Genomic DNA, 288,358 nt, shown 5'->3' on the forward strand with positions numbered 1-288,358 from the left:
GACTGGTTGAGAATTTCATTAACTGTAGACATGCTGGTTGCTGGTGCATTTATTGTAGACAAGTAACCAATGCTGTTCTGAGAGAGATACTCTGGTTTGTGATAATGGAGCCTGTCCAGGAACTGCCTTTTCTGATTTTGACTGTAATGCATAGAGCCCATATCAGGTTCTTTTTCAATGCATCCTCTTCTGTCTCTTAGTCAAGCTGAACCATTTCTTGCTCGTAGTGGTGGTTCTTTTTTTGGACACCATTATCCATTGGTATGTGTTGCTCACCAACAACAATACTTCTTTGTTTTGATTTCTGCACAACTGAGTGTGATATGCTGGGACCAAATCGGTTCATTATCTTAATCACTTCAATGTTGCCTGTGAGTGATTTCACTGCTGTGGTAAAAGTATGTGCTTTGCTTGTTTTACCTTTCCTCTACTAGTGCTAAAGATCAAACCTTGGCCTATGGATAGATTCAACCACTGAACTGTATGTGTTACAGTACAGCTCTCCAGTCAGCAGGGATTGTAGGGACTGTGACATTGGCTGTAATGTGATCAGGAGGTCAAGGGGTATATGTTTCTATTGAGCCACACTCTCTCCCTCAGAATGAATGTCATCGTGACCTTTCCCTTTTTCACTTTTGCAAGTGGTTTTGGAGTGCAATTTTTACCAGAGAGCATATTAAATTGCTTTGCAAAACCCACAACCCTTACTAATACAAATTAAATAGACAAACTATTTACTGAAGATGTTGCCTAGATGCCAGAAAGAGAAGAATATCCCTTGAATGGTGAACTGCTTCACACAGATTATATAGTAAAGAATCAGTGAAAGACCGCACCTGTTAGACATGTTGCACAAAATCGAGACCATACAGTTATTTATGAAATTTGTTTAGATCCTAGTTCCTGAGTGTTTTGATTACCACTGGTAACACAACACTTTTTAGGTACAAGATCATTAAATGACACTTATGAGGTGCTTTCTAAAGAAAAAAATAATTTGAGTGTATTTTAAAACTTAAAAAAAAAAAAAAAAAATTAGCATTCAAACTATGTAATTCTCAGGGATATGCTTAACCATATTGGTAAAAGAAAAAGGTTTGATAATAGTCATCCGACCCTCAGAAAGGTATAATAAGTCATACTTTTGCACCAATACAAACCCTGAAGTGAAGTCATGGCAGCTGGCCCTCTAAAACATTTTTTTGTGACTAAAAGGGGCTAAAACTTTAATCCTTTAATAATGCCCTTTAACTGCCATTCTGACAAGTCTATGAAGTATGATTTGATTACCCATCCCTAAAGAAACAAAACCATACCCCAGATGCTTTGCCCCACCAGCTGGTAATGACAAAGTGACTTGGTCCATGGACTCTGTGTGTCTCTGCAGACTGGAGGCTCCAGCCCTTTTATTTTTTTATTTTTACATTTTGTCTCCAAAGTGTGTGCCGTTAACCGCCTGCTTTTTTACACACTACAGTCTCACCTGCAGCCACCCAGGGCTACAGCATTGGAAGACAGTGCAGCCCTGGGCAGCTTACAGGTAAGTCCGCAGACGCCAGGCCAGACCACAGGGGTTGCTGGTGCGCAGTGAGCTGAGGACACCCTGGCTTTCCCCGTGTGGACTCCACCATCGCAGCCTTAGTTCAGGCTCCGCCGGTAGGTGGCTTACCCAAAGACCCTAACCCACAATGAAGGGTCACCGAGGTCCACTTGAAGAGAGCTTACATTGCAGGTGTGCAAGCCACCTGCCTGGCAAACACAGCAAGCTTGCTAACAGCATACCTCGATGGTATAATCCAGGCATCGCCTCTCCCAGAGCCACCGGCATCCGAGTTACGCACAGTGACCAGCTCTCTACTCCAGGAATCTGGGTTCCAAGGGCAAGCCCTGGGTCAGAGCATGGCCAGTATAACTTTGGCTCGCTGTCTGTGACAAGGAGAGTAGAGTGGTGATGTCAGAACAAAGAAGTAATACAGAGACGACGGATGAAATGGCATGAAGGAGCTTGCTTGCACCGGTTTATTTAGCCAAAGTAAATAGACGGACAAACAAAGTGGACCAACAGAAAAACAAAGTACTGTGCTGGAGCTTCCAGCACAAAATAGCAATTGTTATTTAAATATATAACTTTCCTTGACAATGCAAAGTACAAACTGATACCGGTGCAGTGCGTAACATTCTTGGGTCTTCGCCCAAGGCGACTTACTATTTAAAATATCATTAAAATATTATGTAACATTAAAGATGACTTGAGAAGCATTTAAACATTATTTTCTTTACTTTATCACAGAGTGCACAGTACAGCTAAAATGGTGTTTCATATAATATAAATGATAGTGAAGAAAGAGACTGAAATGAAAAAATAAAATCATGAAAAAATAATCTAAAACGATAAAACAAGTTGTGACGACAGACGCATCCAACATGGGTTTGGGTGCAGTCTAGGAGGACAAAGGAGTCCGCGGGTCCTGGTTGGGCCCCTGGACATGCCTGCACATAAATATGCTGGAACTACACACAGTTCACCTCGCTCTCCAGCACTTTCACCTGATGCTTCTCGGGAGACATGTGCTAGTCTGGAAGGATAACATGTCAGTAGTGACATATGTCAAACACCAGGGTAGACTGAGGACCCCAGGTTTGCATTGCATAGCCGACCGGCTTTTGATTTGGGCCCAGTAGAATCTGCTATCCTTCTGGGCAGTCCATCTCCCTGGAGTAGTGAATTGGATAGTGGACCTCCTCTCCAGGGAAGATCTATGTTTGTAACAGTGGTGACTCCATCCTCAGGTGATGGAGCACATTTGGGAATGGTTGGACTTTCCATCCACCTACCTTTGCTACAGAGGAGGGTTTGAATTCTCTCTGCCCAGTGAGGGCATTGAGATGTTATGTTGAGCAGACCAGAGCTTTGCGTCATTCTGACTAGCTCTTTGTCCGTCATGGTACACTGACCCTGGGACAGGCTTTCTTCAAGCAGCGGCTGTCGCACTGGTTTGCGGACAGTCTCGACTGCGTATAATAATGCGTGCTTGCTCCCGCCTGGGGGGGTTTAGCTGCGTACTGTACCAGAGGGGTGGCCACATCTTGGGCCCTCTTTAGAGGAGCCTCACTGTCCGAGATTTGTACTGCGGCTAGCTGGACTACGCCACATACCTTTACCAGGTTCTACCGTGTTAATGTGGTAGATCCCTCAGTGCCTTCATTGGGCACAAGGGTCCTTGAGGTGGAAAGCTCCCACCGCTGACCTCATCGATTATGCATGGTTGAAATATCCCTCATTAGCTGTCCGCTGACACTCCCTCATGATGGTATATTTTCCCAAAAGTATCATTTAGAGGCTGTCTTCAACATGAAAGGGAACTTTAGGTTAAGGATGTTACCCTGGTTCCCTAGAAGAGAAGATGACCACCAACCAGCGAGGTCGCTTTGGTTACTTGCGCGGCCTTGAGGCAAAAAGAGGACAAGCAACCCCATGCAGCTGTACAGAACTCCAATTGGTTGAGGAACGTGATAATCTAATAGCATTACATTTTTGTTAGTTAAAAGGTCAGTGGGCGATGACTGGTCGAAGCCTCACATGCTTGTAACTTTGTGTTTTCTGTGTCTCGGTTTGAGGGGGGATAAAGAGGGTGCATCAGGTGTGTGAGTGTGTGTGGATTCAGAGAGTGGAGAATCATGTGCTGTGAGCTGTGTTACTTGCTGTGAACCTGCTGTTGCAAATAATGAGCCTGCTGGCTATTGAACCATGGTCTGTTGTCAAGACTGCCTTCTTTTTCAATAGCAATTTCAGCCAGTGCTACAATACTGATAAGCTAAGCTATAGTAGTAGTATGCCTAGCAGTAGTTGTTGTACAATTCATATTTTTAAAAACAGCAAATGATTCAACAAATTACAATCCATTAATATGCTTCAATAAATAGTACTGATTTAACTATGAATTTAATATCACTAACCTATTTTACTGTATACGCCTGTCTGTATGCAAAATTGCTACTGTATATAATAATTGCACAATTACAAATAATACATTGCGGGTGTTGTTATCATAAATACCATTTTAAACAAAATCACAAAACAATACTGAAATTGAAATACGCTCTGTATTTTACTGCCTCTTTCTGTCCATTAGACGGAGCTGTGACTGTGCTACTGTGAGAGAAATAGGTTGTTGATTGTGAGAATGGACGGGATATGATGTCATGGTTTCGTTTCATGTTAGATTGCCTTTGGTAGAATGCACGTATGTAAACAGCTCCAAACACATGGGAAGTAGCTGCTGTAATTCAGTGCTATAGAAAATAAGTGCTAAAAGAACGAAAGGATTACCTGCCTTCGATAAATAAGCAATGTATTCGAATTTGGAGAAAACCCCGAGGCATTTATTAGTGTGTGAGAAATCAAATTTCACGAACGAGAAATCACGACATGGTATCCACGTGGAGAACCACTATTTTAACTACAGAGTGAGTTTTATTTGTTTGTTCTTAAATGTTTAGCTTTTTTTTTTTTTTTTTTTTTTTTTTTTTTAAAACACATTGGTACGACACACAAGTATTTTTGAAAGCATACAAAAAAGAAAAGCCGGAGTAAACTTTGAAAAACCGGCAAGTCCCTTTTCCAGTTACTGCAGTACTTTTTCAGTACTGCAGTTTGTAAATGATTCGAGCATTTTAATTTGTGCAATTTCTAGGAAAGCTCACCATAACGTGTTCGCTATCCTTTAATGCAAGCAAAAAGACACAGTCCGGTGCTATGTAACTGAACCTGAAAAACGTCGACTAAAACCCTTTGATTTTAAAGAGTGCTTTAAAGCCCATAATGAAAAGATCAGATATTGAAGTCTTAAACACAGTGTGTAACAGACTTGTTCACATTTGTTTTACCTCTCTGAGCTACAGCAGAGCTGTGACAGCCCCCAGTCTTTTTACGGAGTGTGTAAAAGCTGGACCAAGGCAAAGCAGCCAAGTCAGAGCACTAAAACAATGCGAAACATTTTGCGAACACTGCGAAACTATTCATATATTTTTAATACATTAAAATGCAGTAGCTGAAACTACATTTGAAATATAAACAAACTGAATTACTGAACGATTGAAAAATATAGCGAATGAATTCACCATCAACATTAAAAAAAAAAAAAAAAAAATCAGTATCGCAGGGATGGAAATAAGACTCACTAAATTATTATAAACTAGCATTACAGAAAAATAAAACAATTATTTTTCATTTTCAATAGGTGTCTGTTTTAATTCCAGAGTGTGGGGCCCTTCCTGCTTGTCTAAGTACTGTTGGCAGTAGCTTTGGAAAGTATTACCTGGTGAAGAACTTACCAATTTATGAAATTGTGGAACAGCAGTTTCTTGATCTGTGTGTGAAAAAGGGTAAAGTTAATTGCACAGTTGCTTCATTCATTTCTTGAGATTCATTCACTCCTACTGATACATGCTTTCATTTATTGCAGGTTCTTTCTATGCTTTATCATATAACACACGAATAGACCAAGACAATTCAGCTGCCCTGATACCAGCAGGTAATGTTAATCTTAATGGAAGACACTACTGAGGAGCAACAGCCATCAGGAGTAACCTATTAATTAAGTTCTACTGACATTGTCGGACTAAGAGTATCACCTCACCACAGATTTGTGACCATGGCTTAAAATTTCAAATACATCTGTTGTATACTTGTGCCACGGAGAACGTTTTGCATTGGATATTTTCACATTGCTTTGTGGAGCTGCACAACATTTAGTTCTGAAGTCATTGAGCATTCTTCATTCTCACAAATTAGTCATGAGGGCAGACAAGAAAAATGATTAAAATAGATGATATTACTATTATTTTTTGGCAATGTGCTAAACCTATATATTTTTGTGTATTGTTTTGTTCAATGTATTTACAGGTAAACTCATATTATCAGTTGATAAGGACACATATGAAGAACTTGGTCTGGAAGGACAGCAATCTCAGTACTCTCACAAAGCAGTTATGAGACACAGTAAGTGAAACAGTGTTATAATTGTCCTTGGGGGTGAGGGTGAGGGGGTGGTGACGGTGAGGAAGGGGAGAGGGAGGGAACACAAACACAACACAGAGAGGTTGCAAAATGCACTTGATCCTTTTACTGAAGGAACAGACATAATTACAGCCTTCTTTACTGAGGCATTGTGACAGGTGAATAGCTAAGAATGTCCTCTGGAAGGGACACTTGAGCATAGAGAGCGTTGACCAGCTAACCAACATGGAGAGGGCTGCAGTTGGACCTTTTTTTTTTGGTTGATTTTTCTGGAGAAATACAGTACCAACACAAATTGTGTGAGTGCAGATGATTTAAAACTGTTTAGGATTACCAAGATATTTAGTGAGAAGGTAGCCTGAGCAAAGACCTTGGGCAACAAACCCCACTAGAAACAAATAGCCAATATAATCCCCACCCCCAGTCTTTCTCTAAATCATCTGCTTACATAATTTGTCCCTGTAATGTGTGTGTGTGTGTTGTGTGTATATATATATATATATATATATATATATATATGTGTATATATATATATATATACACACACACACACACACACACACAAGTGCCTGTAGACACCCCTTTTCAAAATGTTCACCTTTTTTCATTTTTCTACACATCCTACCCCACAACTTCCAGTGAAAAAAATATTCTAGACATTTGTAGACAGTTAATTAAAAATAAAAACAGAAATAGCTTGGTTGGATAAGTGTCCACCCCCCTTGTAATAGCAATCCTAAATTAACTCAGGTGTAACCAATCGCCTTTAAAATCACACCCCAAGTTAAGTGACCTCCACCTGTGTTAAATTGTAGTGATTCACATGATTTCAGGATAAATTCACAGGTTCTGTAGGTTCCCTCTGCTGGGTGGTGCATTTCAAAGCAAAGACTCAACCATGAGCAAGATGATTATTGAAAAGTGGGAGGTGTATGGCACCACCAAGACCCTGCCTAGATCAGGCCATCCCTCCAAACTGGATGACCGATCAAGAAGGAGACTGATCAGAGTGGCTACCATGAGGCCAATGACAACTTTGCAAGAGCTACAGGTTTTTATGGCCAAGACTGGTCAAAGTGTGCATGTGACAACAGTATTCCAAATCTGGCCTGTATAGTAGGGTGGCAAGAAGGAAGCCATTATTCAAGAAAGCCCACCTTGAATTCTGTTATGAAGTATGCAAAAAAACACTGATTCCGTAGCCATGTGGCAGAAAGTTTTGTGCTCTGACGAAACTAAAATGGAACTTTTTGGCCTAAATGCAAAGCGTTATGTTTGGTGCAAACCCAACACAGTGCATCACCCAAAGAACACCATCCCTATTGTGAAGCATGGTGGTGGCAGCATCATGTTATGGGGATGGATAAAGGGAAAATGAATGGAGCAAAGTACAAAGAAGTTCTTGAGGAAAACCCTCTGCCCTCTGCAAGAAAGCTGAAACTGGGACGGAAGTTCACCTTTCAGCTTGACAACGACCCAAAGCACACAGCCAGAGCTACACTGAAGGGGCTAAAGAACAAAAAAGTAAATGTCCTTGAGTGGCCCAGTCAGAGCCCCAACCTAAATCCAATCAAATTTGTGGCATGACTTGAAAATTGCTGTCCATCAGCGCTCCCCAAGGAACTTTACAGAGCTTGAACAGTTTTGTAAAGAAGAATGGTCAAATATTGACAAATCTAGGTGAGCAAAGTTGGTCGTATCCCAACAGACTCACAGCTGTAATTGCTGCCAGAGGTGCTTCCTCCAAGTATTAACTCAGGGGGGTGGAGACTTATCCAATTATGATCAGTTTGTTATTTAATATATAATTTTTTTTCTCAATAAAACCTTTTTTCCTTGTAACAGTGTGGAGTATGGTCTGTAGATAAGTGGAAAATCAATCCTCATTTAAATGCATGAAACACTGAGGCACTGAGACAACAAAATGTGAAAAAGTTCAAGGGGGTGTAGACTTTCTATAGAGATAGATATATAGCTCATAGTTTAAAAAAAAAAAAAAAACTAAACATTCCCAGATGGAACTCACATAATTTCAGTGCCGTCTGCGTTCCTTTGTGTAGGGGAGTTAAGCAATGAAAACAGTACAAAATACTTTAACCAATTATTTCTAATAGCTATAAAAAATATAATTAAATTCAAATACACACTGAACATAGTTGATTCTTTCATATTGGTAGTATGACATGATGGTAATGCATTATATGTAAGTTTTTTGATGGAATTACTTTGTCAGCTCTCTGTAGTAAAAAGTGTGGTACAGGGTGCTGTGACGTTAGGGTTAGGGTTAGGGTTAGTTACCTTTAAAGTGCTACTTGCTTTTTAGTTTCCATTGTAGTCTGAATTATTTTCAGTCTGGCTTCTTGTAATGTAAATAATGTTATCCTAATAAGCTTTTCTTTGTATTTTTCAGTTATTACCATTGATCTCACTGATGCATCCTTTGCTCCTGGCACAAACAAATATAAGAGAGTGGTCTGGGCTCTAAAGGAGAAGAAGCCACTTACGTGTGACTTCTTGATGGCATGGCACCCCTCAGGTAGTAAATACAGACACCTGCACGTGTTGAATCCCCAAACTCTGTAACAGATTAGCTTCAAGGACCATAATGTTAAGCAGTATTTTATTTTAACCTCCCTCCAAAAAACAGTTTTCTGAGAAAATGCATAGTTTGCTGTCTGGATGTGACTTTGCCACAAGCACTAGCCAGTATGCAATTGAGGTGACACACAGGGGATTTTCCGGACAGTTTTGATTGGTGTGCAGTGAAATTACTATGGGAGCATTAGACTCCGGACATATTGATATAAACATGAGGACTTTTGCTGCAATAATCAGCCTACACAGTAAGCATGTTATGAAACTCACAATGCATTGCTGTTATGTATCATTCTGTCAGTAGAGGTACAGTTAGACAATGTACACAGATCTGGTTCAACTGAATTTGATTCATTACTTCAAATGAGGGATATAACAATCTGTTTAACCACGACTGTGGGGGAAAAGAAATGTGAATCATTCATCCCATAATTGCACCTGTGTGCTTGATTCAGGGTGCACAAGCTAGGGCTCCTCCTCTTTTAAGTCCTGTAAGTACTCTCAGCCAATCTCCCTATTTAAACCCTGTGTCATGCCCTTGTTCTATGTCTTTCATTTTTTTGTTTTCCACATTGCTCCCCTCCTCCACCACTGTACTGTTCCACCTCTGCAACAGTCTCTCTGGGGGTGGGAGGGGGAGGAGTGAAGCTCACTTCCCAACCTTAGAGGCCCAGCTGCGCTGGCCTCATCCTCCGCCAGGAAGGTTCTCTTTTGTCTTCCCATTCCCTCGCCACTAGTTTCCCTTCGGGGGAAGTATCAGTCTCTTTCCAGCCTTGGCGGCCGATCGGTTTGGTCTTACCTCTGTACTCACAAAGCGCTTGTATTCTCAATTCCCGAGGTTCTTCCTCCATGTAGCCCACGCTCCAGTTCTGTGAATAATAAATAACTTGCTTGCTAAGACAAAAAAAATATCACCCATTTAGTATTGGACACCAGGAGATTTCATTAAGGAAACAAATGTAGCTTGTGTTTTTAAGAAAGGCTTGACTCTTTCAGCAGTGGAATTATTAGGAAATGTTCAAAGTATCTTGCATCTGCATGTATTGTACAGAGTATTACATTTCTTTCATAAAGGTGAGGGAGATTTCAGCTTGTCCTCTTACTTTGCAAAGTACCAGTGTAAGGAACACACTCCTTCAATATCAACAAAGATACTGAGAGACATTCCAAGTCCAGTCATAAAGAGCAGTGAATTGAAAGGCAAACCAGAGGAATCCTGCGATTCTCAAGAATTCTTGGACTGGCTAGGTGCAGCATCAGCTGATATTGACTGGTGAGTGTGTTAACACCTATAATGATGCATTGCTTTTTTGTTCTTTTTTTTTTGTATAGTTTAATGGTAAGATGACAAAGTGTAAATATATTAAATAAACAATTAACAGGAATAGTTATGTTTTGTTCTTTGTAAATTAGACCTGTGTGGCTTCTGTGATCAGTACACAGTCCATACTGTACTACCTGCAACATTGCCAAGCCTGCAAATGCATTCACAAAACTCCATTCAGAATCAGTAGTATTATTGTAACCTGGACAATACTCTGGTTTAATTTCACCAGACAAATAGTAACTAACTACTGTAGCTGAAAACTTGTTACTGACAGCCATTGCTTCTCTGTTTGATGTTTGCAGCAATAATGAAGCATCAAGCTTCCTATCTACCTACTGCTGTCCAGAGCCGAGCGTTGTGATGGGTCAAGCTTGCCTTTGGACTGTTACTGGTTTCCTTTTACCTGAGAAGATTTACCTGTTACTGGAACAGCTACGGTAAAATACATGTGTAGATTTAACTAATTAAATATGAATTACGTGTCTTGGACATGTTCTGCTTATAATGATTTCAGGTATAAAAAGTACAGTGTTTGCATTATAAAAATTGAGAAGATGTTCATCTACCTTTTAATTGTTTTCATTTTACAGTAAAGGTACACTGATTCAACTTAACATTGCAGCAAATAGTTGCAGACAAAAGACACCCTGTGCTTATAACTAGGGGTCTACCTAAATCGTGATTTCGCGGAAATCGTGAAATTGAGGGGTCACCGTGAAATTCACCTCTTTTAGGGGCCAATGCATACTGGACAAGTACAGAGAAAAAAAAAAAAAAAAAAACTTTGTTTAAATTAAGTAATGCACAACACAAGCGACGCAAACTACGTATCTTCCTTCTGTAGAAGCCCTTTTTTATTCCTTCACCGTCCTGTGTGCATTGCACTAAAGCAAAAAACAAACAAGCAAAAAACTTCCACAAATAACATTTACAAAAAAAATTTCTCCAAAGCGGTTAACGTTGTTGTTTACTATTCAAATGAGAACAGAGTTTTCATCAGCCTATCAGTGCGTCTCTACTGTTTTTCTGTGACCTGTGCAGTAGGGGGTGGGACAAAGTTGATGCTGCATTGTTTTCATTTAGGTTGCTAAAATCTATTTTTCAGCACTGGAGATAAAATATTAGAAATGGATGACAAAAATAAATTATTGGATGGAACAAATAACATGACAACGATTGTGCTGCATATATTGCTTTTATTAAAGTATGCCAGATGCCCTTCAGTAACCGAGTTTTGGTGCTGTTTTTAATAGAGTTCCACATCTGTATAACACTTACACTTCCAACCATTTCAGTGGATGCAAAAAGTACAGTATCAATGTATGGGCAAGTGAACTGCAGGGTGATGCTGCATGCTTGCCTTTAACAAATGACAGCGCTCTGTTTTAGTAAGGAAGCAAGTACCACTATTTTTAGGCTTTATAGTGTTCTGAAATACTGTCTGCTTGGGTTTATTTAATGTTTAAACAGGTCTGTGAAATCCTAATTATATTCTGTAACCTACCCATGAAAAATATGCAAATTTACTGTGATTTAAGTAGACCCCTACTTGTAACATAATTCAAGGTAACATTAACCCTTTGCGGTCCATTTATTCAGTGCTTGTCAGGCACATCAGGTCAAATTTATTTTCACACCCGCTGTTTATTTTACACTTGCTGTTTAAATTTTTTTCTTTTTCCAGAGTAAAACAGGTTTAAAAGGCATTGAATTGCAAAAGGACACTCAGTAATGTATCTCCAGCCAAGCCCCATCCCTTGTTCGCTGTATTTTTCACATACCTGTAAAGACGTACATACTGATAAGTCCTCTTCTTCTGATCACTCATTATATCACCAAACTCCTCAAATAATGCGATCCAAGTCTTTATTTTCTTACTATAACATCTCAAAAAGCTCTGCAAATGTCTGTCGTATTCTTTAAGCACTGGATGCAGAAGCAGCTATCTCCTTTGTTTATGTCCGTGTTATCTCTCTGGTACATGGGGCTACCAGATACGCCCTTTCTTTTCCAGCTTCATTCGTCTCCTATCGGTCTCACTTGGCCATGGAAAGGTTTTCTTGGCTTTTTCCTGAGAAAAAACGACTAGAGACCTGTGCTTTACGTCTTTTTGATGATGTCAGACAGGGTCCAACATTGGACTGGAAAGGGAAAATTGTAATTGGACCAGAAAGGGTTAAGGACAAGCATTTAGTGTCGTGTGTCCTCCTTTTGCTTTGACTACAGCTTTCAGACGTTTCTAATAATTAACACGTATATTACATCTTGTTGAAATCTGGGCCCATTCTGTCTTACATATTTCCTCCGGCTCGGACAGGTTTGATACACAATGCTTGGCTACATCTTTTTTAAGATCAGTCCAAAGCATTTCTATTGAATTGAGATTTGGTGATTTGTGAAGGTCATTCCAGAACTTTCCTTAATTTGCTTCAAGAATTCCAGTTGGCTTAGCCGTATGCTTTGGGTCATTGTTCTATCAATCTTTATTTTATTTAGCAACTTTCATAGTGAACCACCATCACAAAGCGCTTTACAAGTGCAGTAACACCAAAATCCATTATACTTTAAATACAGAGAAGTGCATAATACATGATATACAGTAGAAACAATGTCTAAAGCAATACAGTGATAAATGCATAATACATGAGATAGTAGCTACAACACAGCAGGTATCAGGCTTAAAGAGGCTGTGTGGTTGTTGTTAAAGAAACGGGCTTGTAACGAGGAGGTCCCCGGTTCAAACCCCAGCTCAGCCACTGACTCATTGTGTGACCCTGAGCAAGTCACTTAACCTCCTTGTGCTCTGTCTTTCAGATGAGACGTTGTTGTAAGTGACCCTGCAGCAGATGTGTAGTTCACGCACCCTAGTCTCGTATCTTGTAAAGCTTCTTGTGATGGTGGTCCTCTATTAAAGGTGGTATATAAAAATAAAGATTTATTATTTATTATTCTTATTCATAAAGAATATGGAAAGCAAGAGAGAACAGGTGGGTCTTAAGAGTTGATTTAAAGTGAGTGACGGTGGGAGCATCACACACCAAAGCTGGGAGAGAGTTCCAGAGTCAGAGCCATGAAGCTAAATGAGCGTTCTCCAAGTGTGGTGCACTTTTGCTTGGGGATAACAAGCAGGCCTCGGCTTGCAGGCAGGGGTAGAGTGGGTCAGCAGCTTGAGGAGGTACTCGGGACTTGGCATTGTAGGTGAGCAGAAGAGTTTTAAAAGTAACCTTGACCTTTTCAGGTAGCCAGTGCAGCTGGCAAGACTGGGGTTGATGTGGTCACATTTTTTACATCCTGGCAGCGACATTCTGAACTAGCTGCAGTCGGTTTATGGTGCGTGCCGGGAGACCACCATAAAGGGAGTTGCAGGTGTCAAGAAGAGACAAATGCATAACAGAGTATCTCTGCATCCGTGAGGGAAAGTTAGTGACGGACTTTGGAGATTTTTCGAAGATGGTAGAAGGAAGATTTGACCACGGCGGAGATGTGGGCATCAAAGGAGAGGTTGCTGTCAAGAAGTACACCAAGGCTTTGTACTGTGGGGGAAGACCGCAGCAGACAGTTTCTGAGGTTCAGGGCAGCTATATTGAGATCTTAAGTTGAGTTTTAGATCCTACTAGAAGGAGTTCATATTTGCTAGTGTTCAGGTGAAGAAAATTGGCAAACATCCAGGCCTCTGTCTTGAATGCAAGCTGAGAGCCGGAGCATGTCAGAAGGGCTTCCAGGGTCAAGTTTTAAGTAGAGCTGTGTGTCATCAGCATAGGAGTGAATCATGAGGCTGTGTTGGCGGATAAGGTGACCCACGGGAAGCATGTAGCTATTGAAGAGAAGGGTCCAAGAACAGATCCTTGGGGGACACCACTGCATCCAGCATAAACAACAGACGGAATGTGTCTGGATAGGTAAGAGGACATCCAGGAGAGAGGGGTTCCAGAGATCCCAGCATATTTCTGAAGGTGGTCAAGAAGAATGCTATGATCTATGGTGTTAATAGCAGCTGTAAGGTCAAGGAGGACAAGCACAGAGGGAGTGTGCATAATAGGAGGAGCAAGATCAGAAGTACAGAGAAGGTCAAGGTTAGTCGGTCAAGGGTCCAGGGGACACGTGGCAATAGTTGATTTCAACAGTAAGCTGGCAGCATCAGCAATGGCAAGAGGAGAGGGCAGGAGGGGCAACCAGAGGAGAATCAAGGTGGTCAAGTAGTAGACTGGGTTTGTGGTGGGAGAGCGTAGAATAGGTGTTGTCAATTTTGTTCCAAAAGACAGGAGAAATCATGACAGGTAAGGATGAACAGGAGATGGATATGTCCGTGGCTGGAGTTAGGATTTGGTCAATGGTCTTAGAGAACATTGGGTTTACCATGTCCCACAGTTATGATTTCAGAGAAGTACTTCACCCTGGCAGCGGCGAGCACAAGCCTGTAGCTACTGAGATGGTCGGTCCAGATCTCGCTGTGAACCGTTAGTTCAGATGACCTCCACTTGCGCGCAAGCTTGCGGCAGGCAGACTTAAGCAATCAAAGTTAGAGGGTGTACCATGGGCAGTTTAGATCTTTCTTGATGGTTCTGGTTGGAAACTGTGCAACAGTGTCGATGATACGAGTAAAGGTGGTATTGTAGAGGGTCCCCACATCGTCAACGGAAGACGGGAGAGTACCAGTTACGGCGGGATGAAGAGACACATTCGGAGAGTTTCAGAGGATTCAGCAGATTCTCGGGATGGAAGGAGATAACAGTAGCAGAGGAAGGAGCAGGGAGATTAATATTAGCAGTGATTAAGAAATGGTCAGAGATATGAGACAGAGAGATTTGAGGGGTCAAGACCCTTGGTGATGAGCAGATCCAGGGTATGTCCTCAGATGTGAGTGGGGACGTTGACAAATTGAGAGAGCCCAAGACAGTCCAGAAATGCGTTGAAGTCGGTCGCTAGGGGGAAGGCAAATCAACTTGAATGTTGAAGTCACTTAAGAGTAGGATTTTGTCAGTAGAAGTGCAGATGAGGAAGAGGTATTCTGAAAACTCTGCAATAAAAGCAGAGTTATTCTTCGGTGGACGGTAGATAACAGCAAGGACGAGGGACATGAGAAAGGGGAGCTTGATGTCAAGATGCTCAAATGAAGGATAGTCTGGCAAAGAAAGAACTGAGGAAGCGAGCACAGAATAACAGCAGTGCTCCCGCCTCGGTCAGAGAGGCGAGGTTTGTTAAAGAGGGAATAGCCCTTTTGGGGTGGCTAGATGCAGTGAGTGCATATTGTTTTCAGCTAGGCAGTGAAGGTCAAGACTGGCATCAGTTATAAGTTCGCTAAGAAGCAGAGATTTGTTAGTCAGAGAACGACAATTGAAAAAGGAGATTTTCAAATTTGTAGCAGGCAAAGGGGAGGAGGAGTTAGTAATGGTATGTGCAGCAGGTACTTACCAGTGATCATTCTGGAAGTGGAGAAAGAGTGAGCCCGCTTTGTCCAGGGGATCCAGACATTGGGTGTCTAAGTAGGAATGAGGCCTCTAGTAACCATTGGGAGAGATTTGGAAAAGGTCCTTGCTCTGCCTGTCCTCCGTCTGACTGCCACAGCTCAGACTGCCCTTGGATGTGTGGCCCTTAGACGGCTGGCGTTCTAAGACACTGTTTGCCCATTTATACTATCCTGTAGGCCTAGAGCCATATACTTCACGCAACATTATAATCAACCTCATGATTCAACACAGCCCAGCAGTTTACAAAACTTTAATTACAATTGTTAAAGGCAGGGATAGTTACCCCAGCAACGATTTTAACTAGCAAACTAAATACAGACCACATACTTGGCAGCAGCACAGAATTCAGAAAATTAGCATAGACACATAGCACGTGTGGCCTCAGCTGCAAGGTAAACCAAATGTTTGCACAGTTAAGGTGCCAGTGTAAGTGCAGGCAAGCTCAGACTCCCACACACGCCCACTATTTTAAAAGACAAAAGGCACTCTAATTGCTGTTCACTTGACACAATATTCTAATCAACCTCATGGTTCAACACAGCCCAGCAGTTTACAAAACTTAAATTACAATTGTTAAAGGCAGGGATAGTTACCCCAGCAACAACGATTTTAACTAGCAAATTAAATGCCAATCGGCCTACTAGCAGATGGTATCATTGTACTTTGTAGAATGTTTTGCTACATGGCTACATTCATTCAGTCTTCAATCACATCAATGTGTCCAGTCCCTGAACTGCTAAAACACCCCCATATCATGATTGTACCACCTCCACGTTCAACTGTAGGTACAACATTTTCTTCACTGAATGCTTTCCCTTTTGTTTTCCTCCAAACATACTGTGGTCCATTTTTGGAGAAAAGTCTCTAAAATATAACTTGAAGAATGCTACAGATTCCTGTTCATATTTCTTGGTAAACTTTAGATTTGTTTCATGAATTTTCTTTCAATGTGGTTTGCAGCGAGGTCTACGTGCAAACAACTCTTCTGTGTTTAGGTGCCTTTGTACAGCACTTCTAAATCTTTCTTGAAGTTCTTGGCTGTAATCGTGGATTTTTTTTCTAGCTGCTTCTTCTACCTGCTGTACCTGTCATTTTCTTTGGACATCCACTTCTTTTAAGCATTTCAGTTGAATTTGTTCTGTGGTACTTGATTATTGCTCCGATTGTGGATTTTGGTATTCCATATTTCTTTGATGCTGTTCTATAGCCATTTCCTTTGTTGCAGTTTGCTACAAGTGCTTTTCTTAAATGTGAATCCAACTCCTTGTGTCTTAAACATCATCTGTTTTGCCAAAACATTCTTCTTCAACAGAAGTTGGAAACGATTACCTCTTTCTAACTGTTGTCTTTATAATGCAGCTTAAATTACTGTGTAATAGTTTGCAATCAATTAATATATTTATAAATTAGTTATATTCAACTTTTAATGTAAAGGTGACAATACTTTTGTCATCAACAAATATTTAAAATAGCATATATACTTAAAAAAAAAAAAAAAAAAATTATAAAGATTGTTTGTTAAACTACTAGTTTGCCATATTATATGAGTAATGTTCACTAAATGCTTGTATTTAACGTGTTTTCTTAAATGATCTTATATCAAGTGTCAGGTGCCAATACTTTTGTCTGTGATTGTAAACTGTAGTACCGTACATACATTATTATAGCAATTATGTAGCATATCTTCTCAGCTCTCAGTCAAACATTTCAACTGTAGCTAGGAAATGCGGTAACCTTGGTACTGTATGTAAACCACATTGCTCTTTAACATACCTAACCAATATACTTTTATAATTCATGCACATTGAGTTTTCCACAATGTTGGAAAACCGGTGATTATATAATATATATATATATATATATATATATATATATATATATATATATATGCATGTAGTGCTATAGGGGTACTATGCTAGTAGGGGATATTATAGTATTTGGTGAGCCCCTGAAAAAAATAAAGGTTGAAAAAGCACTAGCCTAATTATATTATGTTGTATTGTAGTGCTGCTTGTCAACTTTTGATCTCTGTTTGTTTTAGGCACTATTTCGATGAGCCTAAGCTTGCCTACTGGACCACTCTGACTGTACATGGCTTTGCAGACAGCCCGGTGTCCTGGGGTGTCACCGAGCATGGATTTCATAAAGGAGGAGAGAACTTCTACAATTTTGTTATTTTTAGAAACCATGACTATTGGCTTCAAATGGCAGTGGGGACACAGGATGGGTGCCCGCCTTGAAACCCACCAAACAGGCAAATAGTTTAAATACAGTAGCACTAGTAACTGACACAGAGATGAAAAGAGAAATGGAGAACTAAACATTTAAAGCTGTTGCTGTTTTTCAGATTAAAGAAGTTGGAGCTTCCTGGGTCAGCAGTGTTGTGCTTGTCTCATGTGTTTATATACTGCTTATGCTACATACAAAGTGAAAAATAAACCAGATTTGGGCCAATTGTTGCTTTTTTATTTTTTTTAAACCCCCCAATATCTTGATAGTCTTGCTATGCTGGATAGATAACCGTACTGAAATGTCAAGATTCAGTGTGATAAGTTATTTCAGCTGCAGTGATAATTAATGTTGTTTTCTTGTACCATGTTAAAAAATCCACTATGTAAATGTTTCTTGACCAAATGATCAGTCTAAAAAAATTAACTTTACATACTGTAGTGTGCAATTAAAAATGGGTGCAAATTTACATTGTATAGAGCCAACAGCATTACATTCTGTTCTTTTTTTTTTTTTTTTATTTCTTAGCAACCATAAATGAGGATAGTTTCATGAGTCACCCACACTCATACACATACTTCATCTACTGAATTACCATATTTGAAACAAACTTGTTTAAACAATTTAAAAATCTGGTTTGGTGGAAAGGCACAAAATGTTCTTTTAGTATACAGAGCTAGCAAGTAAAACTGAGTACAGGTAGATAATAGTGAAAAAAAAAAAAAAAAACAGCCTTACCACAACTCAGTTGATATAATAAAAAGTTAAGGGTTCTTTGAACAACTTTTCTTAACATTAGAGTGGTAGAGAAACCTGATACTACATTTCATTTCCTTATGGATAGCACCTCAATTTGAAGAACTTGTATAAAATTCGCTGTGCACGAATTTACAGCATTTCCCTATCCCATTCTGAAAATTAGTTTTAAAAATATATCTTAAACTTGGATATTTTGTTGCCGCTGACCCTATCTGTGTCTGTTCTTTGCCCCGCCTGCTGCCACCGGTCCCACCCCCCTACGCAGCTATGTGATCTGAGGCAGTATTTATAAATGCATCTCAACAATTCCTGCCGTACCTTTCTCTCCACATAAATTTGTCCAGGTAAAATGGTATCATCTCGTTTGCTGTGGCTTGTATTGTTTTAAATTGTTTCTTAACACAGGCCCAGTAGTTATCCACATTGTCTAGCCGTAAACTGCAAAGTTAGTTTAACAGCAGATTCATTTGTGCTATGCCATGATGAAAACGGACAGTAATATTTTACTTTAAAATGTAATTAACAAACCAAGAATTACAAGTATAATAAATCAAAAAGAAAAACTGCACTTTCGATGGCAATGTCAACATCTATAAACCGCTTTTTTCTTCTAATTAACACTTTTTTAAATTATATAATAATATAATAATAATAATAAATAATAATATAATATAGAACTATTTTTTTCTCAGCTTAGTTTTAGGCAGAAGGATATTTAATAAAAATGACTTTTTTGTTAATTACATTTTTGTTTTCTTCAATTTAGTTAGTAACCCATTTTATAAGCACTATAAGTCACTAGGGTATGTGACATACCCTTAGGATCACCACCCCCCAGGCAGTTGAAGCCTCATGTTTTGCAATGCACCCAGGGCATGGTGATATTAGAGCATATTACACACCTTGTCGTTCCTTATTGCTTACATAATTACGTACCTGTATAGCGTGACATAGGCCCTTGTTTGTTTTAAGATTTCAAATCGTTTCAAGCAGTCAGACTTGGACGTATTGTCTGAAGTAAGTTTTATTTAGGCCTGTTTGTTTAACCTTGGAGCGCCACCTGGAAACCCATATTATTTCTGTCAAAGGCAGGCAGTTTTTAGTTTCGTATGATAAATTCACACATCACTTTTTAACATCCTTGGATTTAATTTTGGGAGTGTCATTTGAAGTCTTAAAAATAATGCATGTGGATCCAGCACTACAAACCAAGTTTGCAGGTTGCCTCCAATATGATTGGAATATAGGGTTTTCCATATAGCTTTTAGAAACAATAGTTTGACTAAAATAATACTCATGAACCTTGAATTTTGTTTAAGGATAGTTAATCACAAAATTGTTACAAAAACAAATACACTGTTGTAAATACTTTGTATATAATAGTCATATTCTCTGCTTTTGTATCCAATCTTATTTAAATAAAATTGCCTCCATGACACTCATAAGGAAACAGTATTATCTTCCTGTTGACAGAACTTTGTTTTCCCTGGCTCCACTGATCTATGCCAATGGTTTTTGGTGGCAGGGATCAGACATGCCTTCATCTACGAGGTAGTGATTGACATTGCTATCTTGTTTTTGAAGGTAGAGTATGGTCAACTACCAAATATTTGCTCTTTTTAAAAATATTCAATCAATTAGTATGCTAGACTACCAGCACAGAATGACCAAGAGTATTTCATAATGAGCTGATTTTAAAACCTGCTGCTGGAGTACAGATAATCCAAACTATTGCTGCTGTATTCAGTTAAAATACATATGTTATCATCTAGTACAGTTTGTAAGGTATGTCATACAAAAAATATATATTTTTTATTCAGATGTGTGCAAAAACAGGCATGTAGATTTCCTGGATCTCTGAAAATCCTGTTTTTTATTTCTTTTTGAGAAAAAAAGGCTTATTCCCTTACTGGCTTTGTTCCCCCTCTGGAGGTGGTGAAGAGGAGGCTTTGCCAAGTGCTTGAGGATCTCTGATCATCTGCAAAGCAGGCTGGACCTCTGTTTTGCATTTCATGTCAAGAATGGCTTTTCTAACTGTATGCCGCCCCCATACAAACACCATGCGGGTGCTTCAGTTGATCGCAACATGCCTATTTCAGCCCCAGGGGAGATTCCAACCTCTGACTTACTATTGAGCCACCCATAATTCCATAAATGTGGTTTCATGGACAGCATTTTACTTCCACATAAATAGACATACAGCTCAAGTACATTGCTTCATACAAATTCCACAGTTTTTGGATATAATTAATTCAATATATATATATATATATATATATATATATATATATATATATATGATCTATATATATATATTATAATATAGATATATAGATATTTGTTATTATGAACAGATGTCGTCTTTCACAGCTAAATTTTTATTTGGTCAGAATCACAGCTGAATACTTATTAATCTATAAAAACTTTACAGATTGTACAGTTTATATAAAGTTCAAACTACTCAACAAAAAATAGGTCCCACAGATGCAAAAATACTGTACCAAGAATTCAGAGTAAAGGCGGATTGACAGACTGTACAGCTCTCCACCGGAGAGGGGAGGTGCTCAGTTCATTACAAACTTCTAAACTGTACAAAAATAAGGTTTGATTTTATTTTTTACTCTTACATTCAGCAAGATAAACAAATTAAGATACTTGGGCAGCGTTTAATACCTGCGGTTAGTACCCACTCCTGACAGGAATGCAAAAATAAGTCTATTTACATAAGGGTGAGGGTGGGGTCTGAACACGATACAAAGAGTGCTATAAAATAAAATAAAAATTTTAAAAAAACAGTTTAGACAAAAAAACATCAAGAATAAGGTAGTTTTTTTTTTCTTTTTTGGAAGGAATAGTGTGGCAACTTTTTGTAACTTATTAAATTAAAATATTTATAATTCTAAATGAAACTAAACATCTTACAGTTTTTAACAAACAGGGTATTTGGTGTAATATATCATCCAACCTGTTTATAAAAAAACATTTTTTATGGAAATTCCTCTCATCCAGCAGTTACAAATGTGATAGATACAATTAGAAAGAAAACAAGAAAAAAAACAACAAATTTTAAATGCTAAAACTATATTGAACTTAAATAATGTATCTAACATTGCAGTACAGAAGAGGCTTTACATTAACAGCCAGTGGTTTCTTCATGCTTAATGGATAAGAACTGGTATCAAAGATTCCAAAAGAAGATCAAGCATCTAGTGTGACAACTCCTGTGTGTACACATCTACACAGAGCTAAACTGTTCAAAGGGCAAATTTAGCAAACAGTTATCAGACATGGTGATCTGCTGGTTAATTTCACCATGGTTTGTTAGATAATACAGTTCTACACCTCTTCCAAGACAAAGGCTAGGTGCTAACCCCCTAGCCAATCTTTGGGCAGTGTGGAGGAGGACTGGCCGTTATCCATTTTCTTTCATTTCTTTTTTGTTTTGTGTGTGTTTGTGTAAGGCTTGTTCATCCCAATATCAAAAATATATATATTACTCCATCTTATAGAAAACACACATCCTTTTATGCATCCCCTTTTCCCTCGAAAGTAGCCGAGATGGTGTGTTTCAGTTCTGTTCTTGCAGTACTCAATTCTGAAGCTTGCAAAACAGCCGGGTTCAGTTTTCATATGACTAAAAATAATTAGGGAATCTGGTAACTAAGGTACCTCCAGTTCCACTGTGTCACTTAAAACTCGTCTATCTTTTTCTGCAGGTATTTCAATATGGAGTCCATTCCCTGGGCAGAGCCCCAGACTCTTTTTAAAACTTCACACTCCTTTTCATTAGCCTGCTCCAAGGCTCCCTTCATAGCATTTCGTACAAGAGATTTGGATTCTCGGAGTACCTAAAATCGAAGAAAACAAAATCTCATTAAGTTCTTCGAAACTTAGAATACATAAGAAAAAAATGATTGCTAAGAGACTGCCAAACTTTAGTATACATTAAAACACTTCTGTGATGTCACCCTTTGAACTTTTTAATTTTACGAATATTCTAGCTAAGAGGCTGAGCGGCTTTGAAGAAAAGTAGAGTGTGGGCAGATATATTGTTGATTAACGAATCCAGTTTGAACAACAAATCCACAGAAAACTGTTGATTCATCAACGAAACCAGTCAATACAACAGAAAAGTAAATACTATTTTATTACATAATGTTCGTTTCAACAATTATAGTATTACATATTTTAAAAAGTTGCCATGACACACATGTAAATGCTCTCAATAACTTGCAGAAGAATGTACAATTGTATGAAAAAAGGCACTATTAGATTAGTAAAACAATACAACTTTAGGATTCATAAAGAATATGACTAGAACATTATTTATTTATTTTTTAAAATCATAACATGCAAGAGAGTTTCCAAAAAATGTGATACTACATGGCCCTTAGTCAGGGTGTACAACCTGCCTAAATGATGGAAACTTTGATCTGAAGGCAAAAGTAATGTTGAAGACCTTCAGTCACATGCTTCTAAAAACATGCAGTATAAAAACGTAGAATTGTATTTTGTACGATTCTCATAGAACTATCTGGAATGTAAAAAAATAAATAAAAATAAAATAATAATATAAAAGAAATTAAAGGATGACTTACAACTGAATTACATGCGACTAGCTCCCTAATGCGCACCATCACCTCCTGAGTAAACGTTCCAGGCCAAAACACTTGGGAAACCAGTCCTTTAGCACATGCCTCCTGTGCCGTTAGCTTCCTTCCACTTAAGAGCATTTCATTAGCCTGCAAAACACAGCAGGTTGAAACAAGGTCAAATAAGAGTGCTTATTTTACATTATTAGAGACAGAAGTAGGTTGGGAACATATTTTTTTCTTCAATCTATTAAGAGTGTAATATTATTTCTGCAAATATGTTATTCAAAGCCATTCTCAAATATTAATACATTGGTAAAATGTTCTAGTGATTATTTATTATCTTTAAGCATATTATTGATACACATGATGATTGTGCCTCTTCCTTCAATTCTGGAGGAAAGCTTAAAGTTTCTGCACAATAGCCACATCTCATCTTCCTTTCAAATCTGTTAAACATATCTGCAGAAAGAAGTTGTGAAGAATCCGATTTTGAACAAAAGATGTTACTCTAGGGGAACAAGATGACACACTAAATCCTTTGATGTGGGTCAGACTGCCACAGCAGTATTCTTAAGGAAGGGCATTTTCTCAAAGGATTAATAGAACATGAAACATTGCAGACTGTCATTCTTACAGAAGATTTGAATGGTTGTAAGTGTTCCAAGACCTGTTATGGTGTGGGCTGTGTTTGAATGTAAAAACATCAGCGTGACATAAGCATCCATTCACACAGAATATCCAAGCACTGCTGGGTTATAAAATACAGGTTTTCAAAGGTCAGCACAACCTCTGAAGATAAGAAGAACCTGTTGCACTTTGGCGTCTAAGCAATACACACAGCGAATAAGGCGATTCAGTACAGACACAAATAAAATACATTTAGATAAAAAAATACAATCAAGTAATATAGCAAATATATTTGATCAGATATTCATATATTTTCCAGTAAAAACAAAGAACACTTTTTTTTTTTTTTTATAATACCTGTCATTGTTGTGTCTTTGCAATAAACAAAGTGGCCATATACCTGTTTTCATAAAGTAATAACATTGGTTTATAACCTGAATAAACACTTCAAAATAATAAAAAAAAATCATGGAAAAGGGAGCATTGCACAATGAAAAAAAAAACCTACATTCACTCATTGTTTTATTTCTCTTTTGTTACATTCAACAATAAAAACTAGGATCGCACCAGGAAAGAAAATGTAAATGATTACTGTACAAGTCATTTCTTTTGCAGGTTGGAGTGACGTACCTGGGCAGTATCATATAGCAGACATAAACGGACCCCGATTGACCACTGGCAGCAACTTTGCCTGCACGCATTTGGCAGCTGGTGTGGCGTGCGCAGATTAATCTGAACTCTGTTTAAAATGCTTCAGTTTTTGACAGCCAGAAGTAAATAGGGGACCAATAATGGCTGTGTTGATTTTCACTTTAAGAATCCAAGCGTACAACTTTTTTCTTCCAAAAAAGATAGCTTTTATTAAAAAAACAGAGTGAACAACAACACTCAACAGCACGCGGGGCTGATCTAAGCTGACAGTCAGGGCACTCAGGAGAACGCCCCACACTGCTATGACAAGCCGTTTTAACATTTAATCCTCAGCAATTTTAATACTGTTATCAGTAAAGTATTGCTGATATCAGCAATTCTATTTTTGATATCAACAATTCTCAATGTTATTTTTTGATTAAAAATGAAATCGGAAATACAATTATTGATATCAAAAATAGAATTGTTGATATCAAAAATAGTACCTTTTACTTTGAAATCAACAATTGTACTTCTGATATCAATAATTCAACTTTTTTGATATCACAAATGGCAGTTCTGATATCATGAATGGCAGTTTTGATATCAAGAATTGTATTTTTGATATCAAGAATGTGATTACAATACTGACATCAGAAATGCCACTCGTGATATCAGAAATGCCATTCTTGATATCAGCAATTGAGGATTAAATGTTAAAACGGCTTGCCATACAGTGCTCCATGCCTGCGCTGGCAGGCCTCAGCAGCAGTGACTGGCAAGCAGCTGAGAAGCAAGGGCCTCCGCTGAAATATAGAGTAAATATGGACTGGAGAGGAGGGCCATAGTGGAAAATTACTGCCCTGAGGGAAGACTATTGTTACCGACAGGGGGCATTACACTATGGAGGTAATAATACTCTTCCAGAGGAGCATTTAATTTTGCACTATGAGCTCTACAGTACATATTTAATAGGGGTGCGCAATAATAACGATCAGTGTTCCCTCTAAGCTTTTTAGATACTGAGAAACTTACTGTTTTGACTGAGAAAGGGTGAATTATCAGTGAGAAACCTTTGGCCACTCATTAACCTTTTTAATATATTTTTGTTGTATTATGCAATTTTGAAACATTATTCCAACACAAGTATCTCCACAATTTTACAATTTACTTAAAAATTAAACAAGACATTTATTTTGGCTCTGCCTCTGATTTTGAATCATCCTCTGATCCTATGCAGCCCTGTTAGTTGTTATCATGGATAGAGACTGCATGCTTAACTGGTGGCCTGCATAAAATTGCTTTATACTACTGTATAAAACACTGGCGTCTGCACTGCCTTCAACTGTAACCATCTTTAGGGCTACTCATTTTTCCCCATTCTTGAGAATACCAAATTCAATTTTTCAAAAATGGCCAATTCCATTTGTTCCCACTTTTTATCAACACATTAATAATTAAATATGGCATTTGAACATAAATATAATGTTGGTAGTTAAAATAAGTACATTTAATAAATATTACCACAATTATTATTATTTTTTTTTTCAAATCCGACTCTTGTTGCTGTAATAGTAAGTAAAGCACCTGAAGAAACTTCAAACCTGTCAATGTTTATAGACATCACTTGGCTCACTGCTGGTATTAAAATAAGCAGGCAAACCTAAGAATTATATTACAACAGTTCAGAAAACCAAATGTCTAGCACAGTTGTGAGAATCACATTTGCAGTCTTTCACTAACACAGTAGTTCAGTCTACAAATAAAGGTGTTTTGAAAATACCTGTTTAGCTTATTGCTGGCATTTACACTAACAATACAACATATGAAACAGTTTAGTTAAAGTCCAGCAATGTCATGTGAGAGTAATCCTATGTACAGTACTTACTCAACAAATTAAGTTTAGTGGTTTACTGGCATTATAATAACCAGGATAAAATATGAAACACTGATAAAGGCGTGTTGACTGACTCGTTGCTCTAAAACAGGTTCACTGCTATGTATTACTCGATTGTTATTTAAATAGAGCCCCTTTTAATGTAAACGCATAATTCATCCTCTCAATTGTTTTTCCTAATTCTGCTGTGTTATTTGCATGATTTAAAAAGAGGCGTGTCTCCAGACAGAATATCTTTATGAAATCAATGGTGTGTAGTGTTGTGACTACATCCTTCACAATTTCCTTTAAGGATTGTATAGCTAGAAAAATAGTTTTGAGCTCATTTCTTCATCGTCAGAAAATATAATTCAATTAAGAAATGGCCATGGTTTAAAATTGCTAATCACTATGTAACACAATTTTTGTTCCTGGGTAGTAAGTGTTATTTCCTAATTGCTTATGCCTCAAAAGTATGGAAAATGGCTATTATTCCCCACAAACTTTGCTTTTGTGACCAGGACAGTGATATTTCAAAATATCACTATTTCCAATGGGAAAACGGGCAAATGTGTGTCTTTTTGTTTACATAAAGTCAGAAACGATTTACGATTATACTGTATTTACGAGATTTACGATTATACTGTATTTACAGTATAACAGTATAATCGTAAATCTCGAAAAACTACTCACTTCTAAATATTTTGTAGTCATTTTTGTATTACTTTAGTATAAATACATGTTAATTTGGATTCATATGTTGTTTTTTTCTGACTTTATGTGAACGAAAAGACACACATTTGCCCGTTTTCCCATTGGAAATAGTGATATTTTGAAATATCACTGTCCTGGTCACAAAAGCAAAGTTTGTGGGGAATAATAGCCATTTTCTATACTTTTGAGGCATAAGCAATTAGGAAATAACACTTACTACCCAGGAACAAAAAAAAAATTATAATTTGCTACACGGTGTTATAGCTTCATTAAAGACAGGTAGCAGGAGAAAGAAATAAACAAAACAGTAATGAAACACGCAATTAATTTAGCTCACTTTGAGAAAGCTCCGCCTTGAGCGAGGTACCTTAGGTCTTTGCCATTGTTGCTGTCTTATTTTGCTTTCTTATTCTCTATGTGTTTATGACTGGCATTATGATATTTAGTGCTACTGACTATACACAATCACGTGTTATATACACGCTATACACGATCACGCGAACTACAGCAAAACTTTAAGAATACTAAATCGCACCATCCTCATATAGATAATCCGATTTCTTTTAGTTCTGTCTTACTGAAACATTGCTTTTTTTTCTTTGTTGGTGCAGCCACCAAGTTGAGTTTCAGCAGAGACAAGGAGTAAAGTCACATGATGAATAAACTCGCAAAAAAAAAAAAAAGAAAATAGACATGGTATGTCTTGCTTCAATTACTATACACTTAAATGTGTATTTTCGACTAATGTGCTGATTACATTTTTACCAGTTTCAAAACGTTCCAGATGAGTTCTGAAATGGTTGTTTTCTAAAAGGGAAATAAAACAAAAACGTCAAAGTGTCAGTATTGTGATTTTTATTGATGTTTACCAGAGTACTTATACTTCTAAATAATGCAGGGTAATTGTGCTTCACTGATTTTAGTATTCAATTATACGACATGTTAAAAACTGTATAGTTTATGAGCAGCACTCTCTATAGAGGCAGACTCGCCAGACGCCTGCTTCGCCTACCCTGTACCAGTAGATTCGCTGGTGCCCGAGTTAGCTCTGCAGTAATGTCACGTGCATTTTTACAGAGGGAAATCGGAGAATCAGCTGCAAGACAGATGCAAATATGCTTATGTTAATGCTTTGTAAGAATTGTCTCAAAATAACAGGTTAACCTCGAGAGGCTGGAGTCTAGATTGAGGTTGATATTTATGATAATAACTTGTGAAAGTTAGTAAACTGAGTGCGAATGTTGTTGCCAGTTACTGCAAAAAATGTGCACATTTTAGCCTTAGAGGGAATGCTGATACCGATATACCGGTTTATTGCGATATTCATCAGGCAATACAATAACCGGTATATGAACAACAATACTGCCATTTATGGTTATACTGATTAAGGGAAATGTCTACTGAAAAATATCGACTATTATCTCGCGAGATAATCACTTCCCACAAGAGCCGATTAATTCTGCAAAGCAAAGTTACATGTGTGGAATCATTTCCTAATAAAAAAACAAACAAACAAACAAAAAAAAAAAACAATATAAAAACGATGGCTGTACAGCATCAAACACTGCGGTATGTTGTTTATGCAAGGTTGAAGTGAAATATACTGGTGGTACCTCCAACCTTACTTACAGCGATATAGTCCTACATCTTAAAGTATCGGCACGCCAATTATAATATTTATTTTTCTAAAACAAATTATACGAATTCACGTTTTATTTGTACATTGAACTGGAGGTAACGTATGCGTCTTGCATGCAAATGTTAGGATACTCCCCCTTGATCAATGCTTGCAGATTGGCGGTTTTCCAGCAAAATTTGGCTTGTTTTGAAAGCATCTAGCAGGTAAATGTTGTCTTTGGTGGTTTGGTTATTTTTGACTATTTTTATCGTGCATGTTTTTCTTCTATTCCTTTCAATACAGAACTGCCCTGTATAGTATATCGCATCATCCCACCCCCATCTTTTTTCTGGAGCTCTGCATCTAATAAAATTTAAGAACTTTAATCAGTGCAATTCAAATGTTTTATATTTATTTTTAAAAGACTATCTGGTCGACAGTTCTAGACAATGTATTTTTTAGGAGCTTAGGCTGAATTTCGGGGAGGGATTATTGAATGATTGTTCTCCCATTAGTACAATTGTCTCATTAGATCACTCCACATATGATATATAAATCATAGCAAAACTTACCTGGGTGTTGCTGCAGTATTCTAGTTGCAATCCTACAACAGATTATTTTCCAAAAAAGAAAAAGGAAGAACACTAAGCTTTAAGCAGACCTACTCGGCAAGAACACAATTCTCTCGTTGTTCTACAGCCGACCACAAGTGAAAAGACTATAACTTTTAAAGTAAAAATCATCAGTCGATCAGTGAAAGCAGTCCAGCAATCATCCTCCAACAGCAGTTTCTTTCTCCATCAGTTTCAACTGAAGGAAGCTCCATTCAATCAGCAAATACTTCAAGCCATTCCTGACACCCAGCTCACAACACCTGCAGATCCTGCAGTGGATCATAGTTCACTCTAGAAATCCCTACTGCCAACAAAGAAGCTATCCTTGCTCATATGAACTTTTTTTCCCCCAGCATTTCAACAATCAATTTCAACTTTAACAAACAGAATTTCTGCCGTTGAATCTTCCAGTCAAATCAATATTTCCGTTCCTCAATCCTTGATCTCTGTGCATCAGCATTTGACTTCCATGTCTCTGCCTATGAACGTTGCCTCCACAACCACTGATGACTTCAGCACTTCTACCCACGACCTCATTACAGCTGCCAACAGCTTCTGTTTAGATGTCCTTCATGCCACCGTCCGGCACTGCCCCTACTGCAACCTGGCTTCCAACACTAACAAATACGTATCCAGTGCCCGGGGCCTGGCTTTCCCAAACTACTCCCAGTGTTCCTTCCTACACTCTCAGTAGTGCTACACCGCTGCCTCCAACACCAAATGCTCTCGCTTTCAAGCCTGATCTGCCTGCTCCAGCAATATGAAGCAAAATCCGCCAAGGTAAAGATGTGAATATGGCTTCCAGTCTTATTTCTTCTGTAGAGCGCTGTACAATAGAGTGAGGAGAAGTTTCAATAACACAAAGCACCTGACCCTCGTCTTTTCAATAAAATCTTAATAATATCAGAATTCTTATATGCTTTTGTCATCTATCGAGACACCATCTGTGAAGTGTATCAAGATAGAAGAGGTGAATTCAATGATTATATGTCCATTATCCTAGACTTTACGTTATGGCAGTTCTGCTTTCTACCACTACCATCACTCTTTCTCCTCCAAAGTGGCTGCATTCTTGGCACAGCGCAACCAATACATTTATTGGTGATCCATAGATCACAATTTATTATCGCTGACCATATTTAAATACTAGCCCCCATATTTCACTTAAGGCCAGAGTGTTCCAATTCACTAAAAAGTCCATTCCAGCTAATGCTATGATTGGCTGCTTCAAGGTTTTATAAAAATAAAATAAAATTGAGAGTGATAGGTGGAATCACTCTAGTTCATAATCATAACATCAACATCAACTTAAGCATTTTGCTTAAAATAATACTTTTTTCCCTCAGTTATATCCTTCTATAAATACTGTTGTGCCGTCAAGCTAACGTGTTCAACAAGTAAAGAAGTGTTTGGTTTTTTTGCTTTTTGAATGTAATAACTGAGTGAAAGTCATTTCCCAAAATGACTGAAATATTTAGGCATTTTGCGAAATGTGCACACACACACAGTCACCCAGATAAGATGCGTACCTTCTGTTTTTACGCATTTAAAAATCCTAAGTACGCACTACATTTAAATTTAATGTGTAGAAATACAATTTTGCTGCACAGCTTGTCTGCCTCCCCTAAAACTTCTATTAACAACTATCTCCCAGAATACAATGTCTTTAGTTACTAGGAAACTGTACAGAAGAAAAAACAACCCAACAAACACTATCCAATCTCTGGCTAGCCCTGTTGTCTTTGCAGCCAATCACAGTAAGAATAAGAAAAATTCGAAGCTACACAGGTTGAAGCGTAAACACCTGAGTCCAGCTACAATTCCAGCTGAACCATCATCAGAGGCAAGCGCTAAGAAAAGTGCCTATAATATTAAACTGTTTTATAACTTAATGCATTTCCTTATTTTATTTATCTGTATAACTTCCTATTGAAGTTTTAACATGTTCACTGAGTTTAAGAATTTTATGTAATTTGCAATCAGTGTGATACCTCAAAAAAAAAACCTAAACACATATATGGTTGTACAGTAGTTCAAAGTAACATTGCAGTTAAAATGGAAGGCTCTTTTTTAATGCCTACCCCATTACCATTAAAGATTGTACAGCATTTATCGAGATTACTCATGACTTCAAGGTAATGTTGCCTTTGCCCCGAAAATACATTTTACTCTCTCAGTGTTAAAATTAGACAGTAAGTTACTAGCAGATCCAAACCTTATCTGGGGTGCTGTATAATATTATTTATATATAAATTAAAGAAAGTAATTGCTGATGGCCACAGATTTTTGATTTTTTTTTGCCTTTGAATATATGTAAAAAAACGTTCCCATCACTAATAGAGATAAATGGACATAATAGTACAAATGGAATTGGAATTTTTATTTACACAACAGTTTTTTGTAACATTAATATCATTACACAGTGTGACTGTTCTATATGGAAACTGGTTATGTGGGAATAAAGGTTTAGTCAACAATAAAGTGAAGGAATGTGAATTTGTGTTTATATACTTACAGAAGCCACCCCCATTATCCTAGGGAATGTGAGAGATGAACAGCCATCTGGAGTCTGCCCAAACGTAGTATATGGTGTTTGAAACCAGGCCTTCTCATTTGCCCAAACCACATCACATAAAGGCAATATCGATGCTCCAAGTCCAACTGCAGGACCGTTCACAGCCACTATAATAGGTTTCTTAAACTGAACAAAAGTATTCACAAAGTTGCTGAAAAACAAAGTACAAAAATCAAAATATTTTACAATTTTGTTGTTATGATGTGGTCAGCCATTAGTCTGCATTACAGAGGTTTTGGACAGCACACTAATCACTTTTAATTTACAAATAAATGAAAATTAATCTTACTTGACAGCTTCAGCCATTTTAATGCTTTCCCTCTTTCGGTCATCTGTTAATCTCCGAATAAAATAAATAAAATCAAGACCACAGCAAAAGACACTCCCTACAGCACTCAGCAAAACTAGTTTACTGTCGTCAGCAGCTGCAGTGTTCAGTGCACTCTGGACTTCCTTCATTACCTGCAACAACAAACACTCCTGGTTTACAAAAAACAATTCACAGAGAGACTCATTCAACACAGTCATTAAGGGCACATTCACATGTGGAAAATTAAAAAAAAAAAAAAAAAAAAAAAAAAAAAAAAAAAAAAAACCCTGAGTTGTAAGAGTTTGAACTCTTGAACTTTGTGAATGACCTGTGACAGAAGAACATGGAAAATTCATTAAATTAACAGCAGAGCCAGTGAGGCCTTCTTATAAATGCTTTTGGAAGATAAAACTCTAATCAGCCACAAAAGTGGATTTTTTTTCTCTCTTTTTTTCTAGACAGGAACCCAGGATTATTTTTTTTTTTTTTTTTTACACAGCCAAATTTTAATTGAATGGTATGTATTTTGTGAAGTGACATATAATGTGCATAACACGATAATATTCTTATTATTAATGTTGCTTATGTTCCTAATGCACAGTATCACTGCAGGATCTACCAGACCATATTTGCTGTTTAACATAAAAATAAATAAAAGTGTAATAGTGATGAATGGGAAGCAATTGGACTACTATATGTATGCCTGTTATTCTTTTATTCAAACACATTTACATGTAGCCTACACTAATTCTGCCTGTGGGGTTCCTCTCCAGTTATAAACTCAAGCCAGAACATTCAGTATTAATGAAAATGTGGTTGATTTAGTTGCTGTCTGATTATACTTCTTAAAACTTTGTACCCTTGTACTGTACTCTTAGTGGGTGTATTAATTTAGGCTACCAGTATTATTTTACCTATAAAACCTTCTGCCTAACATGCATTCAATAAACTGAGGTGGGACTACAATCCCCTAAATGAATCCCTTTTCTAAATAGCAAGGATCCGGTAGCCATGTATTTGGTTCACTCATCCTGTCTCTACACAACCCCTTTTTAAAAGGCATGTGGTAAGGGTTAAATGATAATCAATTAGTCAATCAACACCTGGCCACCTGCTGCACATGCAGTTCAATTAGGCAGGGAGAGAATTCTAACCTCCCAGCAATGCCGTAATAATGTATTTCCAAATTACCCATATTTTATTTACAACAAAACAAAAACATGATTTACAGGTGCAGGGCCTTTTGTAAATTGTATTTCACACAGCAACGTGTACTCCTTTTAAGAAATACAAGATCCATATTCAATATTTTGAAACAAGGGTGGAAATCTATCAAGGTAGAACGGTCTTGCTTGTTTATTTATTTACATTACTGACAAAAATGGCATGCAGCAAGAAGAGGTTGTATTAAAAGCAATAAAAGGTTAGCTATGTTTGCTAATCACACCTTTGAATTAAAGCTACAGCACACTTAATGGTACACAAAATACTGTTGCCCTTCCAGTTTGTGTTTCCAGGAAGTTACAGTAGCTCTCAAAAGTATTCACCCCCTTTGGACTTTTCCACATTTTATTGTGTTACAACATGGAATCAAAATGGATTTAATTAGAAGTTTTTGCCACTGATCAACACAAAAAAAGTCCATAATGTCAAAGTGACAAATGAAATCTACAAATTGTTCTAAATTAATTACAAATATAAATTTGTAATTAATTTAGAACAATTTGTCTCTTGTATTATCTGCAGAGAGTTGTATGTTGTTCGTCTTAACTGATGATGTCTGTGGTTGCTTGTGTTGCCTTGCCCCTTGCACTGCTTGTAAGGGGGTGGGAGGGAATGCAGAGTTAGGGGTAAAACCCCTAACATCGCAGTTCCCTACTTTTGTCGTTTTAATATCAACCGTAACTGATGCATTAACAAAGTTTTTTTTTGCAAAGAATTTCCTTCCTTTTTGAGAATATATTTATAGCTAGAAAGCCCGTATATTCTATTATAGAGCACAAAACGTGGCTATATTTGTAAACTTGATGCCAACGAGGTGCAAAAGCAGGAGGAGAGGATGAGGTGTGTAAACGCTGTTTCCCAGGCCAAGCAGGGAGAATGGATGAGATGGGAGAGTGTGCAACAACACAAAATCAGCTGGCAAGACCTATGGACAATGAAACAGAGTAGGATCAGTTTCCTCATCAGGTCAACATGTTCTCCCATCACTACAGAACCTAAACCTCTAGGTAGGAGAGGATCCCTCATGTCCTTTATGTTCATCGCCTGCAACAGGATGCAAGGTGGGTCAGCCAGGACGGTTTACTTGGCGCCATGACCAGGTGCTGCGATGTTTGGTCTTAGTAATGGAAGACAAGCGTAACCTGACCAATAAGTTGCGACCAGTTCCATCAAAACATTACACACAAAAGACAACATTCCTCCGCCCAGGAGAGCATCCGCCAAGAAAAGGTTTTAAAACCAAGCAACGCCCAGAACTGGAAGCTGCTGGAGATTGGAAAATGCTGGCTGATGTTGGTCAACAGATTACTTTTCCACCTGAGATTGTCACCACTATTCACATTTGACCAGATATTGTCTTCAGTCTGGATCAGCACGCCTTGTTCACCTGGTAGAGTTAACAGTGTATTGGGAGGATGCTGTAGATGATGCGTATGAGAGGAAGAAAGTTTGGTACACTCAACTAGCCACTGAAGCGGAACAGCAAGGATGGAGAGTCCAGGTTTACCCAGTGGAGATGGGTTGTCGAGGATTTGTGGCACACTCTACAGCCCGGTTTCACAGAAACGTTGGATTCAGTGGCCAAGAATTGCGTCGCACAGTGAATAACTTATCTGAAGCAGCAGAAAGGAGCAGCAATCGGTTGTGGTTGAGACGGAAAGATTCTGGTTGGGGATTTCAAGCACAATAGAAAGAAAGAAATGCTAATGTACGGGTAAGTAAGCTGGGGTGAGTTGAGTGGGGGATGGAGGGGGGTGATTCTGGGATGCCAGAATCATCGTCGAGCCCTCTTGAGTTGTTGTAGGCTAGTCGACAAAACACCGAGGAGGGAAGGTACACACTTGGAAGACCCCAGAGATGTACCCTACTTAGCCTAATCCAGATGGTTGTCATGCTAACGCACTGGAGAGACAGTTGTGTGCTGATGCACTGGGGAGGCAAAATAAGCTGATCCCTGGAGCCAGCATTACACTTTAGCCATCAACACCAGGCAGAAGGATATCTACATCATCAGATGGAAGGAAACACAGAAGGATCACATTAGTTTACTGTAAAGCTATGTCTTATCTTGATGAGAGCAGAATTCAAATCAGCATGAAGTTTTAACATCTCCTCTCATGTAATGGAAATTATTTGTCTTTCTTTTGTAGTATGTTTTGTAATTCATTTTCTGTTAAGTAACAAAATTGCTATTGAGCAGTTTTCACATAATTAGCCTACCTGTAATTATCAAAACTAGACTCACCTGTGCGTTACCATCCACGACGTTAGTATATAAAAGATTACCATGGTATTTTTTCACGGTAATTTGGTAGTTTTCCCATGATTTTCAAATAGTTATACTACGCATTTGCCATGGGCTTTACAGTGCTTTCCTTTGCTGGCTCAGAAGGATCACAGACAAAGAGTTCAGATATACAGTCATACATTTCTTCCAACAAAGTAGGAGTTCAACAAATTAATGAAAAACACACACACAAGCACTGCAAGTAAAGATAACAGTCGTGTCATTCCAGCTCCAGCGCACAGCGAGTGATTTCACTGTCTATTTAAAAACAAACTTTGATAAAACACTGAACATTTAAACTCCAGAAAGCAAACTTACCTAGTAAATACTGCACAATTTTGTTTGTTTTTTAGCTTACATACTGCAGAACCACCACCCTGCTATTTAAATATGCAAATTAGCCATGAGTGCCCTCAACACTCAGCTGTCAGCTGTGTGTTTATAGAGTTAACCTCCTCCAACAGAAAGGAAACAAACACTAGCACGCATGTGGTTTTATTTGAAAGGAGATTCAATATTGTTAATTTGATTGCTAAGTCGCAAAGTACTACAATGTGGTAAAAAAAAAAAAAAAACAGTTGTCCACTATTACAGGATTTTTCTTGCATACCCAGAGGACAGCTTGCATACCCCAGTTAGAAAACCGCTGTGATCGCATCATCTCAAACTCATCCTCTCCAAATCAGACCTCCTTTTCTTCCCCCTCTTCCTCCCCCACGCTGATCTCTGTATCTCTATTCCACCGCCCTCATTATACAATTGATGTTGAGGAAATAAGAGTTTAGAATATGTTTAAATATATGTATGTGTCAATTCTATAAGGATATATACAAATCAAATATATTTTATTCTGTCTGCAATTTTACTCAGTGCTTTCAGACATTATGTCTAGGAGTACCCCCACAATGGTTTATACTTCCATTCAAATATCAAGCTTCAAACAAACATTTGTTATTCTTTCATATAAACAGGATCTGATTTTAATTAAAACAGATGGTTCTGCAGACAACATTATGAATGGGCCATCAATATTCTAATGGTGACAGTTAAACTGCTTACCTGGCAAGACATCAGCAGACCACACATCAAAAGGATAAGTTACCATTCTATTGAAAGACATTGAGAGTACCACCACCCTCAGATGGAAGACTGAGGTTGTGTTGAACTGGTGCCAAAAAATATCTAGGGGTAGATGTAGGTAAAGGGCGCAGTGCAAACAATTGCAGATGCAAAATTAAAATTGCATTGTGGCCATGCAATTATTTTGCACTGTGCCCTATGTAAGCTTACGAGCAGTTATGATAATGAGTGTCTCAGTAAGCGCATCTGTCTATTTAGCGGCCGCTAGTACAAAGAGCAGTAGGCGTTTTATGACATTTGTGGAGCATGAAAATACAAACACAAAGTCCTTTTGGCGCACAGAACATAAAATAAAAAACATTTTCTGCGAAGGAGCTGAAAGTCCTTACGACTGAGGTCACTCAGTCACTATGAAACGTTGTCTGGAAAAGCCTCAGCCAACATCAGTTATGCTAGTATCCTTAGGAAATTATACGTATTGGCATGCCCTTTTCAGCATGACATCCAGATTTTAGTGCAGGTCCCGTAAAAGGTGGGTTGGGCTAGCCCTCCAGGCATTCCAACTGTGGTCTGAAAGGAACCAGAGGGTAAGTAGTGCAATGAACACAGCACTTTCACATGTGTAGGGACAGTGGTCCCTAGATTGACATTGGGGTCTAGCTCATCCCTCAATTCAGCTATTAGGTCTAGGATGACCTGCGGAGTGAGATGATAACGCTTTAGCACCACATCCTCCGGTATCCCAAAGTGACCCTGGGATTGAATAGGCAGGTTTTCTTCATTTTGCCCTTCTCTTCCGAATATGTTCTTGCCTCTCCTCAACAAGAGCCGTGTTGCCGCATCAGGAAGTGTACCACAGCAGTCATCCTGAACACAATGATAGATTTCTGCAGGTGTGTACTCTTATACAACTCTTAATTACTCACTTCTACAATGGTTTGCACCTTGTAAGAAGAGGTTAAGTTTTTCGAGGGTCAGCAATTGCCTAAGTACAAGGTTAAATCCTTACATCACATTATAATGTTTGCTCCCGCTTTGTATCAAGATCCCGCCTAATTCCATGCTCTTTTCATTTGAATGCATTTCAAAATAATTTTAATGGATTAATGATGGCAAAGTACAAATCCTATAGCGGTTGCAGAACGCCAGGTGAACACCATTCTTTATATACACCGCATTTTTAGCAGCCGCTAAAATCACATCTTGCTCGTATCCTTTCATCTACTCCTTAATGTTAAAACAAGAATGCAGAGGATTAAAACACACTCAAATCAAGAATATTGAGTGAACCCTTATATATAAAAAAACATTGTAAATTTGGAATTTGAAAACTACTATTACAGTCATCAACAAAACAAATTTACCTTTAATAAAACTGCCAAGTTTTAAAGATAATTGTTTAAACTTCAAGATTATTAGTATATAGATATTTAGTATGTGAAGATAGGGAATGCCTTCATAGAAACTTAACTAACATTCACAACAAATAATACAATATGTGTTATGTTTCTTTGAAAGTTAATTCGTTTTAATTTCTAAATAAATCTCTGAAAGACTGGGCGTGCCTAAAAGACGACTTGAGTTACCAGGATCGCCTTTGCTTGTGGTTGGCCAATCATTTGAGAATATGGTAATAAGAAGCCATTTTTATTTTGGAAAAATCTGCCAAATACAAGCATGGACTTATAGTAAATGAAATTGAGACAAAAACTGTGCATTGGATGTTAGTAATCCCTTATGTGATTGGATGTGTTGGATTTCCTGCCTACTTTCTAAGAGGTTAAAAACCTGTGTTTAGGAATAACACTCTTTCATAAAACATTGCTGTCTTATTTAAAAAAAAAACAACAAAAAAAACCCCACAAAAACATACCTTAAAAAATTACCAAGTACATTACATTTGCATTGCAAGGAGACTTAAACTGGAACATTTCAAAGAAAAATAACTTTTATACAACTAAAACCAAGGACTAAGTTTATTGAAACTTGTGCTGAAACCGGTGTTAAATAGCAAGTATTAGTTAATTGCTTTGGTAGTTGTAAGACTTTACTATAGCCATTAGTAAAAACTGCAACTTAAACCATAAAAAAGTTGCCAAAAAAAAGAATCCTGTAACTACTGGAAGACAACGTACTTCAAACAAATTTCTTCACTAACTAACTTCTTCAAAACTGCTAATCCATGCCTACAAAATCGCTTTGTTTCTGAAGGACAAAGAACATCCAACTTTAATTTGGAAAAATCCAGAAAGGATCACACTGCGAATCAATGTTCATCCAGGAATTTGTTTTTACCTCCAAGATTTCGATTCGAACTTTGCTTTTATAGAACGTACGGTAATTATACAGTTTCTTGAATTTAACAGTGTATAAAGATAGGAATTCATTTTTGTGTAAATGTTTCTGATGAAATGTATCATTAATACATGTTTGAATATATTTTGAATGCCAGTTCGGACAATGCTCATTTAGTATGTTTATGGAACTTTTATGGAAAGGTATATTAAACATGTATTAAGTTAACCCGTAATTGTTGTATTTTAATTACATTTACTTACATTAAATTGGAAACCTTCAATCCTAATTTTATTAAGAGAAGATAATTAATTAAAACATGTATAACTGTATTTAAATTTAACATACCCCTAGATATTTAAAATTAAGTCTTCAGATATACCGCACAATGTATTCTGGAAGTTAGATTTTGTAGCCTACTATATATGGAAAAAAGCTATTGTAAAATGGCCTTTTCTAAATTCTAAATGTATCACAGACATTTTGGGGTAATTGAGTTTCATATAAAAAAATAAATAAAATCTAAGCAGGTTTACATTTGGGCTACAATAGTAACAACAACAACAATAATAATAATAATAATAATAATAATAATAATAATAATAATAATAATAATAATAATAATAGTAATATCTTTATTTTTATATAGCACCTTTCACAGTGGACCACCGTCATAAACTGCTTTATAGAGGTAGGCTGTGAATTGTGCATAATATGCAGTGTCACTTACAACAGGAGACTGATTTAACATCTCATCCGCAGGATGGAGCACAAGGAGGTTAAGTGACTTGCTGAGGGTCACACAGTGAGTCAGTCACTGGCAGTCGGTGACTTTCTGGTTACAAGCCCTGGACTTTAACCACTGGACCACACTGCCTCCTGCATTAGTGTTAGTATTTAAAATGTGTTAGCAGAAAATACTTTTTAAAAAAGGTATTTATTAAATGCAGTACAAAACTGGGGACACACCTAATTTAACATTATATGAGATATTAAATGGGTATGATGCAGAGTTGTTTTGTGTGATTATGCTCGTTATTTGTCTATTGCAGAAACGCCTTTTACCACACAACTTTACAAACCGTGGTCTGCATGTTATTTATAGACTTGTACTTGTGGTAGCAAAGAAGGCAATTCCATGTAGCGCCCCTTTCGTTCAAAACACACAATGCCCGGTTTAAACACATTGCAGCAACTTCAGGTGCTGCAAATTCTGATGGAAAATTTCACGTCACTCGAGTCAGAACATGCGGTTCCCACTGTTACCAGATACAGTAGCAGATAGTTTGGAATATTCAAATATACATCCTTGGAAAAAATCAAACTGACGAACAGATATCAGTAGGTGGTCTTTCACATGAATTGTAACAATTAAAAAGACAAGATGTCTATCGGGAATTCACCAAGAACGTGACAAAATAAGCATTAAAACACAAAATAAGTATTGATACAATAAAAGCAATTTTTGCTGCAATTATAATGGATAGTAGAAAACACTGAGTTCAGTCGTAGAAAGAATAATTGGCCCTACTTATTCTACTTTGTAAAACCTGTAGTTGTGAAACTTGTAGTTATATTCTGTAATAGTTAAACAGTATGGGTTGTTACAAACCACGCTGTGTGCTGCAGAAGCAGTACAGGGGTTGAGTTATTCAGGAAGGTAATTGGGAATGAATATATACATATTTATATGGACATGGGAGGTCATTGGTAATTACATTTTTCACACAATGTCTGCAGTTTTGTTGACAATGTGCAAAGTCATAAAAGTGATGAGAAAGGATGCAAGGTTTTTTTTTTTTTTAACAGGCAATGGAACTTGATGAAATCATTGGAAACAGATATATATATATATATATATATATATATATATATATATATATATATATATATATATATATATATATATATATATATAAATGAGGAAACAGCTTTATTGGGTCAAAAACCTCTGAACCTGCAATATTTATATAAGCATGCATATATGTCAAAACCTACAACGATCTCTGAGATATCAGCGGTGGATTTACAGGAAGTTTCCACTCTTATAAAGGCAGCACCAACTAGCAAATCACTCAGCTGTTTTTCAATTTCAAATTTCAGTAATGACAATTAAAAAGAATATCTTTACTCACTTCTGGATTTAATGAATTGTTTTCTGAAGACTTTGTGGACAGTAAAATATGTGTGAACCCATCCTGTTTCTTGACAACAATGTCTCTGTACCGGTAAGCACTTTCAGTTTGCCGGACACTAAACCGCAACCTCTTGTCAAAAGCCTGCCTTTCCTCAAATCTTCGTTTTCCAGCCGTTACTCCAGTTACTGAAGTCTGGATGCTAGCTGTTCCGTTGGCCGCCAAGGCTTCCATAAAGGTAGAGGCACCTAGAGATTAGAAGACAAAACACATCCAATTATCAACTTCCATACAATGGAGGGATCACCAATACAAAGCAAACACACAAAATTAATTTATAGAATCTGAAGACTTAGTTAAAAAAATAAATAAATAAAAAGTTTCACACTTTGTCTTTAGAAGGTTTAAAACGAAGACAGTGTTCTTCGATGTGTTTTTGGAAGACATAAGAAAATCAATAGCCTCTTCTGTGTAAAAAGCACTAAAGAAACAATTAAAAATTCACAAAACCAAAGCTATACACAAATTGTCCCTCAATACATACATTCTCGACCATTACAGTTTTTCCCTAAACCCAAACCCTGCCCACTGCATCCTTTACTAATTTAAAGAAAATAAGTTAAAAATGTACTAGACAGCAAAGCTATACATCTGAAGCGTCAACAAAATATCCCAACAAAATAATTGGCGAAGTTTTTCTGTTCAATTAATAACAAAGTAAATTCCAGTTCTTCATGGTAAAACGAATAATGTAGCAATAAAACTATGTATTCCAAATATAATTAAACACTGTAAAAGGTCACGCAGAGATGCTGCTCTGATTGGTCAATTGCACGTTCCACCCATTGAAAATGTTTACAACATCACCACAAATTCTCTCTTTAACTGAAACTGAAAATGTCTTTGATACTGTAGCACCAATCAAAACTCTGAGAGTGTCTTTTAAAAAAAGCTTACCGTAGTTCAATGATACAACTTGTAAGATGAAATAAGAGGGTCGTAAAATAGAACGGAGATGGCGGGAATCTAAACTGCTCGTTCATTACAGCATGGAAGAGCCACCTGGTTAAATATAGGAAGGCTCTGGAGTTGGCTACATCACAATATTATTCCAATTTAATTGAAACAAACAAAGATAATCCTAGAATTTTTTGCTACCCTAGATAAACTAATTAATCTTTCCCCTAATAGTCCTACCCTTGACATTGGCTCCTCTCACAGCTGCAGTGACTTATTATATTTCTTTAAAAATAAAATACTAGACATCAGAAGTGAGATTCCACAGGTACTTTCTATTAAAAAGGACTCTAGCACAATTTTACCAACTACACCTATTAAGGCTACTATGGGGGCTTTTTCTTTGATTACCTTACAGGAACTGGCATAGCTAGTTCAACACATGAGAGCAACTACATGCTGTCTTGACCCTAATTCTATAAAACTATTAAAAGATGTTCTTGGTGTTATTAATACCCACATATTAAAAATTATAAATGGTTCACTTTCCTCCAGTATAGTTCCCTCAGCTCTTAAGGTCGCTGTGGTAAAGCCAGTGCTTAAGAAACACAATTTGGACATAAAGTCCTCAATAACTATAGGCCAATCTCTAACCTACCATTCTTAGATAAGGGTCTAGAGAGAGTTGTTGCAACTCTTAATGGTATATTTGAGAAGTTTCAGACTGGTTTTTGTGCTGCATATAGCACAGAGACGGCCCTTGTCAGAGTTGTGAACGATCTGCTGATAAGCTCCGATTCGGGCTTTCCATTAGTATTAATTCTTCTTGATCTAAGTGCTGCCTTTGACACTGTAGACAATTCCAGCCTACTGAAACGTCTTGAAAGCACAGTAGGACTTTCTGGCCTTGTCCTATCGTGGTTCAAATCTTATCTTACTGATAGGTTTCAGTTCGTCTCTATTGGGGAGGCAAAATCGGCATTATTGGAAGTTGGCTGTGGTGTTCCACAGGGCTCCATTCTAGGTCCCTTGCTGTTTTCATTATATATGTTACTGTTAGGTAACACTACCCACAGACACAGAGTGAACTTCCATTGTCTAAGCTGATGACACCCAGCTATATTTGTCCCTAAAGCCAGTGATTTCTTCTGCCTGAGTGTTATTAGCTACTTCTTACAGACATCAAGCAATGGATGTTGCAGAATTTTCTAATGTTGAGTTTAGATAAAAAAAAAGGGGTTATACATATATTTTAACGAATCAGAGCTTTTAAGCTTAAGAGTAAACATGACACATTTCTAAAATACAAAGACCTGATACATTACAGGCATGGTTGCACCTCTATAGTTAAGTTGCATCGAAGCTCCTATTATAAACACGTAATTTGAGATTTGAACAACTTGGGCTTAAAAGCAGATAGAAGTATGAAATTAGGTAAAACATGGAGTCATCCACATTATATCTGAAAACTGGAAAAAGGGCTTAACTTTCCATTGTGCATTTTGAGTTAAAAGGGGTGCCTAAAAATGTGTTAAATTCCTGTTCAAAGGGAGGAGCTAATGTCATCTCCAGTGCTAAAGGGGGAGGAGCCACTGTCCTCTCCAGAGCTGGAAGGTGAGGAGCTTCCACTGGCTTCAGTCAGCAGGGCAACTGCTGGGCCAACCTCAGCAGCCGCTACACCCACTGTTGAGGGGAGCACAGCAAAATCCAGCCACACTTCTACATCCAGAGGGCCATTGACGACAGCTCCACTGTCGGAGTGCCCAGCCTTGCGTCTGTCAGCATCGTCACTGCCGGAGTGCCCCACGCTGCTGCTAGCTTCGCCACTGCTGGGCCCATCCTCTGTAGAGGAGCCCCGAAAAGGGAAAAAAGTCACAGGCTTAGGGGGTTAAACGGGCACCCCCTCACAGAAGCTCAGAGGTCACCAAGGGGGTTAAACGGGTGCCCCTTTACAAAAGCTCAGGAGTCTCAACAAGGGTTATATGGGCACCCCTGACAGAAGGCCCAGGGATATCATGGCCAAAGGAGGAGACAAGGAGACCACCACCACCCCAACCACGACCAACCCATCCACCCACAAGAATTGAGAGGGAGAAAAACGGACAAGAGGGGAGGGGGTTGGTGTTTTGTAAAGCAGTTCTGTCTGGCACAAGACACAATTGCACATTTTCTGAACCTGTAGCCATTGTATGCTTTTGTAAAACTATCTCTCGCTCTGGTCTGCAGTTTCTCTAGCAACCAAGACAAACAGCACTGGAAACCCCTAAGCCTGCCCTTTCAGAAGATATCTAATCCGATTGGCTGGGTTTTGTAGTTTGAGTTACAGCACTGAAATACACCCACTGATCTGAAGCTTCTCACAGGACTGTACTATTGCATTCTGGAGGCTGTAGTTTCCTCTCTGAACTACATATACAGGAACACAGATTCTAAGCTTCCCAATGTCAGAGTAATCAACTCATAACGAAACCTATGCAGATGACCCATCACATGATGAGTGGCTTACCTTCAGGTGATCGTAGCCCCACCAATAGCACGGCGCTGTTTGTACTTTTAAACAAGCCCTGAACCACGTAGGTGGCTTTTACGTTGATACATGTTCCACCTAACAAAAAATGTGCGCACGACACAAAAATCTACAATGATATAGTTAAGGTACAGCATAAGCTGCAGTACCTATTGTTTGCAACAGTTATTTATATCATCCAATGTTTTCAACAGCTTATTGATTAATTAAAAAAAATATATATATAGCCGATTATAATATATTTTAATAACATTTTACCTGAAGTTGTAGTACAGTCATACAGTGTTACTCCAAGGTTGGAAAAAAACACAGTTAAACCTATTGCTGGATGGCCTACAATAGACTGCAACATGGGTTTAAATTAAGGGCTTTTAATAAGTTTTTTTTTTTTTTTTTTTTTTTTAATGGTCTATCAGTGTTTTCCCTGCATTGTCAGATAAGCAGTGTGCTCAACTTGCTGTTTTCTATACCTGATGTGTCTGGAGGAAACTGATGGAGAGCTCTTTTACTATTGTGAGTGAATAGCAATGCTTAGAATGGTGTTCTGAGAGTCGCAGAAAGACTACTTATATTCCAAAGTGAATTATCACAGCTATACCTGAATGAAGTAGATCTATTTTGTTAATGTTTTTTTCTAATTTCACATTCTTGTATGTCTTTAAAAGATGTTCACAGTACTATTCTAACACCATACAGTATGTTTAAATCGGATATACTTTGCTATTTGGTTATGTTTATTTTATTAACTTATTTAATAGTGGAGACAGACCAGCTATTACACATGGGGGTACTTGGTAAGACTCCACACTTTCCCTGTGTGCTGCAATATCTACATTAGGTAGAACATGTCTCAGTTAAGTTTGTTTAGTGTAAAATGTAACCCCAATTTTCTTAGTTTTGTGTGTCGCAAAGTTAATGTTATCTTAACATAGTTTTTTGCTATGAATAGCGCAGTATATGTGCCAGCTACATCTCCACAATATAAAACAGATATATCATACAGTGCGGTATTGTCGGCGGTCATGGCATACCTACTTATTAGAGCTAGGCAGCTGCTACGAGGGACCTGTGTAAAATGGACTGTGTTATGGACTTGGGAAGGGGATGGGAATTAGCTGCCTATAATCATGTAATCTGTATTTGTTGTGTTCTTTTCTGGCGAGTGAATGTATGTTCCGCTGGCTTTGGTCAGCTTGTGTCTTTCTCATCTCCCTGTTCCTTGGCTTGCCTGCGAGATGTGTGTGTGTGTGTGTGTGTGTGTTTGGAGACTGTGGAGCATCATGTATGCCAGGAAAATGCGCCCAACAGTACGGAACCACCAGAACCCTTCACTGTTGGAACCAAGCACTCAATGCTGTAGAGTTCTTTCACACGTACACTCGTCCATTTGTTGAGAACCAGTTGAAGGATGATTCATCTGACCATATCACATTTCTCCACTGCTCGGTAGTCCATTGCCTGGCCTCTTTCCTTCACTGGACTCGCAAACGTGCACTGCAACCCGACTATGATATCTTGCTCTGTGGAGTTCTCGGTGAAACTGGCTGCTCGCGCCCCAGGTTCGAAATTTGCATTCAACTGCTCTGCAGTTGCTCACCTGTTTTGCCTTGCACTTCGACTGAATGATATCACGATCCTGGAGTATGTGCTTCCATCGATTGTTGCCCTTTGCTGATGAAATCTTTCCCTCAGAGTTCCATGCCAACATTACCTTTGCTTGTGAAACATCAGCAAGTTGAGCTGTCTTGGTTACTGAAGCTCCTGCCAAACACGCACCAACAATCACCCCTTTCAAAGTCACTGAGGTCTCCTCCGCCATGCTAGCCATAATTATAGGCAACCAGGCCTGTCCAGCATTCTTTACATGACCCTAAGCATGCTGGGATGTTACTTCCTTAATTAACGCATGAGCCACACCTGTGTGGAAGGCCTTGCTTTCAATATACTTGGTAATATATATATATATATATATATATATATATATATATATATATATATATATATATATATATATATATATACACACACACACACACACACACACACACACACACACACACACACACACACACACACACACACACACACACACACACACACACACACACAGAGCTCTGGAAAAAATTAAGAGACCACTGCAAAATTATCAGTTTCTCTGGTTTTACTATTTATAGGTATGTGTTTGGGTAAAATGAACATTTTTGTTTTATTCTATAAACTACTGACAACATTTCTCCCAAATTCCAAATAAAAATATTGTCATTTAGAGCATTTATTTGCAGAAAATGACAACTGGTCAAAATAACAAAAAAGATGCAGTGTTATCAGACCTCGAATAATGCAAAGAAAATAAGTTCATATTCATTTTTAAACAACACAATACTAATGTTTTAACTTAGGAAGAGTTCAGAAATCAATATTTGGTGGAATAACCCTGATTTTCAAGCACAGCTTTCATGTGTCTTGGCATGCTCTTCACCAGTCTTTCACATTGATGTTGGGTGACTTTATGCCACTCCTGGCGCAAAAATTCAAGCAGCTCGGCTTTGTTTGATGGCTTGTGACCATCCATCTTCCTCTTGATCACATTCCAGAGGTTTTCAATGGGGTTCAGGTCTGGAGATTGGGCTGACCATGACAGGGTCTTGATCTGGTGGTCCTCCATCCACACCTTGATTGACCTGGCTGTGTGGCATGGAGCATTGTCCTGCTGGAAAAACCAATCCTCAGAGTTGGGGAACATTGTCAGAGCAGAAGGAAGCAAGTTTTCTTCCAGGACAACCTTGTACTTGGCTTGATTCATGCCAAAGCTGCCCGATTCCAGCCTTGCTGAAGCACCCCCAGATCATCACCGATCCTCCACCACATTTCACAGTGGGTGCGAGACACTGTGGCTTGTAGGCCTCTCCAGGTCTCCGTCTAACCATTAGACGACCAGGTGTTGGGCAAAGCTGAAAACTGGACTCATCTGGGGGTGCTTTAGCAAGGCTGGAATCAGGCAGATTTGTCTTTGTGAAGGACGCATGAATCAAGCCAAGTACAAGGTTGTCCTGGAAGAAAACTTGTTTCCTTCTGCTCTGACAATGAAAACCTCTGGAATGTGATCAAGAGGAAGATGGATGGTCACTAGCCATCAAATAAAGCCGAGCTGCTTTAATTTTTGCGCCAGGAGTGGGATAAAGTCACCCAACCAATGTGAAAGACTGGTGAAGAGCATGCCACGACGCATGAAAGCTGTGCTTGAAAATCAGGGTTATTCCACCAAATATTGATTTCTGAACTCTTCCTAAGTTAAAACATTAGTATTGTGTTGTTTAAAAATGGATATGAACTTATTTTCTTTGCATTATTCGAGGTCTGACAACACTGCATCTTTTTTGTTATTTTGACCAGTTGTCATTTTCTGCAAATAAATGCTCTAAATGACAATATTTTTATTTGGAATTTGGGAGTTCGGAACTCTTTACAAGACCAGTATAGAATAACAATATCCTATGTTTTTTTTTACCAGTAAACCACACTACCTATAACATACCCAATCAATCCATATTGGTGGGGAGAGAAACTGATAATTTTTCTGAAGCAATGGTCTCAATTTTTTTCCAGAGCATATATATATTATATATATATAAAATAAAATAAAATTTGAAAATGTCAATGATCTGACACACATTCCAGCGTTTCCTTCGTCTGACAAAATCAATCAGAAGCCTAACCTTACTGCTGAATTTTGTTATAAAACACTGTGTGATGATGGTTCCAACTGCACAGATAACAGATGTTTCAGCTATTGGTTGCAACTGATGGTTCTTTTTTTTCTCCCAACAGTGTAAATGAGTCATAGAACAAGACTAGCAAAACAGAACAATTTGCAAATCACTACGTGGGTTGAAGAATAGATAATACACTTTTTTTTTATTATTATTATTTTTTTGCATAGACATACATACTGAATCCTTAGAAAATACTGAACAGTCTGGTAGACTGATGTAGTATGCATAAGATGAGGTCCTAGTACACAACTAGCTGGATGCTGAAGTCTTTGCACAGATCCTAGAGCTTAATAGACTAAATATTACAATTTAATTACTGGTACTTGCTTCCCAACTGCAAAACATCAGGATCCTCTCAGTGGCAGAACAGATTTTATGATGTACTGTAAAATTTTAAAATACAGCTCTTACTGGGTACATCTATTGTAAGAAACTAAATTCATTATGCTATAAATATGTTAGTCCACTAAGGCAAATGTACATATCACTAGCATGCCAACTATATCATAACATTTGAAAAGCATGTAATGACACTGTGCAGAATTTGTTAATTCACTTGTGGGCCAGTTTCTTTTATTTATAGGAGAAGGTTAATGCAATAAAATACAGGGCTTTTTCTTTATCAGATTAAAAAAAACAGCATTCCTGTTTCCACTGCTGGAATTTTGCAATTTCCTGATATTTCTGCAGAGGTCTCAAGGCTTTGAAGGCCTGTTCTATGCCAATTCTCTCACTGCGTACAGCTTTTTCATTTATTAAAAACTTAGCATTAACAACTCAATTAATTTGATGTGTTGTAGTTTAATCTGCTACATGAAAGCCAGTAATGCCAGATTTGAGTGACAAATCACTACTCATATTTGCAGCTTACAAATAACAGATCAGAACATGCTTTGTTGCTTGAAGATACTTTATAAGATGATCAAATATCAATTATCACCATGCATGACTTTAGGGAAAAGTCTACAACATATACCAGGGTTATAAACTACCATAAAAAAATTGTGGTACTAGTTGCTTTTGAAACTTCTTGTCCTGATGTAAACGTACTAGTTAACGCATTAGTGTGCTTGCTGACGACAAGCTTGTTATTATATATAAATAATCACATTATCTACTTTTTTAGTGGTAAATCCACTTAGCCAATCATGTTCTTTACAAATTCTTAACACGTAAAATATTGTTATGGTGACTTTTGACCCCTACACAAATACTATAACACATATTGCAAAACTGGAATAGTTATAATTTCTTAACAGACAAATAAAAATGCTTTTAAACATGCTATAATATGTTATGTTTTGATCAATTAAACAAAACCTGGGTATATAGAAATTACCCCTCTCCATTCTACTGCACTGTCACGTGTGTCTGTGCCACGCCTTCCGGACAATCCTGACGGAGGGAAGAGATGTGTACTTAGGGGCAGGCTGTTGCATTAAAAGAACTAGACTTTCAATTGTGGAGTAAACTTTTTCTTTGAAAAGTTTAAATATTTTATTCTATTTATTTATTTTTTAATTCGGAAAGCTAAAGTCAGTAGAGTGCGACACTTAAATCCAAGATGGCCGCTCGGGGGGAAAAAACTGTAGCAGGATTTGGTGCGCAAAAAGCATTTTTACACTTTTAAATCATTTCTTTTTTTCTATTTTAATTTTAGATATGTTTAAGTTAAGTAAAAACTGATAATAACCGATTTTTTAGTTTGTTGTTGAAATCTAAAATTTAATTTGACCACCCTAGATGTACATGTTTTGTGTTGTAAGATTTAAAGATATGTTAAGTACAACAAAACTGTAAATGCAGAACAGCAATTATTATTATTAGACACAAAAAACAATTTTTACTGTTATTAATATTTTGTACATGATTGCATTTAAATCTGTTATTTACCTTTTTTTTAATAGCCACTGCAATGAGCATACACACACTGAAACACGTATTGAAATAGATATATGCACTTTAGTCAATAAAGTATTTATTCCACTTCACAAACTTGTATAATTTAATAGAGAAAGAAAGTGATCTCATGGAACAGCAAGTGATACAGTAACAGGAGCAGCCTACATGCAGCACAGGGAAACCAACAAAGAGAGAAACGAGAAACATCACTATGGCCATGATACTCGAGAAACAGCATCAATCTGATTCTTGAGGAGAGAAAGCTTAAATTAAAGATTGAAAATCTAGTTAGAAAAAAAGAAACTTATTAGAAATCTGAAGAATGTCTGAACTATTAAGTCAAATGCAACAAACATCAATCATTTGTTTTTAGTTTTTGTCAGAAAGTGTACTAAATTATTAAAATACGTTTCATTGTAATATGCCAAATTGTTTTCTTAAATAAATAGACTAATCTGAAACAATTGCAGGTATAATACAACAGAAATAACTTTTTTTTGTGGTTTAAAATCTAATTAAAATATAGATTAAGTAATTATTTTAAAATATTTAGTGTTTTAAAATACATGCATTTTTCATAAACCATACACATTGCTGTAATGTGTGCTGCACATGAAGATTATACAGTATATGTTTTAGTGTTTAAAAGTTCATTTTTGTAATGTATTCAATGTATTTGTCAACTGCAGGGGGATGCTGCTTGCTTGCCTTTAACAAATAACAGCACTCTGTTTTAGTAAGGAAGCAAGCACCACTATTTTTAGGCTTTATAGTGTTCTGAAATACTGTCTACTTAGGATTTATTTAATGTTTAAACAGGCGCTTTACCGCGAACTTTACGATTAAAATAAGGTGTTGGATGGACAACCTTTGTGAAAAATACGTAAAATGGCGCTCAAAATTCGTCAGAGGGTTTAAATACTGAATTTAAATTGTTCCTGAGTTGGAATTAACAACAGCTGGGGGTCTCTAAAAATATTAGGCTTAAATTTCATTTTTTCCCAAAATTAACACTGTTATAAATTTAGATTATTATTATTATTATTATTATTATTATTATATTATTATTATTATTATTATTATTATTATTATTATTATTATTATTATTATTATTTTATTTTATTTTAAACAAAGGCACCTTAGTAAATGCTCCTACAGATCGATCAATCAATCACCTGTTTGCATCTTGTTACTGAGAGACTACTGTACTGTGTGCTGAGAAACTGCCACACTGACAGCACCAGATGTGATGACAGAGGAATGTTTATTTTTTTGTTCATTACAAGTGTTGCTATTTACAAAAATACTGGTTTGTGGAGTTGGGGGTTACAGCCTGTGAGTGATTAAATAACTATGAATTACTATCTACAATAATTAATGTACTCACTCACTTACACACATGGTCTTCACTTAAGTCCCAAGACAGTATGTTCCACTGCAGCCCTCAGGGATAAAATTGTTAGCTAGATGGCTACATTTTTTTAAATCAGCAGTGGGAGAAAAATGCTTAAGCAAGTACAGTAGAATTTGCCAGAACTGACGGCGCTGAATCTACTAGGTTGGATACTAGTGAGAGCATTACTATAAAAGAAAATGCAGATCTGATTAAATGGATCGCCTTCCGGTATATTTCTGGAAACGCTGAGGTTTCCCCATAATTTAAATACCGGTATGTAGGATAAATACAGTTTTGCTATTAAAATTATACTATAGTACTGTACTGGTATAAGAAAAGGGTGTTTCAAAAAAGTAATTTTATGCAACATATGGTAATTTTCACTGTGGCAATTGTTTATTAATTAGTTTATTTATTAGTAAAACTTGGCCAGTTTTTTTTATAACTGGCCTCCTTTGCTAATCACATCTTCAGTTTTTTTTTTTTCATGGGGGCGGGGGTTGTCGCAACATGGTGTAAATGTTCCACATTTCTGTAAAATGACTTTACACTTACTTCTATTATGCAACATGTCACAGTCAAATCAAAAATGCCCAATCAAGTGTCATTAAATGGTGTTGGCATTGCAGTGGAGATGAAGGGAGGTTTCGATTTCAATGGCTGTTTTGTAAGCTTTATGAATTCTATTTCACCACTGCTACACCCTGTTAGAAAACATACTGTACATTTTTTTTTTAAGTAGTCGCCGAGACACAAACATCAACTAGTCCTTAATTTGCCTCGGGCGAGTGTGAGTTTCTAACTGTATAATCGAGCCACTACACCCGTCTTCTTAATCACAGGAAAAATAGCAAAACATTGATGGTGTAAATATTTTAGACTCCTACACAGGGAGCTTGCCGTTGATGATAATAAAATTCTAATCATTACACATGAAATTGAACAGACTGCAGGAAATTCAAGCTACAGTCAAGCCTCCTTGTATTAAAATAAACATACTGCTCTAATAGGCTTCAGTTATATACCGATGGAGTGTTTTAATTATCTTTTGTTTGTTTTTTTGTCTTGCCCCCAGAGAAGTACTGTCTATTGAAAGGAGGGAATATTAGAAATATTATGTTCCCACTTCACGTAATTAACCTATTACCCCCACAAAACTACTGCATCTCCCTCAAATACCATAGTATCACAGATATTGTGTTTCCACAGCATTGCCAGATGATCAGCTTCTGACCTCATTTTAGCTTCTATTCTGAAAGCAAAGAAACCCACGACAGCTGAGTCAATGCTCTCAAAGCTCCTGTTGGAGATAGACAGATTGTGGGATTTGTAAAGGAAAATCAGTTTGTAGCATTCTATACTATTAAACCAGAATTTTACAGCCAAATCCGCATTACATGCTGATCTGACCTTAAGGAAGTTAAACTGGGATGAGAAGGACTCACAGCCAGCCACAGTAAATGACAACACAAATAACAGTTAGTGAAACAGGAAAAGGCCTTTGGATCTGTTTAAATGATGCAATATGAAGTCACAACTGACCTTTTTTTCCAGCAACGACTGCAAAAGACTTTTGCAATTAAATATTTTGTCATGGGGAAACATTAGGCTAGGACACAGCGATTGTTTCCATTTAAATTATAAAACAGACAAAGATGAGATTTTGATTACTGTTTCACAATGATGCATTACAATCCCCATAGAAAACTTCCCCTCTATAACTGCACTGCAGACTTCATGGAATGTATGCATACTGTATGTAGTTATGAAACGGCAGAGAGAGATGCAGCTCTCTGATTGGTCATCACACATTCCACCCATTGAAAAATTCCACAATATCATTTCCCCTCTGCTGGAGTCTCACCTCAAACAAATAGATAAACTAAATCCCATTACAATAAAGCATGCAATACACCTCATGAGTTTTCAATAAAAACAGACGAGTCAGGAAAAAGATATGCAACACTGATAATCAACAGAAAAAAATAAAATAAATAATCATAACCCCCCCACACTAAAAAATTGCTGAATGACGTATGAGGGCACACTGTCAAAATACATATACGAAATGTCTGAAAACTCACCTGCTTTAATTATATCCTATGAGCCTCCAACAACATCACTTACTCACTGGAGCAAATAGGTATAAATTACCTTGGTACAATGATGTGGAAGCCGGGCAAAGTGGCACATTCTACTGGAAAGCAAGCCATGAAGAAAGAAATACTTGGTCCCATATAATTATTGGCAGTGAACCAACAAAATTCAAATGGTCCTTCGTCCACACTGGAAATGACTATAAGCAAAAAAGGCCAACTCCTCCCTCTACACAAACATCTGCCCCATTCTCTGTCAATAACATTTCAGCAATCACATTTTTAGGAACACTTCATAATCAACCCAATATTCTCCAGTAAAATGAAATTCTATTAAAGATACACATCAACAGTTATTGCAATATGTAAAAGAATAAATGTAGTACCTCACAAAACACAACACCACTCACCTGAATTTTTTTATGTAAAACAGTGGAAGACACACAAATGAAAATCATTGTCAATTAGTAATTAGTATGTTAAGAAGTAACAATGATAAATACCATTTATAATCAAATTATGGCACTCTAGGGCAGGGGCGTAGCTAGGAATGGAAATTTGGGTGGGCCCCAACTTCGGGTGGACGGGCAAGTACCTAAAGTCTGACGTCACAGGAAATAGTTGACATTACAAACATGATTTAAATCAATTAAAACATTAAAATATCCCACCGGGGTTTGAGCAGAGCAAAGTAGCCAAGACTGAAAATGTATGGTGCCGAATGAGGCAAGGCAAACATATTTTGCAGTTTGTAACATTAGTTGCACGTATACACTACAAATACAAAGCACATATGCATACAACAACCTACAAAAACAAACACACTGTGCACAATAACTACAAAAAACATTTAATTTGACAAAGTGCAAACAGAAACTAATAAAATCACCTAAAAAAAGGCTGTATTGCTTTTATTCTTAGCTGTATTGTAATCTTTTAGCTAAATTGTAATAACTTCTTAACTCTTTAAGTCGCCCTGTATAAGGGCATCTGTCAAGCAAAAAATATGAAATCATGCTAAGCTCCTGCTGCCTTCAAACCAAAACTAAAATCTTAGCTGTGCGTTGACCACCGCACTACTAACTTACTTTAAAGATGCACATTAAAATAAACGTCTGGGACATTTCAACAGACTTTCAACAGATCCGTGCAAACTGCCTCGCAAGCTGTCAATCAAACATGGTTTGCACATGATTCGCTGTGCGAGAGGAAGATCCGACCCAAATACTGCATCACAATTACTATTTTCATTTGACTGGCTAAAGCCTGCTGCATTTAAAAAAAAAAATAGCCTATTTGACCTAACCTTAAACACCCGCCTTCAGGGCGCACAGTTGATGTTTATTATTATTTTTTCTAATAAATGTACTTAAACTTGGCATTCACATAGGTTCAGATTTGGGTGGGCCTTTGTGCAAACTGGGTGGGCCTGTGGCTATGCCACTGCTCTAGGTTGCACTAGGCAACTCTACGGCATCGTGCTTCACAACATATATATATAAAACAAACCAGATTATGCACGTACACATCTCTATGGAAAGCCATCTAGGTCAAAAAAGCATTGTGCTGCTTTAGAGCGAGTTAGAATCTCACAGAAGAAAAAAGGCAAGCATGTCATTCTGAAATGCCTTGCTTAAACAGTGCACAACCATCTGGAAATGTTGTGTAGTGATTTTTATATACAGTAGATTGTATATATAATATATTATTTTTTGTTGCAATTTGTTTTGTGGAATGTAATAAATGAGAACCAAAATGGTGAATCCCCCCCTTCTTTTTACAGCACTATTTCTGTTTGCTTTATTTGAAGTGTTTAAAAAGTTTAATTTCAGTATAGTTTGCTTGTTCAGCTACAAAAAGCCACAAGTAAAACAAAAATACATAAAATGTGGTGTCAACATTATATACTATTTATTTTGGGAATAAACAAAACGTTTAAATTGAACTGCTATTTGGCATCCTTTGTTTTGTAGTTAATTCACTGGGGTAAAGTAAGGCCTAAACAACATATTCTTTACTCGAGATATTTTTTTTACTTTAACATGTTACATATGGTAATGTCTTGCTGTAAAATAAGGTACACACACAGGGGCCATGCCCCTGCTATGCTGTCTCTGCCTGCATTCTGAGCAATATAATGGCTTTTATTACTTTTTGAAAACAAATGAATATCCGAACGAATATATAAATTATGAGCGACTATCTGAACATGAAAATCCTGTGTTTGTCCCAGCACTATTTAGTAGTGTCCTCTTACATTTTAATGATCTAGAATTATTGACTTATTTTTCAGATGGGATTTTATTAATCACACAGTGCCATCGGGTATCCAAATGTTATGTTAGAAAAAGACACTTCAAATTGCATTTCACTTTTGTAAATCATTCCTAGAAGGTCCTTTTTTTCTCCATGTGATGAGTCAAAGGGTTTTCGGTCTGTGATTCAGCCTCCCGACAGTAGATGGCATCAAACCAACTCGGGACTTCCCTTACCAAGATCTCGTGACCATGGCAAAAGTCATCTTTTGAGGGGCGGCACCTTGGTGAGGGGCGGAAGTACGAGTATGTAAATTCCAGCCACTGGAGTCAAGTGAAGGATAAGGACACGTGTCGGTTGGGGATTGGTGTTCCACTGACTACAGAGGCGGGACATTACATACTAAAGGGAACGTACTACTGTGTTCGGGGTTGGTCCGAAAGTAAAATAGGAGGAGTAACGGGTGGAGGGAGAGACTGGTTTTGTGCAGCGGGATTTTTAAAACACTAACATTTCTTTTGTCTTTTTTTTGTTTATGTATGGGTCGCCACGAAGACAAATTAAAGACGAGTCATCACAGTTTGTTTTGGATCTCACCCCTGCACTCCTTCCCTCACACCATTTTGTTTTCGTTTGTTATTTAATCCTTTTGTTGTGTATAGAGAATAAAAATAAATTATTTTATTTCTGTACACATAAATTACTGTCTGGACATTCCATTTAATACACTCTCGCCTCACACTCCAATATAGATTTTCATTGCTATTTTTGTATAGTTTAAGTAATTTTGGTACTTGCCAGCTTGGACCGAAGTTGCCTATTCTGGTAATTGCCACCCAAGACATACCAGTAGGGCCCTGGATTTATTCAGCTACCCTATAATTGCATAAACAGGCACATAAGCTTAAGCATGGGGTGCACTTATTCCTGAGATAAATACATGTGGGACTATTTTATAAACAGAGTGAAAAAAGCTAAACAATCTTAGAAATCTACTTACAAAACTTACAAAGAACGTGTGTGCAAATAACTTTCCCTTAAGTGACCAAAATATATATCACTATATATATATATATATATTTCCATCTTACTGGTAGAAGTACCTTCTCATGAAACATTACTGCTTACTAGTAGCCTGAATGTGAAGTACTGTTTAAACCAGTATTTATTTTCCCCATGTTTGCAAAAAAAAAAAACAAAAAAAAACAAAAGGCAGCCTTAATAGGGCCAATGATTTTCCACAAAAATGGAATTTTACACTAAGGTAACTTTTGACACGATGAAATGGAATTATATGTTTGAACTTTTTTCATTTTTTAAATTTATTATAGTATTTGCTTATTTGATCATTTTGGATAAACACAAACAATAATAAACTGGATTCTCCTTTATTCCGGTATTGCCTGTGCTTTATACTGCATTTTGTTACCCACTAGAGGCAGCTTTAAAAAAAAAAAAAAAAAAATCAATCCGCCTTCTCTATTGAATTATTTAGGTTTGGCACAGGGCCCAAGCATAGCAAAACCATTCAAAATGATTTTTAACATTAAAACTGTTATTGGATTAATGTCTACAGTCCACAGTCTACTTTATCTACAGTCCACAAAGTAAGCTTCCAATGTTGTTGCAAATGACTATTACACATCTATTTGTTTGTTGAAACAAAACCACTTTGTGAAATAAAGTAGGCTATCCCACAGGAGTCACTTGTCTATGCCAAGTATTGCTAATAATACACCGTAACTTGTATTGTGTGTCACTTGCAATTTCCTCCAAGACTTTTCTAATATACAGTAATCATCCACATTAGATTAAACTATAATAAATGTTGATGTTTAAATATGATTTACTCATTTACAGACTAAATAGTAACTATAAATAAAAAATATTCTTAACAGTGACCCACCTTTTTATACAAGTTATGTATCCTGTGTATCTTCCAGTGTTTTTCTAGGTTCTCTTGATGTGTCTGGTGTGTTGTATTATGTTTTAGCTGCAACAATCCACCTCTGTACCAAATTACTTTAGTTTTTATCGGTTATGAGGAAGCCATCAGGAACATTCTCAGGATGTAAAATGAACGACAGACCGGGGTACAATGCTACCCAGGGGTACTATGTACTGCCTCATACTAAAATATTTATTCTCAAATGTAACATGGCAGATATGTCTCTGACTAAAGCAAAGTGTATGCCCCCATGTGTAGTGAAGCACTGTATGATAAATTATTATTTTATATATATATATATATATATATATATATATATATATATATATATAGATATATAGTATATATATATATTTTTTTTTTTGAACTGTTGAACACACCATATGCTAAGGGTCAGGACACATTTATGTAAAGATATGTTACTAACAGTAAAATGTATGCTATGTGTTTTAGACACTAGATAAATCATTGCCGCTTGTTCACGCTATTAGGTGAAGTTAAACTTCAGTTTTTAGCATTTAAAATGCTGTTCAGTAGGATTATTAGCCGATGTTCAGTATGAGTTTTTTTAAACTTACGTGCATTTAGTATTTTTCATAAATAATGCATTGGCCTGTAGGAAGACAACAGGTTAACAGAATTCAGCACATAGGTCTGCAGGCAGCTGGTCTAGTCTCTATGACAACCAGAAAGAGAAGGACTAACCTTTTATTCTTTTGTGTTTAAAACATATTTTTAATTGTACTGAATCTGCAAAAATGTTATAAAAAAGAGGTAAAAGGGAGTGAGCCTAACTTGGTAACCATAGCTACACCGATAAGTGAGGCCCACAGGCTCGACCGAGTTTGACTCCCTAGAATTGCCAGGCACTGAGGCTAATTCAATATAGTTATTATGAGCAATGAGAGATATTGTAAGTTTGGGGATCATCATTAAATAAGTTGACAACTATTGATTTAAAGACTCAATTAATTGACTGAATTGACCTACCGGGAACGGTCAATTTTACTGGAAGAATTTATGTTTTTAAACAAAGGCAGAAAGGGGACACCGCTCTACAAGACGCCACACATGGTCAACATGGCAAATTAAAAAAAAAATTCTCAAATTAAACAAAAGAATAGAAAGGGTTACAGAAACTATACTTGGGGAATTAAATAAATGTATATTTGCAGAAATAGTGGTAGTGGTGTGTGTTATATTTGTTTTCTTACAAAAAAAAATGTTAGTTTTAAATCTTCCATGAAAGTGAATTCAACTCTTCCATGAAAGTGAATTGCAGCTAACTAGAATAACTGCAAGCTGATCTATGAACTTGAATAAAAGGGTGTTGAATCTTGTTTTCCTTAAAGAACAGATGGATGATTACAAATGTTTATGCTGTGATTGTAATATATATATATATATATATATATATATATATATATATATATATATATATATATATATAAACTGATTGTATATAACTGATAAAGAATCAATTATGATTTCTTAATATCCTATTGATTAGAATTCACTGAATATATCTTAATTTATTTACTTATTCAAACGATGATCCTGCTTGCATATTCATATTATTATATTTACTGACTTAATATATTAGTCTTACAGAATTCTAGACAATGAATGTATTGCTTTCACTTGTTATTGACATTTGCAGTGAGATTTTGCCTAAACATTATTGCTTAGAGATTATTATAGTGATTTATAATAATTTGATATTAACCTTCTTTTCTGCTTTTGTACTGCATTTATTTCACAAATTTTTGATAAAAGTTATAAAAGATGCAAGTGTTATGTGTTTTAATGTACAATTGTTTCCTCTTAATCTTGAGCTCGTTTGGGAGAAATTTGTAAATGTGAATAGTGCTAACTGAATTAATCATTACACACATCTTCATTGGGTATCTCCCCTACAGACCTTTACTTAAACAATGTAGTCTGAAAGCTAAATGTACATATGCCAAGTAAAAAAACAGAACTTACTGATTTGTGAAATGGAAAATCATTGGCTCCACCTTAGCGCTCTGTAACAATTTAAGTAGCTAAATCTAAAATGCTTATATTATCCTACTAGCTGTGAGTTGTGGTATTCTTTAACAAAAATGGTGATTAAGACAAGTGCATGTTATAGAACCAGAAACAGCTGCTAACTTGTATCAGTTTGTGTGGGTGTGTGGTAGATTCAGCAACCCCTGCCACCTCCTTTGGTACTATATACCAGTTCATATGAAACATCCCTTGTGTCATTGGTAAGTTATGCCTCACCACTGCAACCCACTTACAGAGCAGGAGGACTGAAGATCAACATGCGACCAATCCCACTGTGAAGCAAATTACCTCTTTTTACCTGCCAAACCTAAGCAATGTTATCAAACTTCGGAACCCTGGAAGCAAGGCTCAGTCTGGATTTGTGTGAGGTCGTTCAGTCCCTGAAGCAATAGGAACTATTCCCAACCGATAAGCAATTCATTTAAGCAATAAAGTTTGCGTCAGTGGAATACATTGAACTGTTTTTGAGATAATGTTACCACAAACAAAGGGTGTCACTGTTTTAAGGAAGAGGGATCAGTGGAGCTACACATTTTCAAAATAATAGATGCGATGACTTTGTTTAGTGGTTGTGTGCTTGTATAAACCAGTCTTAAAATTAACTTCCAATATAAAGTTTGGAAAAAAGTGCAAGGACGGATGATTAATTAGAAAAGTAATGACCTTAAAATGTGGTTATGATGTATAATAAAGAAAATGTATGTATAGTAAATCCATACCTTTCCCATTAACAGTTAGTGCGGATGCAGTAGCTGCGGTCACTGGCAACTGCACTTGTGGCACTAAAGGTTGTGTCCTTGGTCTGGTCCCCATTCGTGCTCTTTCTGCACCTGGTCCCAGCAGAGCACCCACCGGCTTTTCATTAGACACTTCCGGCGGTACAGAGTCCTGATCCTGCTCCATCTGGTCAAGGTCATCTGTCCTGTCACCCTGAAACCCCTCTAGCATGGTCCTGCTTTTCATAGGGTTTTTTGGAACCAGAATTTTGATTCCAGATTTGGCAAGGTCCATGCTTTTCCTGCCGGCAACAGCCTGTGCAGTGGTTCGGCGGTACTTGTGGTTGCTGGCTAGTAGCTGGGTATTGTTTTTTGGTTCACCCTCTTTACTCGTCCCTGACGATTTTGGAGATGTCTTTGACATTGAGCTGTTGGAAGGCCGACAGATCTGTTTCCTGGCGTTATTGGGAGAGTTACGGGTGGATCGTATTAAAGTTGTGACTTTTTGCTTTTCAGTCAGCAGTCTGTTAAACTCGTGAATGTACTCGACACAATTCACGAGGTGCTGTTCGGGTTCCCATGTGTCATCATCACCGTTGTAGCCTTTCCAATGCACTAAGTACTCTGTTTTTCCTTTTTTATTTTTCCGCTTGTCCACAATACTCTCTACCTGTAAAAACAAAAACAACAAAAAATGTACATTTTTTATTTAAAATCATGGGAACTCAACACAACAGGCCTCTAAAGGAAAAACGATAGCTCAACTGAAAATGTCGTCAGCTCAGCTGGTCAGAAATGACTCAAACTGAAAGTGACAAAGCCAGTTGTATAAATAACAAGTTTCATGGTGTTCTACTGAAGAACCCCAATCAACTACATACTGCAAAAGGTGAGTGATTTATTATGTTATTTTGTGAGCCCCTGAAAAATAAAAAAGCAAGCCAAAAGGCTGTATGTGCAGTCAGTTGTGTACAGAAGCCCTTATAAGATTGTCTTCTCATGAGCACTGGGTGGAAAAGTGTCAAATGTACATAAAACCATTTGTTAGAAAAAAAAAGTATGAATGTTCTGAAATCTGGATTTTTAAAGAGTTGCTTCATGATTTATAATATTTTTAAGCACTTCTTAGTATTTCCATACAAGCCACAGAAATGTTCATTTACAGTAGATTTGTCTTTTTCAAAGTAAACTTGTGTTGAAAGAATTAATATCTTCTAATATACCACTCCAGGAGAACAAAAACAAATTTGAACTTTGAGAAAAAGTCACTCATTAAAAGGATGAGATTGGAGTTACAAAAAACAAAACACAACTTTGGGTGAAGTGTCTGACCCTTTAATCCATACAGTTGCACATATACCGGTATTTCAATCTGTACAACCAGTTACCTTCACCATTATACCTTTCATTCAATTTTTTTCTTATTTACTGTGAAATAGAAATGTTATCCATTTGCTGAATATACATCTATGAAGCCTGATTTACCTAGGTCTCCACCTGGGGGGGTTTGTGTGTTTAGATATTTTTTGTTTACATTTTGGATCTGTTGCTGCATTTACCCATGTTTGATAAAGTGTATTTATTTAAAAAAAAAAAAAAAAAAAAGCTATTGATCAGGTATTCTCATTTACAATATCAACAGAATTGTTTCAAACCCAGTAGACTAAGAATGTAAATGTAATCAACACCCTACAATACCCTTACTGGCATCACATTTTACAAAACTGACCAACAAGTTAATTGGCAGGCATTTTAGATTTTTAAGGAATTCTGATGGCTCTTCAGTAGTAGCTGTCCTCAAGAAAAGTAACCTACTGTAACTAAATCTCTATTCAGGTCATCTGCTACCAAGAACTACCAGCCATCTCTCTGAAAATAATACCTGGAAAGCATCTACTTGTTTAGCAGTGATAAAATTCAAGAGACAAAATGCTTGTAACATACAGACACCTCCCTTCTGAATACACATGGTAATGACGGAAAACTCCTCAGGCCAAATTTACTGTTTTCTGAAAAGTGGTACTGGCATTGTATACTATCACTTCTTAACATAGCTCACACAGTTTATCTACGTAACTACAGTAAATAAAATTAAAAAAAAGAAATCACAGTATTATTCTTGAACAACTACTGTATAGGCTATTGATTTGTATTTAAACACATAAGCACCCCGATAATTTTGAAATTGGATCATTTATCCAACAGGAAATGGGGCAGGATAAAATCAACATAGAGTACTACTAGTATTAAGATTTGAAATTAGTAAGACTAATATTAAAATAAATAAAAAACAACTAGGGATATTATCATGTGTGGTGACAAATAAAGTTTACTTTGGAAGACAAAATTTACTTTGCAAATACAAAACTTCCAAAACTATTTACTCATACTAGGTAGCGCAGATTTGCCCAAATGGATTTTGCAGGTCTTTAAAGGGATTGTTAAAGAGTAAGTAGCGGGGTTCTGAAAAATGCAGCGTTATATATCCCCACGTGTTGCTACAACTACTTAAATAATGTAGCTGTAATTTTTCTTTTTTGCTGTTAACATCCTGACAACTTTTTACAATTATAAATTTGAAAAAAAAAAAAAAAAAAAAAAAAACACGTTGCTTGATGTTTAACACCATACTTATTAAAAAAAAAAAAAAAAAAAAAAAAAAAAAAACCCATTCCTTGAATAAAACACGTATTCACTATTTCACAGCTCAAACTCCACTGAAGTGATTAACCTTATGATAGCTCCCATATGGCAGTCAAGGTCATAACAGTCACATGACTATTGTTAGATTTCCCTCTGTTCTTATACATCTTCAAAAGGAAAAGGAAATCTAATCTAATTTATTATTGGGCACACTTAAATAAAACACCCTGTATAATACAAACACAGTTATTTTTACCTCACAATCTAATATGTTGGATTGTTATGGTGAAATTGTATTATTTATTTTATTTAATATTAGCCCAATAGATAGAGCTAATATATATATATATATTATTGTAGTTTGATATTATATGATACTATTTTTCAAGACAATACTTTAGGATGCACTTTACCAAAAGCCGATCTGAAGAAATAAATAAATACATACATAAAATGAATAGGCTGGTTTGACAGGTTTTTTTTCATTTGTTTTGTTTTTTTTAAATCAAACAGTTTGACACAATTAGGGCTACCCTGGAGAATAATTCCAACTGGTTTTGTTTTTACATGAAGGGATGAAAACTAAACAAACATGGTCGATGGGTAGAATTGTACATAAGGTATTTTTTTTTTTTTTTTAATAATAAGTCCACTTTCATACAGTATCCTATTAATTAGGGGTGAAATGGTGACCCCGCGCAACCCAAGTGAGCGTTTTAACCACAATGCAAAAGGGCTACGCTCGTCTGCATTCATGGTTTTTGAGCGACAGGAGATAAGACAGAATCCGTAACGGCAATGTATCACACAACACTGCTCGTTAAATTACCATATTACAATCATTAAGCAATGTTAATAAGACTGCCATCGCTTTTTCACTGACCAAAATGTTGGTTTCAAATTTTATCAACAAGTTGATTTCAGTTCCATTTTGGTTTAGTTAAATCATAACCAATATTATTATTATTATTATTATTATTATTATTATTATTATTATTATTATTATTATTACTACTACTTAGCAGATGCCCTTATCAAAGGCAACTTTTTTGTAACAATTGTTACAAAATATTATAGTACAAAGTATCACATTATAGAATATCACATTACAGATGAGAGTAGTTGTAAAGTACAATAAAATCAGTAGCAAAAGATAAAATTAAAATAAGAGAATAGAAAAGAATACAGAATACAGTAAATAATCACATGTAAGAGCAGGTTCACTAAGAGCACTTAAATCATGTAAAAAATATTTGCTTATACGAGTAAAGTCAGTATGAGCTCATAGTAAGTACACAGTAACCATTGCATCCCTATAGCTTAGTTACTTGGATACAATCCTACCAGTTATAATACTGTATGTCAACAAGCAAAACGCAGACAACTTTCCAAGTCCAGAACATGTCGTCAAATTAACATTGGTATTTTCTCCAGCGTCAACAATATGCCAATTTGTTGGTCTGAGTCCACAGAGGTCTTACTAGACAGCAATATAAGGTGTTGCATAGACAACTATATACAGTGTATTTTGGGAATTTAGCCCCCCATGTTTTAATTTAGACACACAGAAAAATAAAGTTTGAACCGTTTTAGAAATATATGCAGAGAGGTGAGCCAAGGATACAGATTATAATTGGGCATACCAAATTGGGGAGAAAAACTGGGGTAAAAAATTGACGACGACTACATTTAAATAAATACATAAATAAATAAAAAATATTACACACTACAGATTATGTTCCTCTTGCAAGCAGTCAACCAAAAAGATTGTGATCAAATGTTGAACAGGTACACCACATAGACAACCCTATATTGATATACATCAGCACTACCTGAATGCCTATGTGTTGTTGTTAAATAAATAAGACACGCTTCCATTTAGCAGATCCATTCTAGTTGATACAAATGTTTCTTTCACTCAGTTCTACCTATATGTAAAATAAATTCTCACACAAGTTCTATAAATAAATGAAACTATTCTCTACCAATTTTTAAATAAGCCTAATTCAGACTGGAATCCATTAGTCAAAAAATAATTACCAGAGTATACCACAAGCCCATCTCAAAAAACTGTGACATTTCTACAACCTTGTGTAAAATAAAAAAGTGTTTTAGCACTAGAGTGCTAAAACCATTTTCCACTGTGTTCTGCTACATGGAAATTACATTGATGAGTGAGCACAATGGCAACTCTAAATGCATCATAGAATCAGTAGTACCTTTTCCGCTGCGGGAGTGGACCACCATGCTGTCAGCTGTGCCACTACGGGCAGGGGAGCAGACAGCATTTTCAGCCATGGGCCCAGTGAAGCCTCCCTTCCCAGCCCAAGACTTCGACAGGGACTTTTGGGATTTTAAGGAGGAAGATGGCCATTGAGGCCATGTGTGCTATGCACAATTGAGGGGGGGTGGGATATGTGTGTATTTCTGTGTTATATGTTGCGTGTTGTGTGTTAATATTGGTATATAGTCATTGGTACACGGGATATTATATGGGTTACAGGCACAAGTGTTTAAAATGTATATTTGTATTTCGGCACGAGGATTGCACCGCACTTCATGTGCAGGTAAAATGTAATATGTCAGCACGGGGAATAATCGTAATCGTAAATAAAGTATAATCGTAAATCTCGAAAAACTACTCACTTCTAAATCTTTTGTAGTCATTTTTGTATTACTTTATTATAAATATATGTTAATTTGGATTCATATGTTGTTTTTTTCTGACTTTATGTGAACGAAAAGACACACATTTGCCTGTTTTCCCATTGGAAATAGTGATATTTTGAAATATCACTGTCCTGGTCACAAAAGCAAAGTCTGTGGGGAATAATAGCCATTTTCTATACTTTTGAGGCATAAGCAATTAGGAAATAACACTTACTACCCAGGAACAAAAAAAAAAAAATTGTTACATGGTGTAATCTCATGTAAGCATTTAATTTCTATCACTATAAACATATTTGTCCATCTTAATTTTTAATACAGTAGTTTCACAAATCGATGGATTATGTATGTCCAATAAATAACTAATATCACTTCTGTTCAACTCTAGTAAAATATTACATATTCTTTAATATAGCATTTACATCTAAAAGAAGTATCTATGGTAAATAACAAACTAGGCTGACAATACTAAAATCAAAAGAAAAAGCATTACATTTTTCCCTCTGCTGGGTAGTGCATTTCAAAGCAAAGACTCAACCATGAGCACCAAGATGCTTTCAAAACAACTCCGAGACAAAGTTGCTGAAAAGGCACAGATCAGGGGATGGGTACAAAAAAAATATCAAAGGCCTTGAATATCCCTTGGAGCATGGTCAAGATGATTATTAAGAAGTGGAAGGTGTATGGCACCACCAAGACCCTGCCTAGATCAGGCCATCTCACCAAACTAGATGACCGAGCAAGGAGAAGACAGATCAGAGAGGCTACCAAGAGGCCAATGGCAACTTTGCAAGAGCTACAGGTTTTTATGGCCAAGACTGGTCAAAGTGTGCATGTGACAACAATATCCCAAACACTCCACAAATCTGGTCTGTATGGTAGGGCGGCAAGAAGGAAGCCATTACTCAAGAAAACCCACCTTGAATCCTATTTGAAGTATGCAAAAAAGCACTCAGGAGATTCTGTAATCATGTGGCAAAAAGTTTTGTTGTCTAAAATTGAACTTTTTCACCTAAATGCGAAGCATTATGTTTGGCGAAAACCCAACACAGCACATTACCCAAAGAACACCATCCCTACTAGGGGTGTCGTGGTATACCGGCTTTGTGGTATAAACTGCCACGGTTTTAAAACCGCAACCTTTTTTCTATACCGTGATTACCAAGTTCACACGGTTTAAGGTGATATGGGCGCGTTTTTTTTTTTTCATATTTAACATAAGCCCCCTACTAAACAACGACCACTAGCAAACGTGATTGTCAGTAAATGAAACACAAACACATGAAAATATCAGCAAGAACAAGTCACTGTAACTCTATATCACTGCCTTCCTATTAACTTACCAAACCAAAGAAGTAATAGTAGCTATTATCTATCGTATCTGTCAAGAAAAATGCAGTAAGCACACACCAATGCAGATAATCAAAAAGTCTGTATTTATTACTATAATATAACTAAGTCTAAGATGCTACAGGCATTTTTTTTTTTAAACGGTAAAGATGTTGCTGTTTCCTCGAGTTGACAGGGATTTTGGGTTTATGTATTCAAAAATTAATACAACTTTATTCCCATTTAGAACAAAAAAAAAAAAAGTCCCCTAGATGAGACGCTTAACTTTGCAACGGTGTCATACCCACCTTAACTTTTCATGTTTCCTTTGTGTTCGTTGCTGTTAACATGCAGTCAAAAAAAAATAAAAAATTTGCAGGCGCCATCTTCTCATCATTATGTTTTGCCCTCTGCTGAGAGGCGGGCAATGAATGTCTTAAAACGCACTTTATTGGCTATTGCTCGGTAACAATTTGCTTCTCTTAACTCAGGAGTTTTCAAACTTTTTTTGAAACTGTACTCTTCTGTTGGGAGGTTTCAGCTAAAGTACCCTTTACAATTTTTGCTCAATGAATGGTACCACAGTTGCAATAAAAGGCAGAACAATCTGGTTTACACGTTTCTTTTTTCTCCTGTTTATTTAAAATATAATTTTAAATAAGTCTGGGACCGACAGATTGCTGAGAAAGAAAACCAAACAGTAGGCTTCAGTCTTAACTTGGATGCAAAGAATTAAAAGGTTGTATTTAGGAATCTTTCGCTTTCTATTGGGAAAAGTCATTATAAATAATACAAAATACTCTGCACTGTACACATTTATCACGTTACTATTTACTTCCCACCTCAGTATATGCTGTTTAAAATGTACAGTATCAAAAACATTAATCTCAAGATAAAACTAAGATTAATCACTAACTAAAAATGATCCAAAATGGACACTGTATAACTGTGCCGCTTTGCACTTTCTAACCTGTGTTTTCCTACGGTTTTTTTTGGAGGTAAGAAATATATCAAACACCGAACACACATTCAACCAGCTGCTATTGCTGTTAATAAAATGCAGCCGTGGTAATAAACAAAAACCGTCAAAGTATGATGACTATTTATGTTTACCAGAGCATTTATACTTCTAAAAAATGCAGAAACACTGCGCTTCACTAATACGACAACTTGAAAACAGCAAAGATCATGAGCAGCACAGACCGCTCTTTAGGCACAATCGCTAGACACCTGCTTCTCCTATCAGTGGAAATCCATGCAATCGAAACCGCGCAGGGGCACAGCTGGAACCCCCACCCCCATTAGCCGTTCACTTTGAGCTGCTAAACAAAGATTAAATAAGGCATTTGTCAGGATAGAAGGGAAAATGAATGGAGCAAGGGACAGAGAAGTCTTTGAGGAAAACCTGCTGCCCTCTGCAAGAAAGCTGAAACTGGGACGGAAGTTCACCTTTCAGCATGACAACGACCCAAAGCACACAGGCAAAGCTACACTAGAGTGGCCAAGGAACAAAAAGGTAAAAGGTTGCTGTCCATCAGTGCTCCCCAAGGAACTTAACAGAGCTTGAACAGTTTTGTAAAGAATGATCAAATATTGCCAAATCTAGGTGTGCAAAGTTGTAGACCTATCCCAACAGACTCACTGCTGTAATTGCTGCCAAAGGTGCTTCCACCAAGTATTAACTCAGGGGGGTGGAGACTTATCCAATTATGATCTTTCAGTTTTGTATAGTGCCTTGCAAAAGTATTCAGACCCCCGATATTTTATTTTAAAACACTGAAACTCAAAATCAATTATTGTAAGGTGACATTGGTTTTATGTTGGGAAATATTTTTAAGAAAAATAAAAAACTGAAATATCTTGCTTGCATAAGTATTCAACCCCCACACATTAATATTTGGTAGAGCCACCTTTCACTGCAATAACAGCTTTATGTCTTTTGGGGTAAGTATGTACCAGCTTTGCACACAGTGTTGGAGTGATTTTGGCCCATTCTTCTTGGCAGATTTGCTCCAGGTTGTTCAGGTTGGTTGGACGACGCTTGTGGACCGCAATTTTCAAACAGTGCCACAGATTCTCAATGCGATTGAGATCAGGACTTTGACTGGGCCACTGCAGAACATTCACCTTTTTGTTCTTGAGCCATTCCAATGTTGCTTTGGCCTTGTGCTAAAACATGGATCGAGAATTGGTTAGCAGTTTGCTACACATGTGGACTGGCAGAGCTATACTGGTGTTCTTTTCTGAAAAGGAGACTAATATTGCAGATAGCAGACTGTTTGGTTCAAATTGCATGTACTGCTAACAATTGATAGAGACATTGCATCTACAAGCTTCTTGCCCAACATTGACTGCAAGCTAACAAGATAACAAAAGGCAGATTTATGGACATTTTGTCTCCAGGAGTGTGAAGAATGCACTGAGCTCAGAGGTTGTCACACTAGACTACACACACAGACACACACACACACACACACACACAATAAATTAAATGACCTTTGCAATTGGTTAAAGTCAGAGAAAGAGGAGGTGGACCGTCTATACAGAAGGGTATTTAATGTCATGCAAACATTGTAATGAAGAGTATTCTGTTTGTCCTGTACCTGGGACCAGACTCCCTGCATATTTCAATAAACCTAACAACTGATTGAAGAAAAGGACTCTGTGCATTTTCTTGAATCTACTTAATCACCATCATCTATTTTGTTAAGTTACTTCATTGGCGAGCCACCTGTGGACTGTTTCCTGATACTTTTTTTTTCCAAATACCGGGGGGTTGATACTTGACTACGGAGAAACCTTTTTGCCATGCAGAGGACCAGGACAAAGCAGGCAGAAGGAGACTGTTTCTACTTTCAGCTCAGACGGTGTGGAGAATCTTTGAATCAGGACTTCAGATCGAACATATAACCACGTACATTGGTGAGTAGTTACTGGTTTTTTGTTTTATATGCAGTTTTTAGAATGTAGTGAGAATCAAGGGTAAAGTATGAAAGAGGACTTTTGACTACTTGATAATTCATGTACATTGAGGACACAATTAGTTAAGACTGCTTAACTAAAAGTGTATTGACTATTAGGACTTTATGTATGAAAGAGGACCTCTGGAATCCTAAAAAAAGTCAATCGAGTAAATCGTGTAGTGCTTTGACGTGCCAGGGAAGCTATGTACAGAACAGTAATGTACATGTTCATGTAACAGATCAGGAGTGTGTGTCTCGTAAGAAGAAAAAGACAATGGCTCAGACCACTCAACCTGTAGTATTGCTTTCTTTCTTTGGCAATTCAAGACTGGTAGCCCACAAAAAACAAAGAAACAAAATAGGCTTTGTTTTAAAACATGGCTGTAATGCTAAAGATTCTATATCAACTTTGAGGAATGCATGTTGTAAAAATTAAAATTAAAAGGTCACATTAAAATGTAATTAAGAAGTTGTTTATTAATGATTGTTTGAGTAATTCTGATTTTGCTCAAGCGTGGAGATAAAGTAACTTCTTAGTAAAACTACGTACTAAGAACCAGCACGAATACTTATTGTCTTGCCCCGATCATAAGAGGGTTTGATAAGGGAAAGAGACCCAGGTTAATGGATGAATTGTTTGACTGCAAAAGAATGGCCAACCTTTGGACTGAAACAGTAACACAAATATACAAAGGAACAATGAAAAAGTTTGTGTTGGATTATATTGATATACACAGAGCTTTTTGTTTTTCTAAGGATTAACTAGAAAAGAAAGTGCAGAAAGAGAGAGAGAGAGAGAGATAATGTAGAGATTGCTGCTACATTGACTGCTTGAAAAAACACTTAGGAAGAAAACAAATGTTTCTGGAGATCAATAAATCTGAAACTAATTAAGTAAATCAACCTTGAAATATTTTATTACAAATATTTTCATGAAGCAAAGTTAAGTGTTTGTCTGTTTGTTTGTGAATTTTATGAATCACCTATGAATACATATTTGAAACCACAGATCACATGAGAATGAAATAGGAATGTTGGCGCAAGGGATTTTACAGTGCAGTATAGGACTGTAGGCTTGGTGGATAGTGGTACTGGATAATCAGCAGTACTGATTATGGAAAGATTTTTTAGAAACTTATTTTTCAAGAATTAACAGATTTATTTGAAACTTATTTTTCAAGAATTAACAGATTTATTTGTAAATTCTTGAAAATGCATGGCGTGATATTAATCAAACTGACACGTTTTTGAAAAGGGTTTTATAACTTGATTTAAAAAACAATAAAAACAGAGAAAGCAATCTGTTTGCTACAGGCACATAAACTAACACAGAGAGACTAAATAACTTACCTAATAGGCTACTGTTTTATCAGCTGCAAGAGGGTGGGTTATTGAATTGAAAATTGAATAAGCCAATACCAATAACTTTTATTTTTTTTATTACATATACAAGATATCACTGAGGGATAATGTATACTAAATGGACCAGCAACTAAGTGTAAAATCTTTGGTTGACATTAGGCTGTCTGTGTTAGTATACTATCACCCTACAGGGGTTTCTTTGTCAATTATAAGCACAAATCGAAGTAGTGCACAATTAGCATAGGACTAAGCCCCTACCTAAAGGGTTACAATTTCAAATTGGGGAACAAATGTTGGTTATGAAAAACAAAAAAAAAAAAAATGGGGGATGGCTAGGGTGCCAATTGGGAAAGTTCCATATGAAACTATGGACAAACTTGTGCAAATCAATAAAGATTGTATAAAAGATATTAACTTGAAGTTTTTTTTCGATTCTGGGTGATGTGCTCAGAAATAGCTGTTTTGTGATAAGACAAAAATAAAAAGACTTTGCACTTAAACACCAGTAGAGATCTTGTAAATAAATAAGCTTACAAAGGCTTAAACAGATCACTGGATTTAAGAAGCGAGTATTATATTTCTCTGTTACAAACTGCTTTAATAGCCTATACATTCCCAGATGAAATAAAGACAATTCAAGGAGAGAATAACCCCACTGAAGGTTTAAATGAAATCAGATGTTATCAAAAGAATTAATATTGCACTTGATTTTTCTTCTAGGTTTGGAAAATAAATAATTCTGATGGAGATTCAAGTATTGGGACACAGGTGGAGACAACGGTGAAACAACTGATCGTACAGCAGGGGCTGTGAATGGGACGAGACCATTGAAAACTGCTGTGCTACTGAAGAATATTGTCAGCTATACTGGACATTCATTTTGAAAAGAACGTGACATTTGAATGATTCAGTGTTGTATATGTCTAAAATGAATGAAGGGAAATTCATGTTAACATTATTTGTAACAGGTTAGCAGTAGAAGTGTTGTGCAAAATTATTATATTTGTGGGGGTATTGTATAGAGAATATCACAAGATATAATTAAGGCTTTTTATAACTGTATAACAAAAGAAACACTTACCTACTAATGTATTACATATAGATAGTTAAGCATTCACACGCTATTTTAGTACTTGTTCAATGTATAGTGATCATTTTTAAGTCATAGTTTTAGTTTGTAATCAATCTTACGTGCATTTTAAGATTGAGATGGTCGAGCTAGAATATTGGATTATAGAATGATGGAATTTGACATATGCAAGTTAAAAATAACAATGATTCACCTAAATTTGTAAGGTCAGAGCAACATACCAATATCCATAATTGGCTTCAAAGGGAAATAGGTAGTACAATAAAAGATTACAAAGAGCGAATAGCCAAACAAATGTATGAAGGTAATGAGAAACGTAGGAAGAGGGAGCTTTTTGATGAAATAGCAGGCTGGTTTGGTGCAGGAAATTCTGTTGCAAACAGCTGGGATATTTATCAAATGTCAAGAGGGCAAACTTGGATAGCAAGTACTGTTGGAGAAGGAATGGAAAGATTGGGGAATGGACAAATGTATGTAAATCAAGGGATTAGACTCCAGGGTACAGCTATATATGAGCTAATGGATGGAACAGAGAGAGCCTTGCGCAATTTGACCAAAGCGATAGATTGTAGAATATTTGCGGGTGACCTTTTAAAAACAATGAAGGAAGAAATAATGGACATTAGGCTAGAAGTGGTACCTAGACATGCACAGGAGGAACTCAGGTTGAGGTTGGCAATGTTCCATCCTGATCAGACTGACCTCTTGGGAGCTAGTTTAGTGTGGCCAAAGGAGAATGGCAAGGAACCACCTGGTCATATAGGGTTCTATCTCTCAATACCATACATGGATCCTAATAACCAGTATAAAGAAAGTTTGAAGATTAGACCAATAGGAGTACTACACAATGAGACAGTGATAGTTTGGGAAAAGGCTACATGGAAAGTTCAACGAGGGAACTGGAGTGGTGTGGTGCATAAAGCATGCTGTTATGAAACAAATAGTCATGTAGTTTGCCGGTGTCCTGCAATCACCGGAATCAATAGAAATATAAGCACTGAATTAGAGGTACATCCACTAGAGGGGTGAAAAAAAGCAGTGCAGGTTGGGAAATATCAATGGTGTGTGTTGAGTAACCATACCAATTTTAAGTATGGAGATTTAACTTGTCATACTTCTCCAGGATTCAGGATTCTCCAGGATCCAGAGGTGTTCCAAATTACAGCTTGGTGGGATGACACATATCTAGATTCATATTCGCTCATTTTTTCTCAAATCCACAAATTGGTTAAAATAGCCCTACAAAGAGCGGAAGAGAAGCTGCTCAAAGCTAAGGTCAAAGTTGATTTGGCACAATCAAAAGCCACTGTATTGAAACGATATGGATGGTTAGGGCAGGCCTTAGGGAACACTTTTTGGGATTATATTGTTTTAATAATACTGTTATTAGTAATAGTATTGATCCTGTGGAATAGCTTCAGTGTTTTTGGTGGAAAAAACAACAGTGGCAGTTAGAAAGGACCATTGACAGATGGGAAACTAAACTTACTGGGAGCCACCATGAATAAGAAATAACACCTGTGTACAGTGATATTAACTGTATTTACTGTACTTTTCTATGTTTATTTTTCATTTTTTATATTATTTGTAGGTATCTTTGTTTTGTTTTTGCTTATAGCACACTTGCATATAGAAACAGAGAAAGCAAGGTAGATACCTACACATAATGGAGAGACTTAGAATGAAGGAACATGCTTCACTATAATATATTATACAAACACATTACTTGATGTGACTACTCAGAACCAGCGAAGAGGACATCTGAGAGCTCGGGATCACGTGAGCAACTTGGTTGTAGCGGGTCACCCCCCTCCATCTTATATTCCAAAAGTAGGGCATGTTGGAAAACATGGATAGAGAATTGATTAGCAGTTTGCTACGCATGTGGACTGGCAGAGCTATACTGGTGTTCTTTTCTGAAAAGAGACTAATATTGCAGATAGCAGACTGTTTGGTTCAAATTGCATGTACTGCTAACCATTGATAGAGACGTTGCGTCTACAAGCTCTTGCCCAACATTGACTGCAAGCTAACGAGATAACAATGCTGTGGACTACAATTAGCACAGGCTCTAAAGACTTCAGAGAGATCGAAAGAGATAATGCCACTAGGATCAAAGGGGTCGCAAGAACATAACAAAAGGCAGATGTATGGACCTTTTGTCTCCAGGAGTGTGAAGAATGCACCGAGTTCAGAGGTTGTCACACTAGACTACACACACACACAAACACACACACTCACACAATAAATTAAATTACCTTGACCATTGGTTAAGTGTCAGAGAAAGGGGAGGTGGACCATCTATACAGAAGGGTATTTAATGTCATGCAAACATTGTAATGATGAGTATTCTGTTTGTCCTGTACCTGGGACCAGACTCCCTGCATATTTCAATAAACCTGGCAACTGATTGAAGAAAAGGACTGTGCATTTTCTTGAATCTACTTAATCACCATCTATTTTTTTTTAAGTTACTTCAGGTGCAAACTGGGAGCTTCCACAGCACAGGGGTTGAATACTTATGCAAGCAAGATATTTCAGTTCTTTATTTTTCTTAAAAATATTTCTCAACATAAAACCAATGCCACCTTACAATAATTGATTCTGAGTTTCAGTGTTTAAAAATAAAATATCAAAACAGAACGAAATTTCAGTGTATCATTTGTAATTCGGTAATATGAGAGAATTGGTCAGGGGTCTGAATACTTTTGCAAGGCACTGTATATATATATATATATATATATATATATATATATATATATATATATATATATATAAATCCCTTTCAATTCGAATGACAACCATTACCGAATGGGAAGAGCCTCTCTGACTGTCAATCACTGAGCATATATACAAAAGCTGCCTTATCAGGGCCCTGCTGTGAGGGGGAAGTCCCTCCCATGCTCTTTTCAACGTCGATCCTGGTACCGATTTATTTGACACCAGGGAATAGCTTCAAGGTCGTCTACAGCCCAGCACTGACCTTGGTGACGAATGACTCCGATCGCAGCACCGACAGATGCCTAGGGCCAGAACATGGAGCCAAAGCACTGGCAGGTGAGCTGGACAGCTCTCCCTGTAGGAAGTTCTTGAGGAGAATTAAGTGACGGAGAGCAGCTCTATCCCCAGCAGAGTCTCTCTCCTCCAGCCAGGGGAGAATGAGATCAGTGGTCTAAGAGCCTCCGCAGAGGTCATCCAGCATCCCCCCGTTACAGTGACCAGGGAGCTCTCACGCTCCTCTGGGTAACACTCCCCTCCCCCACCACCAGTACAGAGGCGCAGACACCTCCAAGAGAGGTGAGATGGTACCACTCGAGGGGACGCTCACCAGGTGACAGGTGGTTGCCGCTCAGGCATCGCTCCCCTTCCCCAAGGGACAGGTGGTCGCAGCTCAGGCACTGCTACCCTTCTCCATGCAGGCGCAGACGATCTCCATCACAGTTGCCTCGAAGGCGCCCAAGCTCAGCCGAGTGGCTCTTCGTGGAACTGGCAGAGACTGTAAGGGCTCAGCAGACCATGCTGGAGACCCTATTGAAATCTCAGGGCAGGCTGTCCCCTAACATTGGGCAGCACCAAGCCCCACAGTCTCAGTCAGCATCCCCTGTGCCTAGACCCCCTAGCCCAGGCAAGCTGTCCTTGTCCGCGTCCAGATCAGACGTCTCCGACAGCCACCTCCATCGGGCAGGCCACAGTGGGAGGCTCCTTACCGCCCTTGCCACAAGTGTCGCAGGGGGAAGAGTACCGGGCCCTAATGCAGCGTGCAGCTGCAGCCACGGACGTTCCCTGGCCGGCAGAACAAGAGGAAAAGGGGAACCGCTTCCTCCAACAAAGGGCAACCACAGCATGCCCTCCCTTTATGCCAGGACTTCCTGGAATTGGTGCACTCCTCCTGGAGCAACCCAGCATCTGCACCCTCAGCCTTCAGAACAGCAGAGTCTCTACTTTATACTGCAGTAGCTCAAGAAGCGGGCCTAGACATATTCCCCACTATCGGGGACATGGTCACGGTTTTGGTGCAAGGTTCTACCTTCACCAAAGAGGATAAGGACCCAACCTGTCTGTCCAAGCCTTGCAGAACAACAGATGCAATGCTCAAAAAAGCTTACGCATCGGCAGCGCTGTCGGTCCGAGCTGCAAAAGCCATGGCCATACTGGTGCTCTACCAGAACCAGCTGACAGAGAGGCTGCAGCAAAGAGCTACACAAGCGGACATGGGGGAGCTCCAGGCGGTAGCTAAAGCGATGACCGACCTAATAGGGAAGTTAGGTCAGGCATAAGGGAGGTCGATGGTGGCCATCCCCCAGCATTTCTGGCTGACACAAGCCAAGGTCATGGAGACCGAGAAGGTGGCGCTGCTGGACAACCCCATTACACCAGGGCATACTTTTGGGGCACCATCAATGTGAGCCTTGAGAGGTCCCACAAGGCCATGGAGGTCGTCTCCAAGTTTTAGCCTCCCGGCTTACGGTCAGTGCCCAAGGTGGCATGCGCAGCCTGCTGGGGTGAAAGGGTCTGAACATCGCCCTCCACCCCAGAGTAGACAAGCAGGCAGAAGCAAAGGCAGGGACAGCGGCAGGGGACCACCGCAGGCCAGGGGTAACCGGTTCTCTGGCTGGAGACCGAGGCCCGGGCCTAAGAAAGACCCACCCCCTCCCAACCCCAAGGGAGACACCAAACCCCCCCACAACCAGACTGACCAACGGCAACGACCCATGGCAAGGCTGCACCCAGGACTCCTGGGTGCTATCAACAATGACACACAGATACGCTCTACAATTCCGCATAGGTCAGCCACCTTTCAAGGGTGTGCTCCTCACCACTGTCGAACAAGCAAGGGCGACACTCCTTCAAACAGGAGATCACCAATCTTCAAAGGAAGAATGCTGTAAGCCCAAGCGAGCCCTCAGCGGCTTCTACTCCAGGTACTTCCTGGTGCCCAAGAGGGACGGCGGTTTCAGACTAATTATGGACCTCAGGGTCCTCAACTTGTTCAAACAGAGGAAGTTCAACATGTTGACAGCACAGAGTATCCTCCAGTCCGTCCAATCGGGCGAAGCTAGGGCTCTCAATACATCAACACTGTGAGCATGGTTGCCTCACTGTCGGAAGACAGGATTCGGTCGTTGGAGACCACACTCCCTATTCAGAGAGAATGCTCTCCTACAGGTCAAAGTATATCAAAGGTTGTTGGGGCTGATGGCAGCCACATCGATAATCGTTCCACTAGGGCTGCTGAGAATGTGCCAAGCCTGGGTGAATACGCTCAAGGTGCACCTGGTCCGAGATCGGTACCGGCTAGTGCGAGTGACCAGACAGTGCCGGAAGACAATGGAGTGGTAGGTCCATCCCAGCAATCTGCTCCTCGGATCCCCTCACAGAAGGCAAGTGATCACTACATACGCCTCCAGCCTGGGCTGGGGAGCGGTCTGGAACAGGAGAGAAAGAAGTCAGTGGAAGGGACATTGGCAGCAAGCGCACATAAATGTGCAAGAGTTGCAAGCAGTGAGTCTGGCGTTATCCCATTTTCGCCAGCAGTTAGTGCACAACTGTGCAGGTCCCGACGGACAATACTACAGTAGTAGCCTACATAAATCACCGCCTGCGCTCACCAGGCCTTCACCACGCAGCGCACAGACTCCTGCCCTGGACGCACAGAAACTTGCGTTCCATCAGGGCAGTTCAACTCCTCGGTGTGGACAACAAGGCAGCAGATCTCCTGTCCAGAAGAGCTACAGACAGCTCAGACTGGAGGCTGCATCCTCAAGTGATGAAACAGATTTGAGAGAGGTTTCGACCTACATGAGACAACCTCTTTGCCACAGCCGAGTCCACTCACTGCCCCTTATGGTTCTCCATGGAGAGAGAAGGGGGCCCTCTGGGAGTAGATGCACTAGCTCACCCCTGGCCACAGGGGCTATTGTATGCATTCCCTCCTCTACCATTACTACCCCAGACATTAGAAAGGGTCAGGGTGGAGAGAGCACAGGTTTTGAGGGTTGCACCCAGATAGCTGAAACGCCCCTGGTTTCCTCTTCTCACCAACATGTTGTCGGATCAGCCGTGGCAGCTCCCACTGCGCAAGGACCTCCTGAGCCGAGCGGAGGGCTATTATGGCACCCAAATCTAGCCCAGCTCCAATTCTGGTCGTTGAACGGAGCCGTCGACGATATTAACCTTCTTACAACACTTATTTGACGCAGGAAAATCAGCGTCCACTTTGAAGGTATACCTGGCAGCAATACACTGTGCCATGACAAAACTGACTCTGTGTCCCCTGGGGCACATTACCTGGCAGTGCAATTTCTTAAAGGGGCTCGGAGGCTTCGTCCTTCCATGAAAAGTATGGTCCCCAAGTGGGATCTAGAACTGGTACTACTCCATTTGAGCCCATTCACCCTCACAGCAGGGCCCTGATAGGGCAGCTTTTGTAGATATGCTCAGTGATTGACAGTCAGAGAGGCTCTTCCCATTCGGTAATGGTTGTCATTCTCTTTTCAGGAAACCAGTTTTTTTATATATATATATATATATATATATATATATATATATATATATATATATATATATAGCTCTGGAAAAAATTAAGAGACCACTGCAAATTTTTCTTAAATCAGCATCTCTACATGTATGGCAGCCATTCCATTCCAGTGTCTGTTGAATTCCAACACAGGCACACCTCATTCTACTGAATGAGGTACTGATTAGGGGATCACCTGAACCAAATCTTATTTAACGAGGAAAAGTATAAAAACCACTCCTGTGGTCATCACTATCCTCTTGCAATAGGACCAGCTGGATGGCAAAACAGTGCTAGTAGTACCTCAAAAGTAATTGGAATCAAAAAATAACTATTGACCATGCCCAAAGAGTTGAAAAGGAAAGTTTTGAGTGAGGAAAAGAAGGGTTCAATTCTGGCTTTACTGGCAGAGGGATACAGTGAGCGTCGGGTTGCTTCCATCCTTAAAATTTCAAAGACTGCGGTTCATAAGAACAAGGTCAAGCAGCACACATTGGGGACAACAAAGCTACAGACCGGCAGAGGGCGAAAACGACTCTCCACTGACCGGGATGACCGCCAACTCATTCGAATGTCACTCAGCAACCGTAGGATGACATCAAGTGACCTACAAAAAGAATGGCAAACGGCAGCTGGGGTGAAGTGCACGACGAGGACGGTTCGAAACAGGCTCCTAGGGGCAGGGCTGAAGTCGTGCAAAGCTAGAAAAAGCCCTTCATCAATGAGAAGCAAAGAAGAGCCAGGCTGAGGTTTGCAAAAGACCATAAGGATTGGACCGTAGAGGACTGGAGTAAGGTCATCTTCTCTGATGAGTCCAATTTTCAGCTTTGCCCAACACCTGGTCGTCTAATGGTTAGACGGAGACCTGGAGAGGCCTACAAGCCACAGTGTCTCGTACCCACTGTGAAATGTGGTGGAGGATCGGTGATGATCTGGGGGTGCTTCAGCAAGGCTGGAATCGGGCAGCTTTGTCTTTGTGAAGGACGCATGAATCAAGCCAAGTACAAGGTTGTCCTGGAAGAAAACTTGCTTCCTTCTGCTCTGACAATGTTCCCCAACTCTGAGGATTGTTTTTTCCAGCAGGACAATGCTCCATGCCACACAGCCAGGTCAATCAAGGTGTGGATGGAGGACCACCAGATCAAGATCCTGTCATGGCCAGCCCAATCTCCAGACCTGAACCCCATTGAAAACCTCTGGAATGTGATCAAGAGGAAGACTGATGGTCACAAGCCATCAAACAAAGCCGAGCTGCTTGAATTTTTGCGCCAGGAGTGGCACAAAGTCACCCAACATCAATGTGAAAGAATGGTGGAGAGCATGCCAAGACACATGAAATCTGTGCTTGAAAATCAGGGTTATTCCACCAAATATTGATTTCTGAACTCTTCCTAAGTTAAAACATTAGTATTGTGTTGTTTAAAAATGAATATGAACTTATTTTCTTTGTATTATTTTGACCAGTTGTCATTTTCTGCAAATAAATGCTCTAAATGACAATATTTTTATTTGGAATTTGGGAAAAATGTTGTCAGTAGTTTATAGAATAAAACAAAAATGTTAATTTTACCCAAACACATACCTATAAATAGTAAAACCAGAGAAACTGATAATATTGCAGTGGTCTCTTAATTTTTTCCAGAGCTGTACATATGAAGACACAGTCTCTGTTTAGTCATCAACAATGCTGAGTAAAAGACCAATCATAGTCCACTTGTTTGTTGTTCACAGAGACTGGGTGGGTAGCACACTCAGGACAGCTCAATTACATCCTTAAAATCATTTTAGACTTGATGTTGAAAGTAAAAAGCAAGCAGAAAAAAAAATAATCTAAAAAACTATTCTTCATTGTTTAAAAGCATGAAACACACACCGCGTTTCGACAATACATGTCTAAATACAGTACACCTTCGCTATAACAACCCTGTTTGGGTCCAAAGCCTTTTGTTCATTATAGTACAAGGACAATCCAAAATGAACAATATAAGCTGCTGGAGTAAGTTAATGAAGTCACCTTGGATAAAGGCATTAGCTAAATTATTGATAATATTAGTACTTTATACTTTAATATTAGTATTTTCTTACAGCATTTGTCACTACTAGCACTAATAATAATAATAATAATAATAATAATAATAATAATAATAATAATAATAATAATATATATCAATGAGACTGCAATCTTTGTTCCTTATTTTTTTTAAAAAAAGGACTGTAGATATACTATTTACATCCTCTCTATATGGCCTTAATTATACAATTAAATACTGATAAAAAAAAAACTTTGCTGTGCCGGTTGCATAGACCTGTATGAGTCAACATTAGCAGCAGTTTTTTTTTTTTTTTTTTTTAAAACAATATTTAATTGTATAATTAAAGCCATATAGCAAGGATGTAAATAGTATATCTACCCTCTGCTGACAGTTTGTTGCTGCACTCGGTACAATAAGTTACAAGCAAGCACCATAAATTTAAAATAAAATTACAGGTACATTTCATTAACCACATTAAAGAAATGAAAACAGCGATGTCAACATGCTACGTGCTAAATCTGAATGATAATAACTATCGTATTCAATTTGTTTTTTCCTGAGTTGAGAAATAACGTTAACGATTTAATAAAGGTAACAAAACAAAATGTGAATCTTGGTGAGCAGAGTACAGTAGCTTGTAATTCCAGTCTGTAACTTTGTTTAAAAAATCATAGCCTTCAATATAAAAGTATATACTTTGGCTGTCGTAGTGTCCGTTTTACCCTTCGTTTCATTCAAGACAGAGTCACGTGACATATACCAGCGCGCTGACTAGCTAAGACTGCTTGAATTGTCAGGGGTGTTACACGGGGCAGTCCTCACAGGATTTGGTCACAAGCAATGTGTACGTCACCCCGGAAATCACTCAAGCATTACCAATGAAAAACATTGACGCCTCTAAACGTGTTTTACAGGGATGATCTGTGAGAAGAATCTCGATTGCGAAACCGCTCTTTCATTAAAGCACAGAAGTTACCTTGTTATAGAGTAAAAAAAAACCTGATTGACTGTCGGGCAAGCAGCCAAAAAAAAGACGATGTCCGACAGATTTTTTTTGGTTGTCCCGGCACGTTCGGCTAGCGATTTTGCGAGCCCTGGATAGCCTAGCTAATACCCAAATAGCAATGTACAGTGGTAACGCTAGCCTCCATATTGACTCTGATTATCAAATTCAGACTAACGAACGTCAAGAAATACAGAGTAAAATTATTTAATCTAATTAGTAATAAAGTACCTTGCTGGTCCAGGTTTCTTTGCGCTCCTAGTTGTTTGAATGTGTGAGTTTTTTAACGTTGCGCTTTCTCTGCCTGTAGTTTGCACTCTGAACGCACACGTTATTTCCCGCCAGCGAAAAAAAAAATAATATAAAAATAAATAAAAAGGTCCTGCTCAAGAATCTCTGGACAGCCAGCTTGTTATCTTTTTGATCAGCTTGGTGTGCTTTCCTATAGCTTTCAAAAACATTTTATCATCACCTGAATAGATGACTTCTCTGTACTAAAGCGTACCACCAACAGAGAATTAAGGTAAAGCTAAGGAAAGGGTAAGAAAATAACTAAGATTTTTTTTTGTTTGTTTTCTCACAATTTATTATTTAATGGGTAAAGTAAATTACTAAAAATTAATTAAGATTGGGTCATTTTATATGCATTCTGAGATCAAAAAAAAAAAAAATCAAAAGGTCAAATTTCAGGATAATGCATTTTAACAAGACCAATATCTATTTACATACCTGTTCTAAATCAATTATTTTTTTTGGTCTGAAAAAGATGATAACAAACATCAACAGGTAGCCCCTTTGAAAAATGTATCAGACCATGTCACGTCTGTAGTTACGCATGCGTGACTTAGATTGAGTGGACAGGATTTCCATTAGGGTGGGTGAAGCAGGCGTCTGGCGATTGTGCCTATGGAAAGCGTTCTGTACTGCTTATGAACTTTGCTGTTTTCAGCTTGTTGTATAATTGAATACTAATTATTACTAATATTATTTTGTCATTTAGCAGACACTTATCAAAAGTGACTAACATAGACTTGGGGGTGAACCTCCTGGTAACAAGCCCCTTTCTTTAACCCCTGGACCACCAAGCCTCTTAAATCAGGGAAACACAATTTTCATGCATTTTTTTTTTTTTTTTTAAGAAGTGCAGTATAAATGCTTGTAACAGGGTGGATGTTTTTTGTGGTGTTTAGAGTGGATGCGAGTCTGCTGTGTGGATATGAGTTAATGAGTTGGTGTGAGGAATGTGTGAAAGGTGCTGCAGCTGATGAGGTGCGAATTGCCCAATTAGCTGCAGCACCTGTATAAAAGGGAGTGGTTGGGAGTGTTAGTTGGTGAGTGTTTGTGAAAGTGAGAAGACCTGTGTGACAGTGAGTGGTTTACTGGTGTTAGTTTGTGTTTAGAACTTGTTAATAGTGTTGTGTTTGTTCTTTTATTTGGCCATCGTGCCTTTTGTTTTGTGTATTTTGTTTAATTAAAGACCTTTATTTTCCCTGCACTTCCTGACTCTGAGTCTCCTTAGCCTGACCAGCCTGTCAATGCTCCAGTAAATATAATTAGTAAACATAATACTCATACTTTGATGGTTTTTGTTTTATTTATTAGGCACGGCTGCATTTTAGTAACAGCAATAGCGGCTGGTTGAATTTGTTTTTGGTGTTTGATGAAATGGATACATTCCTTACTTGCAAAACAAAGGACGAAAACACAAGAATCTACAGAAAATGCAAAGAAACAAAGTAATACCGAATCCCTTTGGATCATTTTTAGGTTGGCTTTAATAGAAACGTTTACCATTGTTAGTAGTTATTATACTTTTATCTTGAGGTAAACATTTTAAATGGCAAACATAATTAGTATAAATATTGTGTTATTTATACTAACTTTGCCGAGAAAGCAAATACGACTGTTTCCAAAGAGATTACTAAATACTTGACTTAATTCTGTGCATCCAAATACTTGTAATTAAAAGTTTTAAGAATTAAGCCTACTGTTTGTTATTCTGTCCTAAACCAACAGCTTGTCACCCAAACTATTGACAAACTCCTTATTAAATAAACGAGGAGGAAGAGAAATGTGTTAATCAGATTACTGTCCATTTTATTGCAACTGTTGTGCCATTCAGTAGAGCAAAAACTGTAATGGGGTACTGAAACCTCCATACAGATGTACAGTTTCAAAAAAATGTTGAAAACCCCTGTGCTAAATTAACCAGTTGAGTCAGAAATTGTGAATGCTCTGCAAGAGTCAAGGTTCTATACTTTGATTTTTAGGCGAAAGCACAGACATAGCCGGGACGCTGAAACTAGGGGTGTGGTAGCACTCCCTGGATTGAAGTGCTGTGCACCTGCTTCCATCATATACGGGGGTTGCAGTTTTGTTCAATGGCTTTCAGCGCCCCCACTCTAAAAATTGCCGTGGACACAGCAACAGAGAAACAGCTGCTGCTTTTCGTAAAATACCTGTCACAAGTTACATTCACCTTCTACTCCCTGTCCTATATTATTTATTAATTGTAACAACATATACTCTAATAAGAATTAACAATATGGCAGCAGCAACTCGCTAGTAAATACAGAAAGCTTACGCACAGAAGGATCATAATGTAGCTTCTGACAAATCGGGTTTCCTTATTACAAGATGGATATTTCAGTTTGGCCATAATTTTAATTTGATCGTGTGAAAACTGAAAAGCTAGTATTAGCTGATAAATAATAATGGTTAGCCTGTGTGGGGCTATTATGTGGTTAAGTCGAGCCTTTTTTCTTATTTAAGTGTGGTGTAATAATAAATCCAACTGAACTATGTAATAATACAGATTTTAGTTTGAAATGTTACACTTTTGAGTATACTATTGTGTGATTTTATTGCCTTTGTATGCTTTTTCGTCATAACTTAAGGTTACATTTCTCAAGAGGGTTATAATTGAAGGCAGTGCAGACTCCTGTGTTTTATACAATAGTAGAAAGCAGTGGTTCCCAACCTATGGTCCGCGAGTAAACTCCAGGTGGTCCGCAAAGAACTCAAAAAATTTGGTTACGCTGTTCTTGCAAAAACCCATTTCTTTTGCGCTATTACTAAGCAACACAACAAACAGCTTTAACCACTTCTTCATATATAGTATAATTATAAGATTTGCATGTAATCTGCATTTTTTCCCTTTATCTGTTTTCTTTCATTACGGGTGTGTTTATAAATTAATATACTGTATACTACAGCTCCCTTTGATGTAATACCATTAAAAAATAAATACAAATACTAACTAAATAACTTTATGAAGGCACACTTGTTTTTAGCAAGCATTATTTTAAAAAATATATATACATCTAGCATTCACGTAAACGCATATCTTTCAAATCTGTGCATTGAATATTCCTAATTTTGTTGGAATGACTAAATACAAAGATAAAATAAATATAAAACACAGTTTTGGTACTTTTCATTTTCAACAATATAAAATATAATCTACAGTTGCCAGGGAGATAGGCTTACCTATTTCCATATGTTTCTGGAGAGCTTAGCTTCATATAGTAACAGAAGTTAATGTGAAACAAAAAAAGAGGCTATACTTGTAGCTTGACTTGAACTGTACCATAGTGTGAATGATTGATTCCAGCTCCATGCTGTCACATGGGTTTATTCAGCCAGGTGTAATATCTCACAAAACTATGCGCCAAAAGGAAATTCTATTAACACGACTTATGGAAACAATGTGTACAGTCTGTTCTTGACTCCTTCATATTTAACCAAAATGCTATAAATCCTATCGACTGTACACTCTCCAATAGTTTTTAAATTTTTCAGATTGCTTCCCACCCACCTCGTCTTCATATTTCGGTGTGTTTTTTATATGTACATCGAGCAAAGTTTGCAACTCTGAGTGCAATAAGTTAGAAATTGATAGATTAATTTGCTACAAGATGTAACGGTTGCAGCGACCAGCACTGGTATTTACATTTACTGGATCCGAGGACTACCCAAGGCACAGTGCATTATTTGTCAGGAGGTTTTGTGAAACAAAACTCTTAAAAACCTGCAGAATTGAAATGCCAGTTATCTACAAAGCATTCAGAATGTAAAAAAAAAAGAAACAAAATAATGAAACAGGAACTTTGCATCAGCAACTTTCAATTTGAAAATGGCAACATTCCTTTCTGACCCAGTTAGGTACGATACATAAATACTTCCTACATATACTTATACATATAAACATAAATTGTCTCGTGGTCTGGATCAGCGTGCCTCATTCACCTGGTAGAGTTAACAGTGCCATGGGAAGATGCTGTGGATGAGGCGTATGAAAAAGAAACTTTGGTACGCTCAACTGGCTGCTGAAGCAGAACAGCAAGGAAGGAGAGTCCAGGTTTACCCAGTGGAGGTGAGTTGTCGAGGATTTGTGGCACACTCCACATCCCGGTTTCTCAAAGACATCGGATTCAGTGGTCAAGAGTTGCGACGCATAGCGAAGAACTTATCTGAAGCAGTAGAAAGGTGCAGATTCTGCTTGGGGACCTGAAGCATCGTAGAAAGAAAGCAACGTCGATGTAGGAAGGTAAGTAAGCTGGGCTTAGCTCAGTAGGGGATGGAGGGGGGTGAACCTGGGACGCCAGAACTACTGCCAAGCCCTTTTAAGGTGTTGTGAGATAGTCGATGAAACACCAAGGATTGAAGGTGCCCACTTGAAGACCCCAGAGAAGTACCCTACTCATCTCAGTCCAGATGGTTGTCAAGCAGATGCGCTAAGGAGGCCGCACTGTGGTTGATCCCTGGAACCAGCACTACACTTCAGTCATTAACACCATGCAGAAGGATATCTGCATCTTCAGATGAAAGGAAACACAGATGGATCACATTATTTCACAGTAAAAGAGCTATGTCTTAGTTGGTTCTTATCTTGGCGAGAGTGGAATCCAATATCAGCATGAAGTTTTAACCCTTTATGGTCCTATGTCAGACAAGGTCCGACATTACAATTTTCCCTTTCTAGTCCGATGCCAGACATTTGCAGAGCTTTTTGAGATATTATAGTAATAATATAATGACTTGGATCGCATTATTGAAGAGTTTGGTGACAAAACGAGTGATCGGAAAAGGATTTATCAGTATGCATATCTATAAAGAGGTATGTGAAATACAGCAAACAAGGAGTGGGGCTTGGCTGTAGATACAGTACTGAATGTCCTTTTACGATTCAATTACTTTTAAACCTGTTTTACTCTGAAAAAAAATATTTTAAACAGCGCGCGTAAAATAAACAGCGGGCGTGAAGGCGCCTGACAAGCACTGAATAAATGGACTGCAAAGGGTTAACACCTATTCTCATGTAATGGTAATCACTCATTTTTATAAACAATGTGTATACATATTGCAAGTTTTATATGTTGTGCATTGACAATTTATTAATTGAACTCAACAGCCAATCATCATGCAGCATCCAAACATTACATTTTTAGATTCGTAGGATGTATTGTAACTTCACAGATTATTAATTCACATCAATCAATTTCTGCTCTAATTGTCAATTAAAAAATTTAAAAAAAGTGTTTGTTTGGTTTTTTCCCCTCTCGGTAAATTCACGTTAATGAAAAGTAAACTAGAACCGTTCTTTAAACCTCTAGTTTTAAAATAACTTTGCTCACAGAAACAGGTCCACCCATCAGAGGTGCTGGAACAAGTTAGTGGGGGGGTGTGGCGGGGTGCCCCCAGCCTTTTGTGTATTTTGTGTTTTATATTGTATGTAGTGCGTTATTGTTGGTGTATATATATTGGTACACAGGATATAATGGGGCTGTAGAGCACGAGTGATTTAAAATATATAGTTATATTTAGGCAAAAGGATGGCACAATAACTTCACGTGCAGACAATATGTGCATTAATATGTGAGCATGGGGAGTGCACAGATTAGTTCACGTGCTGGGATTCAAGTGAATAATTAATTAGTAATTGAATCCCGGCACAATTGTATATATAGATTGTGTGCTCGAGAGTGTGTATGGGTGTGGAGAGGAGGTAAAATAATAAGAAAAGTAAAATAATTGCTAAGCGTGCTGGCTTTTAAACCAGCATGATACTTGTTATTGTTTGCTGTCTGTGTGTTTTGGCCATCACGCCGTTTTGTTTCACTCCGTTTATTTTGCAGTAAAACGCGCATTCACCATATCACGTTGCAGTACTGTGTGTTTTTCCAGGTCTGACGTCACCACTACAGCCAGCCTGTCCACAGGGTGCTGAAAGCCATTGAACAAAACAGTAACCCCTGTATATGATGGAAGCCAAGCAAAGCCAGGGGTGCGGCACCCATCGCATTGAAACAAATAAAGGTAAGTCTACGATTATTCTTAGTATTATAGTGGTTTTTTAATGTGTTTATTTTTCAGTCACCAATACTGTTTATTGTGTGGTCTGCAGAGATCAAAAAACAATTCAGGTGGTCTGCGAACAAAAAAGTTTGAGAGCTACTGTTGTAGATAATACAAGTCGAACTACAAATCCTTCAGTAATACCCTCTTGTGAAATTGAAAATTACACTTCTCAGACTGTACCCCGACCTGAAATTGAAAAAATTCTGAATGACCAAATTTGTGGTGCTAGTAATGTGAGCAACATTGTGGTCCAACCGCATTCCAGTTCAAGTTCAACTGCAATTTGTTGGACACAGCAACACACACACACACTGAATCAAAGCAGTGTAGGAAAACCTAAGAGAAAATTTAGATCGGAAAGGCAATGCCAGTATGAATGGCTTTCCTTTGATTCAAAGAGCACGTTGATTTTCTGCACAGTATGCAAAACACACCCACATGTGGCTGATCATTCATCTGTCTTTTTTAAAGGCAGATGTTTTTAAACTGGAATTTATCAAAAGTAATGATACAAGTGAGGCTCATGTAATGTGTCTTCAGGCAGACAAAGCCAAACCTGTTCCAGATAAAAACACCTATGCCACATGTTTCTTGCGTTTGAATGAAGAATTCCGCACATCTTTGAAGCATCTTTTTTACATAGCCTATCACAGTGCTTCACGAGATAAACCTTTGAGAGATTTCCCTGATCTAGTGGAGCAATTTAAAAAAAATGCAATGTAAATGTAGTGCAGTAGTACATAAACCGCACAGCTTGTGCAGAGTTCATTCAGCTCCACTTTGTTGACCTAGAAGGGGTTGTTCACACTCAATACATTGGCACCGAAACATGAAACAGCTAATGTAGATGGTTACATAAAAAATTTTCAAACGAGGCATCATGGAGTGGAAAAAGGAACCATGGATTTCAGGTTTAGGCAATGGATGGAGTTGCAGTCATGCAAGGAAAGCATGGGGAAGTTTCAACTAAATTGAAAGTCCTAGTCATGGCTGACCAGTGTACATTGTGAGGCACACCTCTTGCAGCTTGCAGTTCTCGATTCCTAAAGAGAAATGCCTGTTGTAAGAGAGACTGAACGAACTGTAAGATCTGTGTTTGGCTTCTATCATTCTTCACCTAAAGGAATGACAGAACTGGTGTTAACAAGCAAATTCCTACACACTGAACTATGTAAATTTGTAGATGTTTATTATAAGAGATGGGTAAGTAGACAACTTAATGCAATTGTTGCTTTTATAAAAAATTCTATCCAGTTGTATGCCATTTATTGCAGCATCTGCAGAATCTGGTGAAGCAAACAAAGTAAAAGGCATGCTGACGTTTCTGAAAGATGGAAGGAAAACCTGGTTCATGTCAATTTAAATGGATTATTTGTCATCACTGTCTAGGCTGTCGAAAGTGTTTCAGTCCTACAGCCTGATGATGACCCAAATAAAACCAAAAGTGGAAAAGCACTATCGTACATTGTACAGGAGGGAGGAGTTAAGATGCTTCAGGACATGAGCAAGGTGATGACATTGACTGAGTCATATAAGCAGGAAATTAAAAGTACAGTGTGTTGAATTTAAACAATACTTTGTGGATCATTTTGAGCCAATTTGGAACGATGCACAATTGCAGCTGTTCCGGGTGCCTGACTCATTCTCTTGGCCATCAGACCCCAAAGAGTTGACAAACTGGGTTAACAGAAATCACTGAAATGGGTTTCATTTACATGCCTTTTCTTTAAAAAGTCAACTAGATGTTCCACTGATGAAGCAGAAATAATATCTCTCCTTCTGTAAGAGTGGCAGGACTTCAAATCAGCAACTAAAGATCTGGTCATCCTGACTGGTGCTTCAAAGATTTTCCACAAAAGTAAACGTTTGGCAGTATTAAGATGAATTATTAGTCTACCTTACAATGCCAACAAACACTGCTGCTTGTGAATGAGGATTCCGTGCCTAAAACAGGATTAAATCAAAAGCACTATCCAATCTTGCTGATATCACAACTGATTGATAATTATGATCAGCATGAATGAACCATCACTGGAAAACTGATGCTGAACCTGCTGTTCTGCATTGGTATCACAAAACCCCTAGCTACCGTCACTTTGCTAGTCATCAACATTCCCACCCCTGACAAACACACTGGGGTTATACACAGAGACGGGAACTAAAGTTTATTTAGATTCTTGAAAGTGATTAGAATATTTTAATGAATGGACTATTATTATTAGTTTATTTAGCAGACACCTTAATTGAAGCGACTTACAGAGACCAGGGTGTGTGAAGTATGCATGAGAAACAAAGTCACTTACAATGTCTCACCCGAAAGACTGAGCACAAAGAGGTTAAGTGACTTGCTAAAAGTTCACACAGCGAGTAAACTGGGATTTGAACCAGGGACCTCCTGGTTGCAAGCCCTTTAACCACCAGACCACACAGCCTCTTGGGTAGTACTATTAGGCAGATGTTTGTAATTAATTTTTTGAAGTACTGTTCATATATTTAAGTTTCTTTTCTTCTTTTTTTTTGGCCACAAAAACAATAAATGAATTGGTGACCAGATTAACGTTGGTGGTGTCCACTTGGCCACCAAGCTGTTAAGGAATTTCTGCCACCCTGAGAGGTGTATATGAGCTATCATTTACCAGCATGCAAATACACTCACAAAAGGCTATTCTCTACTCTGAACTTCCTGTGACAGTTTCTGTATTTCACATCCATTCCAGCTCCAGCTATACGCACAAGGGGAGATTCTGCTGGCAAGCATCTCTGTCCAGGGTACCTAAAGAGGTATGCTGACCATTACACTTTCTTTTTTAAGAGTAGCTTTCTACTGTGGAGGAGAACTTGACAATCCATACTTGCTCCACTTCTTAACATGAGACAAAACATTTGCCCCGACCATCAGCTATAGTATGCAGATAATCTAAATGCAGTACCAGACAAATGCAGTGACTTATATTCACAAATATATCCTTACTGCAGATCAAATGAGAGGGCGAAGAGGCATCTTTTTTTACAATAAGTCATACTGAATCATAATTAAATAAATATGGGCAATGGTACAGCTGTACTGCTTAATATCTGAGTATCCAGCCTTTCCATTCCACATTAATGCATGTTTAAAAAAAAAATAATCATGTTTTGTTTTTCACCCCAAGCATACTTGTATGAAAAATGAATCTGTTCTGAGGCTGATCCCAGATCCTTCACTTGGCAAATAAAAAAGAAACACTGTACATTAGGTATTTTATTACAAGGACATCTTGCCATTTTTAGATAGAGATTCTACATGCAGTAGGTAAAATGTTTATTCCTAATGACATCCCATAATAGCTATGACTCTGACATTCTTAATGCATAATGGCAACAGATGTTATTCTAAGTCCCAACTGAATACATTCTAAAAGTGGGGGAAGATGATAAATCACTACAGTACTATTGCTCCACTCACCCTATGCCAATGATGCTGATGAGTATTTTCACCATGCCTGGGTCGCAGCTGACAAAAAAAAATAAAAATAAATACAATTTGTAAAACACAATCCACAACAATATTGACCACGGAAACATTTCAAAACAGCTGTTGCTTAAGTTGCCAGCAGTGCAAGCTTGACCTGGTTTCAAAAGAATGCAGGACTCTGGATGTTTCTATCTGCACTGTAAAGCCAAAACTACACCTCATCATAACATCACATTTGGGAAGCCACTGGTTCAATCTGCAAGGTAACGTTTGACACCTGCCTCTTCATGCTTCATACACCAAATAAGCAGTAAATGACAGCTGCATTTCAAGCTTTTAACCGTGTTTGTGTCTGCACTTTGGTTACTGTGCATCTTACTTTAAAAGTAAAGCATCCTTATATAAAAGTCTGGCATTGTTAACAAGCACCTCCTGTTTCATTACATCTTTTTATATATGCATTTATTAAGAATCTCTCATGTATTAACTTTTTTCACTTGCAATAAAGGGGCAGATCTGATAAAGGCATATGATCTTTTTTTCTTAAATCCTGCCCCCTACTACTACTGTTTTGGGTACTCAGGGTTCGCACCAGGAATTTTTCACAGCATGAAAAGGGGGGAGGAGCGGGGCAAGAAACGGAGATCCTCTCAACCCCCTGCAGACGAGGCATGACAAGTCATTCACGTGCTTACGCTTTGTGTAAGTAGTTATCAACATAATATTCTATATTTATTATTGTCAGTAGGTAGATGCAGAGCCTGTGTCATAGGATGACGTACTCCCTAACAATGCATAGATGCCATTCCACAAAGGGGAAACTAGACTCCTCAGCTCGTCGGCGATCGGCAAACATCGTGCAGTGTAAGCCCGGCTTTAGTGTTATCTTTTCTGTCCAACTGAGAAACCTATTTTTACCCTTCAAAACATTAAAATGACCTATGATTATGTGGATATAATTAGTGCTGTTTTTATTCTACTTTCAAAATTTGCATAAATATTAGGTTTTCTAAACATTTCTTTTTAATAGACAACACATATCAATACAGACTGTTTAGCTTGATTTAGTTTTGCCCAATTGAAAGCCCTTTAGCTTGATCACGTAACATATGCATGTCACAAACGTTGTGTTTGGTGGGAGGACAGAGGCGCTAATACAAACAATCAGCGGATGGAAAAAAAACGGGAAAAAAAATGTATAAAACAAATTGTACCGATCAAGTACCAGAATCATGTTCCAAAAGATGCAGCCCAAGGAATACCAGTCACCCATGTACACATACTAAAATATGACTGAGATACTGGTCACAGGGAGGTGAAACAGTCATGGTTTCAAACCCTCTGGTCCCAGAAGAACGTTTTCACAGAAGGCAAGCCAGAAACATGCAGCTTCAAGATCACAGCAGGTTTTTATTTATTTATTTTTTCCCATTGTTGCTATCTCTAAAATGTTTTGAAATACATTTTGGAAATAGTAACAAAATGGATTCAAAGGAGGAATAATTTAATAAAATAATAAACACATTATTTTAAAAAGAAGAATTCGTCTCACTATGATGTATTGAATTTTAATGTCAGAATCAGTGCAATATTTTACTGTCAGTAGTCACAGGTGAAAGAACACGGTAAAAAAACAATAGCTTGTTTATAGTATTGTTAAGTGGCTAAAGTTTTTCCAATGTGGCTAAAAAATGTTAAGTTACTTTAGCCACAGTGGCTAACTAACTGAATTTTTTTATGTTACAGAGTCTTGGTTGTTACAGAGCTGTGTATCAGGGGCGCGCCCAGGATCTAGTCTCATCTGTCAACAGGGGGAATGTGCTAATAAAATTCAGTGAAGGTCAATCCCATCTCCGTGTCGCATACATTACAAGCACCAAACTAAACAACATGCTGTCACAACCAACCCATTGAAGAGTATTGGGAGCTGAAACAAGTATTTTAAGCAAACCAATTTCTCACATAAAGGAAGAAATCAATGATATTTCACAGGATTATTATTATTGTTTGGCCGTTACTCAAAATGAAAACACAGCGTAGCGGCCTCATTACAGGATAATTTTTCCAGTTAACAACGTAACGGCCTGTTACGCTCAACAACGCTGACAAAAACCCTGGTACTGATCTCAATAAAAAAAAAATCAGTTACAGTTTAAATAGAAATTGCAAACCAACTGGCTTTTCTTATATTCAATACATACACATACAAAATTTTCAATCACATCACATACAGGGTCATTAGAAAGTAAGTTTACCACACAATGCACTATGTCATTGATGTGGTAAACTTTCTATCTTTCAGTTTCGGGTACGGGTATGTATCGTTCTTATATGCATTATTATCTGTGAATTGTACTTCATTAGCAGAATAAATCAGTTCCTTACAACCCCTTGTAACATCAACAAAGAAATAAATACCCTCATCTCATTCGCCGCAGTAAACTCCCATTTTTTACTCTGCAAATGCAGCAGTCCATTTTTTACTGATCATCTATGGATGGGCCGGTCTGTCATTTCTTAAGGACTGCTGCCATCTGCCAGCGAAAAAACAAAACTGCAAAGTACAGTACCATATAGTCTGCTTATTTATTTAGTGTTCCACGTCAAAGACGTGTTAAACTTTACAGATGCAAATATAACCCCCAGCACGCTAGTCTCACGAGAGAAACAAATTTGGACTCTGGGTGGTTAATTTAATCCAGCTCAAAGCATCCACACTAAAGTACCGTTTCATGTTTAGTCGGGATAAATGTGTACAAACATTATTCAGATAGTTTGGTAACAGTTCCTAGCAGCACAATGAACAGTGGAAATTAATACAATAGTATCCCACCATACACTGAATTTTATTTTTACAAAATGTGTTATGCTCCATATTATTAAGAGGACCATATTGCTAAAAAGAAATCAAACAAGTATTTTGGAAAACGTAAATGTGAACGAACACACACACACACGGCTTGACGTTTTCGTATTTTATTTTTAAATCAGGTGACGTCCCTTTAAGCAAATGGAGCTCATTCTGTTTCATGCTCAGAAAAACAATATGTTAATTACAAAAAAATCTTTGTTTTTACCTTCACACATCTTGCCTGAGCCTTACTTTTGGTCCTCTTAATTTTCTTTCAAACACAGCTGATAAACTTAGTGAATTGTTCATCCCGATCATACTTTTACATAATCATATGATCATACATAACTCCCATTTCATTTTTGCAGCCTAATTTAATGTTGTGCTTTTGCTATTTTTTCCACTAACTTAAAAGAAATGTCCTGACAGACACTTTTTTTTTTTTTTTTTTTTTTTTTTTTTAAACCACCCAGCTGCTTATTCTGTGATTTCCAGGAGGAGTGCATGCAAGTCCAAATTTGTCACTCCTGTGAGAATAGCATGCAGGGGTTATATGTGCATCTGCAAAGTTTAATATGTCTTTGACATGCTCCAGTAAATAAATAAGACTATTATATTATATAGTAGTCTGCAGTTTTGATTGGGAGATGGCAGCAGTCCCTAACAAAGTGGCAGACCAGACCAGCCCATCCGTACATAGCACAGCTGGGAATAAAAAACGGACGCCAGTTAGCTACAGAGAATGAGATGAGGGTACAATATTCATTTATATTTATTTTGTTGATGTTACAAGGGGTTGGAAGGAAATAGCAGGGCAGGAGCCCTACACATGAAGAGTGAGTTTTCTGTATATATTGTAAATAGTATTGCAATTATTATAAATGATTAAGTATCTGGCACTCCTGGGAGAGCCTGCCTGCTGTGGACAATCAATCAGCAGGTAGGTGTGTTCCAGCACTGTTTGTTCACCTCAGGGCTGCTACAAAACCAAGGACAACGGGCTGAAGATCACCCAAGCTACACAAACATAGGAGACTGAAATACGATGCTAAAATCATCTGATCACCATGATGATGAACCAAGATTGAAGCCAAAAGAAGCAGCCAAAATCACCAACGGCCGGAGTTGGGGTTTGTGTTGGTACATTAAAGATTAATTCAGGGATAAGATCCCCATGAAGTATAGCGAGGTGAGCAAGTGGGACCTCCATGCATTAGGGAGTAGCGTAAGCCGTTTTCACAGCACTTTTTACTTTATAGTTTTTTGTACTGTGTTTGTAACTTGCTTTTTGTACGCTGGCTGTATGTCCTCAGTGAGCTACCATTGTTGGTAGTGTCACGTGAGCTGTTCTCACGGTGCGTGTTAACAAATCCTGCTTGTCTGGGGGGCGTGTCAACTTCAACCTGTCGTCGTCTTCTGCCTGTCACTCCGCAGTGAATGCACGCACCTCCAAGCAAGAACCCAGTTACAGGAACCCATTTATCCTGCTGATGAAATACACTTCACAGCTAATAACAGTGATACAAACCAGTACCCGACACAGTGGAAGACAGAAAGTAAGTTTACCGCATCAATCACCGTGATTGAAAATCTGCGACGCAAGTTTTCTGATGTGTACGTGCTAGATAAAGATGTTAGCACTGATGAGAGTTTGAAGGGCGTCTGCTTTGAAATCCATAGCATAAAAAATTATTTCTAAAAAATGATAAGACTTTTTGTTGCACTGTTACATCCTGCAATTGTATAAAATAAATAAATAAATAAATAAAATATATGTTGCCGAAAACAGGCAGTTGGCAAAGTGCCCAGCTGCAGCGGGCAGATGCCGAATTAGCTTAGAATTTTACGTCATTTGGGCATCTACCCGGGGCAGTTCGTCAACTGCCCACAGCCACCCAGGCTGATGGCGAAGACCTTAGTGTGCCCTGTTGTAACAAATGAAAGGCTAATGGAAAGTAACACAGCAGTGTTCATACTCTGGGTACCTACTGCAGTTCACAATAATAGTTTGTCAGTCGAATAACTATTTAATCATTAAACCGACTGAATCGTTTATATTTATTTTTATTTATTTATTTTAATGAAATGCTGAGGCAAATGTCTAATTGTCTGAGATCTCATGTCAATTAATGTTAGACATCAAATAATATTGTTTGAATGTGTAAAAAATATTTTCTACATAACAAAAACTAAACATTTTATAAGAAAACATTTTCTTCTGAGTCAATTTTTCATTGGAGTTCTTCCTGAGTTTCAGGTAACTATTTAACTGGGTGGCTTTTACACATTTAGACCTAACTGTGATTATTAGTCTCTTGCTGATATTGAATGATCTCTCATTCAAACGCAACTTTGCTCAGAAATATTTACTGAATAAATGCAATATGAATAAAATAAAACATTGTTGCATTTTATTCTGGGCTTGTTCCCCCCTTCCCCCACCGTTAGTGAAATATTCTTTTTTTTGCCGTGCATCCATGAGTATAAAATTATTGCGATGCCAAAACTTTGTGCAGCTTCAGCAAATATCTTTTTATTAACATACTCCACTCCCCTAAGCACGGGTTGAAGAATCCAAAAGATACAATACAATGTTTTGATTAGGCTTCACTTATGACATCACCCATTTGTTCTTAACCTATCAGAAAAGACAATTACATACTGATGCAAGTTTTACAAGTCTCCTATCAACCAATAATATTATTAAATCATGTGTGGCCCACTTTTCTCTCCAGGCGAACATAACAAAGCAGTAAAACTGGTTTAATAGGAAGGGTGAGAGACAAAGAAAGAAGGAGTAAGCCTTTTGCCTATTTTCCTTTCAAGTTTAAACTGGGGGAAATTAATGTTTAGCCAAATGTGTCACTTCCCTAAGAACACAGACTACAGTGCAATCACCTTTCAAGTTGTCATAAAATGCAGGGTACACTAAAGCTTTCCTGCCACCTGGCTGCTTTACTTAATATTCAAACCAAATTGCCTTCATATTAGCTGTCTATGTAACCTAGCTAATTTCTAAACTATCTAGTTTCTTTAAAGTATATGTTTATCCAACAAACATATTTCTGTTTTTTCATAATAACAATACAAAAATGTGCATATTTAAAAATAAGGCAAACACTGTTGTAAAAACTGTCCAAATAGTTTATTTTAATATTGGCAAACACAATATTCCATAACAGTAAGCATTTTATGTATGCATCTACATTTTGATTGTACCAGTGACTGGGGTTTCATTATTTTTATTTTGAGTCATTTCTCTGCAATTCTCGGAACTAGTGGAATTAAATGTAATTAATAATTGATGTTAATTAAACTGCACTGTTAATCAGCAATAAGTCTTTTTTTTATTTTCTTTGGCAAGCTCAGCTGATCCTTAAGGGGCGTTGTTACGAAAAAGGTTGAGAAACACTGTGTTAAACAAAGAAAGAAAAGCAAGTACTGTTCTTTTGAAGGTAAGTATTCCCTAAGTAAGGCAGTTCAAAATACTTGCCATGTCAGAAGCACTGGTTTGCTTTATTTAAAAAAAAAAAAAAAAAAAAAAAAAAAAGACTTCATTCTGAAGCAAATGCTTTTTTTTTTTTTTTTTTTTTTTTTTTTTTTTTTTTTTTTTTTGCTAAATAAAACTAATTTCACAGTATACATTTAGCAGTATAAACTTGGTTGCAGGAAGGACCAGTCAAGAGTTAGTTCCCAAGTTATACCATTAAAATGGTCTTATTCCTTTAAGAAATTGTCTTGGCTTTTCGTTGCTTCTAAATATGGTCCAATAAGTTAAAAGGGCAAAGTTTACCCATAATAAAATAACCAAAAACAATAATATAACTGCTGCTAGTCATTTCTTGCTAGTTTTAAAACATTTAAGTTTTTTTTTAACTTAATTTTGGGGCAAGTTCTGACCAACAGGGAAAGTAATATAGCAAAAAATATTTAAGGCAAAACCATAACAAAATAATAGTTTATACACTAGGGGTGTAAATCGTTTAGAGTTTAAACATTTAAAGTTTAGTAAAGTGTCAAACATTTTTAGTTTTGCTTAATCGTTTAAACTTTGTCAAAAATGTGTAGGTCAAATATTAAAAAGCGGGTGTCTGCAAATAACGGCTACTCAGTTGCTGTTTTTCTGTATTACTTCCTACCTGTGCCACGTGGCATCATTGTCATTGGATATTCACTTCCCAATGTCCAGCATGCTTTTGGTCACGTGACTAGTCTGCTTCTGTGAAGCTGGATCTAGTGTGGACGAGGTGGGGACCAGACATGCAAGCAAAATGTGATAAAATTCGGGCTGAAAACATAACACAGTTGATTACTGAGACAATCGCAAATGGCATGTATGCAGCCAATTTCAATTGTGGAGGATACCGGATTCAACTTTAATGACTTTGGCGAGCCAGATTTCAGAAGACTTTTGATCTTTTGTTTGTTTGTTTGTTTTTGTTATTCTGAGACTCGAGCGATGTTAACACACAGAGTACATACTGCTTATTAAAAACCTCTTGGTTCCCAGCAAAAAGTTGTCATTAAATGAAAGTCGTCAATAAGTGAAAAGCCTGTTTAAGTGTATTTATATGGAACAACGATACTGTAGTTATACAAATATCGCACTGAAATACATGTTTAAATATACGTATTAAAAAACGTAAAACACACACACACACACATATATATATATATATATATATATATATATATATATATATATATATATATATATATATATATATATATATTTTTTTTTTTTTTTTTTCATGTTTGGTTTTTTTAAAATAATCATTTTTTAGGGTTTCTGTACTGTACCTTCTTATAAATCTCCCATGGACTGACTCAGTATGTGTGGAGGAAATAACAGTTGAAGCTCACTAAAATAAAGCCTTTTAAAAAACTATTAACCACTGGAACATGATCCTATACAGATGTTTAGCTAAAAAAAAAATCGCATCATGACTTATAAAAAATACAAAAAAAAAACAAAGAGAACTGACCTTAAATGCAAAGCGAAAGTTGTATGATTCATGCCTACCCTCTGTCTGTACGCATGCTCTGTATTTTGTGTGATCCTCCTGGATTTATTTTATTTTGTATTATTACTAAAGTAATTTTGTCTGTTGTTATTGTTGGGTACAGTTTGGAAAAGGACCAGGAACATGTATATGCAAAAGGTTAAAACCTAAAAGCAATATTTTTAACACCAGCGATATAAATTAATACTAATTGTATACCACAGTAAGGCTAAAAACACACATTCAACAATAAAGCTTTGGTCTAAATTACAGAGTACTTTTTTCTGTACTATGGGTAAGGAAGATCCAAACTCCGATGGAGATTTTTAAAAGCATTATTAGCAGTGAAACAAACTACATGGAAAGGAGTAAAGATAAAATCCAATATAGTAAATAACATCTGAATACTTTCCATTTTTGTACCTGCTTAGATAAAAATAAATTTGAGTTAATTTGGGTATTGGGACTGAAAATTTATATTGCAGTATACAGTGGCTCTCAAAAGTATTCACCCCCCTTGGAATTTTCCACATTATATTGTGTTACAACATGGAATCAAAATGGATTTAATTAGGAGTTTTTGTCACTGATCAAGACAAAAAAGTCCATAACGTCAAAGTGAAAAATAAAATCTACAAATTGTTCTAAATTAATTACAAATATAAAACAGAAAATAAGTGATTGCATAAGTATTCACCCCCTTTGCTATGACACACCTAAATAAGCTCTGGTGCAACCAATTGTCTTTAGAAGTCACATAATTAGTTGAATGGAGTCCAGCTATGTGCAATTAAGGTGTTTCACATGATTTCAGGTTAAATACACCTGTCTCTGGGAGGTCCCACAGTTGGTTAGTACATTTCCTAACAAAAACACCATCATGAAGACGAAGGATGATTCAAATCAAATCCAGAATGAGGTTCTTCAAAAGCACCAATCAGGGGTAGGATACAAGAACATTTCCAAGGTACTGAATATCCCCCGGAGCACAGTAAAGTCCATTATTAAGAAATGGAGAGAATATGGCACAACTGAGAATCTGTCTAGAACAGGCCATCCTCAAAAACTGAGTATTCGGACGAGAAGGGCATTAGTCAGGGAGGCCACCAACAGGCCTATGGCAACTCTAAAGGAGTTACAGTCTTCAACGGCTAAGCTGGGAGACACTGTGCATATGGCAAAAATAGCCCAGGTGCTTCAAAAAACTGCCCTTTATGGAACAGTGAAAAGAAAGCCATTGTTGAAAAAAACTCACATCAAATCTCAGCTAAAGTTTGCCAGAAGGCATGTGGGAAACTCTGAGACCAAGTCGAAGAAGATTCGATGGTCTGATGAGAACAAAATAGAGCTTTTTGGCCTCAACGCTAAGGGCTATGTTTGATGCAAGCCTAACAGCGCACCTCATCCCGAGAACACCATCCCTACCCTGAAGCATGGTGGTGGCACCATCATTCTATGGGAATGCTTCTCTGCGTCAGGGCCTGGAAAGCTCATGAAGATAGAGGGCAAAATGGATGCAGCAAAGTACAGAAAAATCCTGGAGGAAAACCTGCTGAAGTCTGCAAGAGACCTGGGACTTGGGAGAAGATTCATCTTCCAGCAGGACAATGACCTCAAACATACAGCCAAAGCCACACTGGAGTGGCTTAAAAACAAAAAGGTCAATGTCCTGGAGTGGCCCATTAAAACCCCCAGACCTCAACCCAAATGAGAGTATGTGGAAAGAGTTGAAAATTGCTGTTCACCAAAGGTCCCCATCCAACTTGATGGAGCTTGAGCAATTCTGCAAAGAAGAATGGGCAAAAATTGCAGTTTCCAGACGTGCAAAGCTGGTAGAGACTTATGCAAACAGACTCATGGCTGTAATTGCTGCCACAGGTGCCTCTACCAAATATTGACTCAAGGGGGTGAATACTTATGCAATCAATTATTTTCTATTTTAATTAATTTTGAACAATCTGTAGATTTTATTTTTCACTTTGACATTATGGACTTTTTTTGTGTTGATCAGTGGCAAAAACTAACTAAATCCATTTTGATTCCATGTTGTAACACAATAAAATCTGGAAAAGTCCAAGGGGGTGAATACTTTTGAGAGCAACTGTACACTGATATCTGTGTCATCCAATGGAAACACCAAAAGTTTTTTTTTTTTTTTTTGCTGATTGGGTGATTCAGATGACTCTGTCCAACCCCTCACTCTCCCCGGCGAAAAAAAAAAAAAAATCTGACTGATGCCTGATGATTGACTCGAGGTGGGGTGAGGTCTGAGGATGTCCTAAAATGGACACGATACAGGCCGTTCACCAAGCCTCTGAAGTCTGTTTTGTATAGCCGGAGTTATTTAATTAAAAAAAATTTGCATTTTTCTGTGATCATTTTTGCCCTTGCCCTAGCTGTGTAATTCGCCCCAAGCATAGATGTGATTGTTTGCTGATCTGAAATGTGTTTACTGCTGTTACCACCCGACAATAGGGCGGGGGGTCCCCACCAAAAAGGGGTGGTTTTTTATAATTGTTTAATATATATGTGGTGCTGGGACAAATATCTGAATATTCAAATGAATATTTTTTGACATTTAACATTATAAACCAAATTGAAAAAATGACGGTGCTTAATTATAATACAGCAGATATTTACAAAACACTCAGTAATTTAACCTCTTAAACCCCCAGCCTCCCATAGGCAATTTCAGCCTGGAGGGCTATGGCCTTAAATAAGTCACATTATCTTCCAAAGTATAGACAGCACAGGCATGGTTCAGGGCTTGAATTCAAGGTAACCCCCTGGCCATTAGGACTAAAACCTCAGATTTGATATAAGTCTTACTCAGTACCACACCGGAAGGAGATATCCAGAAAAAAAAAAACATAAAAAACAAGAACCGCTTTTCATTTGTTTATATTCTATCATCATTTTTTCACCTTGTAGCACATGAAAAGAGCCAGATTTTTTTCCAGTGCTTCCCCAACATGTCTTCTACACTGGATAAAAATAAAAGAAACTGATTGAATAAAGGGATCAAATTCTACATGAGTTTTTACAAAGCTAGGCCCAAGGGTCGCCAAACCTCTCCAAACCTCTCCAAAAATGAATATTGTGTAAATCTTTATGGCCAGTCATACACTAGTTTCTTGAGCAAGATCTTTACCTTCTGGCACCTCACATGCTATACATTGCCATATGAATTAGATTTTGTAATCCTCTTTTTTTACTTATTTGTCAAATATTTAATTCAAAAGGTGGCCTTTTTGGAGAGCTTTGGGGTGCCCGAAATGTATCCATGATGAGTATGCATGACAAATACTCTCAGTTCATATGCCAACTGTCAGGCACATTGCTCTCACATAACTGTGTGTTTGTGCAGGAGAATGTTGCTACTGAGATTTTTTTTGTAGCTCTGAATTTTCAGTACCTGACTCTCTTTGTTACTCACTTGCTTGAAAGTATGTAAATGTCAAGAAGCAAATTTTTTTTTTTTTTTCAAAATAAAGTGGTTACACTTTATGTTGAACATATGTTGATTATTGGATAAAGGCATCTGCTAAATGTCTACAATAATAATAACAATAATAATGAGATTGCAGACACCTTTGCTGCCTAAATCAGGCTGCCAGACTGAAAACACCACAGTTCCTTTCATCTTTGATTGACATGTGGCAAACAAAGGAACCGAGTGAGCGATTGTTGGAGCAGGCAGACAGCTCATCTTGAAAGCCTAAGAAACCTACACTGTCTCTAGATGAAATATAAAAAAGTTTGCTAAACACTCCCATGCAATAAACTAAATCAAGGAACATCAATGAGAAAATAATAAAGATGGCCGGGAAACAACAATTACTTCTTGCAACTTGTATTGCATCGTAAAAATCAGGGACTGTATACAGCAGCATAGCACAGATGAGACATGGTGTTGCTCTTTACTATGCAATAAAAATTATTTTAAAATTTTTTATTTTTATGTGCCCCTTGAGAGTCAAATGGTTGCATTTTCTAATAACATTTACAGTAAAAATGCATATTGAAAATTACAAAAATAATAATAATAATAATAATAATAATAGTGTGGATCCATTATACTTACAAATCCTGAAGAGGCTCCAATCCATCTTCAAATGCTGCTTCACAGACGCTGAATCAGCACTCTCCAACCCAGAAAGTCATTTTCGCCGACACTTTCACTATTATTTTATCTCTTCCAAAACTTCAAAAAGACTAAATCCACTTCTTTTGGGATGCTTTGGAACACTGCTCGCTATTTTGTTCGATTTTATAAATTTTACAAATTGAAAAATGATCAGAAAATGATAAGAAACCTTGATCCTATGTGCGTAACACTGGGCCCTCGCTTGCAAATATGTGTCTTGTTTACGTACGCACATCGATTACTCTTCAATGGATTAGACTAGTCAAGGTATGAATGGAAAGCTTGTGACCTCCCCTACAACGTGATCACCGAGATTTCACCATTAACAGATACATGTAAGGCCAGAGCAGCGAAACGCACAGCTAGTCGATCAGAGTTTTTTTTAACCGTGAGGTACTAGACACATTGCGAAGGGAATATCTTAGCGGTTAAACGGCAAATTCGAAAAATTCCTTTGCTGTTTGACGGTAGGAAAACAACCTTTTTGATATTGAGTCAGTTTTTTTTGCTGTTTTGCTTTTGTAATAATATTACAGATGATTTTTGAAATATAATGTGTAATTGCAGTACCGGATGTTCCGCCCGCGGAACAGGGGGGCGTAAGAGGTTAAATACAGAACTCAGCTGTTTTTAAACATCTACAAAACATCAAATTACTGTGGATAAACTAAAGCGCCATTTTAATCGAGATTGGTCTGTCCGTCTTTTTTTTTAAAGGTTTTGTTTTTTACCTTATTAGTTGATTGTTTCTCATAATTATTAGTCTCATTTTAATGATCTAATAACAAATAGCTCATTGTAATGAGTGTTACGTTGTCTTATTCCAGAAATCCATTTTTGTTTACTCTATTTTTGTGTGTGTGCGCTATGGAGACATTAGCTTTATTTTCTATTTTTATTTTTCTACAGAACAACAGATCCATTAGCAAAACAAGCTGCTATAGATGATTGTGTCCACAAACCAAAAGGGGGGAGTAGCATGTCTTGAGAAAACTTTTGAACTGATACATTGTATGTTTTGGTTGCTTGACAATTGCCTGATGTGTTTAAAAATGAATCTCTTATCAGTAGAGAGTGATAAGGGTACACACTTTGTAGCGAGGGTACATCTACTATACATGTTACATACCGCCACCCGATGATGAATTTTGGAACTGCAATAAAATTATTAATTCAGAGATTAATTCATTAATATTTTTCGATTCTGGGTGATTGCTTTTGCTGTTTTGTGACAAATACAAAAATAAAGATTCTGAGAAGGAGGAGGCTGTGTGGTCCAGTGGATAAAGAAAAAAACTTATAACCAAGAGGTCCCCAGTTCAAATCCCTGCTCAGCCACTGACTCACTCGTGACCTTCAGCACGTCGCTTAACCTCCTTGTACTCCGTCTTTCGGGTGAGACGTTGTTGTAAGTGACTCTGCAGCTGATGCATAGTTCACACACCCTAGTCTTGTAACTTATAAAGCGCTTTGTGATGCTGGTCCACTATGAAAGGCCCTATATAGAAATTAAGATTATTATTAAGATGATACAGGCTTAAACAGATCACTGGATTAAAGAAGCAAGTATTCTTTCTCTGTTACAAACTGCATTAGACTATGCATTCCCACATTAGATAAATGACTACGCAAAAAATAGTGAGAGGCTTCATTTGAAGTCCAGTTTAAATCAGAAACTCTCAAAATAATTAATACTGCATTTGATTTTCTTCTAGGTTCTTAAATGAAGTGATTCCTGATTCTGATGGGAGAGTCGAGTATTGGGACATGGGTGGAGACAACAATGGAACATTCAGATGCAGAATTAGTTTTACTCTCAGGACAACAGGACCATTGAAACTGCTGTTATGTTGAAAACCAAATGCCTGACTATGACATCACCAATTTTTTTCAGTGAGGGGGTTAGTATGTTTGATGATTCAGAACCAACCACCATTTCTTATTTTTGTTTGTTTTAAATATGCCAACAGAGTTTACTGACCTTTTGTTTCCGAAGAACAAATAATAAAACTGTAAATCTGTAGATAGAACTAAGGTGTCTACAATATTCACTGTCACTTTTGGGGAAGATATTGGGAAATGTGTCACAGTGATGCTGGTGTATCACTGAGTAAAGGATATTCATTGTACCAAATCACTTTAGAACAGGGGTTTTCAATCTTTTTAAGCACATACCCCTTTCCAAAAAATGTAGTCCTCTGCGTATCCCCATCTGAGATAGTCATAATAAAATGAAAACAGAAAAAAGGTCTGTACAAGAACATGACACAACATACAATTATAAAAAAATATGAATACAATTATAAAAGTTACTGTATTATAATGGAAAACATATATTATATTTACTTTGGGATAAAAATAGTCCCTCAAACAAGTTTCTAGTTGTTGGAAACATCATCATTTTACTGCAATTATTAAATTAAAATCAACAAAGCCTCCATGCTAGCCTCAATCACTGAGAAATCATGTATTTTTCAATCACTATGGCAATCATGTATTTTTATTGATAATACAATTACAGAAAAGCAGACAAAGAAAAGTTCACTATCCAAGCATCTCTACGGCAGACGTTATTACAAAAACATGTTATTGGCATTTTGGCAAAAATCATGAAGAAAAGTGATGCTTAAAAATGTTTTTAAAAAGGGGGGACATAGGCAGCACAGGGTGTGCCAGAAGCATGTAAGGTGGGAGACAATTTAGGAAAATAAGTCATGACTTCACAACAAATTCTTCTTTTTGGGAGCACATGCTCCTAAAAAAAATTAAATTTAGGAGCATGCCTGAGCCTGATCTCAATGTGAGACTTAAAACCGCAAGGGCGAGATGTCTTATTCACAGATGCTCCACCACAGAGCCTGAAGTAATTTATGATCCTCCACTGAACATCTGAGCCTCTGTTTAAAAAATAAATAAATTAAAAAAAAAATCTTGCCCAACTGTTAAATCACAATTCAGGTTACGTGGAATGCACTCTGGGAATACAGTTTATTAGTGTCTGTTGCCCATTGCATCAACGCACTAAAAACTACATATCTCTACCACAAGTTCTGCCATTCATCGATACCGGCACTCATTTGAAAACGTTCAAGGTAATACTGTTTCTAGGGATAATTGATAGCTCTGAAATAACCTTTAGATTCTTCTTGAAGCTTTTTTTTTTTTAACTTTCAGTTTAACACTAAAACCGCATTGCAGTACATGTCTTTTTTTAATACAACGTAAGATATTCTATTATTTTTGTAAATGCAGCAAACAAGACATGCCCCCTCCTCTTAGCATTTTTTTTATTTTTTATTTTTTTATTTCAAATTTGTTTGTAGACAAGACAGAGATTGCTATGATTGCGGATTTGTCAAGATGACAACTCAGTCAAAGCCTAGTTGATTAATTTTCAACAAAAATCCTCTGTTTTGTTCCACAAATGCAACTGGGAATATATTAAAAGGAAATATTTAATCTTGAAAGTAGTCATTTTGATTGGAATACGGTAAGCTGCACTCGGATGCGTACAACAAACTGAAAAATGACAGGTAGGATAACAACTTGTGCCCAATATTAAATGTATTTTATACATCTTTTTTTATATTACTTTTAGAAAAAAAAAACATTTCAGCTTTACAGGTTTGCATGTACCAGTTTACACGTGTTTACACAATAGTGTTCAACAGAACTGCGTCTGTGTTTACAACACAGCTCCTGGATGCAGGCAGTCAGCAGGCAGATGTGTACACTCCTCTATAGAGTACAATGCTGTCGTCATACCGGAAGCAGTGTTATATTTTATTTTTATGTAGTATTAGAAACGATTTCGGTTTTATAGTTTTGTGTGTATATATACTTGTTTACACCTGTACAGGGGTATGCGTACATAACCGTTTCTTTTGAAATATGTATTTTATTGTATTTTTTCACTGTTTGTAGTAGTGCGGTATATGCGCTCATTTAAAAAATAGTGTTTCTGCGATGCAAATGTTAGATATGATGTGCATGAATAAATCTTTTCAGTTGTATCCGATAGTATGTCCTTCACTTTCGTAACAAAGCAGTTTAAAAATGTATGAGTCAAAGTGACCTACGTGGCGGTTCTAGGCAGTTCGAAAATCCAGCGGTTGTAGTGTTAAGTAGTGTAAACCAAAGAAGGAGGCTGTGATAGAAAGTGTTATGAAGGAAAAAATCCTTTTAATATTTAAAAAGAAGGGAATGTTGGATAAACATATATTTTAGAGAAACTTGATAGTTTAAAAATTAGCTAGATTTCATAGACGAAGCTAATTTGAAGCTAATTTGGGTTTAGTATTAAGTGAAGCAGCCAGTGTACCCTAAAGTTTATGACAACTTGAAAGGTGATTCCATTCTAACCTGTTTTTAGGGAAATGATACCTTTGGCTAAACATCCTTTCCCAGTTTAAACTTCAAAAGGAAATAGGCAAAAGGCTTACTTAATCTTCGCTCTTCCTCCCTTTTCAACTTTAGTTTTACTGCCTTGTGAGTGAAATACCTTAGGTGCATTAACTTAGAAAAGTGGGACCCACGTGGTCAATGACATATTTGGTTGACAGGAGGATTGTAAAACTTGCATCAGTATGTAATTGTTTCTTCTGATAGGTTAAGGAATAAGGGTTGATGTCATAAATTGTTTACTGTATAAAAAAATTCAAGCACTAAGATTAATCGTTGTTACGAGGCTCTCCGGATAAAATCGCCACCACAGTTAAACAATTAAATACATTCACAAAACTGCTCAAGCAGTCCACACTCACTTTACATGTTGAATACATTGCAGTTTAGAGAGGCGAGTTTTAAAAAAAACCTGACCTACCATAAAGTGTCCCGAGATTCTGGAGCTTGTTGAAAACCCTATCTGAGAGCTATCAGGAAAAAATTACCGTGATGAGTAACCTGAATCTCACTGTGAAATAAAACCCACGTTGATTTAAATGCACTGTGTGTAACATATATCAAATAGGCTACAAAATAGTTAAATTATTTTACTAAAACATAGCAGTTCCCAAATGGTTCCACTTGTATTAGCACATTACAGTAACATAACATTTTATTTACCAAAGCATATTGTTCAACAACATCTTGTACATCTGACAGTTGTACAGTTACAAAAAACATTTATTTTTGTGCACCGATTTTATTTTATTTTTTTCTTTCAGTATGATCTCTAGAACACATCTCAGACAAAGCACAAAAGTGTGAAAAGTGTGACGTGACTGCTGTTGCATACAGGGGTATGTTTGTATTCAGCAGCTACATGACGTATTTTGTTTGACATTTTCCTGTAGACGTTTCCCTGAATTAGTTACTGGTTATTCTACTGCCTGATGAATATCGCAATATATTGGTATATCAGTATCACCGCACACCCCTAGTTAAAACCAGTAGGTATATGTGTTAGTGTTCTACAATACCTCATTTAGGGAGCATCAATACAATACCGCACAGTATCATGATATTCGATACTATTGTATCTTATGTCAATTACATCTTAAATGGCTGCCAAAGTCCTTTTTTTGCAAGTGCATAATACACAATTATTATAACACATGTAAGAAAGCGCAAAACACCTTATTTATTTATTTTTTAAATACACCATTTTCTTTGGCGTTTCAGCAAGCTTCAAATACATCAATTACAAGGAATCTCTGAATTTTTATAAAATAACACAAATACTTCCCTTGAAGCAGACTTTTTATAACTAGGCCAGATGTTTTACATACAGGGGTATCTTAAAGGTGCCCTAAAAATTTGAGCAAGCAATGAAAAAATGAAGCACTGTTGTGGAAGCCAATTTACACAGTTACGTAAAGAAATGGCTTGATGAGGTTCTTGCTTGGATCAATAAAACAGCCAAATGAGCACTATCGGCCGAATGGACATTACACGAGTATAAAAATACACCTATTGCAATCTGTATATTAATAAATTATGTAGTTTTCCAATAAAACACATATATTTTTTCTTATTTAAAACATTTGTTAATTCAAGAATATTTACTTTCATAAAAGAAAGTGTCACTAAATGTATTAATATAACGAAACTAAATTGCTAGCGTTACCTGAAAGCATTTGTTTTCTTTACTTGTGTGGCAAATCTGCCATTAAGAGAATCAAACAAGGTTTAAAAAAAAATACTATTAGGAACATACTGAGTTGCACATGGCTGCTTGTATGCAATAAAATAAACAGCATACCCTTCCATTAAAAGTTAACTCTCTTCTATGTTGGGAAGTACCCTTTTTTACAATAGCAACACCACAGGAACATTATATATATACACACACACACACACATATATACAAGGTGCGATTTGTCTACATTTCCAGAGGAAGGGATAAAAACAATAGAACATATTGACACGCCTTGACTCATCAGTACTGAAGGGGACGGGGTAAAAGCCGGAACGAGACGGAACAGCACAGAACGGTACTTTAATGAATTAAATAGCTTTAAAAAACAGCATAGAAAGTTACACACACGTGAGGAGAATATATTACCAATCAGAACCGATTAATAATGTGCTGTCATTAACCACCTTTTTATCCGAAGGTGCAAAGACAACGAAAATTAGACATAATAAAACTAAGTGAGAACAACATGACACTACTGAAAAAACCCACCGAACCGACCTTTCATTTTCCATTCCGTGCAATAACAGCTGTATAAACAAATACGGCTGAAACACAGGGTTCCGAAGCTGCACAGAGTATGAACATTATGCACACAATACAACCAAGTGGTACCAATAGAACACTGCTGGAAAAAATAATAAAATTAAATTAAAAAAAAAACAACCAACCCTTAACCGCCCATTCCATGCAATAAACAGCTTGATTAATAAAGCTGCCCAGAAGATGCACAGGGGACAAAAAAAAGATACAGCAGACACAATACAGTGAGCAACATAATTACAAAAAAACTGTCCGAAGTGTCAACCGACATTTAATTGCCCATTCCCTGCATGCAATGGGCTAATATGAACTTAACTACTGCAAATTCAAGAATGGGTATTCAGATGAGGGAATGCTCATTGATTTTCACTGTTTAGTAGACTATACACATACTACACTTTTTAGCCTTGATAGAAACTCCTGCAAAGAGGCGCCGATCACTAATTTAATACTGTGCTGGAATTGAACACCACATGTGCCTACAGATTGAGTGACCATAGAGAATATCAAGTTATTGACCAGATCTTGTTTTTACTGATTAAGCACTAGAAGCAAATTTCAACGATGTGTTGTAATCTCAGGAAAACAAAATCGAGCAAAAAAGGTTAGATGTGGAACCTTTTATCTGGTGCTGTTTGAACACTTGTAAAATGCTGCATTTAATAAATCGGTGTAACAGTTAGTAGTATTATTCTGAGAACTCGGTACTCACTTCTCGAAATTGTCATGACTTCTGTAAACTGCTGAATGTGCTTAGCCTTGACAGCCATTCAAGGTTGTGTTGATAAGTTTGTGGTACACTGTGGATGTTGTTGTAGACTGAATTATGAGAATATAGGGGCTAGCGATCATCAGTTTGCTCCTGGGTTCCCATGCGCTTCTTCATGGTCCGTGCATCACTAATAGATAGAAAAGAATGGTGAGGTATGACCCAAGAGTGCAATTCGTCCCTGACAGTTGGTCCCCACGACAATTCATCCCTATTACTAGATGTACATATTTAAAGTCATAAAAGGCTATAAGAAAAATGTATGTGTACTTTTAAGATGTTGACTGTGTAACCACATAGAAATTACTGATTGTTCACTTTAACAAGCTAGTGTTATTGATGGGACTGTTTTTAGAGCGAGATCCAAAAGCGGCAAAGTAGTAAAAATGTAAAACGAGTGAGATGAAGGTCGTATTCTTTAGCTGGATCGCACTTTTAAAAGTGGTATCTGCTGCTAGGCACAATGAGATCGGGGTTTCATTAGCCTGTAATGTAACATACAACCCCTGTGTGCACAAATGAGACAGAGCATGTCAGTTTTTTTTTTTTTTTTTACAATACGTCTCAAGCCAGTGTTTAGTAAATTAATAAGAAAAAAGGAACGGGAACTGGGAGCAAATAAAAGACTAAGGCAGCTAATAAACAAAGTTATTTGTAAACCCCGGCAGCCACCACAAAGCCCAATAATAAACACCCCAGACAACCCCACAATCATACTCCACACCCGCGCTCACAAGACCCAGCCATTCAGTAATTGCTCCCTCCCTCCCTCGACCGAAACCACCACCAATAGCCCCTAACATACCTCCTCCTCCCGCATCCTGTTACATTAGTAGGTGTACTCTCTCTCTGCACAGAATATTACACGCTACAGTGTAATCATTGGACAAATTGTCATGACTAAGAATGACATAAGAAAAGAGTGAGGGTTGAGAGTTAAAAAGGTGAAATAGCAAGGTAAGGAGGCCCAGTGGTTAAACACAAAGGCTTCGTACCATGTGGTTCCTGGTTCCTGGTTCAAATCCCAACTCACACTGTGTGTTTTAATTCTCATATTGCACAAACCAGTGCTATCTTTTAGTTAGTGGTTAAGCCAAATACTTCAATTTGATACATTATTTCAAGGGTTAAGTTGTTCTTTCTCAGGCATTACACTGTTACATAGTTTAATATAGCAGCCACTCATTTGGAGCAAAATACATTGTTTAATTTCTCTCCTATGCAGACACATACACATAGCACTAGACAAGACAGGACATTTCCCAAACTAAACAGACATATAAAAAACAAAACAGTATGTTTGTTTATTCGTTCTATTTATTTATTTAACTTGTCCATTTTGTATCAAATATATGTACCTATATGAATGTTACACATTTAAGACTTTTTTTTTTTCATTGTAAGAACCACCAAAAAATAAATGTTGTGAAACTGTTGCAGCTATCTACCATGCTGTTATTATTTTTAATCACATATAACTGCTACAGTTAGGGGCTACCAGCAATTCTAGACCTTTGCAATTGTTCAACTTGTGAAAATACTGTTACTTTATCACCTCCTTTCCCGCAAAGCAGAAAGACAGCTTCACTATATTCCACTATAAAGAAAAGAGAAAAACAATGATAAAAATATGTTTCTGCTAAAATAAAATTATGATTATGAATGGGCAGTTAAAGGTGGTTTCGGTGGGTTTTTTTAGCATTTAGTTGTATTGTGTGTCCAATTTTCACACTCTTTGCAGCTTCTGATCCCCGTGTTCTGCACGGTTTTGCACAGCTGTTAATTGCACGGAATGGGAAATGAAAGGTCGGTTCGGTGGGTTTTTTCAATAGTGTTATGTTGCTCTCACATAGTTTTATTATGTGTATAATCTGTGTTGTCTTTGCACCTTCGGAACCCAGTGTTCCCGGAGCTTTTTGGTGATAAAAAGAAGGTTCTGGGCCGGAAAGGGTTAATGACAGCACATTATTAATCGGTTCTGATTAGTAAAATATTCTCCACACATGTGTGTAACTTTCTACGCTGTTTTTTAAAGCAGTTGAATTCATTAAAGTACCGTTCCGGCTTTTACTCAATCCACTACTGTAGTACACAATTCAAACAGCGAATCACTAAGTTACTTATTTTTAACAAATCAACAGCTCAAAAATATTATTTGAAAAACATTATTTTTATGGATACGGTATCAAAAGCCAATTACACATAAGCTACGCTTACAGCAATTGAAATGAACTTAAGTCATGAAAAGTACTTGCACTTTTATGCATAACCTCATTGAAAACCCCAGAGTAAAACATTAGCCTATACACTGCATATTTTAACAGCTTCGTCTATTAATATTTCACACAGCTACTATATTTCGCGTAACAAACATTAACTGACATGGAGACTGCTGGAGATAGTACTAAAAATGCTGCTAACATATGCAATTCACTAAAGTTAAGCATTATATTTAATGACATATTAATAAAACTACTAATTAATAAATACTAATGTAGATGTCTTCTGTTTAAGCGTATTCAAGCCAAATGTCTACGTCAAAACAACGTCCCAATGCATCTTAAGAACATAAGACAGTTTACTAACAAGAGGGATCCAGGAGGTTTTTAAAAATATTGCAAAGATAGTAAATTAGACAAAAGACAACCACTCCAGCTACTGTAGTTGACAAAGTGCTTTTTATTGCTTTCGTGCTGAACCTGCAGTCGTCTGCATTGGCAGACCTTTGCAGCATGACTCAGAAGCTTCTAGGTCCTGTGCTTTCCTCTGTAGGTGAAGCGTCACATTGATCCTGTTATCTGATGGAAACTGATATGCTGGCAATGGAGTCTGTATTAATTCTGGTCTTTCCATCGCTCATGCATACAGTTCAAAACACAGGAGTTTCACAGACTATTATATTACATGCACATAAAAAACGGATTACCACAAAATCCAAAGAATATAAAAACATCGGTAACGTTTTTGACATTGGTAGTTTTAATGACACATGTTGGCAAAGTATATTTTTGCAGCTTATAGTAAATGCACTGTAATGACGAAACAAACAAGCATCAATTACTCAATTTCGATCAGTTTCTAGCACATTCCTTTTCCATTTATTATCTTTGCTGTGCCTTTTTTATAAGGAATATGCACTGGGGATTCACTTAAAACTAAAAGAACTTCAGCAGATATTGGGGTGGCGATCTGAAAGATGTTTCAATAAATTGTTGGTATTTCCTGCCTTCTTTTTCACTTCTTTAAAACACTCAGCATTTTGGCTATCCACCTTCAACCAACCAGACTGCTGTTGTCATCTGACTGAAACCCAAAATAGTTCCACATCAAGCTTCTCTCTCTGGGATTTGCCATGAATGCTGCAGTAATTCAATTTTCCCAGAACGCCCAAGGTAGTTGGTCACTCCCGCCAAGCAGAAATGCGTAAGCTTAGTTCATATTGTTTTTACAGCACCCAATTCAAGTTTTGTTTTGTTTTCCCCCGATATTTTTTTTGGTATCACGATTAACTCTTTGCATTCCATTTATTCAGCGCTTGTCAGGCGCATCAGGTCTAATTTATTTTCCCCCACACTTTGTTTATTTCACACGCGCTGTTTAAAATATATATTTTTATAGAGTAAAACAGGTTTAAAAGGAATCGTAAGACACTCAGTACTGTATCTACAGCCAAGCCCCACCCCTTGTCCGCTGTATTTTTCATATACCTCTTTATAGACGTGCGTACTGATAAACTCTCTCCTGATCACTCGTTTTATCACCAAACCCCCCAATAATGCGATCCAAGTCACTATTTTCTTACTATAACATCTCAAAAAGCTCTGCAAATGTCAGTGATATTATTTGAGCACTGTATGAAGAGAGCTACCTCCTTTGTTATGTCTGTGTTATCTCTTATGCATGGGGCTATAAGATACACCTCTTTCTTCGGTTTCATTTGGCTCTTATCAGTCTCGGCCAATGAAAGGTTCTCTCTGCTTTTTCCAAGAAAAAACAACTAAAGACACTGCAGTGGAAAGGGAAAATTGTAATGTCGGACCTGGTCTGACATAGGACCGCAAGGGGTGAAGGATACGATTTTGGCACATCGATTTTTTGTACATTTCACGGGCGAGTTGGGGGTAAAAAAAAAAACAAGAATTCACGGAAAGGCCAAGGAAAGGCTACTAAATAATGCAGGTTTAGCTGCATCAACATATAATAAATAGTACACCGAAACCAATAATATAAAGACTATTGCTTTTGACTGCTGGAAAGTTTAAATGTTACTTTAGAGTACAAAACTTAGTTAAAGACCCAATATCATCAAATTTGACCCCCACTTTTTATTCATGGAAAGTGATCTTTGTGTTATTGTAAGTCATGTTTATAATCCCTGTCAATTCAGGCATTACAGTGTAAACACTTTGTCTGACACAAAACCCCAGTGAGTTTTGATGACGTCAGCGGAGGTAGGGTGTCGGCAGTATCTCTATTTTACTGTATGGAAAACAATGGAGAGCGATGGTGAGTTTTAGAGTTTAACTGTCGTGTTCAGAATCTGGCACCGAATTTGATCAGACACCAGCATCTGACAACCAGGAATCAGAGGCAGGTGTTTTGCAGCACACAGTTAAAATCATTATTTTTGACAATGATACTTATTGTTTTTATTTGTTTTAAAAAACATTTTTGAGGTTGTTTTTTATTATTATTATTATTATTATTATTATTATTATTATTATTATTATTACTACTACTAACAACTAGAGTTGCTAGCAACTATAAAGGCTTCCAAGAAAACATGGTTCAATCATCACAAATAATCGCTAATACAGCTCGATACTTTTCCTATAATTGGTTAATGGGCTACTTAAGTTGTATCGTGTACAGAGCATAATCTTACACTGAAGTTTAACTGCACTGATCTGTGTTAGATAGAGCTGAGGAGCTATAGGCAAATTTGTGGGTTTTGAACCTTAGCAGAGGTCAAAGGTCATGAGTAATCATGTTTTTTTTTTTTTATAGAGCACTTATGACTTCCTATGTGTTCCATATGAACCATGACACTATCCCTGAGGCGCAAGGAGCCAGTTTTTAACTTGACCTTTTGGAGAGGTCAGAGGTCGCGGGCGATGACATTTTTTCCTATACGTATTCCATTATAACTATGACCTCATCGCCACGCCCTAGGAGATAAAATTTAAAGGTTAATTCCAATATGGCCACCAAACCATGTGACCAATCTGCTTTCGATTTTAGTGGTTATTACTTTATTATGGGCCACACAACTGTGCCAACATTAGAGCATACATTCAACATTGTTCTTATTATGGGTGTTGTTGGAAAACATGGATTGAGAATTGATTAGGGGTTTGCTACGCATGTGGACTAGCAGAGCTATACTGGTGTTCTTTTCTGAAAAGAGACTAATATTGCAGATAGCAGACTGTTTGGTTCAAATTGCATGTACTGCTAACCACTGATAGAGACGATGCGTCTACAAACTGCCCAACAATGACTGCAAGCTAATGAGATAACAATGCTGTGGACTAGAAGGGAACAGGCTCTAGACTTCAGAGAGATCAAAAGAGATAATCCCACTGGCATCAATGGGGGTCGCAAGGAGATAACAAAAGGCAGATGTATGGACCTTTTGTCTCCAGGAGTGTGAAGAATGCACTGAGTTCAGAGGTTGTCACACTAGACCACACACACAGACACACACACATTAACACTCACACAATAAATTAAATTACCTTGACCATTGGTTAATGTCAGAGAAAGGGGAGGTGGACCATCTATACAGAAGGGTATTTAATGTCACGCAAACATTGTAATTTGAGTATTCTGTTTGTCCTGTACCTGGGACCAGACTCCCTGCATATTTCAATAAACCTGGCAACTGATTGAAGAAAAGGACTCTGTGCATTTTCTTGAATCTACTTACTCACCATCTATTTTTTAAGTACTTCAATATGTGATAATGATCAATATGGCCGCCAAACCATGTGACCAAAACACGCCATTTTGAAATCTACAGTACTTAACATTACCCTCTACTATCATACTCAGTTTCACGTCTCTAGTGTATTGCAGTATGGATTTATACTTTAATATATGTAAATATAGCCATCCTAAAATTGCTGTTTTGCTTGCTGCTTCCATGTTTTTTAACAAAAAGGTGCAGATTTTAGAAAATTTAGGCAGGACCTTGTCGTAAGCAAACATGGCAATTTTGGTGCTGCTAAACACTGCGGTTTCAGACAAGAAGATCTTTGAATATTTTGCGCAAATCCAACGTGGCGAGTATACCAAATATCCAACTGATTTTGTTTCAATGTTTTCTTTTTATAGATCACTCATGAGCTATATGCTGACATTGTCAGATCTCCATGTTAAGTTTTTGTCGACAAGAGTTTTGAAAATTGTCCAATATTTTCACGAGATCTAGCCTAGTGGCCAAACTGTGAACTTTTTCCACTGAAGGACGCCGGTCCAGTAGTCCACACATAGGCATCTCCTTATGTATGCATTTTCATGACTGCGACAAACTTTTGGCGAAATAATAATAATAATAAACACAGCAACAACAATAGTCTTAAGCGCCTTTGGATGGGAAGCCTAATAAACACAGCAATAACAATAAGTTTCCCAGCCTTTGGCTTGGAAGCCTAATAATAATAATGATGATGATGCATTTCGGTGCACTGGCAAACCAAACTTTAAATGAAGTGACTAGCTGTACCTTGGTTGTTAATTGCTATGACCCTACAGTCAATGAATGTTATGCACAGAGGGCTTAATTCTCCTACAGGATATGTACAAAACAGTAAATAAAATTTATTTTTAAATTGTTCGCATGAATACATCTATTGCTGTACTTATACAGATAACAGCGAGATTCCACTACCTCCGATGATGTCATGCGGTCTACGGTCATACAGCCGGAAAATGTCTTCCTGCTAATGTTCAGAGGGACATTTAAAATGATATTTTGCAGAAACTACGCATCGCAATTCAACATTTTAAAAGAATCAGGCATTAAAATACATTATATTATCATTTTGTAAAAGGTTGTGAGGAACTTGATATGGGGACTTTAATGCTCCTTTCATACCAACTTAACAATCTTTTTTTTCTTCAATACTGTACAATTACAGACGGGGTCTGAAACAAACTGTGTTCCTATTTCTCTGTGCATAAATGTACATTATAATATATACATTTACATTGGTTGTTTGAGTAGCCTACAGACTATAGAGAAGTCCTCTTTTTAAAATAAAAACAAACAAAAAACAGCAGAGAGTGGAAAAGTCAAATCACACAGACAGGCACCGTGTCCAAAAAGCAGGGCATTACAAAGCTCAGAAAAAAAAAGACTAGAAAACAGATAAACCTCTTGTTTTATCTAGTTTACAGGAAATAAAAAAATGATGTTCAATGGCAGTCTGAAGTATTTTGTTTACTAATGTTTAGTTTTAGAGAGTGAGTATTTATTTTCAAGAGCCTACATTGTATGGAAAAAGTTTCAAAAAATAAAATGCAAGTATTAATTAATATTTTTTAAAGATGCAAGCCCACCTTAAATTTAATGAACGCTCTATGCATGTGAAGATCACAACCAAGAGTTTACAGTAACATATGATCTGTGTTTATTCACATGCTCACTCAACAACAAAATACAAATCTAATTCGCTGACCTACATATTTACATGTAAATGGTGTGTGCTACACAACCAAACAATTTACAGACACTCACAGATTTATATTTTCAGTGCATGACATACTGCATTTTTAAAGGAAATAAAGGCAGAGCCTAACCAAATGTGTTTTTACATTAATTTCCAAGATTTCACAGACTTGTTCAAATTCATGGTTTTCACTATTTCTGCGACAAAATTGTATCCTTAAATCATGATATACCATAGGTATCTGTGGAAAGATGGCTTGTGGGTGACATCAGACTAGAGGAGACAGGCAAAGTACTGTGACTGAATGTGCGTTTTAATAAACAAAGAAAATATTTAAACAAAAACACAAAACAAACCCAAACAGCTCTCGGTTATAACGTGCCTTGGACATAACACTCCTGCAGCATGTCTCCCAGTTCCCTATATTACTGATTCATGCAATATTTCTACAGTAAACACACTATCGGTGTTGTTCAAACTGTAAACAACTTCTGTTTCTGTCTCTTCCTTTTGATACAGTGCCTGAACTGGACAAGCTGCGCCATTACTTTATAACACAGACATCTTATTCAGCATTCGTTTTATAACTAAATAAATATTAGGCCTATTACGTGGTTATCTTTCCTAATGTATTTACTTTTTTGCTGCGAGAGTCACACTCTTGGTCTTAACTGCCACGCCAGCATTGTTTCCGCCCCTTAACAACCAATACACACTCCTGATTCGCTGGTATAGTACTCCACTGACCTTCCAACTCCCACCTAATAGGCTCTTGTTAACTGTCAGTAAATGTACTGTATTCAAGCCCAAAAAAAACCACACAGGAATATAGTGCTGCAGATCAGAGCATCTCATATGCCGCTTCTAGAATGCCTACACCATGTAATAAAACATTGCAGCGTTTGTAAAGCATAGCATTATTAATAAAGGCCGCCCTCGTATTACTGCCGCCCTCGTTTACGGGCCGCAGTCATTCTGATCAATTTAAAATAAACGGCGCCAAATTGAAGTAATATGGTGTGTGTGTGTGTGTGTGTATATATATATATATATATATATATATATATATATATATATATATATATATACACACACACACGCTCTGGAAAAAATTAAGAGACCACTGCAAATTTTTCTTAAATCAGCATCTCTACATGTATGGCAGCCATTCCATTCCAGTGTCTGTTGAATTCCAACACAGGCACACCTCATACTACTGAATGAAGTACTGATTAGGGGATCACCTGAACCAAATCTTATTTTACAAGGAAAAGTATAAAAACCACTGCTGTTGTCATCACTATCCTCTTGCAATAGGACCAGCTGGATGGCAAAACAGTACTAGTAGTACCTCAAAAGTAATTGGAATCAAAAAATAACTATTGACCATGCCCAAACAGTTGAAAAGGAAAGTTTTGAGTGAGGAAAAGAAGGGTTCAATTCTGGCTTTACTAGCAGAGGGATACAGTGAGCGTCGGGTTGCTTCCATCCTTAAAATTTGAAAGACGGCGGTTCATAAGAACAAGGTCAAACAGCACACATTGGGGACAACAAAGCTACAGACCGGCAGAGGGCGAAAACGACTCTCCACTGACCGGGATGACCGCCAACTCATTCGAAGGAAGACAACAAGTGACCCAAAAAAAGATTGGCAAACGGCAGCTGGGGTGAAGTGCACGGCGAGGACGGTTCGAAACAGGCTCCTACGGGCAGGGCTGAAGTCGTGCAAAGCTAGAAAAAAGCCCTTCATCAATGAGAAGCAAAGAAGAGCCAGGCTGAGGTCTGCAAAAGCCCATAAGGATTGGACCGTAGAGGACTGGAGTAAGGTCATCTTCTCTGATGAGTCCAATTTTCAGCTTGGCCCAACACCTGGTCGTCTATTGGTTAGACGGAGACCTGGAGAGGCCTACAAGCCACAGTGTCTCGCACCCACTGTGAAATGTGGCGGAGGATCGGTGATGATCTGGGGGTGCTTCAGCAAGGCTGGAATCGGGCAGATCTGTCTTTGTGAAGGACACATGAATTAAGCCAAGTACAAGGTTGTCCTGGAAGAAAACTTGCTTCCTTCTGCTCTGACAATGTTCCCCAACTCTGAGGATTGGTTTTTCCAGCAGGACAATGCTCCATGCCACACAGCCAGGTCAATCAAGGTGTGGATGGAGGACCACCAGATCAAGACCCTGTCATGGCTAGCCCCCAATCTCCAGACCTGAACCCCATTGAAAACCTGATGTGATCAATAGGAAGATGGATGGTCACAAGCCATCAAACAAAGCCGAGCTGCTTGAATTTTTGCGCCAGGAGTGGCATAAAGTCACCCAACATCAATGTGAAAGACTGGTGGAGAGCATTCCAAGACGCATGAAAGCTGTGATTGAAAATCAGGGTTATTCCACCAAATATAGATTTCTGAACTCTTCCTAAGTTAAAACATTAGTATTGTGTTGTTTAAAAATGAATATGAACTTATTTTCTTTGCATTATTCGAGGTCTGACAACACTGCATCTTTTTTGTTATTTTGACCAGTTGTCATTTTCTGCAAATAAATGCTCTAAATGACAATATTTTTATTTGGAATTTGGGAGAAATGTTGTCAGTAGTTTACAGAATAAAACAAAAATGTTCATTTTACCCAAACACATACCTATAAATAGTAAAACCAGAGAAACTGATCATTTTGCAGTGGTCTCTTAATTTTTTCCAGAGCTGTATGTATGTATACATATATATATAAAAAACTGATTGTATGTACTGTCAACCCAGGCTTTTTTTTTGGTTTGCTTATTTTAGTGTGTCCCATTGTAATTTTCAATTTGGAATGTTCAATCCCTTTTCTCCTCACTGTAGCAATTCCTCACATGGCTCAGGAGACCCAAAGATTCAGTGGGCGTCCTCCAATCCCATGACCAAGCCAGACTCCTTTTTCATCCAGGAACTTGAGAGCGGATGTCAAAAGTCAGTTCTGCATGTTTCTATTCCGAGCACCTGGCCAGCAGGGTTTGCTGTAGAGTGATGAGGAGACACAGTCCCTGCCGGTTTTACCTACCTAACCCACGGGAGCGCCTGGGCCAATGCGACAAGTTCCCAGCAAAGACCAGCCTACTGCGCACAGACAGGACGCAAACCTACGCTCTATGACTCGTACCTCGCACCATGCGGCTGTGGTTCTACCAGGTGAGCCACTTGGGGACCAACCCAGATTTCCTTAAACATGTGTAATTTATTGAAAGCACATGGTAGCCTTGTTTTCATTTTTCAACTTTATTTAGTATACAATCAAAAACTACGTAAATTCTCGTCATGCTTTGAAGTCTGAAAGATGCTACCAATTGCTTTTGTACAAAGATTTCAAATAATACTTTGATTTATTATGGGGAAAAGGGTAAGTGCAAAATAGTAAATGTATGAAGTAGCTGATTTAACTGTGCTACTGAGTTAGTATAGGCTAGATTTTTTGTTTTTTAAACATTGTTTGTGTCAGCTTGGTTAACTTTTTGTTCTTTGTAAATTAATAAAAAATGAAAAACGAAGACAGAAAAACATCAGACCACAGCAGCAAGATTTTGGAAATAAACACAAACAACCTTACCATATCTGACGAGGTTGAGGATGGAGCTACATTGTTTTAATGTATTTTTAATCAGTGTTCCGGATTTCCTCAAAGTAGGTGAAAGGATCAGCACAGATAAGATGTTATTTTGTGGCGCTGGGATATTTTGTTTGTGAAACAGCAGCTGCAATACCAGCCTTTTAGAACATAAGAAAAGCTTGGGAAAGAGAAAAGGCAATTAAGCACACAATTTTCCCCTACTGGGAGAACTAAAATCTAGTCTTTTTATAATCGAGCGTCTTAGGTTCTATACTTCATCTGGTAGGCTAGTTCATGCATTTATAACTGTATAAAAAACTACTTCCTACCTTCTGTTCTAAACTTACTTTTACTCAGCTTCCATTTATGCCCTCTTGTTCTTTGTGTTAAATTTCGAGTAGTGTCTTTGGTTAACTATTTTTACTAGGCTGAAATTTAATTCTTTTAACATACCTCATGTCTAGGGCCTACCCTTTCACAGCCGTAAAAACGTGACAGACTGTGAAATATATTCTGCACTGTGAAATCTGGTCTGTTTTGTGTACTTTTACCCTGCTCTATAAGTTTCAATTAAGTTTTATGTACCATTACAGGTTCCTGATCCGATTCTTAGCTTGTTTCAATTTAAAAAAGAAAGCTCATCATGAACTGGACAGGATTTATTGACTGATGCTTGACACCAGCCAAAAACTGGACTCTACTCGCCAATTGGTAGATACAAGCATCTGGGGCGGGTTTAGTATGACCTACAGATCTCAACTGGTAGTACCATCATGTGTGTCCGAAATAAATTTAAAAAGTGCTACAATCATTACTGCAATAGATCACGTAAAACATTGGAAGTCAAATATATACCAAGTAGTAGTATGAGCAAAAAAATACCATTAAAAACACCACAGGATAAATAAATAAATAAATAAAATAAATGTCAGTAATTTCAGATACTTCACCTTTATGTTTCTTTTAGCCTCTGAATACATTGTCCAGCTACAAACTTGTCCCTAGATGAGAGCTGGGTCTAAACACAGACAGATATTTATACGGCAGACAGGGAATCAAGAAAAACAGCACTTCAGAATAATTTTTGAGTTACTGTTGCATACAATGACGTTTAAAACCAGAACAGTTTTTTTCTTTTTTTAACATACTGAGCATCAAAAGAAATTTGTCACTATAACACATTTAAAAGAAATAAGGTATATTACAAGATGGACATTGACAAAATGTTTTTGGTTTCTTTTTAATCACTCAATCATTCAGCCTTGATCATGATACGCTTGAGCGATTATGACTGAAGCATATGCACTTAATCACCTAATTAGTGAGACAGTTGATTGGACACTGGATATGGAGTGATTTCAGCTGCTGAACTACAAGCTTGAATAAAAGCAATAAAGAAAATCACAGAAAAAAAAAGAAAACACTATGCCATGTCTGTCAAGAGGGCAGCACCTTCGTGCAGTCGGCATGTTGGAGGCTGGACTAGGGCAGCGTACTGTGGCTATCTGTATTGGGTGCTCACAGCCAGCAATTTCAATCCTGGAGAGGCAATATAACCAGACACACTGTCAATGACAGGCCACAAACTGGCAGACCAAGAGTGACAACATCTGCCCAAAATCGACAGATCATTTTGTAGCATCTTCGTGATGTCAACTGTTAATCAGCACAATAAAGTCACTGCACCTGCTCTAAAACAGAGTTTGTCATTTTTCGATCACATCTAGTGAATTGTATCAAAATAAGTGATAAGTTTCTTTTGATGCTCAAATATAGTGATACGTTTCTTTTGATACTCAAATAAAAGTGGTAAGTTTCAGTATAATAACAATAACAGAAATGCAACAATCCTCTGGATTTCAGTTTCATTTTCATTTTGCGTTTCTACTTTGTTAGTCACATGCTTCGTTAGTCAGGGCTTTAAATGTTTATATTTTGCCATTTTTAACGACATGTTCATACTTTGTTACACCACCGATAAATTTATTATTTAACACTAGAACCGCCACGGTTGTACTCATACCTAGAACCGCCACAGGCAGTCATTTTGATGGTTACAATTTAAACAACGTCAATATTAAAATTAAAGAAACTATCAGGTACTCTTCTTCAGGCACATAATAATCAAACATATGCACAACCAAAACACTATTTAAAAAGAAGAATTACGCATAAAGCACTATTTCAATAAATTAAACACTATAATAAACATTTCAAAAGAAACTAGTAGGTAAACAGGTGTAAACACATATATGTACATTTTTTTTTTTTTTTTTTTTTTTTTTTAATTAACAAAGAAAACAACTCAATTCTCATTATGTAACATGAATGTGCTTTCATGGAAGAAGCACAATCCACACAAATGAAATGCTTTTCAATTTTTGCATATGTGCATTTACCACTACAAGACTTTCACATCTGAAGTTTTGTTTTTACTGCATTTAGCTACTTGGCATTGTTTTCTCTTGTGTGTGTCACTGGGTGCAGCACTCGATCCAGGTTCAGTTTTCTCATCCATATGTTTTTGCCGTTTTTGCTCTTTGGCTAGCTTCAAGATAAAATCTTGATATTTTCCCCAGTGGATTGCTTGTACAAAACTAAGGAATTGATGGCTGCCAAGTCCAGTACATTGCAAAATTCAGCAAGTGTGACGCGCCATCTGGTCTACAACATCCACTTCGTACTTTGTGGCACTGTAGAAACCCAGTCTCCGTTTTTTTTTTGTCACCAGTCCCGATGGCAACTGACATATGAAGAGAGCTAAGAATACATATACTCTTCCTCGGCTTGCACTTGTAAACAGTTAGCATAGTGCAATCACTGTTTCAAAAACTGTATGATTGCAAGTTTTGCGCAGATGGTGGAAGCTCTCTTCTTGCTTTGTTCACTGTTACAGTCAGGATGGGTTTTTTTTTGTTTTTTTTTCCTGCTTTGTCAATACCAGTGTAGTGAAAAAAACTGTCAGTAGTCACATGCCTCCCTTTTCCTAAGTATGGTGCCATCAGCCTAAGTACCACAGTGTCACCCAGTCTCTGACCAGCTGGGCGAGTTTCATCTGTGCCCAGGTAGGCAAAACCATTCACCACATATTTTGAGTCAACGTCCGCTGCCAACCAAACTTTGATTATGTCCCGGCTTGTAGCAGGCAAATGCTGTTTTTCAATTAAGCCGTTCCAAATTTCTGGTGCCACGACAAACTTATCTACAGGTGGGCACTTCTCGTTGTTTTCAAATCAAGATGCAAAAATCTCAAGATTTCTCAAACTATTCTATGACATTGTCTCTGTAATTAAAGGAATTCCCCACTGCACAGACAAAAAGCTCTCCAGGTAAATGCCTTTGCCACCATATGCTCCACGAACATAAAGGACTGCAATAAAACGCATGCAGTTCCTCCAACAACATTTCCCAGAAATCATCATTTCGTTGCATCTCTGCTACAGTACATCGTTGAATGCATTGTAGAATTCTAATATGATCAGTAAATAAAAAGCATCAAGAGGGCTAACAGTATTGCGTTTTGCGTGGGACCTGGGGTTTTGTGCATCCCATAGTGTCAACACCGGGATTTATAATTTCCCCAAAGAGTGCCGTCGCTGTCCTTGGTACGGCTGTCCCTGGCAAAGAGACGACACAGGCAAAGTGGCTGACACAGCAGAGGATTCCCCAGGACTGCTGCTTCTGCCACGACCTTGTCGTTACCTGGGGAACCCTCTTGGTGGAAGTGACGCTTTGGTGGCACTTTCACCGGTAGAACTGTCTGTTTCACAAATCCAGGACTCATTGCTGTCATGATCGCTCACAGTCCCTGCATCAGAATCATTTTCTGACAAAGTTGTGAGCATCTCAATCACTTCTGGAGTGGTCATGCGTCTTCTTTGAGCCATTCTGAGTTTCAGGTTAGTCTCTTACTATATATACACACAAGTAGTTGACAGACAAGCCAGTTCTTGAGACTTCAAGGGCCAAAATATAATTAATGACTAATGTAATCAAAGAGCTATGAGCTCAATGGGGGGTAGAGATAACAGGCTTATATACAGCAATTACAGGCTAGTTGTGATATTTTAAAAAATAGCTTACTGTAGATTATATTAAATAAAATCATGTATTGTAAAGTCAAAATGACGGCTGTGGCGGTTCTAGGTAGAGGAGATTATAACTTATTTTTGCGATCCTGCCTTTCAAACACCATCAGCATATTTAACCCTTTGGAGTCCTATGTCAGACCAGGTGCGACATTACAATTTTTCCTTTCCAGTCTGATGTCAGACCCTGTCCGACATCATCAAAAAGACGTCAAGTACGGGTCCCTAGTCGTATTTTCTCCGGAAAAAGCAGAGAAAAGCTTTCAATGGCCGATAGAAGCCAAAAAAAAAAAAAAATGGAGGCGGATGTGAGCAATACGCATAGCCCCTTCACCACAGAAATAAACAAACAAGATAGCTGCTACCGCATCCGGTGCTCAAAGAATATCACAGACATTTGCCAAGCTTTTTGATATGTTATAGTAATAAAATAATGCCTTGGACAGCATTATTGAGAAGTCTGGTGATAAAACGAGTGATCAGGAGAGGATTTATCAGTATGCACTACTTTGAAGAGATATGTGATAAATACAGCGAACAATGAGTGGGGCAAGGCTGGAGATGCAGTACGGAGTGTCCTGTTGATATGCATATAGTGCCTTTTAAACCTGTTTTACTGTGAATAAAATTACTTTTAAACAGCGCGTGTAAAATAAATTGGACTGGACACCCTTGACAGGCACTGAATAATGGACCGCAAAGGATTAAACACATGTATTTAGGAAAAGTCAAGAACAGACAACCACGCAGAGCAATTAAAATGTTCTCATTACTGCAAAATGACTGCATTGGCGTTTCTAGTGCTAAATAGCTGAAACCGTGAAAATTTATGATTTTTTAAAAAGTTATGACCATGAAATTTACTGTAATGTGCAAGGTATATTTATATTTGAACTAGTTTAAATTGTATTAATTGAATACCTTGTTTTGCATTCAAATCATGTAGAACCTGACCCGTATTGAAATAATTAGACTCGACCCCATTTCTAGTGAATACAGAGTAACAGTTTTATTAGAAATAAAACTAAAAGGAAAATTTAAGGTGCAACAACTAAACTAAGATAATACAGAAAGGAAGAATTAACTAAACAGTACAGAAAATAAGGTTCAAACAACAACACCCCCACTCCTGCAGGTTGATTAGCGATTAGTGATTCAACACAATCTATGGGAGATTCCCTTAAGGTTACAACTGCATTCCTGACAGCTACTTAAGACGGTTAGTCTTAACAGGGGTATCAAAGCATCGTTAAATCAGTCTCATATATATAGTTTCGGTTCAGAAAGCAATTCTCACTCTTGCGAGGTAAAGATGCTCTTTGCGTTCAGACAACCTATCAAGAATGATCTGTTATCAAGACAGCTAAATTTGGATTCTAGCTTCTAAACACAGAATGATAATTTCCTTATGAAACTCACATCAAATTGTTTAAATCACATACCAACATATACTATAGTGTTCATTAACTCAAACCACAAACTGAAAGCAATGATACTTTTCTTACATTCCACTTAAAACAAAACATTAATTTTACTTTAAGGTCAGCTTATTCTCGAGTTCATAAGAGGATTACAACACTACTCGCTGAATACTTAACAGACTTGTGTTGCCTCCTCCAGCTGTTCCGTGTCTTCAACAATACAGGCGCTCAAAGCTTGCCCGCTGTCAAGGTCAGGTAGTTTCTGGGGCCTGCCTTCTTCGTGTTTCGTCTCCACTTCAGGGTACGAAATAAATGTCTTTGCAAAGAACTAAGGCTCATTAACTGTTTAGATATTCCACTGAAATAGCAATTCCTGCACCAACATGTGCACTCTTCATCCGGTTATGTCTGGGATATTTCACCGCAAACTCCAGTGACTGCTAGCTCAATGAATTGAATATACTTAAATTTATGTCGACTTCAAATGTTTATCCAACTCTTTCTCCAGTGATAAATCGGGGCTAAGTTAGACAAGTACTTTAGGATTTTAGACGTTCTCTTGTATTAGAGTGTCTGAAAACGGTATCTCTGTTCCAGCTGGTCGCAGGCTGGATCTCCAGGTTGTCACAGTTCAAAGACTGGTTTGTATATTGGAGCCTTGGATTTTGTGTGAGGAGCGTCGTTTCAATGCCGCACTCATACTTTTGTAGTTCTCTTTCTACCCCTGTGATTGGATAGTTGGGTTAATTTGGGCAATGCCTGAGCCCACGTGAAGTGTTTTTCATTGGTTGTTCTCCACTGGTCCGCTATTCTGCCCCCTGTCGGCTGGATTTATAACATAGACTGGTTCTTGTCTTAAGTGTGAATTGTTGGCTTGTTGTGCCAAATGGGTCATTCAGCGATCGTGAAGATAAGCCATGTGTCCAGTATTTAGTTTATGACTCTTTTTAAAAGCATTCTTTGTCAGTGGGGGAGTTGAAGACCAGAAACCAAAAAGGCAGAGAGAACGGTTTAAGACTCCCCCTTGTATATTCCAATTCTGTTACTTTCATGCACAGAATGATATGATGACCCCCTCTTGACACTACATTACAAAAATGTGACATGAATTTCGCAGGGCCCTACTCCTGTTATTAAGTCCTGGGATCAACCTAGGTTGCCCTTTTCTGTACCTATAGTGTAAACTTGTCTGCAGTTCTGTTTTTCACTGGCAGATGGCGACAGTCCCTAAGAAATTTGATTGACAGGCCAGCCTATCCTTAGATAGCAAAGCTAGGAATAAAAAATGCATGCCTGTAGCTTCAGAGAATGAGACGAGGGTTTTATTTCTTTGTTGGTGTTACAGGGGGTTGTAAGGAAACCTTGTCAGGATTGTTACTGGTCAAAACAACAGATTTATTTATTGTACCTACACTTCACAGATAATAATGCATATTAGCGATACACACCCAGGGTTCACCCCAGGCCTTTTCAGCCGGACGTATCGACTGGCAAAGTGGCTCTCACCACCCGGCTGTACAGAATTCCTGGGGAGAACTCTGACACCTGTTCATGGAAGGATACAGTACATGACGATATTGAACATTAGAGACACTAGTTTTCTGATGTACATGTGCTCGATAAAGATGTTAGCATTGATAAGAGTTTGAAGGGCGGCTGCTTTGAAATCTATCACTCAAAGAATTTTTAAAAAGTGACATGACTGCACAATGACTCTTTGTGCACTGCTATTATAATGTTGCAATTGTAAAAAAAAAAAAAAAAAAAGTTTTGGATTCCTGCCATTGGAAAGAAAATCTAGGCTATGTTATGTTGTCATTTATATTGTTACAATGCTACAAATTGTGAACACATTAATTTGTTATTTAAGTTCTATTGAAATAGTATACTTTCTGTTTTTCATAATAACAATAAAAGTGTGTATTTAAAAATATAGCAATACTTAACTCTATAAAAGTCATTACAGTTACATTATCCTGACCAAGTAAAGGGGTTTTGTAAGAGGTGACCAATTCTTATATTAACACATTCAAGAAAATCTTTGGTACTGTATAGCTTTTGTTTTTGTTTGTTTTGTTTTAAGGGCTATATTTCAAAATGACAACATCTTTACACAACTTCATCAAACCTTAACACAAAGTTAATTACAGAACTGTATGCAATACTTTTCTTCAAAGAAAACATTTACAAACCCATACATTGTCAACAAAAGCCTATTTTACAACCACCACAGTGATATGTTGGGAAAAAAAATACATTTTTTACATTTTCATTGCTGTATCTTTTGAAAAGGTTTTACTAAAACCTGAAGTCTTGTACACTTTAAATGGAACAGCAGAAGCAAGAGTAAGGGCAAAAACACAGTGGAATGAGGCAAGAGTTACAGAACAATGTATCGATTTTACCCAATTTGATCAATGAACGATATCCGATCCTGCAGCCAAGCTAATTGACTCTGTTTAGCTGCCAAACCTAAATGTGGATGTTAAGAACAGAACCCTGGAAGCAAGGGTGCAGTCTGGAAAGTGATAATAATGCATTTTCCTCCCTCAACTGTATGCACAACAGCCAGTACAGCAAGCTCCCGTTCACATGCCTCACCCTGCACTCGTGTGGTAGAGTAATTTATTGATTTACTTTTTAAGTCAATCACTCATATAAATACAATTTTTTGTGGGCACAGAAAGTTTTGATTAAATTCTGCAGTAAAAGGACATTGTATTAAAAAAAAAAATCATGGGTGCTAGCTGCCTGTCTTTGATCAGATTATCACCAAAATCTTTTAGCACACCATGATAATACTGAATGTACAATTACTGAAGTAAAATGTTAAATACACATTTTCAGCAGTTTTAGACTAATGATACCCAAGAAATCCATAATGGGGCTTGCTACCTCCAAGGTAAATGTTTTGTGGTTACTTTTTAACTAGAATTCGGATTCAGTGTCATGAAGTTATGATTGCATGGTACAGTTTCTCTACCATGTCTAAGATTAATCGACCCACAGAAATCTGCAGTTAGGGTAATTATGCCACAGTGGTGTGTGTAAACATGAACAGTCCATAAAGCAGTACCCCTTACATTTCTTTAAATTTTGATTGAAAGCAATGTCATATGCCTAAAAAACACAAATAATGCAAATGTCTCTAAAGGCAACTAAGTCATTTATATGGTTATTTAAAGATAGAGACCTGGGATCATAGGTGTAATTTACACAAGGGATGCGGGGGACATGTCCCACTCACTTTTTTACTACTTGAGATAGTATAATCTTTATGCATGCATCAGCTACGGAAACTGTCCCCAACACTTTTGAAACCAAAGTTACACCACTGCCTGTGATTCAACAAGAAGCCAAGTGTGCCTTAAGTTGGGTATTTCCTCCCTTGTTACCACACTGGTTTAGAGTACAATCCAATGAAAAAATGATGAAACCACAAACAGCTCTCTTCAAAAGCTTAGGGACATCAAATTAAAACAAAATTAAGGGTTAGCTGACACATGCACCAACCCCATCAGTAAACAAAAAAAAAAAGACCACACTCCTGTCAAAGCTATTGTATTCCTCTACCACACACTTAACATGGATATGTATAATACCAAAGCTTTGTTGTAAAAAGATTAAGAAAAAAAAAAAACATTGGCAACAATCCTGGGGGCCCTGAACACCAAGGAATGCAGTACATGATTTCCAGCAATCTTATATCTCTTGCAACATAGGAAATATAAAATGCAGTAGAAGCAGGGATAATTAAAACGTGTCTATGTATTAACAGGAGTAGGAATTAAGTTGATATTAAAGAACACTTCTTAAGCTTTCTTCTTGTTGCACAAATCTGGAAGGCTTGGATTATGAGTTGCATAATAATTACACTACAAAACAACAGATGGTTTTGACACCTCAAGGTACAGTACATGTGACATTGATGTAACTGAACTCTGAAAACTTGTCAGCTTGGCTGACCACCTGTCACTTATCTCCATGGATGTTTTGCGGCTTATTCTATCCCATAAATCAGGGTGGCATGAATCTGGTCACAAAGTTGCCAATGGCGACTTTAGAAAAAAGTTGCTGGCGATGAAAAAGAATAATCAAATTTGCCTCTCTGGCACATCAGGGAATTTCAGTGTAAAATGTCAAGCAAACTTAATTTCATGGTAAGCAATGTGCTGAAAACTTAAGTGAAAACAGTGGAGAAAATAAGCATGGCCACAGGAGCCTCCACAGGGGATGCTGATTAATTCAGGATCCTTGAGGGAAAGACTTTGTGCAGGTCAGGGCTTAAAATTAACACTGGTTATGCAGCAATGACTATCAAAATGTGTAGTAATGGCTTTCTGCATGAGGCATTAATTATGTTACTAATTATTCATTTTATATTACGTGTCTTTTATAGTTAAGTTGTTTTTAATCATTATGTTTAAATTGTGTGTGTGTGCATTCATAGTCGTTTTAATGCAGTACTGTCCAAGTTTAAAATTCTCGCATTACACATGGTCGACCCCGAGACTGGGGGGTGCATTAAGAGACACAATGGATGCGCCCTGCCGTATGTAGTATGTGGCAGACCATAAGGTCAGAGGGCATCGCTCTGTTTCCCCACAGAGGAAATACGTGGTAGGCTCGCTGTGTGTAATAAGAGAACGACTACAGAAACGAGTAGAAGGAGGAGGGGTCAACAATTGCATAGAAAGGTGTAAAAATCAAAACATTGTAAAGTTCTGTCAGGTTTTTCAACTGACTCCGCAGATATCTGTGTTTTCCAATACAAACATATGCACTGACCTGTACTGAGGCCTGGTCCGAAGTCAGTTTGTAACTTGTGCTTATATGATTGTACTGGAGGTATACCTTTCTTGTATATAAAAGTATTTTTTAATCAAACACCATTTGTCAGCTTATTTTTCCACTACAGAAATGGTGCTGAAAATATGGGGCTCCTGAGAAAAAGGAGCTACTGTGTTATATGTGCGACCCTTAGCTGAATACTGTTTTACAGACAGAGATGGGTGGAGCCAGTAGCAAGCGCTGGCTGCAGGAAAAAATAAATTAAAAAAATGCTAATGCTAGTGGATAACTTAGAGAGGAAAACAATTCTTGGAGATTGTTAAATCTGTCACAAACTAAGTTATCAGGAGTATTTTTATTAAAAATATTCTCGTGATTACACGTGGTTGTTAACCTGTACGTACAAGTATTATTGTGTTACATTTAAGTGTCACTGTGTTGTTGCTATAGTGCAAACCAGATGTGGTATGGATTATGACAAATAACATTAATACGGCTGGTGTACTGTTCATAACATTAATCAAAGCTATTTTATGAATTTAATTCTTTTGATGGTTAAATTCCACCGATTTTTATTTATTTATATATATATATATATATATATATATATATATATATATATATATATATATATATATATATATATTTTTTTTTTTTTTAGAATTTATAATTAACCCAAAACTATCTTTCTTTTATTTGTACAAAACAAACAACGCAGTGCTGATTATGGAAAGTTTTAGAGACATTTTATTTTTCAATAAATTAACAGATTAATCTGTAAACTTTAAAAAATGCATGGAGTGGTATTAATCATACTAACATTTTTAAAAAAGGGTGTAACTTGATTTAAAAGAACAGAAAACATACTACAGGTAAATAATGGATAGACTGAAAAGTGGATTCAAAAGGGCAGTGATAGGGCAATTACTGTAACAACTGGATGATATGTGCCTAAATTAACCAGTCTCCTGTGAAACAAACCAAAATTGTAAGAGGTCTATTTTACAGATGGCCCTGAATTAATATACAGGTTGATTATGTAAGGTTCTTGCCAATGTGCTCAAGGGAGGTTACAGGTTTGTGTTGATGGTGCTGGATATGGTTTGTTTTTCCTGATAATAATGTATTGGAAATTAAATATTGTAAATCCAACACCAGTTGCATATAAGCTTATGTTCAGAGCTTGGGTTGACAGAACAAGCTACATGAACTGTTTAAGACTGCATTAAAAATAGGTAGAAATTTTGATCAGCATTGATACCAAAATCAGACAGTGGATACACAGAAAGGATAGTGGTATGGTCCAAAAAGTATGCTGTTATGAAACTAATACACATGTGGTATGCCAATATCCTGCAGTCACCCCAACTAATACAAACATAACCGCTCACTTGGTATCTGAAACACTTAATTAAGAAGCAGAAGCAAGATCTGATATTGGTAAAGGTAACTGCATACAACAGACCCCAAGTTTAAGCGAAGAAGTTTGTATAAATGACATTGCAAGCATCTGAAATGTTTGCAGTTAATTGATAACTGTCTATCGTTTGATGGACTTAATCCAATGCCGTAGTGATCAAGCAGTGCTGTGGTCACGACATTAAAGAGTGTCACTTAAGCTATGTTTGGCAGACAAAATAGAAATATTGCACATGATTTTAAAGATCCTGATCCAACAGACTGTAGGTGGAAAGCATCACACCACAACATAAGGAGGTGGGGGAAGGAATTCCTCCTCAATGCCCCCTCCCTCCTCCCCCAAACCAAGAACAAGTGAGAGATCCAGAGGCTCACTGCCAATAAAGGGTTGGCAGAAATTTGATTGCAAAAAGCATGCAGTGAAGCACAACCCGATGAAGCAGTAGCACACTTTCAATGACAGGATTAGTGGAGCTCAGATTGCGTAACAAGTGAGAATCCGGATCCTGATTTTCAAGTGACCAATGGTGTGAGATAGCAACAAGGGGACAAAATCCTGCAAGCAATACACTTAAGAATGCCAGTGACTTAATTCTTGGCTACAACAGTTTCTGACTCGTCACAAAGCATAATTTGTTTGTACTTGATTGTAGTTGTACAATGCAGTACAAATGTTGTACAGTAGTGATGGCTTTCTGCATGAGGTATTAATTAGAAGTTTTACACTGCGTATGTCTTTTATAGTTAAGTTGTTTGTAATCATTATGTTTAAATTGTGTATGAATGAGTTTTTATAGGACTAACCCTGAGACAGGAAGAGGTATTTTAAAGGACAAGGTGGATCCACTCTGCTGCATGTACTATGGGGCGGACCATAAGGTCAACGAGCACCGCCCCTTTTTCCAGAGAGGAAGTGTGTTGTAGGCTTACCATGTGAAAACGGCTACCTCAATTATTGGACAGAAACGAGTCGGGTAGAAGGGGGTCAAAAATTGCTTACAAAAGGTATAAATATCAAACACTGTATTGTTGTGTCAGTCTTTTCATCTCTTTTCAACTGACTGCACTGAGATGTACAGAGTCCTGGTTCGAAGTCAGTTTGTAACTCTTGCTTATATGACTGTATTGGAGGTACAAATTTCTTGTATATAGTGTTTTTGAACCAAAAACCATTTGTCAGCTTATTTTTTCCACTACAAATGTATATCTAATTAGTGCAATTATGGCCGTATTGCCCTTTCCACAACAGAAACTAGGGACACCTGTACTCAGAAAATGCTTGGATCCAAACAATAACAAGGTGACGTGATTTGCGTGGTTAAACCACATCAACAGGGAAGAAAAAAAAACAACAAAACAACAAAACAAAACTACCCTTTCAAGCACACTGACTTCTACCACATGTAATAATGCCTGAAAAAAATAAAAAATAAAGTAAAAGGCCTTGCACAATCTGCAAAACATTGTGCAAAACTTGATTTCAGGTAAGTAGTTTAGAAATGTTTAAGACACAAGTGGTTTTGTTTTACGGTTAAAAAAAAAAAAAAAAAAAAAAAGAGCTGAATTAACTTGAATATGGTTCAATTGAAGTTATCACCTTATTTTTACCGCAACAAAACCAAATTGGAAGGAAATACTTTTCTACATTGTATTACGCAGTGTATTATCATTACTTGTCTATGATAAAGATAATTCTGTTTTTTTCAATTCATCCATAAATGCAACACAGCACCTCTGCATTTTGGATGTTACACGTGGGAAATGTTTTTTTGGAGTTTAGTTTGTTAAATGGTAGAATATATGCTAATAAAATCAGGTCCGGATTAAAGGATATGGGGCCCTATGCTAACCCATATTTTGGTGGCCCTGTGCATATTATGGCGAAGGGTGTTATTGGCATTGGGGACAGAGAGTGTGAGCAGAGTGGAGAGAGCCAATTGTATATGGAGCAGGGGTGCAGATCGGGACATTTCCAGCCCGCTCTTTCACAGCACTAAGAACTGAGCACAATTTTATTTTTATTAAATACACGTTTGGTCATGGAGTTTGCACTTAAAAAAAAAATAATGTAAAAAAGGTGACAAACACAGATGAAATCACTGTACAGTGTTTTCCATCATGCCTGTGCATGGTAACCATTTGTTTTCCAGTTTAAAACAAATAATGGTTTTACAGACTTTAAGAATTGCATTTTTAAAAAAAGCTTTTATATTCAATGTGATTGGCACTTTAGATATTTTTCCCTCCATAATGAATCATATTCTCCTGATTGTGGAACTGCCCTATAAAAATGTGAGAAAGTTCATCAGTGCGTCCATCTGTCTGCAGTTATTACATAGGCTATATTGTTTTATACAGTTATGCACTAATACTGCGCTGTGAACAAGGTTTATATTTTCTGCACTCATGGTTACTTCATACACTACAGGGTAATCCGTCCGCCCAGTTGAGACCCACTCATATGTGTTGGTGGTTTGTTTTGTGCTCCCTATGATATATTTGGATACAAACAAGCCCAGCACAAAGCTAATTTGATACAAATCATATGCAAAGTCTGAAATAGGTGAATAGACCGTACACAACATCATAGCAACTTTTACTTTATTTTTAATTTACGCATTTTTTCAGCACCAAATCAGGAATAATAAGGAAGCGTCTTCAAATTGAATTAGTATGAACACTTTATATAGTCTGTTTTCTTTGCTGATCATAGATGGGCATGAGGCTTGTTAAACTGTGTATACATTTATTCCCTTGTATCATACGACAGAAATCACATGCGAGTGATAATTAAATCTCACTGTTGTTAATGATCATTTTAATTAACATTCACACATCTGTGGGAACATAGAACACAAATGATGCAATATGGATCACAGACATAAAAAAAGCTTCAGTCCCAGGCAGTAAAATACAAAAGCATTAGCAAGTGCATAACATAACATCTGCTGAGGTTAATGGGTCAGTGGTTTTGTTAGTATACTAGAAAGTCCAGCAGGTAATATATACAATAGCAGCAGAATCATATATATATATATATATATATATATATATATATATATATATATATATATATATATATATATATATATATATATACACACATACACATATATATATATATATATAACCATGAGCACGGGACCCTTCAACAAGGTACTACCAGCTGGGTCAACTATGTCTTGAGCTAGGGAGGTAGAGGGCGCAACTCCTTACTTGACTGCCCCATTAGGACAGTCACCTTCATTATGGTCTTAAACCATTCTTGCCGGCTGCAGATATCCACATTTAAATTTCCTTCAGCCTCCCGCATTGTACACGTTTACCTTAACCCAACCCACAAATGAAAAAGGATATTTTCTGAAATGTAAAGAGGCTTACTGTGCATATTTGAGACAGGACAGGTTTTTAAATTAGCCCTAAAACTGAAATAAATACATAAATTGAGCCTGATTCAGGCATTTTATCCCACAGACTGATGCCTCTGACATAGAAGGGAGAGCCTCACCATTCAACACTTTACCAGTTTCTACCTTTTTTTAACAAAAACAAAAAAAAAAAGTTTCGGTAGGTCAGTCAAATATGTACTGCAATACTGCATCTTGCTTTTGGGAACGAAACCATCTCAACATAAATTAAAAATGCCCTTGATTGAACATTCAATGACAAGTGTAATTCACAAGAGTGCAGAAAAACAAGAGTTCTCTATGTAATACAACTTTCATATAATTCATATTAGAAGGAGGCTGTGTGGCCCAGTGGTTAAAGAAAAGGGCTTGTAACCAGGATGTCCCTGATTCAAATCCTGGCTCACTCACTGACTCACTGTGTGACCCTGAGCAAGTCATTTAACCTCCTTGTGCTCCATCTTTCACGCGATATGTTACGTGACTCTGCAGATGATGCATAGATCATACACCCTAGTCTACGTAAGTCACCTTTGATAAAGATGTCTGCTAAATGAACAGTTACCTTTTTTTTTCCTCAGCTGCTTTGTGGGTGGCTAGTTGTTGGTTTTGTTAGGATAGAAGTTGCTGATTAGGGGTGTAGAGATACACTAATGCCACAATATGATATGTACCTCAACATGCAGGTTCCGATATGGTATGTTTGACAATACATAATGGTCCTGATGGGCTACTTGTATGATGTATAATTAAACGGTCAAATAGTCATTTAATCAATGGGACATGTTGTTAAAAAGACAAAAATGTAATGCGACAAGGCTGGAATAAATTCATACCAAGTATAAAAAAGACCACATTTGGTAAACCACAATGAGTTATGTTGTGCTATTGGTCTTGTGTGGTCATGTAAAGAAAGTACAGTGCTACCCTGTTATAACGCGGCCCATTATAGTGTGGACCCGGTTATAACACATTAAGGTCATGGCTCCCATTTCCCCAGTAATGCAATTTGACTCACAAACGTTGGGTTTTATTGTTGTTTCTGCATTACTGTATTTAAACCCATTTAAGTTGAAACTGGGACATAGTACTTATAAAGCTCCCATGCTTGAACTGTATTTTTTTTCTAAAAGTAAAAGCAAATTGTCCATTAACGTTACAAAACAAGTATGAAACAAAACAAGTGTGTATAAACGACCCTGGACTCTTATTTATTTACAGTTTACAACATTTATTATAAAAAAAATAAATAAATACAATTGAAATAAGAGTGGTGTAAACTTTAAACTGGTGGAATAGCAGTTTCTATTATACTGTATATATTGTAATGACCCGGGATTTATACTGTTACATAACTGGTCTACGGACTGTGTGTGTAAGCAGGGAAGCAATAAGCTTTCCTTAGCCGGGATTGATTGACATGCGGGTAGGTGGGGGTATGAAAGCCCACATCAATGCGGACAGAGCTTACAGCTGAGCCAGACAAGCAGCTGTATGAATGTTCAAGACTGTTTGTTGTTTTTGGTGTGACCCAAGCTGACAGGGGCCAGGAATAACCGTGGATTTGAGTACCTGCAAATTGTGTGTGTCTCCTTCCTTCATTTTCCATGGTACGCTGCAATATTAATTTGGTTTGTGGGCATTGTAAATCATTTTGGGAACAAAAATACCAATATTAGTTGTAAGGCAACACACAAATAATGCGGTATCCAATTATGGACCCGACAACGTGTTATAACAGGTTAGCACTGTATTATGATTAGGGATGCAAGTCACGATCGGTTCGATTTTTTAACTCTTTCAGCTGTTTCCGACATCCAATCGCTTCCGGTAAAACCACACTGAGTTTGTGCAGCCAAGGGAACGGAACATACCATTCCCCTCATTTCATGTTTTTAACACAGTGTTGTACAATTAGACACAATGTAGAAAGAATAAAATAATGAATTAAGGAGACATTCAACCTTTTTTTTTTTTTTTTTATTATTTGGCTGGTACCCCCATTGTTGCTGCAGTCAGTTGCAAGTGGCAAATCACATCTGAGAAATAGCAGCTCATGGTTTTCATACAAAGTAAACACATTTTAATACCAACAGTAAAATAATCTACCTTAAAAATAAACAGACATGCTCACAGAAGCATCTTCCAGATATCTACACAAGAACTCCAAGCAGTAGGCTACAATGCCTCTGCTTATTTTCCTAATTATGGAACTGGGTAGTAAATACGGTCTCTCTCAAATAACCAAATTACTGTTGTTGGTCCATGTCCTGAACATCCCTTTCGCTTGTTTTGAAGCTTCACCCACAGTTTACTACTTATTGTGGTTTCACAACAGGTCGGAACTGTTTTGCATCTTTTTTTTTTTTTTTTTTTTTTAAATTAGGTCTAACTTAGTTCTACGCAGAGTCAAATAACATACACACAACAGAGTCAGAAGCATTTTTTGTTTGTTTGTTTAACTCAAAAACCTCCACCTTCAGCTTTTCACTTCTGAGATGTACTTTGTCAGCAAAGGCTTAAGTTAAGTTATGCATGCTGAGTGTTTGAGTACCTGCTAGCACCAGCACCTTTCACCAACAGACCATATGAAGCCACAGTCTGGATGTAAAGCCATGCCATAACTTTTTATTTCTGTTACTATGTTAAGATTAATAAGGGGATGATACAGAACCATCCACATCCAGAAAAATGTGTGATAAGCTCTCGAAATTACACCGCTACTGCTAATCTTATACTCTAGAGTCTAAGGGCTAATTGCATGTGAACATCAAAAACTATGGAATATCATCTGTCCAAATATGTAGCTAATCATTTCCATAAACCAATAATAACTATTAAGTACCCATATTATTATGCCTTCCCTTTAAACTCTACAAAAAGTGGTTTCCTGTGCGTTGTAAACAAGAATAAAAGGACAGTTTTGGCATAAACCTGCTGCCATACTCTGTACTACAATGCTTAATCCACAAAGGAATAATACAAAAAAGGCATTCACTTCCCTTGCCTCTAAATACTGAGAGTAATTGATCAATGAAAGTCAGTGGTACAACATTTTGCCAAGAAACTGAGTAATTTTTATATATATATATATATATATATATATATATATATATATATATATATATATATATATATATATATATATATATATATATATATATATATATATATATATATATAAATCACACACACTTGACCAATTCTCTCATATTACCGAATTACAAATGGTACATTGAAATTTCGTTCTGTTCGATGTTTTATTTTTAAACACTGAAACTCAAAATCAATGATTGTAAGGTGACATTGGTTTTATGTTTGGAAATATTTTTAAGAAAAATTTAAAACTGAAATATCTTGCTTGCATAAGTATTTAACCAATGTGCTGTGGAAGCTCACAGTTTGCACCGATGAAAGAAATTGCCCTAACGAGGACACAATTACATTACCATTGGCCTCCACCTATGAACAATTAAAGTTGCTGTATCAATTAAAGGAAGCTGCATCACACCACCCAGGCACTGCCAAGAAAAGGCCATCCCTCAAAACTCAGCGCTCAAACAAGAAGGAGACTTGTGAGAGAAGCCACAGAGAGGCCAACAATCACTTTGAAGGAGCTACAGAGTTCAGTGGCTGGGAGTGGAGTAATGGTGCACTAGTCAACCATATCAAGAGCTCTGCATAACACTGGCCTGTACGGGAGGGTGGCAAGAAAGAAGCACCATCTGAAAGCACGTCTGGAGTTTGCCAGAAAGCATGAGAGTGACCCAGCTTCTATGTGGGAAAAGGTTTTGTGGTCAGATGAGACCAAGATAGAGCTTTTTGGCCAAAACTCAAAGCGCTATGTGTGGCGCAAACCTAACACTGCCCATGCCTCAAGACACACCATCCCTACAGTGAAGTATGGTGGTGGCAGCATCATGCTGCAGGGATGCTTCTCATCAGCAGGGACTGGGCATCTTGTTACAACTGAAGGAAGAATGGATGGAGCAAAATACAGGAAAACACTGTAAGAGAAGCTGCTTCAATCCACTAAAAATCTGAAGCTTGGGAGGAAATTCACCTGTCAGCAGGACAATGATCCCAAGCACAAGGCCAAGCAACACTGGAGTGGCTCAAGAACAAAAAGGTGAATGTCCTAAGTTAACCCAGTCAAAGTCCTGATCTCAATCCCATTGAGAATCTGTGGCACTATTTGAAAATTGTGGTCCACAAGTGTCGTCCAACCAACCTGAACACCTGGAGCAAATCTGCCAAGAACAATGGGCCAAAATCACTCCGACACTGTGTGCAAAGCTGGTACATACTTACCCCAAAAGACTTAAAGCTGTTATTGCAGTGAAAGGTGGCTCTACCAAATATTAATGTGTGGGGGTTGAATACTTATGCAAGCAAGATATTTCAGTTTTTTATTTTTCTTAAATATTTCCCCACATAAAACCAATGACACCTTACAATAATTGATTTTGAGTTTCAGTGTTTAAAAATAAAATATCAAACAGAACGAAATTTCAATGTACCATTTGTAATTCGGTAATATGAGAGAATTGGTCAGGGGTCTGAATACTTTTGCAAGGCACTATATATATATATATATATATATATATATATATATATATATATATATATATATATATATATATATATATATATATATATATATATATATTATATACACACACACACACACACACACAGTGCCTATAGAAAGTCTACACCCCCTTGAACTTTTTTTCACATTTTGTTGTGTCAGTCCCTCAAAGTTTCATGCATTTAAATGAGGATTTTTTTTTCCACTTATCTACACACCATACTCCACACTGTTAAGGGGAAAAGAGTTTTTATTGAGGAAAAAAAAAAAAAACTATATATTAAAAATACAAAACTGAAAGATCATAATTGGATAAGTCTCCACCCCCCCGAGTTAATACATGGTGGAAACACCTATGGCAGCAAATACAGCTATGAGTCTGTTGGGATAGGTCTCTACCAACTTTGCACACCTAAATTCTTCTTTCCAAAACTGTTCATGCTCTGTCAAGTTCCTTGGGGAGTGCGACTGGACAGCAATCTTCAAGTCACGCCACAAATTTTCAAATTGGATTTAGGTCACGGCTCTGACTGGGCCACTCAAGGACATTTACCTTTTTGCTACACTCCAGTGTAGCTTTGGCTGTGTACTTTGGGTCGTCGTCATGCTGAAAGGTGAACTTCCTTTCAGCTTTCTTTCAGAGGGCAGCAGGTTTTCCCCAAGGACTTCTCTGTACTTTGCTCCATTCATTTTCCCTTCTATCCTGACAAGTGCCCCACTCAATGCCAATGAGAAACATTCCCATAACATGATGCTGCCACCACCATGCTTCACAGTAGGGATGGTGTTCTTTGGGAGATGAGCTGTGTTGGGTTTGCGCCAAACAATGCTTTGCATTTAGGCCAAAAAGTTCCATTTTAGTTTCATCAGACCACAAAACTTTTTGCCACATGGCTACAGAATCTCAGAGTATTTTTTTGCATACTTCAAACAGGATTCAAGATGGGATTTCTTAAGTAATGTTCCTTCTTGCCTCCTTGTCACATGCACACTTTGACCAGTCTTGATCATAAAAGCCGGTAGCTCTTACAAAGTTGCCACTAGCCTCTTGGTAGCCTCTCTGATCAGTTTCCTTCTTGCTCGGTCATCCAGTTTGGAGGGACGGCCTGATCTAGGCAGGGCCTTGGTGGGGCCATGTACCTTCCACTTAATAATTGTCTTGACCGTGCTCCAAGGGATATTCAAGGCCTTTGATATTTTTCTGATACCCATCCCCTGATCTGTGGCTTTCAACAACTTTGTCCCGGAGTTCTTTTGAAAGCGCCTTGGTGCTCATGGTTGAGTCTTTGTTTTGAAATGCATTACCCAGCAAAGGGAATGTACTTGAACTGCTGAATTTATCCTGAATTCATGTGAATCACTACAATTTAAGACAGGTGGAGGCCACTTAACTTGGTGTGTGATTTTGAAGGCGATTGGTTACACATGAGCTAATTTAGGATTGCTATTACAAGGGGGGGGTGGGCACTTATCCAACCAAGCTGTTTCAGTTTTTATTTTTAAATTCATTTTCTACAAATTTCTAGAATATTTTTTTCAAATAGGAAGTTGTAGGGTAGGATATGTAGATAAATGAAAAAATATTTTAATTCCAGGCTATAAGACAACAAAAGGTGAACATTTTGGAAGGGGGTGTAGAGTTCCCATAGGCAGGCACGCAGGCAGAGAGAGAGAGAGAGAGAGATAGGTAGATTTTTATATGCTCAAAGTGCCTTTTTTTGCCATTCCCCCTAAAATTTTGGAATCCCCCTCATTTGCTGCAGCATAGGGGGGAAAACCCTCCAGCACAAAAAAATGAAATTCAAATCATGCAGCCTATGCCATCTTCTTATTATAACAAATTGTAAAATACAATCTGAATATTTTATCTTTACAATTGACCTATTATCTACAGGTCCAGTGACCGAATATGCAAACATGATTATAGCATTATGTTTTTATACCAGTGTAATGTACCCATGGATTTTTAAATTGGGGTGTTTAAAGCAATACAGAATACAATTAAAAACAAACAAACAAACAACTGTGTTTTAAGTGACAGTAACACCTGACAAAGCCAAAAAAGACAGGAAATTGTCAGGGAAGACTGCCACTGGACTCTTAATTCACCCATGCTCTGACAAGGCTTTCCAGCACACACTGATTAACTGGTACAGTAACTGGTTTCACTTCAGACAACACAGGTAGCCACCACCACTGGGCAGGTCAGTGGCTTGCTAAGGATTCATGTTATGAAAAAAATTACAACACATGGGCAAAGAAAAGCTCAACCACCCCGGTAATTACTTGATCGATTTTGTTGGTTATTATTTAAACTTGAACCCGTTTTTTATTTGAGCGAAAAAACAATTGTCAAAAAAAAATATTTGTGAAACGGACACCAAGAGTGCCAAATGGAGTCCCAATCAGTTTTGAAACGGCAGAGAAAACATACCCCTCAAAATGGGGTTTAAACAAGAAACTGTCTGTCACTCTTACTATATATAACGTCACTTTCATGCCGTTAAAGAAGGGGTTGTAGCATTCTGTGGCCCATGGTCTGGACCACTCGGTCACAGTGGTCCGGACCACTCCAGCTGTTGCTGTTATGTTCCGATTTCACTTTCCTTTTCATTATTTGCAATTATGTTATTTTACAAATACATATGTTACAGTAATACATGCCAGTGTTAAGGTTTATAATAATAAGTACAGGGGACTATGTTGCTCTTCATTGTGCTGAGTGGTCCGGACCACAGCCGCTGTACTATTTTCAGTCAGGACCACTCGGACCACTCAGTCACAGTTATCCAGACCACTCCAGCTGTCGTTATGTTCCGATTTCACAGTTTCTTTTTCATTTTCTTTATTTGTAATTATGTTATTTTACAAATACGTATGTTACAGTAATACATGCCAGCGTTAATAATAAGTCAGGAGTGTGACAGGATGAGAGTGGCAGTGATCTGGTCTGGACTGAACCACTCAGCTGCAAAGGGCAGAAAAAGTCCATCAGTAGATTATTATACATTTACAGCCTACACTGGCATTTTTATTACTATAAGTATTTGGAAAATATTATATACGCGGATTGTTATTTTATTATTTACCTCTTTTTTAAAATAGATTTTTTTTTTTATTTAAAGTGCTTTAACTGTGAAATCAGTACAGCAGCAGTGGTCAGTACCACTAAGCGCAATGAAGAGCAACATAGTACCCTTGCAACAGGTCGAAGAGCCCTGTACAGTATTCTTTGTTTATTTTTAGATTGGGGTCTCCCCCTCCGCCCCTATGTCATTTTGTATTCGTCTATTATGATTTATTGTACTTGATGGCGTGTTATTGTTTATTTGGGATGTATTGTATTTATTAATGACGGCGAAAGCCGTGTGTATTTATATATGACGGCGAAGCGCCATGTTGTTTTGTTATTGTTTTTGTTTGAATGTGTTCTGGCAGAGGCAAGAGAGAAGCTTGTCCTCTGCCAGAAATAATAATAAAAATTGTGCAGAAGGTGGCCATCTCCCAAGTTAATGAAGTGATTAATTTGTTGCTAAAAATCGGGAGATGATCACCTGCATTTAAACCTGCAGCTCTCTCTCTCCTGTACAGAGGAGAGTACGAGTGTGTGAAGAGAGAACGAGAGCAAGCTAAAATAACAGATTCCAGGAACAGTGACAGCAACTGCCCAGCCTGACCTAGGATCTTATTATTATTTTGTGTTCGTGATTTGTTTTGGTTCAAACCGTTTCTTTTGTGCTCTGTGAGCAAAGTGTTTTGTTTTTGCTCAAATAGTTTGTTTGTTTGTTTGTGTATACATAAAGGGCGCACCACCAGTCTTTTGGACTGCAGTACTTGCCTGTGAGTTTTCAGTTCCTGCATCTGGCCTGACGTCACCACTCGCCGTCCTGTCACACCCCTGTACTTAACACTGACATGTATTACTGTAACACACGTATTTGTAAAGTAACATTATTACAAATAAATAAAATGAAAAGGAAACTGAAACTGAAACATAACAACGACAGCAGGAGTGGTCTGGACCACTGTGATGTCAGAGTGCTGAGTGGTTCCGACCATGGGCCACATAATGCTGCAACCCCTTCTCTGTCGTTATAATAAAATGTCATTTGGCAATAATAAGAAAGAATTGTTGACAAACATAGCTCAAATTATACTTTGTGTTCCGCATTTTTGTTTATCTTTTAAAAAAGAAATCCAAGAATTTTTTATTTATTTTTTTATTTTACATCTATTAAAATAGGGATAAAATCGTAAAAAAAAAAAGTTTTTAATTGAAACATCGATGGGGGGGGGGGGGGGGGGGGGGGGGGGGGGGGGGGCATCTCTGGGGGGGGGGTGGGGGGGGGAGCCTTCGTTTCGCAAACACTTTACGGGGGGGGGGAATAAGATGAGTAGCAGTTCTGGTTTCTGATTAATAATGTCCCTGGCATGTATGATGAAGCAAACTCTGTGCATGTGGAAGAAGCCACATTTTTCCAAGTTAGCTGGTACTTTCCAAACGTTTGGGCAAACGTTGTGCTGAAGGAAGACATCAGGTTTGTTTGCCTTGAAATCATTAAAAAAAAAAAAAAGAAAAAAAATAATTGACAACTTTCTGTCAAATATTTACGATTAACTTAAGATTGTCGGCGTTAGGCAGTGTTTTACTACAGACAGTACTGTCGCACCAAGTGACCAATACATACCCCTCTGCAATAAACAGTGGCTGTCCAGCAAGGCACAGCGCTCTGACAAACTCATTAACACTGTCATTCTGCGCTTTCTTTTTATTAAAGCGTGTGTAAAGGCGCATACACAGCTTGCTTGTCTCTCAGTTCACTTTATTTTCGGAGTTTAATGTGTCGCTTATTTTGAAGTATGTTATTTTATTGTCAGCGCGAACATGTACCTCAGTGCAGCAGTATTTGCAGCGCTATGCATCCTCAGCCTCATCTGAGCCACTTCTGTTATTTTTGCATACTTCGAAACATTTGTTTTCTTTTGAATATTCATAAACAGTTTCGTTCTCTCCACTCCTCATCCACTAAAAATATTATTTTCGTGTAAGTACTTCAATTTAGTTTTTGATCAAGCTAGTAGTAGCAATTGCCACAACATTCAGACTGATTGGCCAACATAATCAGGTGATAATGTGTTTGACAGATAACCACGTTTAGACGTTATTTGCGTCTCTGGCGTCTAAACGTCTGCTGTATCCTGCTTATTACAATATCGGAGTTAAAATAAAACTGCATTTTAAGCAAACTATTGCGTATTTCCTAGAAAATAGTACTGGGAAAATACTGAATAGACAAAAATCGGGTGTAAATCAGAAAAAACCGACGTCCAGAAAAAAAAAAAATCCTGTAATTTCTCGATACAATTCAGAATAAACTGGAAACGCGGAATAGTTATACTTCATAAAACATGAATGGCAGTGGGGAACAAAACATTTTCTTGTTTTGGTGATACCTCCTTTTACTGCCACTTTCAACTTTACACATCATCATATTGCACACAAAAACTACTTTAAATAAATCAACTAGCAATCAGATAACAGTGATTCAAAGTCATCCAGAATGCCCAAGAGCAAAAGATATACATACATTAACACTGCGCTTCCCTCGTCATACTGTTGTTCAACCACAACATAAACCTTACCCAACCAAACCCATTGATTATACGCATGGGGTACAGGAATACTGTTCAGCAAGATATACTTTTATTTAACTATGTTACTTTAAAGATCAATAACATTGACCTGCTTTGTTCAACAGTAATCAGCACAATTTATATTATCCTTACAGTAGAAGAACATTCAAGCAATTCAAAATGAATACACGAGTCACTAACTAGACACAGAATAATCTCTAATGGTCAACGATAAAAGAGAAATCGAGAATGATTACAGAAATAAACAGGTTTTGATGCTCTGACCCACTCCCATAAGACATTAAAACACTTCTGTTGATCACTTGCCTTGGTTAAATCCCGATATGGTTGAGCTGTCATCTTTAACCTCAGATTCAAAGCCTCTTGACTGAGGTGGATTCATTTTTGCCAACTTGAAAAATGCTACTTTTTCCCACCAACGATTTAGGTTCAGGAAAAACTATTTCTGTTAATCGAATAATCCACGTTCTCTGCTAACATTTAAATTTCCTGTACATCCCAAGGTATACATGTCTTAAGTCTTATACATAGGTGTTCATTCCCATTGTAATGGCGCCATGATTAAAAAAAAATAAAAATTAAAAAATAGCACACCCATCTCTATCCAGTTGACGATGCAATCCAGTTGAAGCATTCCAGATAACTTCTAAATTGAAGGAAAAACGTCGTTGGCTTTCTCGTAATCTCATCTCCGTTTGTTTGTAACATCCAAAACAAAACTGGTGGTAAAAAGCAACCGTCGATACAAAAAAGGTTTTAGAATGGATACAACACGTCATACACTATTAATTCTTCAGCATCTTCATGTTCTGGCAACTTCAGAAAAACCACTCATTATATTGCAATCTTGAAAACCAAGTAATCCGTGTTTTATAATCCAATCAATTTTAGTTTGTTTTATTTTTTGACAAATCCACTTACCTTACTGTACAGAAGGTATATTAACATACATTTCTCTATATACGTTATAAAATGTTTTTCACAACTCCTTAATTCACACAGAAGTACAAAACATTTAGTTTTTACAATTGTAACTATATATTCCACTACAGCCATCCATGAAAATATGCTCTCACTGAAGATGACTTATGAACGAAATACGAGTTTACGTCGCATTACTTACTAAAAGTACTGAACCAACAACAAAAAGCAAAAACCAGTAAAATAAAAAATGCTATCAGTGAGATTATAAACTGGTAGCTCTTCATTTTTAGGAAACCCATGACTAGGTGAGTTAGTTACAGGTAAGTCTTCTACATTATTTCATCTGCTGTTTCAGCACATTAAATACACAACGACATAACTCTGTTTAATATACCAGATTCACTTATTTCAAGAGCTCAGTCGGAGCAGCAACTATCACATCCCCAAAAGTGTCCAGTTTATAAACAAACCCCACTTACCACACTACAGTAAAGTCAGCCCCTTACTCTGTGTAGTCTACCCCCAGTCAAAGTGTGGCAGGCCAATCGCAACACTTCACCGTCTCCTTTAAGATATATTTCCGTCCACCGAGCTTGGAGGACCGCCGTTTAAAACACTGCCTGGGGCCTCAATGGGCGAAAGTATCGCTATTAAAGGGTTACGGTACCTCGTACAGCTCCTCCGAAGCCATGGTCTGTGTTTATTTGCCGATGTTTAGTACGGTTGTAGACACTTTTTCTTGCAGTTGTTGTATCTATGTGGCCTCTCCTTCCTTCTCCCCCCTCGTTCGCTCTCTCTCTCTCTCACTCTCTCACTCACTCACTCACGCACTCACTCAGCGCTCGCTTTCTCTTCTCCCTCGCTCGTTTACACTGTACTGAGTGCTGGGTTTCAGCAAATGCCAGTAGATAGGCAGAGAGACTGCGCGCTGGGCTCACTTGCGCTTCTCCACTGTTGCAGGAAGTCTTAATCGAGCTCAGATAAGACCTAGAGTACGAGATGATCCCGAGTGTTATTGGCGAGTGTTGGGTTTCAAAGCTGTGGGATAGAGACTTGATATCAAAGGAAACTGATGAAAACAAAAACATGGGTGGAGCGTTTTCCAAGCCATTGGAATTGCTTACGGATCAGTAATGATTCAAGTGGATTCTAAAACTTCCAATGTATAATAAGCTATTACAGCCACCACTGGATGACTACTGAAACTACTCATCTAACGTTAGCCTATGGAAATCACGTTCTTAGATAAGGAATATAAAGTGACCAAGTGATTAAGTTTGGTAATGTGTGAGGTTTGCTTTATGCCAAGGACAAAATGCTTTTAGGAAGTTGACTTTAATGCTATAGAGAGAGGTCTGTTGACAAGTCTTATTGGAATATATGCAGCATTGGTTTTGTCATGTTTTTAAGAAACATTTTAAAGAGAGAGTCTCCAGTCAAGCTTTTATTGTTTTATCTCAAATTTTATGATAGGTATGGATGAAAGTCTTTATTAACCTCTTTTATTAACCTCCCACAGACTCAAATATCAATTAATTAACTCTAAATAATAATCAAATTAAGCCCACACTGTGCTGGGTTGTGTAATGGATAAGTGTTACCTGTTGTTTGATTAAACATTGTGGCATTACCTTAAACCTTATCCAACAAATCATTAGCAAGTCCTTATTTATAATTATATGTCATTGGTCTAAAAACCTGCAAGGTGAGTGGCTAAAATACTGTCTTTAGTCTCTGATGACTTTCCTGAGAACTCATCACTCATCATAAAGAATATCCCCAAACAATACATGGAAAACAAAGAAACACATATCATTTTATGATGCACATTTCCTCAGTGAAAATAACATAAACAAACAAATACAGGGAATATTCCATATCTTTATTGACATATGATTATAGAAATACCCTAAACAGCAGGAATTACTGTACCAGAGGTTACATACCAGTTTGGTCAAAAGCCTACAGTACTGAAAAACTGTTCATAATTCTTTGTATTCCTGATTTTATTGATCATATATACAAATTGAAGATGAACCAAGTAGCTTGTATTGTTCTAGTGTTTAATGAGTGAGCACAGAGGTATGGCTGTCCATTCATTTTGATCCAGCACTAGTATTGGTTATGTATGTATTTTAACCCTAAAAAATTGTGGAATTACACTGAGTATTGGCTCAACTATGTTGTCAACCATTCTGTACATAATAAAAATGCACATACAAATTTGAAGTCAGTTTAAATGACCTCATGTTCCATTTACACCAAAATACACTACTTAACAAGTGTCCTTTGTTTCCCTACCAAGCTATGGGTTGTATGTCATTTTCTGTTTCAGTCATTACATTTCAGCATATTTTTTTGTACTGACATATACATTTCTCCTGATAAGGAGTTCTTGCACTGTTTTTCACTGTTGCAGTTGCCTTACATAGACGTACGTACTGTGGGCTAGATCAGCCAAAGTGTGTTTATATTAATAAGTGCCGATGCCATCTAGTGCCATCTAGTCTATCCATCAATTATCATTAACCACTTAATCTTTTACAGGGTCACGGTGAGCTGGAGCCTAACCTGACAGACACAGGGCGCAAGGCAGGACTACACAAAATGAGAAGGTAAATGACGTATGAGCAATCCAGTGGCAAATCAGTTAAGAGCAGAAAATAAAACATTCTTAAGTAGGAAATGAAAAAAGAATCCAACATTTTGACATGCACTCATAAAAATATTTAAATACCAAACTTAAAATAATAAATAGTCATCTCCTTACCAGATTGTCACAATGAGTTATTTAGACACAAGCATTTATTACTTTGTTCACGTTGTACCATTTTCTTTCAAATTTATACCAGAATAACATAAACATTTCCGGTACAAAATACTTCTTCCATTGTACAAGAATGCCTAACTGAAAAGCTTCCATACAGATCCTCATATTATTATTCTTATTTACACACCTCAATTGAATCACTTAAATAAGATAGACTGCAACACATTGACTAACTAAAAAAAAATGTTAGTTTAAGAAAATCATTTTGCCTTAAAAAAAAAAAAAGTCATTTTGCCTTAAAAAAAATCCCACTTTGATCGCAAAACACTTTCCTTTTTTTATGAATGACAGGAATATGTGGGATTTCACCAAGGGTAATAGTATATAAATTTCTGAAACAAAGAGGAACCAAAACTAAGGAACATATATGTGATAAACTGGCAGGCAGACAAGGCTGGTCAATGGCAGGAATAGCCAACCCAGACGCAGAAACTGCAGTTTATTAACACACAAATGAACAAAACACTGGAGCAAAATAAAGGCTTGAACAAAACCCTAAAAAAAAAAAAAAAATAAATAAAAAACTCTTCAAAATAAATACGAAACATCACCAAAGCTATGGATATCATTGTGTTTTCCTTCTCTCTCTCTCTCTCTCTCTCTCTCTCTCTCTCTCTCTCTCTCTCTCTCTCTCTCTCTCTCTCTCTCTCTCTCTCTCTGAATTACAAATGGTACATTGAAATTTCATTCTGTTTTATATTTTATTTTAAAACACTGAAACTCAAAATAAATTATTGTAAGGTGTCATTGGTTTTATGTTGGGAAATATTTTTAAGAAAAATAAAAAACCGAAATATCTTGCTTACATTAGTATTCAACCCCCACACATTAATATTTGGTAGAGCCACCTTTCACTACAATAACAGCTTTATGTCTTTTGGGGTAAGTATGTACCAGCTTTGCACACAGTGTCGGAGTGATTTTGGCCCATTCTTCTTGGCAGATTTGCTCCAGGTTGTTCAGGTTGGTTGGACGACGCTTGTGGACCGCAATTTTAAAATAGTGCCACACATTCTTAATAGGATTGAGATCAGGACTTTGACTGGGCTAACTTAGGACATTCACCTTTTTGTTCTTGAGCCGCTCCAGTGTTGCTTTGTCCTTGTGCTTGGGATCATTGTCCTGCTGAAAAGTGAATTTCCTCCCAAGCTTCAGTTTTTTAACGGACTGAAGCAGATTCTCTTGCAGTATTTTCCTGTATTTTGCTCCATCCATTCTTCCTTCAATTGTAACAAGATGCCCAGTCCCTGCTGATGAGACGCATCCCCACAGCATGATGCTGCCACCACCATACTTCACTGTAGGGATGGCGTGTCTTGAGGCATGGGCAGTGTTAGCTTTGTGCCACACATAGCGCTTTGAGTTTTGGCCAAAAAGCTCTATCTTGGTCTCATCTGACCACAAAACCTTTTCCCACATCGCAGCTGGGTCACCCTCGTGCTTTCTGGCAAACTCCAGACGTGCTTTCAGATGGTACTTTTTGAGTAATGGCTTCTTTCTTGCCACCCTCCCGTACAGGCCAGTGTTATGCAGAGCTCTTGATATGGTTGACTGGTGCACCATTACTCCACTCCCAGCCACTGAACTTTGTAGCTCCTTCAAAGTGATTGTAGGCCTCTCTGTGGCTTCTCTCACAAGTCTCCTTCTTGTTTGAGCGCTGAGTTTTGAGGGACAGCCTTTTCTTGGCAGTGCCTGGGTGGTGTGATGCAGCTTTCACTTCCTGATTATTGATCCAGCTGTGCTCACTGGGATATCCAAACACTTGGATATTATTTTTTACCCTTTCCCTAATCTATGCATTTGTATTACTTTATCTCTAACTTCTGTAGGATGCCCTTTGGTCTTCATTTTCCTTCAGATTCACAGCCTTACCAATGATCCTTCAGCAGTGGGGTTTTTATCCAGAAAAAGTGATAGCAACTTTAATGGTTCACAGGTGGAGGCCAATGGTAAGGTAATTGTGTCCTTGTTAGGGCAATTTCTTTCATTGGTGCAAACTGGGAGCTGGTTGAATACTTATGCAAGCAAGATATTTCAGTTTTTTATTTTTCTTAAAAATATTTCCCAACATAAAACCAATGTCACCTTACAATAATTGATTCTGAGTTTCAGTGTTTAAAAATAAAATACCAAACAGAACGAAATTTCAATGTACCATTTGTAATTCAGCAACATGAGAGAATTTGTCAGGGGTCTGAATACTTTTGCAAGGCACTATATATATATATATATATATATATATATATATATATATATATATATATATATATATATATATATATATAATATATATAGAGATATAGAGAGAGAGAGAGAGAGAGAGAGAGAGAGAGAGAGAGAGAGAGAGATATTTAAATAAAACAGACATATATAAAGATACTTATTTGTCCATACATGTATGAAGGAATGAAGTTTCTGTAAGTGAAACACTTCACCATCCCCTTTAATATATATTTACGTCCATCGACCTGGGAGGACCACCGTCTAAAACACTGCTGGGGGCCTTGAAGGGCGAAAATACCGCTATTAAAGGCGTTACGTTACCTCGTACAGCTCCTCCAAAGCCATGGTGCATATTTATTTGTCGATGTTTAGTACAGTTGTAGTCACTTTTTCTTGCAGTTGTAGTATCTGTGTGGCCTCTCCTTCCTTCCTTCCTTCCTTTGTCTTTTTATACCATGTGGCCTGGAGTTGATTGATAATTAATCAACTAATCACCAACTGGTCACATTCCACATTTTTGTTTTCAAACAGTAAATTACACAATTAATCAATCACTCAGTTAACTAGGTGGCTGTGCAAATGTCCTTTTAACAAGATGGCTGCCAGCCGCCAAACCTTCACCCACACACACTCACCCATGTGTAGAGCCTATTACTATTTCGCATAGCCTCCCCATTGTGCAACACATAAACTATGTGACTGTGTAGGTCCTACATGTGCAGTTTTGAAAAGTACACATACATTTTACAAAATGTGGTAGAATACTAAGGTAAAGAAAGCTAACTGTTTCCTTGCCTTACTTTCAGGTAGTCTGTTATACTTGCACTTAATAGGTCATTTCAACTTGAAAGTATGTCCAGGTGTTCATTTGAAGCACTAAATATCTGTGTTTAAATATGCTCATAAGGCAACATTTACAGACACCTCTGACACTACCCAGAAGTAAGGCCTGAGCTAAACATTTAAAATTAAAGTACATATTTGATTTAATATGTGTTTCTTTCAAAATCACATGTTATATCTGCATAGAAGATTAAAATACACAGCAGGCACAATCAATATGGAACTAGTTCTTTAGCTATAAGCCCTTTAACTGTTAATATTAATATACTTGTATTTATTTGAAAAAGATGATTCCTGGATCCACAAAGAGTAAAATCAGGAGCGCTACCTGTTTTCCAGTTCAGTTGGACAGCCAGAATTTATAATACAGCATGTTACCTGGTTGTATTCCTACCCCAGCAGGATGGACTAGAGTGGTTACATATTGCACAGGACTCCTGCTGATCCATATGTCTGCCTGCTCTCTAGCAGTCTTTCCTTGTTCATTAACCCCCTGGTCAGTCATTTCTTGGGACTGGGACTCAATTCAGGAAGCATTTTGGTTTGCAATTAATTTCAAGGTTTGCCCCAATCAATGCAAATTATTTATTTCATCCCTCAGGATTTGTTTGGATTCTTTAGATTTTTTAACAAAGTGTGGGATATATATATATATATATATATATATATATATATATATATATATATATATATATATATATATATATATTCTTTGCAAAAAACGTAGTTAATGCATCAGTTAGGGTTGACATTAAAATGACGAAAATAGGGTAGTCAGTAGTCCTAGAATCTTGTTGCCAATCCTTCTGTGCTGCTTCACAATCAATGGCTTCACAATGTCTTTGATGACTTTGATGACTTCACACAATCACACAAAAGTATATGTTAGCTTGGTAATAATTAATGTTAAGAATGTCTCATTACACTGTTATAATAAAGTAAGTAACATATAGTGTAGTGTAACATGTTTAATTACAAAATGAAACATGTTTTCAGTTGCTTGCATCTTTATTATTGCCCTGTATTTGTATTTACACATGCTTATGTATTTATAATGTAATTACCACGTTACCACACATGCAAATACGTTATAATTACATGTTGAATGAAAAACCCAAAAGTGAGATCCTGGGGCACGTTTCATTCAGTGGCCAATTAGGTAATCACACAATAGGGGTACAAAGGAAAATATGAATAAATAAGAAATTGGTTGGCCAACAAAAATCTGTTCTATTGGGCAAGTAACTAACAAAGACAAGAAAAAAAGTGGCACATAATCATGGATGCAGTAAATGCTTTAAGGGTGGAGAAGAGAACGGTACCTGAAATAATAAAAAATGAATAGATCTAGTAAGTAGAATGAAATTAAAAGAAGGAAAAAGAAGGGAGATGAAAATCACTTGCAATGAGGAAGACACAATTGTCTAAATATAATTGGTTTAAGTAGTTGTTGCTGGCATTGAGATCACATTGCTTTTCACTTTCTGTAAAGTTTACTAATTTGTAAAAATTAAAGAAAATACACAGTGCCATCAAAAAATGCTGTGAGTGGATAAAAGAATGTTTCTGTATTATGTTATTAATATGTTGCACGTGGATGCAGCACATTTTTTAATGACTTTATTTTTTGTGTTTTCTGTCTTACAGATGTTGATCTTGGGGTTTAGTGAAGACTTCGTGCAGCTGACATATCTACTGATCACTATCTTATACAAAGGTAAGAACACTTCATTATGTCTGTTTTTACTGTCGTGATGATCATGTCATGTTGAGTTGGAAGGGGATAGGTCTATTATTTGATAATCAGTGTTTTTTTGCCTATAACTCCTCCCATGTGTATGATGTGTATGCGTAGTAACATGTTCTATTCACAGCATCATTCCAGTTCTTAGTTTGTTGGTATTTTAAAGTTCTTCCTCTTGTTATCTGCCTTATTTGAGTGAATTCCTTTATCCTCAAATCCCTGGCTGCTGTTTATGATTAGCAAACGCTGATCTCTAGGTATTATTACAGTGCTGTGGTGCAAAGGCTTTTAGCCAGCTCTGGAGTTCTGTTCTTTGAAGACTAGGCTGAATTTTTATTTATTTCACATGGCATTGTTTAAAATTAAGTTCTGTTTGGTTTGTAAAGCGTCTCCGGATGCTCGAGCATTAGGGACACTATCAAAATATTTTGGTATGGTTAAGGTTTTGAACAAATTAAGCCTGTATTGCAGCACCAAACAAAAATATCGGGAAAAGGGCAGGAAGCTGAAGTTTTATTCCGTAGGTGATTCAGAGTAAAACATTAGAATACGGCAGTACAGCTGTCCTGCGTTATACCACCACCCTCGCATACCACCAGCTATTCTCTCTGAACAAATTTCACCAATATATATACAGTGCTATTTGTACCCATTATATCGCCACCCTCTGTCCACCACCCGCCAACTTCCCAAGCCAAGCAAATGTAAATGTAAGAGTTGTAGTTTCCCTCATTGTAGCGCCAGCCAAATAATCATGGCCAATTAAAACAACAAAGTTATGCAGTTAACTTTTGACTTACTTTCCTAGTTCATTGTTAACTGAACGTTCATACCAATGTGTAAACAGGATGGCTTTGCAGTGGTGACGTCAGACCGGAAGAAGGACGAAGAACAACAAAGGTATGGCAGTGAATCTGTGACGCTACGGCGTCCTGAGTTTTATTGAAAATAATACTAACAAACAAAAAGATTTAAACAAAACTACAAAACAAAGGGCATGTTGGCCAAACAAACAGACAGACAAAACAAACATGGACGAACCCAACAATTACCGTGCTGGAGCTTCCATCACAAAATACCAATTGTTAATATAAGATATCCTTCTCTCTCCCGTTCTCCACTCACGAACACACAACCTGAGTGAGTGAAAAAATGCAACTTTTATGCAGCTGTACCGAGACTCAATTGCTAATCAATCATTCAATTGGAGTCTCGGTACAACTGCACATGAATTAATAAAAGTGCAATTCCCCATGCTCACATATTATTTTACTTGCACTTGAAGTGCTGTGCAATCCTCGTGCCTAAATACAAATTTTAAACACTTGTGCTTGTAACCCATATTTATATTCTGTGTATTTTATACATAAATACCAACATCAACACACTACATACAACATAAAACACTGATAAACACAAATGGGCGGGACACTCCCCCACACAATGTCATCAACACTCAAAGCAAAACAGAAAGTAAAAAATGGTGATTGGACCGTAGATTTAATACCAGAGCAAAAGAAAAAATAAATCTGCATGTATGCGTCTGAAAATAAGAAAGCAAGTCAGCAAGACATCGCAAATGGTTTCTCACCTAAGTGAGGCAGATACTGTTAATCGAAGGACAATTGGAGACATTCTAATGGATAAAAACAAATGGCTTACCTTGATGGAACGGGTCAGTTTGTTTAACCTGAAAAAGGCTTGACGGAGTCTAAAATAAGTGACTTTTATAAATCACAGTAAATGTTTTAAAAACAAAAGTACGGTAAGAATTTTGCTTGTTTACGTCCAAATTTTGCACAAATGAAAGACAACAGTTCTACTGATGAGGTGCTCTTAGAACAATTAAACACTGATTTTAGTAATGATGCTGAGTGCCAACGAAAGCTTAGCTCTACTTCCTACAAATCTGTCAAAATGAATTCACTGCACTCAGATGACAACCAAGCCAACAAGCAACCTGAAAGTAAAAAGCAGGACACATCAGCACTTTGGCTGAACTGAAGGAACTGAAAAATGAAGTTTATACTTATACTTCACACAGTCAGTCGAGGGGAGTAAGATGGACCCAAGAGACATTGCAGCAATTCAGTCTCTGAAATCCTGCTACTGTGGGAGAATTACACAAACTAATGGGATTACCGGGTTATTACTGTCAGTATGTAAAAGACTTCTCTAACCTTGCAAAACCACTTTATGAACTTCTCACTGTTCAAGTAGTCAATGGAAATGTGGGACCAAAGTTAAAGAAAAGTGGGAAAAAACAGGTTACAGGGCAGGCGATGTCCTCACAGCCAATTAATTGGACTGAGGAACACAGGCAGGTTATAGAATGTCTTCTTCATTACCTAGTCAAGCCACCAGTAATGGGTTACTGTGATTTCTCCCAACCATTTATACTTCACACAGACGGTTCTCAGGACGGACTGGGTTCAATACTATATCAGCGTCAGGGAGGGAAACTTAGAGTTATAGCATTCGGTTCTAGGACACTTACTCCCCCAGAAAGAAATTACCATTACCACTCAGGAAAATTTGAGTTTTTGGCACTTAAGGGGGCCATTATGGATAAATTCAGAGACTTGTATTATGCTCCATTGTTTGTAGTGTATACCGACAATAATCCACTCACCTACAAACTAACGTCTGCAAAACGTAACGCTACTGGTTACAGGTGGGTAGCAGAGTTAGCAGATTTTAACATTGTAATTAAGTACCGACCTGGGAAGACTAATATAGATGCAGATACGTTATCAAGGATCCCCCTTGATATGGAAAAGTATATCAATGAGTGTACAGAGGTAGTTGCAAAAGATGCAATACAGACAACCACTACAGCTGTAACAGCTCAATACAAAGAGGAGGTTACATGGGCAATGGCAATTTCTGTTAACATGTTGATGCTCAAAAACATAATGACAGCCTATCCTTTTGAGTTAGTATTAATTGATTATCTCGAACGATGTAAAGGGGGTTATGGATATATCCTGGTCATTGTTGACCACTTTACAAGGTTTGTGCAAGCTTATGCCACAACTGATAAATCTGGCAAAACAGCAGCAAACAAGATTTTCAATGATTTTGCATTGAGATTTGGATTGCCTGCAAGAATTCATCATTACCAAGATGCTGAATTCGAAAACAAGCTGTTTAAGCAGTTAAAGAAATGTTGTTGCATGGCTGGCTCACGTACAACATCTTACCATCCTCAAGGCAATAGCCAGGCCGAAAGATATAACAGGACCGCGGTGTCAATGCTAAGGACGTTAGAGAATGAGCAATGAGCTTATAATTGTACCATTTGTGATACGGGATACTCCCCATTCCATTTAGTATATGGCAGATCACCACGACTGCCCATTGACTTGGTTTTTGATTTACATGATGAAAAGGGGGCTGTGAACTACACAGAATATGTGAAGAAGTGGCAACAACAAATGAATGATGCTTACAGCATTGTAAACAGGAATGCTACTGATGCTGTAGATGGGGAAAAACTTACTATGACCATCGAGCAAACGCAGTTGAACTACAAATTGGTGACAGAGTTCTTGTTAAAAACCTAATGTGGCGGGGGGGGTTGTGCTGGAAAATTAAGGTCTTACTGGGAAGATAAGATTTACACTGTTATCCAAAGGAAAGGTGCAGATAGCCCTGTTTATGAGGTGTCACCTGAGGATGGGACTGGGAAGTCTAGAATTCTGCATCGTAACTGCTTGTTACCCTGTGATTGCTTCCCAGTAGAAACTAAAAAAAAACAACTAGCATCAACAGAAAGTAAAAAGTAAGACAAAGCAAAAGACATCACCCCATTCAAATATTGAGTGATTAAAGTAGTGACAGTTCAGACAGTGAATTTGAATTCTGTGTATTCCGGCCAGCTGAACATAGGGGTAATCCTGATCAGCAGGTTGATGATAATTCTTAAAATTAGGTACCACTGAATGAGATACTGCATGGTCCAAATGGTGCACCTAAGGTAGTGGATTCTCAGATAACAGCAGTGACAGTGAACCAACAGAGCCCGATATTCCAGAGAATACAGAAACACAAGAAGTACCGAAAATACTGGAAATGTATTAGAATCCAGGCCAGCAAGGGTTAGAAGAGTGCCCCAAATCCTTACTTAAGACAATCTAGGGAGTCCAACTTATCAAAATGTGGGTCTTAGTATCAGTAATGTTTGTACATCTTAAATACCCTAGCTTGTGTTTGGATATCATCCACCTCCTTGGATGGTAAATTTCCAACTTTTATGGAGCTTACCAGCAGTAAATATGTGGTAGAGAAAAAAAAAATAACAAAGGAACAATGGTTAATACTGTCAAAAGAGACAAAAAAATGTTTAAGAAATTTTTTTTTTTTGATTATTGTTCTATTCTGTATTGGTGTTATGTTATATATTGTATTGCTTAAAATGTTTTGAATATTACTGGTCCTGATGCTGGTGTTTCCAATGGTGTGTTACTACTAAGGTGGCCAAGGTTGGAATTCCAAGGAGGAACTGGGAGGCTTGATCAACCTGCCAGGCTCTAAATGGGTACTGATGGGATCAGGAGCACAGGGAAAAATAGTAATGCTATAGGTCTAATGAAGTTCATGTTGAATTAGTAGTTCTGAATGTAATGGGGTTCTATGTTGGTCTTGAAGGTGTGCCTAGGAATTGCCTAATGTCGGGATGACATTGAACTTTGCGGGGGAGAGTGTGGGCACATGTAATAATAAACAGCGAAACAGAGGGGGGACTATATATTTTCTTTTTCTTTATTTTGCGAGGTTAAATCTGTAGTGTACACACCTATACAGATCTGTGGGCTGCAGATGCGAGCCATTTCGTTGTGAAGTGAATAAAGCACGAAGCCGCAAGGTGTAACGCTCGCATTGTCTTGACGAGTTTTTCTTTATTTTAAAATACTTACCAGGCAGATGCATCATTGTGCTTAAATTGCTTTGTGAAAAAATGGATGGCATCGTTCAATGGGGGCTAGTATTCATCAGGCTTGTAGCCATGCCACAAACAGCAAATTTCAAATGACCAGTACAGTAACAAAAAATAAAAAATAAAAAATGGTAAGCTTTTTTTGTTCTTATGGAATTGTAGTTTGGGTGATTTGTCACTAAATGTGTGTTTATATATTCATTAATTTTTTCTAAAGTATAAACTGTTCCTCAAAAGTAACCATGTGTGTTTCATACAGATAGGAATGAAAGTAGACCTACAGTTTTCTTAAGAACTAGAACTGTAGTTTAAAAAAAAAAAAAGCGTTTTATTAAAATGGCCTGGAGATAATGTAATTGTATAATTAAAAAAATAAAATGTTTGAATTTATTGCAAACATAGAAGGCTGCTTGAGTTTATTTTTTTTTTTTTGGTTGACCTTCACTATAATGCCACTCGTTTTTGCCCATGGCCCTTACCTGGTGGTATAAAGAGGGTTGACTGTACTTAGAAATAAAGTATATGAACATAGTATTGTTTTGTCATAATTTATTGTAGAAATAGCAGAAATTATCATGCAGAGGTTATCTTGGGGTAACTGTAATGTTTGCAACTGTCACATTCAAGAGATTAATTTGTTCAGCTCACAGCGCCACTGTCATTTAGAAAATAGATATGTTTTTGCAGGGATAGTTGGAGAACAACTTACCAGTATTTGCAGCTGATTTGTTAGTTCTGTGCAGATGAGTGCCTGCACCACCTGAGCCTCCAACTGAGAATTTAAGTCTTACCCACAGTATGATTTGCTGTAAAGAATTTTACATAAAACACATTTGTAGTAAATACCCTGATTTATTGATTTCAATTGAAAACTCCTAGACCTAAATTATCAAAGTAATCACAGCAAATAGGATCCAAAAAGGAAAAGAAAACAATCAGACCATATTGTTTTAGGACAGGTCTTTACATTGCTTCCACAAAAGTTCTGCCACCCTTCTTCTGCCCCACCAAAATATATGTCAATCTCCCTATTTAAAGCCCAAGTCACACATTTATTCTCTGTCTTGCTTTTTCATTGTATAGGTACATAGCTTATTTTTTTTGGAATCTGAATTCATCTTTTACACTTTCTTCAACCCAAAATCCAAGCAAAAAATTTTCAAAGAAATCTGCCCATTTAAATGCTTCTCCTCCATTTGACAACACCATTGACCCATCTATCCTTTCCTTCCTTTTTACTTTAGCTTGGCTTTTACTTGAACATTGGCCTGCTTACAAGTTCTGAAAGCTCTTTTTAAAAAAGGAATTTAAATTATGGTGGGGAGCGATCGGATTTCATAGACCAATCCTGATCTGTTCAATAGATTTTTCAGCATCAATCTGGCAAACGCATTTGGTGTCTACGCTTCCACCTCTCACTCTACATCTCTCTGCCCCAAAGCCGCCTTTACATCAGTTTCAATGTACTCCTCGTCCGTTCTCAACACACCCCCGCTTCAAGAATCGCTTCTATTCCTATCCACTCTTCAGCCACTCCTCCTACGTCAGTTCTCAAAGATATCAATAGAAGGGCGCCTACAGCTTGGAGATTGTCAGTTCGAATCCAGGCTATGCCTCTGCCGATCGTGGCCGGGAATTCCCATGGTGCGGGACACAATTGGCCAAGCACTGCCTGGGCGAGGAGGGTTTAGGTTGGCTGGGGAAACCTTGGCTCACTACGCACCAGCGACCCCTGTGGCTGGCCTGGTGCCTGCAGGCCTGTCTGTGTGCAATTCAGAATTCCATGGTCCTCCGACACTGTAGTTCTATAGTGCTTCAAGGTGGGTTTGCAGTGCGAAAAAAAGTGGATGGCTGTCAGCACACGTTTTAGAGGACGTGAGGGCTCATCTTCGTTTCTCCTGAGTAAGTGCGGGGGTTGCAGTGGTGAGCCGGGTTGAATAATTGGGCATTCCAAATTGAGAGAAAACAGGGGGTAAAATAATTGCCGATTCCAAATTTTAAAAAAAGGATATCCATGGAAGACTGTCAGGATGTGAGTGGTGCAGGTAAGGATCCAATGTCCACAACAGCAGGTATTTGTACAATTAGTCAGTTTAATTTAAAGAAAAAAAAAATCTCATTTACCAGCAATGGTATTGGGGATTAACAGTGGGCTTGCAGTCTGAAACAAAAGGTTCCCAAAATAAGAAAAACTCAACAATAAATACAGCTCAGTCCCAAGGTGCAAGTGGCCTATGCTCCGTGGTGCTGTCTCAGGTTCTGGTGATGTGACAGTGCAGGTGTTCCAGGTGGTAGTGGTGGCTTCAAAGCTTCACAAAATACAAAAAAAACAACAATGCTCTCGCATCTTTACTGTATCAGCGTAAGGGGCCATACTCACATAGCTGAGTCCTCTTTGTACTGATAAATTTGTCCCTGTGATCAGTACGCCTCCATGCTCTATCCAATTGCCATGTGCCATGCAACTGATCACAATAGAGCTATTCAGCAGCCTTACTGCTAGCATTTTCACCAAGATGGTTACTTAGTAAATAATTTAGATTTCGATATGGAAAGTAGCAACAGTACTTCATCTCCAGGTCGAAAGGTCTGAATTCTTGCTTTTTTGTTGTACTGTTGCTCCTGATGATGCTGAGCCAGTTTTAAATTCTCTTGTGCCAAACAACCAACCAATCCTAGGCAGTCTCTCAAAAGTAGTAAATTTCACTACATTTTTAGAATCATTAATTTGCTCTTCCCACCCCTCTCTTACCAGATCGAGGATACCTCAGGGTGTAGCAACTCAAAGGGAGAAAACCCTGTTGAACTCAACGGTATCTATCTCACTGCAAAAAGGAGGTAGGCTAGAAGCTTGGCACAAATTTCTTGTAAGTACAAATTACAAGTCACTACCATACATAAACAAAAAGCTCTCAAACGTGTATTCAACTTCCCAAACTGAGCTTAAATTTAAAAAGCTCTCATACAGTGACTAAAAGTAAATGTCAATACTTGTCTTTGAGCTTTAGAAAAGTATCAGTTATATGGGAACAAAAACAAAACAGGAATATGGGAGATGATTTATCCTTATGCACTACTATGAAGAGATATGTGATAAATACAGTGAACAAGGGGTGGGGCTTGGCTGGAGATGCAATACTGAGTGTCCTGTTGATATGCAGTGCCTTTTAAACCCGTTTTACTGTGAATAAAATTACTTTTAAACAATGCATGTAAAATAAACAGCTTGAGGGAAAATAAATTGGACCTGATGTGCCTGATAGGCACTGAATAAATGGACCGCAAAGGGTTAACCTTTTAAACCCCCAGCCCCCCACAGGCAATTTCCGCTGGGGGGCTGTGGCCTTAAATAAATCACATTATCTTCCAAAGTATACACAGCACAGGCATGGTTCAGGGCTTGAATTCAAGGTAGCCCCTTGGGCATCTGGAGAAAAACCTCAGATTTGATAAAAGTCTTACTCAATACCACACTGGAGGGAGCTATCCAGAAAAAATACATGAAAAAACAACAAATGCTTTTCATTTGTTTATATTCTATAGTCATTTTTTCAACTTGTAGCACATGAAAAGAGCTAGATTTTTTTCCAGTGCTTTCCCAACATGTCTACTCCACTAAGTAAAGATTGGTTGAACAAAGGGTTCAAATTCTACATGAGTTTTTACAAAGCTAGGCCCAAGGGTCCCCAAACCTCTCCAGACCTCTCCAAAAATGAATACTGTGTAAATCTTTATGGCCAGTCATACACTAGTTTTTTGAGCAGGTTCCAAAAGGGATGTTACCTTCTGGTACCTCACATCCTATACATTGCCACATGAATAAGATTTTGTAATCCTCTTTTTTGTCCAATATTGAATTCAAAAGGTGGCCTTTTTGGAGAGCTTTGAGGTGCCCGAAATGTATCCATGATGAGTATGCATGACAAATACTCTCAATTCATATGCCACAACTGTCAGGCACATTGTTCTCACATAACTGTGTGTTTGTGCAGGAGAATGTTGCTACTGAGAGTTTTTAGTTTTTGTAGCTCTGCATTTTCAGAACCGGAGTATGTAAATGTCAAGAAGCAAAATAATGAGGAGATTTTTTTTCAAAATAAAGTGTTTACTTCAAATCAAATATTTTCTTTTTCAGACAATGAATAAAACTGAACAAAAACCTAATAACAACACAAACTATGCAAAATGAACAAATGAACTATTTACATCCCTAAGGTTCTAAAAACTAAAAAAGAACCAAACACAAACTGTACAAAATGAACAAATAAACTATTTACATCCCTAAATTGCTATAAAGTCTTTTTTCATAATGCATGTGCCATTTCTTGAAGCAGTTTCTGTCCACAGTGACATATAATGGCACATCACAGGCTTCACATTTCCAGGGCGTTTTATTCCTCAGTTTTCCTTCATTGCACAAAGCACAGCGTCTATGCCCGAAGGAGGCCTTCATGGAGGAGTCAAGTTCCTTGCCCTCTGTAATGGCTATAGCAGGAGTGGCCAATCTTTCACAAACCCAAGAAACCAGAATGCACAGCACCAAAGAGCCACACATATATTTTTATTTTTTAAACAAAGAAAACACGTTTTGGTACTTTTTTTGTGTGTTCCAAGAGCTGCATTTGCACCGCGAAAGAGCCACATGTGGCTCATGAGACATGGATTGGCCACCCCAGGGCTATAGGGAGACAGAGTTTTTCTGTATTTGCACTGGCCTCCTCCTACTCCACAAGCCCGATGTCCACCAGCTGCTTGCATAGCTCCTCTCTAAATGTTTTGTGTGAAAGTGCCTTTGTATTCGCAACCTGTGCCAATTACTTATAGAGCAGAAAACTGGTGACAACAGCATTGTCAATGAAATGTTAAAAAAAGTTTCTTGTACCACTTTTTGGTTTTCTGTGCCATGTTGTAGTACTTTATAAGGGCGTCTGATAAATCCACCCCTCCCATGTGCTGACTGTAGGCCTTCACAGGAGTAGGAACAGGAACATTCGTGATTCTCCAAGTCCCATCTTCATTCCTAACCGGTCTCTGGACTTTGTCTCCTGTGTACACCCTATGGATGGAACTGCACATCGTCACTTCACGTGTATCCATCCATTTGGTGTACAGCAGTTTGTCACTTCTTATCCAGCGAATTGTCCCCTTATCAGCTTTTTTAGGGAGGGTGTTTTATTTTATCTATGGGAAGCCCTGACAATTTTCTCTAATGGTCCCACATGCTCCAAATTTGAGCATGTAAAGGTCCCGAAACAGTGTTGTGCTGGTGCAGAAATTCTCAACGTACACATGGTACCTTGTGCCTAAGTATGACATGTTCATGAGGTTCATAACGGAGTGATAACTCAGTCCTTTCCCAGAATCTGATTTGGATTTTCCTGTGTAGATGTTGAAATCACATGTGTACCCATTGTGGGCATCAGCCAGCACGAACAGGTTGAAGCACCGTTTTGTTGGCTTTGCTTTCATGTACTGCTTGAACCCGATTCTGGCTTTTGAGGCCACCATGCGTTCATCAATTGAAAGGCTCTGTCGGGGGTGGTAGTATGTCTTGCAGGACAGGAGGAGGGAATCCAAGAGGGGTCTGAGATGGAAGAGGTGATCGTGTTGTGGAGTTCCTTTCTTCCGATCATTCTCCACATCTTCTGGGTCACTTATGTGCAGAGTCCAGGAGATGGCTTCATATCTTTTCCTGGACATCACAGCATGGCAGAATGGGATTCCATAAGGCCAACGTGGACTCCAGTAATCCCTCATGGTGTGAGTTGTCAGTAGCCCAATGAAAATTAGGATTCCCAAAAACTGGTAGAGGTCCTTGATTGAAACTGGATCCCACTGGTATTTTTCTCCCTGGGTCTGCTGCTTTTCTCCATTTTTATTTGTGTTTGTACACAAAGATTGAACAACGGTCATGCTGAAGTAAAGTTGGAAGAGGTCTAGCGAGTAATACTTTTTTGAAGTATCAAGTTGTGCTCCAGGTGCTTGTGCAGGACAGAAACAGTGCTGCATACGTTCTACATCTTCTTCAGTTACAAACTTCCACCTCTCCTCGAAGTCTGAGGTTGTGGGGGTGGGGGTGTTTGCCCACCTGCGCTCGATTTAATTTACAGGCATGTTTGAGGTGCTGTAAGGGAGAGGGGTGGGAATGGATCGTTTCCTTTTCCTCTGAGAAACATCAAAACTCTCACTTGTTGAGGGCGGAGGGTTTTCTTCAGTGTCCTCACTGAAAATAAAGTGAAATGAATTTAAAATTAGAAGAAAAAAAACATTATCAGTATCTATGAGCAACAGATTCAATGACAGTATTTGCACTGCTGAGAGGTGAACATATGTTGATTATTGAATAAAGACATCTGCTAAATGTCTACAATAATAATAATAATGAGACTGCAGAGAACTTGGCTGCTCTAAATCAGGCTGCCAGACTGAAAACACCCCAGTTTCATCTTTACTTTGATTGGCAAACAAAGGAACTGAGTGAGTGATTGTTGGGGCAATCAGACAGCTTATTTTGAAAGGCTAAGACAAACTACACTGTCTGTAGGGGAGCAACATCACCCTTTGTAATCATGGAAATATAAAAAAAGTTTGCTAAACACTCCCATGCAAAAATCTAAATCAACGAACATCAGTGAGAAAATAATAAAGACAACCGGGAAGCAACAATTATTTCTTGCAAATGTTATTGCATCGTAAAGATCAGGGACCGCACAGAGCAGCACAGCACAGACAAGACATGGTCTTGCTCTTTACTATGTAATAAAAGTGATTAAAAAATGTTATTTATATGTGAGAGTCAAATGGTTGCATTTTCTAATAACATATGTACAGTAAAAAATGCATATTGAAAATTACGAATAATAATAATAATATAATAATAATAATAATAATAATAATAAACGTAGCGTTGATCCATTATACTTACAAATGCTGCTTCAGATATTGAATCAGCACTCTCCAACACAGAAAGTTGATCATTTTCGCCATCACTTTCACTCTTATCCATCTCCTCCAAAACTTCAGAAAGACTGAATCCACTTCTTTTGGGATGCTTTGGAACACTGCTTGCCATTTCGTTTGATTTTACAAATTGAAAAATGATCAGAAAATGGTAAGAAACCTTGATCCGCTGTGCGTAATGCTGCACTCTCCCTTGCAATACATGTGGCTCTGTTTACTTACGCACATCGATTACTCTGTAATGGATTAGGCTACAAACAAAGTCAAAATATTATCGTACAGCTTATGAACTCCCCCACAACATGATCAGGGAGATTTCACCATCAACAGATAGTTGTAAGGCCAGAGCAGCGAAACGCACAGCTAGTCGATCAGAGTTGTTGTTGAACCGTGAGGTACTAGACACATTGCGAAGGGAATATCCCAGCGGTGAAATAGCGAATTCGAAAAATTCCTTTGCTGTTTGACGGTAGGAAAAGAACGTTTTTGATATTGATTCAGCTTTTTTTGCTGTTTTGTTTTTGTAATAATATTACACATTATTTATGATATATAATGTGTAATTTCAGTACCATGTTCCGCCCACGGGACAGGGTGGCGTAAGAGGTTAATAGAACAGATTTTTAACAATTTATACACTTGATGTAGACAATTGGGCATAAAGTTGTTTCCTTGATCGGTCAAAAATTCTTTGGGGATCCTTACTCTAGACATTATCTGTGCTAACTGTTTGGTGATTGATGAAGCATAAGTGGCACTGCCTCTGGATATATTGTTGCGTGCTCCACCACTTCTAAAATGTGCATCTATCCAGAGTCAGATGGGCTCACTGGACCCACTATGTCCTTCTCAATCCTTTCAAAATAAGTTCCAAAGGGCAATGGGACCAGCGGAGCAGGGAGAACCCGTCCCGGCGCTATCTGTTGACACTCCAGGCACTCCGGAGTGTCAACAGATAGTGATTCTAACATCACCGTGATTATGTTGGGGTCCATCCTCCAGTCCTCAGAATCCCACGAAAACACCACATGCAGTCCCAAACAAAAGGTTCCCAAAATAATAAACAATCCACAATAAATGCAGTTCAGTCACAAGGTGCAAGTGGCCTATGCTCCGTAGTGCTGTCTCAGGTTGTGGTGATGTGATAGTGCAAGTGTTCCGGGTGGTAGTGCTGGCTCCAAAGCTTCAGCTTTCAAATCCGTCTCAGTATGCACACAAAATACAAATCAACATGTATGGCTTTACTGTATCAGGGTAAGGGGCCATACTCATGTAGCTGCATCCCCTTTGTACTGCTAAATGCATCCCTGTGATCAATACGGTGCTACACTCTATCCAATCGGCGGACGCAACACAGCTGATCACAATAGAGCTGTTCAGCAGTCTTAAAGGTATGCCCTTTCACCAAGATGGCCGACCTCCTGTTCCATCATACCATTGAGTTGACCCATCCCTGTGACGGCATACCACCAACCTTAGTGCCCTTCCTGGTCAGGAGGTAGATTTACAGTTTAGATTCATTCTCTCCCATTTACAAAGACCCATTAAATTCTCTGGTGGCAAACAACTGTGTAATGATTTCAATTCTTCCATCCGCTCAGCCAAATAATAATGTTTCCTTCATGTATGCAGTTTCTGCAGTGACGACCATTCCCATATTATCTGCCTGCTTTCCTCTAAATGACAATTGATCCTCTTCATATCTTCTGCTCCCATTATCCGTGTCTTGTCTGAGGCTCAACAAAACCATCATGATTGTAATTTAGTTTCCTACCTTATTTCTGCACGTTCTGATTAATTTTCTACTGGACTGAAATACATTCCATCATCCTTCTTATCTCTTCTGATATTTCCAAGGGCTTCATGGAGGGCCGCTTCCCAACTCCCCTTTCACTCAATTCCGAATCAACACTATCAGCATCTCCACTAGTAAAATTTCAAGCAAGAAGCTCTCTGCCACCTGCAGTTCTTCCATGAGCAGTATCAATTCCCTTCTTTCCTCAGATCAGTTTTCTGTCCACTATATCGTCATTTTTGATACTGTCCACTCCATTAAAACATATGTAAGGGGATCATGATTAGCCAAAGCAGACATTTCCAATGCATTGAAAGTCATGCCCATACATCCTTACCTCCCCCATCTCTTTAGTACCTCCTGGTGGGGGCAATTCTATGCTGCCACCCAGATTGTTTTCAACTGCCACAGCAGCCCTAAGGTCTACAATTCCCTCTCTGAAGCCCTCTGCTGGATTCTACGAAACAATGGTCATGACCCCTTCCAACTACACTTACTGGATGGCTATCTCCACATTAATACATCTTCTGAGGCCTTTTCCTTAATCAATGATTCTCCAGTGCTTGTTCTCTGGAAATCCAGTTTCTCCCCCCACAGCATAAATCCACAGCCCTCCTCAAGCTATTCCCCATTGTTGTTGCAGCCTACCTTTGTTCCTGCGATCTCTCTCTTATCCCAGACTCTCACTATCTCCAAAACAGACCAGCTCTCAAACTGGCTGATTCAAACAAGTTTTCCTGTACTTTGCATCATCCATTCTCCCTTCTATTCTGACAAGCTTCCCAGTCCCTGCTGAAGGAAAGCATCTCCATACACCACCATGCTTGACAGTTGGGATGGTGCTGACTGGGTGGTGTGCAGTGTTGGGCTTGCGCCAGACATAACACTTGGAATTTATACCGAAAAGTTAAATTTTTTCCTCATCTGACCACAAAGCCTTTTTCCACATGTCTGCAGTATCATCTGCATGATTTTTTGCAAACTCCATACATGCTTTAATTGTCATTGTTGGCTTCAGAGTGACATCCCAAACCAGTTTCCTGCTTGCCCGGCTGCTCAGTTGGAAGGATGACCTGATCTGGTTAGTGTCTGGGTGGTATGATGCATCTTCCATTTCTTAATGATGGACTTCACTGTTCTGAGAGGGATAACACCATGTAACAATTTTATTTTTATTTTTTTTTTGTTCCTGGGTAGTAAGTGTTATTTCCTAATTGCTTCTGCCTCAAAAGTATAGAAAATGGCTATTATTCCCCACAAACTTTGCTTTTGTGACCAGGACAGTGATATTTCAAAATATCACTATTTCCAATGGGAAAACGGGCAAATGTGTGTCTTTTCGTTCACATAAAGTCAGAAAAAAACAACATATGAATCCAAGTTAACATGTATTTATACTAAAGTGTAAATACAGTATAATCATAAATCTCGAAAAACTACTCACTTCTAAATCTTTTGTAGTCATTTTTGTATTACTTTAGTATAATACATGTTAACTTGGATGAGAGAGAGAGAGAGAGAGAGAGAGAGAGAGAGAGAGAGAGAGAGAGAGAGAGAGAGAGAGAGATTAGGGCTATCAATTAAAGGCTGTAAACTTGCAATTAACGCGTTCATTTTTTGGGAGATTCATTTTTTGTAACGCACGTTAATCACACTCCTGTCTTGTCCCTCTTAGTTTACCGTAATTAATTTCCTGCGGCACTATTTTATGACATGCCAGGATAGAATGAATGACTGTAGCCATTGTTTGACTATAACATTAGTCAAAGTGAGTTCCAGTATCACAGAAGTGCATCTAGTCTGATGTACTACCTGTGTGCTAAACATGCTTTCACTTTTCAAAATGCACTCTAGTAGTTTTTCTGCTACAGACATCAACAACACATGAAACCCGTCAGTTTCGAGAGAGTACTCTTTTAGAAATTCAGGATCGCTGCAAACCAATGAATCAACTAAGTACGATATATTTTTAGTGCTGTTGGCTAGGTACCGACTGCAGCCCCGTTAACACTGTAGCTTTGTTTTATTTCAATAACCACATTTATTTTTTAATGATATTATTTACAATTATGGAGGCTATAACCGTTACTAAGTAAATGTTTTATTTTATTTACGCAATTTCAAGTTATTAATAAAAGAATTTAAAACGTCTTCTTCTTCTTCTTCTTCTTCTTTCTTCTTCTTCTTCTTCTTCTTAATAATAATAATAATAATAATAATAATAATAATAAACCCCGTTAAATTGCAAAAAGTCAATACTCATAAAGGAAAGCGTCAACCAAACAATTTGTTAAAATGTTGTTGTACCTAACTTTATAAATATTTTGATTTTTTATATATATATTTCTCAGAAAAAGGTCTTTTTGGGTTTTTGACCCAAAATTTGTTTCTTGGATAATAATATATAATAATAATAATAATAATAATAATAATAATAATAATAATAATAATAATAATAATGGGTGTTAAAGTTTATGTGTTCTCTTCGGAGGAATCGGACGGGTTTGTGAAGTGTATACACAATGTCCAAACAAGATTTCACCGTTCAATATTGTTTATTTTTGTTGGCACAGGTTTGTTGGTTTTAGTTACAGCATTAGAATACAGAGCTCAGTGAAACTTACTCAAAGTACCCCGTGGTAACGATCTCTCCCCCTCGTCCCAAGACCGCCAAACTCCCCACAGTTCAGCAGCCACGTCACAGTGCGTCTTCCAGTTAAAGCTACAGTCGCATTAGCTGTGCAGTACAAAACAGAATACCAACTAATCATGTTTGCTGTATTAATTCCACACAAATAACATTATAAAATAATTTGAACAGTGCAAATACTGTAACCTGGCTGAAACAATAGAAAATACATTCCAACATTACAATATTTCAGTTGTAAATTATCATTTTGATATTGGGATTGCAGTACTTTACTCTACCTTACGTCATCAACTCAAGTTAAGTTATTTATTACAACTGAGAGATTTTTTTTCATTGACTTAATTGCGAACTGTCTATATATATGTATATATAGATATATATATAATATATTATATATAGATATATATATAGATATATATATATATATATATATATATATAGGAATATATTATCAGGTAGTCCGTAAGCATTCGTGCACCCTAGTGCTTAATCTCGGCGAGGTGCTGACCAATATAATGCAATTGTATATTGAAAAAAGTCTATACAGAATTACGAACACTTCTGAATTAGGCACGCTGCCCTTATACTTTACCAGTCGATGTATGTAGAGACACACTTGGCCACACTCTAAGATTTAACTTAAAACAAGACCACTGATATTTTGTATAAAAAAATCTCGTTTTATTTGTGAAAACATTAAAAAGAACAAAAAAAAAAAAAAAAAAAAACCCAAAAAAACAAAGCAATGCGTTTCGACACTCAACATGTCTCCATCAGGTCCACAGTGATTATCATTGTGTTAAAGTACAGATTCATACATCTATACATTACATCATTGCAGACAAACAGAATATTACATCAGTACTTTATGTGAAAAATACTTTGTCTTTAACGTAAAGTACAAAATAACAATATAAAAATATTATATTAAACAATTGGTGTAATAAATGACAGGATATACACATATGTATATACAGGGATTAAATTCTCATGGAATATTTCTTGGAGCCCAACTGGGAGAGCGGGGCTGGTTGTCACACTTTTTACTCTTTATTATTATCCTCAATCTGGTGACATGCTGCAAGGTTCTGTTCCTCCTTATATTGAAGAATAACTCTTCACATACAAATTGATGTTTTTTATTTCAGCATAACTTTATTCCAAATATGATATTTAGACGGTTGAAAATGCGCCGGTCACCCGTGACAACCTGCCCCATACTGGGGTTGGGCGTCACACGATATGGGTTTGGTTGTCACAGCGGCATGTTCTTGCTTTTACAATAGACAATAATGCAACATGTTTATTGAAATGGCTTTGTAATCCATTGCAGCATGACTTTTCGTGACTGTCTTTGTACTCTCTGAATCCATGCACTACCATTCTCTCTTTCAGTTGCATCCTATGGGAGAGAGCCTGGACTTCATGTTCTCTGTGGAGTATGTCTGCATCCTGTGGCTAGTTCCTGGGATACTTGATGTAACCCAGTGTGTTTCCAGAATGCTGCCAATCTTCAGAATTTCCATGTGCGATATTGCCGCACATTCTTTAAGTTCCCTTGCGCTTTTAGGGGAGGCGTGATACAGTGAGTACAGTTTGTCTATAAACACTTTAAAGTGGTTGATCACATGAACTTCCTCCACAACACATGCCAAACAGTCATCTTTGGGAAACGCAGCTGTACCAGAGTAGCCACTCCACTTTTCCAACCTAGTATGATTGCGGTTCCATCACAAGCATGAACCACAAAGAGCTCCTTTAGGTAATCCTCTGTGAATCCCATTTCATTCAGCCTTTGCAGCAAATCCTGGAAATGGTCGAGGCATCAGAGGCTGGAAGCTCTATCAGATCAAGAAACATGTTCGTAGGCTGCTCCATCTCCTCTGTTGCAAATCGAATGTAGACTATAAGAGTGGTAGCCTGGCTCAAAGTGGTTGACTCATCAAATGTTAGTGCGATTTTGCACTTGCAAGATATTATATTCTTAAGGATTTTTTTTCTTTATTTCCTCCGCTGGTGCAGATTACGTTTGAGTGCCGAATTCACCCCATATTTAATCCGTTTACAGGGCCATGAAAAAGTATTTGCCCCCTGTCTGATTTTCTACATTTTTCACATTGAATTTGGTCACATCTTTTTGTGGGTTGTAGTAGTATATAGATGGAGTCTGAGAGAAAAAAAAATGACACCAAAGATTGGTGCTTCTTTCATTTGTTTGGTGTGCAAAGTAATCAAACATGCAATCTTCAAGTGTGAAAAAGTTATTGCCCCCCCTAGTTAACTCAACCCAATTAAAGGGATAATTATGGTCAGCTATTTGAATACTTCGGTTAACAATCAGGCCTGATTTGGACTAGTCCTGCCCAATATAAATCCGACTAACTTTGGCCCTTACCATCAGAGTGAAGTTGTCAGCACACAGGTTCTAGAGGCACATCGTGCCACAATCAAAAGAAATTCCTAAAGACCTCTGGAAAAAAAAGTTATTGATGCCTATTAGTCTGGAAAGGGTTACAAAGCCATTTATAAGGCTCTGGGGCTCCACCAAGCCACAGTCAGAGCCATATTTTACTTTTCTCTTGAGGCATAAGGGTAGTTTCCCTTTCAGAACCATGCTTCATTTTCCAAAGGCACTCCAACCCATTCTTGCTCTTCTTCTGATTTCACACATTTGGTTCTCCATTGCCGAAACTAATTGTCTTAAGTATACGTAATTATTGACTTCTTCAATAACTATGTATTGACTTCAATTGCCTGTGGAGTGGTATATTTATTGAACATGACTTGACTCTTCCTGAGGTTCATTTCCAAACCTGCTTTGATGCTAGCCTTGTGTGGTTCTTATATTCTTGTCTGTAATTCTTCAGGGCACATTATAAATATGAGGATGTCGTCAGCAAATTGTAGGCGATTCAAGTAGGCTCCATTGATATTCAGCCCCTTATTTTCACAATACAGCGTTTTGAAAAGTCTTCTAGGGTGGCCTTGAAGAGATTTGGGGAAATTGTATCTCCTTGACAAAGTCCCTTTTTCATCTTGATTTTGTCAGTGTTTTTATGGTGGCTTACTGTGGATGTTGTGTTCTTGTATATGGTGCTCATCAAGTCTCTGTACATTTTCTTAATTCGTTGTTTTTTCAGAGAGCTTAATACAGATCTTGTGTAAACAGAGTCAATGGCTTTTTCATAGTCAATGAATCCCGAGCAAAGTGATAGTTCATACTCATTGCTGGTTTGAATCATTTGCCATACAACTTGAAGATGATCCATTGTGCTAAATCCACTCCTGAATCCTGCTTGCTCATTTGATTGTGCCAAGTCAAATTTATCTAGAAGTCTGTTGGTGAGCATCTTGGTAAAAATGTTAGAGATTATAGGAAGTAAGTTAATCGGTCTGTAGTTCCTGAGGTCTTCTTTATCTCTTTTCTTATGTAAAGTATCATCGATGTGTTCCAGGCATTGGCACTTTTTTTTTTTTGCTTGATACAATCTGTAAAAATACACAACATTTTTTTTGTCATTTTCACCTCCTTCTTTCACAATATCAATCGTTATGCCATCTTCTCCGGGTGCCTTTCCTGTCTTCTTCCTCAGGTTGCATTTTTTAACGTCTCATCATCATCTACTACGTAGCTCTTTTCATCTTGATATAATTTTCTGTAAAAGTCTTCGACTCTCTTCAAAATCAATTTGTGGTTCTTGATGACAGTCCCGTCCTCTTGTTTGATTGCTAAAATCTATTTTTTCCCCCCTGATGATTAGTCTTTGGTTTGCTTTCTTCATGCTTCAGTTGTTTTCAATAGTTTTCTCTAACAACCTACAGTTGAATGACCATATATCTTCAGTAATGCGCTTTACTGTCTTGCAGAGCTCAATGTATTCAATCTTTGACTTCAGCGTTGCTGTTTGTTTCATTTCCCTTCTTTTCTTTATGAGGTATTTTGTCTCTTGCGTGATCTTCTGGTCGTATTTTGTTCTCTGTGCTCCTTTTTGCTGTTTCTGCAATTATTTACGTCACTTCCTCGTAGATTTTATTTACCTGAATTGCTTAATCTTTTTGCAGATGTTGGCGAGCGCTGAATCTATTCTTCATTTCCAGTTGAAACACAAGGCTTTGCTTCTGGAGCTTTTCGACATTGGTGGTGTTGGATTTTGCCATCACAAGTTTCTCTCTCTCCAGTGCTGTGTTTAGGTGTATTTTGCATCTTAAAAGTCTGTGTTCACTTCCTGTGTTAAAATTGTTTAGTACTGAGTGCTTCTTGTTGGAAAGTATATAGTCAATTTCATTCTTCACTCTGTTGGGTCCTCTCCATGTCCATTTCCTGGAGTGTTTTTTGTGGAAGAAGGTGTTCATGATGAATACGTTCTTGTTCTCTGAAAATGTAACTAGTCTGTCGCTCCTCTTGTTCCTGTCGCTATGTACAAATTTGCCGACCAGATTCATCTTCTTGCTGGGCTCCTATTTTGACGTTGAAGTCACCAGTGATGAACTTAGAGTGGCTCTATCCATTTTCTTGTAGTTCTTGTATTTCTTCATAAAAATCTTTGACTTCTTCATTTGAATAGCTTATTGTTGGTGCACATACTTGGATGACCTAAATTTCATACTTCCTTGAAACTTTCATTATTATTCTTGTGGACCTCTCTGATGTGCTGTGAGTCAAACGCCTCCTATTCATTCACCGGTAGTGCCTAGGTAGAAGAGAAGCTGTCCACTCTTGAGTTCTAATAGTCATTCGTCTTGTTGCCGTACTTTGCCTAGCCCTACGATGCCCCACTTGATTCTTCCAAGTTCTTCTACCAACTCTTGAAGTCTTGCTTGTTCTGAAAAAGACCTGCAGTTGTACGTGGCCAGGGTCAGTGTTCTGTGGCAGCCTAAATTCGTAACCCAGTGATTCTTAGCACCCTCTGCCTTCATGCCTAACTAGCCGCTGCCTTGTTCGGCGGCAATCCAGCCTCCGGGGAATGAGACATGTTTTTGTCTGTTCTTTCATCATGGGGGGGGGGGGGGGGGGGGGGGGGCTAGGCAAGTTGATGAGTGCTCCTTCCACTTTGGCCGAGTACGTTACTCAAGCTTTCATAGCATGGTTGAACCTACCAGAGTCATGGGATCCCACTGTACTTCATCTTGATAATTCATTGTCACACTCCTGCCACTTTGAGGCAGTGAAAGTTGGACTTTAGGAGGGTTTTATATTTATCTGCTAAAAAATACTTCTCAAAGGTAATTACTTAGAAATTACAAGTATCAGCATGCCCCTAACAATGACTATGCTTACAATGACTTCTTGCTCCCAGAATAGAAGATCTTCTTCTAGAATTTTGATGTCATTATATTGTCATTGTACTATATTTTTCTATAGGGCACCAAGTTCCAGGGACATTGAAGAGTCATCATCTTACTGATATAGAAATACACTTTCTCTTCTCATGTAGTCCCATTGCAAATGATAAGAAATGCTTATCACACAACTTCAGAAAGCAATATGCCAAAAAATCACCTTTCTCCATTATCTTTCTTTCATTACACTCTGTTGTTAGTGGTATGTTGTGGCTCCATTGCTTATAGTTAGGGTTCCTTGTTTTTGTTTTTTTATTTTGGATGATATAATGTCCCTTTAGGTTTGTTTTGAGCCAACCTAATTTCTTAATTAAACTCTTGTAGAAGTGTTGATTATAAAACAAGATTGCATTTGTTGTGTTTTCCCCCCTGTAACTTGACTAAAACTCTCATTCTGTTTCAATGCTTGTAGTGAAGTTAAATTGCTATAATCTTCATTTTGAAATCCTAGTGACTCGTTGCAAAAATTATTTCACATCTGCAAGTTTTCTCTTAATTGTGTTTTGTGAATCTCTGATTATCTGTGAAAGCTTTGTTACAAAATACAGGACTGCACAGTATATATTATACACAGTATAAGTGAAGTTTGCATGTGTGTTGCATAGAAAACTGCACGTTGCATTGTTTTGTCACTCAGGACATTTTATACAGTGTAATTAAGTGTACAAAATAAGTTTTAAACAACTTGATGAATACATACCCGAATTCATAAACGAATACAAATATGAATACTAATAGCATGGGTACGAATACAGATACAGATAATGGCACTATGTACCACCCTTAATAGATATATACTGTTGTCGTCAAAAGTTTACATGCCCCCTATTTACAGCAATGATGTTTACCAATGTATTTAGTGTTATAAATATTGTTTATTAAACTATACTTGCACAGCAATGATAACTCTTGTAAGTGGGTTGAACGCTTATTCGTCTTACCAAGTGGTAGTTAAAATGCTGGTGAGTTAACTGAGTTAAGGCACAGGTATCGATATTTATGACTCTATGAAAGTCAATGGAGTTAATTCATTAAGATTGGCACCCGTTGCCTTGAGTATACAGACACCCTGAAAGGCCTTATTGCATTTATACTCCAGGTTAAACATTAGATTTGTAAGCATAAACCATGTTTAGGGCGAAAAAATACTAGTTTTTTTTAATTAAATATCCTTATGCCAACAAAGCAGTCCCATTTATAACTTAAACTGAGTAAATTCATTTTATTGGAACATGCAAAAGAAAGTACATTTGCATGTTTGGTATTGTGGACATTGCCATCGAAAAGATACACCAGGGGACGGAGTTGAGACAAGTTATTTTTTCCGTCACTGACAGTGCAAACACACTGTTTGAGCAGAACAGACGGGAGGAATAAAAATAAATACAACAACGACTTGGATTTCAGTAATTTTTCAAGGTATGTGTCTGAGAGGGGTGGATAATGTGCAGAAGTGCCTTTCATGTTTATCTGTAGCATTTAAAAGTCACTAAAAATACATTATTTGAAGTGACAAAGTTGGGGTCAATGAGTATAAAGGTATTTTTTTCTGTTTTTAATTATTCATTCATCCAAATCAGCATGTCTACTTACTACTTTTGGGATTTGTTGCAGGTAATTGGTCACTCAGTTTTGTAGTTACTGTGTATCTGTACTGTGTATCTGTAACTGTAAGCAAGATGGCTACCTATACTTAAAATTCTGTGTGGCAACGCAGTGATTTAGAAATTTGTGACAAGACTCCAACTGTCCATATCCATCCAATATACAGACAGCTGAAAACTTGCTCGACCAATCACATTGCTTGTTTCAAGTTGCATTGCTGGCCCTAGATTATATGATATAAATAAATGATTTCCATTACATGAGAGTAGATGTTGAACTTCATACTGACTTGAACTCGGCTCTCGCCAAAATAAGCACCAACTAAGACGTAGCTTTTGAGTAAACTAATGTGATCCATCTGCATCTTTATCTATTTGCGTAGTTTTCCATTTGATGATGTAGGTATCCTTCTGTCTGGTGTTGTTTGCTGAAGTGTAATGCTGGCTCCAGGGATCAGCTCATTTTGCCTCCCCAGCGCATCAGCACACACAACGGCTGCGATGCTGGCTCCGGGGATCAAGCCAGTGCGTTCTCCCCAGCGCATCAGCATGACAACCATCTGGATTAAGCTAAGAAGGGTACATCTCTGGGATCTTCCATCCTCGGTGTTTCGTTGACTAGCCCACGACACCTCCAGAGGGCTCAACAGTGATTCTGGTGTCCCAGTATCACCCCCCCTCCATCCCCCACTCAGCTCAGCCCAGCTTACTTACCTGTACATCAGTGTTGCTTTCTTTATATTGTGCTTGAAATCCCCATCCAGAATCTTTCCGTCTCAACCACAGCCAGTTGCTGCTCCTTTCTGCTGCTTCAGATAAGTTGTTCACTGTGCAACGCAATTGTTGGCCACTGACCTCAACGCCTCTGAGAAACCAAGTTGTAGAGTGTGCCACAAATCCTCAAAAACCCACCTCCACTGGGTAAACTCGTAATGTCCATCCTCGCTGTTCCGCTTCAGCAGCTAGTTGAGCATACCAAAGTTTCTTCCTCTCATATGCCTCATCCACAGCATCTTCCTATGGCACTGTTAACTCTACCAGATGAACAAGGTGCTCTGATCCAGACCACAAGACAATGTCTGGTCGGGGGTTAGTGGTGGCAATCTCAGTTGGAAAAATAAGCCATTGACCAACATCTGCCAGCATCTTCCAGTCTCTAGCAGCTTACAGTTGTCCTAGACGAGGCTTGGTTTTAACACCTTTTCTTGGTGGTTGCTTTCCTGGATGGAGAAATATTGTCTTTTGTGTGTAGTGCTTTGATGGAACTGGTGGCAACTTATTGGTCAGGTTACGATTGTCTTCCAATGCTAAGGCCAAAAATCGCAGCACCTGATCATGGCGCCAAGTAAACCGTCCTTTGGCTAAGACCCACATTACATCCTGTCAAAATGTGCCTTAATGTTGCAGGTGATGAACACAAAGGACATGAGGGATCCTCACCCACCCAGAGGTTTAGGTTCTGTCGTGAACATCATATGCTCATCTGATGAGGAAACTGATCCTGCTCTGTTCCATTGTCCATAGGTCTTGCCAGCCAATCTTGCATTGTTCCACACTCTCCCATCTCATCCATTCTCCCTGCTTGGCCTGGGAAACAGCCTTTACACACCTCATCCTCTCCTCCTGCTTTTGCACCTCATTGACTACCAGCTTCCTCCGTTGAGCTGGGGTTGCCTTATGTCATGTAGGAGGAGCTGAACTGAGACCAAAACCTCCTTTTCCATGCTGAACTTGCCCCATAATATCTTCAATTTGAAGGGCAGCCTTAGCATCTTCCACAGCTTTCTTTGATGTCCATTTTTTCCAGTTTTCAACACAGGTGCTGCCTCCCTTACGCATTTATCACGTGAATCTACTAATGTCATTTCCAGTCGGACTCTGGCACACTTAAACTCCTCGGTTAGAGCAGAGATTGGTAGCTGCAGTATTCCTTTACCATAAAGTCCCACTCTGCTGAGGCAGCGTGGAATTCCCAACCATTTCCTGACGTATGAACTGATTAAAGCTTCCAGCTTCTCAACTGTTGTCAAGGAAACCTCATACATAGTCAGTGACCACAGCAGTCTTGGCAGTAGACCAAACTGAAAGCACCACAGTTTCAGTTTGACTGGTAAAGCGCTGCTATCTATGCTCTTCAACCCTTCCACTGCTTGTTGTCTAACTTCTCCCACATGAACTGTGTCCTTTAGATCCCCGTCGTACCATCTCCCTAGACTTTGTAGGGTTTCCGTAGGTGGTCAGCTCTGAGCAGTGTTGTAAGCTTATCTTTTATGACCCTTTGTAATAGATTGAGTCCCTCCTTCTGACTTTGTTCTGCTTTTCTCCATTGCTTCCTCGACTGCCTCATTTCTCTTACTAAGCGTTCAATCTCCTGCTGCCGTCTAGACTCTAGGAATAGTTTGTACTTTTTCCTTCCTTTTTTCAATTCCAAACCTGTTGCTTTCATATGTGCAGATGATGTCCCCAAATTTATCCAGCTTCTTTTCAACTGTTCCATTTAACCTTTCCAAAGTAAAACAGAGATCCGTGTTTACTGTGTCCCACGTAGTTTTCTCACAAGCTCTTGGCCATTTAACTCCAGGCTTGTGTCGGTCGAGGTTCTTTTCTCTCTTATGCTGGTTCGTCTGACAGGGTTCGCAAGGATCATTAGGTTCATCACTAGCTGTAGTCCTCCTCGCCTCTATGCCAGGGGTGCTGATATCCTGCGAACTGCAGTTTGCTACCTGTCGCTGGATTTCATTCGACTGACTTGACTGACTTCGTAAGAAGTACTGATCAATGTGAGGCCCTTGTCCTTTCTTCCTTAAGCATTTCATTCTCCCTTGATGAATCTTCAAACCCCTGACCGTTGTTGCCTTGCTCCAGCTGCAGACACAAACCTCGAGTTCCATGTCTTTGCTAACTGCAGATCTTGAAATAGTATTTTGTGAAGTACTCTCCATTCTCCTAAGTTGTTAGCCGTGTTATACAGCATTGAGTCATCTTCCGCCCCCGCTCTCGCAGACTCTAGGGGTATTTTTATATATATATATTGACTATATATATATATAGTGGCTCTCAAAAGTATTCACCCACCTTGGACTTTTACAGATTTTATTGTGTTACAACATGGAGTCAAAATGGATTTAATTAGGAGTTTTTGCCACTGATCAACACAAAAAAGTCCACAATATCAAAGTGAAAAATAAAATCTACAAATTGTTCTAAATTAATTACAAATATAAAACAGAAAATAATTGATTGCATAAGTATTCACCCCCTTTCCTATGACACACATAAATAAGCTCTGGTGAAACCAATTGTCTTTAGAAGTTGTCTTGTCAATAGGTGTTTCACATGATTTCAGGTTAGATACATCTGTTTCTGGGAGGTCCCACAGTTGGTTAGTACATTTCCTAACAAAAACTGCATCATAAAGACAAAGGAACATTCAAAGCAAATCCAGAATATGGTTCTTCAAAAGCACCAATCAGGGGTAGGATATAAAAACAAGGCATTGAATATCCCCCGGAGCACAGTAAAGTCCATTATTAAGAAATGGAGAGAATATGGCACAACTGTGAATCTGTCTAGAACGGGCCGTCTTCAAAAAATTAGTATCCAGGTGAGAAGGGCACTAGTCAGGGAGCCCACCACAAGGCCTATGGCAACTCTAAAGGAGTTACAGTCTTCCATGGCTGAGCTGGGAGACACTGTGCATACCTCAACAATAGCCCGGGGGCTTCACAAAACTAGCCTTTATGGGAGAATGGCAAAAAGAAAGCCATTGTTGAAAAAACTAATATCAAATCTTGGCTAGTGTTCGCCAGAAGGCATGTGGGAGACTCTGAGACCAAGTGGTAGAAGATTCTATGGTCTGATGAGACCAAAAAAGAGCTTTTTGGCCTGAACGCTAAGTGCTATGTTTGGCACAAGCCTAACACCACACATCATCCTTAGAACACCATCCCTGCCATGAAGCATGGTGGTGGCAGCATCATGCTATGGGGATGCTTCTCTGCGTCAGGGCCTGTAAAGCTCATTTAGGTAGAGGGCAAAATGTACAAAGAAATCCTGGAGGAAAACCTGTTGAAATCTGCAAGAGACTTGGGTCTTGGGAGAAGATTCATCTTTCAGCAGGACAATGACCCCAAATATACAGCCAAAGCCACACTGCAAAGAAGAATGGGCAAAAATTGCAGTGTCCAGATGTGCAAAACTGGTACTTATCCAAATAGACTCATGGCTGTAATTGCTGCCAAATGTGCTTCTACCAAATATTGAGTCAAGGGGGTGAATACTTATGCAATCAAGTATTTTCTGTTTTGTATTTGTAATTCATTTACAAGAATTTGTAGATTTTATTTTTCACTTTGACATTATGGACATTTTTTGTGTTGATCAGCGGCAAAAATTCCTAACTAAATACATTTTGATTCCATGTTGTAACACAATAAAATATAACCTTCTTAAATATAAATCCAATAGGGTTCATATTAACCAATTGCATGTCTTTTGAAACAAAACGATGTATGAATTAGACAAACAATGAGTAATTAAGATTCAAGGTATGTGAACAGAACCCCTGGTTTTATCAGCTCAATTAGGGGTGTTTAAATAATTAGGTAGAACTTCAGGGGTTAGTTTGGGAGGCCACCCTATATAAATATCAGAAACTTTGTGAGTTTGGTCTTCACCATACAGGTGTGTGGAAACACATCATGCCACGATGAAAGGAAATCTCTGAGGACCTCAGAAAAACATTGATTATTGATGCTCATCAGTCTAGAAAGGGTGACAAAACCATTTCTAAGGATTTGGGGCTCCAACAATCCACTGTCAGACAGACAGATGAAGAAAGTTCAAGACCACAGTCATTTTACCCAGGAGCAGTCATCCTACCAAAATCTCTCTAAGAACAAACCAGAAAATAATCAAGGAAGTCACAAAGACCCCCAGAGTAACATGCAAGGATATGCAGGCCACTCTTGCCTTGGCTAATGTGAATGTTCATGACTCAATTCTCAGAAAAAGAATGAACAAGAATGGTGTTCATGGAAGGATAGCCAGGAGGAAACCACTGCTGTCTAAAAAGAGCATTGCTGCCCGCCTGAAGTTCGTCAAAGAGCACATAGATCATGCACAAGACTTCTGGAACAATGTTCTTTGGACAGACGAGTCAAAGGTAAAACTTTTTGGCCTCAATGAAAAACGTTATGTTTGGCAAAAACCAAACACTGCATTCAAACAGAAGAATCTCATCCCAACCGTCAAGCATGGTGGTGGGAGTGTGATGGATTTGGGCTGCTTTCCTGCCTCAGGAACTGGACGGCTTGCCATCAGTGACATAACCATGAATTCTGCATTATATCTGAAGATTCTAGTGCAGAATGTCAGGACATCCGTCCCTGCACTGAAGCTGAACTGAAAGTGGGTCATGCAGCAAGACAATGATCTTAAACATACAAGCAAATCTACAAAAGAATGAAATTCTGCGTTTTAGAATGGCCTAGTCAAAGTCCAGACCTAAACCCCATCGAAATGTTTGGCAGGACCTGAAGCGAGCTGTCCATGCAAGGAAGCCCTCAAATGTCACCGAGTTGAAGCAGTTCTGTAAGGGGCCAAAATTCCTCAAAACCGATGTGAGAGACTGACCAACAGTTACAGGAAATGCTTAGTTGAAGTCATTGCTGCTCAAGGGGATGCCACCAGTTACTGACTCTAAAGGTTCACGTACTTTTTCACACATGGATGTTGTATGTTAAATCATTTGTGGATAAATAAATGTTGAAAAAGTATCATGTGTCTGTGTCATTTGTTTAATCATGTTATCTTTATATTTTATTAGGACTTCAATTAAGATCTAATAACATTTTAAGTTTGAAATATGTGAAAATCCTAAGGGGTTCACAAACTTTTTCTCAGCACTGTAAATGGACCGTTAACGGTTAAGGAAGATGAGGTTCAGCAGTACAGTTGTTTTTATTTTTTATTTTAAACTTAGTGTTTCAGTGCTGTACAGATGTTCTATGTCGTTATCTGTTAGTGCTTCGGCTTTATTTAGATGATTGCCTTTACCTTGTTTTAGTTTTCCATTCCTCTCCAGTCTCTCTGACATATGAATGTACCTGCATTTTTTAATTTTTTTTGTTTTACGTATATTTTGTTGATCATTAGTGAACATTTCTGTACTGTGGTTGTTGACAAATGATTGAAAACGAGACATTTTGTGTTTGAATTGAAAGTGATGGTCTCGAGGAGTCGAATGGGTCAAAGTTCAAGTATATTTTCCCTAAGAGGAATGTAACAGCTGCGAGCGGTGTGGTGAACGAAGTGAAGGTCCAAACAGTGTTATACACCCCAAAACGTCTGTGTTTATTTGAAGCAACAAAAAAGACCACCACTCTACCAGCAATGGTATCGGGGGGAACACGGCTAGCTTGCAGGCCAAAAACAAAACAATAAGTAATTCCCCAATCTACAGTCCCATGCATGAAAGTGTGCTCTTCAATCCGTCGGGGGGTGCTGACGTCGTGAGGTAAGGGTAGTGCTCTGTGGTTTGGGCTGGGTCCGTGGCTGCAGCACCTGGCTCCTTACTCCTCCTCTACAAAACACAAAACAAAACAGCACACAACAAAACAAACATAACACTCCGGCCATAGGTTACGTTCTCAGTGCAAGGTGGCGTACTGACGAAGCTGCTTCCCCTTTCTACCCACAAACTCCTCCCTGCAATCAACCTGTCGCCATGGTTTCTTCAATAGAGGGCCGTCCCGCAGCTGATTGCAATGGAGTCTTTCCGGGTACGTGCAACTACGCGCTCCCCCTAATATGGTCACCTTTCAGTTTCCACCTACCATCAAGGCGGCCCACGTAGGAGGCAGCATACCACCATCCTTACACAGCACCCTTTCTGGTAGGGAGAGAGATTTACAACATTGATCCTTTATCTCTTTATCACAAGGAACACTTTTTGATGTCACTACTTTTGTATTATCCCTTTTTTTTGACTGGCTCAGGATGCAAATATAGCCTTCATCCATGTATATTGACTATTTATTTATTTATTTATTTCTTAGCAGAAGCCTTTACCCAGGGTGACTTACAGTTGTACACAAAAAAATACATATCAGGAATTACAGTACAATTAAGAGCAAGATGCAAAATACAATGACTTCATGCCTAATAAGAGCAAATATAAAACATAGTACAATTTGATATAGGGGCAGTTCAAGAACAGTTAACAGTGTTGATAGTTACACCAGGGTTGGATACGAGTGCAAGTGAAATACAAAATACTACAGATTGGGTTAAGTTCAGGATTAAATACAGTAAAATAGGGAGCAGATAAGTGCACATTAAAGTGCATTAAAGGCAGAGTGCTATATTGACCAGAAGGAAAGAATTGAGTTTTACTGGTGTTGTTTGAAGAGGTGTGTCTTGAGAAGACACTGGAAGGTGGTCAGGGACCGGGCATTCCTGATATCCAAAGGAAGGTCATTCCACCACTGGAGGATGAGGGTGGAGAAGGAGCTGGCTCTGGAGGCAGGGGAGTGTAGAGGAGGTACAGCCAGTGCATGCCGAGCGGAGAGGTCGGGTGGGGGTGTGGGGACAGATGAGGGTCTGGAGGTAGTTGGTTACAGTCTGGTCAGGGCATCGGAAGGCGAGTATAAGAGTCTTGAACTGGATGCGAGTGGTGATCGAGAGCCAGTGGAGTGAGGAGAGCAGTGGAGTAGCATGGGAGAAGCGAGGCAGAGAGAAAACCAGACGAGCAGTGGAGTTCTGGATGAGCTGGAGTGGATGGGTGGCGGACGCAGGGAGGCCGGCCAGGACATAGTTGCAGTAGTCTAGGCGAGAGAGTACAAGGGCCTGAATGAGGAGTTTTGTGGAGTAGTTGGTGAGGTAGGGTTGGATTCTTCATATGTTGCTCAGGAAGAATTGACTGGTGCGTGCTAGAGTGGAGATGTGCTGAGAGTAGAAGAGGCAGAGGAAAGGAGATAGAGAGCTCAGAGGAGGGGGAAGATGAGGAGGAGAAGAAAATGATGTCAGATTTTGAGAGGCTGAGTCTGGGGTGATACAAGTATATCCAGGAGAAGATAGCAGACCTACAGGTAGATATATGGGAGGGAATGGTGGTCTGAAGAAGATCTAAGCATTATCAGCATAGAAATGGTAGAGAAACCATAGGATGAGATGAGTGGGCCCAGGGCGTGGGTGAGAAAGAGAACAGGATAAGACCCAAGACTGATCCTTGGGGGACTCCTGTTGACAGAGGGTGAGGTGTGGAAGTTGAGCCATGCCAGGTTACCTGGTAGGTGCAGTCGGAGAGGTAAGAGGAGAACCAGGCCAGAGATTCCCAGGTCAGCGAGAGAGGGAGAGGTTGGAAGGAGGGATGTTAAAGAGTTTATGGATATGAGATTTTAGAGGAGAAGAAAGAGGCAAAATCATCAGAGGAGATAGAGGAGGGAGGAGGGGGGGAGGTGGGGAGAGAGGAGAAGGTAGAGAATAGTTTCCGGGGGTTGTTAGTGGAGGACTGAATAATAGATTGGAAATAGGAGCGTTTAGCAGCAGAGAGAGTAGAGGGGAAGAGGAGATGAGGGAGTGGTAGAGCTCTATGGCAGTAGGGAGTTTCGTTCTCTTACATTTCTTTTCAGCAGAACTCTGCTGAAACAAGACTCACATGTAAATTATAAACACATTTGCTGGCTAACAGTGAATATAGTCTGGTGTATTTCAAGTTGACAAACAAGCATTTTGTCACAGATGATGTTAGAGTTGGGATTCTGAAATTGAAGGTTAATCAGTTCCCACAATTATTGACTGTGTCACTGCTACTTCTGCCATGGAGAGCATTATTAATGCCCTGTTGCAGGTCACCATGGTTCAATAGGAAACCAATCATCTTGTCAAAAAAGGGAGTGTACATCCAAGAGAAGAGAGTGCATATCAAAGAGAAGAGAGTACACATCAAACAGAAAATAGTGCACATCAAACAGGAGAGTGCACATCAAACAGGAGAGTGCACATCAAAGAGAGTGCACATTAAAGAGAAGATAGTCCATATCAGAGAGAAGAGAGTGCACATCAGAGTGAAGAGAGTGCACATCTCAGAGGCTTTCCTTGTGTCTTTTAGGATAGCTTTAGGAAAAGACTGGCCTCGAGACCAGTGGGCAGGCCTGCTCACTAATCAACTAATCAGCAAAACAAAGCTGATGGAAAAGGGAAACCCTGAGAAGAAACCCCATTTACTCAGGCTTCCAGTGCCAGTGCCATAAGACAGGACACACAGCACAAAACTGTACCCACACTGATGAACCAATGCAATGCAATATGGGGAATTACCATTGTGGTGTCATAAGTGTCTCAGGGGTAACTATTTGTAGTAATGTCTGTCCGATGGGGTTAATAGTAAATGGTCAAAAAATGTAAGCTTTAGCAGCTTCAGGTAGTGCATTACAGTTTTTTACAATTGCTTCTTTCAATACAGTGTTCCAATGTGCTTAACTCTTAACACAAGATGCTGAATTGCTCATTTTGGGGTCAAAATCCCATGCAGAGTGCAAAATAAATACTACTGTGTCAAATGAGATAAATACATCATGCAAAAGCAAACCATAGCACCAAAACATCAGATGCTTTGATCACTGAAGTTTAATCACTGAAGCATTACTGAATAAAACACCCATTAGCAAATAATGCTGTCAAACACAAAATAATTCAAATCAAAACAAAGTCTAAAAGTGTCATTTGCTCATATTCAAATGTTCAACATTACAATGAGCAAAACCTACAGAATAAAAAATATTATAAATAACGTACAGTAAGCATCCAGTGATATTCTACACAATTCTATCAGATATTATGTACCATTCCAAATATGACCAAAACCCAAACTACTGATCAAAATCCTGTATATATTGCAAAATAAATGCAGTGGAGTCAACCATGCAACAATAAAGACACCAAAAACAAATAATGTGTCCAAAACATCAGAAACTTTGTTTGAACATTTTAAATGAGTCTTACAGTAACAATCAAGCTATCTTGCATTCTCACATAGAGAAAGCGATTTGCAATTATGACCCCCAATTGTTACCAGGTGATCAGATAGTTAAGAACTCTACCAGATAAGTGTTAGCATTTGACATAAGTCCTAATGGTTGACAGGGCAACTTTATGATTGGAAGAGGTGATTTACAGTTATGCATGTTGTATGTTAGCATGGAAAATTGTGTCTAAATGGTTGCATTTTACCACTCAGTTTATCATTATGTGTTAAGAGTCGCATTGGGTCACTGTATTGAAAAATGAGTCAAAGCAATCGTAAAAAAACTGTAATTTAGTCGTTACAGGGTTGGTGAACCCCTTGTCGTACAGACTGATGCATCGGATGTGGGCATTGGAGTAGTACTTTCCCAGTTAACAGGTGAGGAAGAACACACAGTTTTGTATTTAAGCAGGAAACTATTCCCTAGGGAAACAAAATATTAAATAGTGGAGGAGTGCCTATTAGTACGTGGGCTGTAGGGGCTTTATGATGTTCTTTGTTAGGGTGAAAGTTTACCCTAGGTACGGATGAAGCACCGCTCAAGTGGATGAGGGAAAACAGGGAGAACAAGTCAAAGGTCACTAGATGGTTCTTGACCCTACAGCCTTTCAAATACAAGATCAAAGATTGCAGCGGCACTAAGAATGAGAATGCAGACGGGTTATCAAGAAATCACAACAGGTCGCTCCGCAGCGTAGGTTAGAGAGCTGGGGTGGAGGATATGTGGTCATAGATGGGCACTCTATAAATTATAGGAGGTTAGGGTGCAGAACCTCCAGTCAAGAATAATGTATATAGTATTGTGTGACGTATATGGGGAGTTTACAGTTTTTGTTGTTAATTTGGTCTACCAACCATGAGTGGCCAGTCGTCTCAGAAAGACAGGCATGTTGGTGGGATCTAGAACTTTCTGAGATTGGTTTTGGGAACAGGACGTTCCACCTCCTAGAGAGTCAAAAGGAAGCTGTCAGGACCCAGGAAGGGGGAAGTAAACGAACAGAAAGGAATTAATGAATCGGTTTGTTACTTTTGAAAAGCTTTTGAATATGTTTCTTCAGCCTTAGATTATTAGTAAACAACAAGTTTGTCGAGTTGCTTATATTTTGTGTTTGCAGTTAGCAAGTCTGTCGAACTAACTAAAAATAACTAAAAGAAGAATGTGGGTACTCTCTTATACAGTTAATATTTTTCAAACAATAACCGCGTCCTATTATAATGTATAATCCTATTTTCAATATTGCTCTCTGAAAATGATAGCGGATTTACATGTTACAACAAGCCAAAAATAGATCATATTCCATACTGTTCAAAGTTCATAAATTGAGTTTGTTCAACATGAGTGAATGATTCAATACTGAGAATCCCTTTTTAGAAGGATGGTATTTATTAGGCATGCAATCATAATATGTTTGGAAATCACACAAAACAGTTAAACATTTAATATCACATTAAAAGCATTACAATGAGAAATAATGTTTTAAACAACAATTTACCAATTAAATATTAGTACATACTGACACTACAAGAAGGAATCACACAATACCTGAACAGATATTTAAGAGTATTGTTACCTAGCCTGGAAAGCAGTCAAGTTTCGTCTTACTGTTACCTTGTGCTTCTCCGAGCCTCAGGGCACCTGATGTCGATGGATTAATACGGAAAGCTGAGTGCTTCAGGCACAATCTTGTAGTTTCCTTTCTTTTGAATCTGAGAGAGGGCAGAGCAGCGATCAGGTAGCTAGAGATCAGAGAGCAGGGAGCAAGAGATCAGGGAGCAGCTAGCCAGAGATCAGGGAGCAGCTAGCCAGAGGTCAGGGGGCAGGAAGCCAGAGATCAGGGAGCAGAGCAGCTAGCCAGAGATCAGGGAGCAGGAAGCCAGAGATCAGGGAGCAGGAAGCCAGAGATCAGAGAGCAGAGCAGGTAGCCAGAGATCAGGGAGCAGCTAGCCAGAGATCAGGTAGCCAGAGATCAGGGAGCAGAGCATGTAGCCAAACATCAGGGAGCAGAGCAGGGAGCCAGAGATCAGGGAGCAGGGATCCAGAGATCAGGGAGCAGCTAGCCAGAGATCAGGGAGCAGGAAGCCAGAGATCAGGGAGCAGAGCAGGTAGCCAGAGATCAGGGAGCAGCTAGCCAGAGATCAGGTAGCCAGAGATCAAGGAGCAGAGCATGTAACCAAACATCAGGGAGCAGAGCAGGGAGCCAGAGATCAGAGAGCAGGGAGCCAGAGATCAGGAAGCAGCTAGCCAGAGATCAGGGAGCAGCTAGCCAGAGATCAAGGAGCAGAGCAGGTAACCAGAGATCAGTGAGCACAGAGCAGGTAGCCAGAATGCAGGGAGCAGGAAGCCAGAGATCAAGGAGCTGAGCAGGTTGCCAGAGATCAGGGGGCAGAGCAGGTAGCCAGAGATTAGGGGGCAGGAAGCCAGAGATCAGGGAGCAGAGCAGGTACCCAGAGATCAGGGAGCAGAGAAAGAAGCGAGAGATCAGCGAGCAGGAAGCCAGAGATCATGGAGCAGCTAGCCAGAGATCAGGGAGCAGGAAGCCAGAGATCAGGAAGCAGAGAAGGTACCCAGAGATCAGGGGGCAGGAATCCAGAGATCAAGAAGCCATAGATGAGGGAGCAGAGCATGCAGCCAGAGATCAGGGAGCAGAGCAGGCAGCCAGTGATCAGGTAACAGGAAGCCAGAGATCCGGGAGCAGAGCAGGTAGCCAGAGATCAGGGAGCAGGAAGCCAGAGATCAGGGAACAGAGCAGGTAGCCAGAGACCAGGGGGCAGGAAGCCAGAGATCAGGGAGCAGAGCAGGAAGCGAGACATCAGAGAGCAGGAAGCCAGACATCAGGAAGCAGAGCAGGTACCCAGAGATCAGGATGCAGGAAGCCAGAGATCAAGAAGCCACAGATCAGGGAGCAGGAAGCCAGAGATCAAGAAGCCACAGATCAGGGAGCAGGAAGCCAGAGATCAGGGAGCAGAGCAAGGTAGCCAGAGTCCAGGGGGCAGTAAGCCAGAGATCAGGGAACAGGAATTCATAGATCAGGGAGCAGAGCAGGTAGCCAGAGACCAGCGGGCAGGAAGCCAGAGATCAGGGAGCAGGAAGCCAGAAATCAAGAAGCCAGAGATCAGGGAGCAGGTTACTAGAGATCAGGGAGCACTGTTGTAATATTTGCCGATGGCTTTTATATTTTTCTAACAAAGCAATTATTCAAATCTCCAGCCGCAAGTTCTTATTGGCTAGTTTGTGCCTGAATTGATCTTAGAATCTGGATTCTCCCCCCCCTACCCCCTTTCACTTGCATGATTAGTTCATTATCATAATTGAATAACTGGAAACTTTTACATAACTTTTGCTAAATCATTCAGATTTTATTCTGAATTCCTGTTGTTTTCACCACATCAAATATGTCAGGTTGCGACTTTGGCTAGACATGCGCAAAGAGTTTAATTTTACTTCGGGGTTTTATATCTGCATTATGCCGTGCTTGTAGGGCGATTTAACAGTAAAATGCTTGCATCTTGTATTTAGTGATTTTAAATCAATAATGATGTTAAAGTGTTTCAAAACTCTTGTTTTCTTTTAGCTGATTTTAAACTAATTATTTTTTTCCTTACTGTTGGTTTTAGTGTGTTAAACCACCCTTCCCTCACTAGACTGGGTAATTCAATTTCAAAGAGATAGATTTGAGTAGCCTTTGTTTAATGAACACCTGGTGTATTCAAAATGTTAGATAGATCGCTATCACCAGGCAAAGCTAGACAAATTTGATTAGATTTAATTAAATTTAGTTTTCTGTTAAAATATATAATATCCATGACATCTGCAGTATATTTGTGATGACAACGATTATATGATCTACAAGACAACCAAATTGGTCGACTGCAGGGAGCCTAACAAGCACTCCAGCTGGTGTGTCAAGCTGGACTGTATTGGAACCAAGAAGCCACTTGAGGGAACTGCAATACGCTGCTGCCTAGAAGAGGAAGCGCTAGCTCGGCTCGGTACCAGGAACAACAATGTGAGAACCACTCTGAACCTGACTGTTAAGGCAGAGAGTAAAATTAGCTATCATAGGAAGATAGTGAATGTGTTGATGTTTTGGGCAAAGAAAGATAAAACACAAGGGCAAGTCAGGGACTGGTTTGTTCTCACTGGAACCGAGGGGTGGTATCTGTTTAAGAAGAAAATAATAATAATAATAATCTTTATATAGCGCCTCTCTTGACCAAGCCCAATTAGTTTAAGTACTTGTTCGGGCAAAGAACATTGGTGACCTGGTGTGTTGTGTTAGTAGGTATATATATATATATATATATTATATAATTACTTAGAAAATGTTTTCGTAAAAAAAAAGTGTAATTGTCAGGATGTGAGTAGTGTGGGAAAGTAATGAATATCCAAACAGTTCAATGCAATTCTTAAAGCGTCTGTATTTATTAAAATATCATCCACCCCTTCTACCAGCAATGGTATGAGGAAGTGAATACTGCGGGTTACAGTCCCAAACAATAACACACACAAATCCAATACATTCATCTTTGTGCATGGAAAAGTGCTTCAAGACAGGTGGTGGTGTTGTGGTGCTGTACAGTGGTAGTGGTGCTCCGAGGTTTGTGCGGGCTCCGTGGCTGCAACACAAAACAAAAACAAATAACAGCACTGCAGTGTATTAGTATTTCAGTGTAAGGGGCTGTAGTCCCGTATCTGTGTCCCCTTTGTACTAAAACTCCTCCCTGTGACCAGCCCGGCGCCACACTCACATTATCCAATCGTTGCGCACCCCACAGCTGATCACAATGGATTTGTTTAGCAGTCTTGCAAACACATTCTTTCTCCAAAATGGCCGACTTCCGGTTCTATCCTAACATCGAATCGGGCCATCTCTGTGAAAGCGTACCACAAACCTTACCTACCGCCCTTCCTGGTTCGGTGGTAGATTTACAGCTCTGATTCCTTCTCTCCGTGTCACAGTAATACAAAGATTTGTATAACTTTACATACAGAAAGGATCACGTACTCTAACTAACATCCAATCTTATAACCAATTTCTTTTTAGTTGAGAATGCAAAGACTACGTGTACACAAAAACATAAATAAATAAATGCATGTGCATTAGGATGTACCACTCAGCCATTTCCTGCCACACGTGGTGTTCGCCACCAGAAGGGGAGGAGCCCCTGGCGCCCTCACCAGGAGCAGAGCAGCAGAAGCTGCCTTTGTCCCCCACCACCAGGAGCAGAGCAGCAGGAGCTGCCTCTGTCTCCACCTCAGCTAGAAGGAGAGAAGCAGGAGCTGCCTCTCCCTTCAGCATTGGAGGGACCAGGGCAGGATGCTGCTGGACCTCAGCAGCCCCTGCATAGGTTGCTGAGGGGAGCACGGAGGAAAACCGCCTGGCCGCAGTGGCGGCGAAGAGGGCCAACCCCAGTACCACAGCTAGGCCTGGCTCTTCTCCCACCATCGCCTCCTTAGGGTCCGCTGCCGCCAACTCCTCACGAGGGTCCACTGCTGCTGTCGCCTCCCGAGGGACCGCCCAAGGATGCCTGCCTCGCACAGCCCAAGGATGTCTGCATCACCCAGGGCTGCCTGTGGCTCCGCATCGCAGGGGCTGCCTGTGGCTCTTATATCCCCTAGGGTTGCCGAGGGTCCTGCTTCGCCTGGCATTGCCGAGGGTCCCGCTTCACCTGGGGTTGCCCGCCTTTCCTCTGCTTCTCCTAGGGTCGCTGCCGGCTCTTCACCGCCTGGGGCCGCTACTAGTCCAGCCAACAGCAGGAAGCACCGGGACCGGTGGCTCAGAAAAGGGGGCTGTCGGCTACAAAGAAGGGGGGGGGCTTAGACCAGCTTCCCTGGCTGCACTTTCGTGGCAGGACGTGACCCTGCTACAGTTCGGCAGGAGCCCCGGAAAAGGGAGCTACCAGCCAGGAAGACATGGGGGAGGAGGACCTCCCACCATAGCCACCCCCATGGATTATTCCAGACCCCTCTTCCGGGACTTTGAGACTGAGGGGGGAGGAGGCCATTTGGGCCATGTTTGCTTCGCACAAGGAGGGGGATATGTAACAGGGCGGTAGGAAAGCCTGCTGTTTGAATGTATTGTTTTTGTTTATTTTTAGAACGGGGTCTGCCCCTCCGCCCCTGTGTTATTTTGTAATTGATCTATTATGATTTATTTACTGTATTTGTTATTTGACGGTGAAATGCATCTGGTTTGTGCATTATGATTTATTGTATTTATGCATTTGTATATATGATGGCGGGACGCCGTGTATTCGTTTTTAAAAACCTTGTATTAATGTGTGGCTGTCAGCTAGTGCGTTGTTAAACTAACCGGCAGTCGCACAAATTAATGAACTTGTGCAGATTGTTACTGAGGGGTAATAGAATAATTACGAACTGGTTAAACCTCTCGGCCACGGTATTTAAGCCTGCAGCTCTCCCTGCTCTGGGGGGGTGTACAGAGGAGAGTACGAGAGCGAGCGAGGAGCGAGAGGAGAATTTATAAAAATAAAAGAACTACGAAGGCTACTGTCCAGCCGGACCTTTAGTGTTTTGTGTTCGAGAATTGTTTTGTGTAATTGTTTTATTTTGCTCTGTGAGCAGTGTTTATTTTTGTTTGAATATTTTATTTAGTTTGGATTTAAAGTAAAAATGGTGCGTGCTGTGCCTTTCAACTGCAGATACCTTTGTTGTTCTTCCTTTTTCTGGTCTGACGTCACAGCTCAGCCATTTCCTGCCACAGGGTGGTACAACCATCAATATTTATTTGAAAAAATGCATGCTAATATAAAATTAATATTAATTTTTAATTAAAAAACGTCACTAACAGGGGTCCCCAAGTAACTCATCTGGTAAAGCACAGCTGCGTAGTCCGCACGGTGAGTCATACAGCACAGGCAGTGTGAAGTAGGCTGGTCTTCGCTGGGGACTCTATTGGTTAGGAAGGAAAACCCGTCAGTGACTGTTTCTCCTCATTTCACTACAATGAACCCTGCTGGGTAGCTCGCTGACGTCCACTCTTGGGTTCCTGGGTGAAAAAGGAAGCTGGCTTGGTAGTGGGATCAGAGGACACCCACTGAACCTTCAGGTCTCTTAACTATGTGGGAAATTGCTGTGGTGAGGGGAAAAATAATAATTGGACACACCAAATAAAAAATAAATAAAAAGCACCACTTGCTGTCAGAGAGATGTGGCTTGCATGTTTTGTTTAATAATAAAAGTAAATTTGAATGAATTTAAGGAAGAAAATTACATACACACATAACAGTAGTCCAGTTGTGTTTTACAGTAATAAATAATATGGCAGCATCTATGTGATATAGCAAAAAACTGTAAACAAATAAACTTCACTAGACTGTATACTCATGTTCTGTTGTATTAGTGTACATCAGCTTAACAGCTAATTAGCTGTAAACTATACTGTTTTTCCCCTAAAAAATAAGATTCTGCATTTTGCGTATAGACTGCTTATTTGTTCATTTAGTCACTCTTTAAAAAACACACATTTGAAATATTAATATATAAGTCAACTGCTCTAAATGTACCTTTCTATATATTGTTACAGTACAGCATTTCATTTCTTTTTTTATAAATGTGTATTGTTATTATGGCTACATCATTTTAACAGCTGTCCCTTTGACTAGCATATGTGTAGACTTGTATATGTTATTTGGCCTATGTTTATTTTTTTATTCTCGGCAGTGGCTCTATTGAGGTGAGCAGGTAAATCTTGATTCCTGCAGTCTTTAGTTTTCACATGCAGGCCTTCCTTCACAGATACTTTTTGAAATCTGTGTTAATTTAGGTAGCATTTTGATGGCTGAAATATTATTTTAGCTAAAGTGATTTAGTTTGGAAATGTAACAGATTTATAAAGATGTTGCAATATTTTAGTGTTGACTGGAAAATGACTAATATACTGCAGATATCTTTATTAAGTCAGAATTTTAATTTTTAGGTACCACCTTTGATCAGAGGTAAAGCTACATTTTCTTCTATATGGTACCTGCATGTTGGCAGGCTTGATAAAAAATGTCCAATCTCAAAAAAATATGTAGACCCCAAAGCCTGTAGGACATTCCAATGTGATTTACATTTCATATTTATTAGTTCTAAATGTTTGTCCTTTTAAAATGAAATATTACACTTAATGAACTTAAAGGACATAATTTAGTAGACTTGTGCATACAAGTAGAACCTAGTGTCTGATGCGCTCTATTTTGCTGTAATGAAGCTTAGTCTGTTCTCCTATGGTTTAGTTTTATTTGGAGCCCTTTCTATACCTGGTCTGGGCATTCACATGTGACTGTGCTTCTTTCTTCCCCTCTGCAACAGAATCTCCCTCTGGAGAAACGCTCCACCTCCCACCTCAAGGGCACTCCCATAAGGACAGAAGAGACCCCCCCTGGGCAATACCCAAATACACTCCAAGTAGTTTTTATTATCTAGTTCAGTGGTTTTCATCTTTTAAAAAAAAAAACCTTACCGCTTTCTTAAAAAAAAAAAAAGTCCTGCATAAAAGATTAATTCTCAAACTGAACGCGATAGGGATTCAAGGAAATACATGCACATGGATTAGTGAGTGTTTAACATGTAGAAAAAAGTACTGATTAGAGGAGAAACCTCAAAATGGAGGGCGGTAACCAGTGGAGTACCACAGGGATCAGTATTAGGTCCTCTGCTATTCCTAATCTACATTAATGACTTAGATTTGTGTATAGTAAGCAAACTTGTTAAATTTACAGACGACACAAAAATAGGAGGAATGGCAAACACTGATTTAGCAGCAGAGGTCATCCAAAATGATCTAGACATCATTCAGAACTGGGCAGACACATGGCAAATTATCTTTAATACAGAAAAGTGTAAGGTATTGTGAGCATGCAATAAAAAAGTCCATTATAAATTCCATATGGGAGATACTGAAATTGAGGAAAGAATCTGAAAAAGACCTAGGAGTTGACTCAGAAATGTCTTCATTTAGACAATATGGGGCTATAAAAAAGACCAACAAGATGCTCAGATGTATAGTGAAAAGTGTTGAATTGAATCAAGGGAAGTAATGTTAAAACTTTAAATGCATTAGTAAGACCTCATCTAGAATATTGTGTTCAGTTCTGGTCATCTCGCTACAAAAAGGATATTGCTGCTCTAGAAAGAGTGCAAAGAAGAGTGACCAGAATTATTCTGGGTTTAAAAGGCATATCATATGCAGACAGGCTAAAATAATTGAATCTATACTGTCTTGAACAAAGAAGACCATGCGACGATCTGATCCAGAAATTCAAAATTCTAACAATGTCGAACCAAGGGACTTTTTCGACCTGAAAAAAGAAACAAGGACCAGGGGTCACAAGTGGAGAATAGATAAAGGGGCATTCAGAACATAAAATAGGAGGCACAATTTTCTACACAGAGAATTGTGAGAATTTGGAACCAACTCCCCAGTAATGTTGATGAAGCTGACACCCTGGGATCCTTAAAGAAGCTGCTTGATGAGATTCTGGGATCAATAAGCTACTAACAACCAAACAAGCAAGATGGGCCGAATGGCCTACTCTCGTTTGTAAACTTTATGTTCTTGTGAGAAACATGCTGATTAGAGCTGTTCTGTGATTGAATAATTTGACTATATCTGGCCCAGTTGCAATATTCATTTAAACACTTGCAGCATGGGCAAACAGTCTCTCAAAAGAAAAGAACTCTCTCTATCACTGAAAGCACAAAAACATCTGAACAACAAGAAGTAAACAGAAGAATACTGAAGTTACTTAAAACCAAAATTAAATCTTAACTAATTCACACTGCATTACTGTAAACAAACATCATTTTAAGCACACAGGAAGGGGAGACCATTTGGTGTGTGGCTTCGGTGCATCGTGGGACATGGAGTCCTGAAGAAAAAGCCATCTTGTTTTTCTTCAAAATCCTTGACTAATTAGTGCAGACAGGACTACAAACTGAAAATCAAGTTTCTAAACTGAAACACTTTTAACCATGTGGAAAAAGCTATATAATTATTCACTGCGAGACTTTTAAGGATGAGTAAATAAACAACTTATGCATTTACATGGTGCTTAAATCATCGATTGTATGATTAATTTTGTTTAAATTGTGTATGCAGTAATGATATTAATTATTTCATGATAAAATATATGAATGTATTACTAAATGTTGAATATATTTAAAATAATTACAAGTGAATATATGGTTAATTATTCTTAAACATACTTAGTATAATCCTTTATTATACAAAAAAAATTATTACAATCTAATGGAATCTACTTTTTTATTTTTGCAAGATTTGTTTGTTTTGACTTTGACTGTTGAACAGCACTAATATGGGATAACTTTGAATTGAATTAAAGTTGAATATTGTCTAAACATTAAATCATATGCCAAATGAATCAATTGAGAAGAACGGTAGCTCCTCGTACAAGTTAGAAAAAAATTGTTGGAAACTACTATGAGTCTTTATATAGCTCCAAGAGTTTTGCTGTTTTCACCACAGTACCAAAAGTCTGAAACTTTCTTACATCAAATGTGAAAAAAAAAAATGTAAATACCTCTTATACACAATGAGATACAAGTCGTCAAACTAAGGTAAAATTGTTGTTCTTCTTCCTCTTCTGTTTCTTAATTTTTATTTTTTTTAAGAATGTGTAGCGACTTTTCAAACAGAAAAGCTAAATAACTGGACATCTATTCCACATGTTGGTCAATGTCAAAATAAACCAGGAAACGCAAGCAGTTTGATATCCACACCATTTATATTAAACAATTTATTTATGTTCTAAAAAACACATATCGCACCAAAAAAAAATAATAATAATAATAATAATAATAATAATAATAAATAATAATAATAATAATAATAATAATAACAAATACCATCCTTTCAACTTGCAACATGAAGTTCTTGAAGAGCACATGGCCCGCTGTGCCACTGCACTGTTGTTGAAATGAGTTAATTTTTTAAGCTTACATCCATGCCTGACCAGCTTTCGCTGAAAACCCGAAGGTTCTGCTTTTTTCTAGAAATGCTCTATTTCCTGTTTGAAAATATTTAGTTTCCTGTTTGGTAGATACCATAGAATGGAATTGTACACAAGAGTGGCATTTAGCTTCCTTGTCTAAATCTCTGATAAATTGTAGTTCCTCGTTTAATTAAACATAAATAAAGTAATAATTTATTAGGTAGGAATAAATAAATGATTTAAACAATACATAGAGGAATAAATATATTTATAAATAAATATTTTTAAATAAATAAATGTAGAAATTAATGTTTATATTATAAATGTATAAATAAATCTATAACAAAAACATTGTCAATGTAAAAAAAACAAGTTAGAAAAAAGCAACAGCTGTTTAAAGTGGTGATATCAAACACAAAAGCCCAAGTTAGGAGAAGCAACTGGGGCAACCTTGTCAAACATCAAGCAAATAGACACAATTGAGAAGGTGCTGGGGCCCACCGTTCACTTGGGTTCTTTTTTTGATTGTTCCACTTTATCGCTCCAATTTACATTGAAATGCTCATTCCCTTATCAGCTGGGTTTAACCAGAATAAAGATGCTAAGACACATGTGCCTAAGGAAAGTACTCAACACAGACTGAAGTATTCTTGGTTATCCTTACAAGCACTACTACAGAGAGAAAGACAGACAGGGAATGGCAGAGGCGTCATCACAGGCGCAGACAAGTATGCTTCCCATACATTTACTTTGCATTCTCATTGTCCCTTGCACTCGTTGCCATTATTTGTCTTGTTCATCATCTTTATTGTTGGAAATATATTGTTTCATGCTCTTTCAGGTATTCTTGTATGTATGGGCTAAATGTCTGTCCATGTGTGCCCTGATCTATCTGTGCCTTACCTGCATGTTGTCCGTGTGTCTTCCCAAAGCATACTTATAGGGACTGTAGTTTTGTTGAAATATTTTAATCTAAAGCCTCCCCAAAATAAATTGCCCAAACCCTCACAAGAAATTAATCTGACCAACAGAACAAATATTTGTGAGAGAAGATCGATTTTTTTTTTTCCTGCAAGCGCGCAAAGCAGGTCTAATAAACATATTTCTCGTTTTTCTACTGCGCAACCACCGGACAGCTAGGGCAACTGGGATATCAAAATCAGCACTGTCGTGCAGATACAGGATTTAAGTACATTTCACGGGGCGCCTGCAAAGGCAGTAGGGAATGAAGTGCTTGTGGGACTTGGGCGACAGAGTGTTAGTGACAAAGTCGAACAGACAGGACAGATCCCCTACTGCTTGGAGGTCCACTAGCTGCTTGAGTGGTTGTGAAGAGTAGGGGACGACATGAATAGAGGAACCCCCCCCCCCCCCCCCTCATTGGAGGACCCGTCCGGGCAACTTGTCTGGTGGTAGGGAGACCCGGCTACCCCGGGGGGGGAGAAAGGTACCCAGAACTGGAAAAGAAAAAGATCAAGACAGGTCCCATCATTAGAACCAACCTCCATCAGGCGTGAACCCTGAAGTGAGGGCTGGGCAACCGCTGGATGCCCACGGGAAAAGGGCAAGAGGGTTAGGATAAGAAAAAAGGTGTATAGATTAGAGCCTCGCTGAGGCTAAAGCACACAAGCTGTGAAGAAACCGGTGTGGCCATGGGTCCCCTTTGACCTACGAGGAACCTGGGCAGCGTAGCCAGACCCGGCCGGGGGAGTGAGACTCACATCCACTCCAAAGGAAGGACCCCCGGCTCCCCGCTGAACTGCATCTGTGGAACAGGAAAGAAACCGCATGCCGTACACATAAGCGCAAGCTGGAAAACAAAAAGGACATGGAGAGGTTAGTAGGGACAAGTGATGGATTGCAGGCCATCCGCACTGTGAAGAGGAACCCCCCCCCCAGAGGGAGGAAACCTCTGGTGGACCTGGCGCAGAGGGCGCCCCCACAAGGGAGAAGAGGTGGGAAGAAAACCAATGTCTAGAGATAATAGTCCTTGAGTGGTCTGAAAAAGACAAGATCTGAGTAAAGAAGCGAGCTCTTGGCAGCAAGATATCTGATTAAAGCCAAGCCAGAGCAAAGAGGAGTGAATTTTTGATAGTTGGAAGAACTGACCTCTGTGGAGTTGATCTGTCTAGGAGGACCTCAGGAGAAGAACAAAGTGACCACCAGGAAGCTGGGATAGGTCTGAGTGTTACTAGCTGAGCGCGGGAAAGCTGATTGGAGAAGGAACAGAGAACTCTGAACGGTGGATGAAGCCGAAGCAGTACATAGACACAGTACCTCCATGGTGAAGTCATCCGAAGGATTGAAGCCGCCATTCCTGATCGTGGTGATCAGAAGTTGAAGGACGTCCAAAGATTTTGATAGCCAGGAAGGCGCCACTACGGGAGAGCACTTCAGAGCCGCAGAGAGTCAGATGGATTGCCGAGACATACTAAGTTACATGCATCTATTTTTTCTGAGTAGTACGAAAGTTAAGTTAACAAAAGACGTTAAACACTTACGTGACTGCAACCCCTCAATTAAACGAGGAGCATGCGTGACCTGTCTCTGGTGGGTTCAGAGTGAAATGGTGGGAACCTGTGAAGTGGTGCTGAAGAAAAATCATTGAGCATTATATTATCATATTTCTTTTTAGTTTCCTAGTTAAGTGCATTTATTTAATCTCATCTGCAAAATGCCAGGGAATTGTGTATTTAATGACAGGTGGCTGGTAATGGAAAAGTACAAGTCATGGTTAAAAAAAAGATGTGACGAAACCAAGCAAAGCTTTCTGCATTCCTTGCAAGAAAACGATCGACTTATCTGCGATGGGTGAATCTGCATTGTCAAGCCACGCTAAAGGTAAGCTTAAATAATATTTATAGTAAAAGGCTATTTCACTGTCAAATTATGTACCTAAATATTGTATTTTTCTTATTATCAGATTATTGTTTAAGCATTAATCATATACTGTACGTACACATAGTTTATTATTACTTGCAACAAACAAATACATTTAACTTATTTTTTATTTTTTTTAAGGCAAGAAGCATCACGGGCCATGAATCGGTGCTTTCTTAATGCCATCAGCATCAATTGTCAGTGCCGCATCAACTGTAACTTTAGTGCCTTCTACAAGTTCAGTTGTTACTCCTCAACCTCACCCTCACCAGCAAGCACCATGTAGTCCTTTGTCAGTTCAAATCCAGCTTTGATTGCAGAAATTTGCTGGGCAACCAAAGTAGTCACTAGTCGCTATTCATACAAGTCATGTGAAGGGATCAGCAGGATTTTTCAATCTATGTTTAATGATAGTGCAGTAGTTAAACAGTCCCCTTGAGGAGAAAAAAAACATCATACCTTGCAAAGTTTGGGATCGCACCTCACTTCTCTCTGCTAAAAAACTAAGCAAAGCAACAGTCAGGATACGGTTGAATAGGGAGATGCACAGTAGTCAGCTTGATGTGCACATCTGGTTGTGGAGTGAGAATTGTGTCCAGTCAAGATACCTGACATCCTACTTCATGGGTCATCATACATCTGTGCAGATTTATGATAAATTAGAAACAGTATGTGGGGACTTGGGCTTCAATAATCTTGTGCAACTCTCCATGGATGGACCTAATATTAACTGGAAGTTGTACTCCATGTTGCAAGAAAATGTTGAAAAGCAAAGAAGTGAGAACATGATTAATGTGGGAGCTGTGGCTTGCATGTACTCACAATTCATTCAGAGCTGGGTGTACAGCAACAGATTGGGAAATTGACCATGCTCTTTCAAGTTTGTGATGGCTCTTTAAAGATTCACCAGCTCTCTGTGAAGACTTCATAACTGTGACAGGTTGCACATCTTTTCCCCTGGATTTTTTCAGACACAGATGGGTTGAAAATGTTGAGTTGCCACTTTTTGTGCACACCTCCGTTGGGGAAAGCACACTTAGTCAGCATGCATGTCTGGAAGCAGCAGCTTGACCGGAAGCAGCACCACGCAGCTCACAGCAGAAGCTCGTTAACATTTCAAAAGTCAATGGGTTTTGTGATACTCTCTTCAACCCTGTGATTGGTTAGATTGGTTATTTTGGGCAGTGCCTGAGTCCATTGAATGTCTTTCATTGCTTGTTCTCATACCGACGCGGCCCCTTGTTCTCCATTGGTCTGCTATTTCGCCACCTGTCAGCTGGATTTAAGACAATGACTGGTTATCGTCTTAGTGTCAGTATACTCAGAATTGTCTGGAAGTTGCCCTCAGCAAAATACTACTGGTGCTGAAATGACTTATTCAGTGATAGGTAGAGATAAAACACTTGTCCAGCAGGTAGTTTACGACTCTTTCTAAAAACATTCTTTGTCATTGGGGAGTAAAAAAAAATCTTTACATGAAAGGTGAGCTTAATTTTTGCGAATTAATTGTAATAATTTGATTTTTGCTTCTACTAAAGCTTTGTTTTTAGAGTTGCTTATATGACTTCACCGACTCTCGAAACTATTAAACTTCTTAAATTAGGGCCTTGAACATTTTTACAATGGTCCTCAATTGTCCTTGAAAAGTCATTGAAATTTGCCAGTGAAAATCAGTATGAACCCTGTGTAGTGAACAAGTAAAGGCAGTATAGATCCCCATGGTGAATAGTGTGCCAGTCCGCCAACAACATAGAAGAATACCCCCTTCGCAATATGAGGCCGTAAAGGCCCATATAAAGCAGCTGTTGGACAACCAGGTTATTTGTGAGAGTAGTAGTCCTTATGCTTCTCATATTGTGTTGGCTCAGATGAAAGATGGCAGTCTGCATCTGTGTATTGATTATAGGCAAGTTAATGCCCAGAGCAGGAAAGATGCATACCCCCCTACCCCGTATCGAAGAATCCTTGGATGGCCTCTAGGGTGTCCGTTGGTTCTCTACCCTTGAATTAGAAAGTGGATATAATCAAGTTCCATTAGCAAAATCTGATTGGCATAAAATGGTATTTTGTACCCCTTTTGGTCTGTTTGAGTTTAACAGGATGCCTTATGAACTCTGTAATGCCCCTTGCACATTCCAGCAACTAATGGAGCAACTGTTTGGAGATCAGAGCTGCCAGTCCCTCCTCTTGTACCTGGATGATGTGGTTGTGTTTTCCTCCACTATGGAACAGCACGTGGGACGTCTAGAAATGGTCCTTAGTTGCCTTCAACATCAGGGCTTTAAGGCTAATCTCAGTAAGTGCTATTTCTTCCGTACAAAAGTTAAATATCTGGGACATCTGATTTCCCATGAGGGTGTAGCCACTGACCATGAGAAGATCACTGTTGTTGCAGAATGTTGCTGAATTCAGGTCGTTCTTGGTATTCTGCAGTTACTACCATAGGCTTGTTGAGGGATTTGCCAAGTTGTCGGCCCCCCCTTCATCAAGTAATGACTCAGTTAGCGGGAGCGGGCAAAAAAGAGCAGAGAGGCCCAGGGGCTATCACAGAGAGCATCTCGACTAGGGAGTGCAATGCCTGTTTTCAGACACTAAAAACTAAACTTGTTTCTTCGAGAATTCTGGCTTACGCCAATTTTTCTAAACCCTTTGTTTTGGAGACTGATGATTTTGCCAATCATCAAGGGCTAGGGGCTGTACTGTCCCAAGAACAAGATGGAAAACTGCATCCCGTTGCCTTCGCTAGTCGTGGTTTGAGACCAACAGAGCAGAAAATGAAGCTATAGCTCCATGAAATTGGAGCTACTGGCCATTAAATGGGCCATGATGGAAAATTTCAGGGAATATTTGCTCAGGCAGCATTGCCTTGTATACACCTATACCGGACCAGGCTGAGAGAACACAGCTGTTAAAGCCAGTGTTGGAACTTGTGCGTCAGTGGGAATGGATCGAGCAGAAGCAAGATGTGCTGTATAATGCTGCATATCCTTCAGGAGGAGGTAAGAAGTTTATACAACTTTTACTCCCTGAAATTCTTCAGAAAGAAGTGCTTACCAGCTTACATGATGACCATAGGGGTGGAGCGAACTAGGCATCTGGTTTGGTAGAGGGTATGGCCAGGTATGGGGAAGGATGTTCAGCACTGGTGTGAACAATGCAATCGATATACATTGTCCAAGGCAGTTCAGCCGAAAATGCAAACCATTATGGGGAATTTACTTGCCTCAAGGTCCCTAGAAGTTTTGGCCATTAACTTTACTGTATTGGAGCCCTCTAGTGATGGTAGAGAAAATGTTTTAGTAATGACGGATATGTTTTCAAAGTATACACAGGCAGTGCCAACACAGGATCAACAAGCTAATACTGTAGCTGAAGTACTAGTCCAGGAATGTTTTTATCATTTTGGAGTGCCAGAGAGAATTCACTCAGATCAAGGAAGAAACTTTGAAAGCACCCTGATCCAACAACTCTGCCAACTCTATGAGGCGCAGAAGAGTCGAACGACTCCTAACCATCCTGAGGGAAAGGCCAATGTGAAAGGTTTAACTGCAAGCTTCATGACCTTTTGTGGACACTCCTGCCAGAGAAAAAATGTTAATGGACTGTTCACCTCCCCTAAATGTTGTTTGCCTATAATACTTCTGTCCATCAGAGTACTGTTCAGCCTCCTTACTATCTGTTGTTTGGAAGAAAACCCCATCTGCCCATAGATTCTTGGCAGTTTGAGAAGTGGAGCCAGCATTGGGGCACTGTGGAGGACTGGATAGAGGAACATCAAGAGAATTTGCAAACAGTTTTTGGGGATACTTGAAAGTGCCTGGTGGATGAAGCACAGCAGAGGGCGAGAAGGCATAACGAGAAGATTCGGGACATGAGGATAGAGGAAGGGCAATTGGTATACTTGAAGAACTGTGGGGTCAGAGGACAAAATAAATTTCAGGATATTTGGAACCCTATGGTGTATAAAGTGGTACAGTCCCCTCAAGGACAGGGGGCAGTTTATTCTGTTGCCCCTGTGGATGGAACTGGGATGGTTTGGCATGTCCATTGAAGGGAGTTAAGACCACTTCATCCCAATGTTATGGAAGTAATATCACCTGCCGTAGACCTTGATTTTGGCCTGTTTCCCTCAGTTTCCCACTGCAGGAGAAGATACATCATATGATGGGGAGAGTATGGTGTGTATGGAGTCCCAGTACCTCAGGAATCCCCTATGCTTTTGAGTTCCTAGTATCCATTCTGGCTTTACTTTTAACATACATACTTGCGTTCCCATATCCCTCGTCCATACTGTATTTTTATATTACTTTTTTCTATTTGTTTTTTATTATTATTTTGATTTACAAAGCTCCCATTATTATAGCTATTGGGATCTCTACTTAACAAATTGTAAACTACATTGACTGTAGTTCTTTTGTATAGTTTGTATTTTGTCATTGTTTTATTATTTGATAAATCATTTTAATTGCCTGCTCTTGTGTGTTATACCTATGCACGCTGTTGCTACCCCCATTCCAGTGCCCAAAACAAAGAGCCTGTGCAGGTGGGTTATTGCCCCTGTAGTAAATTGAGTGGAACTCCCACTCTGGCATAGTCTGACTATTACTTTCTTTATATTCAGTCTTCGTGCCAATGTGTTACAATTGCCTTATTTTGTATTTTGCATGTTGTAAATAAAGTGTATTAAACTTAAGTCTTGTTGTATTTGAGCAAATACTTTGGGACAATCCACAAAATAACACTAACTTATATTAGCTGATTAACAGAATCTTTTGCTCAGGCGACCCCCCCCCCTTCCTCCACAGCTCTCCTCCCCTCCCCTCCCCTCCTCCGTTTGCTTACATTATATTAATGTATGCCAGGCATGTGGATAACTAATTCTGGTCCACAAAGCCAAAATAAAAAATAAAAAAAAACTGTAGAATCTAGATGGTGGTTTAATTAGTTCAATGTAATGCTTTTTAACAGGAGCCCTGTACTGGAATAGCCAGCCTAACCTATTTCTGATGTAGGCATTGGTTAACAATCAAGTAATTTGCCAATGTGGCAGAAATCAAAAGTGTGCTCAGGATAACAATTCAGCAGCACAGACCAGCAACCAATGTTTATACAGCAAAGAAAAAAAAACACCACAAAAACTGTGTGCGAGGAATATTAAGTGCTAGTGGAGGAGGGAAAACTCAAGACATTTTTACAAACGTGCAAAACAATGCACAAAATGATTAGAAACCAAGCATCTGGAATGGATCTGCCTAATATATCTTGCCTGGGGAAGTTTGAGTGTGTGTGTGTGAGAGAGGGAGCCAGACCTGACTGCAGAAAGAAGTATGGAAAGGCCAATATGTAAATACATCATCCATAACTTCAAAAACAATCAACCAAAATTATAATGTAAAAACTTATAAGAAATGTATAGCTCCCTTATCATAAAATTGCCAAAACAGATTAGCGCAGACAGCTGTGGTTTGTTTTAATAAAAACTAGCTAAAAATTGTGATATCCATTCATACCGTGTTTTTATTTTTTTTAAAGAAATACGTTGAATAAACAAAAATCAATTTGCAACTAAGATGATAAACTTGTAGTGCTGCCATGAAAGGAAAGCACAGATGAACGAATGTTGCAAGCTGTAGTTTTTCTTCCTTCTTTGATACTGTGAAATATTGGGTATACCTTCCATAAATTACCCTCCGCCATTTTTCAGGATTTCTTTTTTGCGAACCATTTGATACTGCACTCAGGTAGACAAGATTAATTGTTCAATCATTTTTTAATCAATCAAAGCCCAAAGGTGTGATTAATCGATTAATCATTAATCAATTAAAACTCCTAGTTTAGAATACAAATATTTGCATAAAATCTCCTATTATTCTCAGGGGTGAAATTCTGCGGTACTGGGTACTGAAAAGGTACAGCTTTTCATCCAACGTGAATGCATTTCATCCACTCACACAGTTTGGCCGAGCTTTCATTCTGATCAGGTTTCATTTTGGCATGAGTAACAAATGTCTGCCCATTTCGTTTTGTATCAGTGTTCATTCGTTGATCAACGAGAGAAAACCCTAGCAGTGCAATGTGAAAACAGCGGCATGGAATAATTTTGATTATTATGAAGTAATAATTATTTTCTTTAGAGAGGCAGAGAAACAATCTGAAATATTCTAAATGAACATTGCTGCACAATAATTTGAAGGCAGAAAGCAACGTCAGTGTTTGCCATAAATTACATAGTTGATAAATATTACAAATAATTATCATAATGCGTTTTGTCTTGCACCAATTTGCCACGTTGTCAGAATTCACATGAAAGTTTCTAAAATGGTAAGTGATGTGTGAGAACAGGATCAACAAAGTGGTGCTTCAGATTTTGATAAGCGAGTCAGAATGTGGTGTGCTTCACGCTTTTCAAACACGGGCCCAACTTGCACGGTACATGTCAAGTATAGTAATCAACATTTTGTTTTGTTGTGATCCTAGTATTTTCTGTTATGAGGACTGTAATAAACAAAAACCAAAACGGAGAGGTATTTTTTGTTTGTACAATGCCCCCTTTTCTAAAATATTTTGAAGAGTTTATTTAAGTTAAATGTGAGTTTTAACTTGCATGTACAAAAAAAGGGGGCATAAGTAAGCCACAGTAATGATAGTACTTTATGAAAATGTTTCTTTTGCCACTTTGTTTATTGTGCAGAAACCATCTTTTTTTTTTTTTTAAAGTCTACTTTTATACTGTTTCTGCCTGAAAAATCTTCTAATGGAATAAATCATGGCAATTTATCTATGCAGAAACACAACAGAGAAACACACAGAATATATTATTGTAGTTAAAGTAATAAATACAAAATACATAAAAGAAAAAGGCATATATGTTGTAATCCAAGGCTATTATTGTAGCATGGTCAGGTCCTGTTGTAGGCGAGTACACAAGGTCTGGAAAGTATAGAGATAATTGCTGAGAATACTATGGAGATTACAATGGCCAAGTCAAGTACATCATTAGTAGTCATAGTCGTGCTACTTAAAAGTCTGAGGGATATTTTAGCCCCTATTGTTTATTGTTTGACTTAGACCTTTTTGTATAATTTGTTCATAGCACAGTTGTTTTTTTTTATACCATTTGTATAGCATCATCCCTTTTTTAGGAGATCTTGAAACAAAACTTCCTCTCTACAGGAGTTACTGCATAGTGTAATATTTCTTAATGCTTGTCATTTAAGGTTTAACTTAAGAGTTATATTAGAGTACATGACTGAGTGATACAACAGATACAGAAGATCCAACGCTTTCAGTATTTTCAGCTTCCTTGTTTATGGGGAATTGATTATAATTGAATCATGTACCGATATGTATACATTTTAAAAGTACTTATTCATTGGCACTCAAATTGTCTTCATTTTTAAAATGTTTACACCCAGCTGTGCATATGAGAACATGCAATTGTTTGTTAAGAATTTCACCCCTGATTATTCCCAAATGCAATCCCACAGGTCAGACGGAGACTAGAAGTAATATTAATTAATTTAGTAAGACTAATATTGCATACCGACTATTTTAAAATATCATTATTTCCAGGATCAGTTTCCCAAATGTCCCAATATTGATCACAATTTGTGAAGCTAATAATTTGTGAACCATAATAACAGTTCATAGATCAAATCTCCATTCTTTATTATTTATTATTTTAAAAGAGAAAGTTAAAATGAAGCAGTGTTCTTCAAGCGCCACACTGTCATTATTTTTTTTCAGATAAGCTGAGTTATTTTTAGGATATTTTAAAGAGAATGGTCTTAGTCGGTTTAATATCCTGTTGGAACATCCAAGTATAAACCTTTCCTTCAATGTAATCCTTGTGATCCCTCTCAAATGTATCCCATTTACATTTATTCAGTTTCTTTTTGTAAAGTGTAGTCATGACTTTAATTTTATTTTTGACTTTGTGCAATTCCTCTAAATTGAATTCATTCTGAATTGGCAGTTCAGTATTTCCCATTTCCTTCTGTGGCAGAGTAGGGGGTGGAGGAGAAAATGTGTTGTTCATGAAGGTGCTGCAGGACTACATTCCCCAGAAGGCTACAGGAGTGAGTCAGGAAGAGGATTACCTGGCTCTCATTCTAATGAGGGACACCTGCCTGAGAGTAACAGGCAGGTATTTAAACAGGACAAAGGGTATTTAAAAAAATAAAAAAAATAAAATTACCTGTAAACAGCTTACCTGTCCAGTTCTATAGTTTAGGGGTTTTCTTTAAAAAGTTTAGATAGTACTCCACATGGGAGTTAGGTTTTTGTTTTGTTCTTTTTATTTCTGTAAATAATAAAAAGTGCACGTAGAGTGCTTTAAACCTGCAATTCGTGTGTCTGGGTCTATATCTTAAAGAGTAAAAACAAGCCTCAGCCATAAGGCTTTGTTACATTTTGTAACATTTGGAATCTCTTTTTGTTGTTGTTCAATGGTCAAAAGTAATAAATAAAGGGAGCATTTTTCAACACTTGCCACCATCTTTGACAAAATTCAGGATATCTCATGGGATTTCCCATAGGCTGTTAGCAGCGATGCCATAAAGTCTCGTCCTTCAGATAAACCTTCCAGTGCTTAAGATGACATGGCAATGCTTATTTTAAAAGCAAGTCAAGATGACCACAGAACCGTTTCCATGACAGCCCCCATTTTTATTTGATGATCCAAAATACAGGATGTCAGCAGAGGTTAATTGTGAACCTTAGATCTACATTGGTTTATTGGGGATGAAGCATTGACAAAGATGGGGACAGGTCCTACTACCATGGATGGGAAGGCTGGGGAGTGCCCCCTGGCCAGGGATTGGCAGCAATGTCACCCTGCTGCATTTGGAACAGTTCAGGGGCAGTGAACATGGTTTGATATGGGCATGCTGCAAGGGCTATGAATTTGAGTCCCTTTGGTGTTAAGGAGATTTTTGTGGACAAAGTGCAGGTTACACCCAGTCTATTAGCATAGGGAGTCCCTATTAAAGGGGTCAGTGTTGTCAATGTTAGACCATTAGCCAGCTTAGAGAATACAGGTTTTTAAAAGATGGGGGAATTGCATTAAACTTTAATTTCAATAATATGGTCCCTGTGGCAGAGCAGAAGAAAAGCCATGCACATAATTAGAGGGGGCGGGGCAAAGCATTGCATGTAACGTAACTGTGTTGTATTGTGTTTAGTTAGCATGGATGAATGTATTGTAAATACTGTATTGTTTTGGTTGTTAGAAAGGGTGATTCAGTGTATTGTGGTATTTAAAAGATTTTGTGTCTATTTAAAAACGATGTATTATGTTTGGTTTGTGTGTTGGCAGGGATGGGGTTAATTCCTATCCCTGCCAAAAACATGTGAGAATGCATTGATGTCAAGTCTCAAGGTGTACCTGTGAAACTCCAAGTTTTTCACAATTCTGAGAGTCTCACGGCCGTGCAATGTATTCTCACGTTTGTGCATAAGTTTGTTACTGCTTGTGAGGCTGCGAAACTCTTTATACATGAGTATATTTCACCTTAATTTTAGCCAAAGTAATGGGAAGCACCACACATTGGTTTCGTAGTTCTGTAAGATAACACTTCTTTGTTTTAATAATGTTGACCAATAATAATAAATTCACACATTAATAATTCACACACTAAGTGAGAAGGTTTTATTAAAACTGAAAATCAATAAAAGTATATTTTCTCAGTATTTACAAAGAAATATGTGTAGATGTATTCTTTTTCAATGATTTACATGTTAAACCAGATCACATATAAACATTCACTGTTAAATGTCATTTTTATAGTGTGTGGTATACCCAGACTATTTCTGTATTATATTTATTTTATCTCCACAAAAGGAGCAAAAACAGACAGTATTTTCTTTTCATGACCAGCTACAGTTGTGTTTTTTTTTTTCTGTGTTCATGCTGTTTGCTTCTCTCCCGGTGTGCATAGCCCTTAAGTCTAGGTTAGTGGCGTAGCTGTCGGCCATGTGCAAAAATATTGATCTGTCTCCTGCACCACCCCCCTGGGGCCTTTTATTAAATTATTGTGGGTTGTAATTAATGTAAGGTGCACGTGTATATAAACTTGTGCTTTTCTGTGTTTGGGATGGGTGTTCGAGAGGAGGAACATGTGTGTGAGAGAGTCAGCGAGCATGAGAAAAACAAAAGAGAAAGTAAGAAGATAACAGTTGCTACACATGCTGGAAGCACCAGCACGGTACTTGTTTGTTTGGGTGTCAGGAGATTTTGTGTTTATTTTATTTTTGTTTTCAATAAAAACGACTCACCACAGTGCTTTTCACCCATAGTACCTGCCTGTGTCTCTCTGTCAGCTGTCTGGTCTGGGAAAGTCAAGACTGACCGCTAGGACAGTCCAGTCCCCGAAATATATATATATATATATATATATATATATATATATATATATATATATATATATATATATATTTGTTTGACTTCGTAACCACTATATCGTTTCTATTTAATTCTAAATAGTTTCTCATTATTGAATTAATGAGAATAAATATATGTGATATTGAGAATAGTCGTTGTATTAGTTTTCACATGTATTTGTGCACTACAGCCTGTTATTTGTTATGTTCCACTGTGGCCTTGTACCCTGTGTTAAGCCAGTGGCTTGAGTCGCTCCTTCCAAGCAACATAAGTCGACTGACTTTGTGCTCTCCCCCAGGCTGCAATAGCTCCGGCTGCAGTTATTTTATTCTCGTTTTGCCTTCGGCTAAAATTACGAGACGGTTTGTATATTTTAAGTAATTGTTATTACTGTATTTTGTTGAGAACATTTTTTTCTTTTTTCTCATTTAGTTTTTCTGTTTTCACAGAGACTGCGGACAGCCTGTCGGCAGACATGTATTAACAGATGCTGGGTTCATTTGCGCTGAGCAGGACCAAGATACTTGCTTCGGTTGTGGTTGCTTGCAATCTTTCCCACAGTATCTTGATGCTCTTTCCTTATACATTGCTACCGAGTTCATGACCCGCTCCTTTCCCAACCGGATACCGTACCCGTATTGAACCGGGACCGAGGTTACTACACCAGAGTCAGACAGCACACCCCCCGTGGTTAAGCTCTCCCTGTTGGAAGAGCTTCTACCTCTGATCAAGAGGGCCACTGCACTCTTGCAAGTGCCCTGGCCTACACAAGGTGAGACAAGGCAGTCGGCATGATCTCAGCATGATAAGGGAAGGAAGACATTCCATGAGTTGAACACTGGAAAACGTGTAACAGTATGTTGCTTCCAGGAGGGGAAGGAAAATGGGAACTTGGAACGGTAATGAGCAGATGTGGACCACTAGTTTACATGATTCAACTCAGAGACAGGGTATGCAAGGTGCACTTCGACCACTTGTTGTTGTCCAGAAAAACACACTGACCAGAGAGAGTGAAAGAGTGCAGCCCAAGAAACATCAAACATACAAAATTACATCAGAGGATTTCTACTTATTCAAGATGGAGATGAGTCAGACCTACATGATGTGCTGGTTCCAGAAAGAATGTTTTCAGGCGCTGAACATGTACAAGCTACTGCAAGGGAGTTTAATTTGCAGAGACACTATCCTGATAGACTGAGAAAACTGCCTAATGAATGGACTTTTAGTTAGGTGCAAGTTTAGATTCAGTGGGACAGAATCATTCCCAGAACTTGTTACAAAGCCAGGGTATTCTACCCCTGCTTAGTTAGTTAGTTATGTAGCACAGGAAGTACTGTAACGCCAATTGGGGAGGTGGTTTAAAAGGAAAAGGGGAAGAGTGTTTTATTGTAGAGTCATTAAAGTAGGAACCTTTGGTATTGGGGTTTTAGTTCCACCCAGAAATGTTAGTTGGGGAACACAGTAGTTTATAGGGAACCCAGGGCAAGAGCCTGTGTTGGTTAGTGTGTGCTTGGAATAAAGAAGCCATCAGCAGTTTTTTAAATATCCACTAAATAAACTGTGTGTGTGTGTGTGTGTGTGTGTGTGTGTAGTTTGTCATCCACAATATATAACACATGCAGTAATTTGTATTTGAAAGAGAACGTTAGGTTCTTATCATAGCCCTGGTTCCCTGAAATAGAAATGTAACCATTAACCTTCAAGATCATTGCAGCAGGCTTGAAGGAGAAATGATGCAGAGATCTGTATGCGCAGGGGCGGGCCGTGACTGTGACTGGTTTCCAGGTCTTTAGGAGGTAAATGCCCATGCGGTAATGGTTATATTTCTTTTGAATTTGTTTCCTCTTTTTTAGTTCTATTTCCCCAATCCTTACTGTTTTGTTTGTTTTTAATCATGCCCTGTAGTGCATTTCTGCTGAATCTATTTAAAGCTGCCTTATTTTTATTTTCACCACACAATGCATCTGACTAGTTTGTTCACGATCACCTTTATTTGCATGTCACTTACGCATGAGAATTTCCTCTCTGTTGATAATGACTGCTCCAGAGCTTTCTTCTTAACAATGTTGAGGTGCAATGGTATCCACCCATAATCAGATATTATAGTTAATTTTGTTATTGTGGCCTGACTTAAATACTCTGGGCAAATAATGTATACAGTCAAAGGTGTTTAAAAAAAAACAACCAAAACAACTGGATTACTGTGGTGGGTTTTCCATGCACTTTAGAAACTCCACATTCTTTCTGCAGGTAAGATCCTATTTGTGACATAACCTTGCCCAACTTCTACTATAACTTTCTACTATAACTAATTATTTATGAACTACTGAGATCTGCTTGAGGCAGCCCTGTCAAGCTTCTTTGACTAATTGGAAAAAAGGTGAATATAGTTTAAGGGGTTTGGGGACCTCTTCATTCAGTATTGTTTTTTTTTTTTTGTGACACCATTTATTCAATGCTTCAAATTATTGCCATTTGACTAATAAAACAATAATGCTTCATAGTTCAGTTGGTTTATTAGCATGGAAGCTACCAAAAATTAACAAATGTAGCCTTTTAAATAAATAAATAAATAAATAACAAAGCCCCTTGAAAAGCACAGAAAGTATTTTCTTTTCATCCTTTACACTTTTGTTATGTTTGTGTTTGGTAGATATCCTTCTGCTTGGTGTTGCTGGCCGAAGTGTAACGCTGGCTCTTGGGATCAGCCTATTTTGCCTCCCTGGTGCATCAACACACACAACGGCTGCAATGCTGGCTACAGGGATCAACCACAGTGCGGCCTCCCTAGCGCATAAGCATAACAACCGTCTGGACTGAGCTGAGTAGGGTACTTCTCTGGGGTCTTCCTCCGTTGCACTGCGGCTGCTTTGTGCCATGCAGGAGGAGCTGAACTGAGACCAAGGCCTCCTCTTCCATGCTGTACTTGCTGTACCACTGATCCGAAGGGCAGCCTTTGCATCTTCCACAGCTTCCTTTGCCGCCCACTTTCAGTTTTCACACAGGTGCTGCCTCCCTCCCTCATTCATCATGTGACCCTACCAATGTAATTTCCCATTGAACCTTGGCACACTTAAACTCCTCTGTTAGAGCTGAGACTGGCAGCTGCAGTACCCCTTTACCACACAAATCCTAACCATTTCATGACATATGAACTAATGAACGCTTCCATCTTTTCTACTGTTGTCAAGGAAACCTCATACACAGTGAGTGGCCACATAAGTCTTGGCAGTAGACCAAATTGAAAGCACCAGAGTTTAAGTTTGCGCTGCTGAATATGCTCTTCAACCCTTGCACTGCTTGTTGTCTCACGTCTCCCACAAGAACTTTAGGACCCCATCATACCATCTCCAAGACATTTCACAGGCTTCTCACGGTATTGCATCAATCTAGAAACTCTTATCCACTACTTTATCTTTAATTATAGAGATGATCTCTGACTTAGTGGGCTTGAGTTGCATTCATGCCCACTCAATGTTATTGATTAGTTTGCCCAATAACCGATTAATGCTGGCTACTGTTGTAGTCATGATTGTCATGTCATCCATGTATGCTGTAATTGGTGGTAGTCGCATTCCAGAAGCCAAGCGTTCTCCTCCAACTACCCATTTTGACGCCCTAATAAATTACTTCCATTGCCATGACAAAATCCAATGGAGAAATGGTGCATCCTGGCATTATTCCAACTTCTAGACATTGCCATGTAGTGCTGACTTCTGAAGTTGAAAAACAAAATTGCAAATCTCCATAGTAGACTTTCACTATATTTGTTTAATTTATTTTTGTTATTGTCCTCGGCCACTGAAAAAATCTAATGCTGCTTAAAGAAGCTCATGTGTTACTGAACCATATGTATGTCACACGGAGCTCCATCCTCTCCTTTTTAGCTGTTTGACTTTGCTGGCAGATCACACTGATGTGCTCTAAGTATCCTGGGAAACCTGGAATACCGGCTTTCTGTACTGTAGTGTCAATGAAACAGGTTCAATAGGTATGCTGACAATCTCTTACCAACAATGCTGAAGAAAATCTTGCCTTCCACGTTTAGCAGAGAAATAGGGATAAACTGACTGATAGTCGTAGAATCTTTTTCTTTAGTTATAAATACCCCACCTGCTCGGTGCCAGCTCTTGGTACAACCTGTTTTTCCCATGCTACTTTCATCAATTTTAAAGATTAGATAAAGATTAGATAAAGATTCATAGAATACCAGGGGCACTCTTGTACACTCTGTACGGAACTCCATTAGGCCCTGGAGATGATGATGCCCTTGCCTTTTTCACAGCTTGTCCTACTTCTTTCCACTTAGGTGCGCAGTCCTCCATTTGATATTCTGATGGCTTGATAGGTGGGATGTCTGAAGGAATCGACATAGGCTCCTGCCTTTTTTAATGTGTGTGTGTTTCCTTGAGATATCACTCCAGCTCAGACTTAGTTGCTTTTAGTGTGCCAATTAAATAAAACGTTTTATTACCCATTGCAAATATAAATATAATATATAATTCAAATATATATATATATATATATCTAATATATTATATATATATCTATATATAATCACACACACCGTTCACTCATGATACTGCTCAAGTTAAGTTCAATTATTTTTTTTTTTTTTAGAATTAATTTTAATTCATTACATTGAAAGTACTGGTTAATATATATATATATATATATATATATATATATATATATATATATATATATATATATATATATACCTCTCTTTTTGCTTTCGTTTATGCAGTTCCATAAACCCATGTGATGCCCAGGCCCAATGTCTTCTGTGCTCTTTTATGTTAACATAAACTGTAATTTAGTAAAATGTCATATGCATATGAATGTATAAGGTTAAAAAGTACATTGCATATTTATTTAAACTGTTCATTGTACATAAAGTTTCTATGCATTTTTTTAAAATTTCCGATCTAGTAAAAATTAAGTAACAAAAGACAATCTCGTGGTGTAAAAAAGTAATTGTGTAACTCTCCTGCTGTGTGTGATAAATTGGTTCTCTGTGTAACCTGAGATGTGCAATAAAGGCTTTCCTGGATTCAGAGCTTTTCTGAAACCCTGAGCAACAGTTTAACAGATAATGTTATTTGTCTACATAGTGACATAAGGTAACTGAGGCTGTTGATGTCCAATGAGTCTATTGTTTACCAATGGAAGGGAGCCACAAATTAATGTCAAAGACAACAGTAAACAACTGATTAAAAGCCTGAGGCATTGCTTGGTCAGGTGACAACAATGGTTTCTAAAGGGTTATATTATATTATTATTAGTTTCGGTATTGTGAAATCCAACTTAATCCAGGGTGAAATGGTTGAACGAGATACTGAGTTCCTCTTTAATCCAGACAGGGGAACAAAACTAGGCTGCCAACCTACTGACACTGCTCTGCCTTGTAGTTGACACTCACTATACCTCCACACTAAAAATGTCAGTCTTAAAGGATACAAAAGGACCTTCTTTATTTTATTGTATTACATGTTCCCATGTGTTGCTACAACTGTTTACATAAGGTGTGTGTATTATTTTATTTTATTTTATTTATTTTATTTTTTTTACAAAATATAGTTCTTAGAGGTCAATGCGGGTACATGGGAAAACATCTTGAGGCAGGGGATACAATTTAAAAATTTTAAAAGTGGTCAAAATTTAAAAAAAAAAACATTAAAACAATACACACACCTTACGTATACAGTTGTAGCAACACATGAGAACATGTAACACAATAAAATAAAAAAGATCCTTATGTACCCTTTAAGTTGCATCAGGAGTGAGGTAATAGTAAAATTAGAAGTTTAACGGTAATTTAAATTTATTGTAAGGACCTTCTTTAACAACTACGTGAGTGTAGCATAATTATGGGGTACATGGAGTCTGTCTGTCTGTTTGTCCATCAGACTGCCTTTATGCCACCTTTACATTTTTCAATATATCCAGAGATGATGCACACAATGCTGGCATGGTTGCTTAGTCTTGAAAGTAGCCTTTGTCATCAAGTTACAAGGACAGCTTTTAGGTAGACTTGATCCACAATGATACTTACGTAAACTATAGCACTTTTATTACACTTCAGGAATCACATGTCACATCAGAGGATCAACCTAATTTGAATCTCCAATTCAGGGTGATACAAAAAAGGAACAGATATTGTTCATAGTGATCACTTTACTTCCCCAGAAGTAAACAGCCTTCTTCTGCCTTCCTTAAATGGTCTGTTACTTATTGTTTTAATATTAGAGGGAGAAAAAAAGTCCTCATACAGAACAACTGTATCTTCATTACCATTTAACTGGTCCAGATCTATGGACACCAAAGCATTATCTGTGTTTCCTACAACCCTATATCTGTTAGCTGAGCATTAATAATTGATGCCATTTCAGTACAGGCATGATTTCAGTCACTATCGTTTCCTTGGACTGATGTGTCATGGCCATTGTGTTTTGTCCCACTGCCAGACCTGGTAGAAGCTGGACCATTACTCTTCTCATGAACCACAGTGGTATCAGCAGGTGCAAAGCTTTTTCATCAAGCCATATTTAGCCTCTTCCTCCTGTTATGTGTTGAATATTTAAATCTTTTAACCTCCCCTTGTAAACTCAATTTTTGCTGTGTTCCACTATCTTCCCTGATTTAAGTGTGCAGCTGTGTGGTGATTTTAAAAGGAGGGCTGCTGAGAGAGAGGGAGAGAGAGAGAGAGAGAGAGAGAGAGAGAGAGAGAGAGAGAGAGAGAGAGAGAGAGAGAGAGAGAGATGCATGCATGACTGTAAACCAGGTACTGGCGGCCCTAGCTGAAGCAATTAACGTTACTTCACCCTAAACAATATTTGACAAAAAGGTCACTAAGCCACCTTTGCAAATATCGCACTTACATTGTATTTTCACATGTTAAATGAGACTGAATAGATACTGAGAATAGTTTATTATGCTATTTTCATTTTTTTACTACATTTTGAAGCATATTTTTTTAAGGAAAGAAAGAAGAAATAATTAAATAAATATGACACTCAAGTTTATAAGAAACCTTTTATGATTTGAATTGGTGAAAAAAAGCAGGACCCAAAATGTTCCTCCAACTAGGCTTTCTATCAGTGCTGCTGAAAGGTTCGTGACAGGCTGCTGAACCCAACTGCTGCCTCAGCATGTGGTAAGGCTGACACATTTGAACACGAGACTCAAACTACTCATCTCTGACAATGCTTCAGCTGCGTTGAGACATGATGGTAATGATGACCCAGAAACCACTCAGTAGACTGACAGTTGGTTTATTAAAAAGTACTCACTGTCATCGTCGAAATTATACAGTACAGCCGTGTATGTAACATATCAGTGTACTTCTGAACCTGATAGTCATGATAGCTTAATACCCTTAAAGAAATGGGGAGGATTCAGACTGTAGTTCACAAGGCTCTAGACTTTCAGTTCTCTGATGCCATCTTTTCAAAACAAATTCTGAGAAAGAAAGATAGAATATGTTAATGGTGCAAAAATAATGCAGGAAGACTTTCAATACAAACAGTTAGAGACACTTTCTAAGATGTTACCCAGAGGCATGAACATCCATTCTCTCAGTAAAGCACCCACATTTTGTTGCTTTGCTATTTGTTTGTACTCTGTCCTGCTAGTGTTCTGCGGAGTGTATCATTGCTGGGCACACTCCCTAATCTCGCCTGAGCCTAGTGTGCTGAACACTTACTATATGCTTCCATGTCAGACCTTATTGTAATTTATCAGCACATCACGCCACATAATGTTTAATGATATCCCAGGCAGATGCAATGGCCTGGCTCCCTTATAAATAATATAAATATCAAAAGTTTGACTAATTAATAATTGAAAGGCATGAGTAAAGGACTATAAACTTGTTGTTATATAGACACTGTGTTCTGACTTGTTTAGGGACGATAACATGCCTTATTATTTAGTTGCGGCCACCCAGTAGGCTTTGGTTAGCCAGCTATTTAGGTTGTGCTGTACTATTATTAATAATAATAATAATAATAATATTTTTATTTGTATATAGTGCCTTTCATAGTAGACCACCATCACAAAGTGCTTTACAGAGGTAGGCTGTGAACTGTGCATTATATGCAGTCACTTACAACATTGTACTATTTGACACACATTTGGCTGAGCCTCTGGGCTTAGGTCGGCCAGGGTGTCCTTGGCTCACCGCGCACCACCTACCCCTGTAGACTGGTCGGGCATCTGCAGGCTTGCCTTTAAGCTGCTCAGAGCTGCGCTGTACTCCGATGCTGTAGCTCTGGGTTGGCTGCATGGCAGGCCTGCAGAGTGAAAAGAAGCAGTCGGCTGACGGCACACGTTTCAGAGGCCAGTATGTGTTCGTCATTGCCACTACCGAGTCAGCATGGGGGTCACCGCGTTAAGCTGAACCTAAACACAATTGGCCATTTCAAACTGGGAGAAAAATGGGGTATGTTTATTGTCATGGTCCCTTATTTGTGGGTTTCATTAAAACGGTGAGGTGTTTTTTCTTACTATAGTGCCCACTTTTCTACATTTTTTTGAGAAGTTTATTCAAGTTACATTTGAGTTTTCACTTGCATGTACATCTAAACAAAGGCATAAGCAAACCACAGCAATGATGTTACTTTATGAAATTGTATGTTGCCACTTTGCTTATTGTGTAGGAACCACAATGTCAGGGATTTAAATAAATACATAAAAATAAAAATAAAACCCTGTGATGTCTACTTTTATACTGTTTCTACCTGAAATACACTCATCTTTTCTGAAATAGATCATGGCATAAACATCTACACATAAACACAACAAAGAAGCATGCAGAATATATTATTGTAGGATAGGTAATAAGTAAAACAAACAAACAAAAAAAATGTAATTAAATAAATAACAGGAATATATGTTCTAATTTAAGACTATCATTGACGGTGTTTACACGGACAAGTCATGACAGTTTTCCTCAGGATGTTTTGGCCGTACTCCTCAGGAACTGCGTTTCCATGTAGTTATGATTTAGGACGACAAACCAGACCGTGACAATGCAACTTACTGCAGTCATTTTGATTTAGGGGAGGGGATATTTAAATATCCCTGTCTGCATACTAATTAGGAAAATAACGATGCGAAATTTATCGTTTTAATTTACTGAAACGCGTTGCATCTTTAGAAGTGTAAAAATCATTTTACAAAAATGTGGAGATTTATACTTGATTACGACCCTGACTAAAGATGTCATTAGCAAAGGGGCCCGGTTGTACTAACGAGGTCAAACAATAGGTCACGTTTTACTAAACATTTTAAAACTAATAAACAAACAATTACCATAATGAACACTATTGTAGTATGTTGCTTAAAACATAATAACACGATATTCATAATAAAGTTGACTTATTATCTATAAACAGCAACACGTTTAAAGCTGGGGACTCGCTGTCTGTAGATTGGTGTTGTTTACATTACCGTCAGCATATTAAGTGATTGAAAGCTGAAATTACTTTTTTTAAAAACACACTTTTCTTATTCTAATACAGTATTGGTGAACGATAACCAGTTCGTTTGAAACCCAGGCTTTAATCACCGATAACAGGAGGTTCAAGCACCAATGGAAAAATAAGGTTCTGCACGCAAATAAATCAGCTGTTCTGTCAAATTATAGTGTGGATGCTTAACAAGCAGAACTGTTATTGCAGCGTTTCAAAATATAATATCCATTTATACAGTCTCCTAGCTTTCTTGAAAAGCTCTGTAGTTCCCTTGTTTTTTTTCTTTTATATTTGTTTTGCTCTCACTAGTATCTACAGTAGATACATCAATCATATATATGAAGTATAATTAATAAAGTGCCACGTCAATCACATTGAACATAAAAGAAAAATAACGTGTTTTTTTTTTTTTTTTTTTTTTTTAAATACAGTTCTCAAGTCTTCAAAACACAAAAGTGCCTAATTGTAGTTTGAAACTGGAAAATCAATGGTTACCATGCACAGGCATGATGAAAAATACTGTAAAGTGACTGCATCTGTATTTGTCACCTTTTTTTTTTAATAACTCTTCTGTCCAAAATCCATGGCCGAACATATATTTAAGAAAAATAAAACCGTGCTCAGTTATTCTCAGTGCTGTAAAGGAGCGGGCAGGAAACGTCCTCTCAAGGAGCTACACCGCTCTGCTCCCCCGCTCCAAATACAATTGGCTCGCTCCGCTCTGCTCACACTCTGGGAGTTCCTGCAAGTGAGACTGACAGCTGAGACCTCTGTCAGAACTGTGGCGCGAGCAAGGGGGCGTGGCCACTGGACTGCCTATTCTTTGTGTGTGTGTGTGTGTGTGTGTGTGTGTGTGTGTGTGTGTGTGTGTGTGTGTGTGTGTGTGTGTGTGTGTGTGTGTGTCTTCTTGCTGTGGGTGCTACTGGAAAATGGGTCTGGCAAATGATGCACTCATTAAAGTCAAACCATGGCCAAGAAAGGCAAAGGACATGGATATGGCCTTTTATGAAGAGAACGAATGCTTTACAGATGCCTTACATTGGCCTAAGTTCATAACACCTCTATAACAAGAGAATAATGTTTTTTTCAGCATTGAAATGTGTTAGTATACTACCCTTTAGCACTGACATGCATATGTACCTTTTTTTTCATATCAATATATTAATACCGACCAAAATAGACACATTGTTTTCACCACTCATGGTTGTATATTTGCAACTAAAAGAATACAGTTTTTACCTTTCAATACTGTCTAAAAGTCCCTTCTACCATTATTTTACTTTCAAATCTTTTCTCATTTCTCTTATTACTCTCGTCTTGTCTGTCTGTCTATTTACTGTACATATTCTTGAATAGCTTGCCCTCACTTTATTCATTATTTAATGAAGTAAAAAAAGAAGGGATATCTACATAGTCAATGTAAAAAAAAAAAAAAAAAAAAAAAAAAAAAAAAAAAAAAAAACAAGTTAGAAAAACGCAACAGCGGTTTAAAATGGTGATATCAAACACAAAAGCCCACGTTAGGGGAAGCAATTGGGGCAACCTTGTCAAGCATCAAGCAAATAGGCACAATTGGAAAGGTGCTGGGGCCCAACATTCACACAATTGTTGCTTCTAACTTGGCTTTTTTTTTGATCGCTCCACTTTACAATGAAATGCTCTTTGTACAACTTCAAGGGGATTGTAACCATTCCCTTGTTAGCTCAAAAGTCACATCTGCAACAAAAACATTGATAATGCACAACCAACAAAAAAGGCTCCAGCACCCCTGCCCTGGATCTACAATACCTGCCCCATCAACTGTCACTTCCCATACACTTACCTTGAATTCTCATTATCTTTTGCACTAGTTGCCATTATTGGTCTTGTTCATCATCTTCATTGTTGGATATATATTGCTTCATGCTCTTTCATGTATTCTTTTATGTATGGGCTCAATGTCTGTCCGTGTGTGCCCTCATCTACCTGTGCCTTACCTTCATGTTGTCCATGTGTCTTCCCAAAGCAGTGTAATATTTCTTAATACTTACTTAAGGTTTAACAAAAATGTTATATTACAGTACAACAGCTTGTTTATTTATGGTGAATTGGTTATATTTTATCAGTTAATTTCTAAGGCTTATTTTGTATTCATAAATGTTTTGTTTACTGATATTAATACAGTTTAGAAGTATTTATTCATTGGCACTCACATTGTCTCCATTATTTTAAATGTTTACACTCGTCTGCACATATGCCTGGACTTTTTTGTTGAGAATTTCTCCCCTGCCTACAGAGGATTATATTTTCTAAAATGTAGTTTTTTTAAATGGAAATAAAACAATATTGTGTTTATTATTTGTTCAGCAGTTACACTTCTAAAAAATACAAACAGACCATGGTTGAAAACTATATAGTTCATGAGCAGCACATAGCAGAACTCTCCACAGGCAGAAACACCAGACCCCTGGTTTGCCAATCCTACTATTGTCGATTTTTTTAAAAATTGTATTTGCTATAATAAATTAAAATAGATAGACTGAACGTATGGGACAGCTAGGAAGCAGACATAAGTCTAAATTGATAGACAACATTCAGAGGGTGTGTTCTGTACTAGAACAGAGATTTGCTTTTATCAAGCAGAAAAAAGATAAAATACTTGAATACGTTTTTTCGGGCTGATTGATTTGGAACATTGTTTGAACGACAACATTTGAGGTCCTTTACCAGAGATTAAGGACCTTGTATTGACCAGTTAGGTCAAAAGTATGTTTAAAACACTTTCTGGTTTCATTTTATGTAGTGTTTATATGTTATATATATATATATATATATATATATATATATATATATATATATATATATATATATATATACGTACACACACACACACACACATATATATATATATATATATATATATATATATATATATATATATATATATATATATATATATATACACACACACACACACACACACACACACACACACACACACACACACACACACACACACACACACACACACACACAGTACCAGTCAAAAGTTTGAGTACACCTGCTTGGAACCAGGTTTTTCATGATTATCTATGCTTTTAACTGTATAAACTTGTCTATAAACACTTAATATTTCATTATATGATATGTGTACTTATATAAGCTGATAATCATAAGTGAATTGCATTCAAAAATTACATTTTTAAATGAAAATGTAAGTCTTGTTAATTTCAATGAAATGGTCACCCAAAGCAAGGGGATTTCAGTCTGAAGCCCAAGTCAGTTAAAAATCTGAAATGTGTATAACACGGTGTTAGAACACTGGCCTAAACATAAAAGTGTCTTTGTTAGATGTTCTCTGAGTTAACTAGTATGTTACCTAATTAACCTTTTGTCACCAATTATTGTTAACAGGTGAGGGTCCATGATTACTATAAATATAGGCACACATTTGTCATTCCTGAATGTAAGGGAGCAGAAAATGACAAAATACACTCAGTTAAGCAAAGAAAAAAGACAGACTGTAATTACTTTAAGAAATGAAGGTCAATCTTTAAGACAAATTGCAAGAACTTTGCAAGTGTCTGTAACTGTTGTGGCCAAGACCATCAAATTATTTGAAGAAACTGGCACTCAAGAGGACCGAACAAGGTCAGGCAGGCCAAGGGTGACCTCAGAATCAGAGAACAAGTTAATTCGAGTCACAAGTCTGCGAAACCGGCGATTAACTGCCCCTGAAATATAAGCTCAGCTAAATGCTACTAGAAGTACAGATGTTTCAACAACAACTGTTCAGAGGCGATTGCGTGAAGCTGGCCTAACTGGAAGAATTTCTGCAAAGAAACCATTGTTAAGAGTGCAGAATCAGAGGAAGAGACTTGCCTGGGCCAAAAAACACAGAAACTGGACGTTTGAGGAGTGGAAGTCGATCTTATGGACCGATGAGTCAAAATTTGAAATATTTGGGTCCAACCGCCGAGTATTTGTAAGACACAGAGAGGGTGAGCGCATGAGTTCTGCATGTGTGGTTCCCACTGTCAAGCATGGAGGAAGCAGTGTCATGGTCTGGGGTTGCTTTGCTGGTGACAGAGTTGGTGATCTTTATCAAGTCCATGGCAAGCTCAACCAGCATGGCTATCATAGCATACTTCAGAGGCATGCCATTCCATCAGGATTATGGCTAGTTGGGCAGTCCTTCATTCTTCAGCAAGATAATGACCTGAAACACACCTCAAAGTTGTGCAAGAACTATCTGGCGAAGAAGGAAAGTGAAGGACAAATCAATCTAATGACCTGGCCTGCCCAGTCTCCAGACCTCAATCCCATAGAACTTGTATGGGACAAACTGGACAGAAGAGTCAAAACAAAGCTACCCACAAGTGCTCTACATCTCTGGGAATTGCTGCAGAAGAGCTGGGAAGACATGTCGGGTGATCTCCTGCTGAAACTTGTTAACCGAATGCCTCATGTTTGTGAGGTTGTTATTAAGGCAAAGGTTTAGAGACAAGATTTAGGATTAAATCCAAAATTTAGAGACAATTTTCAATTTTCTTGAACATTGCTTTGATACTCCTTATGTTTTGTTTTGTATATTGTAACATGTGTTTTCATTTTCAAGTATTTACAGAAACGTATACGACATCAAACATTGTCAATTATGAAAAAAACCTAGTTTCCACCAAGTGTACTCAAACTTTTTGACTGGTACTGTGTGTGTGTGTGTGTGTGTGTGTGTGTGTGTGTGTGTGTGTGTGTGTGTGTGTGTATATATATATATATATATATATATATATATATATATATGCACTTTATAGGGTGTAAGTAGATGTATTAATATGGAATATGTAAAGCTAAAATGGGATTTTGGACTATGCCCCTTTAAGAAACATGTCATTATGGGATTTGGAATGAGCCAGTGTCAGCTGCTGCAAAGAGTCCAACAGGAAGAGAGGGGAATCTCAGAAGGAAGATGCTGAATGTTTGGAGTTTGAAGCCGCGCCTAACTTTGAAATTATACTGAAAATATACCTCTCAGGAAATGAAATTATACTAATATCAGGAAAATATAAATGTGCATTGGAAGCAGACGTGGTATAAACACCCAGGAGAAGATTCTACCTCCAGAAAAACTGTTTTTTTGTGGATTACAAACATATGCAACTTCAATTGTGGCGTAATTTTGTTTGTTTGTTTGGGATATTGAAGTTATGGGACTGTCAGATATATGTATGTTAAGCGTTTGAATAAATAGGCCAATTTTATTTTTATTACTACCTTTCGGATCTCGTTCTTATTAATTTCTATTGCTCTTGGTTTCTGTAATGCATGGGTTTATTTAAGCCTAAAGAAAGTGTCGTTACAACCGTTTATGTGTACCAAGTCTACTTGACAGTGAGATTTAATCTCACATGAAATAAGCTTCAATATTAGTGCCCGCATTCGGACAAGAAAATCCTCTCACATGAAATAAGCTTCAATATTAGTGCCCGCATTCGGACAAGAAAATCCTCCAGAGATGTGGGGATGAGCAAGTAACCCAATGGTAAATCAATTCCTCACTGTTGCAGGGCTGCTGAAATAGTGAACTTTTGGTTGGGTTTTTAAATAAACATCATTTTGGGCTGATTTGTAAACTAACTTGTAACTTTTGTAAAAACAAAGTGTGTTGATGGCAGGGCTGGGAGGTTATACCGCCCCACCTGCCTGATTGTAACCCAATGTGCAGCAGGTGGCCAGGTGGCAGTTGCATAATTGATGATCAATTAACACTGGTCACCTGCTTTTTGTTCTTCTTTGTTCTTTGTTTGTTCCTGTTCTTGTGTACCAGTATGAAGATTCATGCCTGCATGGATAACCAAGGAGAGGGAAAAAATGAACCAAACCTGAGGACCACCATCAACCACTGCACCCAACTGCCTTGTAAATAATAAAACCTGGATGCCTGTGTATCGTTTTCAAATTCAAACCTTCTGTCTCTCTTGTCTCTCAGCAGATACACACACAAAAACAGTACAGTCCTGTTAGAATCACTTATAGCCATTTTAACTGCACTGAATAATGATAGCTGAACTCTGTCCAGAGATGAAAGGTCTGACTGGGGTCATATCGTATCACATGTTAGAATCGAATATGGTGGTGGTCATAAATGTTGAATGACCAAGCACTTCAACCATTCCTTACAAACAAATTAGGGTGGAAGCATTACAGTAACGGCAGTGCATTTGACATGTTTCACACAATGTAAAGGAAACTTGTAAAACATAAACTTTCATACTTGAGTGGAAACTTCATGACTGGAATGACCCACTTACATTCCATGGAAACCGCCCTCCTCTCTGTAATGGACTCTCTCCACTCTGCTCGGGCTGCCTCCCTCTTCTCCATTCTAATTCTCCTTGACCTCTCCTCTGCCTTTGACACTGTTGATCATGATATTCACATCTACTGTCTCTCTGACCTGGGGATCTCAGGCACTGCTCTTGCCTGGTTTTCCTCTTATCTTTCTAACCGCTCCTTCCTGGTTTATTGGAGTGGCTCTCTCTCTGTCCTCCTTGCCCCCTCTGTACCAGTGTACCTCAAGGATCTATCCTGGATCCCCTCCTCTTCTCACTTCACCCGCTCGCTAGGTACTCTCATCTCCTTTTTTGGCTTCTACCACCTTTACAGATCTGATGGTGCCCAGATCTTCTTCTACTGTCTCTCCTTTGACTCCCGCATCTCCTCCCACATCTCAGAATGCCTCTCGGCTATCTCAACTCGGAAACATTCTCAACACCTCAAACTAAACCTCTCCAAATCTGACCTCATCTACTTTCTTTCTGCTTCCTCCCTCCTCTGACCTCTCCATCTCAGTCTCCCTTAACCATCACCTCTCCATCTCCTTCTGCTAAAAACCTAGGTGTTACTCTTGACTCCTCTCAACACATCTCTTCCCTGACACGCACTTGCCGCTTCTTTCTCAACAATACCAAATCTGTCCTTTTCTCACTACTTATTCCACCCAACTACTGGTCCAAGGCCTTGTACTCTTCATATTGGACTATTGTATCTCTCTCTTCTCTGGTCTCCCTGATTCGGTTATCTGCCCTCTTCAGCTCATTCAAAATTCTGCTTGTATTCTCCCAACCTTGCTACTCTCATGCTACTTCTCTACTTCGCTCCCCCCACTGACTACCTATCTCTGCTCACATTTAGTTCAAGAACCTTGTTCTTCCCTACCACTCTCTTCACCACACTGCCCCCTCCTACCTTCATTCCCTTGTGTCTCCCTACACCTCCTTTTGCCTTCTCCGCTCCTCCTCTACAGGTCAACTGGTCATGCCCTTCCTCCACTCCTCATTCTCCCATGCCTGCTACTTCTCTTCCCTAGCCCCTCTGTGGTGGAACCAGATATTGGAGAACTTCAGGAGTGCTTTGTCTCTCACTGCCTTCCTCTGCATCCTCAAGTCCCACCTGTTTTAACTTCACTTCATCTCTTTAGGTTGGCCAGAGACCCCTGTAGTCTGGCCAGGCACCTGTGGGCTTGCCTGTTAGCTGTCCAGGATCTGTGCTGTCCTCCTACGCTGTAGCTCCTGGGTGGCTGCATGGTGAATCTGCAGTGTGTAAAGAAGTGGTTGGCTGATGGCACACGCTTTGGAGGACAGCATGTCTTTGTCTTCGCTGCTCCCGAGTCAGCGCAGCGGTGGTAGTGAGCTGAGCCTAAATAATAATTGGGCATTTCAAATTGGGAGAAAATAACAAAAAATAAATTGGCAACGATTACATTTAAAAAAAAAAGACATGAGCTTGCGCTTAGCTCCCATATTTGCAACGAGAACAGCATCCACTCCAGGGGGAAAAAAATCAGATAATTTCTGCACAAGATCCATCCAGTCCCAGACAGGGCCCGTGAAGGCACTGCCCAGCCGGGGCCATCATAAGAGGCTGGAGTCGCCGGGAGGATGCCAGGAGCAACATCTCTAGGTCAATTTAGGGGAATTAATTGCAAACTAAGTGTGACCCCACTTCTCCCACACAGTGTTTTTCTCTTCAAGCAAAGCTATGGGACATGGGTTCTATATAGGTAATCAATAGGGTAAGTGTGGTGTATTTCTCTCTCCAAATTATCTGTCCTATATGATTTGAAAATATAGTCTAATGGCACCAAACCACAGAAGTAACAAGATCAAAATAGCTATATCGCCACTCTGCTGAACCTTACCAAGGTTAGGGTAAAGAAACAGTAAAGAGCTATAAATTACACAATGCTTTCAAGGTAGGCTATGGTTCAGATACACATATAATATGCTTTCAACCTCTTAGGAACCTCCAGTTAACAAACACTTTCCTGTGCAGATAATAATAATTGTATTTGCAATTGTAGGGAGACAGGAGAAAAGTAGAAAAAAAGGTTGGACGTTTAGCATATAAAATCTCTCCTTGAACACTTCTTGCTTTTACTACTAGATAGCAGCAAAAGACCACAATAACAACACTCAAAACACCTTTACTCTCCTCCCAACAATGGCGTCAATAAGATCAAACATTTGCATTCGGCATCAAGAAACGTGGTTGCTCCAGTCTCTAATTGCAGATCCAAAACATGTATTAAATTTAGGTTTGTGCTCCTTTTTTCACATACAATCTCATTGAAACAAATTGTTTAAGTAAATCGAAAAATATCTCTCCAAGAAACAATGAAAGTGAAGCAAATGTGGTCAGTGTCTTAAATAATAACAACTCTATAAAGTCCTGACTGTTACTAGATAATGGAGAGTCTGTGTTGCGGTTTATAATTAATTTGGTTTCCTTTCAGTAACTATCAACAAGTGTTGTGGGCCTGCTCACAGCAGTTAAGGCCGGTTTATACTCCATCGCTCGACCGTCGTTAAAGAGTAAAGCGACCGGCGATCATCGCTGTCACGTCATTGTGCAGTTTATAGTGTCGCCCGACAATCGCCTCTCTCAAAAATAATTGGAAAACATATGTCATCAACAAAAAAACAAAACAAAACAGAAAGTAGCCTATTTACCTGAGAGTTAACGTCAGCCTTCGCCTGATTGGTGCTCAGTGGGTTGGTTTATATAGATTAGGTGTCACTATTGTAAGTAGTTGTTCAAAAACTTCAGACGGCATTCTTAAGTAGTGAGAGAAAAACTTGATGTCACACAATTTCATTTCTTGGACAAGCCTGTGATCACCACACTTGTCGTTTAAGGAAGATTTCTCACATATAAGCATGTTTATGACATTGTCTTCTTAAAAGTAAAAAAAAAAAAAAAAAAAATGAACCGAAGTAGAAGGTAAAGACGAGTTTACGAAGCCCAAGTTCACCTTGTCAGCGAAGCGACACGCTGGGCGTTTTACGAAGAGCCCTGTTCACGTTGAAGCGAATCGACACGCAAATATCACACACGACACCTGCATCGGTCACACAAGAGCTAGCCTGTTATTAGCTCGCCCTGTTAGACCGACAGGTGCCCACTAGTTCGACTTAAATCAGGCAAGGGATCCGATCAGGACAGGAATAAGGATTGTAGCACAATACAGTTGAATTGACGACGTAGGCGATCATTAGATTTACAAACTGTAACCTCAATTCTAAATATTTATTTCGTCTTTGGAGCCTTTGTCTTCCTCACTTGTGGCCAGCAAAGTGTCAGACCTCCGTTTCGCAACTCTTCCATTTAGACTCCCTAAAGCCCTCATTGCTTCCCTATGTCACGATTTGGTTTCAGTCTTCATCTCTTAGTCAGGTTTTAACACTCCCACTGACATGTGCACAATATTAGAGATGTACATTCTAGAACATTCAGCCAGTTGATAGGAATTTATAATGAGCGGAGGTCTCATAGTGAAGATTGACTGGCTGGTGTGGATCAGTATGAGAGGTGAAAGTAACGCAAATTAAATAATGAATGTGCAAGCATCAAATAGCAAATAAAAGCATTGAATATTAAAATGTGCAAGTATTAAATATTAAATGCAATCATTGAATATTAACATATACAAGCATCAAATATTAAACATAAGCATAAACCAAAATTTATCTGAGGACTTCAATCGGGGAAATCGGGTCTCGTCCTTGGTATCTGCTAACCTCTTCATCCAATAAGAGCTTTCTGTGGTTTTGAAACAAAATAATCTCATCTGGAGTTACAGGCTGTAGTTGTGTTTATAAAGTGTTTTAACTGCACATGTTATTTGTAAGGGCTTCATGTTTAAGAACGTTATTTACATTTTATTGGACTATATGTAATAATTGAGTTATGTATATAAAACCCTAATGAATAATGACACGTCTTTTTGAAGTGAGGAAAATCACCCTTTACCCACAGCAGTCAAAACCTTCACTGATTCTGGGCTCTTTCTGGTTGCTGGGAGAATTGTAGGACACTGGGTTGTATCAGGGTCCCTCTTTATGTGGCCGGGGTCCTTGTCCATGTTTGATGTGATGTGGAGGAAGGGACTGCACCACTGTGTGTAAATGAGTGTCCTGATATCAGTTTGAAATCCAGTTAATTACTATAGTTATATATCAATATTTTAATAAATGTATTGCTCTTAGATTTTAATTTGTAAAGCAAAATACATCCACATACACATACAGCAAATAATACATGTTTTTTTTTTTTTTTCTTACAGATTTCAAAAGATGAGCAAATTGACCAGACTAGTGGAAAAAATGGATTTGGAAGCATGGGACTGTGGTTTTCCACGCTTTACTCCAGAACATAGATTTTGGATGGCTGAAAACATTGTTATTCACTGGGTGAATATTTATTTGATCATTTTTTAAATTATAAAACCTTGTTTTAACCAGCTATTTCAAATGGAGTTTATATTCAAAATGATTGCACCAATTCAGTTTTACAATGCATATTTAAGACAGTTGCAAAACATTTATTTGTTGTAGGTATTTGAGTGAAGAAGATTAGCCATTAAGCAGTTCAGGAAAGAGCTTGAGGAAACCTCTGTTCATGAATTAATGAAAGCCAAGCCAGATGCAGCCAGGCATATATTCCCAGAAAGAGCAGTGTGTAAAATTGACAGGTAGGAATTGCTACATGAGAAACATTTCTTTAAATAAACTGAAAATCTACTGCCAACCAAAAAAATAACCCTATATAGCTTTGTGATATTATATTAGCATGATCTATTAGAACGCTTTCTTTTCTTAAAAAATTGAATGGCCCTCACCAACTGATATGGGTTGACATGGAGAGAGCCACTACAGTGGCAGGATTTCAAAGATGATTTAACATAATGGTAACAATATTTAACATTTCTGGGGAATTGATGTATATTTGCTTGCCAATGAATGCAATGCAAGCTTTTCAGTGTAACTATTGTCAGATTTCTTACACACAATTCAGAAATGTGCCAAACTCCTGTTGCTGAAAAAAATACACATTCTTAATTCCCAGTGGCAGTGTAAGGGAAACAGTTTGGAATATACCGGTAAGTTTACCGTCAATCATACACTGGATCATACCTGAATATTCAGTGAATCACTGGCCCCATGTGCCAGTAACTTGAGTTTTATTTTGGGCAACTTAGTAGAATAACCAATATTTGTAATAAAGGTATGTTTTTATCATGGGGCTATGATGAAAGATGTCTTTAAAAAAATCTGGTAATTAAATTATGAATTGCCGTATTCCTTACAATTTAAGATGTACTTTTTGAACCATTTTTTGCTTTTCACAAATAGCCTGTGTCTTAAATTTGAGTACAGTAGTGATGCGTGTATTAAAATCAGCAACAAAAGATGTGAATGCCTGAGTACACAAACAGCAGTATGACAGACTGCCGAGAAAAGACAAATAAAGATGTCATTGCCTGAATACACAAGTAACAACGTGATTTACTGTCAAAAAAAGACAAACCAAGATGTAGCTGCACAATCTCGACTCATCCATAACACACAAGCAGCCATTTCCAAAAGAAGCATCATTAGCTTCCTGAGGAATTCAAAGAGAAGCTTTTACAATTTCAATGTTTCTGACAAATAGTACTAGCTTGGACAGATTGGAAATGCTGATCAGACCCTGTGGCAAAGTAATTTGCAGTGTACAGGTGTAGAAGTGATGCAGTGTGTAACAGATGACAGACAACAAAGTTCACTGTCCAAACAATTCTTTATTCATTCCCGTTTGTAATCCAGATCATTGCGACAGTAAATAATAATCCCAGGTAATACACAGCAAAGTGTATTGCACTGTTTTAAACTACAGGTTACAGTCCCAAAATAATAAACACAGGATAAACGCACACAAAGACACAAACACAATCACAAGTCCAGAGTGAGTGCTAACATGCAAGTGGTGAAATACAATTTATTAGTGCACAGTGGTGAAGTGTTGTCCGGGTTGGTGACGGCCTTAAGCGACAGCTCCCGGTACGTGTTAGCTGTCTAATAAAAACAAATTAGTACAATTAGAAACGACAAAACAAACAAACACTAAACACTCACGGTTACCTTTTATTTTCCTTCAGGGGTTCTCGCTCAACCATAACAAAGGAACAGATCGCTTAGCCACGTCCCCTTTTATACTGTCAGTCACGCCCCCTTGGTTAGCGTGTGCAACCGTTTTTCCTCCAATCCGCGATTGCCACATTGTTTCCCATCTGGGGCAATGACTTGGTGTACCATGACTTCATCCCCTTTCTAGATGGCCGACTTCCACCTTTCCCTGGAATGACTTGCCAGACCATCCAGTCTGGGGCACACTGTTCCCTTTACACAGTGCCTTCACATGTCAGGAGGAAGATTTATAACCAAGATTCGTTCTTTCTCTGTCACATATTCCACCATTCAGAGTGGAGCTGAAGGAATACTCGCCTAAATCTACTTTTCCCATTACACCCCCCTCCCGGGAAAAACAATCTGCATTTTGGTGGTCTTTCCCTACATGGTGAATCATATAATACATGAAGGGCTGCAATGCCAGATACCATCGAGTTATCCGGGCATTGCTGTCCTTCATTGTGCTTAACCATTTGAGTGGGGCGTGGTCTGTGACCAGATTATATCGATAATATCGTAAAGTGTGAGTAGCCCATTTAATGGCCAAAGACTCCTTTTTGACTACTGAATAGTTGCGCTCCCAGGGGAGCATCTTTTTACTGAGGTACATGATGGGGTGTTCTACTCTGTCTACCTTTTGGGACAAGACCACCCCCAGGTCATTTCCTGTAATAAATCCCAAATATTGAGTTTCTACTTTGGCAAATGCTGGGCTACCCTTGAAACTGAAGGACGGCTGTGATCCTAGCCAGATGCTCTCACCAGGTGGAGCTGTAGATAACCACATCATCAATATACGCTACTGCATACTCACGATGTGGATGTAAGACCTGGTTCATCAGTCTCTGAAAGGCAGCAGGCGCACCACGAAGCCCAAACAGCATGGTTATAAAATGGAACAGACCATTAGGAGTAGAAAATGCAGTTTTCTCACTAGAGCTGTGGGTTAATGATAACTGCCAGTATCCCTTCATCAGGTCTGTCGAGAAGTGCGTCGACCAGAGGCATGGGGCAGGCATCGAACTTGGCAATAGCGTTTACCTTGTGGAAATTAATGCAGAAGTGGTTGGTGCCTTCCTTTTTGGAGACTATCACAATCGGACTGCACCACTCGGTCCTGGAAGTTTCAGTCACCCCAAGTTTGAGCATCGCCCATATCTCTTTGCTAATGCCACCTTGTTGACTTTCTGGGATCCGGTAAGGTCTCTCTCGAACTGTGACACCTGGAGGAGTGATAATAGCATATTCAACAAGGTTAGTTCTATGGGGTAAGAAAAACATAATTGAACTCAATGAACTTACACAGCTCTCTTTGCTGATCTGGAAGTAACTATTCCCCCATTGGAATGTCTCTGGTGCTAGACAGGATCCTATATCATCCTCTACTTTGCCTAGGGCTATAAATAAGGCCTCCCTTGCCTGTCAGGGCTTCAATAAATTAACACGATAATTTTACGCTCATTTTGGCGATTGGGCTGCTTAATGTCCAAATCACCTCATATGGCCCCTGTCATTTAGCACACAGTTTCGCTTCCAATGTGGGGAGGAGCATCAGCACTTTGTCTCCTAGCCAAAAGATTAGAATACGTGCATTTTTACTGTACTTTTGCTCTTGCTGATGCAGAGGCAATTTTAGGTTGTCCTGGGCCAATCGACCAACCAAATTCAAGCGATCTCCGAGTAGGAGCACATGCTTCACTGTATTTTTGGGGATGCCACGAGGCTGTCGAGCGTACAAGAGTTCGAAGGGAGAGAACCCTGTCAAACTTTATGGCACCTCTCTCACCGCAAAAAAGGAGGTAGGGAAGAAGCGTTGCCCAATGTTTTTGTTCTTGAATCACAAAATGTCTCAGCATTTGCTTTAACTCTTTGCAGTCCATTTATTCAGCGCTTGTCAGATGCGTCAGGTACAATTTATTTTCACATGTGCTGTTTATTTCACAAACGCTGTTTAAAATGGTTTTTTCAGAGGTTTAAAAGGCATTGAATCGCAGTACTGTATCTACAGCCATGCCCCTCCCCTTGTTCGCTGTATTTCTTACATACTTCTTTATAGATGTGCATACTGATAAATCACTTGTTTTATTAACAAAATAATGCAATCCAAGTCATTATTTTATTAATATAACATCTCAAATAGCTCTGCAAATGTCTGTGATATTCTCTGAGCGCTGCATGTAGAAGCAGCTACCTCCTTTGTTATGTCTGTGTTATCTTTGTAATGCATGGGGCTATGAAATAGGCCCTTTTTTCCTTAAGACTGCCTGAGTAACGCCAGTGCTCAAAAAACTCTCCCTTGATCCGACTGTCTTATTTAACTTCCGTCCCATATCCAATCTTCCTTTTCTCTCCAAAAAAGGGTTTCTATTGAAAGGGTTGTAGCCAGTCAGCTGATGAAAGATCTCACAGATAAATCTGCTTGAATCTCTGCAGTCTGGTTTCTGGCCGCATTACAGTACCGAAACTGTTGTGCTCTGGATTGTAAATGATCTTCTGCTTAATGCTGAAGCTCTGCATTTGTCCTCCTTGATCTAATTGCTGCTTTTGTTGCCATAGATCACAACATTCTTCTTGACCTCCTTCAGAAGTATGTTGGGATCTCTGGAACTTGTCTCTCCTGGCTGTCCTTTTACCTATCCGGAAGCATGCAGTCTGTCTTCTATGATGGAAGCACTGCTGACGCAAACCTGGTCACTTGCGGTGTCCCTCAAGGGTCTGTTCTTGGGACTCTTCTCTTTAACATCTACATGCTTCCCTTGAGTCACCTCATCTGCCAACACAGCCTCATGTTTCACTCCTATGCTGATGACATCCAGCTCTACCTAACACTAGACCCTGAATGTCCCTCTGCCATGGGTCAGCTCTCAACTTGCATCCAAGACATCGAGGCCTGGATGTCTGCCAATGTTCTTCAGCTCAACACCAACAAATCTGAACTTCTTCTAGTAGGATCAAAAACTCAACTCAAGAATCTCAATATTTCTTCCTTGAACTTTAGAAACTGTCTGCTGGTGCCTTCCTCCACTGTACGAAGCCTTGGTGTACTTCTGGATAGTAACCTTGCCCAGCTGCACTGGCTACTTGTAAAGTTCAAAATTACTTTCAAAATTCTCCTGCTTGCCTACAAGGCCCTTGTGACAGTGATCGAATGATGCTTGGTGTTAGATCTCCTTCCCGACCTGTGAGGGCACTAGAAAGAAGGAACAGAGTAACCTTAAACAAATGGCAAAACAATTTATTCCGAAGGGTAGGTGGAAGTCAGCCATTTAGGAAAGGGGCGGAGCTACGGCACCCAAGCTCACTGACCCGGACAGTAAACGGCATGGCATCTGAGGATTGGAGGAGCGGATGCACTTGTTAACCTAGGGGTCATGGGCGAGAGTATAAATAGGGGGGGCGTGGCTTTGTGATCTGTTCCTTTGCATATGGTTAAGCCAAATAACCAAGAAGGAGCCCGTCTTGTTTATACGAAAAACCATGAGTGTTCTGCTTGTCTGTGTATTAACACTGTTTGTCTTGTGTGTCGTTTCTCACCAAGAATATTGAGCACGATCCGGAGCTGCAGCCGCAGGCCAGTGTAAAACCCGGATATCACCACTCACCGTTTACACTACAGGAACTGTCTTTTGCACCACGCGCACTAAAATCACGCACTGTTGGAATTGTGTCTGTGTTTTGTGTTTTGTGTGGGTGAAAGGACTGGACTTTGGGTTACGGGTCAAACCCGTGGGATTATAATCAGAAGTGATACACGCCGCTGTACCACTTCCAACATTATTATTATTTGCAAGTTTGCTATAAGGCTCTGGACATTTAATTAATTTAATAAACACCCTTGCACCTGTACATCATCGTCTGTGTCATTTATCCACTCTGCACTGCACTCACCTGCACGTATTCACCACTTTGCCACAGCCCTTCATCACACAGGTCCAGAGTATCTCTCCAACCTGCTGAACCGCTATGTCCCTGCAAGCAAGTTGCGGTCCCCTGACTCTGGCCTGCTGGTTATAGCCAAGCAAAAATGCACCACACTCTGAGAGCGCTCTTTTAGCGTTATGGCCCAGGTTCTCTGGAACTCTCTCCCAGCTTTAGTGCTTGCAGCTCCCAGTCGCTTGCTTCAAATCATCTCTCAAGACCTACTTGTTCTCTCTTAATTTCAGTGCTCTTTAAGCCTGATATCTGTTATTAGCTGTTTAAATTCTTATTTCAGGTTTTTTCACTCCATCTTATTCGTATGATTCTGTATGACACACGTATCCACAATATTTAGAATTCACATCCTAGCCCTGTATTTAATGTATTATACCTGTATTTTATGTATTTGCATTGTTTTTACTGCTTGTATTTAATGTATTATGCATTGTTCCTCACTATCTTGTAAAGCACTTTGTGATGGTGGTCCATTGTTAAAGGAGCTATATGAAATAGATTTATTTATTTATTGATTGATTGAAAGAAATAGGAGGGGCAGAGGGAGCTAAGGTTCCAGTCCAGGGCACACTGTTCTCTTTACACATCGCCCTCACAGGTCGCGAGGGCGATTTATAACCAAGATTAATTCTTTCTCTGTCACAGACCCCTGTATTTTTTGACATGCCGAGTAATCCCACATCTCATAAATTGGGAGAAAAACAGGTGTGAGTAATCACGAATGGAAATGAGAAGCAGCACATAACCGTAATGCTCTATGTGATAGCAGATGGCTGCAAACTGCCTCCATATGCATAATTGAGGTTGTATCTTTGTAAATGTGTATTTATTAGATTAGACTTATTTAATTTTTTCCTCAAATTGAGGGAGGAAAATTTGGGCTGCATCTTAAATTTCGAAGGAATACAGTACTTTAAAAGCCTACTACACAAAAAATAAACTATTTTATTGTTTAAATTCACATTTGTATGCCTTGTGCTAGTTCGGGAGAACATTTGAAGGAGCTCTGCAAATTTTGGACGGGATGAGAGGTGCTGCCAGCCAAGTTTTCTCTTCAATACACCTCAAACCAGTTCTTCAAATTTGCCACCTGCTTTGAAATTCTGAAGATGCTGCATAGATATTCAAGCTACGACATCTTCAGAGATTAGCTGTCTGATGGTATTAAAGTTAACAGATTTGGATTTGGCCTTTAAAAGCTTATGTGGTCAGTAGTATTCTCAAATGATGCATGGCTGCAGATTCAACAATACATTACTATAATTTCAGTCATAACTGTTGTGTGCAGTGAAATACAATTTTCCCCTTAAATACAGTGTACGAAACTGATGGAAATTTGGCAGTGCATGCACTATATACTTTGTAATTTTACATTGTTGGTGGAAATATTACACATTTAACATGCAGAACCTTATTGCATTTGCCTTCTATGTTCCTGGCAAGAAATACAAGAGAAAAAAACATATTTTTGATTTATATTTATTGCCAATTTTCATATGACTCAAACTCTTAAATGGTTACACTACTGTCTATCTTAAACACATTGCTTTAAGTGCACATTTCATAAGCAGGCTCCCACCAGTACCCAGATAAATACAGGACTGTATAAAGCATATAACTGGCCTTGGCATGTTTATGAAGCTGTAAACAAAAAATAAGCTAAACACTACAACAATGATTGCCAACCTCTTATCCATATTCCATACCCTCTTAATCCTGGGGATCCCATGCCTGCTGGTTTTAATTCCAACGGAGCTCTCAATTACCTACCTATACCCTGAACCGAACTGATAATTTGGTACGCTTATATTTCATATTTCATATTTGATGCTTGGACATTTTAATATTCGATGCTTGTATTTAATCAGTGCTTGCACATTTTAATATTAGATGCTTATATTTGCTATTTGATGCTTGCACAGTCTTTCTTTAATTTGTGTTACTTTCACCTCTCATAGATCAGAGTACATACATAATTTTATGCAGCAATGCTGATAAAACAGAATTCCTAGCCTTGGTCCTACCAGGTGGCCTACATATGCACATGATGTTAATAGAGAGAGAGCAGCTTAATTTGTCAATTTTGAATAATAAACATGTTGTTTTTGTAGGATTGTCTAAACTAACAATCCCACAATCTCGCGCAGTGTGAAACCATGTACCTGGGTTATACCGGGGTGGGTCACAGCAACCCAACATAGGTAGTTCCTCATGCCAAGTTATCAGTGAGAACTGCCAGAGACTCTCTATACAGCAAGGATATTTTACATGTTTTCAAGGTATTGGTGTTGCAAAAGTGAAATGTGAAAAAAATGTCAGTACCGGTCATACAGTAGGAGAAATAAGTCTCCAAAGGAAGGTAAAAATTTCCTCCTTTGTTTTTTTGCAGATTTTTGCATGCACTTTTATCCACGCATATGTATATTACAGGACAGCCGAGTTTAATGACAATTAACATGGAAATATACTAGGGAACACATTTATTTTGACATATATATCATTTATATTAAATCAGTTATTTTTGTTTTAAAATGGAACATTTGCCTGCAAAACATATATTTTTTATAATATAAATATAAAAAAGGTCTAGCATGTGTAGGAGAATTTTATTCTATAACCTCCAGTTTGCAAGCGTGTTGTGTTACTGTCAGTGCTACACAATTAGTTGAGAAAACAAGCAGTATTTTGAAAGATGAAGTCAGCCGGCTGAGAATTCTCGAGACTTTTTTTTTTTTTTACATTTTGGAAATTGTTTTGGAGATTTTATTTAGAGTCATCTCATCATTCTGAGATTCTGATTTTGATCTCTGAAGAATTTTGGTTTCCTTTCAGCGTAATGCTCACTGTGGTCCCTGTTGGCACAAGGAAGTACAGTTTCCTCTCGATACTGGTTGAAGAGAGTAACACTATTTGTGGCCCCCACTGGACAAAAAGAAACGTTAATTTCTGAGAATTAGCTATGCTGAAGGAAAGCTTATATATTTGGTAAAAGTAAAACATAAATAAATACATTAATACATATTGAATTAAATGAAAACATAAATCAATACATACACATGTATTTCTTTCTTTATCTATCTTGATATTTATTTTTAACTATCAGATAGAAACACTGCCATTTAATACTGTATGAAATGAAAATAAATACTTAACAGTTTTTGTTCAATTGTATATTAGTGAAGATTTGTGTACATAAAGGTTGTTATGCTTTCACATATTTTTTATTTCAAATTAAAAATAGATATTGTAACAACCTGGACAATTGCTTTGTTGTAGGACTTCTTGTCTGTTCAGTTTGTCTGGTCTGTCTTTCATGTTACATGTATTGTAAAGGGAACGGATCATGCCGTTGCTTAGCATGGGATGGGGGAGTGAGTGAATGAGTGGGGAGAATGTGTGTTGCTGTTTTCAGTGGTTGCAGAGCATGGATGTGACTGGCTGATGAGCCGGACAGCAGCGGGATACGATGGGAGGTTATATAAGGGGGCGCATGAGACTTGGAACTGGAGACAGTCCAGTGCTGAACTTGAATGAGAAACTGTGGGTGAGATTTTGTGAGCTGTGACCGGAGAGAAGATGCAGTGAAAGTGCCAAGACTAAAACGTAGGGTTATTTGACGGTGATGTGAATTCCGGCCCCTGACAGGAATTCTCTGTAGTTTCAAATAAAACAAACATTTTGAGAATTCAACACCATCTCCCTGAGTACTACTGCCTAAACATGAAAACATTACAAAATGAACGAATCAAGCTTATTATGATAGTTTACAAAATCATATGAAAGCTTTCAATACTATCAGGATAATACATATATTTACAAAATCTTTTTTCTCATTACTGTAACTTTACTACTTGCAAATGTTGCAAAATGGAAGTACAAACTTTGTGGCGTGAAAGCTAGGGTGTCTTCATTGCAAGCTGCATGGGAAGAATGTCTTGGGTTCAATTCCCACACAGGGTTTATATTGCTAATTTTACATGTGTTTTATTTATGTGTAATAAATACATTTTTTACGTGAAAAAATGCAGCTAATATGAATGACACTTTCATTGAACATACAGTGGTTTGCAGAAGTATTCACCCCTCTACAAAGTTTTCACATTTTTTTGGCACCTGAGCGTACTCCATGATGCTTTCAAATTAGACTTTACATGCAGAATCTGCACAAACCACTCCACATTGATAAAGTTAAAAAATGCATATAGAATATAAATAAGTAAGATTTACTGTGAAAAACAGATTTATCTCAGTTGCATAAGTATTCAACCATTTTGCTACTGCAGCCCTAAATCAGCTCAGGAACAAAATATTTGTTTGAAACATCACAAAGCCTGTGTGTACCCAAAGTGATTTTACTTGTAGATAATTTCCCTCAGGTATATAAAGACTTTCAAGCTGCAACTCACATAGTGATCCAACAAAGCAACCATGAAGACCAAGGAGCTTTCGAAACAAGTCAGGGATAAAGTGATAAAGGAGCACAGAGCAGGAGAAGGGTACAAGAACATTTCAAAGGTGCTGATTATCCCTCTCAGCACAGTGAAGTCCATCATTAAGAAGTGGAAGATGCATCATACCACCCAGACACTACCCAGATCAGGTCGCCCTCCCAAACTGAGCAGCCGGACAAGCAGGAAACTGGTTCGGGATGTCACTCTGAAGCCAACAATGACCTTGAGAGATTTGCAAAGTTCTGTGTCTGAGATGGGAGTCAGTGTTCACACATCAACAATAAGCCAGTCCCTAGACAAAGTTGGCCTGTATGGCCAGGTGGCAAGAAAGAAGCCATTACTCAAAAAACCTCATCTTAAAGCATATATGGAGTTTGTGAAAAAGCATGTAGATGATACTGCAGACATGTGGAAAAGGGTTTTGTGGTCAGATTGAACTTGAACTTTTCGGTCTAAATTTCAAGCGTTACATCTGGCTCAAGCCCAACACTGCACATCTCCCAGTCAGCACCATCCCAACTGTCAAGCATGGTGGTGTATGGAGATGCTTTCCTTCAGCAGGGACTGGGAAGCTTGTCAGAATAGAAGGGAGAATGGATGATGCAAAGTACAGGAAAAAATGTTTGAATCAGCCAGTTTGAGAGCTGGTCTGTTTTGGAGATAGTGAGAGTCTGGGATAAGAGAGAGATCGCAGGAGCAAAGGTAGGCTGCAACAACAATGGGGAATAGCTTGAGGAGGGCTGTGGATTTATGCTGTGGGGGGAGAAACTGGATTTCCAGAGAACAAGCACTGGAGAACCATTGATTAAGGAAAAGGCCTCAGAAGATGTATTAATGTGGAGATAGCCATCCAGTAAGTGTAGTAGGAAGGGGTCATGATCAATGTTTCGTAGAATCCAGCAGAGGGCTTCAGAGAGGGAATTGTAGACCTTAGGGCTGCTGCAGCAGTTGAAAACAATCTGGGTTGCAGCATAGAATTGCCCCCACCAGGAGGTACTAAAGAGATGGGGGAGGGAAGGATGTATGGGCATGACTTTCAATGCATTGGAAATGTCTGCTTTGGCTAATCATGATCCCCTTACATATGTTTTAATGGAGTGGACAGTATCAAAAATGACGATATAGTGGACAGAAAACTGATCTGAGGAAAGAAGGGAATTGATACTGCTCATGGAAGAACTGCAGGTGGCAGAGAGCTTCTTGCTTGAAATTTTACTAGTGGAGATGCTGATAGGGTTGATTCGGAATTGAGTGAAAGGGGAGTTGGGAAGCGGCCCTCCATGAAGCCCTTGGAAATATCAGAAGAGATAAGAAGGATGATGGAATGTATTTCAGTCCAGTAGAAAATTAATCAGAACGTGCAGAAATAAGGTAGGAAACTAAATTACGATCATGATGGTTTTGTTGAGCCTCAGACAAGACACGGATAATGGGAGCAGAAGATATGAAGATGATCGATTGTCATTTAGAGGAAAGCAGGCAGATAATATGGGAATGGTCGTCACTGCAGAAACTGCATACATGAAGGAAACATTATTATTTGGCTGAGCGGATGGAAGAATTGAAATCATTACACAGTTGTTTGCCACCAGAGAATTTAATGGGTCTTTGTAAATGGGAGAGAATGAATCTAAACTGTAAATCTACCTCCTGACCAGGAAGGGCACTAAGGTTGGTGGTATGCCGTCACAGGGATGGGTCAACTCAATGGTATGATGGAACAGGAGGTCGGCCATCTTGGTGAAAGGGCATACCTTTAAGACTGCTGAACAGCTCTATTGTGATCAGCTGTGTTGCGTCCGCCGATTGGATAGAGTGTAGCACCGTATTGATCACAGGGATGCATTTAGCAGTACAAAGGGGACGCAGCTACATGAGTATGGCCCCTTACCCTGATACAGTAAAGTCATACATGTTGATTTGTATTTTGTGTGCATACTGAGATGGATTTGAAAGCTGAAGCTTTGGAGCTACCACTACCACCCGGAACACCTGCACTATCACATCACCACAGCCTGAGACAGCACCATGGAGCACAGGCCACTTGCACCTTGTGACAACTGTCAAGCATGGTGGTGCAGTATCATATTATGGGGATGCTTCTCTTCAGCAGGGACTGGGAAGCTTGCCAGGATAGAGGGGAGAATGGATGGTGCAAAGTACAGGAGAATCCTTGAGGAAAACGAAGACTCTGAAAGTGGGGAGGAAATTCACATTTCAGCAGGACAATGACATAAAGCACAAAGCTAAAGCCGCACTGGAGTGGTTGAACAAGAAGAGAATTAATGTTCGCGAGTGGCCCAGCCCTGACTTGAATCCAATAGAAAATTTATGGCAAGACTTGACGATTGCAATCCATCGACGAACGCCAACAAGATTATCAGAACTGGAGTAATTTTCCCGTGAAGAATGGGCAAAAATGTCTTCATCCTACAGTGCAAAGCTAGTAGAGACCTATCCAAAAAGACTTGCTGAAATGGTGCTTCTACCAAGTACTGACTTAAGGGGCTAAATAGTTATGCAACCAATACATTTCATTTTGTACATTTTCTTTGCAAGTTTTTATGACATTTAACCTCCTCATATAACATTGTTCAGTTTAACCACTACAGCTTTGAATAAAAAAAGTTTGTTTAAGAAACTGTGCATACATTATTTGTAATTCAACAAAATGTGACATTATTGGTAGGCGGTGAATACTTCTGCAAACCACTGTACATACTTTGGCACACATAACTTTAACACACATATATATATATATATATATATATATATATATATATATATATATATATATATATATATATATATATATATATATATATAGAGAGAGAGAGAGAGAGAGAGAGAGAGAGAGAGAGAGAGAGAGAGAGAGAGACCCCTCCTAAAGTCCATCTTCCACTGCCTCAAAGTGGCAGGAGGTTGACAACGGGTTCTCAAAGTGAAGTACAGCGGGGTCCCCTGACTCTGGCAGGTTCAGCCATGCTATGAAAGCATGAATAACATACTCGGTCAAAGTGGAAGGGGCACTGTGGCAATGTGTTGGCTTTGTTCTACCGGAAGACTTGAAACATGCTATCAAACATAAAAAGACAGGAATGGCACCCGGAGAAGACGGCACAATGATTGACAATGAGGCGAAGAATTGACAAAACTACTGTTGTGTATTTTTACAGATTGTATTAATCAAAAGAAAGTGCCAAATGACTGGAACGCATCAGTGATAATTTACATGAGAAAGGAGATAAAGAAGACCTCAAGAGCTACAGACTAGCTTACTTCCTATAATCTACAAAACGTTTACCAAGATACTCACTGACAGACTTCAAGATAAATTTGACTCTGCCCAATCAAATAAGCAAGCAGGATTCAGGAGTAGATTTAGCACAATGGATCATCTTCAAGTTTTATGGCAAGTGATTCAAACCAGCAACGAGTACGAACTACCACTTTGCTTGGGATTCATTGACTATGAAAAAGCCCAACTCTGTTTACACAAGATTTGTATTAAGCTCTCTGAAAAAACAAGGAATTGAGAAAATGTACAGAGACTTGATCAGCACCATTTACAAGAATGCAACATCCACTGTAAGACCAAATCAAGATTAAAAAAAGTTTTAAGAGTTTTAAGAGTTTGTCAAGGAGATACAATTTCCCCAAAACTCTTCACGGCCATCCTAGAAGACATTTTCAAAACACTGGATTGGGGAAATAAGGGACTGAAGATCAATGGGAGCCTACTTGAATCACCTACAATTTGCTGACGACATCCTCATATTTATAACATTCCCAGAAGTATTACAAACAATAATACAAGAACTACACGAGGCTAGCATCAAGCAGGTTTGAAAATGAACCTGAAGACTTAAATCATGTTCAATAAATATACCACTCTACTGGCAATTGAAGTCAATGGGATCAAGCTTAAAGGCAGGGTATCTGCAAGGTTTTATGTTAAAATGTAAGACTTTTTAAGACGTTTTTTAATCCCACTTGGAATGCAATTTAAGACCAATTTTGCAATAAAAATAAAAACAAAAAAGTGAAAAAAAACTGTATTCCAACCAAATATAATAATCTGATATTTTGTTAGAAATGGACTGAAGGTCCTAGAGACAGCTATGAAGAAGTGGAGTTTTGCCATGATGAGTTGCTCTTGATGAGCTGCTTCGATAGTGTCAAATGAAGCTGTTCCAGGGTTTGGGAGCTTTTTTGTCTTCACCGCATCCATATACTTGACAATTGATGATCATACCTCTACAGCCCTCTCTAACACAGGCAGGTTCTCAATCCAGTGGTGAACACAGAATGGTAAGGGAAATACAGATGACTTGATTAGAGTGCAGAAGTCTTCTCTCCTTGCTGGCAAGTTGTGGAAGATCGTGTGCAGGGCCCTCAGAACTTTCATCATCTGCCACATGGTAAAACCACTTTTGAAAGCATTATGAAGGGTGTGGAGGGGGAGAAAAACCGTGAAAGAAATCTAAAAGAGAACAAAAAATATATAATATAATAACAAAAAAAAGTAGTGGTACCAGGGAAACCTTGGGCAGACCCCATACATATAGTGACAGTAGGCTGAGGAAACAGCAATTGTAGGACAGAGACCCGGGCAGTGCAGGTAGCGACGGTCGGGGTAACCCTGCCAAGTGCAGCACCTTTATTTTGTAGTTACTGTGTTCTATTTTCCTTTTTTCTTTTGCCTTTTGTTTTTGATTAATCTTTTGAGCACCTGCGAACTGTTTACCAATTTTTGTATTCCTGTGGTCCTGTCTACCATCGCTGGTAGGCAAGCCACAGACAACATTGCCCTCTGCAGGCTAAAAGAAAGAAAAACATCACTAAATAAAACTGGGCACCTGTATGGTGTTTCAAGTACATCCTTCTGTCATCCATGTATCGGTGAATTACCCAGTACCCTTCCACAATGGGCTTCACTTGTGTCATGATGAAAATAAAGTCTATAAAACAAAAAGGAAACTGTGCAAGAGTTGTAATGTCTACAATTGTGGTGAAACCTTCTACTATAAGGACCACCTTTAGGACAAAATATTGATTGTATCACAATGTGAATGTGTATAGAGATTGTCTGACGGTCTGTATGTCATACTTACATTTGTACATACATTGAGAGAACCATTTGTCCGATTGTGATGAAACTTGCTAATGACCTTTACCACAAGCTATTGAAAATATCAGAATCTGGTGGTATATAGAGACTTCTACTTATCTGTCTGAAAGTCAAACATTTTTACATGTGCGTACAGTTTATATGGTATGTCATGGAGATCAAATTTTTATGTTACTCTTGACAGCTCTGATTGATCTGTGCCAGGTTATACATGTAAATGATGTGCTTGTGTAATTATCCTTTTGCATTACATCAATAGCTAATATATTTCACTTCATCAAAATCATTGCTGTGTCATGACTTTTTTCAATAGGGTGGCTATAACTCCTGAAAATATACCTTTTCAATTAACAGTAACAGTATGCATATGTAGATGACACCCCCTTCACTGGAGTGGGGGGCAGCTCTATTGACTACACCACCCTCTGGAAGTTCGCATAGGGCAGAGGGCCCCTATAAACACTATATAAATCTAAACACCAAAGTTGAGTTCCCCAAATTGCAGTTCCCTTCAATTAAACGAAATGACAATAATGCAAGAGTATATGTGAAATAAACAAAAACGTATCTACAAAAGAATCCACACACATGGGGCTTCCATGGGCGCCCATAGACATAAAACAAAGCCAATACTTTTGGTTGCTTCAGTAAAATATAGAATTTCCAGGACTGTTCACCCTAAACAAGAGAGAGAAGGTGTTACTGCAGTCTGCTGCAAAATGCACAAAGATCCGGGCAGAAGAAAGAGAAAACAGGTAGAGCAAAATCCAGGAACAATGCCACCTCCTCCAGTCCACAGCACAGGCAGAACTACTGAACAACGCTCGCTCCTCCAGCCCACAGCACAGACAGAACTAGTGAACAATACCACCTCCTCCAGTCCACAGCACAGGCAGAACTACTGAACAACGCTCGCTCCTCCAGCCCACAGCACAGGCAGAACTAGTGAACAATGCCACCTCCTCCAGCCCACTTGTAGTCCACTACAAAAAAAATAAGGATTTTAGTGATTAAAGTCAACTCATTTGGTCCCCAGAACAATATATACACACACACACACACACATATATATATATATATATATATATATATATATATATATATATATATATATATATATATATATATATATATATATATATATATACACAGTATATATACACATACAGTGGCTCTCAAAAGTATTAAACCCATTGTGGGAGATTCTGAGACCAAAATAAAGCTTTTTGGCCTCAACTTTAAGTGCTATGCTTGGCACAAGCCTAACACCGCACATCATCCTGAGAACATCATCCCTACCGTGAAACATGGTGGTGGCAGCATCATGCTATGGGGATGCTTCTCTCCGTCAGGGCCTGGAAAGCTGATGAAGATGGAGGGCAAAATGGATGCAGCAAAGTACAGAGAAATCCTGGAGGAAAACCTGCTGAAGTCTGCAAGAGACCTGGGACTTGAGAGAAGATTCATCTTACAGCAGGACAATGACCCCAAACATACAGCCAAAGCCACGCTGGAGTGGCTTAAAAACAAAAAGGTCAATGTCCTGGAGTGGTCCAGTCAAAGCCCGGACCGCAATCCAATTGAGAATATGTGGAAAGAGTTGAAAATTGTTCTTCAAAAGGTCCCCATCCAACTTGACAGAGCTTGAGCAATTTTTCAAAGAAGAATGGGCAAAAATTGCAGTGTCCAGATGTGCAAAGCTGGTAGAGACTTATCCAAATAGACTCATGGCTGTAATTGCTGCCAAAGGTGCCTTTACCAAATATTGACTCAATTGGGGTGAATACTTATGCAATCAATTATTTTCTGTTTTGTATTTATAATGAATTTGTATTGATCAGTGGCAAAAACTCCTAATTAAATCCATTTTGATTCCATGTTATAACACAATAAAATGTGGAAAAGTCTAAGAGGGGGTGAATACTTTTGAGAGCCACTATGAACAATTAAAATACCAATACAATAAAAAAGAAACCGTAACAAAAACAATGATTGGTGCAAAACTCCTAGGAAGAGTCCATCACACAAAGCTATACACACACACTTTATTGGCTCCTGCTCTATCCCACCCCCACAAGCAGCAGTGAACTCTCTCTGCATCCTCTTTGAAAGGAGTGGAATGCTACCTGTATATGCTGCCAGTAATTAACTGGCATTGGTCTCATCTGAGCTTCACCTGATTAATTAATTCTCTTTACCAGGTTGACCCATTTACAATACTACACTACATTTGTATTTAGATGTGATATCAAGATGGCCAATTTAAACAAGACACAACTGGGACAAACTTGTTTCACTGTTTCACTAAGTGTAGAAGTACTTGCTCACTTACTAGTTTCCAAGAGCTGCAAAGTTTGATTAATAAATGCAAGTACAGTTTTGTCAAGTCATCTCGTGCAACAGAATACTTGCAACACTTTCGTAAAAACCTCATCCTCCAATAACTGACATAGCATTTCCCCCATTCCAGGTTTTCAAATTAGGCTGATTAGCCACAGTGTATAGGTAACAAGTGTGTATTATAATAGTAAAACCAGAAATGGTCAAAATCCTATGCAATGATCTTATTTTCATCCCTGTATGTTGTCACAGTACATGGTGTGTTTAAAGTATTGCTATCTAAGAAATGTGATCAGGTCAGACGACTTGTTGATCTTAAAAGCATCAGCATGCATAAACGATGAAATTTCATCAAAGGTTGTGTCAAACTTTTTCTTTTTACAGTTAATTTCTTGAAGGTTTATTGTACAAATTGACAGCAGAAAAATAAACAAAATGCATTTTGAACTACCACTCTCCATTCATCATGTTAAGCATATTTGAACTTGGCATCTTTGTCAAACATTCAAAGGCTGCCTTGTTTGAAAATGAACATGAAGCCTGCTGGTCCCTAGAGCAATTAGGGTGTGAGATATGACCTTGTGAAAAAACACATCCAATTATATGGCAAAATATAAATTGCAGTATTACACCTAAATATTTCAAACTAGTAAAATATTAGAAAAGTTATAAAACGTACTGCAGCTTTTAAATATAGGAATATATGATTTCAGCCCTCTGTCATTGTCAATGCTTCTTTTCCCCCCTCAGACGGGTGCAAGGCTTGCGTTTGTCAGTGCTTCAGCTGCACACACCTGGGGCTGCAATGGGAGCGAGACAGGAGGATTTCAATCAAGCAAAGGACCAATTAGACATACAAAATGATCCTGGGAATCAAGCCAAACTGCAGATCTACACACTTTTTAAACAGGTGATGGCTTTGTATCTATGATGAGGTTTCTGTTTCAGGCATCGGTAAACTATGTTTTCTATGATACACTGTCTCCACAGCAGAGAAATCAAGAAGTATCTGAACTAGGAGAACTGTTTGTTTGATTGTTATGACTCACTAAGGCCTATCTTTAGAACAAGTTACTGAGTTGTCTAACCGTTTGCCTGTATTTCACACATATTTATCCATATATCTAGAATCTGTTATTCTCTCTGCTGCAGATTAAATGCCCTGTGAAGGGAATGTACTGTAGTTGAGTCACATGTTTCCATTTATCTGGACAACCGCTTATCAAACTGTCATGAAACATTATGTAGCATAACTTCTACAGAGTATCAGATTCTGGATATAGGCCTATATACCTATCTGTCGGTCTGTTACCCTTGAACAACAAAAAATTGTCATAGCTAGATATAGATGGAGATAAGATTGATAGACAGATAATTAGATAGACACAGTGGCTCTCAAAAGTATTCACCCCCCTTGGACTTTTCCACATTTTATTGTGTTACAACATGGAATCAAAATGGATTTAATTAGGAGTTTTTGCCACTGATCAACACAAAAAAGTCCATAATGTCAAAGTGAAAAATAAAATCTACAAATTGTTCTAATTTAATTACAAATATAAAACAGAAAATAATTGATTGCTTAAGCATTCACCCCCTTTGCTATGACACACCTAAATAAGCTCTGGTGCAACCAATTGTCTTTAGAAGTCACATAATTGGTTGAATGGAGTCCAACTGTGTGCAATTAAGGTGCTTCACATGATTTCAGGTTAAATACACCCATCTCTGGGTGGTCCCATAGTTGGTTAGTACATTTCCTAACAAAAACTACATCATGAAGACGAAGGATCATTCAAAGCAAATCTGGAATAAGGTTCTTCAAAAGCAGCAATCAGGGGTAGGATATAAGAACATTTCCAAGGCACTGAATATCCCCCGGAGCACAGTAAAGTCCATTATTAAGAAATGAAGAGAATATGGCACAACTGTGAATCTGTCTAGAACAGGCCGTCCTCAAAAACTGAGTATCCAGGAGAGAATGACACTAGTCAGGGAGGCCACCAAGAGGCCTATGGCAACTCTATATAAAGGAGTTACAGTCTTCTACTGCTGAGCTGGGAGACACTGTGCATACAGCAACAATAGCCTGGGTGCTTCACAAAACTGGCCTTTATAGGAGAGTGGCAAAAAGAAAGCCATTGTTGAAAAAAAAACTCAAATCAAATCTTGGCTAGAGTTTGCCAGAAGACATGTGGGAGGCTGGGAGACCAAGTGGAAGAAGATTCTATGGTCTGATGAGACCAAAATAGAGCTTTTTGGCCTCAACGCTAAGCGCTATGTTTGGCACAAGCCTATAACACCGCACCTCATTCTGAGAACACCATCCCTACCGTGAAGCATGGTGGTGACAGCATCATGCTATGGGGATTCTTCAATAAGTCAATCCAATTGAGAATATGTGGAAAGGGTTGAAAATTGCTGTTCACCAAAGGTCCCTACCCAACTTGATGGAGCTTGAGCAATTTTGCAAAGAAGAATGGGCAAAAATTGCGGTATCCAGATGTGCAAAGCTGGTAGAGACTTATCAAAATAGACTCATGGCTGTAATTGCTGCCAAAGGTGCCTTTACCAAATATTGACTCAATGGGGTGAATACTTATGCAATCAATTATTTTCTGTTTTGTACTTGTAATTAATTTAGAACAATTTGTAGATTTTATTTTTCACTTTGACGTTATGGACTTTTTTATGTTGATCAGTGGCAAAAACTCCTAATTAAATCCATTTTGATTCCATTTTGTAACACAATAAAATGTGGAAAAGTCCAAGGAGGGGGTGAATACTTTTGAGAGCCACTGCAAATTGTTTGATTTCAAATGCTTGTTTATTCGTTACATTTCATTTATAATTGCATGAATTGTTCTATAGTTCTCCACTGCTGATGTTTAATATTATTTTACATATTTTGAACATATATTGGTATATGACGATGGCATAATTTATGTGCAGGTTAAGAGACACAATCTTGAATCCTTTCATTTGCCGTGAGGCTAAGATACTCACAAGTTGATCACATTTGTTCAGCAATAGATTGCCAAGCATTCTAATAAAAGAAACATTTCAGAAGAAGATATTGTGTATAGAGGTATAAACTGCGATATGTACATACAAAATTGTAAAAACTAAGCAATTAATTACAAAAATAACATAAAGGCTTTTTTCAAATTAACCTACTGCATAGTGACTTCAAAAAATGAAAAACTATAATAAAATAAACATTTCAAAAGAAAATATTGTTTAACCAGCTGTAAACTGGTTATATGCAGGCCTACATACACAACTGTAAAATTGAAATAATGTATTTATACAGAATAAAAAGAAAGAAAATAACTCCATTCACATCGTCTAACGGGAATGTACATTCAGTGAAACATACTTCAAAGTAGCCCCTATTAGTAACGTTTATCAACTTGTCGTGTGCATTCCACATACTGCTCTTTCACACTGGTCAGATATCAGAAGTTTTATTTTTATTGCATTTAGTTACCTATCATTGTTTCCTGTTGTGTGTGTCACTTGATGCGCACTGTATCCAGGTTGAGCTGTATGTCCCTGCCACTTTGTAGCTTTCTGATGGAAAAGTTTCTGCCAAAGCTCCGTGGCTAGCATCATAAGATGGTATTTTTTCTCGGTGCATTCATTGTGCAAAACGAAGGAATTGATGGCTGCCATGTCCAGTACATTGTAAGATACAGCAACTGGACCCTGGTCATTGCTTTCAAGGAGTACTAAGTTTTGTGCAGAGAACTCTCTTCTCGCTTTGTTTACTGTTCCAACCAGGCTTTTTTTTTCTTCAACTGTTTTGCTAATTACATTAATTTGTAACATTCATCTTTTTTCCTAAGCACGGTTACACCCAGTCTCTGACCAGCTGGGCGCATTTCATCTTACACAGATAGGGGTAGGGTCTGCTGCCAGCCAAAACTTGATCTCAAATTTGACAGGTGTTTAACATGTAGGCTTGTGTCCAGCGACACTGCTTTTGTTGGAAACAGCTGCTTGTCCCCCTGTAATGTTTTATGTTTAGCTTGAAACAGACAATGTTGTTTTCAATAAAGTCGTTCCAAATTTCTGATGCCAAGGCAAATACTGTATTACTTCAATTTGGCGCCGCCCTCGAATTAAAGACGCCCTTGTATTGACGCCGAAGTCATATATCAGCTTCATAATAGAGGCCGCCCTCGAATAAACGCCACTATCAATATAGAAACACGAAGGTATTTTTTTCTTCCCCTATTAAAAAAACAAAACAAAACAAACAAAAAAAAAAAAAACACACACATCACACATGTAACGCCCCCCGAAGAGACAGGAGCCTCAACCTATCACGTAAATTGCAAACTAATGTACACACAGATAGTAAGCACATTCTATTTTACAGTTCTGAAAGAAAATGTAAGATAAACTATATACAGAACAGCAGTCCATCTGAAGTTCTTAAAGGTGGTTTTGTTGTTTTGTTTTTAGTTCAATTGTAATTCCAATCCCGTACAAATTAAAACAATGTGCTTACTATCTATGAGAAGATTTAGTTTTGGTTTCTCTTGCAGAGAAATTACAAACAAGCAAGTTATAGTGAGAAAAAAAACAAAAAAACAAGTAGGGTATACTGTAGTTTTTACAGAAATCAAATTCATATTCTGAGGTAATTTTTGGTGCAGAAAAACAACTACGTCACACTCTTGGATTTAACTGCCACACCAGCATTGTCCAGCCTCTTAACAACCAATACACACTCCTGATTCGCTGGTACAGTAGTCCCCTGACCTTTCAAATCCCACCTAATAGGCTCTCGGTTACTGTCACCGATAAATGTGCTGTAGTCAAAGTAGGTAAGCCACACACGCTGCTACAGTATTACAGAAAATAAGCAAACGCGATACTTATAAAATGTCATAAATCATGTAATAAAATATTGCAACATTTGTAAATCGTAGTATTTTTTAATAAAGGTCGCCCTCTTAAGTGCTGCAGTCATTTTAATCAATTTAAAATAAACGTGGCGGCGTCAAATTGAAGAGAATATCATGATCAACAGTGTCAAAAGCAGAGGAGAGGTCAAGGAAAATTAGAATGGAGAAGCAGGAGGCAGCCCGAGCAGAGTGGAGAGAGTCCATTACAGAGAGGAGGGCGGTTTCCATGGAATGTAAGTGGGTCATTCCAGTCATGAAGTTTCCACTCAAGTATGAAAGTTTATGTTTTACAAGTTTCCTTGGTCATTCAACATTTCATCTCTGGACAGAGTTCAGCTGTCATTATTCAGTGCAGTTAAAACGGCTATGAGTGTAATAGGAGTGTACTGTTTCTGTGTGGGTATCTGCTGAGAGACAATAGAGACAGAGGGTTTGAATTTGAAAACAATGAACAGGCATCTAGGTTTTATTAGTTACAAGGCAGTCAGGTGTAGTGGTTGGTGGCCGCCACTAGGGTACCAGCAATGGTATCCGTAGTGTGGAAGGAAATACACACACGTTTACATAATTACAAAAATACAAAATAAAATACAGTGGGTAAAACAGCTAATAAAATAAAAAGGTGGCCACTAAAAGGGAGGTCCCACTCCAAGAACCTTCTCCCTAACACAGACTAAATAAACTGGGGTGGGATTAAATCTCCTTAATAAATCCCTACCCTAAAGTCCCAAGGATCCCAGTTAAACACGCGGTGGTCCTCAGGTTTGGTTCATTGTTTCCCTCTCCTTGGTTATCCACGCAACAAACAAAGAACAAAGAGGAACAAAAAGCAGGTGACCAGTGTTAATTGATCATCAATTATGCAACTGCCACCTGGCCACCTGCTGCACATTGGGTTACAATCAGGCAGGTGGGGCAATATAACCTCCCAGCCCTGCCATCAAAAAGTTACAATTTAATTTTTTTTTTTACAAATCAAACCGAACTATATTTTATTTAGAAACACAACCAAAAGTACACTATTCATAGGGGCAGGGAGGAATTGATTTATCATTGGGTACTTGCTCATCCCCACATCTTTGGAGGATTCTCTTGTCCGAATGCAAGCACTGATATTGAAGCTTATTTGACGTGAGATTAATGCTCACTTTCAAGTAGACTTGATACACACAGATGGTTATTCAGAATGAAAGCTAACACCACCAAGGTCATTTGTGTGCTGGAGAAGACAGTGGGCAATTGATCTGAATTTATACTTGAAGTCAAGTTTAACAAGAAAGGGTTTTAAACATACCTTTAACATAATTGGTCAATACAAGGTCCTTAATCTCTGGTAAAGGACCTCAAATGTTATCATTCAAACAATGTTCCAAATCAATCCGCCAGAAAAAATGTATGAATTTATTTTACCTTTTTTCTGCTTGATGAAAGAAAATCTTTGTTCTAGTACAGAACACACCCTCTGAATGTTGACTGTCAGTGTAGGCTTCCTAACATTTTGCAAATACAATTAAAAAATAAATAAATAGACAATAGTATGGGCAAACCTGGGGTCTGGTGTTTCTGTCTATGGAGAGTTCTGCTATGTGCTGCTCATAAACTACACAGTTTTCAACTTGTCATATAATTTAATATTAATCAGTGAAGCACAGTCTTTCTGCATTTTTTAGAAGTATAAATGCCCCGGTAAACAAAAAATAATCACCATGTTGTTTAATTTCCTTTAAAAAAAACCCTCAATTTTAGAAAATATCATCATCTGAAGCCAGGGGTGAACTTCTCAACAAAAACGTGCAGTCATATGCGCAACTAGGTGTAAACATTAAAAAAAATGGAGACAATGTGAGTGCCAATGAATAAATACTTCTAAAATGTATTCATATTGGTAAATAAAACATTTATAAGATAATTTAGAAAATAACTGATAAAATATAACCAATTCCCCATAAACAAACAAGCTGAAAATACTGAAAGCTGTGTACCCTGTGCATGTATGACTCAGTCATGTACTCTAATATAACACTTAAGTTAAACCTTATAAGTACTAAGAAATATTACACTATACAGTAACTGCTGTAGAGATGGGGTTTAAGTTCTAAGTCTATGAATTCACAATAGGGGCTGAAATCCCCCTCTAATTTTTAATGTACCAGGCATTTAAAAAATACGATGTACTTGTCTTGGTCATTTTAATCTTCATAGTACTCATCTACAACAGGACCTGGCCATGCTACAATGATAGCCTTGGATTAGAACAATGACAGCCTTGTCCTAGCACTAGAGCTTACAGCTTGTATTTATCTTGTAATTTTTAAACTAACAAGGACACTTTATATACAGGAATGCAGCAATAAAATATTAATGGTTGTTAGCTAAACGCCAGCAATGTCATCAAGCCAAAAAACACCCCATTAAATGTAAAAACAAATCCATGCCACCCTCTAACAAGAACAAAAAACAAAATATAAATGCAGACAGATAGCAATTGAATTGAGTGCGGTGTCTCTCCAGTGGTAGACCCTGCTTGAATAATCCTAGGTGACATCATTGCCTGCCATCTGTCTGTGACAGACCTCCTACTTATAGTGATGAAGTGCCCAGAGTTCTTAATGGTTTTTTTTAGGTTACATATGTAACTATCAAGAGCTCTCCATGAATTGCTGAACAAGTACTTTTTATGCCTGCTAATAGGAGCACACTTTTCAAAAGCGGGTGTCATTGTTTCAATTTTTTTTTTTCTGCAAAAGCCGACATTAAGTGCCCTTGAGAAATGAATCATGTTTTCCATGCCTGTTTGCTTTACCAATTCTTACACTATAGCTTTTTTTAAATACACTTTTTAAAACTGTTCATATGTTGTTTACACATGGGACTAGAACTATGTGGTGATATATTTACTGTAAATATATGAATGATTTTTAAATGTCAGATAATGATTCAGGTGCTAGCATTGTACAAACCTCAAAGCAATTGAGAACACAGTCATTTACCCGAAGCAAAGCTTTGGTAAAAAATGTTTTAAGGTTAATTGAAAATTAATTAATGCAGATCATGCAAGTCAAGCATGCCTTCGTTTACAGATTAAATGGTTTTATTGTGCAGTTAGCTGTAATCTGCAATCTTTATAAGAACCATATCTACTGCTGCTTTATCTGTTGTTTAGAAACATTTGAGCATATATTTCAACAAGCTACACAAGGAGCCTATAATGTTCCAAAGCCAAGCATGCTTGACTTTGCAAACAAGGCCAAATGGGATGCTTGGAAATCCCTTGGAAGTTTGTCTCTGGCAAGTGAGGACAAACCCCAAATGGCCTGGTCATTTCCTACAGTATAAATGTAAAAAGATACCTGGTTTTCTTACATTCCGCACCTAATGAATACATATACAGTGCAGAGATAAAGTTTGTGAACCCTTTAGGATTTTCACATATTTCACATATTTTTTTCAAACCTAAAATGTTATTAGATCTTAATCTAAGTCCTAATAATAGATAAAGATAACCTGATTAAACAAATGACACAAAAACATGGTACTTTTTCAACATTTATTTATCCATAAATGATTCAACATTCAATATCCATGTGTGAAAAAGTATGTGAACCTTTAGATTCAGTAACTGGTGGCACCACCTTGAGCAGGAATGACTTCAACTAAGCGTTTTCTGTAACTGTTGGTCAGTCTCTCACATCTGTTTTGAGAGATTTTGGCCCATTCCTCCTTACAGAACTGCTTCAACTTGATGACATTTGAGGGCTTCCTTGCATGGACAGTCCTGCCACAACATTTCGATGGGGTTTAGGTCCGGGCTTTGACTAGGCCATTCTAAAACACAGAATTTCTTCTTCTGCAGCCATTCTTTTGGAGATCTACTTGTATGTTTAGGATCATTGTTTTGCTGCATGACCCACCTTCGGTTCAACTTCAGCTCATAGACAGATGGCCTGACATTCTCCTCAAGAATCGTCTGATACAATGCAGAATTCATGGTTGTGTCAATGATGGCAAGCCATCCAGGTCCTGAGGCAGCAAAGCAGCCCCAAACCATCACACTCTCACCACCATGCCCGACGGTTGGGATGAGGGTCTTCTGTTCGAATGCAATGTTTGGTTTTCGCCAAACATAACGTTTCTCATTGAGGCCAAAAAGTTTTACTTTTGACTCGTCTGTCCAGAGAACATTGTTCCAGACAATGTTCATCTTGTGGATCATCTATGTGCTCTTTGGCGAAGTTCAGACGGGCAGCAATTTTCTTTTTAGAGAGCAGTGGTTTCTTCCTGGCTATCCTTCCATGAACACCAGTCTTGTTCAGTCTATTTCTGATAGATGAGTCATGAACACTCACAAGCCAAGGCGAGAGTGGTCTGCAGATCCTTGGATGTTACTATGGGGTTCTTTGTGACTTCCTTGATGATTTTCCAGTTTGTTCTTTCTCCATTGTTTTTCTGTCTGACAGTGGATTGGTGGAGCCCCAAATCCTTAGAAATAGTTTTATAACCCTTTCTAGACTGATAAGCATGAATAATTGTTTTTCTGAGGTCCTCAGAGATTTATTTTTTGATCGTGGCATGATGCGTTTCCAAACTCACAAAGTTTCTAATCTTTATATAGGGTGGGGCCTCCCAAACTCACCCCTGAAGATCTGCCTAATTATTTAAATACCTGATTCTAATTATCCCCTTAATTGAGCTGATAAAACCAGGGGTTCACTTACTTTCTCACATACCCTGAATCTTAATTACTCATTGTTTGTCTAATTCATTTATCATTTTGTTTCAAAAGACATGGAATTGGTTAATATAAGCTCTATTGGATATTTAAAAAAAGACTGGATTCTGGACTGGAAGGGTATCATGGTAAAATTATGGAATTTCCATAATTATCATTGGGGTTCACAAACGTTTCCTTGTCACTGTACATGGTTATATTATTCTGTTTTAATACTTTTGTGCCTAGATTAAAATATTATGCAATGTTATGTTTTATTCAAACAGATCACAATCATTTTAAAATTGAAAGCAAACTATACGTGTTTTTTATATAGGCCTAGTAGAAGCAATACATTTGTTTTTGTTTTAGTAATTGTTTAAGGCTGCGATAGAGCCCATCGATGCAGGCTCTACAGTGTGGTAGATGACCGCGACTGGAGTTATGCGTCCTGAGCCGAAGGCGAGGGCGTTAGTGAAAGTCAAGGTCATCTACCACACGGTAGATCCTGCATTGAAAGGGTTCTATTGCCATTAAAAAACAATTTTTTTATTTGTTTTCTCTTTAAAAAAAAAACCTTTAAAACCTATATTTACCTTGAACTTCTGATATTTCGCCAGGTAACATTCCACTGAGAATAGAAAATAATTAGAATAGAAAAATGACATCCACGTAGAGAAAACATTATTATTTTATTATTATTATTATTATTATTATTATTATTATTATTATTATTATTATTATTATTGCTAGCATATTTATTTATTGGGGTCTTTCATTTTATAATTTATTTGGACATTTGTACAATTGTTGAATAGTCCATATATTATTGAGTCTGACGCTAAACTTGTTGTTGGAGGCGGGGCGTCATTCAAGCACGCAGGGAGTGGATTGGCTGGTGCTGAAAGAACTGAAACAAGGTTGGGAATTTGACTGGCTGGTTTTGAAGAAGGGTGTTGTTTGGATCTAGCCAATGACAGAATTGTGGACCAATCGTGTCTTCCCTGTTGATTTGCTGTCCAGTAGCTGCAAATTGAGCCTTCATTACAATGTCCTGTCACAGACATGATTTCCATTGTCTCTAGACCAGCATCAGAAAATATGTTTAAGTAGCTTTTTATATTATCAGATTAGTTGTAGATTAGAATGTTAAGGGAAAAAGATGGTATTTATGCACAGATTGATTTAAAATATAATTCACAGTTAAGCACTTCAACATTCCAGCAGGCATCTATGCAAAATAGAAGTCTGCTACATCTGGAAGCTGATTGGCTGTTCGCATTCAATTGTTTTCTAAACATAATTAGAAAATAGAATGAAATAATTTCATCCATCTTATGTACTACCAAATACTCAGACTGTTTCCAATTGCACACTTCTCGGGTTAACCGTGAGCCCAGCTACTTTACACAGATGACTAGCCCAATCCTCACTGTAGATAACTATGTCATCAATGTAAGCAGCGGCATACTGCTGATAGGACTGCAAAATGTGATCCATCATCCGCTGTAAAGTGGCTGGCGTTCCATGCAACCCAAAGGGCATGGTGTTAAATTGGTATAACCCGAAGAGAGTTGGAAACATGGTTATCTCTTTAGATTCCGGAGTTAGGGGTATCTGCCAGTACCCCTTCGTTAAATCTAGTTTTATCATAAAATGATCTGTGCCTAGACACTAGAAACCGCATTGAGTACAGACGTGTCAATGTCAATCCATCTGGCTTATCCACTAAAACAATTGGACTATTTCAGTTACTTTGGGACTCCTCTATTACCCCCAGCTGAAGCATTTCATCAATTTTCACCTTTACTTCCTGCCATTTGTGTTCATGTATATGGCATGGCCTCTAGTGAACTTGCACCCCCGGCACAACTTCACTGTGATGTTGGGCTACTGGAGTCTGCCCCGGGACTGGAGAGAACACTTCAGGAAATTCAGTCACCAGCACTCGAGCCTGACATTTCTGTTTTGGTGTCAGATTGTCTCCAATCTGCACTAACCCCATTTTTGCCAAAACAGAAAGATCAGGTCCAAGGTCTGTCACGTCATCTGCTTGTGTCACTAACAATGCCTCATGTTGCAACCACGGCTTCAAGAGGTTTACATGATAAATGTGCTTTTCTCTCTGTTGCTCCGGCTGGGAGATCTCCTAGTCCACCATCCCAACCCGACGTGTAACCTAAAAAGTTCCTTGCCACTTTGCCAGTTTAGTCTCAGTCAGAGACAGAGCAGTCCTGAAGTTCTCTGTTAGCTGTTTCCAACACAAAAGGGCTAGGGAAGAGAAGGAGCAGGTATGGCAGGATGGGTAGTGGAGGGAAGGCATAACCAGTCGATCCATAGAGGAGGAAAGGGCAAGAGGTGGTGCAGAGAGACGCAAGGGAATGAAGGTAGGAAAGTGAAGAGAGTGGTAGGGAAGAACAAGGGTGTTGAATTGAATGCGAGCGGAGATAGGTAGTCAGTGAAAGGTGCAAAGCAGAGGGATAGCATGAGAGTAGCGAGGTTGGGAGAACAGAAGCTGAATTTTGAATGAGCTGAAGAGAGCGGATAACCAAAGCAGGGAGACCAGCAAAGAGAGAGATACAATAGTTCAATATGGAGAGTACAAGACCTTGGACCAGTAGTTGGGTGGAATAAGTAGTGAGAAAAGGGCAGGTTCGGTATTGCTGAGAAAGAAGCGACAAGTGCATGTCAGCGAAGAGATGTGTTGAGAGTCAAGAATGACACCTAGGGTTTTAGCAGAAAAGGATGGAGAAAGAGAGTGATAGTCAAGGGCAGCTGTCCAGATAAGCTGTATATCTGCCATATTTATGAATTAAAAGATCTTAAATACGCACTAAATTTACATTTAATGTGTAAAAATGTGCATAGCAATTTTGCTGCCCAGCTTGTCTGCCTCCCCTACAACTTCCACTAACAACTACATCTCCCAGAATACAGTGTCTTCAGATACTAGGAAATTCTACAAAAGAAAAACCATCCCAACAAACATGATCCAATCTCTGGTTAGCCCTGTTGTCTTTGCAGCCAATCACAGTAAGAATACAAAAAATTCGAAGCTGCACGGTTGAAGCGTAAACACCCCAGCAGCTACAAATCCATCTGGAACCATCATCAGAGGCAACCGCTAAAAAAAGGTGCCTATAATATTAAACAAACCGTTTTATAACGTACTAATGCATTTTCTTATTTTATTTGTATGTATGGCTTTATATTGATTGTGATGAGTCAAAGGGGTTTTCGGTCTGTGATTCAGCCTCCCGACAGTAGGTGGCATCAAACCAACTCGGGACTTCCCTTACCAAGATCTCGTGACCATGGCAAAAGTCATCTTTTGAGGGGCGGCACCTTGGTGAGGGGCGGAAGTACGAGTATGTAACTTCCAGCCACTGGAGTCAAGTGAAGGATAAGGACACGTGTCAGTTGGGGATTGGTGTTCCACTGACTACAGAGGCGGGACATTACATACTAAAGGGAACGTACTACTGTGTTCGGGGTTGGTCCGAAAGTAAAAGTAGGAGGAGTCACGGGTGAAGGGAGAGACTGGTTTTGTGCAGCGGGTTTTTTTTTTGAAATACTAACATTTCTTTTGTCTTTTTTTTGTTTATGGTCACCACGAAGACAAATTAAAGACGAGTCATCAGTTTGTTTTGGATTTCACCCCTGCACTCCTTCCCTCACACCATTTTGTTTTTTTGTTTGTTATTTAATCCTTTTTGTTGTGTATAGAAAATAAAAATAAATTATTTTATTTCTGTACACATAAATTACTGTCTGGACATTCCATTTAATACACTCTCGCCTCACACGTGGTGTCAGAAGTGAAAATGGATCCAGCTACAGTTTTGACAATGTTTAGGGAGCAGGAGGAGAAGCGAGAGGAGAGAGAGACACGGCACCTGGAACAGCTCGCCCAGTTCTTGGGACAGCTGGTAGAAAAACTATCAATATCAACATCAGAGAGAGCGGTTGCCCGGATGTTTGCAGCTCAGCCTATTCTTCAGAAGATGACTTCGGAAGATGATCCCGAGGCTTTCTTGATTACGTTTGAGAGAGTGGCAGAGGCTGCAGAGTGGCCTAGGGAACACTGGGCCATGAAATTGGCACCCTGCCTGACAGGGGAAGCTCAGGCAGCGTATCGAGCCCTGACGGCCACGAATGCAGGGGACTATGTTAAAGTTAAAGAAGCCATTCTCTCACGCCTCGGGATCACGGAGGAAACATACCGGCGCCGTTTTCGGGAATACCAGCTGTCCAAGGGGATGCGGCCCCGGGTTGCGGGACAATATCTTTTAGATCAGTGCACCCGGTGGCTGCGGCCAGAAGAACATACACCCCAAGAACTGGTGCAGAAAATAGTTATAGAACAGTTTGCGTCTATACTACCGCCAGGGAATCGAGAGTGGATTAAGAGGAATAGACCTACCACTCTCGAGGATGCCCTCCTCCTGGCGGAGGCCTACGAAGACGCAAACGAAGGTGCCGGGTCAGACCCCACTCCTGCCCCTAAACTAACTCGGACCAACCAACCAATGAAGCCCAGAGGGGGTAACCGGACCTTCAGACCATGGAGGTCGAGGTTAGCCCCATCCTGGGCGAGAGAGAATCCCCCTAACCTGCCGGTCGCGGACTCGCAGGACAGATTAACTCCGTTGATGCCTCCTAACCAAGTGTGCTACCAATGTAATGAGCCTGGACACATTGCCAGGAATTGTCCAGTAAGAAAGGTGGACCTGGCGACAAGATCCTGGTCAGCAGTAACAGGTAGGAACACTGGGGAATGTCGGGAGGGCCCTTATCAGTTAAGAGTACAGGTCGGGGGAAAGAGTACTTACGCATTTGCGGACTCTGGGTGTGCACAAACATTGATTCGGCAAGCTCTCTTGGATGGGGTAGCCTGGGAGCCACAGGGTAAAGTGGCTATCTCCTGTATTCATGGAGAAACTCGGGTTTATCCCACCACTAAAGTTAGACTTATTGTAGGTGATTATTCAGCTTGCGTTAAAGTGGCTGTAGCGCAATGTTTACCATACCCTGTTCTCCTGGGAAGAGACTGGCCGTTTTTTGATCGTATTTTAGGTCGGGAAATGGTCTTAGTTTCTACCAGGGGACAATTAAAGCAACAGGAGAAAACAATTGGCGAGATTTTTCCGTTGCAATCCGACCTGTTTAACCCTAAAATCCGCCCAAGAAAAACAAAAAGAGAGCGTCGGGTGGAAAAATATGAGGGAACTCTGAGACGACAAGGGGAGGGGTCTGACACAAAAGTAAACCAATCGTTGAAACGGCAAGGAAAGGGAGTAGGTATTCAGTGTAACCGGGGCTGCGAGGTTACTGAGGTGGAAGGTCATGTAATAAAAGACACTCCTCTCTGTGTACCTAACCATTGGGACCGAGATATTGACTTGGGATATGAACAACAAAATGATCCCACGTTACAGTATGCTTGGAAACGGGTTAGATATATCGAGGGGAAGGATATGCAGGAAGGACAACCGGTGGTATTTCCGCATTTTTCTGTATCTGGGCACTTATTATATAGAATAACCCGGGCTCCCGGGACGGGACAGCTCGTAAAACAGTTATTGGTTCCTAGGCCTTTTCAGTCAGAAGTCATGAGATTGGCGCATGACATTCCATTTTCAGGTCATTTGGGAACTGAAAAGACTCAGGAACGAATTCTGGCCCGGTTTTTTTGGCCTGGGGTTTATGGTCTTGTGCGGAAGTATGTATCGGAGTGTCCTGAATGTCAATTAGCTGCCCCTAAGTCAGTTCGCCCCGCACCTCTGGTTCCACTTCCAATTATTGGGGTACCGTTTGAAAGGATTGGTGTAGATTTAGTAGGCCCTCTGGAGGGAACAGAGTCAGGATATCGGTATATTTTAGTAGTAGTGGACTACGCAACGAGATATCCAGAAGCTGTTCCCTTACGCTCTATGAATGCAATAGCTGTAGCGAATGAATTGGTAAAAATATTCTCTAGGGTGGGAATCCCGAAAGAAATTCTCACTGATCAGGGCACTAATTTTATGTCAGACTGTATTCAGCAACTATATAAATTATTGAAAATTCGTTCAATTAGAACCTCAGTTTTTCATCCACAAACGGATGGGCTTGTTGAACGATTTAATCAGACTTTGAAAAATATGTTGCGCCGCTTTGTAGATCAAGAAAAACGCAATTGGGCTAAACTGCTTCCCTACTTGCTCTTTGCAGTTCGCGAGGTACCACAATCCTCAACGGGGTTTTCCCCGTTTGAGCTCTTGTACGGTCGGCAGCCGCGGGGTATCTTGGATCTCATAAGAGAAGGCTGGGAAGAACAGTCAAAGGAGTCTAAAAATGTAGTAAAATACGTGTTGCAGTTACGCGATCGCTTAGAATTAGTCGGTCGATTGGCACATGACAATCTCAAAGCGGCACAGCAGAAGCAGCAACAAAGCTACAATAAAAATGCAAGAATTCGGAACTTTCGACCTGGAGATAAAGTGTTGTTATTGTTGCCCTCATCGGAATCTAAGTTGTTTGCTAAATGGCAGGGTCCCTTTCAGGTTATTCGAGCAATTGGTAAAGTCAATTATGAGATCCGACAGCCTGGGCGTCGGAAAGAAAGTCAAATTTATCATGTTAATCTCCTGAAACCGTGGAAAGAACGGGAAGTCCATTTTATATCTCCTGTACAGGAGGGAGAGGATTTTGGACCCTCAATTGAGTCAGAGTCAGCAATTGAGGTCCCGATGGGGGAACAATTAACTCCTGATCAGCGTGAAGAGGTAAGCAATCTAATTAAAATGTTCAGTGATGTGTTTTCTAACGTGCCTGGAAGAACGCATTTGATCGAACATGCTATTATCACTCCGCCAGGTCTAAGAGTTAGACAGAGACCGTATCGCATTCCAGAGAGTCGGAGAGATTCTGTTCGAAGGGAGGTGGAGTGTATGTTGAAACTTGGGGTAATTGAACCTTCCCGAAGTGAGTGGTGTAGCCCAATAGTACCAATAGACAAGCCAGATGGGTCACTACGATTATGTATCGATTTTAGGAGGGTGAATGCTATCTCCAAGTTTGATGCATATCCCATGCCTCGAGTAGATGAACTCTTAGACAAACTGGGGCAAGCTCGGTTTATTTCAACTCTGGATCTGACGAAAGGATATTGGCAAATTCCATTAACGAAAGCCTCTCGTGAGAAAACGGCATTTTCAACCCCAGAGGGTCTTTTTCAATTTTGTACTATGCCGTTCGGACTTCATGGAGCGCCTGCTACTTTTCAGAGACTAATGGACAGGGTTTTACAACCTCATCGAGAGTATGCAGCTGCGTATATCGATGATGTAGTCATTTATAGTTCTTCCTGGAGAGAACATTTGACTAGATTAGAAGCCGTCTTACAGTCTCTGAGGAGGGCGGGGCTCACAGCGAACATGGCAAAGTGCGCTATTGGAAAAGAAGAAACTAAATATTTAGGTTTCATAATGGGTAAGGGTAGAGTGAAACCGTTGGTTTCAAAAGTCCAGGCTTTGTTGGATTCACCGGTACCTACCACGAAAACCCAGGTGAGATCACTGTTAGGGTTGGCTGGTTATTACCGCCGCTTTATTCCACACTTTTCCACTATAGCCGCCCCTCTCACTGATCTCACTAAAAAGAACGCTCCAAATAAAATTAAGTGGAGTGCAGAGTGTCAGACAGCCTTTGAATCTATTAAAACTAATTTGAGTCAGGCCCCAGCATTAATAAGCCCGGATTTCAGCCGAGAGTTCGTCCTGCAGACAGATGCATCGCAGACTGGTCTGGGGGCGGTTCTGTCCCAGGAGAGAGATGGTATAGAACACCCGATACTATACATCAGTCGGAAGTTACTGCCCAGAGAACAGAGGTATTCGGTAGTGGAGAAAGAATGCCTGGCAGTGAAATGGGCAGTGGAATCTTTAAAATACTATCTTCTGGGACGACCCTTTGTACTCATCACAGATCACGCTTCTTTAAAGTGGTTAGACACGATGAAGGATTCAAACGCTAGGATTACGCGGTGGTACCTGGCGCTCCAACCCTTCGCCTTTCAAATAAGGTATCGTGCGGGTAAGTTACATCAAAATGCTGATTTTTTTTCCCGGGAGGGAGGTAAAAGGGAAGGGTTAGAGGTTTCCGAGTGTTCCTTCGGCTCCACTCTGAGGGGTGGGATATGTGATGAGTCAAAGGGGTTTCGGTCTGTGATTCAGCCTCCCGACAGTAGATGGCATCAAACCAACTCGGGACTTCCCTTACCAAGATCTCGTGACCATGGCAAAAGTCATCTTTTTGAGGGGCGGCACCTTGGTGAGGGGCGGAAGTACGAGTATGTAAATTCCAGCCACTGGAGTCAAGTGAAGGATAAGGACACGTGTCAGTTGGGGATTGGTGTTCCACTGACTACAGAGGCGGGACATTACATACTAAAGGGAACGTACTACTGTGTTCGGGGTTGGTCCGAAAGAAAAAGTAGGAGGAGTAACGGGTGAAGGGAGAGACTGGTTTTGTGCAGCGGGTTTTTTTTTTTTGAAATACTAACATTTCTTTTGTCTTTTTTTTTTTGTTTATGGTCACCACGAAGACAAATTAAAGACGAGTCATCAGTTTGTTTTGGATTTCACCCCTGCACTCCTTCCCTCACACCATTTTGTTTTTTTGTTTGTTATTTAATCCTTTTTGTTGTGTATAGAAAATAAAAATAAATTATTTTATTTCTGTACACATAAATTACTGTCTGGACATTCCATTTAATACACTCTCGCCTCACATGAAGTTTTAACATGTTCCCTGAGTTTACAAATGTAATATAAAAATATAAGTAACATATATTTAGTAATAATTAGTTTTTTATATAGCGCCTTTCATAGTGGACCACCATCACAAAGTGCTTTACAAGATACAAGACTAGGGTGTGTGAACTATGCATCAGCTGCAGAGTCACTTACAACAACGTCTCACCCGAAAGATGGAGCACAAGGAGGTAAAGCGACTTGCTTAGGGTCACACAGTGAGTCAGTGGCTGAGCTGGGATTTGAAGTGAGGACCGCCTGGTTATAAGCCTGTTTCTTTAACCACTGGACAAATAGGATAATGTGGACCCTAAATACTCTCCCTTCTCAGTACTCTGCCTTTGTTTCTGGATTGTTCAGGAAGGTTAGGAGCCTGCACTCTCCGTCATAAGAAATATGTGACTGCTGCCATGATACTCTTTCCTATGAACTGCTTTCTGACTTTTTCTTTGCGCCCAAATAAGACCAATTTGAATTCAGACTTATTTATGGACCCTTTTAGAGCCGGCACAGCTGTTCTGTCGCTTCACAAATCTAATTCTAATATTAGACTCCATTTACAAATGAGCCCAATCTACAATTTGCTTTTGTATATAATTAAAGCTTCACACGTCTTAAAATGCATGGCTAATGAACGACGGAGCGCATTGCATGGCAGAGCGTATTTTGTCTGTGCTAACTGCCTTAACTTGCCAAAAGTGTCATGAGACATACTGGGAAATTTTAAAGCCAGCGTAAACTCAGCGATAGGCTGTCAAACGCTTGATACACGATCCCCTAGGTATGTTAAAATTACATGTACTGTTTTTTTGCTGTCCCCTTACCATTTTATAATGTTTCAGTAATTATGATCTGTTCTTATTGCCATTGATCAAATATATTAATATTTTTTGGGGATCTGCTCTTCAGTTCAGGTTGCCTACCATAGAAATACTTAACCAAAGCTAGATCACCCAATAAGTGATAACCTATTTTGGCTCAACTTTCCCATTGTATTGCTGGCAATATATCACTAGGCATCAGGATGCTTACTAATATAAATACATTTTGGATGATCTAGCCAATGTAACATATGTTTATGACAGGCAGCTAGAGCTGAAGAACAGAACGTGGTAAAATAACCTTAACACAGATAATATAAAAAACATGGTATCTTAGCATTTTATAGTTATTTCAAATTAAGATAACCATAAACAACCCACTTGACCTTATTGAAGGCATGTGGGTTACTTAGCTATCCTCATTGGTGGGATAAGTACAGGACGCTTTGAATGTTCATGGTGTATTTTGTATTTATGGAATTTAGAGATTCTTAAATATCTAGAGAACCACTTATCTGATTGTGATGAAACTTGGTTATTATATTTTTGGCACAATTTAAGGAGTATCAGAATCTGGTCATATAATTATTAGCTTATTTAGCAGATGCCTTTATCCAAGGAGACCACAAGGAGGTTATGCAACTTGCTCAGGGTCACACAGTGAGTAGTGAGTGAGCGGGGATTCGAACCATAGACCTCCTGGTTACAAGCCCTTTTCTTCAACCACTGGACCACACAGTCTTTACAAATTATGTAATATTTGACTAACTAGATATTTATATCTAGAGTTCTCTGAAAAGTAGTTTTAATGTTGGACTAATGGTAAAAAAAATAAAATAAATGTATTGTTATTGAAAGTTAATTAAATAGTGAGCAATAATAAATGTTAAAAAAGACGGCACTATTGGTTGTGTGTTGGTAAAAAAAGACAAAATGAGTCAAAATGTACTCAAATTTGGTTTGGGTTTTTCAATGTTACTAATGGCTACCACTGAATATGCAATGTTTATACATATAAGCATGCATATATGTGGTTTAATTACCATTATATATCGTGAGTAACCCATATTTTACTGTAAAGGTTATGCATTTAATCGCACGCAGTTTAATGTAATGTAAAGCATTATTAAAATGCTGGGAACACAATAGAATGTACAGATCAGTGCTAAACAGTACATTTCTAATAAGATAATGAAAATTCCTTAAGCAACTAATGTGCCGTATAACTGGAAATTTTGACTGGTATTACCCTTACGATAATAACATATAAGTTTCTGTAGACCTATCGGCCAAATGTCCCAATTCTCTATAAAAAACCTATAGGTTCAATACAATAGCCTATAGGTCTTCTATAGAAATCCTATAGAAGTATTCTATAGATAACCTATAGGTTATTTTGAATTGGCATTTATCACTAGCACGTTCACAAATTCACAAGCCGAAACTAAAACTCTTTAAATTTAAAACTGGTTAATAGACTAGCAAGCGCTGGCAAAATCAGCTTTTTTAATAACATGAAGAAACAATTTATTTTAACATATTGTTTAGGGGATGCGATACCTGCACGGTGGATAGTAATATCTACATGTATCGACAATAACAAGCCAAAGCAAATTTGCACTGTTGTTACATATTTTCTAACAAGTCTGGCATAAACAATTTTGGCTGCTACTTAATTAACCCCTTGTAAAAAAAAAAAAAAATTACATAAAAACAACACCAAACTGCTTAACCTAAAAAAGAACAGTACTACAGGTACCACAGTAGCAGGCACAGTTTACACTGCCTCAGAGTTTCTGATCTCAGCATAAATTCCAGATTTCCAGAATCCATTGATGGAAATGTCCGATCTGCTTTTAATTTTCTTCAGCAAATTGACTTCATCAATCGCTGCCATTCTCATATTCACTTTGACATCCGACACATTTTTCCCTTGTCCGGCGCATGCTTCTTTAACCTGTGCTGCATACCAGACCAGTCTGTCAGAGGGCAGGACCGCACACTTTATGCCACACACTGATTGGTAGAAGTATCATTGTTGATCAAATCCAAACCGCCATTAAAGACAAAATAAATTCCACTCCAAAATGTCCCGTTGTATGGTTTGTCAAAGAAAATATTAAAGGAAGGTTGGTGTTTCTTAAGCGTTTCACTTAAAACCAGACATTAGGGCATCTGGGTTTGTTATTCCTGCCACCCGAACACAGATGACCATTCCCGGACAGTCTGGGTCAAACTCGGACAGGTGGCAACCCTAATATACAGACAGGTAAATGATTAATTAGGTAAATGAAACGGCAGGGTGCCTATACCTATGCTAAACAAACTGTCAAACAAATGATGTAGTGTTGAATGAATACATTAATTAATGACTTTCTCTTTCATAACCTCATTAAGCCATGGAATAAAAACAATTACATCAGTTTGTTACAAGGTGAAATTGACCCTTTTCAATTTTCAAACCTTTTACTTTTATATGAATGCATTGCAGGTTACATAGTTTTTAAACACAGTCCTATGAAACAGAAGTGGCTTGCACTGACATTTGACAATCAAATCAGCCCCGAAGTGATGTCCTAGTTAACTACATTGTTAAAAATTTGCTTAGAAGGGGTCCCTGAGTGGCTCATCCAGTTAAAGTACTGCCACGGGGAGTGCAGGCTGAGTCATACAGCTTGAATGACCCTGGTTCTCATCCAGGCTGAGCAGAGGCTGAACTTTGCTGGGAACTCCAAAGGGGGCATCACATTGTCTCTAATGCTCCCAGGAGTGGAGATGGGAAAGTGTTAGGGACTCCTTCTCCTCATTACACAACAGTGACCCCCACTGGCCAGACACCAAGCATATCCAGAGTGGGCTGTCTTCCAGGATCAGTAGCCTGCCCACTTCTGCTCTGGATAGCTCACCATAAAATCAATTCTGACTTTAGGCTTGTGAGATCAAAGGACAATCATATGCCCTCAGAATATCCATGCAATTTTGGATGTTTTGCAATTTTGACAAGCTAAAAATGTTATAAAGCCCTGCACATGAAGAGGGTTGTTTGTGTAAATGTATATTGTAAATGGCATGTGTTTATTATAATTATTGCAATTAATTAATGGAAGTATGAAGTATTAATGGACGCTCCTGGTAGAGCCTGCGGGGCGTCAGGTATAAAAAGGTGCAGTTTATTCACCTGAGGGCTACTGCAAAGCCAGCCGGACATAGACTGAAATACCTTGCTGAAATCCTATGATCGCCGTGATGGTGAACCAGGATTGGAGCCAAAAGAAGAAGTCAAAGCCACTGACGGTTGGATGTGTAGCCAGAGTCGGGGTTTTTGTCTATGCAAGTAAAGTTTAAGTCGGGTATCGTAGATCCCCATCAAGTAAAGCAAGATGTGCAAGCGGTACCTCTAAGCATTAAGGAGTAGCACACGCCATATTCATGGCACCTTTAATTTGATAGTTATTGTACAGCATTTTTATTTGGCTTTATGTACATTCCCCAGTGTGTTACCATTGTCGGTAGTGTCACGTGAACTGTTGTCTTTGTTCACAATATGTAAATAAAACCCATTTGCCTGTGGGGTGTATCAACAACAACCTCTGTCTCGATCTCCTGCCTGTCACTCAACAGCGAATGCACATATCCACACACCCGCAGTTTGTCACAAATGTATATCAAAGTTATTTTGAAGTCGGTCTAGCACCACAGTAATGTAAAAAACCCATTGCGGTATGATGAGTCGACATATGATTTTCTTTTCATCAATATAGATGTACAAGCAGTTGAATAAGCTGTAAAAGATGACTCTGTGATATTCATGCTGACAGGTACCCTTCTGCTTCAGAAGAATATTTATGTAGCTATTTATGTTTCATTTTTGATCTTCTTGTACAGTGTTTTGTGCCTATGTGTTCAAACAGCTGACTTTGATAACATAATCGTCTACCCAGCATGTGTTAGGAGCTTTGATGATGAATCTGCTACTTAAGCTTCCCCTCCCTAGTCGATTTTAGAAATATCTGTGTACCCATGCATTATATTGATTTTATGCAGGTACAGTACTAGTGCATGTTATACAAGTGCGGAGAGATCCAGCAGCAAATAACTTTTTATAATCATTACTGCTGCTTGAATATTTAGTTTTTAATACCGAATCACATTTTGGAATCTATCTTGCATTCATTGAAATCTAACGATCAAGTGAACCGCAGTGAATCGCATGTAAGAAGTTATTATTCCAGTTCAGCTGCTAATTACAGGTTTAAACATACTTTCTTTTTCCATACATTATACATGTTATATAAGCAGTAACTTAAATAACTAATTATGGGGAATGGCCACATCTGTAATTGCTGGCAAGGACAGATTTAACCATATCCCTGCCAACCTTACATTCCCCCACATACTATTTACACCAGCAGGGCTTCTGCCCTGTCACACAAGGATATGGCTGAAGGAATGTGATCAGATGGAAAAACTACTAATTTTCATGTAAGACTCCATTATTGTCAACTTTGTTATCATGTGCAGGCTGTCTAACCATTACATCCAATGAACACCTTTTTATTTTGCCTTTTGGCAACGGCAATTATTACTGCAGTGGGAACGACCTGAATAACTTTACAAATATTCCAACTGGAGGTGTAGAACAGATGGCAAATGAGTAAGAATCAACTGCCTGATTATACAGAGGAAAGCAATGGCTACACTCCAGACAGTCTTTCAGTGTTCTGTCATCAGGGCCGTGCATTATTCTCCTAATGATTAAATGCTAAACCCTTAATTGATAACTAAAATGAATATATTAGCGATCACCTTGCTAAAAGTATAACCAACAGATTATCTTTGTTTTGTGTAATAGTCCCATTTTATTGAGATTTGATTTGGGTTGTTGATGCAAACCTGTCACAATTTTAAAATTATTTTAGGTAATCATTCCCAAGCAAATGTGAACAAACGGTTTTGCATCAGAGGCTCTGATGTAATTGCTTTACAACAGAGAATATTAGAGATTCTTTTAAGGGCCCTCTCACTTTTGTATATTCCAAGGGGAGGGGGGTGTGCTTACTTCTCACCAGGGCAGGGATGCTAGAAATCTGTTAGCTGTGGCAGGATTTTCTATCTTGCCAGATATTTCTTGATTATATATTTTGGACAAATACAAAAAAAAAAACCCAAAAACACACACACACACACACACAAATACAAATCAAAAAACCCAAATACAAAAAAGACCACAACGCAACGGAAGTAACGTTTGAGGCCACTCTCCCAGATACCCAGCACACTCTCCACCTCTTTCTGGAGACTTTAGAAAGTGCAAGTTGAGTCTTTAGTAACTTAGCTGGCTGTGGTGTGTTTCTGTCAGTGTTATAATTGGTATCACAACGGTAAGTATCATGTTTGCCATAAATTTGTTTTGTGTACAGTAATACTAACGGTTTGGCTTTGATGCCTGTGAATTTCTAGTTGTTTTCGAAAAGCACTAAGTGTTTTACACAGTGACATTGAGGTTAATGCAATTTCAACACTCGAAGATCATGTAAATGCACTTCTCAGTTGTTTTTATATCATCAAACCTTGGGTAAATACTATATGCTGTTAGATGTACAGCCATCGTGCAGCCATCAAATGTTAAGCAATACCAATGTATATAGGGTTAGCTAGAAATTCACAGGCATCGATGCCAGAATTAAACTAAAATATTGTTTTTTAACCATGATTACTGTACACAAACTCCTTTATGGTAAACATGATACTTACCCTTGCGATACCAATTATAACTGACAGAAATATACCACAGCCAACTTATAAAATAGTGGTACACTACTCTTTGCTCCCTGTCACCTCTCTGTACAAATCAAGCACTGCTAATTTTCATATATTTAAATGACATTATAGCTTTGTAGGACAAATTCAATTTTAAGCACGCCTATTGTAAAAAATTATCTGACACATTTTGAAACCTGATGAAACATTATTTTGCGGTCCCTAGATGCTGTAGCACCTGTAGCGCCGGTTGTTCCTGCGCCTGTGTGCTATAATCCAAGCGCCATTTTCCCTGCTGTGCACGTTTCTTTTGTCAATGTGACAGGGCATGGCTTACCGTTACGATACCAATTATAATACTGACAGAAATATACCACGGCCAACTAAATTGTTAAACGTGCACTTTCTAAACAGCTTCAACTTCTCCAGTAACAGGTGGAGACGCGGGGACTGTGCTAGGTATCTGTGGGAGTGGCCTCAATGGTTACTTCCGTTGCATTGTCGGTTTTTTGTATTTATATATATTTTTTTTTTATTTGAATGTGTGTTTTTTATTTGTATTTCTGTTTTGCACTTCAGGGCAAACGTATTGCAGAAGCGAACTTCGCTTTCTGCAGTGTACATGACAGCATACACGCCCTCTTACTACCATCAAAATTGTCGTTTTAGCCGCTCACATTATAAATGACTGGAGGTGCTACCAATGAAACTACTGTTTTGGCTACACATATGAGGAATGATAGGAGAGTCTACCAATCAAAATGCTGTTTTGGCTGCACGCAGTATGGAGGCTGGACGTGTGAGATCGAGTTTACTTTCTCGTTGTGGTTAAGACTTCGACGTTTACACCTGGGATTGGTTGCACCAGCTATGGGTAAATTCATTCCTAAGTTAGAACGTACGTCTCAAAGTCTTCAGCCGTTACTTGGTTTATAAGTAAGCGCTCTCTTATTTCAGTTGCACCACACGTACTTAAGACAAGAGGTGATTAAAAACTGTTCTGAATGAAATCGGTAATTCATTCTTAAATATCTACTTACATATATAATTAATTATTACAGTGACCATCAATATCTCACAAAGTGACGCTTGTTTTTATCATTAACTTTCGTGTAAAACTTGGGTTGAAATTCATAAAGTCACACTTAGGTTTGTTTACCAGATCTCTCGAGAAAGCTGGGATTGGACCAGTTTTTAACCTTACATTTTTTGCCCCGGTCAGAAATGGTAAAACTGTTAAATCGTCCCGGTTTTTGTAGCTGTATTAAAAAAAAAAAAAAAAAAAAAATGTGTTAGCTTCATTCAGAAATAAAATAATCATAATAAAAAATAAATCTTTGGATTATTTGTTTAATAATTCATTTTAAGTGTTATAAATAAATACTAATAAGAATTCATAAGTATATGGAAAACTACAAAGCGGTATGTAATTCAATATGATAACATAATATTATTCAGAAGGTTTCATTTGACTTTATGAAGCAAAATGATTAGTTAATTCCTAGGATGATGCAGTACATTTGGCCATAGCTGTATATAGACGTTTTTAATTGGTAAAAGCTGGTCTAATTTTTTTAACCTGGCCTAACCTTTGTACGTTTTCGGTCAGATGACAATATAAATAAAGCAAGGAATTATCTGCAATAAATACATCCAGTGTTTAATTTTACAAAACTAAAAAAAAAAAAAACGGAATATGCAAGAGTGACATTCTTACTTCATTTTAATTAATACAGTACGACAAGTCCAGTGCAAATAGGGTTTATATTGCTGATATTATACAATATTAATCGGAAAATAATAACTACAAAGACTAATTTGAGATTAAAGTTTGGCATAGTTTTTTGGGGAAGACTCCACCCTTTATCAAAGCTAAGCCCAGTCATTGTAACAACGTGAAAGTAACAGCGTCCTATGGAGGGTTGATAAAACTTGAAAATAATAGTGTTCCAATAACTGTTACCTTTGTAAAATTTCATGCGAGTTTGTCTCAGTGATATTCATTTGCTTGAAATTTTGCAATTTTTCAGATTCTCCTCGTTTTTTGGTCTTTTTCATTGTATATGTTGTCAAAGATCAGTATTACAAGCAAGATAATTCATAAATTAAATTAAATCAAAGATAATTAGTAATACAGTATTTACTGTAAGAATATAACAGTCTGTTGATGTTAATTTGTTATGAAAGGTAATGTTAAAGTACACATAATACATCCAAAATATATCATAATACTTTTTAAACCACTTTTCTAAGCAACGTTATTATACTTTCAGTCTTCAGTCGCAATTGTTTCTCTTTTTTGACGCTTGAGTATCATCACTGTGTAACAAAAAAAAAAATAATAATAATTTGTTCCTGGGTAGTAAGTGTTATTTCCTAATTGCTTATGCCTCAAAAGTATAGAAAATGGCTATTATTCCCCACAAACTTTGCTTTTGTGACCAGGACAGTGATATTTCAAAATATCACTATTTTCAATGGGAAAATGTGTGTCTTTTCATTCACATACAGTATAATTGTAAATATCGAAAAACTACTCACTTCTAAATCTTTTGTGGTCATTTTTATATTACTTTAGTATAAATACATGTTAATTTGGATTCATATGTTGTTTTTTTCTGACTTTATGTGAACGAAAAGACACACATTTTCCCATTGAAAATAGTGATATTTTGAAATATCACTGTCCTGGTTACAAAAGCAAAGTTTGTGGGGAATAATAGCCATTTTCTATACTTTTGAGGCATAAGCAATTAGGAAATAACACTTACTACCCAGGAACAAAAATTTTGTTACATAGTGTTATTTGTGTTTGTAAACCATCTGTGAGGGAGGCTGATTTTTATTTAGTTATTTAAGGACCTAACAGGAAAATACATGACATTTAAAAGTATATAGTCTGGTTTTCTCAATTTAATAAAGCTAATTATTTTACATTACCTATGTGTTGACTTTTTTATTTCCTTGAAAAAAGTTACAAAAAAACCTGAGCATCAATAAATTAAACATGATAAATATGTTGATTTTCTGTTAATAGCCTTTGTGTGTCCTGGAATACTGTCATTTACATAGTGGAGTTCGTATATGCTTGTGAAGTCGAAAGGCCTGGTCACACATATGACTTTTGTTGACTGCAACAAGGGGGCAGCAGATGTTGGCAGTATAGAAAAAAAAACAAAACATTTTTCACAACCCCTCTAGGCCCTTACCAATTCAGAATGATGCCCTTTGGGCTTAAAAATGCAGCAGCCAACTTTCAGAGGATTATCGACATCATCCTGGGGGAACTGAAGGGGAAAATATGCTTTTTTTTTTTTTTTTTTTTTTTACATCGATGATGTCATTGCCTATTCCCAGTCTCCCAAACAACATCTCCAGGATCTTGATGCAGTGTTTCACAAACTTCTACGAGCTACTCTCACACTTAATCTGGAAAAATGTCATCTTAATGGACATCATAATGGACTTTCCTATACCAAGTAGTGTAAAAGAAGTACAGAGCTTTTTAGGCATGTCTGGATGGTATCACACATTTATGCATAACTTTGCTGAGCTGTCTGCCCCGTTAACCCTTTGTGGTTTATCAGGTCCGACACGAGCCGAGTGAGACCGATGGGAGCCGAATGAAGCCGAAAACAAAGAAAGGACACATCTGATAGCCCCATGCACCAGAGAGATAACACAGATATAAACAAAGGAGATAGCTGCTTCTGCATCCAGCGCTCAAAGAATATAATTGACTGTGGCAGGCTGGCGAGTGGATAGAGGCCCAGAGACAGACTGCAGTTCAAAAAATAACAACTTATAAATAAACACAAAAATAAAAGTGCACAAGAGCAAAAAATAAAGATATTTAAACACAAATAAAGCAAAAAGCAAAACTCACAAAAATAAAGGTTTCTAGGCTGGGCAATGCCAGGATTTAGAAAATTTCAAAAACACAAACTACCACAAACACCACAAACACCACAAACACCACAAACACCACAAACTACCAAGCTGCTTCCTCAGCTCCTTTCTCTCTATGGAGAAGCAGAGGCCTCCTTTTATGTCAGGTGGCTGGGCGCTGATTGATTGTTAATTATGCTAATCAACTAATCAACCCCAGCCACCTGAACACAATCAACCCAGGCAGGTAGGGGAATTTAACCCCATCCCTGCCAATTTCTAAAGGGCAGAGCTGAGCTCTGCCACACTGACATTTTCAGAGCTTTTAATAATAAAATAATGACTTGAATTGCATTATTGAGGAGTTTTGTGATAACTGTGTACTTTTGCGATTCAGTGTCTTTTAAACCTGTTTTACTCTGTTTTTTTTTTTTAAACAACACGTGTAAAATAAACAGCACATGTGAAAATAAATTGGACCTGACACTCCTGACAAGCTCTGAATAAAATGGACCGCAAAGGGTTAATCCACCTCGAACGGAAGGGTGTTACCTGGAGTTGGGGGCCAGAATGCCAAGCTGCCTTTGATGGTTTAAAGCATGCACTGTCAGTGACATTTTTGATGACTTTAATATTAGAAAGTGAATTAGAAATAATTTTTACCAAGTGTTACACATAGCAAACTGACAAATGCTTCTTAGTACATACCTACAATTGATCCATGTCTAAATCTGCATAATGTCCTCATCCCTGTCCCATTCCCCTTCTATAGATGTAAATGGTTCTGGATTACCGGTGCATGGTTCAGGCTGCTGACTGCTGCTGGATGGCTGTTACTTTGAAAGAGTAGACTGCCGTTGTTCCTGTTCGTTTTGTAACAGTGTCAGGTAGGTTGTAAGTGGAGCATTATTCGCCGAAGAGTTTTATCCCAGTTCTCACAGTCAGTATAGCGTTTAGTGTGCTTATAGCCAGATGGTGTTGAAGCTTTGACTTGACAACATTCATTAGACTAAACAGACATTCAACTTCACTGTTAGAGTGGGGCAGTGAAAGTATTGCTACTGCCAGTGAACAGTCTGCAAATGGGTTGCTGTTTCCTGCATCACGAAACGTGTTGACTTCAGCCCAGAAAGGCACAGTTTGAGATGTGTTTTCCCATCTGTTAAAGTGGATATTCCTCCACTGTGTCACAATTCTGTCAATGGTCTCGGAATCGAATCCAAAGAGCTGAGCTAGCTCAACTATTTCTGTTCAGAGCTCAATATTGACATCATTTGCAACGTTTTCACATTCAGTGGGAGCCAGTGCTCAAGTTCTTTGATGAACTGGACAGTGAATTCAGTACATCTTTTCCTGAGTACCTCTTTGACCTTCGGTGACAGCCTGGCTTATTTGACTGCATTTTCAAAAATGAGGCCCAAATAAGGTGAAGGATCCAAGTTATTTTCAAAAGGAGTGGTTAGTATTCTCGCCCTTGAATGCCTTGACTCCATGCTGCACTTCTGCTAGTATAGACTTCAGGTAAATTAAATAAATGCAGTTCTGTTCATCACTGTACACAGGGGGAAAAAAAGCATCTCTGCCATGCAGCAGCTGTCCTTCTTCCTAGAGAGCTGGAAGTCTAGCTTGAGATTCTCCCATTGCTTCAGAATCCTACTCAATGGACGAGTCAACATATAGAGCACATTTTGGTAATCTTCAGCGGTTTTCCACAGTTGATAGTTTCATATACCTGGCAGTATGCTTCTTTTTGGCTGGGCGATAAGAAAAAAACAGTTGCATGTCTGTCTTATAAGCAATTCAATGTTTCTTGGAAGAGTTTCTTCACATGCATGGGAAACCGCGAGCTGTAGAGAATGACAAATGCATCAAACAAGAACTAGATGAGGTAATTCGTATTTCTCTTTCAGTATTTTATGAAGCCCGTTGTTTGCTCCGGTCATCACTGATGCGTTGTCAGTTTCGATTCTTGCAAGATTTTGGAGTATCAGTCCTGATTTTTTCAATGACATCAATTAGGGCCACTGCTATGCCTTTTGCTTCACCACATTGTAGTGGGACAAGCTCCAGAAATGGCTAAACAGCCTGTTTGAAGTGAGGCGTCAGCCCATTTTGTAGGTGCAGTGTCAACTCGGAGGTCGCTTTTGAGTCACCAAATGCTTTTTTGCAGGCTTCGGTCAAATTATCACATGTCAGAATGGAGCAGTGCTCTGCAATAAACATGGAAAGTCTTCCCACTGCTTTATATGCTGATGTTACCTTTTTGTTGTCTGTGGGCTTGAAGTCAAGGTGCTTCTGCTTTGGGTTGGAAAACGGCTGAGCTTTCTGTACATGCTTTGAGGTAAGACTGTGCTTTTTTATATCACTAACCTTTGCAGACAGTTCAGCTTTGCAATAACTGCACTAGGCCTTGGTCGAGTTGCCTTCCTCAGGTTTAATTCAGCCATTAAATTGTGGCTGAGGCTGACACTCCTCTTGGAATCACTTGAGTGTATTGTGCTTTGTCTTTTGACATCTCTATTTGAGAGACTGAAAAAATGATTTAAAAAGTACAACTAAATGACCACTACTCCTTTTCACGTGTTCCTTTTCGTAACTACATACTACGAGCAAGTAACGCAACATCGATAATGGATAATTGCAAAGCATATGACATGGTTTATTTTGATTTCCAGAAAGCTTTTGACAAGGTCCCGCACAAAAGATTAATTCTCAAACTGAACGCAGTTGGGATTCAAGGAAACACGTGTACATGGATTAGGGAGTGGTTAACATGTAGAAAACAGAAAGTACTGATTAGAGGAAAAACCTCAGAATGGAGTGTGGTAACCAGTGATGTACCACAGGGATCAGTATTAGGTCCTCTGCTATTCCTAATCTACATTAATGATTTAGATTCTGGTATAGTAAGCAAACTTGTTAAATTTGCAGACGACACAAAAGTAGGAGGAGTGGCAAACACTGTTGTAGCAGCAAAGGTCATTCAAAATGATCTAGACAAGATTCAGAACTGGGCAGACACATGGCAAATGACATTTAATAGAGAAAAGTGTAAGGTACTGCACGCAGGAAATAAAAATGTACATTATAAATATCATATGGGAGATACTGAAATTGGAGAAGGAATCTATGAAAAAGACCTAGGAGTTTTTGTTGACTCAGAAATGTCTTCATCTGGACAATGTGGGGAAGCTATAAAAAAGGCTAACAAGATGCTCGGATACATTGTGAAAAGTGTGGAATTTAAATCAAGGGAAGTAATGTTAAAACTGTACAATGCACTAGTAAGACCTCATCTTGAATATTGTGTACAGTTCTGGTCACCTCGCTATAAAAAAGATATTGCTGCTCTAGAAAGAGTGCAAAGAAGAGCGACCAGAATTATTCCGGGCTTAAAAGGCATGTCATATGCAGACAGGCTAAAATAATTGAATCTGTTCAGTCTTGAACAAAGAAGACTACGTGGCGACCTAATTCAAGCATTCAAAATTCTAAAAGGTATTGACAGTGTCGACCCAAGGGACTTTTTCAGCCTGAAAAAAGAAACAAGGACCAGGGGTCACAAATGGAGATTAGACAAAGGGGCATTCAGATTCAGGCATTCTTTTTTACACAGAATTATGAGGGTCTGGAATCAACTCCCCAGTAATGTTGTTGTAGCTGACACCCTAGGATCCTTCAAGAAGCTGCTTGATGAGATTCTGGGATCAATAAGCTACTAACAACCAAACGAGCAAGATGGGCCGAATGGCCTCCTCTCATTTATACGGTCCGTGGCAGCCACTTTGCCGGTCAGTGTAAAATTTTATTTTAAAAAGGTGTTTTTTTCTTTTTTGTTAAGGTATTTAAAAAAAATAAGGGAAAAAAAACCTGACTCAAAATATTTATAATTACTACATTTGAGTGGAATTTCACAAAGCCCTACTCACTGCTCAAAGTGGTTCCACTCCATGAGCTCCGCTCCAGGTCTTTATTGAACATAACGATGTTGGCACGAAACTTTCAACAGAAAAAGAGTGCAGTACTGTGTAGTAGAGAGCAGCAAGCGAAAGATTTGCTTTTATTTGATCAGATATGCCAAAGCAAGGACTTTTTTCGGAACTAGTAAATGTAATAGAGATGACGAATGCAATGAAAGAGAAGAAGGAAACGAGGAAACGCTCGTGTTCAACTGAAAATATGATGCAGCATATATAAAGTATGGGTTTATTGCAAGTGGGGATGAAGAATGCCCAAAACCGCAATGTGTTGTTTGTGGTGTGATTCTGAGCAACGAAGCTATGAAAATGATTTGTCACCTGGAAACCAAACATCCAAACTTAAAAGATACTGTCTCACGCAGAATAACTGATATTGCAGAAGATATTGAATCACAACTGACAGAGAGAGTGAAAGAGTCAGGCTGGTTTGCAATTCAGTTGGATGAGTTTATGGACATTTCCAGTGCTGTGGTTCTTATTGTTTATGTGCGCTAGGCATATGAAGGGGCATTTCACGAAGTCGTACTTTGCTGTGAAGAACTGCCACAAAATACAAGTGGTGCTGAAATTTTTCGAGTTCTAAACGAGTATGGAACAGGACATGGAATCCGGTGGGACCGCTGCATTGGAATTTGCACTGACGGAGCAGCCGCAGTGACAGGCAGACAATCAGGTGTAGCGGCAAGAGTGAAGGAAGTTGCACCGGGTGCTCAAGCAACACATTGCTTCATTCATAGACAGGTATTGGCAGCCAAAAAATTATCTCCAGAACTTAACAATATCCTTGGTATAGTAGTTAAAATGGTGAATTTTGTGAAAGCAAATGCACTACATTCTCGCATCTTTGCTGCAGTGTGTGAAGAAGTGGAGGCTGACCACCATCACTTACTTTTACACGCTGAAGTGAGGTGGTTGTCGTGTGGTAAAGTATTAAATCAAGCGTATAAACTGCGACGTGAACTTGAAGCCTTTCTGTCTCAAAAGAAGTCTCCTTTGGCAGAATACTTTCAGGATTTACAATGGCTAGCCAAACTTGCATATCTGGCAGATATATTTGATCACTTCAATCACCTAAATTTCTCTATGCAAGGAAATGTATCTAGTGTGTTTGAAATGGCTGACAAGATCACAGCTTTTAAAAAGAAGCTCAAAGTCTGGAGGGAGTCGAGTGCGATTGTTTTGACATGTTCCCGTCTTTTGCATTCATGACTATTGATGACAGAGAAGTCGATCTCACTCTCCTGCTCGAAATTATTTCATCCCATCTAAAATTAACTCTCCAAAAATTCAAAGAGTATTTCCTGTCTCTGACTCTGATCCACGGAAAGGAAAACAATGGGTACGTGACCCATTCTCATCTCTAGATGCAGAGACGTCCTTGTTGCCATTGTTGGAGGACAAGCTTCTGGAATTGTCAAGTGATGAGGGTCTGAAGTTACAATTTCAAAAACTTACTCTACCTCTATTCTGGATCAAAGTAAATATAGAATACCCACAACTCAGTGAACTGGCAGTCAAAACCTTACTCCCATTTCATTCTATGGTAAGTTTCATTCTACTTACCTTTGTGAAAGTGGATTTTCAGCAATGACTGCAACTAAAACTAAATACTGAAACAGGCTGAGCATTGGAAAGATCCTTCGAGTGTCCTTGTCTGAAATTCATTCCTGGATTGAAGTATGCAATAAAACACGCAGCAGATTCTGTGGTCTGACGAAACTAAAATGGAACTTTTTGGTCTTAAATGCAAACCGTTGTTTGCCGCAAACCCAACACAGTGCATCACCCAAAGAACACCATCCCTACTGTGAATCATGTTGGTGGCAGCATCATGTTATGGGGATGTTTCTCATTGGCAGGGACTGGGACACTTGTCAAGATAGAAGGGAAAATGAATGGAGCAAAGTACAGAGAAGTCTTTGAGCAAAACCTGCAAGAAAGCTGAAACTGGGCCGGAAGTTCACCTTTCAGCATGACAACGACCCAGAGCTACACTGGCGTGGCTAAGGAACAAAAAAATAAATGTCCTTGAGTGGCCCAGTCAGAGCCCTGACCTAAATCCAATCTAAAATTTGTGGCATGACTTGAAGATTGCTGTCCAGCAATGCTCCCCAGGGAACTTGACAGAGCTTGAACAGTTTTGTAAAGAAGAATGGTCAAATATTGTCAAATTTAGGTGTGCAAAGTTGGTAGAGACCTATCCCAACATATTCACAGCTGTAATTGCTGCCAAAGGTGCTTCCACCAAGTATTAATTCAGGGGGGTGGAGACTTATCTAATTATGATCTTTCAGTTTTGTATTTTTAATATATAATTTTTTTCTCAATATAAACCTTTTTCCCCTGTGAGAAAAAAGTTCAAGGGGTGTAGACTTTCTATAGGCACTGTATATATGTTTCTATTGGTAGCGTAGAGATGAAGTATTTGAGACCTTAGCGGCTCCGCTTCAATTGAGATGTACTTATACTGAGGAACTTGCTGAAGCTCTATTGGGCAGTGTGGTCTGAGGCTTATAGGAAATACAAATGAGAGATTTGTTTTAATGTCCTGCTTTTGCAACTGAATTACTGTGTGACTTAATGGTAATCTGCTTTGCAGTTTGCTATTACGTGACAGGTACCACAAAATCTTTGGTATAAATTAAAAACACACAGACTCATAGTACTAATACCAAATATTGTCACCAGCTAATGTTCTTCTAAAGTAGAAATTAATAATAATAATAATAATAATAATAATAATAATAATAATAATAATAATAATAATAATAATAATAATACATGCAATGCCATTTTTCTTCTGCAGGGACTTTGTGAATGCTTTCATTTCATTGATAACCCTAAGCCACTCATTTCACTGGTTCTTGGCCTAGCTGTTGGGGTATCAGCATTGTGTTGGGATTGTTTGACTTTGTCTACGCCACCGATACGGTAAGTCTAGTCTAAGACATTTTCACAGCTTGGAGAAAGCAGGACAGGAGAACCTTAAAAGAAGGAATGTAATGCCAGTTTGGATACAGTCTAATGCATTCTAGGTAGAAAGATGATTTCCTGCCTTTTCTGATCCAGTCATCACTTTGCATTGCTGAAAACTGCAGTACTGCATACAAAGCTGATGTTTTGATGAACATTTGTTGTTCATTTTGGATTGTTTTTTCAATTAAAATGAACAGATAATTTATAACCCACAATGCTCTGTACTAAGACTGGGCAGTGAGTACAAATAAATAAACAGTAATGCTCCCAGATTAAGAAAAACAAGATTTAGTGGAGGAAAGGTTGAAATGGGACATGAGTAGAGTTACTTAATGAAAGCAAATGCTAACCACTGCAATTACTGACTCTATCTGCTGCTTTCAAAAGCAGGCATCACTCAAACCAGCAGCTGCATTGTAAACAAGCAAGCAAGTTCAAGTAGACACTGAATGTGGTCAGGTAAATGAGGGATACAAAGTGCAGTTTAAATG

The 288,358-nt window shown here is 38.4% G+C and overlaps 2 protein-coding genes and 1 long non-coding RNA gene across 5 annotated transcripts; 1 reads left to right on the plus strand and 2 right to left on the minus strand.

Moving 5' to 3' along the window:
• Window positions 1-4,172: 4,172 nt before the first annotated feature.
• On the plus strand, window positions 4,173-19,022 carry rpp40 (ribonuclease P/MRP 40 subunit). The gene is made up of 8 exons (XM_041247899.1): window positions 4,173-4,467; window positions 5,241-5,385; window positions 5,466-5,534; window positions 5,906-6,001; window positions 8,430-8,555; window positions 9,689-9,887; window positions 10,244-10,378; window positions 17,451-19,022. The coding sequence occupies exons 1-8, from the start codon at window positions 4,351-4,353 to the stop codon at window positions 17,647-17,649; spliced, it is 1,086 nt and encodes a 361-aa protein (XP_041103833.1). The 5' UTR covers window positions 4,173-4,350; the 3' UTR covers window positions 17,650-19,022.
• A 1,773-nt stretch (window positions 19,023-20,795) lies between these two features.
• Window positions 20,796-149,984, minus strand: LOC121314525 (chromodomain Y-like protein). 3 transcript variants are annotated; one of them, XM_041247900.1, is made up of 8 exons: window positions 149,697-149,983; window positions 92,013-92,060; window positions 60,604-61,270; window positions 40,978-41,225; window positions 31,936-32,108; window positions 31,587-31,797; window positions 22,996-23,139; window positions 20,796-22,245 (listed from the first exon to the last, which is right to left on the minus strand). In XM_041247900.1, the coding sequence occupies exons 1-8, from the start codon at window positions 149,718-149,720 to the stop codon at window positions 22,087-22,089; spliced, it is 1,674 nt and encodes a 557-aa protein (XP_041103834.1). In that variant the 5' UTR covers window positions 149,721-149,983; the 3' UTR covers window positions 20,796-22,086. The 3 variants fall into 3 exon arrangements, with proteins under 3 accessions (XP_041103834.1, XP_041103835.1, XP_041103836.1); XM_041247901.1 differs by lacking the exon at window positions 92,013-92,060 and having other exon boundaries at window positions 149,697-149,982; XM_041247902.1 differs by lacking the exons at window positions 60,604-61,270; window positions 92,013-92,060 and having other exon boundaries at window positions 149,697-149,984.
• Window positions 149,985-236,017: 86,033 nt separating this feature from the next.
• On the minus strand, window positions 236,018-281,970 carry LOC121313837. Its single transcript, XR_005950048.1, has 3 exons — window positions 281,620-281,970; window positions 236,983-237,391; window positions 236,018-236,054 (listed from the first exon to the last, which is right to left on the minus strand). It is a non-coding gene; the product is annotated as an uncharacterized LOC121313837 (long non-coding RNA).
• Window positions 281,971-288,358: the final 6,388 nt, after the last annotated feature.

This window comes from Polyodon spathula, chromosome 4, assembly GCF_017654505.1.
Source record: "Polyodon spathula isolate WHYD16114869_AA chromosome 4, ASM1765450v1, whole genome shotgun sequence".
Lineage (NCBI taxonomy): Eukaryota > Metazoa > Chordata > Actinopteri > Acipenseriformes > Polyodontidae > Polyodon > Polyodon spathula.

Excerpts from the sequence above, each read along its gene's own strand:
- rpp40 (XM_041247899.1), top strand. The coding sequence starts at position 4,351 with ATGTATTCGAATTTGGAGAAAACCCCGAGGCATTTATTAGTGTGTGAG. Across the intron at positions 5,386-5,465 it reads TGATCTGTGTGTGAAAAAGG|GTTCTTTCTATGCTTTATCA; the intron begins GTAAAGTTAATT and ends CATTTATTGCAG. Across the intron at positions 5,535-5,905 it reads AGCTGCCCTGATACCAGCAG|GTAAACTCATATTATCAGTT; the intron begins GTAATGTTAATC and ends ATGTATTTACAG.
- LOC121314525 (XM_041247900.1), bottom strand. The coding sequence starts at position 149,720 with ATGGCTTCGGAGGAGCTGTACGAG. Across the intron at positions 61,271-92,012 it reads ATCAGCATCATTGGCATAGG|GTAGAGAGTATTGTGGACAA; the intron begins GTGAGTGGAGCA and ends TTGTTTTTACAG. Across the intron at positions 23,140-31,586 it reads GGATAATGGGGGTGGCTTCT|GCTAATGAAATGCTCTTAAG; the intron begins GTAAGTATATAA and ends TGTGTTTTGCAG.